This window comes from Erithacus rubecula, assembly GCF_903797595.1.
Source record: "Erithacus rubecula genome assembly, chromosome: 3".
Classification (NCBI taxonomy): domain Eukaryota; kingdom Metazoa; phylum Chordata; class Aves; order Passeriformes; family Muscicapidae; genus Erithacus; species Erithacus rubecula.
Window position 1 is genome coordinate 126,153,487 of NC_136689.1, and position 288,358 is coordinate 126,441,844.

The 288,358-nt window shown below is 39.9% G+C and overlaps 2 protein-coding genes across 2 annotated transcripts; both read left to right on the forward strand.

Moving 5' to 3' along the window:
• Positions 1-7,053: 7,053 nt before the first annotated feature.
• Positions 7,054-65,465, forward strand: SDC2 (syndecan 2). Its single transcript, XM_079300975.1, has 5 exons — positions 7,054-7,217; positions 53,439-53,550; positions 60,979-61,112; positions 61,880-62,015; positions 63,216-65,465. Exons 1-5 carry the CDS (start codon positions 7,158-7,160, stop codon positions 63,377-63,379), a joined length of 606 nt encoding a protein of 201 aa, XP_079157101.1. The 5' UTR covers positions 7,054-7,157; the 3' UTR covers positions 63,380-65,465.
• Positions 65,466-75,585: 10,120 nt separating this feature from the next.
• On the forward strand, positions 75,586-221,582 carry CPQ (carboxypeptidase Q). The gene is made up of 8 exons (XM_079300973.1): positions 75,586-75,638; positions 94,002-94,461; positions 107,965-108,172; positions 127,931-128,138; positions 168,001-168,112; positions 181,775-181,866; positions 192,536-192,737; positions 221,089-221,582. Exons 2-8 carry the CDS (start codon positions 94,035-94,037, stop codon positions 221,247-221,249), a joined length of 1,410 nt encoding a protein of 469 aa, XP_079157099.1. The 5' UTR covers positions 75,586-75,638; positions 94,002-94,034; the 3' UTR covers positions 221,250-221,582.
• The last annotated feature ends 66,776 nt before the right edge of the window (positions 221,583-288,358 follow it).

Below are 288,358 nucleotides of genomic sequence, written 5' to 3' on the forward strand. Positions count from 1 at the left end.
ATAGACAGATGCTTGCTTGCTGTTGGAATATATATTTATTTTAAATATATTCATATCTGAACATTGAAGTACAAGTAGGCAAGAGTAGTAGATACTGTTTTAAAAATACTTTCACTAATTACACACAAATCTGGACTAAGTTCAGCATGTTCAGTGAATTAATTGGGCAAGTACTTCAGGATCTGCTTATTCCCATAAGTTAGGAGGTATTAAGTGGTGTCAGCTAATTCAGGTGATTTTTTCATGTGTGCAAGCATTACTCATATAGGCACAGATTTCCAGGGCCAGACAACAGAAGTTAGTTAAGAACAACATGAAGAAAATTCTTGCTACAAAAACATTTAAGCTACAAAACAAAGTGCTTGAAGTTGAGAAAAATCAAAATTAAGGCTGCCCTTGCAACTAATGCTTAATGATACCATCTTTAATTATAGTCATCTGTGTCACTGTCTCCATAGCTTTAAATTTCTGCAACAAAGTACTGCATGGATCTTACTGACATCATCATCTCTCACTAAAAGGCCTATTATTTATACTGATCAGCCAATGCAGGGCATTGGGACTGACTGACATTTTCCCTTTGCTATTTGCTAACAGCAAAGATGGTGCCTTACATCTGGCAGTGTAATTTCAAGGTCTGGAGGAGAACACAGTTATTCAATGATTGAAGTTATCATCTTGTCTTGGACAGGACTGTATCCTTCCCCTTCTCCTCTCAGCCACCCCAGACACTGCACAGTCCTGCTTTCCTCTCTTGCTGCCCTCATGGGTATCACCTATCATGGCCTGATGTCCTGACATTTGCCCCTCGGTGCCAATGTCTCCTTCTTCTCCTTCTTCTCCTTCTTCTCTCTCTTCTCCTTCTTCTCCTTCTTCTTCCTCTTCTTCTTCTTCTTCTTCTTCTTCTTCTTCTTCTTCTTCTTCTTCTTCTTCTTCTTCTTCTTCTTCTTCTTCTTCTTCTTCTTTCTTCTTTCTTCTTTCTTTTTCTTTCTTATTCTTCTGTCTCCAACTCCTACAACCACTGACCCCTCTTTATTCCTCCATGAGTAAACCAAATTCCTCTCTCTTTTCCCTTGCTGCATAGGCACACACAGCAGACCCTGTCTCACAAGTGCCAAGGGGAACTCTAAAGCCCTTTTATTTGGAGACCAAATAAGCACAAAAAGATTTCTGTGGCTCTCAGATGGAACATGTCTGGCCTAGATAGGATTTTTAGATGTATGAATTTAGCAAGTCTCTACTGAGCATGTACAAACTGCAAAGACAGTAAAGCTCAGACATGGTAAAAAGCTGGGAATAATTGCTCAAATGTGTTGAAAAGAAAATTTCTGGTGTTTGGTTGACTTCTTTTGCCAAATTTTTGGGCTTTCCTTCCATGCATGGAGATAAAACATGTTCTCAGGGAAATGGAGGGAATTTATATTGCCATAGACAAAATAACATACTTTCTCCTAACCTTGCTCTTGGAAACAGATGCACCATTCTTGATAAAACTTGCAAAACAAAACCAAACTGAAACAAATGAAGTCAGCTGGAGGTTGATACCCAGTATAGGAAATTTCAGCTTGATGCATTAAACTTTGGCAAATGTATAAGCAACTGACAACAAGATATAATAATGAAAAAGTGTTGGGCAATCATTGCACCTCTAATTCATAACTCCCACACATTTTAAGATAATGGAAATTACTCATGTTCATCAGGAATTGAATAGATGCTTCTGTTATTACTTGTATTATTCAGTTAGCAACAGCAGCCAAATGTATGTCTGACTTTCATTAACTTGAGCAGTATACCTTGCAGTATTAAAATCTATTTCAATTCAACCCTTCTGTATTTTTCTCCTGATGTACTGCATACAAACCTTAACCATGATATCATCTTTTGGGATAATAAACTAAATCAACAACGCATTTCACTTGCAGAGATCATCACATATGAGATACTTTCAGATATGCAAATGTCTCAGGCAAATATTGAGCCATGGCTCTAAATGGAACATTCAGAGATAACAAAATACCTTTTCTATTTTAAAGGTACATTTTGTCCTAATTAAAAAAAAAAAAAAAAAAAAAAGGTGCAATAGCCTTGGCTAGAATTGTCAGAGTGGTAAATTTCACCCTGTTCAGGAGGACAGCACAAAATGACACTGACAGTTAATGTCCAAAGACAAAGCCTTTGTACCCAGGACAGAAGTGAGTTTTGGCCAAGTTTCATAATTTTTTGGTAGTTCCAGCTGTCAGCATTGTGTCATTCACTTTAATTATGATTCTTAGTAGGCATCTCCCATAGAAAAGAGATTCTTAAATCAGCAAGGGACTTGGGGCATGTTTTGTAAAAGATTCAAAGAGCTGCTGAATAGCAGGGGATGAGTCCTGCTTTGGGTGCTGACAAAGCTGGACTTTAATGCCAGGAGTAAAGGCCATCTTTGAATCTGGATGAAAGACTGGTTCAGATGTTCCCCTCTAGGAAGGGTTTGGGACTTTCTGGAAGTAACTCTCCTGGAAATCTGGCTGACCCCATTCTCAATGAGCCCAGATGATTCCAGATCCCCCTGCTGCCCTGCACATCCCCCCTGCATCCCCTCACCTGAGCAAGATCCCAGCCTGGGTGCACGTCTCTGTCTCTTTGCATGGATACTCCTTTGCTGCACAGGACAAACACAAACCAGCCCCTTTGCAGGCTACTTTTTGGACTGTTTCACCCAACCCACCATCTCACAGGAGGCTGCTGCTTGTGCTCTGCCTTGAATGCCATCCTTTTATTTTCTTATTATGTCTCTCTACTACTATACTTGTCCACGAAAAATGAGCAAAATCAAGTTTTGTCAGCTGCATGTTTCTGTGGTCAGTTGTTGCTGCCATGCCCAGAGTTTCTGCTGCATTCATATAAAGCCCATCATTACAAACCCCATATAGTCCAGCTGTGTGGTCCCAGTGGTGCCACAGCAGACACAACAAGCACTGGCTGCTCAGCAATGCCCTTAGCTCCTGCTGCCCTGCTGCTTCAGCTATCAGGGATGCCTGGTTTTGTGCAGGCATGTTTTGTACTTCATATCTAACCAGAACAAAACTACAGATACAATAAAAATTAAATAACCTGCATGCATCTACGATTCAGAAACTGCATAGCAAATGAGGCCTCAGGATCAAAGAGAAGCAAGCATGTCCTAGGGTATTTTGGGGATGCTCAGAAGAGCTATCCTTTAGAACAAGAGCCTGTTGAGGAAGGATGCATGTTCATGTAATTACACTGTTGAGAACTGATGAAGAAAAAACCATTTGCTGATGTGTTACCAAAAATTGCTGGCACCTCTCCTGTGGTTCAATGGCCCCATGAGTACCAGGCCCATTTTACCACATCCCTGAATTCAGATTATACTACAGAAATGAACACAACTGCACTTAAAAATATTACAGACATTTTTATAGAAGAGAAGAGCAGTTCTATTGTTCTTAAATTAGAAGCACAAAATTTGGGAGTTTGGGGATGTGGTAATAAATCTCTTTAAACTGTCCTACCAACACATTGTACCAATTTTTTTTTCAGGTCATTGTCAGTGTGGCTTCAAACAGATTTAATATCAGCTGTATTTTTCCTTTTCACAGGTTCTGTCTCTCTTCGAATAAGTAATTTGAGAAAATTTGCCACCTCTTATGACCTTTAAATGTGATGTCAAGGCTATCCCATCCTGGGCACAAATACAACCATCAGTCATTAACATAACCACCAGCTGTGGCCAACACTACCTTGTCACCCACTGTGGTGTGAGGCTCAGGGTTGTGCTTTGGGCCAAGCCTTCTCAACCATAACTTGTATTATTGAACAAATATGGAGAAATGGCATGATTAGGAGCTCTCCTCCCCATGCAGACATCTTTCCTTAGCCCTGCTGGTGGAGCAAGTCACCTGCAGGATTGCCCATGCAAAAATGAATGCTTGGGAAGCACTCAAAAATTGTGATGCACATTTAACCTCAATGGTGCCTTGGCAGCCATAGGCTGGAAACTTATTCCCAAGATTTCCCAACTTGCTTTTTGAATAGTTCCCATGTACTTCTAACCATGACTCTTTCCTAAAATTCCACTAACTCTCCCCTAAGGAGAGACTCAAAACTGAATTTTCAAATTTGGTGGGCATTTGGGTCTTCTGTAGTTGATAACCACACTTGAGGTCCTCTTGCAACTTCCAGCACACAACATATTTTGCAAAAAAAAAAAAAAAGAAAATTGCATTTGGTGAAGTTTGTCTCTTAATCTCACCTGAATCCCACTCCTGCCTGGTTTGACTCAGTGTTGGTGTGGTGACTGGGTGGCCTGTGTCCTCTGGAGGGCTGGGAGGACCCAGAGGCAACACGGTGAACACTGCCTGACAGTCTGTGTAAGAAATGCCCAGGCCTGCAGCTGCTTCTCCATGGGACCACACGTGGAAATGCTCTTAATGCTGTACAGTGCTTCCAGACAGGAGCCTCAGGAGAGTGGGGAGGAAATAAGTGGGACACAGGACAATATTTTGCTATTTCTGTGAACTACAAGGGTTATTTGTTTTCTTTTTTTAATCCTCATGGTAATTTCTGTCCTTTCAAATTATCTGTCTGGCTTCTGGTCTTTAGTTCTGCTCCTTCTAGCATTAATGTGTGTGTCTATCTTCATGTTTGGCATCAGATATCGTTCCCACAGAGACTTAAGTATTTTGGAGGATTTGCAGGTCTCAGCCCCAGATCCTTCAAGGGCACTGCACCACTGGTGGTCCATGAGGAGCCCATTTGTTGCCACCATCATTGCCTGGGGAAGGCCTTCTCTTCACTTGTTGCAGATGGTATTTTGACCTTTGATAGATTCTGCAAGTATGTTAAACCCTGATAATCATGCATTGCAACACGAAAGTAAAGCTAAGCTTAGCTGACATGTTAAAAGACATGCCTGTTAAAGAATGTTAAGAATGTAAAAGAATGCTTAAAAAAACCACCCTAATGTAGTAAATCACCTGCCTCTTGGTGTTTGATGACCCTTAGGATGCTTCCCATATCCAGGGTCTTTGTCTTTCCATTTGCTCTTTTATATTATTTGATTCTAATGTGGCATTCTGTTTTCCTGCTGTTAAGGAATTATTTTTCGGGTTTCCCCCTTGACTGGGGACAAGTTGCAATCTCATCTCTCCCCTCCCTGCAGACCGGGATGCCTGTAAGACCCCATGCCTATGTAGGGTCATATAGATTTTGCCCAAATGGAGTTTTAGTCCCTTTGCTTCACTGTATTTCACTCACCCACATCAAAAAGAGCTGAAATTGTTGCTTAGTTGAATTGAAATCCAGCTGCCTACAAAGGAAGAGGATACTGCAGCATACTTTGAAGGAGAAAGATTGCATTAAACAATCTGTTTAATATAATGAACACATTATACAAACTGTGTGTGTGACACCAACAGGGAGCAGACCACTGAAAATCTGGTAGGATTTCAGTGGGGAACACAGCCTAAAAATCAATGACATGGCATGTCCGGAAGGTGGATCTAGAAATAGCAAGTGTGGTAACAGTTGAGAGGTATCACGTTCCTGGGAGTGGGTCGCACGCAGTAAGAGCAATCCAAGCACAGTTTCCCCTCAGAGGAGAAGGGTCCATTCCCAGCCATTCCCAGTGCCACTGCCCAGCACAGGCTCAGCCACGCTGCACAGGGATCGCCAGGGATGTGTTTGCATGGGAAGGTGATGAGTGGGGTGAGAAATTGCTTCTGCCAGATTGTTCTATTTTCTTACATGGTGTGCCTGTTTTGATAGGAAGGCAACCAGATCGGGAACTGGAGGCGGATGGGATCTCAACACAACCCGTTGGCCAAAGCCCTTCACAGAGCACAGGGTAAGAAAAGTGAAGGGCATGGAAAAACATCTGCCTGGGAAAAACATCTCCCCAGGGTATCTCCCTGGGCTTCTTTTGCCCTCTCCGGGGCCCGGGACCTCTGACAGGGGTAGATTTTGCTCAAACAAAAGAGCATTATGGTCCTTGTGACCATTTAATTCAGGCTATAAAAAGCTGTTTGCTACCTTCTCACAGAAACCACCAGTCGTAGTTTGCAAATGAGACTGATATATTTTGCTTTCCTGGTTATTGCTCCTTTCCCATGTCCAATGACTGATGTCATGTATGTACACGTTCAGTGGTGGAAACATGCTGGCAATGTGCAAGCGGATCGGGCTGAGGCTCCTAAGCACCGCAAAAGCACAATTTTTCCCAGTTGAGAAATACCACGGACTAGTTGTAGCAAGACTTCTTGTTTTGCCTTCTGGAGCACACATTCTTGGTGCTGTCAATTCCTGCAATATTTATTTTAAAGACATAGCTTCTGGATCCATGTAATTAGCTACAAATCGCAGCCCTCTCTTACTTTGCCGCTCCTCACCCTTAAAAGTTTGTACTTGTTGGGGGCGAAAAGTCTAAAGAAATTAATTCTGAGGCAAAAAGCTAAGTGGGGATTCACGATTAGCTGGCATTTTTGGGATAGCTCCTCTTCCCGTGATTTTTGACCCCTCCATTTTGCTTTTTTTGCCGACCCTTGAAGCTGCCGGCGAGGCTGGCGGGGAGGGCGGCGCGGAGCAGCGGAGCGAACCCGGGCAGCACAGCGCTGCTGCGAACACGCGGCCGGATTTCTCTGGCGAAGGGGGAGCCTTTCCACGTCCCCGATTTTGTACGGGGCCAGCCTGCTCTCGGTCGGTCCGCGGCGCTGCTCATGTTTTCCACTGGGGGGGAGGACGAGAGAGGGGAGACCAAGGCGGAGAAGGAGGAGGAGGAGGGAGGGGGGGAAAGTTGCTTGAATTTGCGAGGGGCGAGAGCCGGCGGTGGCGGCGCGCTGCTTCTTTCCACTGGCTGGGGGAGCTGCCAATCTGTGTTGTAATCCTGCAGGAATTTCTGCGGGGTTTAACTGGGAGCCGCGGCGCCGCCGCCGCGCACTCGGGGCGGAGGGAGGGCGGCGGAGCCGGCAGCGCGCAGCCTGCAGCCCGCGAGCACCGGGCCCGCCGGGCAGCGCCGGAGCGCAGCGCCGAGCCCGCGGACGGAGCGCGGCGGGCCGGACCCGGGGCGCCACCGGCCCTGCCCCGCGCCCCCGGCCCCCGCTTTCTCCTTTGTGCCCGGCCCCCGGCGGCGCCGCGCCGGCTCCGCGGGAATAATGCGGGGCGTGTGGCTGGCGCTCACCGTCAGCTTCGTGGCCTGCGCCTCCGGGCAGCCGGTGAGTGCGGGGCAGAGGGGACGGGACGGGACGAGGGCGGCAGCCTCGGCTCCGGCAGCCGAGCGCGGGACATCGCCGTCCGCGGGGCACTGCGCTGACTCGGGGGGCATCTGTTGATAGCTGAGCGGTCTGCAAACGGCTGGCACCATTCCGTAACCGAAAGAGAGAGGCCCCCCACTCAGCCCTAACAAACAGAAATACCCAAAACCCTAAACAGCCCCACGAAGCCGAGAGGACCACCCTGCCGGAGCGAAGCACCCTGCCGCTCTCCGGCGAAGCTCGGCCGAAGTTTGCCGCAACGACCCAGCCGCCAGCCGGCCCCGGAGCCCCCCCGGTACCTCTCTCCCTGCCTCTCCGGAGGAGGGGCGGCTGCCGGGCGCCCGAGGGGCCGCGGCGCGGGGTCGGGACCGGGTCCGGCAGCGGGGCTGGGTTGGGGAGCGAGGCCGGGTCCGGCAGCGGGGCTGTGTCCGGGAGCGGGACTTGCCCCCATCCCGGTCCGTCCCGTGTGCGAGCGGCCGCCCGAGGAGATCGCCGCGTCCGCGGCTTGGCGGGCGCTGAGGCGGCAGCGCCCCTTGCACCGCCGGCCCCGGTCCGGACCCGCCGTCCCTTTCCCTCGGAATTGCCGAGGTGCTGGGGATAATGCTGCTGTTTACACTTTTTCCGCGCCACCAGTGTGTTCGCTAACCGGGCCCTGTGCTTAATGCAATTAGCTCTGTTGCCGGGATTTGTACCTCTGGGAAAGCCTCTCCCACCCTTTCGTGGCAGCAGCCGGCGGGGAGCGGCCGGAGGGTTTTGGTCTTTGCCGTCTGTGGATCTGAGACTGTCTTGCGGGAGGGGGTATGCAAATAACACTGATGCAGTGTTTGGGCAAATGTTAGGAAATGATAAATTGAGGTTTCAATATGAAATTAAAAAAAAAAACCCATGACAATTTAATCCAATTAAAATGAGCCGCTTCACTGAACTAAATAATGTCACTAGCTTGGGTTAATTTTTGAAGTTCTCTAGCTGTTGTGTGAATTAGCCAAGTCATAGCCTTCGTGAAATGTGGCTCATCAGTACGGATTTCTAAGGATACAATTGCAAAACACTGTTCTTAAAGACTGATAAAAAAGGGTTGGGAGCACAGACCCTTGTTTCCGCTAAGTATAACTGTGCTGTAGAAACACCCTTGGCTAATGAGGTACAATATACTTTAATTTTATAGAAACGCTGTTAGTACGAAGTTCTCCGGCGGAGTACTATTAAACTGTCACAGTAATTAGTGAAGTATTAAGTTTGATGCGTTTTTGCCGTAGGATGAACGCACCGTGGCAGTGTGAGGTGGGTTTTGGGCTCCTCTGGGGCGGTGGGGGGAGCCTGCCTGGCTCTGCTGCAGCGCCCTTACTGCTGCCAGAAAGTTCAGGGACTGGAAAAGTAAAAGGAGGTTGGTCTTTTTCCTTTTCTTTCACCTCCCTTCTTTTTCCTTTAGCTGCGCCTGGCAGCAGCTTTATGGTCCCTTAAGATTGGATTTTGTAGACCAGTCTCTGGGAAAAGACAGATGCCAAATCTGTCTTCCCTGCAGAAGTCTGTCCTTGTCATAAGAGGAATTCTATATGGATGCTTAAAAAAACCCTCCCAGCTCTCCAGACTACTGTCAAATGGATTTAGCTCTAAATTTCTTTGTGTTTTTAGATTGTACTATTTATTATCATTATTCAGGCAAAACCATAAGGTAAAAATCTTATTTTTGATGAAGTAAATTATCCATGAGTCTTTTGAGCAGAGGAGGGGGAAGTGCAGCAGATCTGGTTTTTTAAAGCAGTGACTTCCCTGTGTTGGGTCCACATAACCAACAGACACTTTAATTGGGTGTGCCAAGGAGATTTTAGCAGTGTGTTAGGAATGTCCTGGAAGTGAGACCTGCCACTGAGCCCACGGGGGTGGTTTGTGGGTGCTGGGTGCGTGCTCTGTGTGCCATGCTGTGGGCTGTCACACAGCAGCTGTGCTCTGCTGTGCCATGCCAGCTTCCCCAGGGAGCAGCTGCTTCAGGACAGGGCTGTGATGGAGAGGCTGAGAGGAGCCCAACCTGCTCCTGCCAGCCTGCACATGGTGGCAAGCGTCACCCACACCAAGGCTGTGGATTGCAGCTGGGGCTTGTGAGGGTTTGCTGCCATCAGCACAGTGTGCAGTCAGACACCAGGTTACAGTGGGGTCTGGTAACCTCTCTGGGTCTGGAAGGATCTGGGGGATTCGCCCAGACTTGGCTGAATGGCAAAAAATGTGCTTTCTAGCTATCTTGAAAGTTTCTTGTTTTGATTAAAGGAGAGGGAAGGACACTGACATGAAACTGATGGAAAGAAAAGGAAAACTCAATGAGTGAGAGTCCTGATGTGCCTTTTAAAAGGTTGAGCCCTTGAGCCCAGTCCTGAGGATGCTGGGAGCCAGCTTTTGCTGATTTTAATAGCACCAGAGAGCAGTGCCAAGTATCCAGCTGTAGTTGTCAGCTCCCATTCGGAAGAGGCTGCTAAACCTTTCCGTTTCGTTCTAGTGTGCAGCAGTGGGACGAATGGTTTTCCAGAGCTTGTGTGACAGTCTGATCCTCTCTGCATGCCCAAGTGCACACTGAGAAACTTTGCTGGCTTGCAGGTTGTGCTGCATACTGCAGTGTTACTGTGCTGCTCTCCTCACAGAAGGTTAAGTCCATCTCTCCCAGGGAAGCTTCTGGAGTGTGGAGGCTGCTTCACATCATCAGTACATGTGTGTGGGGCTGGATTTGGGACAGTGAAACAGAGCATTGGGGCATCACCTGAGTGGTCTTTTGGTTTCTTGTGTAAGCATCTGACTGCTGAGTTGTTGGCATAAATATAATCATTGAAAGATGTCCAAGGGTAATATTTGGTATATTTTTCAGAAGTATTTAATATTTGAGAAGCACGATGCTGTAATTTTCCTACATTGGTTTCTAATGGTTACTTTGGTTTTGGAATTTGGAAAATTTATAGTGTGTTGGAGAGGAGGGATGTTTTTTTAAAAAAGGCGGTTAGACTTCAGAGATAGTAATTACAGGAAAAGAAGGGCTGAAGAGATAGCTGGTATTTAGATTTATAGGCTGTGTGTTTCTCTCCTGTGTGTGTTAAATTTGCTTTGTCAAATAAGTTCCAAAGAGAGGAGGAAGTCTTTTCAGTCTTGATTTATTTTTACCCACCTCCAATTCACATGTACTTTTTCACTGTGGAATTAATAAATGTTCATCCATTACTTTTTGTGGTTTGGCAACACATGGAATGTGCCATAGCTGCTTCCCTTGCTCTGACTGAGGTTCTGGGTTCTGCCATCCAACAACTGCCTGCACCACCATGCACTGGAAATTCTGGGGAGCTCTGGTCTGTGCCACCAGTCTTGGGTATTACAGCCACCCCTTGGATGTTCTTAGGAGCCACTTTGTGGAAATGAGTTTCCCTCTAAGGTTAGATTATTGTTTAAAATTAAAGAACAGATGGATCTTGATCCAAGATCAAGCACTGAAGTTCCTCTTTTTCATGTCTTAGCCCTGAGGTCTGCATTGGAACTGACTTAGTATTGAGGCCTAAAGTGCACAGGTATTTTCTCTGCATTTTTTTCTAGATCCTTATCAAGGAAGTAAATGAGAGCATCATCTTCAGGAACAAGTCAGGACAAATATCTTAGGGTTTGAAGTTGGGTGCTAGGATTGTGGTTCTTGGGCTGATAACACCTCTGTGGTAGGTTTGAGACAGTTACTGCAGCAAATGGAATAAAGATGATAGACTTTGGAGAGTGTGCAGTAGGTCTGAAATTTTCTTGGAGGTTTGGTGAATGTGAGTTTCTATAGTCCTAAATTAAGCACAATCTCAGGATGACAAGATAAAAGCCTAACTTCTTGACTAGTAGAGGTGCAAGTTATGAGAAGTTACTTGTCAAACACACAGCCATGATCTAATTCCTCTATAGGGGAGAGCTGGGTGGTGGAGAGCTGCCTGCCATCCCTGGTGGGGAACGTGGCATTTTGGCAGGGCTTCCTGAGCTTGGGCAAGAGCCTGCAGAGGAGCCAGTCGTTTGCAGAGCTCTCCATTTGCACTGCTCTTTATGGAGAGTTGTCTTATGAAATGTCAAGCAGAGGCACATGGGTGGCATTTATTAATTACACTTTCTCACCAAATTGACTTTTGCCATTGAGCAATTTAAACATCTTGCTTATGGCAAAGAATTGCAGGCTTTAGTAAGACTCAACAGCTGAACAAAGAGCTCTTGTCTAGTTATGGAGAAGTGCTCTTCTGTCTTCTGAATAGATACGACAGACCGTGATTTTTAACATAAATGTTGTGTTTGAGATGGGCAAGCTTATTTGAGGCCTCATATAAGACCCTGCTTGACTCTGAGTCATAAAGATGCCCTCTGTGCTCCTGCATTTGAGAGAGGATGCACAAGTTATGAGCAAGTGATTTGGTCCACATTCAAGTCGCTTTGTAATTGGTGTTGTAGGAAGCATGAGAGAATTACTGGAGGCTGTTCTGTGAACAGCTTGTTTGGTTATCTTCAGTTTATGCTTACAAGATGGTAATAAATTGCTATCTATAACATTTTTTCAGGACTAGTAATTTTATTCATAGGTTACATGACACTATTCAGTGATTTGGGAACATGATTTCTCCTGCTCACATTGAAGTATAATTTGCAGTCTCTTGAGTACAGACTGCATTAGTGTTTGACCCTCTGATAATGACAGTTCTCTGTATGTATGTTGTTTCCTTGATTAGCTCAGCCCTGGGGGATGCTTTCAAAAGCATACTAGATACTTAGGCAGAAATACAGAATACATGTGATCCTCAGAAGTATTGGAATACTGATTGCAGTAGGAGGAAACGTAGCATTTAACAGCCATTTGCAACAAGTGCATTTGCGCTGAGCAAATTATTTTTGTTGATGTCTCAAGCAGGAGTTTCATTTAAAGTGAAATAATGACTAATAGGGTGGTGATGAATCTGCAGAAATTGGCTTTGTCCATAGATAGGCTATTAGAGTGTCGTATATATAAGCTGTGCTTAACTAAAGCCTGAGCTGGATGCTCCATCTGAAATCACTATTTTTAGTTTATGTATAAACAACTTCTTCAGAAATCTCCCTTCTAAGCTAAATTGTTTTGTTCCCAAGGTGAATTGATTTGGGGAAGTTCAAATAAAAACCTGTTTGGCTGTGTTTGAGTTGTGAGCATGACGATAAACACATTGTACTTTCATTAATAGTAAGGAGACAAAGGGACTTGCAGAAGGTCAAATGGCCTGTGGTATACACAGGCACAGAATCAAAATGTTCAGAAGTCAGCATTGTGATTAACAACCAGAATATATTGTCTGTATTTCAATATTATGTTGGCAGACATATTTTGTTCCTGTTTGATTGACCATAATAAAGCATAATTTTCTCAAGTGGTGCTTCCACACTAATGGAAGTCACTTGTCACCTTTCAGATCAGTGTGAAGTGACCCATCCCTGTTATTTGAAGTGTATTTCAGAAGTGTGACTGTCTGTGTGGACTGAGAGGGCTGACTCTCACAGGAAAGAGTGCTGCTGAAGTAATATAGCCTGGGAGATGAAGTACTTCCCAGGAAGGAGCTGGGAGCATGACCAGTGTAGCCTCAAGACTAAGGATGTTTCAACAGAGAACAAAAATTGCATTTTACTCACTGCCACATGAATGTATAACCTAACCAGGTCTTCCCTCTGCCACCTTTCACAGGATCGCTTCTCATGTGTCTGCTTCTGTCCTTCCATTAATTATACAAGTAGCAGCAAGCTTTCCTCCTCTGAGCTGAGCTGCATTAATTCCAGCTGTGTTGATTCTTCAATATCTGCAGGAGTAGCTGGCTGGACACAGTACCTGGAGGGCACAACCCAACCCCATGCACTTGATGTCTTTTGGCTTTAAGAGCAGAATCCTATTTGCTTTTTGGACTGGGGTCTGCAGAGGAAGGCTAGAAATGGGTTTGAATACATGGTGTATATTGCAGGCTGCAGAGATGAGTGATGTCCAGGAGACAGATTCCTCCTTTCCCATGTTGTTTATTTTTGCTCACTCTGGATGCAGAGATTCCAGAATCAGTGTGTCACTTAAACTGATTACCACAAAGCCTTTCCATTCAAATCCTTTTCAAGTGCAGTTCCATGTTCAAATACATAGTCACTGAGGTGTGACATTACTGGTGTTCTTATAATTCAAAATTAAAACCTGCAAGGGAAGTAAAGAGGAAAGGTGAAGGTAGTTCAGAGTAATGGAAAAACACTGTATTTGGGACAGGCAGAAATTGAGCTTCCATTGAATATAAATTTGTGACATTGCATAAATAAAAATAGATATGTTTTAGTCCTATAAATAATAATAACTTATAATTCCTACAGCAAGGATGTGCATAAAATAATGCTGCTGAGAAGCAAGATTCTGACAATTTTTGTGGAAAGGAGATTGGAAAACCTTCAGGTCCTGTCCTGTCTGTGGGACTTAATCTTCTCCCAATTTGGGCACTTGGTACTTGCCTGTGGTGGCAGTGCAAGCACGAAGGAAAGTGTTTGTCCAGCAAGGAGGAGTGTCTGTGAGCACCATGGGTGAAATTTGGTTGTGCTAGTTCCAGGCTTGTGTAAATGTCATTGAGAGAAGGTGTAAAGTTCTCAGGAACTGCTGAGGCAATGTCCAAAGTTAGAAGATTAATGCTTTAGAATAATTGGTAGCTTAAGCATCTGTAGCATCTGCAGCTCACAAGTCTCCTTCTCCATGGTATAACAAGAAAAATGGCTAGTCCTGGAGATAGGAAAAGTTATTAAAGTGCCATGTATATATTCTAAATTCTTGTCTTTGGTGGAGCTGTTTATGATTTTCCAGACATGTGCTCTGTGATTATTTCTCATCCATGAAGGATGATTTTTTCTTTGAATGTGATATCTAAAATGTCATTAAATGAAACCTCTTGGGGTACTTTTGAAATTATCTATTCATAAAGACTGTCTTCCACACAGCGTTCAGCACTGACCTCTCTCCAGCTGTTGCAGTTCTAGCTTGAAAGGTCTTTGAAACTTTGTGTGTTTTTTTTATAGAACTTTATATCAAACTCTATTTTACATATATTTTGATTCTTTTATATTGTGTGTGTGTCTTTCAAGTGTCAGGAAAAAAATGCCCCACAGAATATGCTTCCCAGTAAAATAAACATAACAAAATTTCTCTCAAAATGTGAATAATTTTCTTGACCTGAATTAGTGTGGAAGGAGCAGCCTCTCTGACTTTACTTACCAAGGAAAAAAGCCTTAAACAAAAGTTGTCTTTTCAATTGTTTTTTTTTTTTCTTCATTTGTGATTTAATACAGGAGTTTCATAAATTTTCTCCCATATGTGTGAATTGATCCTCCATAGCTCCCATAGGTGCTTTTGGTTTGATTCTCCAGCACAGCCTTTTCTCTACCCTAAAATTTCTGGTAAGGGGACAGGCATAGTCATCACTGAGTTGGAAAAATTTGGGTCTAAGGAGAAAAACTGGAATAGTGGTTTGCACAGGTCTGTACCTGACCTGACCAGGCTGGGAGGTCCCACTAGAACTGGTGTGACCTCAGTGGACCCCTGGCTCAGCAGAAATTATCTGTCTGTGTTGCAATTGAATGTGCCTTTTTATGGCTTTTAGCCAAAAATATTTCAGTGCACATGTCTGTCTGCTGCATGGAAGCATGACAGATGTCTCCAGAAATTTCTAGAGAGTTTGGCAGTGACAAAACCCTCTGGCAAGCCATGAGATGGTTTTTGCTCCTGTGGTAGGAGCTGTGGTCCTTCCTGCAGCACAGAGCATCCATTGGTATGCAGAGGGGAGGAATGGCATGGAGGTGTTGGAAGAAGGAACAAGTCTGATTACTGACTATAAAGAGATACATTATTTAACAGCCTGAAATAATGAAGACTCATGGTTTGTGTTTGGATAATGTTTTGACATCTCAGTGTTGCTTGATGGTCTGACTGTGCAGGGTTTGATGGTGAGGAAAGGAGCTTCCCTGGCCTCCTGTTAAAACAGAATTAGGTCCTTAAAGTGTGCAGGTGCTGGAGGAGACGGGTCCTTGAAGCTGAGTTGAGTTGTTGTCTCCAGTCATGCTGCCTACTGCAGATGTTTTTCTCTGGTGCTGTTTTGGCCAGCCATGCCCTGCTGAAGAGCAGGGCTGTGTCTGGAAGGGGTATCTGTGCCTTTGTGAGGCACAGCTCAGTAATAAATTACCTTTCTGCTGCTGTGGAGAGGCAGTGTGCCCATGCCACTGGGCTCTCTGATGGAGGGAACTTCTGAGCTCCTGGTGACAGAGCATTTGATCCAAAATGGTTTAAGACTCATAACAGTACTGCTATAATGAAAATGCCACTTCTTGTCTGTTTCACAACTGTGGGGCATTAGAAAAGGGAAATTACCCTTCTTTTGTTTTTGTGTTTACAGTAATTCACAGCCTGAAAAGCTTATTCTACCCTTGGCTGGTTTGGGTTTTGTGCTTGACTAATGTTGCATGACCATATCTCTCCCATTTAGCCAAAAGCTGGTGACTTGGCATCTTGATGTAGGTCTCTTCTGGTGGACCCTTGAATTGGTCTTCTGCCTGGTGGCATAAACTTAATAGTGATGTAGATTCTCTTACACTTTTTTTTTGAGAACCATGGATGTTCTGTAGGTTAAGGAAGTCTTCTGGGTTTGTGAATATTTTGTGATGCTACTGACTTCATGTGCCAGAAAGTATTTAATTTTTGAGTTTTTTCTTCTGACCTTCTTTATCTGCACTGAAATAATTTGGAAGCTTTAGGTTATAGCAAAAAACTCCTTTACTTTAGGGAAAGAAATGTAGTGGTTCTATGATGTACAGGTAATAGTGTCTGTGATGCTTTACCATTTCTTGTTACACCTAAGATCTGAGGTTTGCCTCCTCTGGTTTATGTGGGTAAATGTATTTGACTTGAGGAGCCTGATGAGGACTGAGGAGTAAACTTCTGGCAGACACTGTCATTCTTAAAAAAGGTGGGTAGGATCCCTTGCCATGAAGGTTTTGCTGTACATGTACAGCTGGCATGCTTCCCACGTAGTAAAGTCACTCACATGGCATTTTGTATTTGTGATCAGAGATGAGGGGTCCTAAGGGAGGATTAGCAAGAGTATTTTTGGGGATTTCTCTGTGGCTTCCTAGAGATGCACAGAAAAAGCTAATCTCTCTCTCTCTCATTATTCAATTCAGCTAATCTAATTGGAAAACCTCCTTAGAGCAGTGTCTGGCAGCTAGCTGTAGCAGCTGTACAATTAGTAGTGTCACCTAACAGAAAAAAAAGCAAAACAAGGAGCAGTAGGAAACTGGAGTAGGATGTTTCAGTGTATCTTAACAACCCTCCCAAGGAACAAGCTAGAGTGAATTCAGCTGTGAATTTTAAGAGCTTAAAAAACCTTAGGAAAAGTCTGAATTTTTAAAGACTTAAAATTCTGAATGGCTTGATGAGACAGTTTTGAGGCTTAGGTGTTGTAGGTTATTTATAGATTGATGATTTTTTTTTTTTTTTTAATGAAAATTTGCACAAGCAGGACTGGGTAAGGGAATGATAGGCTCTACTGCCCATTCTTCAGGATTAACTGCCTTATATATCTGGGGACATTTCCTTGTCATTTGCCCTCCCAGCTTGGCTACTGGACTGTGTTTTATTTGGGGATAGCCCTGAAGGCCATCAGGAGCAAGAGCTGGCATGGAGGAGAGCACCAGCCCCATCAGGAGGTGATGGAGCCATGGGCAGTGATGTTCCCTGGTTGCACAGTCCAGGGCAGTACCTAGGCACAGGAGGGCAGAGGCAGGTTTGCATTTGAGTCACCAGCTTGGCACTTTACAGCCTCACATTACTGTTAATTACTGTGATGCTAATGCCATTCAGCCATCTCTGTATATTCAGGGAGCACTGAGATAAGAGCATGTGTGGGGCAAGTCATGATTTAGTGATCTCTGTGGCGTTAGTGGTTATCATATTTGAAATGTGTGACCTGTGGTTACAAAGGATAGCTTTTGGGAGTGCTGTTAACCAAGTGGCATATGTCAGGAACTGGAAAATCTAGGCTATTTATAATTACTCACAGGTGGAGAGGGAAGCAGTGATGCATAATACCAGTAATAATTATCAGCAGTGTAGAAGTTCATCTCTTAAGCCGTTGGGTCTAATGCACTAAAAAGTATTTGATCTGAAGTCTGGCACAGTCTTCAAATGGAGCCGTTCAAAGGCGTCCTGACCTAATTCTGCTGCGGAAGTGTGCGAGTCTTTCTCATTCCCCTAATTTCTTGCAGAAGGTTTCAATGATGAAGTCTTCATCCTCTACACATGCATATATTTTACTGCAGAGCTTTTGAATAAAAGCAGCCCTTGCAGGCCAGGTGGTAAATACAGTACTGAGTGTAACAGAAAAGATGTTCAGTTTATCAGAGGCACGTCCTCCTGTGTTTTGCAGTTGTCAGTCAGCTTTCCTTAAGACTTCTTTTTATTTGCTGGATCTTTTTGTGATTAATTGAAGTTCAGTGCTGGCTCTTTACCTGTGAGTAAAGGCTTCATGTTATGCTTGTATTCTAGTGAAAACCTCTAAAATGTAAAGCAGCTTTTATTTAAAAGTTTGCTTCCTTTTCCATGGAAATAAATCATTAAATTATAGGGCATTGTCCATGTAGCTATGTAGATGTATCTGTGTATGTAGATGTAGCTATGTAGACTTTCCTCTGGATAAGTCAAAGCAGATGTAAGACATGTCTTAATGGGCTTTTGTCTTCAAAAGAAAGTGGGGGGAAAACAGGTTTATTTTTCAACAGTGGCAAAATAGAGTGTACTGCAGGGATGGCAGTGCTCTGTGTTTTTGTCTGTGTTGGTGTAGACCGTTTTTATCAGAAGATAAATACGAACAAAGCAACACAAACTGAAGGCTTTTAAATTCTGTCTGACCTGTCACTTGTACAATTTCTCATGCTATTATCACCACAGTGGTAGTATATGACTACCAGTTTCCTACCAGCAATGTTGCTTTTTGTTCAGTGTGGGATGTTTTAACTTGTGCTGGTGATATTTCTGAGCAATGCTGCACAGTACATGGTAACTACAATGCACTTTATTGTAATTTATACCTTAAGTTATTTATTTGCTCTTTTTCTTTGCAATCTCTTGTGATTCCAACCTCATTAGACTTTTTTTTCTTTCCCTCCTGCTGCTTTTGTGCTATCAGGCACAAAAGGTAACTGTTAGCGTTGGCAGTGCTCTTCAGTCTCATGTTGCAAGTACAAGATCCAAGAGGAGAAGAAAAGGTAGATGAAAAACTGGGCTGGCTCTGGACTTTTGCCCACTCTCAGGAATCCTTCTGCTCCCTCAGCTCACAGCAATGAAAAAGAGGGAGTGGGGAGGAGTTGGTTGTGAGTGACCAGAGTATTGGCAGAGCTGTTGGCAGGAAGGGGATGCTGGACTGCTGACATGTCTTAGCCAAACCTTAATTAAAGGAGAAGCCTGGAGGTGAGTGGTTTGGGCTGGAAAAGAGTTGCTGTATCAGGGATGCTAATTCCATCTTTGACTCATCAGCTGTGTCCATTCGACAGCACTGGAGCTCACAAACCAAGCGTTTAACCAGACATGGATGATTTGAGCACTGCATCCCTCATCCCCTTTGCTTTTTGGAAAGTGTGTGGAGCCAAGTGTTGCAGCTTGGCTTTTCTCTATTCTCTTTGGATTTTCTTGGAAGACTTCCGTGTTCTCCCTTCTGACTGCGGAAGGATGGGAATGATGGGTGCAAATTGCTCCTCCTCTGTTCTATAACCTCACTTCAAAACTTATTTGTGCAAATCACCATTTGTCTGTTTAAGTGATCAGTGACTATGTTTGCTCAGATGGAGGGGGAGCCATCTGAAGTTGGGACTTGCTGAAGTGTCAGATTACCGAGGGCACTATAATCAAATTGACAGCTGCTTTCCTTATGCTGTACTGAAACAAAATATCCCAAACCATTCAGCAGAGCCTCACCAAATACATTAACCTCAGTGCTTTTACTCTTTCCATGAGTTGGTGGATTACTTAGCACTCCTGGCTAATGAAATCCAGGAGTGCTAATCTCTCTCCATGGATACCAGAGGGGAAAATGTTGAGTGTTTCTCCCCAAGAATGCAAAGGTGTGCAGGGGCTGATGGCCATGCTTAAAGCCTGCAGTGCCTCTGCTTGTGCTCCCACTGGAGATGCTGAGCCTGGCACAGGAGGGTGGCATAATCTGTGGCTCATTAGCTGCTCTGTGGATGCACACCTCTCCATCCCCTGAGTGGTGAGCAACCTGTTAACCCAGCCCTGTCTCCCTCCCACCCCTTCAAGGTATTTGCACTTGCCCTTAAGTAACCATTTCTTTCTTTGGCTTCTTAAGCTGACACACTTTGACGTACTCAGGGGTGAAAAATGGGAGGTGCTTCTTGAAATAGCCTCGATGTGCTGTGCAGGAGAAGCCTTGTTTGAAGAGCAGGCTATGAGAGTTCTCTCTGACCTCTATTTTTACCTTCTTTGAATAATATCAGTTTATTTTATTTTAAACAAAAGCTCATGTGGCTGTCTTAGCCACAGAAAGAAAAAAAAATAATCCAACCAAAAATACCTTGCTAAAGTTTGGGTGCAGTTTATTTCCAGTAATGAAGAGCAAGCCTGTGTAGGGAAGAAGATTATGTGAAAGAATAGAATAAATAAGATTATTGGAATATGCTGGTCCTGGGCTTTATTGTGGGACTTCAGTAAAGTTTTGGGAATAATCATCCGGTACAAAACCTTTTCTTAATATTTTCATCCCTTCAGAAATAATTACTAGTGTTTGGCCTGCCAGAGCCTTACTCTGGGAGCAATCAGAGGGCTGTAAGCTGTGGTTTCCTTGGAGGCAAGAGACCCTTTCTCTGGCATCTGAGGAAGGGTCTGTCATGACAGACAGCATGGGAAGAAGGAAGGTTGAACTAGGAAGCCTGAATCGGTAGAGACAGCAGGAATAAGAGACTTAAAAATTGCGGGGGGTAAAGCCAAGAATAATCTTCTAATTGCTGAGCTGCACTGCACAGAAAGCATAGCTTTAGCTGTTACATCCCCTTTCTGGTTAGGAAAGGCAAGAAGAAGGAGTAAAGGACTCTGAGAAAATCATCCGAGTCAAACTTGACTCACACAGGTTTGAAAAAGTGCACTGGGAGTTTCACTGAGTGTATTGTAATAGCTGAGTGTAACTGGGTAGCCTCCAGCTGTGGGTTTGCAGGAGCTCCTTCCTTGCTCCCTCCATGCAGCTCTCCCAGTCCTCTGCACTGCCAGTGTGACTGAAAACCCACCTTTCCCTGACCAAAGAGCCTCTCCAGCTTATGGAAAAGCACACCTGTGTTTCTTCATTTGTGGTCAATTACATGAAATGCTTCCAGAGTTGAGTGTGCTCTGAGCAGTGCTGGTATTCCAGTCAGAGCAAAGAAATGGGATGAGAATTAAGTTATTGGTAGAGCATGAACTTAGTGTTTTCTGGGTTGCAGCTACTTGGCTGTTTCAAAGCACCCAGTTTATCCTTTTATCTTTTCCCAGTCACACCTAACTTGAATGAAGGCTGTGCTCTGCAGAGACTCTTGGAAGGCATTCATTTGGAAGAGGAGAAACTGCTCAGTAGTGAGAAAGCATGAAGAACTAACAAACAAGTTTGGTTCCTCATAATTTTTGCTCATAGAAGATTTGGAGCACAGGGTGCCCCAATAACAAATCATCAGCAGAACACTTGAGTGGTGCATCCAGGCTTTCCTGGGGAACTATTTAACCTTTGCAGGAGGATGACTGGGGTGTGCCAAGTCCCTGCTTGTTCAGCAGAGACCCCACATGTCCCTGTTGTCCGAATTAGTGATTATTTTTGCTTTAAAACACAAGCAGAATCTGAAACTGTAAGGCGGACTTGTTGCATGAGGTGACATCTTCAATGGAGGAGGTACAAACCAAGGAAATTAGAGAGTTGTTTTAATAAGTTTTTTAGGCCTGTTTTGGTTTCTTTTTCCATACTTATTTTTAATCCTCTCCTGCTGGGAATGTAAGATGCAGCAGAAGAAGGCAGTGTGTTCATTAGGTGTGGTGCAGGACTTATGATGACCAAAATGAATAGGCTTCACTGGATGATCATTGAGTACATGCTCTGGAAATAACTTCTCCATTTTCTCTTGGGGTTTGGGAAATGAAGGGAGACTTTCTTTCAGCCCTTCTACTCATTTAAAATAATACACTGTCATGCCAAGCAGAGCAGGATTTATTTTTTTCTAATGCTGGGAGAAGAAGCCTGTGATTAAGAAACTTGGCAGTCTGTGACTCTTAGTTTTCTTGTATTTTTGACGCTTGTGTTTGTATGCTAGGGTGCTCACAAAAGCATAAGAAAGTTCATTTTTGGGAAAGTTGTGAAATGTATGACATTTTCCAAAAGGACAGTGTGTCTCTTGGCAGCATCATGGTCAAACAAGTAAATATGTATTTTGGTAAGGAGCCTAATTTTGAGAGTATCTGTGGATCTGCTCTGTCATACCCTGTTCTTTGTGATTGCAATTCCAGACAGTCTTGGAAAAATACCACAGATACCAAATCCAAGTATTTTTTCCTCCATATTTCATTAATTTAAAATTACTTTTTAATTCTGTGATAATGGCTAGATTGATGCCAAATACAATAACTAAATACACTGTATTTCTAGTAAAATTAGTTTAAGTTGGAGGTGAAGTAGCCTAGAACTCCAGTAATGGTGCCTCAGCACTTTCTGTGGGAAAAAGATATCAACTTCATTCACTTTTACCTCTCAGCTGACTCCTGCTAATAGAGCTGGTTTGGGTGTCTGTATTTCCAATGTGGAGAAGTCTTCTCTCAACTAATAAAAAGTGTCAAACTCTGCTGAAAATTTTGTAGAGGAGATGGTGTAATGCTGTGTTGCTGCTGCTGATCTCTTGTGTGTACAGAGGGCACTGAGAAAGTTGGATGGAGAGACACAAGATAAGAGCCACGTGTGACTTTACATGCTGAAAATCATTCTGTGACTGCTCTCAACTCTTAATTAATGCCATTCCAGAAGATTGTGCATGTTTTGGAAGTGGCTGCAACAGTAGATAGGAGAGAGGCAGCTTTCCCTGAAAAGGAGGGAAAACCTTGAAGAAAAGCCATGTGCTGTAACTTTTGATTCCTTCTGCTTTTGTTTGTTTGTTTGTTTTTGTTTCATGGAGGATGTGACTGCAGTCATTTCCTCACTCTACTCTGTCCAAGAGCCAGGTGCAGCACTGATGGAAAGTGAGTGGGTACATGGCATTGTCATTGCCAATAGCCAGGAGGTGCAAGAGCTGACTTTTCACCAGTCCCTGAGCTTCTCACCTCCTCCAAACCCTTCCTTCATCAGGGAAGATTGATAGTGGTGCAGGTAATGTGAGAGATGAGGGCGAAGGTAATGGTGGATTTATTTGTGGGACTTCAGAAAGATGACCCAGGGAAGTGGAGATGTTCTTGTGTAGCTCTTGTGAGAAGAGAGGATACCTTCACTAGGAGAAGAAATGGGACAGACTGCCAAGGTGGAGCTGACTGTTTGGGTGGGGAAAAAACACAAATACCCATTATTATAGTGTTTAACATCTGAACTGATATGGCTGTCATGGCAATACTTAAGTCTAAACTAAGGGATTTCTAGCTCCTTCTGCAGCAGCAGCAAATCAATTATGTACAGTACCTGTATCTTATCAGTTTTATCTTTGAAAATCTGTTATTTAGGGTTTCCAGCCTATGAACTGACAACTTGAAGTTTAAGCATTACAGTACATATGGTTATAAATTCTTACTTCGATGGTGAAAATTAGCTAATATTTTAAATGAGCTATTAAAACTTATTTAGCTCTTACCTAATAAATATTTATTAGCTGCTAAATATCAGTCATTCATGCCTGATGAATGAGGTTCTCTGGGAGGCAGCTTCAGCTGGGAAGGCATCTCTCCTCCTGCCCTCCCTGCCCGGATCTACATGAGGCAATGCCTTTCCCACCTGCTGCTTTTTGCTTCTGTTGGAATGTCCCCTTTCAGCCCCTGTCAGTGGGTCTGGATGGAGATGTGGGTATCTGGCACTTCCCAGCACTCAGAAAGGGGTTAGTTCTCCAAGACAAATCCTTTCAGAGATACGAATTTGTTTGTTTCTCAGGGAGGATTGAAATTAATCATCTACTTGGGCCATGCTGTGGTTTTTCCTGATGAATTTAGGTGAATATTATGCATGTCACACAGCTGACTTTCTGAACATATTTTTCTTTTTAAAATCTGGTTTTAAATGTCAGTATATTCACCTCTGAAGCTTAAGCATCCAGAATTGACAGATGTCTTTTTGGGACCAGAGAGTCTTTGTGGAGAGGGAAGTTGGAAAGCAGTAATGAAGTGAAGCATTAGTCTCTTTGGGATTGATGTTCAGCTTTAGTGTCAGAGGATGTCTGGGTGTACTACAAGATACCATTTTCCAGAACATCCAGAACGTGTGAATGCATATAGAGCTCAGACTGGAGCAGGCAGGATTTTCTGCAGGGCAGGAAAACAGTAATTCATACATATGCATTATGGCTATTTGATGGCAAAAGCAAAACTCCATTTATAAGGCAGAACAAAGGGAACCAAAAGGAATTTCCCAGAATTGTATTATTTATTAAAAAAAAACAGGTACAAACAAAGCAAAAGAAAAATCAGCCCCAAAATTTGAACTGATTTTACCATGATCAGCAAAGGTGTAGCAGTCTAGCCTCAAACAACACCTTGGGATGGGTCTTTGAAAGAAATTATTGGTGAGTGGTATTTTGCTCATGCATTAAGTGGCAGTTTGCTGCAGATTTGCCTTGAGGAATCAAAATAAGTTAGGGACTTTACTTTTTCAAATGTACAGTTTCTGTTGCCCAGCAGTTCAGGGATTTCCATGCATCAGCATGATCTGCCTGGATTATGGAGACGGATTTAGTTATATACTTTCACCGTATTAAAAAGTCAGTGCTTCTTATTTTATTAATTTCAGTCAGTGTGCTCTGTGTAAGGTTTTTTTCCTTTTTCTAAAGAGACTGCAGCATATGCAACTGAGGATTAAAAGTAACTTTCAATGGCTTAATTACAAGGCAGTTCTCTGCTGCATTACACTTGGTTTGTAAACTGTGACTGTCACTATGCAGCTGAACTTACCCTTTGAATAAAGCCTTATGTACCACCAGAGTTAATATTTAAACCAAACCACCCGCTTAAAATTGGCTACCCATTACCCCAGTTACATTAAATTAGAAACCTCTCATAACAATGTGAGAAAGTTCTTGTTTTATAGCATAAACTGCTTTCCCACCCTCAGGCAGCAAACTTGGAAGTATTTTAAGTCTTCTGCTTGGAAAAAAAAAATAGAGTCCAGTCCTCCAGCTGCACATGGCCATCTCAGCACCACGAAAATAGAAACTGGTGTTATCCCAAATGCATAATTCATCTGGTAGCTGCAGGCATTCATGCAATGCAGCAAAGAGCAATGGCTCCTTCTTGAGCATGCTCTTGGTGAGCAGCAGCACTGGGGCCTGTGTACCTGTTCCCAGACTCCTCAGTTTTGTGCATGGTGAGAAAAGTACTCTAAGGATGATATGGGCAGTCTGGCAGCCTCACCAGGGCATCCAGGAACTCCTCTGCTTTTGGGGAAATACAGGCTGACCTTGCAGCCAGTTACGTTATGGGGAAACCTAACCTGATATTGTCTTGGTTGAATGCAAAGAGAAAAGTTGTAGAAATGAATATGCCTCAACTTTTTGGTATCCTCTGGAGGAAAAAACTTCATAAAACATGATTATGTTCTGAATCTGTACAGAGAAAAGCAGTTTTGTTAAGTTACATACTGCTATATAATGACTCCTTTTCTTCCTTCCCTCTTTCCCACAAACCAGTATTTGTTTCTCCCCCTCCATCACACGAAGTTATTGCCACCAGTTAGTCAAGTTACTGCCACCAGAACCAAAGAATTGGGATCAAGATGGTGCTCAGTGTTGAATATTTGAGCAGTGCAGCATAAAGTAGCTCATGTTAATAGCAACTTTCACCTTGTCTGCTTCTGAGTAAAATTTACTAGAGCCTTTACTAATTTCCATTGGGATACTTAGTATTGCTTTTACTGTTGGTTGTACCTGGGCAAATGCCATCGACTTCAGTGAAGTTTGTGTTGTAGGAATTGGAGCTCTTATTCCAGAGAGGAAAATGAAAGGGGATTAAAAAAAACTGGAGTTTTGGAGATACTGAAGAATGGAATAATCTCACATAGGAAGGAGCATATGGAAAGGTGTTGTTGTTTTTTTTAGAGTGAAAGCATGACAAGGCTAGCTGACCTGTTACTTGTTTTGGTAATAAATACATGCACATCTAATTCTCTACTACTTTGATTTATGGAGGAATAAACATTCAGCAACAAAAATAAATATGGCATGACAGAAAAAGATAGAAGCTAAGGTGGAATTTCAGCAAAGAAAGGAAATGCTTTGAAGTATGTCCTGTAAAAGTGCATGGTGACAAGCACGCAGAACTTCATTACAATGCCTTTCAAAAGAGATTTATTTTAAATAGACATCACCAAAGTGATTCTAGAAAAAAAAAAATGCTCACAGCTCTCTTCACTTTTCTTCCAAGCCATTTTCTGGAGCTATATCTCTGTGTGCACACAGGATGAAGATTTAGCAGAACTTCATTTTTATGGGAAAGGAATGTGCTTTTATCATGCTCAGTATCCATTGATAACTTTGACAGATGCAAAGAAACATTGACTATTTCATGATTATGGCTTAACTAAATTAAACCCCAAATTAAGTGGATACTTGAACTGGCAAAAGGGCACTCAGAGAATTGTGCCCATCCTTATTTCCCGAGTACATCCCTAGTGCTCACAGGAGGGTGACAGCTCTCTTGCCTGAGCCCTGCCACCAGCTTCCCCTGGGGCTCATGCCCCAAGCCCCCTTGTCACCTGTGCAGAGGTGGAGGAGGGCTGGGGTGGCTTTGGAGGCTCCTGGTTCTGCTGCCAGCTGTGCTCTTGCAGGGAGCAGCTGAGCTGGGAGCCCCACACTGCCCCTTGGTCCCTGAGCCTTTCCTCCTCCCGTGCCAGGGTGTCTGCGTGGCCCTGCCATTGGCATGTGGGGGCCACAAGGGCTGCCAGTGGGCCAGGGACCATGGCTTGGCCACATGGCATCAGAAACTGCAGCCAAGATAAATTAGGGTGCCTGAGGATTTCAGTCATTGAGGGAGAGAGGTTGAAATGGCAGATGCCTTGTGCAGGAGTCCACGTCCATTAGCACACGAGCTCTGCTCTGCTGGATGATGGTCTGTATTTTGCTGGGATTTAGGAAAATCCCAGTCTCTCCTTATGACTAGATACTGCTGAAAAAAGGTCTTTTGGTTTCATAACACTAAATACTGCTTGATCCATCAGCTCACTTGTATCTCTTCAGCTTCTGATGGTTGTTGGCCTTTATTTAAAGACCTGTGTGACTGTGATGGGTTTGTGTTGTGACAGGTGGGCTCCTGCTGGGCCTCATGCTGGATGTGTGCACAGGTACTGCCTGGAGGTGGTGATGTTCAGGATAGATGGATCCCAGATGTTTTCTTTTGTTTCTCTTCCATGTATCTCATATTTAGGACCGTTGATGATGCTAAATAAAAAGATCGTAGGGGTTTGAAGTGCAAACATTTAGTTGTATGGTGTCCTAAAGTATTTTGGAGTTGTAAAGAAGTAAATAAAATTAAAAATAAAGAGAGTATGTATTTTCACAGCAGTTCTTTTCAGCATGAATTAAAAAAATTAAAGAAGCAAATCAGATGCAATCCATGACTTAAGCACGAGCTCTAAGTTAAGCACACAGAGCAAGCCCACATGGGGTCCCTTGTTGTGCATAAAGTAAGAAATGAGTGCAGGCATCTGATGAAGGTCCAAGTTCAGAGTCACAGGTGCAAAATCCAAAAGTGATAGCAGGATAGAGGCCAAAACTGACCAAATGTGTTCATTGTTGGCTTTATTAAATTGCTCCATGAAGTGTTTTCACAGTTTTGGATTGATCCAAGACAGGCCAGGGCATGCTGTTGTCTACTGCTTAGTTTGTTTATGAACTTACAAAATAACCTAAGCAATTTTAGTGCTCTGGAGGGAAGAGAGAATGGTACAAAATTCAGTATAAGCATGGAATGTTGTGAACACTTAGTCTAACACTGCACTGGTTGCTTTATTCAGTGTTGTGTCAGTGAAAAGAATTAAAGGGAAGTCACAAAATGTTGTGTTGAGAGGAGCAGGCTAAACAGGAGGAGCTGACAAATGCAGAGAACAGGCAGCTGGCTGCTTGCAAGTTTGTCCTAGGAACTGTTGCTTCCTATGAAAAGTAAATGTTACCTACTGGAGGCAGTTTATGTCCTGTGTTTGGCAATAAAAGTTAGGAATGCAGTGAGAGGGGGGATACAGATCACTGCAGGCAAACATGGAATTATCTCAGTGGAAAAGATGAGTAACTCCAGAAGAAAGTGCTGTACAAGTGCTGGCTCACTTACTTGGATCAGCCCTTGAGAGGGGAAATCAAAATGACAGAAATTTGTCAGTCTTAACAAATCTTCATTGGAAGAAAGGATGTTTCTCTGTGCTTCACATGAAGGAAACCAGTGGTTGTCATGGCCTGTGTAACTCTGTTAACTTGCCATTCCTTTGTGTGACTGAATTAAAATGTGTGTCATAGTCCTGTTTCAGTTGAGTAATGCTTTCTATTCCAAGCTCTCCTTGCTAAATATTTGTGAAGCAGCCATGCTTTTCTTCCTTTCTAACTGGCAATTAATTGCTTGCTCCTCTCTCCTCACCCCTGCCCCAAACTCAAATTGCTAAATGTTGTAGGGATAAACCCATGGTACCTTTGAAACCCGTAGTCAGTTCTGCTCTGTTTCAGAGGATTTGGCTTTATCAAATCCTTCCCTCTCTGCTGTTAGGCCTGACAGATGAATGTGATTAAAAAAAGACCTGACTGCTAACTGTTTGAATTCCCAGGTGGCTGAATTTTCATGTAATAGGACTTTCACCATCATTTATCCTCTTGGGGTGTATTAGCAATGAAAGACTGCCTTTCTGCAGTCACTGCTTGATTCATCATATTTTGTTTTTGCAGCTTCTCAACCTTTTTATCATTCATCTTTGCTACTAGGTTGCTTTTGCTACTGTAAAATTTGAGGTACACTATTGAAGAGAAGCTGTACTGAGAAATTACCCCTTTATTTCACCTGCTCTAGTATATCCTTTCCTTCCTTCTTTCCTTCCTTTTCTATTAGATATATTTCTATCATATTTCTATTCCCTTCCTTGCTTTCTGTCCCTCTGTTTTTCTCACTGCTGCCATGGGTGGGTCTGTCCTTGGCAATGGAGGACTGGTGGCATCTAGGAAATAGAAGTAACTGGTGTAGGCTGCATGGCAAAATGTTTTTTCTTTTTGGCAAGTCTGCTTTATTTGACAGATTCCAGCAGCCATGCTTCTGGTGTGACTCTTGGGAAAGCAGGTTTCCAAACTGTATTGGTGTGGTCACTTAGCTGGTGCCAGCTGTTGGTATGAACTCTATTTGTCCTTCGAAGTCTGTGACACCTGCTGGAATAATGCTGAGAAAAGGAAAATAGGCAGAGGAAGTTTCCCACCTCACCTTTTCCAAGTGAAGTTTCAGCTTTGGACCCCTCTCCTCTCAATTATGCCATGGGAATACACCTCACAAAAGGTGTGTGAGTTTGAGAGCACAGTGTAATCTGCATTGTGGGATTTCTGTTATTATGTCACCTCATTCTGCTTCACTGGCCTTTCGAACAACTTGACAAGGAAAGTATAATTTATAGTTTATGACAGGTTTAAGTGGAAACAACAGTATTTTACCATTTTTTATTCTCTTCCAGTAATTCAAACTACTCTGTTTTAGAAAGTGTATGCATTATAAATCAGTTTTCTGTTTCTGTATCCCTTACATATATTTTGTGGGGACTTTATAAAATATACCTTTTTAAGCATTGTTACTTTTTATAATTTTTTCAGTGTTGTGTGATACTGATTGAGTATTCCTCCTGTTTCTTGAAGCATCTTGCCTTTGTTAGTATATAATGTTTCTGCAATTCATTAAGCTTTATATGAGTTTCTTCCTAGTGAATGAAAAGAATTGCAGGTATTTCAGGAATCTATGAATAGCTATTTCATTATAAAAGGCTAATAAGAGGGGGAACATTTTTTTCCTGGTAATCTGAGTTTCAGGAGAGGTGAGTACTGAGAGCTCAGTGTTACAGCCTCCTTGCTAGAACTTGATACTTCAGCTGTGTAAAAGAAAGCTGTAGTCTTCAATGAGATTGCAAAGAGATAAAAGTACAGATCCACGCTGTGTCAGAGTATTTCTCACCACAGCACTGAGTGAGCACTGAGGTCTCTTTATCTAAACCATAAGTGACAGCACTGCTGCCTTCAGCATGGCCAAGAGCTAAGGTAGAAGGAGGGGGGCTGGGTAACAACTCCCATTTGAGTGCCTGTAAAAAGTAAACAACTAAATTACTTGCAAATTCTATAGTATGCTGGAGGTCCTTCTCTGTTAAGAAGCATTAAATAATTCTGATTTGGAAAGACATCTCAAGATGACCATTTTACTTTTTAGAAAAGAAATTCTGCTAGATTGCTTTGCTCTGTGTAGTGAATTGTGGTAGCTGCTGTGAGAGCCCTTCAGCCTTAATGCCTTCCTTTTAGGAAGTGGTATTGGTAATGGGAAGTTGTTCAGATTAGGTTATACAGGTGCCTGGTTTCTATCAAACAGCTTGGCAGGAATTGCTGCATTCTCTTCTAATAAATTTGTTCCTCTAATGGCATCTCTTTCTAAACACAATCTCAGATGAGATGCTGTAGTACAACTGTTGTTTCATGACTGTACTTAAGAGCACTGCCTTTAAATTTTGGAGGCTTATTTTGCTTGAGTTTTATAGCTTTTCATTTTCAAGCAGGGGTTCTCTTGAGCTAGGTACTCAGTTTTACTTAAGGCACATAATAAGTAGGTATTAGATGTGGATGATTGTTTTACCGGCTATGGATTTTCACTGTATAATTAAGGTTAATGTTTTCCTAAACTTATTTGGTTTTGTATCCTTTTCCATTAGTGTCCAGTATAAAAGATTGGTTTGTATGTTACCTTTGCTCTATTTTTTTTTTTTTTCTGATGTGATTTAATTATTTCTGAGGGGAAAAAAAATCCTTCAGGTTTGGCTTCAGTGTTTTAGTAACATATAACCTTAAAGGAATACGCTAAAGCCTGAACTTTTTCTTTTTTTTTCTCTTGTCAGTGGTTGTCAGGAGCAAGTTCCCACAATTTAAGGCCACCGCTCCAAGGGCAGTAATTCTATCTGTGCTTTGGATTCAGCACACCCAGGGTGGGGTGTCATGGTTTAACCCCATCCAGCAACCAACCCCCAGTGAGATCAGGGAGAGAAGCTGAAGGGTAAAAGCTGGAAAACTCGTGGCTTGGAATGAAGACAGTTCAGTAGGGAAAGCAAAAGCCGTTCACACAAGCAAAGCTAAACAAGGAATTAATTCACAATTTCCGTGGGCAGCCATCCCCAGGAGAGCAGGGCCCCATCAGGTGTAAGGGTGACTAGGAGGACAAACACCATCATTGCAAACAGTTCCCTTTCCCTCCTTCTCCCCATTTTATTTACTGAGCATGAGGTCACGTTATGGAACATCTCTTTGGGTCCCCTGTCCTGGCTGTGTCTCCTCCCAGCCTCCCATATAGCCCCATCCCTCTGCCACTGTGGCAGTAGGAAAAGCAGAAAAAGCCTTGGCTCTGTGTTTAAACCCTGCTCAGCAACAGAGACAATTATATTGTTAAAACCATATAACTATATTGTCAACCCTGTGTTCAGCACAAACTCGAAACACTGTCTCATACTAACCACTGTGAAGAAAACGAGTTCCATCCCAGCCTAAACCAACACAGGGGGATTCTTTACAGGTGCTGAAGAGGGGACATGTCTCAGTCAGAAGTTCCAACAAAATGAAGGTGGTTTTTTTTCTGTTGCCAGAAGCAGCCTTAAGATTTTCCTGTTTAAGAAAGTTACCCCAAATAACTACATCTAAATTTATGTGTAGTACTTATGCTGGATCTATTTTGAAAATAATGCTCATTCCTTGCTTAAGTAAGAGACATTTGATTTAATGCTGCTGGTTCAAGGCAATATCAGGAAGACACAAATCTCTTGCCTGTGTATTTGAAAACAGCAGAAACATTTAAATGATGTCTTGCTTTACACAGGAAAAAATTTAGGCCGAGATAGTAGAGTTCATTGAGCAAATTTAAACTTGGAATGTGTTTTCTGCCCTAAAAGGACATAAGATAGAGTAAGCAGCTTGCTAATGACTTCTGGATACCTGGTAGTGTTATTGCAGCAACGACACTTCATGGGAAAAGCAAAGAAGTTTAGAAGTATAGCAAGTTCTCTAAATTTCTAAATAAAGATTAGAAATTTTACTAAATTTCTTAATAAAGACTGAAAAAAAATCATCTTCCTTCCCCTGTGCCCCAGCCTATGCTGTGATCCTCAGGCTGTTGTGAGGAGTTTGTCTTGTTTTCTGTTCATTATAAGAGGTACTTGTATTGAAAAGAAATTAAAAGCCCCTGTGGGAATGGCTGTTCTGTAGGAAGCTGTCCAGGCTTCCTAATTGCATATGCAGTAAAGCTTATAAGATACTTTTGCAAAAGTTAATTGCTCATATGTTTAATTTAATCACAGAGTCCAAGCCTATAAAGGAATTAAAATCTGGGACTTGTGCTTTTCCTAGTGATGGCTGGATTTTGTGAACAGGATTTTGAATGTGTATCTTCTGTGTGTACCTGTATATACAGGTTTTGGGGTTTTTTAAAATCCAAAATTATACTTCTATCCCCTTTGGAATTATTGCAATAAAGCGAAAAATCCTATTTTTAATAGAAGTGAATGAGGTATGGTATGCAGTCATTCTTTTTTTAAAAAATATTTTTTCTCCTCAACTGCCTATACAAATTAAATTCTACATAGCATGCTGCAGTGGGTTAGTAGACAGTCTGATTTATGGTTGAAGAAAAATACCATTGCTAGTGTCTTTGAGAGCCTGGAAGGAAGGAAATAGGTAGCCTTTCTGGTTGATCTTTAGTGGAGTGCTCTGAAATGCTTGGACTTCAGTCAAGAGAACAAAAGCCCTCTTGTTGGTGTGTGCGGTTTTGGGGCGTGCCTACGCCCTAAAAATGTCATTGTGGGATTTATTTTGGAAGCCTTATTTGGAGCTTTCATCACCACCTTGATGAGGAAGGGAGAGCTACTATCAGCTCTCGTGTCTGGCCAGTTTCTGGTTTAATCCAGCCAAGACAGAAACATCAGTGATAACACATCAGTCTGGGCAAATTCTGCCTGGACCCGTCTTTCTGGTCTTGAAAGAATGAGATGTTCACCAACATTTTTTGCTGATGTCCATGTAAGTATGGCTGATGATTTGTACAATCATGATCTGTACAGTGAGAAACTCTGTAAGCAGAAGATCTCTGTGTGTTTTGATACAACTGCTAATACTTCACTTTGCTGTTTTCAACTGCTCGTTTTGTATAAGATCCAGTTCAGGCCTGCAGCCTTTAAGACCTTCCTAACATATTTTTCACTATGGCAAAGGAGAGGAGGAATGTTCCTTCTGCAAGAAGCTGTGGCTGATGCAGCAGCCTGCACTCCCACAGCCTCTGACATGGATGTGTCAGGGGATGAGGGAATTTAGGAATCTATAGAAAAGCTCCACTGGAGAGCTCACCCTTCACTGGAACTATTGCAGATTCTCAGGGTTTTCTTTCAGATTCTCTCAGAAGCAAGAATAGCCAGTTTAAGCAAATCAAAGTTGTGGGGAGGACGGGAAAGATTTGGGTCCTTGGTTTTCTAGTTGATAAAGAAATTGTCTAATAGATTTGTGTTACAAAGACATTAGTGGTCTTTTCACTTTTTGAAGCAACAGGTTATTTAAATTTGCTTTGAAGGTTTGGAGACTTTCTGTGCCCGGAATTTTTAGTTTAAAAAAATCACCATGATTGGAAAAAAAATTCTGAGCATAGGTCTTGTATCTTGTGTAATCATCTTACACATGTGGGATACAGAGGTTTAGGTTGATGTCTGCTGCTGTGAGAGGAGCAGGTGGGAATTTGGCTCTCCAAAGCTTGCAGGGATCCTGTCACTCAAGGGTGACAAGCCAAACTTTGTTTATGTTGCAAAGCTGAGCATTCCAGAAGTGTTTCAGACATCTGCACAACTTCATTCAGGGTCTTTTGTCTTGTGTGCCACCAGTCCCCAGTTCAGAGACAGCCTTCTGCCTGGTAATCCAGCCCTCCCAGCACGAGACACAGAAAAAGACAAATAATCTTAACTTTTCTGTGACATTTGCGATCCCTCTGGCACTGGGAGGTTCACAAGGTCTAGTCCTGGAAGGTTTGATGGGACCTGCAGGAGGCACATGTCCATCTGGAGCAGGAGCTGGGAACAAGGCAGTGTGCCTGAGGCATCTCAAGCACTGCCAGGTGCCTGTGTTTGAGAAGCTCAACAGGACTCCCCTGGCCACAGCTACAAGATTTCCAGTGATTAAAATAGTATTTTGGGCACTGAGCTCAATACAAATACCTTCTTAAAAGTAGGTGTCTCTGAAGCTGAGTGCCCCACTTTAAGCCTTGCCTGTGGGCAGTTTGGGCTCTCCAGGAAAGGGTTTTAAATTCTCCATGCTTGTTTGTGCTTTTTCTCTTTTCCTTTTTCCCTGTTGCTGATGAACAGTGATGGTACTTCAGCTTGGGGCCAGGAAGCAGCCAGTATCCTGTAATTGCCTCTCTCAGACGTTTGCTGGGAAGTTGCTTTTGTATAATTGTCTTGTTTTGTTCTCGCCTTGTTTGTTCCCACAGCCTCCTATTACATTAGGACAGTTTGTCCCTTTTGGAAGGTTTTCTAAGCCACTGTAAGGTAATTCAATCTGTGCTGACCAGGACACCATTGTTTGTAAGTGTATTATATGCTGGTGTCCTTAGGGGTTTTCGTTCTGTGTGGGCATTTATCAATAGCCTAAAGTGAAGAAGGTGGCACAGTAATAGGAACTGGAGTGCTGTCATATACTGAGGGAGTAAGTTCTTATTGTCTGCAGGTAGGTTAGGTGTGTATAATTACAAGAAACTTCAAGCACTTCTGAACACAACACAACTCTCTTTTAGAGGTTGGCCTTAGGTCAGTTTTTCTGCTATTCTGTAACTGATAGGTATACCAGGCTCTTTTACATAGAAGAGAACTGTGAATTTTGAACTGGTTTGACTGGTTTCTGTCCCATGGCATGATAAAGGATGTTTAATTTTAAGCTTTGGTAGATTACACTTCATTCTCATTGTGCATGAGAAGATACAGTAAAATACAGTCTGCAGGTTTTACAAACCTTTACATCCTTCTTAGCACAAGTCTGAATAGTTGTATGTCTTGATGATTTCAATGACAGTATCACAATGCAGCTACTCCTTTAGTTTACTTTCCTTAAAGTGGCACATGAAAAATCTTGTTTCTAAAGCCTTATTATGTACAGTATGCATTCTCCTCTATACACTGGATGGCATTTGGAATGGATCTATGTTACTATTGATTTTATGACTGTACAGGGTAAAATTAAGAACTGGAGGAGAGTTCTAGTTCTCCAAGTGTGGAACAATATAATTTTCATAGCAGTCAACAAGTGACTATACAAAGCAGAGGAAAAGGTAAAAAGTTTACCTGGAAGAATTTTTTTTTTGCACATAATGCTGTGCTAATTATCCAGCAGAATTGGTTTTCTATACAGCTAAGTATGCACATTTAGTTTCATGACAGTGACATCCAGGTGCTTATATAGCTGGAATAGCTGCTGTTGTACAGGGCCAGAGAAATGCAGCTGCTTCTTGCTGAAAGAGCTCTGTAGTCAGGAATTACGCTGTGGTTGCAATTTTCTCCCTTCCTTAGAAACTGTCCAGAGAAATGAGTACTTGCTGTTCCAGCCCAGGGACGAGTCACCTACTTGGTTGGGTTATACAGAGTCATTGCAAATGAACAGAGGTCTCTTATTGAAACCATCAGTTGCACAAGTATGTGTCTGGAGCCCCAAGCCCTGGGGTTTGGGTTTTTCTTCAGCACATCTCATGGCAGCTCTGAGATACTGAGGTTTTTCCTGAGTCTCTTAAATGTGCTGCTGTCACAGTAATTCTTCCCTTGGAAGATGCAGATGATCTGCTGGTTTTGTAATGTGCCTCTCCACCATTATTCCAAAACTCACTCAGACCTACTGGAACCTGATGTCATATATGCTATTTCAGCCAGAGCTTGACTCCCTTGCTTACCATGTGTTGGAAAGACTGTTCAACTGTGAACTGAGGAGTCTGAATTTAAACACAAAATCAGGACAGCAAGCACCCTGCTGGAGTATGCCTCTCTCCATTGATGTGTAGAAGGACTTTTTGGTCCTAATTTAGCTGCTTGGAGTAGAAGTAAAATTAGGTGCTGGAAATACACAGTGGCTTTGTCTCCCCACCTCCTTAGTCTCATCTGAGAGTGCCAAAGCTCTGAATTGGATAAACCAGTATGAGGCCAGTGGATTCAGAATTTCAAGAGAACTTTGTAGTGATTAAACCTAGTTGTAGATAGGTATTGAGAGTGAAAGGCTTATGTATATGACTCTTCAAGGACTTGTTTTGATCCTTTGTCTTCCTGTGCCAAGCAGAGGGACACAGCTAGCAGGAGTAGATGCAGATAACATTGTAAAAATACGTTAGGTTTTATCCAAGGCTTATGTTGTGTTTCAGACTATAGAACTTCCCATGAGGCTGGCTGAAACCCCCACTCCATGGAGGAGACACCTTTGGGGTTTGGTGGCTGCAGGCGACATCAGAGCTGAGTGAGGAGCAGTGCCCATCTTCTGAGCTCCTGGTCCAGCCCACTGTGCTGGGCACTTGTAAAACGTTCAGGATTTATTGATGAATAAATACAGGCGGCAGGTGGTGCTTTTAAACTAGTTGTCAGCTGAGACATGTGAATTCAAGCACTGATACCTCTGTTAGGGGGAACTGTTTCACTTTTGCCACACTGAACTGAATGATGTAACCTGGTGTGTTTGTGGGACAACATGTATGACCACTTCAGTAAAAGCAGGGATCTCTGTCACATGAAGCCTGGCATTGGGGCAGGGTCAGGTGTCACCCTTTTGGTATCAAAGGGGTGAACAGGTGGTGAATGTTAGTGATGCTTTATGTACCATGTCAGAGAGAACTCTGCAACAACCTGTGCATGACAGAGTTAAGGAAGGTGGAAAGGATGAGCATTAATCCACTCTGGAAGCCATCTCTTACATAAGAGGGATGGCCTGGGTCTGCTCATGTCCAGCAGTGTAATCCAGGTGTGACCCTGTCACAAGGTACCCTGAGCCTCTGGCAGCTGCCTGTCTTTAGCTCTGGCCTCATTCCAGCATGAATCCTGTACCTGGGTCAGAGTGCCCATGTCTCATTCTTGGTCTTTCCCTGCTTGAATGGAAACACCTTCAGTTTTCTTGAGCAGGGAGGTCAGCTGCTGATCTGCATAGCTTTTCTACATTGTGTCTGTGTAGCCCCTGAGAGCAAGGGACACTACATGTCAAGCAAAATTTGTCAACACAGATTGCATTGTTAAAAGAAGTAAGCCTTTGAATCCCCAGCACCACAGTCTTTATCCCACAGTCATTATAAAATCAAGCAACAAGTCTGAGAAAGATGTGGAGGTTGCTGCTGTTGTTTGGGATGGCAGCCAGACTCCATTGGTGGCATGGGACCACAGCTGCATCCTGTGCTTTCTCTGAGCACCTCTCTTCTGCAGTTTTGAAGTATGAGGATGAGGGCTCTAATGGGTTACTCAGCTTTGTTTTGGCAAGTCCTCAGGGTATTTATTGCAATGGTGCATTCAGAGGGGAAGTAAAATGCCAAATAGCAGCCATAACTGGATGTTTCACTGTACTTTCTGTGCTTTGCTTTGAAAATACAAGCCTGAGACTTGACGTGTGCCAGGATCACTGTGAATGCAGACTGAATCTGTGTTTAATTCCTCTTTAGTGTTGGGGTATAAATAAGAAGTATGTGCCTTGGAAATTTTTCCATCTACTTGCAGAGAAGCAGTAATGGAAGCTCAGCATTGAGACTGATTGATTACTCACAGATTATAGAGCAGAAATTGCAGACAGTTTTACTGTTCAAACACGGCTTGGTATTAAACCACTTTTACAGCAGATTGAAAATGCAGATGTCCATTTAATCTGTTTGGCTCCTTCTGTGCTGCATAATGTCGTGAATGACAACCTTCTCCAACAAAATGGAAACCTTCAGCTGTGCAATTCAGTGGAGGAGGCTTGAAAGTCAGGGAGAAGCTCACTCCTTTTAGCTACTCTTCCAGTGACATGACCTCCAATTTATGGATGATAGGGCTGATTATAAATTGATAGTAGGATATCCCAAGATATATAGGATACTATATATCTTGTTTAAACATCAATAGTGGATATTAATTTAATTTTCTAAGATACTATAAGATGGAGCAGTGGTGTGAGGTATCCTAAATTATCCCTTTATTTCATGTATCGATTTAAAAAGAGAACAGACAAAAAGAGCAGTACTATAGCACCCATCCCTCAATATGCAGTCTGTGTGTACTGAGGTTTTGTGGTCAGATCTTTAAGTGCCACTTTTATCCTTTTTTTCAGCAAGTTCTGAAGGATTGCTTTTGGCTGTTCCCAACCTGAGTGCTTTCCATTTGGTGTTACCTCTGAAATGTGGCAGTAATGAACATAGAGAGGGGAGTAACACAGCCCTCTCCCATCCTCACAAAATGGGGTTTCAAAAAACAAAGTCCCTGTGGCTGATCAGTGCCTGGTTGGGCTTGCATTGGAGCTGCCACAAACTGGGTGGGGACAAATTAGTGTGCAGTGAGCATGTGCCTGGAGATAGCTTGCTGGAAATTTCTCCACAGCTTTCTGATGGCAAAATGAGGGTTTTTTTCTCTCTGAATGCAAATGTTGTGCCACTTCAAACTGGCCCTGCTGGGAAAGTAATGAAGAAAACGCTGCTGAAATTTTCTGCAAAAGCAGGCTGCAGCTTGCCTGAAGGGATGCCTTTGGTTCCTGATGCCTTTTGCTGTGTGCCTGAATCCAGTGGCTGCTGTGCCTGAATCCAGTGGCTGCTGAGATGGTGCATGTGAGCAGCAGTAGTGTTACCAGGGCCAGGAGCTGCTGGTGCCATGGGCAGGGGTCAGGTGGGATGAACCTTTTCCTCTCCTTCGTGCCCCAGGGCCTGCTGTAGAAAGGCAGTGACCTGCAAAGCAGATTTTGATAATATTAGACCTGCAGAGCATGGCTTGGACTTTCTTTTTAAAATTGTAATAAACCACCTCATGAAGGACATGGTGTTTGGAGAGAAAATAAAGAGCAAGTTCTGCATTTCTGGGAGGCATCGAGTCTTCTAACATCTCATTCCAGAAAGTGAGACCTGAGGCATGGTCCCACTGCTTTGTGCTGTGTTTTATGTCACTTTTTTTGGTGATGATGTTTATAACCATTCATTTCCCCCCTTCAAACTAACTTAAAAAGAATGAACTGGAGGCTGGTTAAGCCTTTCAGTTGCACCCATCTGAGCTGTAAGCCCGTAGTAATCGGCTCTCCCAGCCCATTAGAGGCTTCCCAGGGGATTGTTGCGTGGGCCTGTGCATGTGCACGTGGAATTAGTGGAGGAAGGACAGTCCCTGTGTCCAGAGGGGCCCATGCTCTGCCAGGCTGTGAGGTGAGCAGTTTCAGCACTGCAAACTCAGGAGGTGTCAGCATATCTTGATTATTTATTTATTTATTTTCTGCAAGCAAAGTGCATCTATGTATTTCACTGGACAAGTATCATTAGTTTTGGTGGGATGTGTCCAGTACTGACTCATGTTTCTTAAATGAAATGGGTTGATGACTCTCCTTTATCAAATGACAGTAGCTATTCTGTTCTTCCTCATAGTGGTCTTTGTTTATCATGTCATTATGAAGTTGAATGAAGTGACATGACTTTAATTTTCAGCAGAAATGAATTCTTCACCTTCTCAGTTCTCAAATGCTGCATGGTCATCATCTGCCCTTCTTCACTTGGTGTCCCTGAGAAAGGCATAGGAAGGTGTTGTTCTGATCTTTTCTGTCTTGTCAAGCAAATAATCAAATGCTGCCTTTTGCAATTGCCTCCTTACATTCTTCTTCTTCAGCTTTCCATAAAAAGCTGCTTCCATTTGTGTTGTTGAAGAATTGTATTTGTCGATAACTTCCTGATCTAATTTGCTTGTGTATGTTTATAAGGGAACCTGATTTACACCCTTCATGCCCTGCCCTTTGAGGAAAGGTTTATTCTTGATCACTCCTGTATGTTTTCTATTGAAGTAACATTTCATGAGCATTTTATGCTTCTAGCTGAATAGGTGCTTATGTTAAAGTGTTGCCTCCTCTTGTATTGCTGTCATTTGAAATGCAGTTCTTGACCTCTGTTTTCTGAGATGTACATATGCAAGTTTGCACTAGTAATGTTGCAAAACTATTCTGCATTGTCTTGGAGTGGTCTGAATGTTTTGCTGTATAGTCTCCCTAAGCAGAGTTTTTACACCTTCCTTCTTTGTCCTTGGATTTTTTTTAAGCTCATAGAACCCAAGAGGTGAGCAGGTTTGTACAAGGTCAGGTCTGATAAGCAGCTGACATCTGTAACACTTAGGCTGATGAAGCCCCTTTTTGCTTATTCCATTTCTGAGTGCTGAGTGACCCTCTTCTGAAGCAAACAGAAACAGGAACTAAGAAGCTTTCTAATGCCATCAGTGTAGCAACCTTTTTTTATTGTTTGCAGAGAAAAATGTGTGATTTGAATCAAAGTTTTGTTACTGATCTTGGGATACCCTTGCAAAGTGCAATTGCTTTGTACGTATCTGCCATGAAAACTGAAGGGAATTTATCTGTTTGATTGACAGCTAGATGGAGCAGATTATGTGCTGTATTTTTGAAGCAGAACCATTGGAAATAAGGTGCAGATAATTGGAATACATCTGTGCTTTATCTAGAATAACACAGGATTGACAGGTTACTTCCTCATTGTGTCTGCTATTTTTGCCAACCTTTAACCATGTTAAGTAGCAGAAAGATGTCAGTGCTGATTTAGTTACTTCCAGAGGACATTGGTGAAAAGCTGTTTTTATGGTACTTGCAAGCATTACAGAATTGATAACTTAAAAAAATCCATTCTTTCCATTCTCTCCAGGAGGTACAGGTTTAACAAGGAAATAGGAAAGTTGATCTAATACCTAGAAATAAAGTACCACTAGCAAAGACTTTGTGGATTAAAGTTTAAATCTCTTTTACCCTCCTCCCTGGGTAGCTTCCACTGTGTATCTTGGCACTCAGCTGAGAGTCTAGTTATCAAGTGTGATACACAAGTTGGTATCAAATCTGAATCTTCTCTGTGCCTGTGTGGGCTGTCAGTTGACTAGATTTTATGATGTGCCCTTGGATTAAAACAAGTTGGGTCCTCGTGGTTCTAATGACTCCAAGGGATAGTATGTGTCACTGAGCACACAACCTTTCAAGATATGAAGCTTCTGAGCAAAAGTACAAGCAAGAGCTTCTCCCTCAAACAGGATCACCTCGTAAATATTTTTGTCGGTAGAAAAGTAGAAGCAGCATGGATGTGACTGCTCAGCTGTGGCTGTTCATAAGTTACATCCAAGGAAGACTGCTGTGTTAGCACTGGCCTTCTCTGTGGATTCCTCTAGGCATGAGCCTGCAGAAGAGGATGAGATTGCTTTTTGATGTATGCCAATACATATCAGGTTGAGATTTGCTTTTCCTACCATGGCAAAGAAGTCTGTTCCTCAGGCTGGAGACCTTTGTCTGATAAAGGATTTAAGAATAAAGCAGAGTGTTCAGGGTGTGAGTTTGAAGTATGAGAAATTTACCTCTCTTTATTGTTGTTTTCCTCACCTCCCAAGCCAAGTGATGTATTTTCTTACTCAGTAGGTAAATACACTTGCCAGCTTCTGTTTCTCTGCTCTATATATACACACGAACAAGGCAAAAGAAAGGGTGCAAGTTAGAGGGCATGGCCCCAAAGCCACGTGGATTCAGTCTGTTTTGTCTGCTGTGCCTTCACATTGCCCTCTTTCAGGAGGTGGCTCAGGTGTATGGAAGAATTCCTGGCAGCAGGGCAGTGATCTGTAGGGTATAAGAAGCATAACAGGAAAGTGGAGGGGAAAAAAGAATTAGAAAGAGAATTTGACAGACCCCATTCTGTTTTCTGCTTAGTTGCTCCCTGTTTTGTGCTGTATTGTAAAGCAGTGCTTTAGCAATTGTACAGACAAAGCCTAACAAAGAGACTTGCTTGCTGGCAGAAAGTTGCTTAAAATAACTTACTGGGGATAAAGAGGCTGCCCAGGTCAATAATGCTGTGAAATCCTCAATGTGTAGCAGCTCCCGGAGGTTTTGTAAGCATATAGATTTTTGAAAGCTTTAGACTGTTGATAAGGCAGTAAAGATTGTAGAGTGGTGCTAACCTTGTATTGATGGTGCTGGGACAGCTATGTGAAGATTTGAGATTTGGCTATAGAAATACAGAAATCTTTGTTCCCTCCAGCAGAACTCTGATTTGAAGTATGAATGCAAGAAAGAAAGAATTATTCTTTGTTAGAAGATACTTAATACCGTTAAAGAGTCTTTGTTGTATTTTACTCTTCAGTCAGATCTATGACTGTTAAAAATGCTGTCAAACAACTTACTTGGCTTGCTTCCCATTGAATCATGGGAAGTAGATTTATCAAATACAGTGTAATTTATCCTTGCCTTCATTACAAATGTATTAATTCTTTTGGTGCTGATTTTATGTAGCATTATTTTTAAAACATGAGCTGAAGGTAATCGATAGGAAGCTTATTTCAGTTCTATTAAAAGCAGTTGCTCATGAGAATTAGGAGAGATTGTTATCCATAAAACTCCAATTAAATCAACAGCTTTCTTAACCATGCTTTAAACAAAAAAATTATGTGCTGAATGAAGGTAGTCCCTTATGTAATTCCAGTCGAAACTTTAGTTTTGCAGAATTCCTGTATCTTCAGATTTTTTGATCCATGTTCTGCCATATCCATGTGCACAGCTCATAGGGAGCACAAAGGAAAGAAGCAGGAGAGGGGAACCTGTGTAGGAAATCTGGTGTCAGCCCTTCCACTCCCTGTGGAGTAGCCCTTTTATTTTAGTGTACCTTTTCCTGTGCAGTTCAGCCTGATGCTCTCTATGTCCACGTGGGGGGTTTTTAAGAGCAGACACGTTCCCTGGTTCTTCTTAGGAATAAGAATGCTAGTTAATTGTGGAAGTGCAGGTATGGAGGCTCCCAGCAGACTGCATCACCAAGGCTCTGCCTTGGTTTGGTTTGTCTTGCTGTGCAGCTGACATGGGGAGAAATTCCTAAGGATGCAGTTGACATTCTCTTTTAGTGGTTCTGCTCAGTATATCCATCCCTTATGTAATTCTGAATGCAGCTCTGGGCTGTGTGTGTCTTCAGAAGAAATTGTCCCCATAGATCCCTTGTCCAGTCTGCTGCACTGCAAGCCCCAGAGAGCCACCAGGAAAGTCAGAGACATGGGGAGGGTAGGAGAGAAAATCCTTCTTGCCCCAGCTGGGTAGGAATTTGTGGCAGTGCTGGCAAGATGCTGTGTCCCCCAGCACCCTGTCTGCTGTGTTTGCTGGGGTGGGCTTGTGCTGGTGCTGCACCGGTTCCTCCTCCCTGATGGAAGGAGGGAGTCGTGCCTGGAGGGCACCATACCAGACAGGAGAGTGATTCTGAAGCCACAGAGCCTGTGCCAGCCACCCCATCTCTGATTTCCCTCATCTGCTTTCATCCTGGAAGTTACTAGAATGATGTTTTATCCCATGCGAAGTAAACTCATTTCTTATTTCTTTGTAGGCATCAAAGAGGGTATGAAAATCAAGCCTTTGTACCAAAAATTCAAATAAGTAAGATGGAATCACAGTGCTGAATCTAGCAATGTAATCTTGGAAACCATGAGATGAGCTGACACCTGGAAATAGCAATAAAATCATTGTTGTCTTTCTGTTTGGGGATCTGGAATACCTGGTGTCTCAGTGCTGTCTGTGTTTGCTGTTGGTGTCTGAGAAGCTCCTATCAGTGATAGCATTTATCCATCTGGCAGCAGAGACTGTGGCTTAATTTAACCAAGTTTTGAGTTTACCAGTGCTTTTGACCTAGGATAAACTAAACCTCTCCCTCTGTACTTCCAGCCACCACCCAACAAATTGGAAGTAGTTACCCAAATAAATAAAGTGATTGTTTTGCTGGACTGGAGAAAGAAGTCAGCATATCCAGCATGTTCTGGGTAATGCAGAATTCACATTGATCTGCAGTTCAGTTTGCGTTTTATGTCATTTTACAGTATCTTATATCTTATCTACTAGCAACCATACTAATATAAAGGTGATAATTTGGGTGGTTTTGTATATTTGTTTAAAGAGTGATTAATTGTTCCTGTGTTGCCTGCCCAGTCTACATATTCTGTTGCAGTGGAACTGAGAGACCTGGTACAGAGCTCTTCTGTTTAACCATTCTTGCAGCTTATTTGAGCTCTGACTTCCTTAACTAAGAATCTAGTGAGGCTGGGGTATAAATGTCATACCACCAGCATTACTCTCCATTCCAGAAAATCCATAATTTCTCTTAATTTAGTGGAGTTTATTTTCTGAAATGTATTTGTGGGAGGGAGGGAAGTCCTGATCTAATTGCTACAGCTGCATGCCGTTTTAGAAAAATCAAGCAGATTGTAGATCTAATAGTCATTTTTCCGCCTGTGAGGAGCTTTGGTGGGATGTCACCAGGAGTGCTGGTGGCTGCAGGTGACAAACAGGAGAGTCCAGTGAGGTAGTCACAGATCTTGTTTTTTAAAGAGTAAGGCCCTGTTGAATTGCAAATTATGCATTATAGAACTGGAAATAGTCACTCCTGTGAAGTCTGATTCCTCATCTCTAGCAAACTTCAGTTGCCATACATAACATTTTCTAGCAGTATTTAATTGCTCATTAATGTAGCCATAATAATATAGTTGTTTTATATGTAAATTTCCTGTTTATGCAGAAGGAATGTAGTGAATTGAGACAGTTTATTGCTAATTCCTGCTGCCAGTGGCAAAGAGGTCTTAATTTAAATGATTACGTGTTGTTTGACTCTCAGTTCCACACATGGGGTTATTTTGCTGAAATCCATGGACTGGAAAGGAATCAATATGGGGCTTCTGAAACCTGGTGGAGGTTTGCAGTGCTCCCACTACAATTGATTACAGCTGCTTTTGTAGAGCTTTAAAAAGAGCAATCTGTATTATAAACATTATTCTTTGGTATGAACTAGAACAACTGCAAATGGGTTTCCATGGGGTCTGCCCTGCAATTTGACCACTTCAAGGGATTGCAGTAATCACCAGTGGGCCAGGGCAGTGAGGCAGAGGAAAGGCTATTAGGTGGGGAGTTATTGGCATGCATGCCAAAGAGGTTACCCTGGCAGCTTTAATCATTCATCCACACTCTCAAGAGGAGGGAGGAAAATATAAGTGTTAGTTCTTCTGATTGATTAGCAAAAAGGATCAGTAAAGCATGAAAGGAGAGAGGAGGTGTGCGTGGAAGAGACAGTGTGCATTAGACTTAAAAGCATTGACTGGGGCAGGTACTTGCAGTTTTGACCTCTACACCAAAAGCTACCTGCCTCTCCTGTTACTTTCAGACTTGTGACTGGTGATTCAAAGACAGGCTGACCTCTTCATTCAGCATTTTCAAAGGAGTGCATTTAGCTTCTCAGTCATAGCTCTGCCTTAAATTTAACCTGTCTGCACATGGGCTGAGATGTCCTTAAAAAAACTGATTAGCATTTTGAGCTGTGACAACAATTTGCATGGTGATTTTGATCCTATTTTTAGGGAAACCAATGGATGCTTCTTGGAAAATATGCAGGAAATCACTGTGCTAATTGAGGTAAATCAATCTGTGATGCACATTGCTGGCTGCTGGCTTTCTGATGCTGTTTTGCCTGTATATTGCCCTTTAATATTTCAGTCTGGAGTAGCACTTTGGAAGCTTATCCAGCTGTAGCCCTTTAAAATAGTTCCCCTCTTGTATCATGCCTACGTCAAAGGCAGAGTTGAAGAATAAACTGTTCTTTGCACTGATGAAAGCTTGGAAGGGCTTTGAATCTTGTAATTTGGGGATACCTGGAGAAACTTTGATACTAAACTTCTGCTTCTGCATGGGAAACGAGAATTGATGTGTACTCTAATTGACTGTTAAGCAGTCTTCAGGTTTTCAAGGTGAGGGATAGAGCTATAGTGTTCATTTCTGGGTTTCACATACAAGAAAAGACCGTATGGTGTGAAGTTTGACAGCATCAAGCTGGGGGATTCACAAAAGCAGCACAGCAGTACTGTTTAACTCAGCTGACATCAGATTTTACTATAATTTCTAAGTAACCATTTTGAAGTTGAAGTAAGTTTTATGTGGTCATGGACCTGTAGCCTATGTAGAACTCCTCTTCAGTGTAATATAGGGGTGGCAAAGATCCACTGAGGAAAAGGCTGATTTTTGCAGAAAGTTATTATAACTGAATGATGATACAGGTAGCTTTCTCAGGATAGATGATGAATATATCTTTGGAGTGGTATAACTATGGTCTCATTCAGCTAGCAGTCCTTTAGTACTACCATGAGCTTGAGCCTAATTTAATAGTCTAGGCAGGCTGTAGGGTTGCTGATGTGTAGACTATGGAGGAAGTTGTTTGATCTGTCCTTCATCACAGATCCTGCTGTTGGTACTTGTGTAAGGACAGAAAGCTCCACCTTCTCTTGCTGCTATGCTTGCTCATCTCCCTCCTGCATCTTCATACAGCAACCTCTGTCCCACCATGGGCAAGACAATTTCTAGGTATAGACTAAAGTTTGGTCTCGTTGTGCATCTAGTAGATAAATGATACACAGCTGGAAATCAGACACTCTGAAAATAAACTGAAAGACAGCGACTTTTCCCATTGGAATTCATCACAAACAGGCCAGAACTTCAGAGCACATTTATCTTTTTCCTCAAGATATGACAAGGATCAGTTCCAAAGCTGTAAGCAGGCCAAAGACCCACTGCACAGATCTGTGAATCTTTATAATGGGAAGAAAAGCATATGAGGTTAAACAAGATTTCCTGTTACCATTTTAAGTTCTGTTACCACGCAGTGTACCATACGGCGTGCAATTGCACATTAGGGAATATTTCTAGAGGCACAGATGACTGTTAGAAAACAGGCACATGAGTTTCTGTGGCTTTGTGAAGAGTGTGAACTTAAACCTATCAACTGCAGCACTGTAATTCCTTCGCCGTGTGGCCTTGAATGAACGTGGCTGACATGGTGGTGGCTTGTTGGTGTCTCCTTGGATGTGGTGTGTTTTTGTCAGTGCAAGCCGTGACAGAGACTGCTGAAATGCCTGACACCAGCAAGAGTTGTTTTATTAGTGCCATCCCTGTCAAACACGCCTCTGTTTTGGTAATTAGTCTGGCATAACAGATTGTGTGCATCCTAAAAGCCAGCATATTTAGACTCTTGGCTCTGACATGAGGCAATCTCTGTAAATCAGCTCTTTTGGTAGGCTTCTCTATTGAGCACTAGCAGTAGTAGAAGCAGTTTGCAGTACTTGTGTTTATTTTGGGCTTTCTGCCTCTCCTGAACAGCCACGAGCGCTCAAACCCTTTCTTTATCTGTCGTGTGAGATTGGAGCCTGAAGCTACAGTTTTGTGCAGGATCAGGAAGTTACACACGAGCTGCAAGGAGCGTGAATAATCTTTGTGGCAGGTGCTCCAGCCACAGTGGTGGCTGTGCTCTGCACCACACAGGATGACAGTGCTGGCACCAGCACTGTCCCTGGAGGCAAACTGCACTGGCACCGACACCCCACCAAGCCAGCTTGCTTTTCCACTCCTACCTGGGCAAGGACAGCACATGTCACCTGAGATTTTAAACATGTGGGAATGAGCTCTCCAGAATGAGTCCAGTCAAGGCTTGTTATTTAATTGGCCAAAGGCAGCAGTGGAGGAGGGGGTGGTTTTTGCAATTCCAAGCAATTCCCATCACAAGGTTTTTCATTGGGCTTGCAGATGGGCACAAGGATTGGCAAGGATTTTAAGCCATTTCGAGGTAAAATTGGGAGATGGAAACTGTCAGAATGATTTGGGGAAAATGAGCAATACATATATTGTTTTCTATATAAAATCCTTGCTCTCAAACTTGGAAAATTCAATCTGGGGCCTGTCCTTATGGAAAGGATATTTTGGCTGTGATCAGTGACCCAGACTGTGGTGCAGGGCAGCTCTCCTGCAGCCAGTACCTGCTCCACTAATATCAGCATTGTGCAAGCAGGATGTGTCTTCCAAGGAATAAAGCTGGGAGTCCTTAGAGTGTTCTGCTTAAATTATATGACCAATTACTAGCATCTCATTTCCCAGAAAATCCCACAGCCATACATCCCATCTGCACTTCCACTGGGGTCTCCACCATGGTTGGCACAGTGCACCTGAGGTGGGGTTTGCTGGGAAGACTTTGCCCTGTGAGCCCTTAAAATTGGGCAATGTCACCTTGGAAGGAAATCATGGGGACTACTTCTGTCCTTTTCTGCTGTGGCCAACCATAGGGCATCAGGGAAAGGAAAGGCAGATATCTGTACTAAGAGAATGGTAAACATACCTTGTAACATAAAATCCTCCATCTAAATTATATGTTAGTAGCTGGATACATGTGGGCAGCGTAGGAAATTGCAGACTGAAGGAGCCAGAGGAGGCTCATCTCTGAGAAATAGTAACACAATGAGAAATGGAAAGTTGGTGCACTTCTGGTTAGCATGTTTCTCTGGGAAAACATGGTGTTTTGAGGTGGAAATCTGATTTTAAAATTTTATAAATTTTTGGGGTTTTTTTTGTTTAAAATCATGCCTCATTCCTGGACAAGGTTAACAAACTCCTAATGGGACAGTTTCACCTTTCCTAGTGTGATGAAGGAAAGCAAAGAACTGGCAAACAAAACCTGCCAGCTTCAAGGCCAGCAGTGCTGAGGTCTGCAGGACTAAATCCTGTTGCATGGCAGATCTTAGTTCCTTTTGCAGAGAGCCTAGAAATGCAGCTTCTTCACACAACTGCCTTTTCTCCAGCCTTCTGTGGGAACCTCTGCAGTGACTCTCAGGCTTTAGATGAATGCATTCCCATAGTTAGCTTTCCAAAAATGTAGTGTATGTGAAGAGTATAGCTCTTTAGTGAACTCAGACTCACCAGCTGAGCATGCTGAGCATGCTTTTGTACACACGTATATGAAACTGCACTATGTGTTAATAGAAGAGAAAATCTGTTTTCTTTCTCCTTCTTACGTGGAAGAACTATGCCTAGCCAACAGCTGTAATGCTTGCGAGTTTTCAGAGACTTCTGGCTTAGATATTTGCAATACAACATCACTCTTAAAATATTAGTCTCTGGTCCTCTGCATACTGAATGTGTTGCATCTAAAAGGGTTCCATCTGGTAAAAAAGAGAGGCAAAGTATTAATAACACAGCTGCAAACCTCAAATTCTCTGTCCCACGCATATACCCAAAGACAGAGAACAAAAATTTGAGTTAATCTGTAAACAAGGGAGTGTTTCCTTCCATGTATCAGCTACTCATTGCTCCAATGTCTGAGTTTGAACAGCCACGACAGCCATGGTAGATGTGACTCCTTCATTGTTGTTCACACCTGTTTTCTTGGCTTCATCCACATGGATTGAAAATCTTTAATGTCCTACTCCTAAGCCACCCCCATGGAAGGGGAGGACTGTCAGTAAGAGTAGCACTGGAAAAGGGAATGGCTATGACCAGGCACTTTGTATTTTTTTCAAACAAAATATGCTATCCATTCACAAAATTCCCATTGTTTGATGATTGTTTTCAGTTTTTTGTCATGGTAATATTGGTAGATGATTTATGTCTTTCATGAGATGATGAGACAGGAAAAAGTGGGCTTTTTGCTTTGTTTCCTCTCTCAGTGTCAAAATGAGGTGTTTGGGTTTGTTTGTTTTTGTTTTTAATATGTCCTGGGTGATCCCTGTTTATTAAATTAAAAATTACTGTAAATGTAAAATACAGTAAAACAAAGACACTGATATTTCAAATTCAGCATATTGTTGGTATGGAAATATCTTTTATCTGGTACTTAATGGGTGCTAATCTACACTAGTTCCATGAGATTTAGATTTATGCCAATGTAGTCAATAACCAGGCAGGAATCAGTGATCATTGGCATGTAGCATGTGAAGTATTTAGGTCACAGGATTTTGAGCATTATATTCCTGGAATAAAAACCTAAGTGGGATAACAATGATAGACGAGAATGCAATCTCTGTCAAGAGGTAACGAGCAGTTTTTGTGGCTTCAGGGCCAGATTAAAGGGCTGATAACAGAGACATCCTTGCCTGGTGTTCCTGCCTTTTTAATAGGTCTGAAAATAAGGCTGTTACATAAAAGTGACATGAGTGCTCTCATTTCAATTGTTAGCCACAGGAAATAGTCACTGAAATATTTGGTATTCATAATACCTAAAAATAGTTTTATGGAACTAGAATTTGCTAACTTTTTTTTTTTTTTTTTTCCTCCTAAATATATTGAAATGCTAGTACAGACTTTTCTGTGTTCAAGCCTACTGACAACAGATTTGTTTTTCCAACTTGCCTTTTGTGAACATCCTGGAAGTAGTCCATGGACCCCCATGGATTCCCAGCTGACAAGTGAGAAAACATTTCTAGAGCAAATACTAAATCAAGGTTATTTTAACATAGCTTAACATAAAGCTTCAGTGCTTGGTACTGACTTAAACATCATAAAGCATTATTTTATTTTCATTATTTTACTCTCATTTTTCTAAGCTTAGTCTTCACAGAATTATTTTTAGTGGCTGTGGGGTTTTTTGTTAACTGCTGGGCTTTTCTTTTTATTCTGAGCCTTAAGGCAGTTTTCATTCCAAGTGGCCTAAGGCATCTAAGTGTTTCTGAGCAACTGGGATAAAAGGTGCAAGCTGTGGGTGTAGAGGGGGTGCTACTAGCCAGCTTGCAAAAACAGGGCAGTGAATGCATTTATCTATGCAGATGCTTGGAGCTTTTTAAGATAGAATATGCTTCCTTTGCCTTTGATTTGAGAGGATGCTTGTGTCCTGCCTGAGTTCCACAAGATGGGAATCATTTGTACTGAAACAGTATGAACTGAGGCAAGGGGCTCTGGTTAGAGAGGCTGCAAAGCATCTTCCTCAGGTGGAGCTTGATGGCTGATCTGAAGGCATTTGCAATTCACTGTACTGTGTGTTTGTCCCTATAGTAAATATTGTACTGGTTCTATAAGACTGTGGGGAATAACTTGTTCATTCTGATGGAGTTGTACCATCCACACTACTAGATATTAAATAATGTTTCACATTATATTCTTTGAATCCCCAGAATAAAATACAACAGTTGCTTAAATTCCTGTGGAAAGCTGTCCAGGCTTCTCTTCCATTTCTATTCCTCTGTGTTCAGCTGGTTCAGATCCTGACAACATCTTGGCGTAGTGAGGAAATAAAAACTTTTGGCAGCCAAAGAGACATAATTCATGGAAAGAAGGGAGTGAATATGATGGTGGGGAGCCTGGCTAACCAGGCACTTGCAACTCAGGCTGGGTTGGGTAAGATGCTCATCTGTCTTGCAGAAACTGAATTGTTAGAAGAACTGTCATGAGTCATTTCTGTCTTTTCTGAGTTCTATGAGGCTGAAAAGAGCAAGAGAGAAGGGTGGTTGTTTTGAGCTGGGAAGGAGAAATGGGTGTTTGGGTTTTGAATCCTACTGATACAGTTTGCTTCTGATACAGACAGAAGTTGGAAATAGTCTAGGGAATAAATTTATTGGTAAGTTCATACTTTTACCAAACACTAAAAATTCTGGGTGTGGCTGTCTGATGCTTCTGTTCTCATGAAAACTAGTTTTTCTTCCCTTACTTTTGGGAGCTCCTGCTGTTTCTCACCTCTTTCCAAAAGAAACTTCCATTGTTGGGAAATTCCTGCATGTAGATATTCAATTTTTTTCCCCAACTTAGCATTAGGTAAGATCCACTGCCTCTGATATCTTTTTAATACTGTATGCCTTTTCTATACTCACAGCCAGCCCACCTGCATTTCCTTTTAAAAAAGTTTTGTTTTTCCTGCCTGATATTGAGGAATGGTCTGTTTTGTACCATGATTGTGTCTGCAAGCAAAATAGGGTGCAGTGGTTTGGTCCATTGTGGCAGCTGGATTGAGAGCAGGATATTTGTCTTGTGACAGGGAGTTGTTTTCCCATACGGAAACAGTCTCAGCTGTGTCTTAATTACAATTCCACCTACACTCCTTCTAAGGTACTTCATGACTTCCTTTGGGGACATCTTTTAAAGGAATTAAGTTGTTTGATAGTGACCAGACATCATCTTGAATTTCTGCTTTGGTGTGCAGCCAGTTCCAGGCAGACCATGGGAACTAACAGCAGCAGAATCAGAGCAGGTCTTTGTAAGATTATCTTAATAGCAGAGCAATTCTTTCCCCCCTACATATCCCCCATGTAAGAGTGGCCATAGGTAGAGGAGACTGACCAAGAACCATGTGGGTTTTCTTTCCTCTGCAGAAGAAAACTACAGGGATAATACTGTTGGAGCTCAGAGAAGTGTTAAGTACTCCCCATGCAAAGATCTTTTATTCCTAAGTACACTAATAATCAGGATGGCCTTTCTGCTTTTCATAAAGAATAATTTTTTATTGAGAATCAAGCTGAAGTGTTTTGCTGTGAAGAAACTTTAAACAACAGTCTGTTGCCAGAAAAAGAAATCACAAATGTCTTGAACAATAGTTTTAGATCTCTGGGGAAGACCACGGGGAAATAGTTACCTTGTAAAGTCAGATGTGAGTCTTTGCATACAGGAGTTATCCCATTTGCAGTTTGGTACTCCTTTAGGAAAGCTAAATGAATGTTGGGTGGAATAAAAGGGGCAGTCAATGCCATGCAGTAATAAATAAATTGGAAGCCTTTGGGACTCAGAGTGGCAGAATTGAGTGCTTATATGAGATACTGAATAGATGAATTTTGTATAGCATTTTGTTATTTAGGCGTTTTTTACTTAAAAGTCCATTTATAGCTATCATATTTTCTTCAAAATGCATGATGAATAGGCATTGACATAAGTACTGGCTAAAGTAATAGGAGTAATAGTGGCAGGTGCTTTCTCAGCCATCCAAAATACCTGTCTCTCCCAAGGAGGTTTGTTCTCTGTTCAGAAAGCACAAGCTGAGGTGAAGGGAGACAATTCTTAGTCTTTCAAAGCCTGAGTTGTCAGTTTAAAAGGTGACTGATACCTTGTTCTATTTTGAGCTCATTTTAACAGAATCTCTCTTTAGTGGGGAAATACTTGCAGACACAGAAATGTGGTGATAGTCACAAGAAAACAGATTTTTAGCCTGTTGAAGATGCAGTTAAATTTCAGAAGAGATGTATTCACATAGGAATTGAAGCATGCTGCTGTTTGATCTGGCTGGAAATGTCATAATCTTTAATCAATAGAACTGTCTCAGAAACATTTGTAGTCAGTTGGTAATTCTAACTACTACTAGAGAGTTTAATGAGGTTTGACTTGATTAAACTCTGAGATAGTTATTGATTCATGCTTTTGTTCTTTCTCATCTGAGATCAAATGAACACACTTCATGTGACAGCCTATAGATTTGTATATTTGAGATCCTGACAGAGGGCTTCAGTCCTGGGATTTGCTTCTTATTACAGAAGCTCTGCAGAGTATATTTGCAAATCCTATTTATTCATTCATGCATTTAATGAGATGAAGTGTGGTTTTCATTGTACAGCCTTGCATTTTTACAAATTTCTTTAAAAACTTACATGAATGCGTGGCATAAACTGAAAGCACAAACTTCAATGTGCCACCAGCTTAGAAAACAGAACTGAAGATGAAGAGACTGCTGTGCTGGAGAACTGTTACCTTTTTAACCATTCCCTTTTATCTGTTTTCCAGAGAGCAGATTTGACCTCTGATAAAGATTTATACCTTGACAACAGCTCTGTTGAAGAGGCATCAGGCGTCTATCCAATTGATGATGATGATTATTCTTCTGGGTCAGGTTCAGGTGAGACAACATGTCACAAATTGATTTTTATAAGTGTAAGAAGTAATGCAATTATTTGAGGGAAGTCTGTGCAGTTTTGCTTTATAAGCTAGAGATGATTCAGTGAATATTGTGAGTGCTTTGCTATTTACAGAGCACTGGGCACCCCTGTGGGCTGGCTTTTAAGTATTAACTTTCTGCTTTTTTCTCTTACTCCTTAGTTGCATCATTTCACTGCATTATGTTCTCTCTGCTGGCTCTCTCTGTTCCCTCTGATTTCTATGCAGTTCTCTCTGGAGTTTAAAAATAAGGATTATAGAAGGCTTAATTCCCCCATGACATAATACTAATTTAGCACTCTGGAAGAAAATATAGCAGCAGCATTCTTGTTTTCTCTTATATGCAGTCAGGTTCATGTAAACATGGTGTCCATTCCTCTTTTGTCATTGTTCTTTTACATTTGGAAGTCTAGATACTGCCAAAACTGTGAGTTTTCACTGAGGGAATTACATCCATATAGTGAATAAAGAAATTCTTAAATACAACATACTGAGTTCTCAGATTTAAACACTCATTAGAGACATGTAGTTAGCTCAAAAATTTTCAAAAATGTGTCAGTGAAACCTCCTTAATAAATTCTCTTAGTCTCTTTGAAGAATATTTTCTAGACCAGCTTGGAGACTCCAAATGTTAAAAGCTAAATGCAGGACTTTATGGTATTTCTGGAAAAGACATTTCCTTATTGTCGTATTGACTGAGCTGTTGTGGAAGTCCCATTTATTTTCCAAGTTACTTACATGTTTGCTGTTGTTCTTTTTTTTTTTTGTATGTCTTAATGCTTGTATATAATTTGTGTACTTTCAAAGGATGAGCCCTTCTTCTAGTGCCTTGTCTGTGTTACCTGTAAGGCACACCTGAGATTTTTCAGATGGATTTTTGTTTTTTCTTTTCTGCAGACATCTGATTGTGTTGCCAGGAAAATCCAGGCCCATCATCATTTATACCTGGGTGATGTCCTGTGTTTTGGGATTCCTCTATTGGGGCAGTTTGACATCCCAGAGTAATCAGAGGCTTAATTGGGTCTCCTTGATGTAGATTTGTTTGAGGAAAAATTTAATATTTCATATGAAAATAATACATGAATGAATTGGTGATTTTGTTCACTTCCCAGGTCTTTCTAAGGGCTATTCTGATCTCCAGAAAAATGTGCTATCAGTCAGCACCCCATTCTGTCATGTCTTCAGATGCTGATGACTTCATAAACTTCAGAAAAGGAAATAGGTTGACAATAAATAGTTGCATGAAGAATGGTCTAGTGTAGTTTTTTTACATCCCTCTGTGGTGTTTAGTTAATTCTGATGTGAAAGATTCAAAATTTAGACCTGCTTTTGAAGTGGAAAAGACTGCACAAGAGCTGGCTTCAGATCTTACTAACCCAGGATTCAACAAAGGAAGTGTAGGATCCTTCACCTGGAGAGGAATAACCCCAAGTACCAGCACAGGCTGGAGTTTGACCCAGCTCTGCAGAGAAGGACCAGGGAGTTTTGGTGGGGGACAAGCTGACCAAGAGCTGTCAGTGCCAGTGGTATCCTAGGGTATCATCAGGAAGAGAGTGGCCAAGCAGGTCAAGAGAGGTGATCCTGTCCCTCTGCTCAGCCCCAGTGAGGCCACATTTGGAGAGCTGTGTCAGTTCTGGGCTCCTCAGTACAGGAAAGACAAGGAGCTACTGGAGAGGGTCAGAGAGGGGCACAAACACAATGAGGGGTCTGGAGCATCTGTTATGAGGAGAAACTGGGTAAGCTGGGCCTGAGAAGGGGTCTCATCAACCCCTGTAAATACCTCAAAGGCAGGTGCCAAGAGGATGCTGCCAGTCTTTTCAGTGGTGCCCAGTGACAGGACAAGGAGCAATGGCCATAAACTAGAACACCTCAACAGGAGGAAGAACTTCTTGATCCTTAGGGAAGCAGAGCACTGGTACAGGCTGCCCAGGGAGGTTGTAGGTGTCCCTCTCTGGAGGCATTCAAATCCCATATTCATTTGTAATTTGCTCCAGGTGACCCTGCCTTGGCAGAGGGGTTGGACTGAATGATTTCCAGAGATCCTTTCCAAGCCTAACAGTTCTGTGATTCTGTTATAAAAGTGAAGCCAAAAAGACAGAAATTACCTCTAGATTTCACCAAGAGTAACCCTTGTCTTTCTCTTCTTTCTTTTCCTTTGCTCAGCCTTGAGCCATAGGTGGAAGTTGGAGTGCACTTATGCTGTCTCTGGCAATCTCCATTTCTTTTTTACAAGAAAGCAGGGAAAGTCTCATTGTAGACTGAGACAAGCTGATGCTCCTGCAAGGAGCTCATGTGACAGTACACCCAGATCTAATATTTCTGAACCCAGAAAAAGTCTTTAGTTCAGGGAAGCAAAGTAGCATCCTCTCCACCCTACTCCCCCTATGCTTAGTGCTCTCTGTTTTTTGTTGAAAGTGTCCTGCAGATGTACCATTGATCAATGTTTCTCATATTGTGTTCAGTCTCTCTCTTTACTTGATACTCAGTGATGTAATGTAATGTTTCTAGCAGGAGGAGCCTTCCCACTCAAGAGTGGTTTTCTTGCTATGTAGCAAGCATAGTCCAAGCAAACAGATCCAAGATGACAACACTGCTGACTCCTTTCTTTGCTGTGAAAATTGTTAGCTGCCATCAGGCCTGTGGAGATAAACAGGAATTGTCAGCACCACCATTAATGCCCTTGCAGGTCTTCAAGCAGTATTAACATGGACAAATGTCACTGTAGGAATGACACATTTCAAACTAGAAATTGGCTGAGGGCTTTTTGTAAGGAGTAGCAAAGGTGATGGTGTTCTGGTTTTTTCTTTTCTTTCCCTGCATAGCCTTTTTTTCTTTGTTTTGTTTTGGTTTTTTTTTGTGTACATTCAGATACTTGTTGTGCATTTGCCCCATTGTTGAATCTGAATCCATGGGTCATCAATTTCCAGAGAAGCCATGCCTGCCTTCTGGTTGTGCTATATCAACAGCAGAATATCCATAGTGATTTAGTTAGTCCATTGTTTCCTTCTTGTAGTCTTCATCTCTGAGGAGATGCTTCAGTCCATCATCACTGTTTTTAGCAATGGTTTTATATATCATATTAATACAAAGCAAAAATATTTTTCCAGCCTATAAACAATTTGAAATGCTGTTGTAATAATTGCTACTTTTTCATCTAGCATAAAGGATTTTAATAGAGTCTTGGTCTTGGAGATAAGTGAAAGTAGCTACTAAGCAGCATGACTACCCATTAAGTTAAGGAAAAGTACCATCTCTGTCAGATTTATCTACAAGTTCCTTGAAAAACTGTTTTGTTCTTACATCTTCTCTAAAATTACTCTTGATAATATATATCAGAAAACCATGCAGATTTTCCCTTTTTCTCTTCTCCAGCCTCACATTTCTCAGTCAATAGCAGTTTGAATTGAGAACATTGGCTCAGGATGAAAGATGTCTATTCTGACATTATGACTGGGGACTGTTCTGGGAGAAGAGTTGTGGTGTGGTTAGAGCTTCTTCAAGAAACACAGGAGCAGAGAGCAGATTTGCTCTGGCTCTTGACAGAGGGAAGCTGATGTTGCACTCCAGGGCCAGCAGAGAGTTTGGGAGTCTGTGGCAGCAGGGTGTGGGGCTTGGGGCAGGGGTTGGGGTGGCTGGGGGTCTGTGTGCCATGGTCAGGGGGCTGGGGAGGCTCCTGGGTGCTCCTGACCCTTATGGCTGCATGCCCAGCAGGCTCACCTTCCCTGCCATGGTGCAGGCAATACAGCAAGGATTCATCTTCCATTTCCTGCAGTCCCACTCCTAAGTGCCTTTCAGATTGGCTTGGAACAAGAACTTGTTCTGTCCACATGCTAAACCAGCCCCAAGCATGCTTCATGACATTGCCTGGTTCTCCAGGTCTTCTGACATAAAAATCTACTGTGATACTGTTTGAAAGTGTGTTTTTGATGTGGTGGACAGAATCTTACACTTCAGTATAGTTAGAACTATTCCTTTTAATCCTCCTTCAGGTTTTGTGGGTTTGTTTTTAATTCCTTGTGTGAGAGCTATCAGATGTGACATCGTTGCACTGTCTCAATTTATTTTAGCTGCAGTTCCCTGGCAGGGCATAGAATTATGTTTATGGTATCATCTCTGGGTGCCTAACACTCTGCTGATGAAGGGTTGCACTGGGGAGACTGTTCAGTGAATGGAGGTGAGATAAGTCAGCTAAAAATACGCAATTTTGATGTGTGTCACAGTGCTGATAGAGCTAGGAGGTGTGAAAAGGATGGTGGTTTTGTGTGTGCCCACCTTATCACAGATTTGCTTGTGGTGGTGGTACTCCCAGAGTGTGATGTGTAACAGCAGACAAATCAGATGCCAAAAGATAGGGTGAAGTGATTGGATTTTTTTATAGGAGGTGTTAATCACTGGCTGCTTTGCAAGTCAGACTGCTGAGTACTGTGGGCTTTTTTTCTACCAAAAAAATGCTGCTATCTGTACAGTAATTTCTATTTTCTATGCAGCAATTTAAGGTGGCACAATCTTGATTTTCTGACAAGTTTCCTCAAGCACTAAGAGTGTTAAAAATTATTCACATTCCTGTCATCCAAGAGTGGCTGAGACACATCACTGAGGGTTATATTAGTTATTTCCAATACTGCAGCACAATTTAGAGGTATTTTGACCACTATGAAGACAGCAGTTGGACATCCTGAAGAAGTTACAGTGGATAAAAGATCTCTCAGCTCCACCACAGAGATGGCTGTGGGTTTAATTACTGCAGGGTTTTTGTGGTGCCCTCAATAAGAGGGACTCGAGGTAGTGAATAGCCAGCACCACAACCCAAGCTGACCAAATCCAGAAACCAGCTGTAGAAACAGTGATATTTTCCAGAGGAAGAAGTAAGTTCTTACACTCCAATTGTTTCACAGTATTCCTCTTAACCTGCTTGGAAGGCACGCTCATGACACTGTAGGCTTCTTCTTTGCAATATTGCTTGGATTTGGTGATGCTCTTTTTTGTGCTTTTTAGGAAACATGATATTATGGGAAATGCTGTTGCTATTTTCTCAGAGGACTAGTGAGTGGGTTTTTTTAGTCCTTCAGTCCTATTTACAGGCAATTCCAAAAATTTGACTGTCAGTTTAGCCAGGGAAGTGTCTTCTCCTTGTTTAGATCTATTCCATGCCAAGCAGAGACCTGTTTAGATAAAGCTAATTAGCAAGCAGGAGCCATGGGGGATGTGTCTTAGCCAGTACCCAAATCAGGCCTAAATGATAAGTTTATGAATGATAGTCACCCATTTGTTGAGAGACCGTGGATCTGCATCTCCTTGGCCAAATTCAGACTGTACTGCTCTCCATTATGTCTGGCAGACACAACTATTGCCTGAAGCAAAGATGGCATTTAAGAATTTGGAGGAGCAGTTGTGATTAAGTGGGACTTTCATTTCATAAAAGAAAGAAAATATATTTCTGTACTCTGAAGATAGGTTTTATCAGATCTCTAATCTGATAATCAATTTTAATTTCCTTGTCTGTAAAAGCTTTGTGTAATATGGAGGAACTTCAGAAGGTAAAGTAGGCTGAGCTATCCAGTGAGCCATTATTTCTCAAAGAAAACTCTTGAGTCAAAGCCAGAAAATTTTTCTTGTTGGATGCCTTTCCACACCTCTGTTTTTGTTGATTTTTTGATCTTTGAGCTGCGTTTCAGGAAAATACCTGATTCTTGTTGTGAGGTCTTCATTCTAAAATTTGTAATTTTGGTATCTCTGAAAGTTTTTTCCCAGTATTATTCTGTGTCAGTATCTTTTTTTTAATGATTCTAAATTTTCTTTTCTACCATACAGAGATTGTTTTAGTTGCTGTCTTGTTAATGCCCCTCCTTTAAATGCAAAATGTTTGTAATTCTTGATCATGACTTCAAAACATCATTATTGTGCTCATATTTTCAGCCCATCTTCTTTCTTTAAAAAAAAAAAAAAACTAATTAAAAAATCACTTTGGAATGAGTGAGTCATGCTATTCTGTTGTAGGAGCATTTTATTTGTTAGGAACTATTGTTATTCACATTTGGTAGATTTATTACTCAAGGGTTACTTGGGTAACCGGTGCCTCTAACGAGCAGAACACATTGAGATTCCTAAGGAGTGGTCCAAGAATGGGTCAATTCTTTTTTCCTCTTTCAGGCCTTGCTAATAATTTAGTCTCTTTCCTGTGTCTTCTTCCTTTCACTATCACTAAAGGATATTTATTAGACATGTCCATTACCTTATTCTAAAGGAGCCTTCATACTCCAGCAAGGCTTTGAATGAGGAGGAAATTAAATTTAAGGTAATCTTTAGGGAGTTTTTTGTCCTCTTACTCAGTTCAAAAGAAAAGAGCTTTTGAATTATGTGGAGTTTAAAACCATGTGAATTCCTAATGACTGGACCATAAAGTAGTAGTAATCTTTCTGTAGATAGAAACTGCTTAGTTTTTTAGAATTTAAGAGATGTGTTCTAGAAGAGAATTTTTGTTGTTGAAGCAGTATGTGACAGGCAAAAACTGCTCAGTTCTTACGGTTTAAACAAAGATAAAGAAGGGTATTGATTTATTTATGGTATGTCATTAACTAGCAATCACTGAACTATAACTTTAGGCATAATGTTAACAGCACAACAGACAACCACAATACCTACCATTTATAAAATGGTAACAAGCAGCTACAAATTTCTAAGTCACTTTCTGTAACTGATGCAGTGTGTGCCAGGTGCACACAGGCACTGTCTCACAGGCCATGGGTGTGTGGGCTCCTTATCTGAGTGTACAGGACCCTCTGTCTACACACCCTTGCTGCAGGAGACTTGGGTACCCCATGTGAGCCTGGGGCCCCACCAGCCCTCCTGCCATGGCCAGGAGGAGGCTGCAGCCCAGGGTGTGGGTTCCAGGGGTGCCCATGGTGGCTCTGGGGATGCTGGGGGAGCTGCTGAGGGTACCCACAGGGTGGGGGGGTGGCACTGCCAAGCTCCAGCAGAGCCCCTGATGCTGTGGGACCTCATCAGAGCCCATGGCACTGGGGTCTGCCCATGTCACACAGGCCTGGTGGCTGATGCAGACTTCTGCCCCTATCGCAAGTGTTAAAGCTTTTTTCATATCTCTTTTCAGGAAGGGTTCTTCTGTTTGAAAAGTATTATGGTAGTTTCCTGATTGCTACTTACTCCAGCTGATGCACTCCCTTCCTTTTTCATGGGATCACTTGGTGTAAATATCCCCTTGGCAGTTTGGGTGCACTGTTTGCATTCACATCTTTATCTTAGCAGGCATTGTTATCTAGGCCCCTTGCCCAGGGTGGGCTGTGCAACCACCTCTACCTTGGTGTCATAATAAAAAATGTAACTGTTCTGAAAGAATTTCACAAGTCAATGAAGTGTTATATCTTGTCTCCAGGTGCTGAGGAAGATGAGGATAGTGCAGTGATGACAACATCCAGAACAGTTCCAAAGCTACCGACAGCTAGTGATGCATCCAGGGCTGAGACCACCACAGTGAAAATGCAGACCAAGGTTCCTGCACAAACAAAGGTGTGTGGCTGGGGAGCAACACCGTTTAAAATTACTCCACTGTACATTCTTGATGGTTGGTGCTAAGTCTTCTATTTATATGGATTAAAGACCCCCAAACTTTGCTTACCACTACAGCCTGTTAAGTGACTACAAAGTTGTTTGTTTTCATTCCTACTAGAAAGTCTCTATGGCAACATCTGGATTTCACATGAAAGGAGAGATGCAAAATAATGTGTCATGATGCACTAGACAGTTTCTCAAGATGCCCTTGAGTCTGAGCTGTACGATTTTTACATTACTCAAAGAATTATTAAAAAATTCATTATTAAAGTTTATATGCTTTGGCTGGAGTTTGAACACTCAGCAGGTTCTGTTTAGTATTTTAGTGTTTCCTTCTACCATCATAGATAATACTGTCTAAGTTACCCTCAAAGGTGTTCTGCATTTAGCATATCTGATGTGTAATTTCAGAGTTGTTATTTCATTCAGAGGCTGTTATTCTGATAAACACAGGCAATATTAAGAGCTGTTAGCTAAATGTACTTTCAGAGGTTTTAAACTTATGGGCAGTGTTTTTCATTCTGACATGATGACGACAAATAGATCCAATTACAATGTCTAGACCAGCTTTCTGTGCTCTAAAAGTTTCCTATGTGTTGTGTTGGTATTGTGCAGTGTGTACTTGGAGCCACAACTACGTGACTGCCCGGGGCAGGCAGTGACTGTGCCAGCTTGTGGTCTGCCCTCTCTGTAAGCAGTGCTCAATTTTCTTTTTTGTGCCACAGTCACCTGAAGAAATTGATAAAGAGGAAAGGCCTGAGATGGATGCCAAGAAAAAGAGTGATGAGCCAGGGGATGACACCGACGTGTTCACTCAGAAGCATTCAGAAAACCTCTTCCAGAGAACAGAAGTTCTGGCAGGTGAGGCAGTGTTTGCCAAGGTCTATCTCACCAGAAATAAAACAGAAAACAGAGACAATATGCATCAAATAATGCAAACTCAACATTTGAGTTTTCTTGGCAGATTCATACTATTAAACACATTAGTAGTAAGCACATTCGTAGTGGTAGCTAGTGGTTGATTTGATGAGAATAAATTGGGCATCTTGGGGAAATATTTAATAACGAAGTCCATTGCTAATTGATTTGATGACCACAAGTTGAACACTGCAGGCTGAGTGTCTGGAGCTTTCACAGCTCAGAAAAGGAGCTGGAATTTGATGCTTGTAATGAAATGTGTTTCTCACCTCTCAAGAGCACATTGCTGTCTGGTCCATGTGGTGCAAATGAACACTGCTTGGGAGGATCTCAGGGCAAGCATGAGTGGATGGAAAGGGATGGATAAAGGACAATCCATTAGGGTACAGAAATCCCTGGAGATAATGAGGATGCATAATGCTGGGAGGCACAAGCTGGCCACCAGTGTTTTCACTACCTGTGTGATTTTTGTTTTGGCATAAGGACTGTGTTTACAGGTATACTTTTCCCCCATGTATTTGGAAGGGGAGTGGGGAGCCATGAAAGTCACAGAGTTTTGGACCACATCTTCCCGTGAGCATCAATTTATGAAATAGCCTTAAATCCACATCAGTGGAAGCATGTGGGTTTCCTCTTGAAGTCTGGCTGGGAGTTTATACTTTTCACTCACAACTGCATGAAGTGTTCTCTCCTATTATTGATCAGTAGGAAGTTTATTTCAGCATAAAGTCAGAGTGAAGACTGACAAAGAAAAGTAAACGCCCATTTCTTAGCTAGGGTAACAGAATCTTTTAAAGTTGAAAATGTAACTGTTGAAATGAGCTTGAAAGACAGTTTTATGCTCTGGCAGTACTAGTGGTCTTCTTAGTTGAGGTTTTGAAAAAACTTTAATAACTTTTTTAAAACTGGGTTGTTGGATCTCTGACTTGTAAGTGGAATGCCATTTTAAATGATTGCCTTCACGAATGCCAGCAAGCTTTCTGACAGTGTATTTCAGGATACTAATAATGAAGACAGTTGCATAATGGGAACCCTTTCCTGCAATTTGAAAATAATAGCAAACTCATTGTGTGAGATGAAAAGAAGTATGGTGCTAAACTTGTTTTACTGGCATATTGTGAATCTCTGTTTCTTTGATTACAGCTGTTATTGCTGGCGGAGTTATTGGTTTTCTCTTTGCAATCTTCCTTATCCTGCTGCTGGTGTATCGCATGAGGAAGAAGGATGAAGGCAGTTACGACCTTGGTGAACGTAAACCATCCTGTGCTGCCTATCAAAAGGCACCAACTAAGGAGTTTTATGCATAAAATTCCTATTTAGTGTCTCTATTTATGAGATCACTGAACTTTTTTAAATAAAGCTTTTGCATAGAATAATGAAGTTTTTTTTTTTTTTCATTAAAGAGCCGGTGTGGCACCTTTATGATAAAACCCCATTGTATTTAAAACTTTTCACATATTCGTTTAAAAATGTAAAATTAAAACTTAACATTTGCAGTGTTCTGTGAATAACAGTGGCAAAGCATTATTTTATAAAACCATTGATGTTCACTGAATGATTTTTAAAACTTTATGCATAAATATAAAATAATGAAAATTATTGTTTTATCCTATGGTTCAATGAAAGTTGTTTAATTTTGGTCAGCATGTCTCAGATTGATCTTACAAGTTAGTTTTTATTTCATTAATTTATCTGTTTCCAAAAAATGCCTTTTTGTAGTTGTCATGGTGCAATTTGTCTTCAGATAATTCAGATAACAGTAACTTTTAGTGTAAATGTAATTTTTCAGCTATGTAAACTTCAACCTCCACTTTGTATAAATTTAAGTGTCAGAATATCAATTTTACACTTTGCATTGTTTCTCAGCTTACCTGTAGCTTCAGTGAGATTTGTAACAGCAAATTAATGTGTAAAATTGGATTATTACTACAAACTGTATAGTCGTATTCTTACTAAACAAATCTCCTGTAAGGAAGATTTGTAGTAAGCTACTGACAAACCTAAGCAAACCCAAAGACTCTAACAGTATTTTGAGAAGTTGCTGCAGATTTCTATGGCCACTGTATTTGTTAATTATTTGCAATTTGAAAGTACAAGTAGAGGTTTAAATTTTTGTTCTTTAAAAATGCATTTAAGTTGTAAACGTCTTTAAAGCCTTTGAAGTGCCTATGATTATATGTGACTCGTTGCAGACTGGTGTTAATGAGTATATAACAGTAAAAGAAAATGTTGGTATTTTATAAGCACAGACAATTCTAATGGTAACTTTTGTAGTCTTACATGGATAGACATAATTGTAATTTGGGAACATAAACACTACTGAATAAATCATGTGGCCTAATACTGAGAATTCTATTGTGATATACTTTTGTATGTTTTTCATTTTATGTCTATTTGCTTATGTTTTAATGTCACAGAAGTAGATCTAGTAGATCTTAAAAATCCAGACCAAAAAAAAAAAAGAGGCTGTTGATCAGGGTGTTCCTCACACCAGATTTATTGCTAAGGTGGCAGAGAGAAGTGGGAATGTTTTAAGTCTTACATCTGGTGTATTAGCAGTGAGACATTCAACTTCTGCATTATGTTTAATGGCAGTGTTGACACAGGCCTGTTCTTCCTACAAATGTTGTTTTCCCTACTGTACAGTTCAAAGGAGTACCCCAGTTCATTTACTGTGTGTATTTGTTTTTTATTTGTTGTTCACTTTTGTTTTTTCCCCTGTTCGTTCGGAGAATTTTGGTTTATTCTGCTCAGACTCCACAGAAGAGTTGAGACAAGTGGAATATCTTCATAAGAGAAGAAGGAAATACTCTGAGTAGAAGAGAGAAGTCCCTGTTGCTTAGACCTTAGATAGGTGCTGGATAGAGTGACACAGGGAGAAGATGATAGTCTGCCTCCTCGTATTGTGCTTTGTAACAGACAAATGGCTTCGTCTTCTGCTCTGTTGACCTCCTCATTTTTTATTTTTGAGATTCCCAAAATACAGGTGTTCAGGATGTCAAGCTGAAGTGCTTTTTGGAAATAGCAATGTATTGTAAATAAGATCTGGTAGCTCTTTGGATAAGAGTTGTGCAACTTGTACTTGTTGCTGTCCCAAGTTCAGTGGTCATTTAGGAACAAACAAATGCTATCCTGTGCTAAAATATTTAATATATTGCTTTTTACTTATACTTAACTGGCAAGTTTTTCAAAGCCATACAAGTTCAGCAAGTAAAAACAGGGTAAGAATTTAACAGGTATATCTTGTGCAATATTTAGTGAACTTCAATTAGTAAAATAACTGCTTGAAATAACTGTGCCAAGAAAAGAAAATTTCTGGCAAATGCTGTGCCACTGCTGTAAAATAAAGCATTTGTTAAAGTGCCAAAATAAAGTCTACTATGCCTAAACTAATACTTTATTTGTATAGTCTGACATCCAGTTTTTTGAAGCCTGCTTTGCTTAAGGTAGTAAATCTGAATTTCTTTCAAGGGTGCAATGAATATTGCTCTAAGTAAAGCTATAAATATTAAACACCAGATAAACTGTCTTCTTCATAAGCAAATTGATAATAAGTAGCTATTTTAATTTTATTTATGTATGTTAGACTCTGCCTCTATATCTACTGTACAGGCCACTTTATCCAACATAGACATCTGTTGTAATTATGCAGACTACCAAATATTATGCTTGTCTGGTTCCTCCTGCATCTGTTTACAAACAGAAGCAATGGTAAATTTGCTTTTATTTCACCGTTTGCCTTTTTTCCCCTGCACATTCATTATCCACTCTGTTATATGCAGAAGAGTTTTAATACTTCAGCTGTCTGCATGGACCTGAAATATTGCAGTCTGCTCACCCTCCCCAACAACAACCTGAAACTTTTGAACATGGTGTTTAATAGGATTTATCATCTCATGATCTCTTTGCCTTTCTGTCTTCCGTGCCAAACCATGCTATTAGGGAAGAATTCTAACAGAGCTACAATCTTGGTCATGAGCTCAGTTTTCATCAGTGTGTAAAGCAGTGATGCAGACACCCCAGTGCCAGCAATGCTGCTCAGAAGAAATTGGCAGCTGAATCTGTGCCTCTTACACTGAGGCCTCCTAGCATGAGTTGGTCTTTGGTTTCCTTTCCCTTTTGTTCTGTGCTTCCTGGATGTGTTCTAGCAATGCTCTGGCTGCTCATGGGAGTTGCTGGGCAGCTGGCAGGCTGTGTGCTGTGCCTCCTGCCCTCCGCAGCTCCAGAATCCTCAGCAATCTGATACAGTGTCTCCTTGTGATCCATAGCCTCTAGTGTTTATCAAAATGCCATTCTGCTTTGATTTGCGCTGGGTTATAAATCCTTACTTCCTCTTGGATTCTTAGTAAAAGAAGCCAAAAGCAACCAGTGTAAAGCTTATGCTGAAGGAAGGCTCTTGCCTTTGCTTTATTCATGGCAAAATAACTTCAGAAGTTGAGTACATAGTTCCTCTGCTTGCCAACTTTATGGGTGAATTGTAGCTCATGTTTGCAAGCTGCCTAGTGAGCTTTTTCTTCACTTTGAGCATTGCACTTCACTGAAATAAGATAAATTAAAATAAAAATTCTTCTCTTGCATCTCCTAACATAGCACATTTATAACTTTGACTAGTTGCTCCTTTTTTTACTTAGAGCTATGTATGGAAATGATGAAGTGCAGTCTTAAATGACAGATACTATTTTTAAGGAATAGAGGAAACTTTCATAAGGAAACAAGTATCCAGATAAACATTAAATAAAAAACTGTTGGAGTGAGGCAAATGATGATATTATGCTGAGTACTTATGTATTTTGCTCAAGTAAGCAAGTGAGAAAGGAGGAGGAATCCAAGGAAAAAAGCTTTATGTGGAAACTATTAGTCCTACAGATGGAAATAATATAGCAAATTGTTTTAGACTTTCAATGAGTTATATTTGTTAATTAGCACTTACATAATCAGACTAGCATAATTGCCCTCAAGTAAATATTCGTTGTCCACTTTTAATGAGCATTAATGTTAATTTTGTGGTACTTAACAAAAGGCTGTGTACCCCAGAGCTCTGAACTTTGGGGTGAAAACCCCTTGCTGGGAACCTTTAGAGTATTCCCTTTCCAATTCTTTCATCAGCGACTTTGTAGAGCGACTTTGCCCTACAGTTCATCTGAGAAAAGACAGTATACCATTCCTTGGCATTCTGGTCCTGGGATGGTTCATGGCTGGAGCAGGAGAGGGGGATGCTGACATGTGCATTTGATTTCCTCACAGCTCTCAGGCACTGGGTTCAGCTGTGTGGGTGGGAGTGGGGGAGCTGTAACCCAAACCTACCAGGGGAAAAAAGATGCTTTGCTGAGGTTTCTTCCTCTGTGAAGTAAAGTAAGTTGTGTATTTTTTGTTTTGAAATCAAATAAATGATAACATTTAAGCTCAGTAGAGCTAGAAATGGAGATGTGGGTGCCTGTCCTGGCCCCTGTGAACCAATTTCACATGTGCATTAGATGTGCCAAGTAGCTGCTTATGCGGGTGGAAATCTGAAAATCCCTCTGTGTACTTGGAGTATCTGAGTTTAGTTTATAGTGGGAATGAGGAGGAGGGGACAGGGCTCATTTAGAACATTAACTGGGGGTGAGTTGAAAGAAGGCAGGAAGAGAAACTGTCCTGACAGCCCGTTTTCCACTGAAAGTTACAGGGCATTTTGTTTTCTTGAGTTGGTAGCATTGCACTGAAATTGTATTTCACAGATTTTCTAGGCAGGAGAATGAGCAGGGGCTGGTATCATACCCTGAGAGACACTCCTGGATGCATACAGCTTCCCAGTGCATCAGAGATGTTGCCAATCACAGCTTCTGCTGGAGGCTCAACCCTGGAATTCTGGCTACAGCAAAGCAGGTGAAGGACCTGCAGGGTTGACCCTGTGCATATCCTGCTGCCTGCAGGAGGTGCTGGGAGGGTGACAGGAGGCAATGATTGGGGTGCTGTGCTGCACTTAGAAGGGTCTGGGTTGCCTTGTCTTTGGAGATGAGAAGAAAGGGATGAGATATGCAGCAGGGGCTTTGCAGTCAAGACATCCTTCAAACCCTTATTGAAGCAACCTTCCATTCCTTTCCCATGCTTGGAAGGTGTCATACTTTAACTACATCAGACTCTTCTAATGTGTATTTTCATGGCATAGCTTGCAGAACTCTTTAGTTTTTTAATTCACACGTTTAATTCACAGCTTTAAATCTGTAGATGTAAGAGATCTGTAAAATACTGTAGTTTGACTGGGGCAGAGTGCCTCTGTCTCTCATGACCAAAGGTCAGGTCCAAAGAATTTCTCCATCCTGGCAGTTCAGCCCTGGTCTGGAATGAGAGGAAGTAGGAATGTTTGTGAAAAACTTCCAGAAAAATATTGCAAAACCTGTAATAGTTTGTTGAAAATAAACAGAGCCCAAGTTCTCAGTAGGGGGTGACTTTAATTAATTTTGATTTCTTCTGGGGCATTATGCAGTTTTTTCCCATGGATTTTTATTTGATGAATGCAGAGGAAGCTTCTGATATTTTTTCTATGTTTAATCCAAGCGCTGACGTATAAGGAACAATAATTCCAACAGGCAACCTACTTGAAGTTTATCTAGTGGTGGGAAACTGAGGTCAGTGGAGGAGAAAGCTCTGTGTCCTAGTTACCCACCCACCTTGTATGGCCATATGTAGTCCTAGAGTGTAAACAAAGTTTGGTACCCATTTTCCTAAGTTCCTGTGGTGGAACAGGAGCTTTTTCTAAACACTGCAGGTCCCAAAAGGATACCAAAGAGAAATGAGAACAGACATTCTTTTTGATGTTTTTGTGTCATAACCCATAATACTAACACTCGTCTCCTTCCTACTCCCCTTTCTAAGTATAGCAGCAGGGAGAAGTCAACAACCATCACACTAAATGGTACTGAAAGAATGTAAAACAACCCAAAGTTCAGTTTTCACCATCCATCCCTGTAATTTTCAATACCACAGAGCTAACACAAGAGTCTCTTGTGAAAGGAGGAGAAGCAGAGCGTGTGCTTTGTCCTGGACCAGCCCACAGTGCCAGATGAGTTAATGCTGACTTGGGGAAAGTCTCAGATGGCAGAGGGAATGGCTCACTCCTGCTCAGACCAACAGCCTGAATGAAGGACCCTGCCTTGCTGTATTGCCTCCCTGCCAGGCTGGCGACTGTGCCACTTCCATGCTGGTGAGTCAAGACTTCAGGAGCAGTTCTAGTGAATCTTCATGATCTGAGCTCCATCTCACAGGAAAACCTTCCCTGAGAATCACTGTAAGATAAAATTATTGACTACAATCAAAGCAGCAGCTTGAAAATTGTCTTTAAATCATCAGCTTTCACCCTGTTTTGCATTTGCTCAGATATTTTCCTATAGAAAATTAACTTTTATTGGCTGTAAACAAGATGGCTTAACTCCCAATTTATTTAATTTTTACACTAAATTTTGCTCTGAAGTAGTACAGACTGTTTTCATACTTACACCAGTACAAAGCTTAACTTGCATTTTTTTATATTTTAGTTTTTCCATTCTGTTAAATGGGTAAATAAATATTTATTTACCAGCTAATTCAGTTTATAGTTTTTATTTGTTTTAACTTGCTTTTCAATATAAGTTGAGAATTCATTATCAATGCATGAAATTAGCACTTCTTATAAAGTAAGATACATTAGGCCCATCAGAACAAAGATTAGCAAAACTATTTTGACTATAAAGCACATGCAATTATTGTAACTTATTTGTTTAGCAGAGGCATTTCTGCTAGTTACTGAATTAAGTAATTCCAATTGCAGTGCCTGTTAATACTTCAAAATCAGCAAGTCACAATCTGTCTTTTTTCCCATAAGTAGAAGTACAAGGTTTCTACTTTTTCAGCTTCTAAGTGGTTTTATTAAAAAAAAACAAAAAACAAACAAACAAAAAAAAAAAACCTGAAAAAAATTATACCCACAGAAGAGCTGTCAAATTGTCTAAAGTTTGCTTTTATCATCCCAAAAATTGGCTACAGGTGCCCAGCCATGTGACTTCTCCCAGTTCGTGGTTTGATTTTTGTAACAGCTCTAGAAATAGCATAAATTTTTCTCTTCCAGTCTATGCTTTTTATAAAACACTTTCAGCCACAAAAGCCAAGCAGAATTTTACCTTAGTCTTACCTAATGGGACTTTCAATGCAGATTCTGAAATTCCATAGACTTATTCAGCTCTGGCTTATCTAAGAAATGCTGTATCTGTTCTTCAAGAATCAATATATTCTTTTAGATAATCTCTCAGTTTATAAACTTTTCACTTTTTATAAACTTTTTACTTTTTTCTAAAGTTTATCAAAACTTTTGAACCATGATCAGACAGACTTTGCCAAATTTGAGTAGGAATCACGCTGTCTTCTAAATATATACCATAGAGGACTCCAAAATTGTAGTTAGTTTTGGAAGTAACACATTAATTCTCAAGCAGAGTCACATTTTTTTAAATTTTATATTACTAATGTGTGACTTGAGCAGCCTGTCTTGTAGTTAAACCTAGAATGAGATATTGGTGAAACTGGGTCTCAAAATTGTGTCTGTGCTCAAATCCTGTCACTAATTAAAGCACCCCTCATTTTTGGGCCTGTTCAGGTGATAGCAAGCTATTTTAGCACTCAGTTTCTGTCCATCTGTCTACTATCTGCCACTCTAAGAGCACTCCCCTTCCCAGTGAAATGCCTGGCTGGAGCTTACTGACAGAAGTCACACTTCTACCCAGCCTCCCATCTGCCTCTGTTAGGTGGAGGTTTTATGTTCACATCCTGTATTAGCATTATAATGTGTTTGTAGAATCATGGGATGGTTTGGGTTAGAAGGGACTTTAAAGATTATCTAGTCCTGTCCCCCTGCCCTGGGCAGGGACCCTTTCCACTAGACCAGATTACTCAGAGCCCCATCCAACCTGGCCTTAAACACTTCCAGTGATGGGCATGGGGGGCTGCATGATACAGTTCAATTCAGGCCAAGTCCAGAAATAAAGGATGTATTTTATCTGCATCTTTAAAACTATCAATGGATTTAAATTTGGGACAAATATGGGTGAAATAAGTCAAATTTGGACTTTGAGTAAGTTGAACCTGGGTTTTATCCTCACTAAAATACTGAGAAGAATGAAGGTACCTAGCTCTAGGGGAGAGAGTTCTTGAGAGAAACTATAATTTAATTGTTCATTACAAGGAAAGCTCTTTAGAGCAGTATTTAATGTATTTTTAATTCAAATATGTAATAATTTATGTCAGACATCCAAATACCTTTGCTTTGTAAACACAGGACTGGAGGCAAACCCATGTATATTGCTGGACCAATTGTTACCTGAAAACTGAAAATCTGTAGGAATGAACAGGGAGGGTTCCTTGCATGTCTGGTTTTGCATCAGGTGCCGATGCTGTTTTCCCTCTGTGGCAGCACAAGTCACACAGTTGATAAGGAGATTCAAGTGGGAACATGTTCCACCAATTTTTACTAAAACCCTGTCTGTGATAGGGCAAACCCATCACCCCTGTAAGAAGCAAACATGTAGTAGTCTGCCAGAGAAATCACGTTGCCAGACTATGTCTTTAGTAACAAGTTTTGCTGCCAAAACTTTCATGGGGTCATGAGTTGTGGACGTTTTTAAGTCCCTGGAGCATGTGTGTTCATCATGGCTTGTTTGAGATGCTGTGTGCCCTCACTGCAAGAGGCTGTACCAGCAGAAGGGCTTGCAGTTTCCAGGAGCACTTACACAGTGGCATTTTGCTGCTGGCTATCTTGGCTGGTGTTACCCAGAGAGCAGACTGCACTTTGGCAGGAGAGGGCTCGTTTTGTTGGCTTGTGTCAACTTTTGCTGGCTTATATCAGCAATGCATAAAAAATAGAGGCAACTAAGGGTGACCTGTGACTGCAAACCTGCATTGCACTGGCCAGGCTGCAGCTACGATGCATCCCAAACAAGTGCCCCCTACCAGCCCACTGCTGGTAGATGTTCTGTTCTTGCCTGATGATCTGATCCTGATACCTGAAATAAACAAGTCTCTGATACAGCAGCAGAAAAACAAACAGACCAGTGTAGAAAAATATATGTTTTGAGGTGCATGCTGTTCTTCTTTCACAATGTCCCTGTTTTTTTCCCCTGTTCTATGCATTACTAGGATATACTTATTTGCTGCTAGACTGCATAAATGAAGACATGTAAGTCAAGACAAGCTTAAATACTTCCTTCTACAAAGAACTCAAAAAATTATTCTTTGAAAGTTAGGAGTGATTCTTTTCAGCTCCTTTAACTGGAAAAAAAAAAGAAAAAAAAGGGGAAATTAAAGGTGAAGCTTACATTAATTAGCAATCCATTTTTACCTGCCTACAGTGCAAAGCAACAGAGAAAAACCTTAAATGAAGAAAACATCTTGTAGAGGTACTAAAAATCCAGTGTGGATCTAGAGGAGAGTTTTGGGAGACTGAATAAAAAAAAATTAAAAATGCTATGCTAAAGTAAATAAATGTCATAAAACGAAAATTGAGAGTATACTCCTAAATAAGGGTAACTGGTATATTGGTAATTCTTCAGTGTGGTACAATGTGCTCCCACTTCAAACACCTTTTGTATTTGGATCTGTGCTGGCAGCTTTTCAAAGGAATCTCATACTTTCTTCCCTCCCCCTCCCTACTTTGCATAATAATTAGTATGTGAATATGCATGTGATTTCTTCTTATTATTTTAATACAGTCACATTTTAGAGACTTCAATAAAGTTTGGAGGACAACCAAAGCAGTTCTTGGTCCAAAAGCTATGACATCTAAATGGAGTGGAAACCAAAGCACAGTGAAATAGCATCATGTCACTCCCCTTTCTATGCAGGGAGAAACATTGTACCAAGCAATTCTCTATCAGAAGAGATTCAGGAGCCGCTCAGGCAGTGCTTTGTGCCTAACAGCAAACTCCACCAGTTGCTTCATATGCTGAATAATTGGTGAAAAAATCCAACAGTAAGTAGTGTCATATGTCCTGATTTTCGGTTGAATTCCCCTTTCCAGGAGTTAGGTACCAGCTTATTCCTTGAAGCACCAAGTTACAAACAGATAATTCTGATTATTTTTGACATTCATATATATCCAATCCCTTTCTTTAATAGTAAGTTCTTGACTCTGACACTGTTTTTCTACCAGTATAATCACAGCAGTCTTGCAAAGATGCATCCTTAGAGAGACCTCCAAGCACTTGATAGTCTTCATGAGTTAAAGAGTATGTAAGATGGATGATAAATATTATTTCTGATGGGTGGGGCTGGGATTTTGCCCAGCATAGTAGCCTACAAAGTTTGTGAAACTGATCACAAGACTCCCCAGCTCCAGACTCTCCCAGATTTACAATTACAGTCCTGAGTAGAGAAAACCAAGCAATCCAAAAGTCCTGAGGTTGTAAACAAATCTATGTATTTAGTGAATAATGCAAAATAGAGACAATCACATAAGAGACGGGTATGAGGGAAATACCTTTCCCAAGGTTAAACAGGTATTGATGTGTTTCAAACCTATAAACAGATTTGTGCATGTTGCTGGCTGAAGGGGTGGAGCTCTAGGTTTTGTTGTTAGGCCTCTTAACCTGCTTTTGTCACTCCTCTGGCAAGGACAGCAGGAGACTAAAGCAGTGAGTTCTGTACCTTCTGACCTGGGATTAATGTCAGCTACACCAAGATATCTCCATCCTTCTGACTATTTGATGAAGGAGAAAAAAAGATGGCCTGATTCTTCAACTTATTGGTATAGAAGGATTAACACAGGAAGCTAATTAAGGGAAAAAATAATGGGGAACCAGTTGGGTGAAGTTATTTAATTGTAAAGAGAGCAAATGAAAAAAAAAATCACTCTCATGAATCAACCAAAATCCTAAATTTACATACTTCAGTATGTTTTACATGAGCTTGTTCATGAAAATGTCTTGTGTTCTCTCTGAAAGTGAAAAGGAAGCCTGTATATTAGTAGTTAAGTTCAAGGTGTTGTGGGTACAACAGCCAAACTTCGAGGATATAGTATTTTCTTGCATGACTTTCAGTGACATATTTATCACATTAATCACTGTATTATCTCTTTCAGAGATACAGTACTAGATGGACACTTACAGCTTATAGGGTACTACATGTAAAGAACATACAGAATGTGCCACAAAGAAGGAACCAGAAAGGAAAATCTCTGACAGCCTTTTCCTTGTGTAACATTTCTGTTGAAGCAGTTGTTTTGTTACCCTCAATGGAACAAGACTCTTAAGGACTGTGGCAGTTTGAGAAATATGTTGTTTCAGCCCACCAGTATGCTCCCTGATCTGTATTGCAGAGGACACAGTCCCAGCTGCAAAAACATACTGTTCAGATGCTGTACTGAAAAATACAAGTAAAAAAATACAAATGAGTCACCTCAAATACAGAGGTGGAGGAGTCAGGTTGGCAGGAACAGCCATTATCTTATAATAATGTGCCACAAACCCCTCCTCAAGGTACACACCCATGAAGCTCATTAGTGTAACAGTCATTTCACTGAGGCAGAAAGTTCATGAATATTGGAATATGGTGTTGAATACTAGAGGGAAATTCTTCAATGTCTTCCTGCTACAGCAGCTTTTTGGAAATGCACCAAGGGCTTTGATCGTAAAAACCCTTACCTCTAAGCACCTGGGTAGTCCCATTGACTTAAATAGAATAAAATCAGAGCTTTAATTCAAGTGTTTGCAGATTAAGAACCATGTTTGTATTTTAAGATCTTATCTACAGAAGAAATTGCACTCATTTACCTAAGTGTTTTTACAAACGCACCTTTATTTAAATGAGTGCAGTGTTACTTCTGCATTCGGCCACCATCCGAGGAGCGTTGGCCCTGCCTCAGTGCTTAGGAGTGTGAAGGCAGGAAAGGCTCTTAGCTGGAGAACATCAGTGAAATACACAAGCAAGAACTGCCATGCTCTGAAATACTGGGATGCTGCCACCGTGCAGGCAGCAGGAAAGGCTCCTCGTGCTTCATCCATTTTCCGTGTGCCTTTGCACCACTATCACACATTCCCTATATTAGTGCAATCATAGAGTTATCACGGCTTCATAGAATGGTCTGGGTTGGAAGAGACCTAAAACCTGTCTCGTTCCAGTCTCCTGCCAGGGGCAAGAACACCTTCCACTAGATCACGGTGCCCAGGGCTCCATCTCAGCTGGCGTTGAATATTTCCACGGATGGAGCATCACAACTTCTTTGGGGGGCAGCTTGGCCCAGTGCCTCACCACCCTGACAGCCCTTCGCACGGAAGGTCTCGGTGCCCTGGAGAACCCGCTGGAGGCGGGTGATGGTTTCAGCCCGCGGCGCTGGGCGGCCGGGCCGGGCCGGGCCCGCCTGGGCTCGGGCAGGGCTGCGGGGCGGCAGGGCCGGGGCACCGGGGCACGGCGGGTCCCCATGGGCGGCAGGGCCGGGGGCACCGGGGCACGGCGGGTCCCCATGGGCGGCCCGGCCCCTCCCAGCCCTGCGGCGGCTCCTCCTTCGCCCATCGCAGCCGCCCGGGGTCAGGGCCGTGCCGCCGCCGCCCGATCTGCGCGGGGAAGGTGCGTGTTTGCTCTGCCCACCGCCTCATGCTCTTCCCTTTCCTCCTCCCCGCCACCCTCCTCCGCACAGGGCGTTCCCGCGGGCTCCTCCGCCGGGCTGTAGCCCTTTTTGGGGCGCTTTCGGCTCCGGAGGAGGGGCGCCGGGCCGCCATTCCCGGCCGGGCTCAGCCCGCTCCTCGTTTCGCTGTCGAGCCGTGCAGCGTGGGCTGCCCGTCGCCGCCCCTCGCCCTCCGCCGCGGGCCGCAGCGCGCTGCTGCCGGCCCTGCCCGGGCCGGGGCTGCAGCCCCAGCCTGGCGGCGGCACCGCCGCGCTGTGCCCGCTGCTCGCCCTGCTGGCGGGGAGACTGACACCAGCATGCGCTGCTGCAGGAGCGTGGATATTCCATCGCCTCACCCTGCGGAAAAGGATCGGGAGGTGCTTGTGGACAGCAGCTGAACATGAGCCCGCAGTGAGCCCAGGGGGCCGAGAGGGCCGGTGTCACCCTGCCTGTGTCAGCAATAGTGTGACAGCAGGAGCAGGGCAGGGACTGTCCCCTGCGCTGGGCACTGCTGAGGGACAACATCGAGCACTGCTCCAGCTCTGGGCCCTCAGCTCAGGAAGGACTTTGAGGAGCTGGAGAGAGTCCAGAGGAGGGAAATGGAGCTGGGGAAGGGTCTGGAGCACAAATCCTGTGAGGAGCTGCTTTAAGGGTAAAGGTGGTGTTTACCCTGGAGCAAAGCAGGCTCATGGAGACTTTATCATTCTCTACAACTACCTGAAAAGAGGTTGTTGCCACATGGGAGTCGGCCTCTTTTCCCAGGTAACAAGGGACAGGACAAGTGAACATAGCCCCCTGTGTCAGGGAAGTTTTAAGTTGGACATTTGGAGGAATTTCACAGGAAGAGTGATTAGTGACGCGTGAATGGACTGCCCAGGAAGTGGTGGACTCACTGTCCCTGGAAGTGTTTAAGGAAAGACTGGACATGGCACTTTGTGCCAGGGTCTCCTTGATGTGGTGGTGTTCACATTGGACTGAAAGATCTCAGAGGTCTTTTCCAGGCTAATTGATTTTGTGATTCTTTGAAACAAAATCCTTTCTTACCCTCTTGTTCCTCTTAATTTAAAAACAAATATGGGCTCGAAGTTGGCAGTCACACAGTGCTTGGGGATGCACGATCAGTGTTAGACAAGGCAGAATGCTCTGCCGTGATCCTGAAGTGAGCAAAGTTGACAGCAGTCACTGACCGAAAGCTTAAAAAGATATAAATATTGTGAAAATATTATATTAAAAATATTAGAAAAACATATAAAGAAACATGAAAAATATGTAAGTTCTGTGGGCTGAATCAGATTTGACTAAGAAAGCATTAGATGCAAGGGAACCTTTTGAATATAGTGGTTATATCTGCCTAGTTGTAAGTGTGCTCAGAACTATAAGAGAACAAATTCAAGATACAAGCACAAGAATTCTTGTTTCTTCCTCCCAACTGCAATATTTTGAGGACCTGACTTTCCTAAGTGCTGCATGAACACTAAAAGTGCCTGTTCAGACAGTGCCATACACAAAGACACCTAAAATCCTAATGTCTTGTTAAGTGAGTCTTTTATTTTCAAAAGTTTTCCTGTTGTTTTTCACTGTATTAAAAATTAGATTAGTTTTTACTGTTTCTGGAGTTACTCTGGAGATTCTCTAGAACTGTTGCAGGAGCATTGAAATCTGTTCATCAAAGGGGAGTATATGAGTGTTTCTTCTTACAAAGCAATACTTGGGATGTCTGTAGAGCAGACTTCCTGTGTGAAAATTGAATAACTGCTTGCATCTTCATTTATCTGTAATGTAGCTCTCTATTTTAGCTTGTGAAAATTCTTAAGATTTAAGTTAGGGTGGCAAAAGCTGACCTTGATTTTGTTCTGACTGATTTTCTGCAGGGAAAGCTTTTATTAGAAGTCTTTCTCATGCTTACCTGTCAGTTCTGAAATTCACCTTCCAATCCTGTCTGCTGCTCCTTCTGTTGGATTATTGTTTTTAATAAAATCTCAAACCCTTATTTCCACAAAGAAACCCCACAAAGCCTACCATGTGCATAAGAGTTCTTATGTCCCTTGTTTCCTTGTAAATTATGTCTAATTCCCTTAGATGTATCCACCCCATATTGAATAGCATGTATCTGTTGTCCCTTGCAATCAGTTTTACTTTACCCAAACTTCTGTCATTCAGATGAAGGCTGTGCAGATAAACTTGGATCAATGCCACCACAGCTTTAGAGGTTCATACAAAACCTTTGTCTTACCTGATCTTGTTTCTCGGTGTTTAAAATACATACAATTCTTTTGAACAGCAAAACACTAAGATACTGAATCAGATAAAAACAGATTGCAAATCTGGGCTGGGGAAGAACAACCTGTCATTGACCCCTGTTGAGAGACATCTGTTAGCAAAAGCTCATATAAATTTGTATTTGTTTTATAACATGCTTTTGCAAATGCCTGCGTGTCTTTAATGCCAGTGTGAGAAAGGAAGCAATTTATAATATCTTACTGTTGATATAATTGCAGAAAACTCATAATGCACATGGATTCTTTCATCTATTCCTGCTATATTGTATAAAACTTTCTTGTTTTAAGATTGAAAACTTTGCCTTGTCATATATTCCCTTCTTTTCGATTGTGGGAGGATGAAGATGAAGGGTGGCAGTACATCTAAGAGGTAGCAGCTGCAGGGGTGAAATATTTTGCCTAAAGAAGTACTTTGTGGGTAGAAATGTACGAAATGATTACAATCTTGAAGCTCTACAGTTCTTTCTGTTCTGTCTCGACAGGAAATATTATCTGTCAAAAACTGCATTGCAGTAATCTTTTACTTTTTTGTTACCAAATGTCTGCAGTAATCTCAAAGTAGTGAAATAAATGTAGGTTCTTTCTTCATTGACCCCAAGTCACTTACATTTTCACTGTGATGGCAGTAGTGAAGTTTTTGCTCAGATTTGTAATCTCTTAAATGCCAAGTACTCGATTAAGTCAGTATTTTTTGCCAGAATCTTTGAAAAATGCTTTGCTCTTTTTTTGTTTTAGTTTTACAGTACAAGAAAAAATTGTGTGTGAGCATGAGAAAAATGTTAACCTTGTTAGCCTGTAGTTTTAAAAAAAATGATATTTTGGGTACCTTGATCTTACAAGAGACTGGATTTCTGATTTTGAGATAGTGATTGGAGGTTTGCTTTTAATTTATTTATTTATCTACCTAGCTTTTTTTTTTTTTTTTTTAATTTAATGGAGATTATTCAGACACCTGGCTCATTTGGATTCTTTTTTTTTTTCTGTACTGGTATTAATAATAGTAATATTTTATCAGACTCTTTAGGTCTAATTAATATAGGTCTCTTCTGTGAATTTTCTCCACTGTTTTGCTGCTAAGAGACACTTCATAGAAGTATCTAATGAATAGACATGTAGATTAAAATACATCTCTAAAAATTTATGTATTTTGGCAAAGTGTTTTATTGTACTACACACTGCAATCAGAGGTATGGCAAAGGACCTGTGATCTTACAACCTGACTTTATGAGAATACTAATGCTTTTTAGAAAAGAAAATATATCAGTCAAATCTATCTCAGTTCTCTAAGATAAATTTTAAATCAATAATCATTATGCTATATTAAGAGGAGGTTAGTCTCAGGTCACCTACTGTAGACATTCCAACATCATAAGATTATTTTAAACTTGCCTGGGTGACTGTCTTGCATTCAGTACAACAGTGAGAGTTTCTGCAGGCTCGGGATTTGCCCAAGCCTGGTTTGTGACACCTCAGACTCAGCATCCTGTCCAACTGAGAATTGTTGTCATGCTTTTAAAGCCTGTTTTAGTACTGATAAGAGAAAACAGTTATGGGTTTAAATTTGTCATTGCCTATGTGTTTGGGCTTTCTTCTTTCTTTTTTTCAAGTTGCTCATTAAAGAGACTGATCTTTTACTTAAATGTAGTGGTAGTACATTTCCTGCTTAAACACACTGTATAAAAGGGAATGAATCCACTCTTCTCCCCAAAGTTTTCTAGCTTTCATCTGCTACTTATACATGGATACACTGTGCCTTTAATTTTTTTATTAGTTTGGGGTTTTTTTCAGAGAAGGCACTTGACCGTGAATTTACCTAAGACAAGTGAGTCCAAAGGAATTTTGTGTTTCAAGTAGCCCCACAAAAAGGGACTTATATAATATTATGCATGTGCCAATAGTAATTTGAGAAAGAAATGTTCTTTTTTGAGGTCATAAAATATGATCTGACCCACTAGGCTCCATTGGGAATGCATCCACTATTTTATCTGTAATATTTTCAGACCAGAACATAAATCTGATTTATCTTAAATGTTTTCCCTTCTATTCTGCACACATTTTGAGATCAGCATTTCTGGTTCTGTTGGTTTATACTGTTCTGAATCACAAGGTTGATCTTGTAGTTCTTGCTCTGGTCATGTTATCCTGTACAAACCCAAGTCCTCTTTTGTGGCAGACTATGAAACTTGGAGTTTTAGTTTAATGAAAATCTTTATTGCTTTGGAAGCAGAAAGAATTGTAAGGTGCTAATTTCTTTGAGATTGATCGAATGATCAGTCTTTAAGAATGAATCTGTATACTGCAATGGGCTATTAATATTTTCTCCTATGACAACTAGGTAAAGCAGACAAGTGCATTGCTCATCTCAGGTAATCTGTTCAGTGCTGCTGAGAAATACACAGAACAGACAATTTCTGCCTCATCTATGCATTGTGATTATATACCCAAGAGTGAAAACAAAGTCTGCTTGGTTTTAATTTCTTATTTGGTTTGGTTGTCTTGAAATAGCCATTGAGTTAGGAATCTCTAGAGGGTTTTCAGTAGAAAAAAGTCACAGAAATAGGCTTGGAAAATTGTATGCAGACTCTGAGTTACTGCCCTTATCCATTTTACCTGCAGGTGCTGCAGAGTTTTCCACTCCCGCCACCCAAGTGGCCTTTGGTCGGCCATTCTCACCCAGGTGGCAGTGGAAGAGCACAGAGACTTCTGCAGTCCAGTCTTTCTTTGAGTAGTGCATCTTCATTTTCTCTTTGGCAATAACCTCCCAGTACTAGTGCTCATTATTAATTTCTACAAACAAAGCAAAATTGCTTTTTATGGATTGGTTCTCAGCTGCTGATCAATGGACAAGGTTCTGGTGCAAGTGAATGTCAATTTGAAGGGCAGAACGACTGTAGCTGGGATCTAGATGTACTTAAGCCACAAGTGATCCAAATCTGTGTCCCACTCAGTCCAGGCTGGTAAAATACACATACGCTTGACTTCCATAGACATTGCTCCAGCAGCTAGGGTCTGTGATTTGTGCTTCATTTTGGACTTGAGTCTTATAGCTGAAGGGAAATCTTGCACAAAGAGTGGTAGAGAGTAGGAATGTCTCTGTAGCTGCCCTTCAGAGAGTAACTGAATGAGGGGAGATGTGCTTGTCTCCAGCAACCAATGCCACCCACGTCAGCAGATATATTTTGCTTTGCAGTGCTCTCTGGTGTACTCTACAGTTGTTAGAAGACCTGGCATAGCCAAATGCAATGTACAGGTGGATTGTACCAGGCTCTTTGGTAGTTGAACAGGTTTGGACTGTTCAAGCAAATCTGGCCATGAAAAAGGCTTAGAAGAAATATGGAGAGAGACTTTTTAAAAGGGCATCTTGTGATAGGACAAGGAGTAAGGATTTTAAACTGAGAGAGTAGAGTTAGACTAGAAATAAAGGAGAAATTTTTTATACTGAGGATGATGAAACTCTAGAACAGGTTGTCTAGAGAGGTGGTAGATGCCCCATCCCTGGAGACAGTCAAGGTCAGTTTGGGCTGGGCTCTGAGCAACCTGATCTAATTGAAGCTGATCCTGCTTGTTGCAGGGGGTTTGGACTGAGTGACCTTGACCATGTCTCCCAACCCAAACCATTCTATGATTCTGCAGTGTCTTTCCTAAAATCCAGAACAAGACCAGATGAAGACAGGAATGGGAGGATAGGAAAGTTCCTTTGAATAATCTTATATAAAATAACTGTGGGAGCTTATCAGTATGTGAACTCTAAATAAGAAAAACAGATGCATACTGGATAAATAAAAATTAGAGTAGGCACCTGTCTAATGCTACCTTCCAAAATTATCAAAATGAAACATGCTGACTTACATTGCTTGTCCCTACAGACAAGTGCCATAGGAAGGATGAAAGTCAACTGTTTTTCCTGGGAAACATTTTCAGTTGTGGTGCAATAACAGCTGGGCTGTTTGCTGCAAGCATCACTGCAACTGTGGGTAACTGTGTAAACTCAGCTGCTCCTCTGAAAGCAAAAGGTAACTGCTGTAAAAACCTTAATCTAGGAATTAAATAGGATAGTAAACTTGAGAAGCGTAGGCTTCTTGCTGGCTTTGCCTGCTTTCTAGGTGTTTATATCTAAATACTTTGTAGTCAACAGGTAGGACTTGTTGGTAAACATGGATTAAGTGGTGTAGGGTTATTGTGGCAACATCTGTTTCAGGGAATAACTGGGAATGTGTCATAGGGGAGCAGAACCAAAACATTAAGTGTAGTCACATGTGGTGAAATCATCATCCTGAAAGGATCAGCACTTCATGAAGAAGTCAAAGATGTTTTTGAATGTAGGAGCATTAGTAACTTCATGTGAACTCTACTTCCATCAATTGCCTCTGCTTGCAAGCTGATGTATGTGATAAAATCAAAACCAAGTGTAAGTGATCCTCCAATACTGGTTCCATTTTAACTTAGAATTGCTTTTAATGAATCAAGAGACTGACATTTGCAACATCTGGATTTACTGAAGGATGCAAAGGCTCCATTTTTAACTCACACTAGTAACACCAGAGTCTCAAATGTTATATAGCTGCTTTACTCATGCCGTGGATAAAGCCCTCTGAGTTTTATGTAGTTATGATTGGGCAGTTGTGTAGGTTTGAAAACCAACATTCATAGCTAAATCAAAGTAGAGTGCTCCAAGTGCTTTGTTTTCTTCAAGCTTTTGTCTCCTCAATGGTTGGTCCTGTGACTAGAAATGGTTTAAGGCCACATTGCCAAAGCTTGTGCTTGCACAGGCTATTTTGGAGGAAGAACCAAAGTAAGAGATGTCTTAATTCCCTGAGCTCTCTGCTCATTTTGATAGCACTGTATATAAATACAAATTTAAAGAGTGTCAAAATAGTTTACTTTTTGTTGCGTACCCCGCATGACTTGTCCAGCAAAGGCAGGAGGAGTTTGTGGCTGTCACCTGCAATAGAAGGAGAGGAGGAGCAATGGGGGCATGGAAGTGAAGCCGTGGGCTCTCTGGGCTGCTTGGCTGAAGTCCCTGTGTGCTTCCTGAGCTCAGGTGCAGTCACTCACCTGAACCTGGTGTGTTCCTGTCTGTGCTGAGGAGTCAGTTTTATCAAAGGCAGGTAAAAACTTCTTTGGAGTTTGGGAGCTTGCAACTGTGTGTTTGCTTTGCCTTACACAATCTGAACTGTGCAGAGGTATTTAGGATCTAGGAGGAAACTCCTTCCTGCTTTGTGGGTATAATCTCTGAATATTAGTGTTGAGGTGCAGTATCAGAATCATGTCAGTGCAAAGTCAGGGAGATGTCTTAACATTTGCAGAGAGAGGGTTGATCACATTCATCACTGTCCTCTCTATATATAATTAGTATGTTTAGTCTATGGTATATTTTTGTGGAGGGGGTTGTTAATGATTTTTGTTAGTGGTTTATTTTTTGTTTGTTTTTTTTTTCTTTTTTCACTTTGATTTCCGGTAGACTTTTTTTAACGTGACCATTTACTTCAGTGCAGCGAGCTTTTGATCATCTGCTCTTGGTAGTGTCAGAAGAAGAGGGCTGAGTAGTTATGCTAATGTCTTTCATGTGGCAACTGAAGCACTTGGAGGTGCCACTTCTGGGTCCCTCCTCTTCCAGTGGTTGTTTCATTTTGTCTGTAGTTGTAAGGCGTGTTTCTCTCAGTGTGTCTGTGTAGTGAGTAGCACAGGGGACCCTCATGATAACAGAGATGTGTTACACATTGCTCAACAAAAAAATTAAAAATAAATTAATATTGATATATGTCTGTTGTCCTAGCTGACTTTTTTATCCTGCAATAGCAAAATGGTTTGATAATTTTTGTCTTTTAAATGGGAGTAAAAAGTAATTAGAAGTTAAACACAGAATCAGAACTGCCTTATGCATGGTAAGTGTAGTGCTTCTTGATCAAATGTGTGCTGCACTGGGGAGTAGCTTTGATGAAAAAGTGGTGCTGGAGCTTTCTTCCACATCAGAAAGAGGTCTGTTTTTTCTAACTTATTTCTCGAAATTGGCCCAAACCCAGATTTCTCTCATGCTCTTTAAGTAAAGTGTATTTATCTTTCTAGCAGTCTGTTACATTGAAGCTTTTTAAGCTTTTTTTTTCTTGCCTTTTTTTTTCTTTCACATTTCAGTGCATTCTGCAGTTGGAATGGTGGCCCCTGTTGTAGAGTGCCACTGAACTGTAGCAACTTGTTTCTGATGTTGATATGTTGGAATACAGTGTGATATTTGAGTACCAGTATAATGCTCTAGTGAATATGATGAAATCATAAATGACATACTTCATAATATATCTCATCGAAATGAATATATTTTCCCACCATTAATAGAAGTAAAGAAATGTGTGCATCATGCAGATTTTTTTCTGTCAAATGTAATGAGAAATTCTTGATCTTGCACTTTTTTGTATAGTTGCATTTACAAATTCATGCTTTGTTGCTTTGGAAAGGGAAGATTCAGTAGTCGTATCCTACAATAAGGAGAGGAAAAACTAAAACAAAAGTTCTTAACAAATCTAGCAATATGTTCACCAGACTTCTCAGCTTCACAAAACCACTTGATTGCTTTTTACTGTAGCAGTATGAGGAAATTACCTTTTCTTGTGATTGTAGAGAAAGACTGTATGAAAAAACATGACAAATGAAAATACACTCAAAAAAGTTACAGTTATTTTAATCTGGAAATTTTGTTTATTAATATTCTTAAATATCTTATATTCAACATTGCTGAATGATTATTGACTTTATTTGGAATTATGGTGCTATTATAGTTTGTACACTGGGACTGTAGATGTATGAAGTAAAGTAGCTAAAATGGTTGGATATTTTTAAAAATGTTGGTATTGCCCTTTTTTGGTCTTTTTCTTTAAGGTGTTTAATGTGCATAACTTTTCTCTGAACCTGCTGGCTTAAAATGAAAAAATTGTTCCATATGCAAAGCAAAAAGTGCTTTGTAGATGTGTGGTGGTAGAGGCATATTATTCTTGTCATATGCTAAGAATTTAACTTATAAGTTTCTAATTCTGAGGTGGTATATAATATATATGTAGCTGCAAATACCTGGTGCAATTTTTGTTAAAATTCATTAGAAGAGTTGGTCTGTTGCACTTCTGTTATGCATTACATAATCAGTAACTAGGGTTGCTTAATTTGGTGGTTCATTTTGGCAAATGTCCTGACCCTTAGTAGTATAATGTGTAGTTGTCTTTAAAAATGAGGTTCAATTTGGAATCACAGAATCTCTAGGTTGGAAGAGACCTCCATCAAGTCCAACCCATGCCCTAACACCTCAACTAGACCATGGCACCGAGTGCCACATCCACTCTTTTTTTAGATACATCCAGGGATGGTGACTCCAATGCTTCTCCAGGCAGACCATTCCAGTACTTTATTATTATTTCAGTGAAAAACTTTTTCCTAATATCCAACAAGATATTTCCTTTGGCACAACTTGAGACTGTGTCCTCTCATTCTGTCAGTTGCTGCTTGGTGAAAGAGACCAACTCCACTTGACTGCAACCACTTTTCAGGGAGTTGTAGAGAAGGAGAAATCCAAAGTATTCAGATTTTCTGGCCAAAATCTAGAGCACCCTAGAGCACACACACGCTCTGTAGAACTGAACAGCCTTCTGCTGGATCGCTGCTTGGAGGTGCATCAAGAAGTTCCTGCGAGTGACAGATGCATGGCAATTGGATTCTTTTTGGTTTTCACAGGAGTGGCAGATCAGCCTTTGACAGTACCAGCCCTGTACTGACTGTCACTAGCAAAACTTGGTTTACTCCTGTTATGGTGTCTGTCCATCAATTTTAGCAGCTTTTGCTATCCTGAGTTGTGGATTGATCATTTGCTCATGGCTCATACCTTCTGTCATAGGCTTCCTCCTGGTAGGAGAATAGGTTTTATCATTTGGCTGGAATGGTGTCTGCTAGTCTTTCAATAAAAACTCAGAAGGAAAATACTTAACATTTGATTTGTGGGAATGATTTCACGTAATACAGGATGTAAGATGTCTTGTTGGACATGTTTTCAGAAAGAAACTTAGTTTAGAATTTTGGGTGAAAGAAGTTTAAGCATTGCTTAAGCATAAGTACAGAAGAGGTTGTGAAAGAAGATTTCTGTGGTTATGATGCTTCCTTAAAAAGGGAGCACTTTTCACCCGTAGGAAAGGCTGACACAAAACATATGCAATTCTGAAGAGTGTGTCTCAGTAATTTATGAATTTTGTGAAATGGTACAAGATACCTGTCTCACTTTTCACACTAGGGCAATAGTTGTGGACTAGAATGAAGCTGAGCATAAAAATACCAGGTGGTATACTTGTTGCCCTGCTCTTGCATGTGTGGATTTAATTTTCCAAAATCATTTCCCCTTCTTTCCCTTCATATGTCTTTCAACACCATCAGCTGGCTTTAGCTATATATTTTGGCATGTAATGTAATATGAACAATATTGTATTTGGGTGTCAGTATTTCCTAACTTCCCTCCATTCATTAAGTATTTCTGTTCTTGTCAGTTCTCATCTAAAAATCCCACTGAATTCCTATCTTTTGCCTCTGAAAAGATAAGGTACTCCCTTTTGAGAAATGTATTTTCCATGCTTATTAAGAAGAATAATACCTTCTGCTGTGTTGCTGAGGTATTGTTCAGTGCTTATGTTTTTTGGTTTTTTTGTTATTCTTAACTTAAATTTTTGTCTGGACCACATTGCTTCTTAGAGAAGTAGCTGGCTGATCATTTCTGTGGCTTTGCTGATGCAATATTCTGCACATGGATTATGGTGTGATTCTTCAGGATTATTGGCATCTGTTTTAGCAGCAGCTATGGAATAAAAATATATCAAGGTAGCCTGTTACTATTCTGAGGCTTGGAGTGAAGAAATTGGGAAGGGATAAATCCTTTTGCTGCTTCTTTTCTGTGTTAAGCTGGAGTACTTCCCTCATACTGACTATAAATAGGGTTTGAGCTTCTGCCAAATGGGGAGCTATGGCTGCAGTGTCTCTTGGAATGTTTGGACTTTCTCAGACTTGATCTTTAGAGTTCTTAAAACTTTTTACTTCCTATTTTGTCTACATAAGTCAGTATCAGTACTAGAGCCTATATGGTCACAGGTCACACTTTTCAAGGATTTCAGTATCTATCTTCAATTGTAGGAAATCAAAATAGTTCTTCTGGAGTTGGTAAAACAGCTCAGGTGTTTCCTTTGGTGTCTTAGACTTTTTGGTCCAAATAATAAGATCATCCAAAGCCTCATATCCATGTTGTGTTGTACTCTTCTTTATCTTAGTTTTACATGTCAAAAGGCTAATTTAAAGACTTTTTAATGTAAATGATAGTTTCAACTGTGTGTGTTCCCAAACCCAAGATTTTCCAACTGATTAAATGTTCTCCCAGATGAGGAATTATGACAATTCTGAAAAAGCAGTCTTTGAGGAATGTCTGCTTTTCTGCTTCACTCTTCAAGATCATAAAGCTTGTATTTCCCCCCCCCGCCCCATCTACTCCTCCTCCTTATAAGTGATGGAAGAACTCTACATCTTTATTTTTAGGCAAAAATCTCCACCTCATTTTGCAAGTTCACCTATCCTCCCAGCCATCCTACTCCACAGCTGTCACAACAAACTTTTTTCCAGTGCTATTAAATGTATCTGACATCACTCTGCAGCATGTTAGTTTGTTACCCTGCGGCTTTTCAGTCTATTCTCATGTCATCAAAACCACTGTGTGATTTCAAGATTTCCTACATTCCCTGAAGGAAAATCAAATGGTGGTTAGGAAACTGATAGATACTCTGCAGATATAGCTGATCTCTAGCAATGAAGTGGTGAATATCCTCAATTTATTGTTTTCATTCCTCATTTGCCAAAACCATGACTCCTGTGAACTCTCTATATCCTTTTGTCTGTATTTTCAGCTGGGATTTTTTGAAAACTTTGCCACACTGGAGAATAAGTAGTGCTCTAGCTTTGTTTATCCTATTTTTATGCCCTCTGCTCTTCTTTCTGTTATCTGATTGCTGCAGTAATCAATTTCTCATGTGAAAGATTATTTTGTGCTCTTTCTCTTACTCTTTTCCATCTGTAACATTTAAGTAATTTATATTGTAATGATTTTAATGGAAATGCCTGGTTAAAGATTGGATGTGCTCTTCTTTTGTATAAGGGCCCCGTTAAAAGATGAAAATCCCAATGAGCCTACATTTCAGCATCAAAGACAGCAGTTAGGTATAGACAAATTGGCCAGATTCTGCACTACCTGCATAGTGTTGTGCTGTACATTTCATTCTCTTTCATACTAATTTGAACTGGAAAAGTCTTGTTTTCTGCCTTTAGTTTCTCTTTTTCTTCTACATACCTAGAACCTTTCCTCTTGATTTTTAAAAAGTGTTTCAGCTTGTGTCTGGTCTCCTTTCATATTCTGAATCACACATCTAGTCTGAAAGACATCTTTTGAGCTCTAGTCCAAAGTGCCTTTTCAAGTAGGATCAGCTGCAGTAGGTTGTCCAGGCCCACGCCCAGACAGGTTTGAAAAAAAAATTAAACAAAAAAAATAAAAGTGCACTCTTGTGTTACATGGAATTTCGTATGTTTCAGTTTGTTTCCATTGACTCTTGTTCTATGGTGGGCACCACCACTGGGAAGAGCCAGGTTCTGTCTTCTTTGTTCCCTCCTGTCAGGTATTTCTATCCACTGGTGAATCCCTCCCACTCCTTCTGGAGAAGAAAAGAATCTTTTCTTCTCAAGACTGAACAGTTAAAACTCTCAGCCTCTCCTAATAGGGATACTCCAGTCCCTTAATCATCTTTGTGGCCTTTGCTGCACTCTCCAGCATGTCCACATCATTCTCATCCTGGGAAGCCCCCTACAGAGTTCTGGACTAGGTATGGACTTCTAGGGATCACCACTAGCTACCATCTGCCAAGCAGATGTCACAATTTTCAATCCACCTCACTGTCTGCTCATCCAGCCTATACTTCACCAGCTTCCCTGACACCTTTATGGAGACAGCCTTACTAATGTGAAGAGGAAGCAAATCCACTGCTCTATCCTCATCTACCAAGACAGTAATTTTGTCTTAGAAGGGCACCATGTTGTGTGTGGAAGTAATTTTCAGGACTTTTCTCCTGTCCACTTGCCAGAGCTTGATGTGAGGCTGACTGGTCTGTAGTTCCCTGCATTTTATTTCTTGCCCTTCTCAAATATAGGAGTGACATGACAAGAGTAGCCTCACAATGACATAATTGTGAGTTGTGGGTACAACCCATAAGGCTCCATGGATTTATATATATAAACAGTTTATTTAAGTGCTACTTTACTTGGTCTTCCTCACTCCAGACTTTCCCTTTTTAATGTTCTGCTAGGATTTTACAGGGAAAATCCTCTCTTTCTGTGAATTCAGAGAATTCCCATCCTTCTCTGTGGATCCAAACACTACTATGACTGGAGGCCCTCCTTCTACTTCATGAACAATAAAACACATTGAACAATTTTAACAGTGTTTTTTTGTTTTTTTTTTTTAAATTAATTTGGCTGGCACTGTGAGGTTAATTTGCTGTGTCTTAACTAGTTAGATGGGGAAAAATAAGTAATCTCCTTTGCTTGATGATTCACTGGGGCGATAAAGTTGCAGACACTGGGAAAACAGATGTATTATTCTTTCCCTGGACTAGCAGTGGAGTGATTCCTGTGTTGCAATCAGAGTATGATGTTATTTTACCCAGCAGGGAACTATTTTAGCTGCTTTTGAACAGATTATGCTGGAGTATTCAAAGAAAGCACAATAAATTACATTCCTTTTGTATTTTTTTTCTTTTTTTCCTGTTCTTGACCAGGGTTTGAATTCAGTTATATTCCTCTTACAATGCAGGCTGTGAAATGCCATGCAACACAGAAGTATGTTACATCCACAAAAGTTGTGATGTGTTTGTTCTCAGTGTTCAGTGGAAAATTCCTGGAAGAAGTATATATCTTAAATGCAAGTCCCCTGGAGGAGTCTTTTGAGTGAGGATGCTACTGGTTTTGAATGGGGCTAGGAAGAAAAAAGAAAGCATTTTTAATTTAAGGGAAATGTGATAACTGCAGTTGCATCTATCCATTGAAAAAAAATGCATGAAGTTAGTACCTGGGGGCTCTTTGAGGTTGCCAGTGCTGTTTAAATAATCCCTCTGTGTCTTCTGTGTAACAGCTAAGTGTAGCTGCTTTTTCTGGTAGATTTTGCAAACACTTAAACAAACCTCCAAACATTAAGTTTTGGAAACTAAATGTACAAAATTGTTGTCTTACTCCATTCAGCACTCATCCATTTTCTTGCTGGCTTCTTTGTGTGTGATGAGCTTGGCAAAAATCAGGAAATGAGCATGGTCATCCTGAGAAAATGACTGATGTCTAGAAGAGGATGTCTAAGAGCATGTAATTAGCTGGTTAAGGGAAAGTACATGGAGAAAGTGCAGAGCATAGCAATAAAAATACACCAGTACTCTGTGTAGTATAACCACAAATAAACAGTAACTCAGACTATAAAAGGCATTTTGCAGTTCTCATGCAGTGTCCTGAGATAACCTGAGTCTTCTGCTCCTGGTTGTGTAAGACCTTTGCCCTGCCTGTCTCAGAGAAATCTCTGTGATAGATTTGTCATTCACTGATGAAATCAATGATGATTTTTTGTTGTTTTGCAAAAATGATGCTTCACTGTGAAGAACCTGTTACTTACTTGATCTCAAGTTTAGATGACATTTGAATAGTTAAGGAGAATACCTCAATATTCCTCTATTGCTAAAGTTACTGTTTAAATTGCTCTTTATGACAAGACCCATAAAGGCCTATGGAATGCTGACAGTTTGTGTTGGTTATCATGAGCTAGGCTTGGTGACTCCAGAATGATTTCTTGAGTGGTTTTTGTGGGTATTGAGGTGTTTTTGTTAATTTGTTTGTTTCTGAATTCTGGTGGTTTATGGATCCTAGAAATGTTGCTAGTACTTTGTGTCTTATTTCTGCACTGCACAGCCAGTGTTTTTCACATGGCATCTTATGGGTACATGCCTGGTGGATTATCCCCCTTTTTGGGAGCTGATCAGAAGCTCTCATGAATGTTGTGGGTTGCCTCTTCTGTTTCTGTTGACAAATCTATGCTTCTAAGTGCCTGCAGAGTAATATTTACAACATGGGGATTATATCAAGAAGAAATAGTGCAGTTGCAGGGCTGTGATCTTCTTGGGATCATGGAGATGTAGAGGGACAGCTCATATGACTGAAATGCTGCAGTGGATTGCTAGATGCCCTTCAGGAAGGACAGACTGGAAAGGAGATGAAGTTGTCCTTCAAGTGAGAGGACAGCTGTAGTGCTTGGAGTTCTGCCTAGGGATGGGTGATGAACTAACAGAGAGCCCATGGATAAGGTTTAGTGAAGAGCAGACTGGTATGGGTGACTATAGCAGCTGTGTGTGTATTATAAAGCACCTGATCAGAAGAACGAGTAGATGAGGCCTTAAGAGCTGGAAGTAGTTTCTCATTCACAGGCTCTGTTGTTGATGGTGTACTTCAAGCACCCCAATATCTGCTGGAGGGTTATCATAGCAGGCTATAAGCAATCCAGGAGGTGCCTGACACAGGTTATACCATCAAGGAGAGGTGCTATGATGGACTTAATTCTGGCAAAGAAGGGCTGGCTGTGATATGAAGGTCAAAGGCAGCCTTGGCTACAGTGTCCATGAGGTAATGGAGTTCAGGATCATAGGAGCAGGTCAAAAAGCAAGATTACAGCACTGGACTTGAGGAGAGAAGACTGAGCTCTTCAAAGATCTGCCTGATATATATCCTGTGGAATAAAGCCCTGAAAGAAGGAAGAGAATGCAAAGAAATCATGTTAATATTCTGGCATGGTTTATGGTAGCTAAGTACCATGCAGACACACACTCACTCCCTGCTCCCAGCCCTCAGTGATACAAGGAGGAGCCACAGAAAAAGAGGTACTGTCGTGGTTTGACATTGGCCAAAAACCAGGCACCTACAAGAGTCACTCACTCACCCTTCTCTGCCACAACTGGGCAGAGGAGGAGGAAAAAAATCTAAACAAATGATTCATGAATGAGATAAGGACTGGGAGAAATATTTCAAGGGCAAAACAAGCTCAAATTGCAAAGTAGATTCTGTTACTAAGAGAATCAGAGGAGAATAATGAGAAGTGAAATAAGCCCTTAAAATACTTTTTTCGCCTCAACCCGTCCCACCTTCCCACCGAGCAGAGGGAGACAGGGTGTGAGGGTTTTGGTCAGTTCATCACTGAGATTTTCTTCCACTGCTCCAGGAGAGGAGTCCTTCCTCTGTGAGACTGTGGGGTCCCTCCCACAGGAGACAGTTCTCCATGAACTCCCCCAGTGTGGGTCCACTCTCACAAGCAGCAGTCCTGACAAAACTGCTGCAGGGTGAGTCCCTCCCACGGGCAGAGAGACCAAACCTGCTCTGGCATGGGGTCTCTCTTTCCATGGAGTGCAGTCCTCCAAGGACAGGCTGCCCCAGCCTGGAAGCAGGGACCTCTCTCCATTGGGTCTCCCACTGGATCACAGCCCCCTCCAGGGATCCACCTGTTCCAGCATGGGAACCTTCCCCAGGGGCTGTGGATGGATCTGTGCATCCCCCATGGATCCCCATGGGCTGTGGGTGGATCTCTGCATCCCTGTGGATCCCCATGGGCTGTGGGTGGATCTCTGCATCCCCCATGGATCCCCATGGGCTGTGGGTGGATCTCTGCATCCGTGTGGATCCCCATGGCTGCAGGGGCACAGCAGCCTCATCATGGTCTCACCACAGCCTGCAGAGGAATCTCAGCTCCAGTGCCTGGAGCAGCTCCTGTCCCTCCTTCTGCACTGACCTTGGTATTGCCGTGTTGTTTCCCTCACATCTTCTCTTCTCTGAAACAAAAAAAACTGTGACTTTGTTTTGATTTTCTTCTTTAATATGTCATCACAGAGGTGTTACCAACCTCTCTCCCTGGCTCAGTTTTGGCCAGCAGGGTGTCCATCCTCAGAGCCAGCAGGGATTGGCTCTGCTGGACATGGTGGAAGCTTCCAGCAGCTTCTCACACAAGACATCTTTGTGCCCCCCCCGCCACCAAAAACCAGGCCATGCCAAACCAATCCAGGTTCAAAAACTTGAGTATTCAGATAAGAAAAGTTTAATAGATGAAGTGTTATAGTAATAATAATCATGATGATAAAGTAAAACCCAAGAAAAACAAGCAATGCACAAATGAATTACTTACCACCTGCTGATCAATGCCCAGCCTTTCCCTGAGAAGTGATCAACACCTTCCAGTCAACTCCCCCAGTGTGTGTACTCAACTTGGTATGGAATATCCCTTTGGTCAATGGTCCTGGCTGTGCTCCCTCCCAGCTTCTTGTGCAGCTCCTCATTCACAGAGCATGAGACACTGGAAAGTCGTTGACTTAGGGTAAGCACTACTTAGCAACAACCAAAACATCAGTGTGTTATCAGTGTTATTCTCATGCTAAATCCAAAACACAGCACTGTATCACTTACTAAGCAGAAAATTATCTCTATTCTAGCCAAAACCAGGACACTGGAGGTATTGGATCGAAGTCTTAAATCTTTTTAGTACAATAGAAAGTACTTCCCTGACTATGAAGATGGAGATCAGGAAGAACTTTTATTCACGTTAAGAAATGTTTTTGTCTGAATGTTTTGTGCCATTTGATTTGGCACTTCTGAACAGTCTGGAAAGGAGATGCAAAACTCCTTCTGCATGGGAGCAGCCCTGGGTTTTGATTCATTGAAGAAAGTGTTTATTTAAAGAGATGCAGCATTCTAAGGATTTTTCTATAGACCACAACAGAGATTGTGTCCAGAGATTTTTCATTTGCTTTCAATAATTCTGTCTTCAAGTTGAGTTTACTTTCCTGCTAGTTCTGATCAAAGCATTTTCATGATAAACTAATTTATTTTCATTTAATTTCTGTCTGCCAGTCCAAATAACAAAAAGTATTGCTGATAGGTCTATGATTTTTTAACTTTTTTTCTTTTTTTCCTCTCCAACAGGCCATCTGTGGAAAAGAAGAAAGAGGGGGAAAAATGAAGTACTTATTCTTAATATTTCTCATGAATTTATTACACCAGTATGCTGGGAAATCTTTGAGAAGAGATGGAAGTTCCCTGAAGTCATTTGAAGACATTAAGAATGAGATAGCTGGCTATACTAATATTGCTAAGGCTATTATTGATCTTGCTGTTCATGGAAAGGCTCAGAACAGATCCTATGAAAGATTAGCAGTTTTTGCTGACACCATAGGACCTAGACTCAGTGGTTCAAAAAACTTAGAGGCAGGCATCAAATATATGTTCAGTGCCCTGCAGAAAGATGGGCTGGAAAATGTGCATCTGGAGCCTGTGAAAGTACCACACTGGGAAAGAGGAGAAGAGTTTGCAGTGATGCTGGAACCAAGGAATCACAGCATTGCTATTTTGGGACTTGGGAGCAGTATTGCAACTCCTCCAGAAGGTAACTCTTCCTTTTGGAATTACATGACTTGCTTTTTAACACAAACTGTATTGTACCCCCAACAACTTCTCTCAGTAGTCAAACTATGATTTTCTTCTTGCTGTAATAGTTCTTCTGAACAAGGTGCTATTTTCCTGGGACTTTTCTATACGGCACAGCTGTGACTGGTGCAGTTTATATTAATACAGTCTGGTTAAACAGACTTGTAAAATTGGAGTTGATTCTTGGATGAACTTTCCATTAAATTTATGCATTTTTTTCTAGCACTGCTGAACCTCATTTGCAAAGATTCTGGCCCTCCATTGTGATTGGTAGGAAAGAAGTTCTCCATGGGGTGTCAAGTTGCCACATGATTCCTTTTTCTTGTCATATGCCCTATCTTGCCAGGCTCAGCCCTTCACTCCAGTAAAAAAAAAAAGAGCAGGAAAAGGAGCTGAGCTTGGAGAGTTCAAGCCCCTCACTAAACATAGCAGGTGGTACTTGTGTGTCCTTCACCCCTTCCTGTTGCAGTAATTATGTAGAGATGGACATGCCTGGCATCAACACCAACCAGTTTTTTATTAAAAACTTTTCATGACTTCTTTCAAGCAACTCTGACTCCTTTCCTTATAGGCAGCTTCACATACCCCTGACTGGAGTCAGTGGAATCAGAGAAACTTAAGTTTCTCCTCACATATAACCAATTTATTCCAGTTTCATTACTCAATGTGAAAGTCTGCAGTAGCATAACAACTACATCCAATTAATTCCAATTAATTTTTCTTCATTCTTTTCTCATTGATTGTTAACTTTCTCTTTTTGTTTGCTTTGGTTTAGTTTGGCTTTTATCAGTATAGAACATCAACCTAAGGATTCTCCTAGCTCTGAAATACATTTGTGAATTAAGCTTGATACATTCCCCAAATACACACAATACATACTAATAAAGTTGCAGCTTTCTGATTCCTGAATTCATAAATACAATATATATGTTTCAACATCAAATAGACACATTGCACTGAACAATAGAACTACTTTGTCTTTGTATCTTATTGCTTTAATTACTTCACTTGTTCCTTTTTTAGCCTAGTTGCTTTTGTAAAGTTACTTTAACTGCTGTGTAGGAGTACCATATTTTAACTTGGCCCTTAATTCAGCTTTTTGGGGACACAGAATCAGTTCTAGCAGACTCTACTTCACGGACAGGCACAAACTGAAATAATTTTTCTGTTGCTCCCCTTTAGCTTCAATTCCTTGCTTTGATTCTTCTTCTACCTCCTGCTCTGTTTTCCATTCCTTTAAAGTTTCATAGAGCAATCTCCAAGTGGTAGCCAAATCTGCAGCTGTCTTGTCCCCTTTGGATACCACATCCCAGAGTCTTTCCACCTTTTTCCGTGCTCTAACACTAAAGGCAGTACTTTCATCAGTCTTAATACCCTTTTTTGTTTTGTTTTTTTAAAGTTTTTTTTTAATATAGATAAAACAGTCTGTTCCCAGTGGTTCACCCAGATAACCATTCCTCCAGGTGTCAAAATCAGTCTGGTACAGAGCTGGCAGCTTCCCTCACTGCTGTCAAGTTTCACTGGGCTCCATCTTCAGCTGTACCTCACCCTACAGCCCAAGTCCCAGTGATCATGTCGGGGTCACCATAATGTTGCAGTAATTATGTCAAGACAGATGTGACTGGCACCAACATTAGTCTTTTATTAAAAACTTTTCATGCCTTCTTTCAAGCAACTCCTTCCCACACAGACAGCTTCACACTGTACTGACTCCTTTTCTTACAGGCAACTCCATACAGCACTGAGTCCTTCTTTCCTCTCTGCAAGTTTCTGTCTTCCTTCTACATGACTGGCTAAACCACAAACTGTCCCTTACCCAGCCACCTAACCCTATCTGTCCTTCACACAACATCTTACCTTGTCTGTGCCTTGCATGACTGCATGTCCCTTACATCCTCACAGCACAGCCAGCAGACTGGTTCTAAAGCTCTAACCGCAACTGTAACTTGTGGCCAGCTAGCCCACTCTTTAACACCCAACCTCACTGGGCAAGTAAGACTATTTCTACTCCTTGGTAGTAAGTACAGCTGTAATCCATTGGGAAAGATTGCCTTCTGCATTGTCCTTTCTACTTTTCCCTTCCCTTCCCTTCCCTTCCCTTCCCTTCCCTTCCCTTCCCTTCCCTTCCCTTCCCTTCCCTTCCCTTCCCTTCCCTTCCCTTCCCTTCCCTTCCCTTCCCTTCCCTTCCCTTCCCTTCCCTTCCCTTCCCTTCCCTTCCCTTCCCTTCCCTTCCCTTCCCTTCCCTTCCCTTCCCTTCCCTTCCCATTCACATTGTTTACATGCTCACTTTATCACTTACCTGTCACTGAACTGTGTGTTGCCTTTTAGATGATATGTGTGATGTGTTACTCAGGAGCAAGAATAACCATTAGTATCACCTAACAAGATTCTGGTCTTTTAAACCCCAAAATATTAGATTCCTACAAACAAAGTGATTTATAAGATTCTCTGTACTTATTGATATGAGGCTTTCAGGACTGTTATTTAAAGGCCAGATGAGAATGTTTTTCTGTGACTGCTCTCCGTAAAAAGCAATATACTTATTCCTAGACCACTTCAAAAGCATTTGTATTCCTTTATGAGAACATAAATTTAGTTTAGGAAATAAAAGGTAACATGATACTCATAATTTTTTTATGAATTGTAAATTTTTGTGATAGCGAGCTTTCTGTTTTAAATGAAACAACACATAAAACTCTTTTGTTCAGAAAAAATATATAGCCCTTTAAAATGCAATAAATAAAACTGGGTAATTTAAGATATGCTTGGAATAAACCATACTTGGTTTGCAAAATTGCTGCTGTGAATTCTGAGATAGTTCTGTCATATTGAGGTAAACATATGCCTAAAATGCAAAGCAACTAGAACCATTACTATCTGTTTGGTCCATGATATGTGCAAGGTTTAGTGCTTTGATAGGAGAAAATTTAGAGCAAATTTTAAGCCTACGACTTATTTCATATCCTTTCCAGTCCTATTCCAAGCTTTCTAAAAAGTAAGCTAAAATCAAAAGGTCTTTTTTTGGTGTTTAGCAAGTGTTGCTGAACCTGAAAAGAGAACCTACAATTTAATTTTGGCAAACATCTTCACATCACAAAAAGTCTGTTTTTCTCTTAGTTGTGTAGTTATTTGCACTTACCTGGTTTTACTCCTAGGTTTGCTTCCCCCCCCCCCGCCCCCCCCGCCCTCCCCCAAGGGATATACTGAATTTGTAATATTTAAAATTTAAAAAATACTCACAGAGGCTAATTATGTCCTTCTTTTTCATCTGTAAAGATCCTATATGTTGAAAAATATGATTGTATTATCCAGTGCTGGTTTATACTGAGGAATGTTCAAAACCACATTATTCTTTCTCACAATTTCACTTCCCTCTGAGATCTACTGTGTTTCTGAACAGGTGTATGTGTTGGTGTAGAAGACTTTATGGCAATGAGATCTCTCAAAAAAGAGTGGGCCATTTCTCACACTTTATGGAATAATTTTGATTAAATTACTTGCCTTCTGAGTCTACTACCATTTGTGCCTGCTCTGATTTCTGCTGGTCTCTGTGCAAACTGTGACAGAATTTCATGCTTGAGAAGGTTGTGTGGGGTAGCTGGTCCCTAGTGAGCACTTGGTTTTGTTCTTCCCATGACTGGTCCATCCTCCTGGCTCATGGAAATGTCTGGTAAGAGCTGCTCATCACCAGCCTCTGTGGGCAAGAGAATCGGAAGGCATGCAGTTGAGAAGAGTGCCTGTCCTAAAACTCTCACTCATACCAAGCATGGAGTAAAAAATGTATAGTTAGACTATTAAAACCACTGCCTTATCGCTTCTGAGAATTGTCACAGTGCCTTATTGCTAAGAAAAAGGGATAGAAGGCTGCCCTAAATTGCATCAGAAATAGTTGAACAATTTCTCTCAGTGAGGGATTATCAGCAGTTCTGATACATCTTGTTTTAGCCATGAAACTATGGGAGTATGAGTCATTCTGTAATCAAAGTAATGCAACTCAATATGAGATTCCTGATGCCAATTATCCTGTTGTTACAATACTGTTGTTACATGGGATCAAACTAGGGAGATCTGCTGTGCTGAGCTTTGGCAGAGAGATGTTTTAAAGGCTGAAGACTGTCCTTTCAGATGTGGGCTCCATGATGATTCTTTGGTTCCTTCACAGCTGCCTGTAAAGTGGACTGTGCAGATGATTCCTGAAGTTGTTTGCTTTTAGCTTGATAGTGCATATTTTAAATTCAGTGTTTGTATCAGGGTATGTTTCAAACACATCCTCAGTTTACAAACCACTGTCTCAGAACAGCCCAGACAGATCCCTTCCTTGACACTACTGACAGACAGCACAGGTTGGACTTCTTGTCTTTTAAGGTCTAGGAATTGAGTTAAGATGGGAGGGGCTCCCAGCAATTTCTTGCTTTTTCATCTTCTCAGTTATGCCCTGTGTTCCTCCCTTCCCGTGATTTGGCCCCAGGGTTGTGACTCGAGAAACTAAGAAAATAGGAGGCATTGGCAGAAACTTGAAACTTGGTGTTGGGCTTGGTGGCCTTTGGTTTCCTCAGAACTCCTCCTAAAGCTCAGAACCCCAAGCAAGTGCTCTAAAGGGCTCTTCATTAACATGGCAATGCATAACAGCAATTAGAAACCTGGCTTTGGATGTTGGAAATTCAGGGTATATTTTCCCTTCTGTCCATGGAAATTCAAACCAGTGTTTGCTTAGAGTGACCCAATGGCTAGAACACATGCTGAGGTTGGTTACTTTCCATTTCAGCACACACCATGCAAGTGTGGAAAAAATCTGCAACCCTTCAGGGCATGAACAGGAAGCCCTAAATAGTAGCAGTATTTTTAGCTATGAAGTCCAAGCCAGTCCATTTACTCCAGGATACCAGGAGTGTCTCTTCCTGCAGGTCTTCTAACTCATGCCTATGGCATTGAAACCCTATTGGGATGTGCACAGAGCTTTCTTCATTTATTTGATTTTATGAGATTTGCCCACTTTGGCTCAGATACAAAACAGTTGGATGATGTGCAGGAGGCTTTTCAGTACCTTGTGATCTTGTGGATAAAATCCTACTTTCTTCTTCATGACTGGGAAATACGCCAAGATGTCAAGTGCCCAGATTTCATCTGATTTACACAGCAAAAAAAGAGAGTACAGAAAAGGTTACATTTTTCTATTGAAGAGGAAAAACCCTCAACAGTCTCCCTCTCCAAGTGTATTTCAAGATATGAAGGTGTTGGGTCAAAGAGAAAGTTTTCCCTTCCTTTGATCTCCTTACAAGGAGGGAGTAACTTCACTGCCTGCTTTAGTGATGGAGAGAAAGAAACGTGAAACAGAGTGACCTGGATTTCCAGAAATCAGCAGGGACTGGGAACGGTCATTACCTTGAAGAAATGGATTCCTAGGTAACAAGCAGGATTGAATGTTAGAAAGTGCTCAGTTTTGGGAGCTAGAAAACTGGAGATTTACCATATTTAGTCAATTGTCTCATTTTCAGTGTTTCAACATTGGTAAAACATATATATATATATATATATATATATATATATATATAGAGAGAGAGAGAGAGAGAGAGAGAGAGAGAGAGAGAGAGAGAGAGAGAGAGAGAGAGAGATACTGTGTTGATTTCTGGTGGTACTGATTATATCCCCCAAATTTGAGGAAAATAGATATAATTGCTGCTTTGAGAATCCCATAATTGAAGGGAAGTAGTCGTTTAGCAGATGTTTGACCATAAAGTATCAAAGAATTCATTTTTTGCATGTGTTTTAGAATGCACTTTTTTTATCCTGATGGGTGACTATGCCCTTTAATTTTAAATAAATACTGACAAGCAGAATCAACTTCAGTGCAGCCTGCCCTGAAATGTCTCCTCAAAAAAGGAACAGTCTCTGTTCTTTTATGTACTGTTGGTTGCAGCAAAACCAAAGTAATATGAATATGAAGATGATGCATTGGCAGTCTTTTCTTAGTTTTTGTGTTCAAGTCATGCTTTTTTTTTTTGTTTAACTGTCAACATTTGGTCCAGCTGAGATCTTATAGAAGGTGATAGGAGCTTTGCAGTTAGATAATATGAAAACAGTTACAGCCTGTTAAGTGTAAAATGGGGATGATGCATGTTGTCTTGAAGTTGTTGGTGTGGGCTGTTGCTGTAGGTTCACTGCTTTATTAAACTGCAGATGTTGCTGAAAGAAGTAGTCTGGCTCCAGTCCTGGCTGATGCATTTGGTCCGCAATGTTGACCCTCCTATTTTATATCTCAGTGGTGAATTAGATTAGGGAATTCAGCTAGATAAACAAAAGGCCAACAAAAAAGTTATTTTTAATGTGTATTTATCCTTGAGTTGCCAGCATCTTGGATAACCACTGATCTCCTGGAAGAAAAATGATGCTTCTGGAGGGTGTCTGGGTTGCAATATAGGATGTGGCCAGGAATGTGTATTCTATCACCATCTGTTAAAACCAGGTGGGGCAGTGATTTCCTTATCTCTGTGGCACATACCATCTGCTAGTGGGCCATCTTTAACACAAGATGGGGCAGTGATCTTTATCTTTTCCGCAACCCATCCTCTCTCCACGAAGATATTATCTGCTAATGGGTCATTAAGTCCCACTGTATGACTGATAAAATTACATCAACCCATTGGGAGATGCTCCAGCCAGGGGGAGGAGCCAAGCCTTTCCTACCTAGATAAAAAACTGAGATTTGGAACCGCAAATTATTCATCTTCTACTGGATTCCAGAGGAAAGCTGGACCTTTTCCGCATCATCCCTGGACTTTCAGAGGAAAAACTGCACCCTTCTACAGGAGCACTGCTCCAGCTGAACCACATCTGCCACTGCAGGAGGATGCAGCCACCATTTAATGGGGCTGCTACCAACACCCTGACTGACTGACAGGGTGTCACGTTGTATTCTGACTCTGTCAGGGTTGGGATTGTTCTTTGTAATACTGCATCTCTATTTTAATTTTCCTAGTAAAGAACTGTTATTCCTAATTCCCATGTCTTTGCCTGAGAGCCGTTATTGGCAGACACCTGTCCTTCAAACCAGGACAAGAGACTTGGGTACCCCCTTAATGATGGGTTCAGTCTGAGAACAGGGGTTAGAGAGAGCTGTAGGCATGAGAGCTCAGTGCACAGCAAAACCCTTTGTCTTCACTGGATTCCTCTTTTTTCATGTGTGAAGAGCTATTGATTGACATCTTGTGTGCCTCAGTATTGCGGTTCTGGATTGTTTATTACTTAGAGCAGCACTGCTTGTGGTATGGTAATTATGCTACTGCTTTTCTTGGAACATGAAAGGTGACATCCGTGAAGGACATCAGACACTCTGATGTTCAGTGGCCCAGCATCTGGGCTAAAAGTTAGTGCAGTGGCATTTCAAGGATTTAGAGAGTAGAAGTAGCTGGATGGCTTTGAGGTGGCCATGCTGTCTGGGAAGAACAAGGGTTCCAGTTGCTACTTTAACCAATGTTCAGGTGAACTGTGTGGATTGCCAATGGCAAAAAAATAGGTTTTCTGGTCTTGTTCTTTTGTCCTCTCGTCACTGAGTTGAGGGTGGTTACCTCAAGAATGTTAAGGCCAGGCTGTAGTTATTGAAGGCAGGTCTGAATATGATTTTCTGCATGTGTGGGGTATGCAGACATGGGTGGATGGCAACATTACCTTCATCCCAAGGGACAGCTGGTGGTGACTTGCACCTTTGACTTGCTAAGGAGGGAATGGTTGTCCTCAGCACTTCCTGCCTTGGGCACCTGTGGTCTCAGAAACTGCTTTTTGTGAATCTTGGTTTTGGGTATCTGATTCTCCCTGTACACTGCATAGCAATCCTGGGCTCTGTCCAGGGCTGCTCCTGGCAGAGCCTAACTTGTTGCCCCACTCTTTTGGCATCCAAGGCTCTGTGCTGGGGGTTAGGACCAACCCATTTTCTCCAGGATTTGTGCTGCACAGGAAGCTACTTGTCACTGAAACCAAACTGTTCTAAAGAGATCCATTATTTGGTGGAAATTTTAAGTCATATTTGTCAAAAGAGGAACTACTATATAGTGTTTATTTTTCTCTGTGTTCTTAAGGAATGATAAAATATGTTTAGTCTCTATGCAATGCATCAGAGCTGAATAGCCTCATATCCTTTTTTTATAACTGTCCTAGTAATTTTATTTTCATGAAGTAATTATTTTTGCTGTTCCACAGAGTAGGAAGATCACATTTTCTAGAAGTATTGTTCATATTTTACAAAATCCTTCTTCCTGATAAAACCCTCTTCTTCATTTCACAGTTCCCCTAAAATATTTAGTATTTTCTTCATATTATAAATCTTATATTATTACATATTTATATGTGTTGACAGAGCAAATGTGTTTTTAGGTGTTACGATATTTCAAATTTTCAGTACGTGCTAATAATTTTTGAGTGAGAAAAAAAAGTGATGATATTCGTCTTTCATTTGTTTCAGCCTGTCATGAAGTCTTAATTAGATGAGGTCATTAGAGACAAAGAATTTGGGCTTGTTTTGCTAAAAATCTAGTTGTAGTTTGTGGAGCATTGCAGGAAAGCTGAATTACTAGAGAGTGTTAGAAAGCAGTATGTTTTTAAGAGAGGTATTATAGTAGTTGAAGAGGAAAGTGTTTTCTGAGCTGATTTTAGAGGATGTTGAACTTTAAAAAGCATGTAATGCCAGGTCCCTAATCTTACTTAGCTTTGAAGAATATATTTGCATTTTCCCTCCACTCCCTAACACCTTTTTTCCTTTGACCTGTCCCAACAACTACCTTATTTCCAGACATACATATCTACCTTTGGAATTGCATGACCTATGCAAAAAAATTCAAGGTTCTCTGTAACTCTGTGGAAGGAGGTATCTTGTAAAATAGGCACAAGACAGTGCTGTATCTGTGGCTGTACCTTGTGGGCTGTATCTGAAAGAAGCAGAGGCATGGTATTTTTAATCTGGAGAAATGTTCAAGTCTGAAGGACAATGGGAATAGCCAGACTAAGGTAAGAAAAGCTTAGGGCTACTGCTTGCATGTGTTTAGGGTCAGCATAGAATACAGTAAACTTTGATGAAGCAGCTTCTGGGCTAAATTAGCTTTGTGGAGAGAGCTGAAATAGAAACAGAGAAATCTGTTGTAGGAGGTGAGGCATGAGGGCAGACTGACATGGCTGGTCTGTGAGGCAGGGCTGCCATCACCACATGGGTTTCAGGCACTGTGATTGGGGCGTGTTGTTGCCCCAGCTCTACCATGAGGAACTGTCTTGATTTCCTGTCCTGATATCCTGTTGCCTGGTTCTGATGGATGGGGAGGTAACATCCTTGCTGTCGTGACTACAGAGGCCAGGATGTTTGAGATACATCTCCTCCAGTTTCAAAATTTCCACTGTTATCAGAACAATTAGATGTGTTGTCGACTTTTTGTGTTGATACTTCTTTTCCAGCTTTGTCTTATCTAAGCTTTAAATTACTGTATTTTAATTGTTTTAAGCAAAAATTGCCTTGCCCATCAGCTTATTTATTTGACAGTGGCAGCTTCAGTGCATGTGAATCAGTAGCATCACTGTTCCGTAGTGGAATTTGTAGAAGAAATCATAATTCTTACTTTAGTGTGAAGTGAATAAAGTTTAGGAGGTCTGTAGGAGTCAGTTGTTTGCTTGCTGCTTTTGAAAAGAATTTTCAAATTAATAATGGCTACATTTGGCTTTGTATCTGGATCTCCAAGGTGATGCTATTACCTGGATAACAAAAGTGAGACTGGGGAAAAAAGAAGAGAGTAAGGCCATAGTTAAGCAATGAGGAAATTGGTATCCAATAAGATTAAACAGTGTGCAAATATGGAGTTTAATTCTTTCTGGGTTTACTAAATCCTTTTAATATAGTAATAGATTGTAACTCACTTGATTGAATTTGTGTGTGTTTGTGAATAGAGTGTTTTCTGAGGTAGTGATAAATAAAAACGTGTTCTGGAAGAAATTTCATTGATGTTCTAATAAAGATTAACCAGTTTTTACAATCTGATAATAGGGTGGATTTTCCCTTTTTTATTTCTCTTCACTGAAACCTGTTACTAACACCGACAGATGCATATCTCTAGATACTAAAAGGATTTAAATATTAGCTACAGTTAATCTTGGGGAGAAGTTATCTTCTGAGGAATCCTCTTCAAACTAATCTACTCCTTGCATCATTACTGGCAGGTAAACAGCAGTGAGGAGGCAACTCTCTAGACAGAATAGTTCATGCCAGGAATCAGACTTCTTCCATACAGCAGTATTACACACAGATGATTTATGGGTTTTTTATATATATATGTGTGTGTATATGTCTGTGTAAATACATATACATAATTAATCTTGTATTCATCCTGTAACTGATTTTAGATTGCTAATGCATGCCATACCACTTATGTCAACTGGCAGTGTGATCATCAAAGTTGTGACATATTCAAGTTTTGAGATAGAGACATATATTTTAGTGTACAGAGGACTTTGTAAAATATAATTTTGTTGGTAAGTGAAAATTGCCTGCTTGTTCCCACCATGTACACCTTTCCTATACCTTCATTCTCAGAAAGAATAGAGTACAATTTGCTGTTGAACACAAGAAATGAGAGGGAACCCGTAGAACTACCCAAATTCTTTTGCTCACTTGCCCAACCAAACAATATGTTTCATATGATGAGATCAAATAAATAGTCTTCAGCTTTATACACTCAGCCAAGTTTATCTTGTTTGTAATGTTGCTTTCTATGGTTAATGCCCTTTACTTAGCTAATTCCCCAAATACTCTGGGTTCATCTCTTGGACTGTGTGTGTTATAATCTTTATATCTTGCTTAAGTAAGCAGGCAATGTCTCCCTCCTTACATGGGGTTTCTGAAGAATTCTGTTTGGTAACACACAGCCAATAATATAATGATTGGTGTAAGAAAGAGACAATACCTTTCAACATGGGAAGCAGAGCCATGAGGTACTGAATTGGGAGGAGATGCTAGGGTAGGTTTCTATTAATTTGCTTAAAGGCTTAGTAAAGTGAGACATTTCCAATTTCTAAAGGGAATTACTCATTCTCCTTAAACAGGTAGACTGTTGGGGTTTTGTTTCATTTCTCCTTTTGCACAGAAGGTTTAAGGGTGGTTTATGTATGCATATCCACATATTTGTTTAAGATAAACATTGCTCTTGTCACTTCAGTTGAAGAATCTGAAATGGTACAAAATGGCACTAAAATGCAAATGAGAAATTGAATTAGTCAGAAGCTACAAGAGTTAAGTTTTACATTGTTACAGAAAGCACAGGAATTTATGCTTTATGTATACTGTGCTGCCATTAAGTTAAATTTGCAGAGAGAACGTTTGTTGTGTTTTGTTTTAGAAGGATGACTTTATTTAGCTTCTTTGGGGACATTCAGAGGTAGAGATACTGAGCTAGAGTTTGTGAGTCTGTGTTCTTTCCCTTAGCACAAATCCCCAGTAATTCTCACTGTACAAACTCCTGATGCCTGTCATCTAGGAAAGGCCATAAATTTCACCATCATATTTCTTAGGAATTATAGATACTTACTAGCTGCCAGTAGCTTTCTTAAAAATCTTTCCAGAGTTGGTGTTTGTTCATGTATGCAGTAATGCCCAGAAGAGTTACATTCCTTGCTTCCCGTGACAAACAGTCACTGAGACCTGTGTCCTTCCTGTGCCTGCTGCATGATCCAAGTGGAGCACTAGGGAGAGATAATATAAAATAGAAAATGCAGTATCAACCTACTGAGACCACGAACTTCTCTTGTGGAAAATGAAATTTTGCAGATACCTGGCTTTATTTCCAGTGGCATGGTTTCATACCCCAAATTATCCTGTTGCTGGGATTTTCCTTAGCTAGGTGGCTGAACCTGCCATTAATTACAAACAGCTGGAGTCTGCCAGTGTACTCACCTGCCTGCCAACAGCAGCTGCTATAATATGTGAAGGTGGTTCTTTGATTTGCCTCTCTAAAACATTTCCAGCTTAAGGTAAGAATCTGAATAGTTAAAAAATTTATGCCTCTTGCACTAGGTTATTTTTGTAGGTAAAAGTCACTTTTGTTGTAGCAATAAATGTCTGTTGAACTCTTAGTGATACATTCTAATGAAACCAAACTTATATGGAATGGTTTCTTTCAGGTTTTGAAGTGTAATTTCATCTTTAAAAAGCTATGAGTCTGGGCACACTGATGCTGGGAGACATTACCTTGCTGTTTTTCTAAGAGCTTTTCTAGTTTACTGTGGTCTTAAATACAAGTCTTTGAAATCCTCTAAGTAATTCTTATTCCACACACAAAAAACCAACAACCAACCAACAAAAAAGAAGAAAAATACTTTTTCAAGGATAATAATTTTATTTTTAAAAACATGATGATTTCACTTTATTCTGATAAATCATTGGTAGAGGATTTGTTCTTAGTTTCCGTTTCTATTGACATATTTTGTTACTATTAGGTGAAATGTACAATACTAAACCTTCAGACATCCATTACTATTTCTATATTGAGAACAAATTACCAGCTTATGTTGTTAAGCAGTCTCTACTTAACCTTGTAACCAATCAACAAAATTGAATTTGAAGCATTGTGGTCATTTTAATGAATTACTTCTCAAATGCTGTGAAATATAGTTCCTCAATTAATATCCTTAAAAGTTAAAAGGATTTGCTGTCTTATCTATAATATTCTTTGTTTTTTCAAGTAAGATAAAACTATCTTTAAAACTATTCCAACTATTAAAAACAAAGATCTGGATGGAATCTTACCAGGTGTAAATAGTCCTGCACAAGAATCTGCCTGTGTTTTCTGTGTCATGAACTGGGAACTGTGGATTCCTGGAAAAAGTCCCAGAAGGAGATACAATAGAACTGAGAACTAAGAATCTCCATACTTAAATATGAAGATGATATTGTTGTTGTTGCTATTATTATTATTATTATTATTATTATTATTAAGCACATTACAAAATTTAATTTCATTTATGAATTAAATAATTATGTAGGAATTACAGTCTAAAAATATGGGCTTCCAGCTGTCTTATATTAAACTAAGTTGTTTAGCAACATATCAAAACATTTCCATGAAAAGATTGCTATCTTTTTTTAATTAATCCCATAGGCAGCTTTTGCAAATGTTTTTGTACTATCAGTGACTACAATGAGACATTAAAGCATGTGCAGAGAACGAAATTCCCCGTTCTTGCCCTTCAAGTTATGTTTTCATACTAGTCTGATGGCATGGTTTACAGAGGTGTGTGTACCTGATCATGGTTCTATCCCATCTATTTAGTACCCATCCCTGATGAAACATTTCACACAGTCTTCCTTTTTCAGGAAAAAAAAACCTAATGCTGATTTCCTGAGTTCTACACAGTCCATGCTTTTCTGTCTGTTAGAAGTGGCCATAGGAGAGCTATAGTATAGCATTGCTAAAATCACTGTAATGCTTTCTTTCAGGAATTACAGCAGAAGTCATAGTTGTAGCCTCATTTGCTGAACTGCACAGACGGGCTCAGGAAGCCAAGGGGAAGATTGTCGTCTACAATGAACCTTTCATCAGTTACGGTGAAACTGTGCAATACAGGTTACAGGGAGCAGTGGAAGCTGCTAAAGTTGGAGCAGTGGCATCCCTCATTAGGTCTATTGCTTCTTTTTCTATTCACAGGTAAGAATTTTTCTCTTTTTTCCTCCAACTCACATTTCAATGTTAGTTGAAATGTCATTTCTGGGCAGGCGTTTTTGTTCTCTATGACTTAAATATCGCCAGTTATGAGTGGGTGTTTGGTTTTGAAACTATTGGCTTCACAACAGTTCTTTTCCCCTGTGCTTTGTCATTCTTTCAGAATGTTTTCTTTTTTTTATTATTATTATTCTTGATCCAAGTTTTGTATGATATTTGTTTTAAAGAACTTTCTGAATTCTCAAGGCTGCCATAAATATTCTGAGAAGAACCAGAACCAAATGTCTTTGGTAGCAACAGGCTGTCAGTGATGATTTGAACTGATCATTCTGTGTGTTTGACTAGAATGTATGTGTACAGTTTTCAACTTATTGTTTATTTTCCTAGCATGAGGCTGTCTTGTACTAGATGAATGACTAGTCTGCTTTGAACACAATTATTTAGAACACTTTAGCAGCAGGGTTTATAATTCTCACACTGCTTTTAAAGTAAGGTATGTGGAAATAACATTTTTTTTTAAATGTAAATATTTTTAGATTTCTTAGTACATTATTTGTTTATCCTTGTGGTGTTATGTTACTGAAATTATATATTTTAGTCTTCTGGTTGGTAACAGAATTCCTTTTTTATATGGGTGTTTTTTCCAACTCTGAAAGCTTACACTTAAAATGCTTATCTATTGTGAAAAAGACTAGTTGAGGCATAGAGAGGAAATGGAGAAGGGTTCAGTCATATAGTGGAAGGCTGACAGATGCACACTGTCCTTTAACACAATGTTTTAAAAATCTTACACTGTTATTGGTGATCTTAATGCCTGCAGTGATCTTTGTGTAGGAGCTGTTGGCTGTGATGGGAGTTCTGGTCAGGCAGGCCCAGGCAGCAGAGCTGGACTGAGGATTGGATCAGGACAGATCCATCTGCCTGCCCACCATCCTGTCCCTGAGCTGCAGCCTGAGCAGGACTGGCAGGGCTTAAGTGATGCCAGACACAAAGCTTGACTGCTTCAACTCTAGAGCTCTGTTAATAAAGTCACTTACAGAAGAAAACATGAAAGATATCCAGTCTATACAAGAGGTGTTATATTTTTTAACATTCTTTCTTTGGCAAGTGCATGTTTAGAGCAATGCAGGGTTGTTTATTCCTTCCCCTAGTTGCTTGCCCAGTAACTCTTTATGCACAGAGGAGTCATTGGCAGTAGCTAATCTGTCCCTGAATGTGTGCCACAATACAATCTGGACTTGTGTTCTGTGTAAGTAACACTATGGATTCTTTTTGATCTCTGCTCCTAGATTTTCTTTCTGCAGAAGTCTAGGCTGATAGGTCTTTATTGAGGCTGGAACTGGGAAGTGACTTGGGAGGCATTTTGAGGCATGCTTGAATCCACTTCTTCATGTTCTTCTTGTTCTTCTCACTTGAGAGAGAACATGAGTGGTCACACCTCAGCAATTTAAGTGTGCAGGCTTCTCTATTTGTAATGCTTCAGAGGATCAGAAAAGTCAGTAATGCCAACTAACTCTTGGAACACATGCAGAGAGCAGCTCTGCTGCCTCTGTAGTTGCTTGGTAGCATTTTTACATGCTTGTCCCAGTTTCAGCTGGGACAGAGTTCGTTTTCTTAGCAGCTGGTACAGTACTGTGGTTCGGATTCAGCATGAGAACAATGTTGATAACACTCTGATTGATGTTTTGGTTGTGGCTAGGCAGTGTTTACCCTAAATCAAGGATTTTTCAGTGTCTCATACTCTGTGAATGAGGAGCTGCACAAGAAGTTGGGAGGGAGCACAGCCAGGAGAGCAGACCCAAACTGTCCAGTGAGGTATTCTGTACCATAGGAGGTCATGTTCAATATAAAAACTGATGGGGGGAAGGAGGAAGGGAGCTGGCTGGAAGGGCCAACCACTATTTGAAACAGGCTGGGCATAGGGTGATGAGCACTTGCATTGTGCATCAGTTGTTTTTCTTGGGGTTTACTTATTTGCTGTTGTAGGGGCATTTTTGTAGTTAAAATTATATATTTTAAAATAATATTTCACTCTGTTTTTTTCCATACTGTTTAACTGTTTTGACAGTCCTCAACACATGGGTTTTGTATTTCTTTTTCTGAGACTTCTTCCCATTCACACTCAGGGAAATAATGAGTAAACAGCTGCATGGTACTTTGTTGCCAACTGGGTTTGAACCATGAAAATGCTCCACATTCCCCTGAAGAAGTCAAAATTACCTGTTAAAAATTATTTCTGAAATATGAAGCAGTTGAATTCAGATACTATCCAAACTATTACTAGTGTATTTCTTGGTGTCCAATAAATGGGATGTTTACAATGTATTTTCTAATACTTTCAGTTTTTTAATAAAGCTCATAACATGAACAGATAGTGGAATGTGTTTCAGAAACAGTTAAGAAAAAAAAAAAAAGGTTTCAAAATATCCTTATTTGATATCATCAAAGAATATTGTAATCTGTATGTTGGTTTTCTGAAATCAGAAGATGATCTGTCCTGTCCCTAGTTAGGGTGCTGTGCAGGACTGTTCAATTGAAAGTTACTGTATCTTCTGTTTGCTACAGTATTTATGGAAGTGCATTTAGTCTGTAACAAAGAGCTTAGAGGTGAGGAGCAGAGGCAGAGACTGAAGGAACTGGCATTACAGCTATTTCAACATTGAATAGAAATAGATGCCAAATGCATATTTATTTAGAAGTATTGAATCCTTAATTATCACTAGGAGCAGAGAAGTCATTCCCAAAAGCAATTTCAAACGTAGATGCTGCTATGAAGCATTTTTTTTTTGCTGTGCACTTTTTGTTCTCTCTTAAATTACCTTCACTTAGGGTTTCTTTGTTTAATATGGAATGGATCGGTTCATGCATTTTTTCCTATAATACAGAAGGTACTCAGGTCCAGTCCCTCTCTTTGGTTACTCGGTGATGACTAGATCTGTTTCTCTTATTTTTAACAAGTAGGTGTTGCTGTAGGCAGGCTGGATTTTCTTATCTCCATTCATTTTCCTATGTTTTCTTCTAATCATCAGCTGTGTGTGTGTCTTTGTCTGTCCTGTGTCCACACAGCAGTGTGCTGTGCTGGATGGACTGTGTGCTGGATGTGGTGCTTCTCATCTGTCAGTGTCTGGGGCACTCTTTCTCAAGTCACTTGCCTTTTTAATTGACTGGTGGGAAATACTGCCTTGCTGCAGGGAGTAGTGTGTTAGAAGGGTGAGAGATGAAAGGTAAAAAGTTAATAAAATATTTCTAAATGTTGTGAAAGTAAGTCTTGCATTCTTGCAATTTGTGTGCTGCTGCATTGTCAGCCAGAGCCTTTACTTCTTTGACCTGTGTGTTTGCATGTTCACTGATGAATAAATGATAATAGGATTCTGGAGTTTCCCGAAACATCCTGGAAGAATCATCTAATAACAAAGTATCCTCCTCCTCACACTGCACTATCTCAGTTTCAGATAAATGAAAGGTGGTACTTCACAATTTTTCCTAAACTATATCAAGTGTTTAGATGGGATTTTTTGTTTTATTTCTTTGTTTGAGGAGTTTTGTTTGTGTGTTTTTCAACTTTTCAGCCCCTTTTCAACAGGGGACCGCTTATTGCTATTTAGTTACTCTATTTGCTGGAACAAAGCACTTTGTTCCAGCCACTTTGTGGTGTGATTTCTAGGTGATCTTGCAATATGACTAATGTTGATAGGTTAAAACTAGGTTATCCTATGCTTATTAGGGTCATTGGAAATCACAACATGAATTAAATCACTGTTCTTTTGCTGGTAACTTGATGGCTGATCCTTGTTTCGAGAAATGGCAAGTGGCTGCCACACTGTCAAGGCAAAAAGTGTGAAGGGAATCTTTGACCTGGGGAGAGTATATTTTTCTATAAAGTGTGGTAGTATAACTATGGAGTAATGAAATACCCTGGGGACTCAAGTGTCCCAATTCTTAATAAGGGCAAGAAAGGATGAATGTCATTATAGTCAGGAAAACTCATTGATGTGTTTATACAAGGACTCATGACACTCATTAGTGAGTATTTGCTGTTGAGTTTCAAGGAGTGGATGCTTTAATTTTGAAAAACATTGCTAAGTGAATAGGAAATGAAATTAGCAACCACGTCTTCCTTGACCTGTGAAGAGATGACAGTAGTTACATGGTACTGCAATGTTACCCAGTGGTTGTGTCTCATGGCATTGCCTCTTGTGTTTAATGATTCTCTTGCTGCTTTATTTGTAGCATGTAAGAGTGGGGGATTTTTATGTAGGAGAAGGTAACTGTAATTAATAGGTGATTGGTGGAAGAGACACCCTCTGCTAGACCAAGCTGCCCAAAGCCACATCCAACATGGCCTTGAACACTGCCAGGGGTGGGGCATCCAGAGCTTTTCTGGGCAACCTGTTCCAGTGCCTCACACAGTCACGGTGAAGGATTTGTTCCTAACATCTAATCTAAATCTATTCTCTTTAGGTTATTTGCAGAAAAGCCATGCTGTGAAATGACAGTGTCTGTAAAGGAGACAGAGGAGTCCTGCAACTTTATTCTAATAAAGGGAGAGAGTCCAATAGGCCATTCCCTGTGGGATCTCTCTTGAGGTTTTGGAGGATGCAGCCTCCTTTTATCCTAAACTTGCTGCCCTCTTCCTTTCCATACTGATGAGGTACTAGGAAAGTACAGCCTTCCCAAACTGCCTACCACAAGTTCCCCCATAAACATATATTGTCATTTTCCCCTAAAGTTTGGAAGTTCAGGATGTCTGGGTTTTGTGGGTCCATAAGAAGTTCAGACCGTCTGGGCTCTGCAATAGTTCATGTGGACACATTTCTCCTATTACCCTAAAGTTAACTGTCTGGGTTCTGTAACAAACTTGGTGGCTTGATTTTCCTGGAGACATTAAGACCCATTTTCAAGACATTAACTCCCATTTCTCCTAAAGATCATCAAAACTATTCTGATTGCTTATTTCAGACCTACTAATGCCTGAAGACATTAACATCCTATTTCTGCTACCATTAGTGAAGACCCCCATCCATTGAGTCTTTTGTGATGACATTTTTCCTATCAGTTTGAAGCCATTCTCCCTTGTCCGATCACTACAGACCCTTGTAAAGTTTCTCTCTGTTTTTCTTGTAGGCTCCTTTTCTCAGTAACAATTTTCTGAAGCAATGGCAATTTGATGGTGAAATATTTAAACATGGGTATTAGGAGTATTTGTAATAAACCTTCTTAAATAACATGTGTTATTGTAGCAATTCAACAGTATCTATAATATTTAGCCTTTTGTAGAAATGTGGGTACTTATTTTTTTCCTGCTTTAATAACTTTACTGTGCTGAGATTAATGATACATGCCCTCACTGTAGCATAAAATAAGCTGATGGGTGTTCCCAGTTCATAGTGGATGTTTTTGCAGTGCAAATACTCAGTTTACAAGTTATGGTTGAAGGTGAGCAATAATCTGGATGGCCAGTCCCATGCTACAGCAGGCAGTGTTACTGAGGAAATAGTGATGACAGAACTATTTTCTGCTACCACAGGCTTGCTTTTTCACAGCAGTTGTTCTATTTATTAAATAATCAAAGTGAAATAAGATAGGAAAAGTGAAGTGTTTAGCTGTAGGACTCCTGAAATTATTTGACTGTAATAAGCTAGCCATAAATGTTTGGGATTTTTTGTTTCCTAGCTGTACATTTTTGAAACATTTCATAAATAAAAAGGTGTCCTTTAGCTATTGAAATGGTCCAGTGTGTATTCTGCAGTGAATGTACTCTTATGAATCTAAAGCTTTCAGTCAATCCTTCTGTTCTTCAAGAACCACAGATTAGATAATGTCATAACAGCATATCTTGTAATAATAACTTCTTTAAGGGCTCAAAAAAGAAGAAAAATGGAATGCTGTTCTGAGAACCCAAAAAGGAAGTTCCCAAGAATCCTCAGGATAAATGCCAAGAACCCTATTATTATGTTTTTGTAGATGCTGCTGAGCCATCTCTCCGATATGCAAGAAATTCAACAGGGAACATATTACAAGGCGAGAATAGACCAAGTAGTACTTTGACACAATCTAGAGACCCTTAACAAGGACATATATTTGGTCAAGTTATTTTCTTTTTGGTATAAATTCAGCATCTTATGCTTACCTGAAGTAAGTGTTTTCCTTCACTTTTTCTTTCCTTCTTCAGTCTACAGGTGGCCAAGACACACCACTAGCTTGTGAAGCTCCAGTAATTCTAATCCAAAGCTTTGTCTGGATGAAAACTGAAGTCATTAATGGCATGGTGCAACTCAAGATTTATGGCTGAGGTTGTCTAGATGATCCATGTCAGTATATATGGCACAAGGCTATCTCATGGAATGTATGTGAATTTGAAAACCATTTCTTTTCCATTGCATTTCCATTATTTTAATTTCCCCTTTTCATAATCTTACTTCGTTTATTTTCTCCTACCATGTATAGTCATGTATACCATTTTGTATATAAATTGTTTTCCTTTTTATTCCTTATGACTTGTTAGACAGGTTATCCCTTTTCAATCTTGCTGATGATGTGTGTGCATTAGTGGCATTTTTCAGCTCTCAGGGACTTTTTATCACATCACCTCTTCCAATGCTTGGTCTGCTGTCTTTGGTTCCAGACATTAGAATTTCTTGCTAAGGAGATAATCTTCCTTTCCCTAAAACTCCATGTCCAAGAAAAGTAGCTTATTCACATCAGTAGTAACAGATTCAGCTTCCTCTTCTTGCTCTGCCATGTTTTCTGAATTTTGGGATGATACAATAGTTTTACTAGGATTTCTTTTGCTTCTTGGTTGGCTTTTGTTTGGTGGGCTGGTTTAGTTGTTTGGTTTTGTTTTAATAGCAAAGAGATTCATTTGGCCCTTAAAATGAATGTTCTGTTTTTGAAACAGTACCTTTCTATTGTATCCTGAGCCCTGAAGGCTCCTGTCCCTCCTGTTCTGCCCTTCCTTCCACTGTGAATGCCAGTATACCCAATTTTTTGCTGCTGTCTGAGGAAACTTTCTAATGTGAGACCCATTCTGCTGTCCACAGAGGGGAAGCAGTGGCATGCTGAGTAGGCAGCAGCTTCCATCTGCTTTGCACCAGCTTGGGGAATGCACAAAGCATAAGGGCAGCAGGAAGCAGTCTGGTGATTGTAGAGATGCAACAGTAGTGATGTAGCATGGCTGAAGAAATCAGGAAGTGCCATTGATCATTTGTGATTACTTTTCACTTACTGGATTAGACTAGGAACAAGAATTAATCATAGGAAACATCTCAGTAAGAGACTGTCCTAAAGCAATATCCTGTGGCAATGGGATACAGCAGTGTTGTCTCCTGTTCTACCAAGGAAGCAGGAAAAACCCCTTATTTGGGGTCTAACAACAGAAAATAAGAGCAGTTTATGTTTTATAAGTCTCTGGGGAGCTTGTGGAAAGATTCTAGTTATGTTTTATAGTGCTGTGCATGTTGTCTTGCTGCCCTTAGAGATATGAATTGGTGGTGTGCTGTGGGGTTTGCTCTGCACTTAGAGGCTTTCTCTCCAGGATGTCTGTAAATTTTGTTGACTGACAATTTGTTAATTTTTACTTTGCTTCCTATGTCCCCTTCAGGCCAACATGTCTGACTGAATTCTGCAGTGCAGTTTTTCTGCTCACTTTTGGGCAAAGCCTAGCTGTCAAAAAGAGACTTAGAAGAAGTCATTAGAAGAAATGGACCCTATGTTTTAGGAGATGATCATATTTACAGTGCGTTCTTGTTATTTGCATAACAATTAAGGAGTCAAATTTTAGATAACTTCATAACAGTGAAAAATCTGTAGATGTTTTTTGAGTTCCAGTCTCTCTTTGGCTTTTACCAAATTTCTTTCCTCTTTTTGCTTTGAACTGCGTAACTGGGGTTTGGTTTGGTTTTTTTTTTGTTTCCAGTAGATGTGACATGATGTGACATCTGCAATCTCTGTGTAATTTCATAAATCTGGCATATTTGTATGAAATTAAATCATTAAAATGGTGATGAGACTAATAAGAGCTTTCTGTTTCTCCTCCTAATTTTACTCATCCTGTTCAGGTACATGTTCATGTAATTATGAAGAGTTTCATCCTTTTAGTGTGTAGTGATACAAGCAATGTCCTGTAACTTGGTAGAGGTAGATAGAAAGCTGGTAAAATCTTTTTTGATAGACTCTGTTATCTAGAAAGATGCTCTGAGGATAACAGCTCGATTGAAATCTGGCTTCCTCATCATTAACTTCCCAAGGCAAGTCTTTAGCAATGTAGATTTTTTCTTGTCTTCTGTACTTTCCCAACATTACTGAGTCATACATTATGTTGGGAGCTGGATGGCCACCCATATCACAGTTCACTCTGATCTTGTTTGAGTACCATGAGCACCACTATTTAGGTTTGGTAGTATTCTGCAGTTACTAAGTTACTTACTCCACCTTTGTTTTACTGGTTCATGTATACAAAAATGTTCAGTGTATAAAACTTCCAAGTTTTGGCTTTCATGCATGTCTATAAGGAATTACAGCTGTGCTTGCTGTGGGTTGAGCACCAGGAACTTCAGCAATTTCCCATGATTTCCTGTTTCTCCCTAATCAGTTCCATCTTTCTTCAGTGCTGCCAACCTCTTCTGAGTCTGTATGAGTTGTGGTGCCTATGAAAACCTGTTAGCAAGTTCAGAACCCTCTGACATTGCTAGAATGTCTTGACCTATCAACTTCAGGTTTGTTTTAATTTCCTCACAATATTCAGTTTTCTTGATTACAGTGTCTCACTAGTATGTGGTGACCATATTTGTGGAGGATTGAAGGAAAACTTGACAACACAAAGGCAGATAATGATTACAGAGAGGGATCCAAGTAATAGAGTGCCAATGAACTTGTTTCTCAATCTGCATATTTATTTTCAGCTGCTGATAAGATCTGAGAAGTATGTAGACTGTTATTTTGTTTCTCTGTACTTCTCTAGGTTTCTTCTGTAAAAGTGCAGTAACTGTGGACTTTATCTGGAGTGTTCATATCCAGAGCACATGAGCATTTGGCCCTGGACAACTGGAAAAGATTAAATAGTCCCAGAATGTTTGTGCCAGAATGATACAGAATTGGTGTTTGGGGTATCCTAGCCTAATAATCTCCATTTTTCATTAAAAAAAGAAAGAAACAAGAAAAAAAAAAGAGAGAGAAAGAAAGAGTAAAGCCTGTGTTTCTTCATGTATTCTGGGATTACTTTTAAGGTACACAGCATCTCAACTTTTAAATTTTAGTCTAGGCAATGTTGAAACAACTTGTACAGATGTCTATTATATAGATTCACCTCCCTATCCAATTTTTTTTCATTTATTTTTCCATTATTTTCATGGTTTTCCAGTTCTTATTTCCCACTGAGTATTGTTTCTACTCCTGTATTACTCAAGATACCTTTTCCAAATCTGTTTGGCATTTTTCTTAATTTGATGATGTTACTAAAGTTTATCTACATATTCCAAAACCATTTCATCTTGTGTATATTAAAGTTTTATTTAGGAAACATATTGCATCTGCTCTAAAGCCCCTGAACTACTTTTTTTACTCTTTCAAGGTTTACTGCTGATTTCCAAAAGTGAGCACAGGTTTTTGCATGGACTTTGGCTGGATTTATATGCATGTATACAACATAAAAATTTATTTTGATATATAGCTTTTTACTTATGTAAAACAAACAAGCAACCAAATATAGGTGCCAATTTTAAAATATATTTGATTGCTAGTCAACTGTTAACAGAGTTAATCTGTCTGGTCAACACCCCAGGCATGCAGAGGATTTGGAAATGCTAATTCCTCATTTTGTTTTGCCTTATTTCCTTAAACATGTGATGATGTTTATGGTTTATTCCAACATATTATGATTTCTCTTTACAAAAATGCTTGCACTGTTTTTCAGAGAGCAGGTGGCCTCTTCTTTCTGCTGTTACTTCCACTTCCCACAGTCTGACTTGTGGCTTGTCCATATGGTAGGGTATTTCTATGTTCTTTCATTAGGTGTTGTCTTCCCATAGGATGGCCTCACCCTGCTGTGTTATCTTGACAACAGTGTATGTCAGGCATTTAAGTATGATTAGCTAGACCTATTTGTATGATGAAACCCCTTGTTTATGGCACACAAATTTTGACTTGTATGTTTAGGAAGTCAGAGTCAGTTGTTCCACAGCTGTTGTTTAGAATTGTTTTCTAGATGTAGGCTGGTGTTGATGACCAACAGTAATAATGGGTTAGTAGCAATGTCTTGTGCCTCAGAAGTGTAACCATTTCAATTACTTTAACCATTTTCTCCAGATTTGTTTTCCCCATCAAATTCAATCAGTCACTTGCATTTCTCTTATTGTGTCCATCTTGTTGCATCAAATACTAATGCTTTTGTGTTGCCTGCAGGGTATGGCTAAATGGTGAAAATCCTTCTCCATCTGGTTTATTAAATGAGAGGTGCCAGCTCCTGTCTCTGCTCTGCCAGTGATGCCAGCTTTGATTACTTGCCTGTTGTCCACTCCTTCAGGCATCTTATACTTTCTCTTCTTCTTTTTCCATATTTAGGACAATGGTACAAACCTAAAGCTGTAACTTTGTTCTCTTCCAACTTTGCTTTTTAAATCTGACTTTTGTTCAGTATTTATAGGTTGTTTCCTTTAGCTGGTTAGGTGAGTAGAGTCTGTGACTTCTGCTAAACTGTTTCACCTTGCCTTTATTTCCTGGTCACCATCCACATTACTTTTGCCTTTACTGTCTAATGTGAATACTGCAAATACCCAGTGAAGCAGAGAGGGATTGCCTTTTATATGCTTCTGGTTTTATTATTATTATTATTATTATTATTAAGCAGGATTAAGCTTTGACTGTACTTCATGTCTTTTTAATCCCTTGTGAATAGAAAAGAAGAACCTTTCTTCTAAGAATAGAGAGCAGAAAGGAACCACGTAATTTCTGACATATTTCTATTTATATTTCTTCACATTAATTTGTCTGTGACTGTAAAGCACACAAAAATAACTCAACAGGAAATATTAAAACTATTAAAACTGAAAAATCCAGATTGATTCTAGACATTTGTGATCAAAACAAGAACAAAAGGATACTTTTGTCAGATGAGGGAGAGTAATCATGTGAATCAGATAAACCCAGGGCTTCTGAAGTTCCGTTCATTACTCTGCTTTGTGCCCCTGTGGGATCTTGAGCAGGTCACAGTATTACCTCTGTCTCCCTATTTATAAGCAATATTAATATTTCTTGAATGTTAATTTAGGATAGCCTTTGTACACTGTTTACTTTAAAGAAGACAGCATTACAAGCCAACTCTTCTAAACTGTGTTTAAGTAGTCCAGAGTAGATTCCACAACAGTGTGCGTGTTCCAAAACCAAGTAACAGTTGTATCACCACGTAACAGTGAGTGACTAATGCTGATAAATAATCCATTATATAATCATGGGGGTTTTTTAGGTTGATTGTTGAATTCTGCTAGATTAAAATTCAGATCGGTGGGAAGGCTCTGATGGGAGGTGGATGACACAGAATACAGTTCATTATGTAGGAATATAGTATTTTCAAATGTAAACATTTAAAAATAATTTGTTAATGGTAATTCAAAGGATTTGAGTTCAATTCAGTATTAACTCACCATGAAAGAATTAAACCCACTAAAAAAAGCACGAAGGAGATGGAATTTAAAAAAAGTAAAAAGGGTTTTTCTTACTAAGAGTTTTATATCATCAAGAACAACATGAACATTAGAAATCACATTCTGGGATTCAAATGTGATTTTGCCAAAAATCTGAGTTTTGGAAAGAGGAGAGATGTAAGGAGGTTTTAGTTGTACTGTAATCTGTGTATTGCTTGCACCTCTTCAGGAAGCACTTTGTGATCCTTCTTTGAGGATGAGTATCTCTATCTGCAGTGTCTAATAGAAGAAAAGAAAAATATTTAGGGCTCCCAGTTTTGAGAAGGCTGCAGTTGCTGTTGAGGGGACGCTGGACTGCCAGAAATTATGTGAAGGGCAACTTGAACACATTCTCTGTGTCTACATAAAGGGCATTAGAGATATATAGGTTTGTGCTCTAGCTCAAAGACTTTGAGAAGGTATTCAACACTGTCCACATGCAGACAGAATCCTGGGCAGTTGAGTTCATCTAAGAAATCATCCAAGGCTGTAAAGCCACAAAACTATAGGGATTTTTTTTTTCCCCTTGTTCTTTTACTTAGCTTATATTGCTGACAATCTAAAAGTGCTGCAGTGTCTGAGAGAATGCTAATATTTCAGTCTTGCCAGAAATGCAATGTGAATAGGCAGACCCATGAGAAAATGTTAGCAGTGCTGCTTGGAATAATAAGTGCAGCTGCAACTTATGTTTTTAGAAGTGTAACTGTTTTTCAGTGTCTAAAATTAGTTTTCAGTCATGCAAATCTTTGTATGGTATTTCTGAGTGGCAATGAGTAATGGATTTCTTTAACCTTTCCCTTACTGAGTGGTATTTTTTTATTCCTTCACTATTTTGATTTTACTTAATGGAGTGGGTTCACAGTTAGTGAGAGGATGCCAGAATCCAGGCAGTTGCAATAGGATGACAAGGAATTGGAGGACATCAGTGGAAAACATTAGACTTGTAGGTGATGTTTGTCTGTGGAAGTTTCCTGAGAAAGGAATGGAGAATTCCATTCAGTCCTCTAGGATCTCCCACATGAGGTGTCTGAAGCTTTTAGTTTTGTTTAGTTTTAGTCCAGATATATTTGTCGCAGAAATTTTAGCCACAAATGCTATTATTTCCTGCTCCACATTAGTTTTTCAGGCCATTACAAAGTTTAACAGGGAGAAGAGCTTATGAGCTGGACAGTCTAATTGTCATGGTTTCATAAGGCTGGTCTTAGGTCTATTTCCCCCAAATATTTGGCAAATCATGAACTTCCAAGGACAAGTTGTTTTAGCAGTGTTTTTGCAGCAAAGCTACTCAACTGTTTCATAGCTCTGGCAGCAAGAAGTGCTACTGTGTGATTTACAGTGTATCCTGGGTCACATCAACCATCAATTGTTCATTGCAGGTGAATAGTTCAGTGGTTCAATGAGGGATCAAGCACTCTCTCCTTAAAACAGGAGTTTTGTTAATACTGGTATTAATCAGTGTATGAGCTACATCACAAGATTCACCTGCAGGTCAGTGAAATTAACTTCACACAGATGAAATTATTAAAAGCCCACTTTGAGAGCTGAGTGTACAAAGGCTTTGCAAACTGCAGATGATCTTTGGGCTGCACTTACAGAACAATTGCTTTGATAAATAGTTATGAATTGCACACATTTGGGGTTGTTCTATAGAATTCAGTATCTGTTAATAGACAAGGTATATTTGAAACAAGCACAATTTCCAGTGAATAGTTTAAGTAACTCCATTCTGCTTACACAGAAATGTAGTATAGAGTATTTTAGAGGAAGAAATTTTAGCTTGACAGCTGCAAGTAATTCAGCCTGTGTACATTAGCTTGTAAAACACAGTTCTGCTTCTAAAAAATGTATTATGTACTTCTTTCTAAGTAGGTGCAGTTTTTTTCAAGACTTTCTGTTTATAATATTCATGAAGTTATATACATGGTCTCAGTGTTAACAATCATTCACAATCAGGAAGATAATTTTCTTGCATAGTGTACTTTGTGGGGTGGGGGAATAATAATACTTAGTACATGAACATTGTGAAGAAAATTCCCACTTTTTATTCTGTTACTGTCTTGCAGTATTGCACTAAGTGATGCTCAGTGTTTTCCTGTATTGAGCCCTAAGGCTGAATTGCCAGGGCTGACTCATGTTTCTGGTGTGTATATATCTGCCTGTGTGTGAGAGCACTTGACCCTCTCTGCTGCTCCCTATCTCTAATGAACCAAAGAATTGGGAGGACTGATATGGTACCCTGAAAGCTCTAATACCTCCTCACACCTATTTGTACTTGATAATTTTGATGTTAAAGTTAATTATAATAATAAATGGAGATGATATGAAGAGCAGGTCAGTATTTTAGACAGCAAGCTCCTATTTTGCTTTTGTATTGCTACTCTTGTGATGCTTCTTTGTCTGATTTGCTGCTTTCCAAATAAAGAAAATGAGGGGGGGTTTGTTGTTTTGGGATTGGTTTATTTTTTGTTTGTTTGGATTTATTTATATCCTTCCTGTGGATATAAAATATAACATCTGTTCTCAGTGTGGTTTTTTGAATTTGTTCTCTGTGCACATTGGTCTTGGTGTTAGAGGGGGTCACTGAAGATATAAATAAGACTTGTGCTCGAGGCTGGCAAGCTAGGAATTCAACAAAAAAAAATTAGAAATAAAGCCCATGAAGCCAGAATTCTTGCAGCTGCTGGCAATTTGGTTAGCCAGTGGTGTTCACTCCAGGAGCCCTCTCCTAATGTACCTATTGTAGTGCACAGCAGGCAGCTGCATTCTCACAGGGCAGGGATGTAAGTGCTGAAGGACAGAGCTTGGTGATTCGTACTGAGCAGGAGGCCAAACAGGTGTATGACTCAAATAGATCCCTCAAGATGTCAGCTGCTGGGGAGTCATCCTCATATCTGTAAGACCCAGCAAGTTTCTTTCTGTTGAAGAGCAGCTGATGCACATTTTCATTTTCTACAGATTCTTGGAAAGCTGTTCTACTTTCCCAGGAGCTGGATAGTCCCAGGGCAGAATTCATTGAACTTCATTTGATCATTTTGCTGTTCAGAGTTATTTTCTGCTTCTTGTTTGGCAAACCATATCTAATCCATGCTATTTTTTAAAAAATTCTGTAGTTATTGGAGAATTCTCTTGGTGCTTGTGTTACCAAATATTATAGTGAAATACAAACATGTATGTGCAAATTATATTCTGTAATGAAGGACATATGTAATTATGGCAAAGCTATTATGCTTTTTTGGAAAAGCCTAATTTTATTGAGTATCTAGCAATCACTAAATGCAGTTTTCCAAATGTTAATTCAAATGGAGACCATGTGGTAACAGAATGTGTTCTTCTTCAAAGGGAATTTTCCTTGGTAAGGCTGGTAGCTTCTGGAGCCTTTTTTACTCTCCATTTCACTTGTGCTGATGATGCACCAGTTAAAGATTAGTGCAAAGAAATCTGGAAGAGACACTGTGTGGCTGGATTCCAGATATTCTAATCTCCATAAAAGACTACTATTTTATTTATACTATTTAATTTATTAATTTATACTATTTAATTCCATATTTGTATAGTATTTTTACTCTGCCTTTTTAAAAAAATTTCTGTGTGTATTCCTATTTGGTTTTGAATTTGACAGTCTTGATATCTTTTCAGCTTACTGTGAACTAACAAATCAAATAACAAAAAGACAATATAAGAAGCAAATAAAGTAAGTGAATTTTGGGACAAAATATGATAGAAACACAAAATCAGACTGAATTTATTTCTTTTAAATTTTGCCAAGTGGTTGTAAATGGGGTATAGTCTTGATTTTATTTTTATAGACCTAATTCTTCTGAGAAGATTAACAATACTTTTGACATTTTGATTAATTGCAATTACAGTTGGCCTCTCTATCCAGATAATAGTGAGAATCTTGGAAGAACATACCCAGTTGGAGTGCACACAAGGGCAACCTTTGTTTTGTAAGGAGTTTATGGTGCTGGAAAAGAGGATTTACTTGCATGGAGTTCAGGCTTTGCCATGCTGCTCGTGATGCAGAAAAAGTTACAGGAGTGAGGCACTCATGAATAGCTACTCTCCATAGGTAACTACTAGGGCAGGATGTGTATTCTTCTGCTTTGCTGCAGTATGTTCCATCACCCCCTTTAGAGTGTAAAGCTTTGTATGTGATGAGGGGATTTTCTGTGATAGGTAGAATATACAAGTGAAAAAACAAAAGCAAAGTATGTGGAAGATGTGAGCCTGTTACTGAGTTAAGGCTGTGATCTTGCTGTGAGTTTAGCTTGTGATTAATGTAGTCATGGTTCTATTCAGACATGTATTTTATGATTTATGTCAATATTAACAAACTAGCTGATCTGATTGAATTTCTAGTTTACATATGGTTCATAGAGTGGATTTTGCATGGGTCCTGTAGAAAATAGGTGGTCACATATTAATTAGTCTTGAATGAGCAAACTTAGACAACACTGGCAATACTCAGACAACATTGATTTTGTATTTCCCAGCTCTAGATTGCTTTCTGAGGTTGATATGAAGAATGGTGCATTGGGGGTATGTGTATACAAATTATGGCTGAAATAAATCTTTCTAAGCTTTGTATAATCAAGTTTTGACTGGTTGGGTTTTTTTTTTTCCTTTTAGCTGTGTTAGAGTTCCTGTAATATCATGCTTACTTTTCCTTTTAGAAGATTGCTATCATTTCCCAAGGCTTCAACTTGAGATCTGTTTTCCATCAGAACATCCCGTTTAGCTTGAAGCACTGGTTCTTGCACAGTTTATTTCACCCTGGGCATTTTAGCTTATCTTAGAGATAAGGGTTGGAAGTGCAGGAGCAAAGTAATGGAGCATGGAGTAGCTGCAAGCTACCACAGAGTTAGAACTGACCTGACACCCAAAACACATATTTTCATCCACATTTTTTAGTTTACTTGATTGTTTTACTCAGAAAAGAAACTAACTATCTGCTTTTTGTGTTTTTTATCCTCCCTTTACACTTTTGTGTAAGATACAAGCCACATCTGTTTCTTACTAGTCATTTGACATGTTCTTTTAACAGGAAGAAAATGTGGAGGTTTTTTTGAGTTTTTTCTGTGCTTTTATTCATACCATGACACTTCTCTTAAATACTTTCCAAGATGTGAAATCTAGGGGTTCATCAAAAGCAAAACTCAACCACTTTATTTTTCTGAATTTTGTCAGCTGTTGAACAAGCATGTCAGGACCAAATGACTATGTGTTTGTAGTAACATTAATATGTTTTCAATTAATAGTTTAAGTATGGATGTGAGGTGATTCAGTAGATCTAAAATCAAAACAGGTGCTTTTCTAAGTAAATAAAAATAATGGGAAACCTACTTACCATCTCTTCTGACTCTTCAAACCATGGTACTGGACTGGGGGTATCATATATCAAATAGCCTAATTACCCTTAAGTTTTGCAGAATTAATCTAGGGTTTGTTGGATAACAGCATTTTCAGAGTGTGTGTGTTTGAAGCAGATGCTAACATCACTCCCAGGTGTTAGTGGGAAATGCCAGAGGTGCACCTTGCTTGCCTGTAGGTACTCATGTTGTAAAGTTGAATGCTGATTCAGAGTCAGGGTTCTTTGTGATCTCTATATCTGGTTTTATGTCGTGCTTTCCTTTAATTTCCTTTTCAAGGTGCAAGGGATGGTAAATTCAAGAGAGTTTAGTTTTTTAAGAAAACAAGGTCCTTCTTCTTTTGAAATAATAGTCCCAAAATCCTGTTTGTTCAGACTCAATGAAAAAAACCTTTCTTGTCATCTCCCCTGCATCCCCCCCACAAAAAAAAAATTCTTTCTCCTGGTTTTCCCAAACTACATTCTGTTTGCCCTGTTGTGAGCCAAACTCAGGAATGTTTCTCTCCATCTGTTACACAGAGTCTGCTAGTAATTTCTATTCTGTTAACTCTTGCTCAGGTCTTGCCATATGGTCAGTAGCCTTTCCAGTTCTTGGTTATCTCTGCATAAAAGGCACTTAATTTGCTTTACTTAGTATTTTGGCACATTCTTAAACAATTTATTATGCAGATTATATACTTAACCCATGGCATGTTTTGCATGCATCAGGTGCATCCCAGGATGTTTAGTGTCTGCCACAAATGTTTTCTGTGTGAGTTCATCCTGTAGCACTAGGAGTCTACAGTTCTGTGGTATTGCTTTGTGTCTTTGTACTGGCCATGCTTGGGGTCTGTTTCCCTTTTTCTAGAAATTATTTGGGCATCCAGTCCTGTCAGGTCCTGCTGTCATCTAAGCTCTGCCTGCCCATGTCAGTGTGGTTTAATTTGGGTAGTAAGGTTTACCTTTGTGATCTTAGCAGAGTAATAATTTGAACATACAAATTGCACTTCCATGTAGTTTCAGGGTTTGTTTTTTGGGCTATCTGGGTAAATTCTGTACCTGCAAATGTTCATTCACTTTAGGTGAGTAAGCATGTATGGATCATAGTGAGTTGTTACAAGCCTTATCCACAGTGGTGATGGAACATCAGGATGGAACATCTGCAAGAAATGTGCTTGCTGCCTAAACTGGAGAAAAATTATATAGTTTTAGGGGTTTCTTTTGTTGAGTGTCTGAGAAATAACAAGGACCTTGAAATCTGTGATAAAACTTGAATTACTGCAATTCAGCATAAACACCGTGTTAGTACTAAGATCCGAACTTGCCAGAAGATACAGGCAGAAAATTAATTTAAAATTACCAGAAACAAACAGTTTCTGCTCAGTTGTTGAATGTAGAGCTCAGAGTTTTTTAACATTAGTACATGAAATTGTCCCTTTTACTTTTTTTTCAGTCTGTTTATTTTACATTGTTTGGAAAATCTCATGGTTAACATGCTGGATTTATCCCCAAACACTCAAAGAAATATTAAACATATGCAGCAAGTTATCACAGTTTAGAAGTGGGGATGAGGGGTGCCTTTTTTTCCAACAAAGAAAAAGGTAAAAAGGAAAAAAGATCTGAACTTCTAAGTCTACATGAATTTATCCCAATCAGGGAGCATTACATGGCACAGGAGATTCCAAGTTTCAGGTTAAATGTTATTTCAGATGTGAGCCATGGGTTACCTGACCTGCAAAGCTTATGGAATGAGACACTGGCCTTTGATTGGGGTTCAGCTGTAAACAACTGGGAGCAATAATATCCTGAACTGTTGTCACCTAATGGACAGATCTGTCTGTACTCTGAAGAAGCTCCTGTAAGAAGCCCTGTAACTGTTTTTTAGTATTTCCAAGTGAAATAAATATTTATACATACCCACTCTGCAGGTTATGTTATTGATTACAATATTTACAATAACAATTATACAATTGTTATTGTTGAGAGAAGGATTTATTCTTCTTAATAAATAGAACTGAGTAATGTCTCCCATTTTAACTAATCTGTAACCCTACAAAGGAGGTTTCTCCTTAACATACCTCCTCCAGGAATTAAATAGTTTTTTTCCACTTTAGAAGAACCCAATTTGTTTGTTTGTTTGTTTGTTTGTTTGTTTAAATGTATAAAAAATGTGTCTCCTGCTGTGAGAAGGCTCAAAGGTGAGGATTTGCACGCACTGTGCATAGTTCTGGGCAACTAATTTTGGGTGACCCGCTGGAGCAGGGATGTTGGTCCAGATGATCTCCAGAGGTTCCTGCCAACCTGATCTGTTCTGAAATTCTGTTATTTGGAAAATAGCATTAAAATTTAATAGTGAATTTTAATTTCATTACTTGTCACAGGAAAAAAATTCACTTCTGGCAACCTGTTCATTTAGACTTTTCATTGCTTTTCTTTCTGGTAATGCAGTGAATAAAGTGTGATATCAAAGCATGGCAATGACCTAAATAAAGATGACAGTGAATAGATTTCTAGACATATATAACAGATATATTGACTAATGTAAAAACACTTGATGTATTTTGTCAAAAGGTTTATTAAAAATTCTAGCCATGTCCCTTTTGAGAGTATGGTGGGGAGGGTCATGAATGTATTTTAAAAAATAATTCAATGGAAATACTAAAAAAATTACAGAACTAAGTTGTTAAAACTGTGTTTTATTGTTTTTTATTTTTTTCACAGTCCACATACTGGTGAGCAGAGTTACCAGCCTGATGTACCCCAGATTCCCACTGCTTGCATCTCTGTGGAAGATGCTGAAATGATGTCACGGATGTCTCTCCGCGGCACTAAGATTGTTGTGCACCTGAGGATGGGAGCCAAGACTTATCCAGACTCTCTGTCCTTTAACACTGTGGCAGAGATAGTTGGAAGCAAGTACCCAGAGCAGGTGGGTGAAAATATATAAAAAAGCTCCTCATTTTTTCTTTAAAAATACAGAAGAAGCAAACAAAAAAACCCAGCCCTTTCGAAGAAATCCCTGAAACAAGTAACTTTAAATTCACATGCTCTTCTATATTTTAGACATCTTAGCTTTTCAGTCTTTTTCAGGTAACAGGTGTCATGGCTATGTTTAGCAGGTTATGTATGTATGTATGTTTGGAATAAACTCTCTGCACCACAGATTCTGTTGGAACATTATGTAAATCTACATTGTTGACTTCCATTTACAAGACTTTTCTTCTTGCTTTCTCTTTTCTTCCAACTTCTTAGTTAAAAGCCATACAAACCAAACTCATGGTGCTGAAGGATTTGTGCCTGGTACAAAGTCTTCTGTCAGCTTACAACATGGAATTACTTTTCTAGCAGTACATTTTATTGTGAAAATGTTGATGCAGCCTCAATTTTAGCAGCACTAGAAGTTGCTGCTGGAGTACCCACTGAGCCACAATGCTTTTTAAAACACTGTACTTTTATGGCTTCAGTGGAGAAGAAGGGCGACTATCTTTGACCTTTAAACCAGGCAAGAGATTTTTATCTATTCAAGAGATTTTCTTTTCTGAGGTGGCAGTTCAGTAGCTCTGGCTTGTGGTGTCTGCAGATCCTCAGTGCTGGCATGAATGTACAGTTTCAGCAGCTTGATCACTGGGCAGGGAAAGAGTAACTGCCCTGATGGTTGATTGGTTTACATAACATCACCTGTGAGTCTTGCTTCATGAAACACATATTTACCGTGTTAAATGTTCCAACTTTCTAATTAGGGTGCATTTAATTTAATTTTATGTCATCTGCATTTTTAATGATGTTTCTAACCAGTTAATAGAATATCTTTCCTGAATTATGTTTGGTGTATTTTGAAATTTGACATTTCAATTCAGGTTATGAAGTGTTCAAATGTAGACTTGAAAGATATGTTAAGGTGCTTGCCTGGACTTGATTCTTTGCTGTCCTGCTCTGTTTCTTTAAGTAATGAAGTGGATTGGGATCTTTTCACTACTTCCACTGACAAGCTCATTTTCTTTAAACACAGGGTAAACACAGGTTTATTTAAAGCCTCCTGCTGATGATAATGGGAGTGGTAGTAGACACATTTTAAAAATGCAGCCAAGAAACAGAAAAATAAAACAAGTGAATGTTTAGGGTTTTTTTACTCAGTTCCTTTTGGAGCTTTAATGTTTAATGCTTCATTGTGCTCATTCCACTGCATTAATCTGGTAACGATGGGACTCATCGCACAATGAGGCAATAAAATACATTGTAGATGCAAACTCTTACAATGCCCTCTATGTCAAAGTGTTTCAAAATGCAGTGCAAATCCAGGGGAACAGAAAGGTGCCATTTCCACAGGCCAAAATTTCAGTTTAAGTTTTGAATTGCAGCAGACTGATATCTGGATCTCTGAACTCTTGGGTGAGAAATCAACAGTGGGTGGTATTGCTCTTATAGAGGTCTGAAGCAAAACAGTTTAAAATTTTTATTTATATAATTTATATTAATATTTTCACAGGTTGAAACCTGTGAAATATAACTGGTCACAGGTATTGCAGCAAATTATAACTTAAACTTAACCCTGGAACTTAGTTGAAAATGAGGGTTGCTGTAGGACATTGAAGAAAGTGTGTGAAGTCTGATGAAAAGTGATTCAGCTCAAGATGTCACTACACATTTAGGTATACTTGTGTTCATCTATATATTGACCAGGATTTAATATACTGCTTGATTTATAAATAATTCATTAACTCCTTCCATGAAATTTTAACATATTTATGAAAAATAATCACCATGAACTGAAATAATATTTGTCTGACAAGTTTATGTTAAAAGCAATATTAGTTATTATCATTATTAGAATATGTTAAAGGAGAATATAATTTTTTTCTTACCTGCTTAGGGTTTTTTTTTTGGGGTGTTCTGTTTTGTTTTGCTTTGTTGTTTTTGTTTTTGTTTTTTTAATTTGACCACTTTTGCAGCATATACAGTTCTGTTACTCCTTTTTAAAAGTGTTTTATATGGATTCTTGCATACAGCAATTGGGATTTGGGGGGTAAAACTATAAACATGTTAAGGAAAACAGAAAAATAGTAGTTGACGTATTTTTGGTACATTTTACTAAAGGTTTGCTGTATTTTAGACTTAGCATTCTGAAAGTCATTGCCACTTCAAGTAATGTTGAAAGCATCAAAATAGATACTCAGAATTGTTTGAGGGGTTAACCTTGTTTTAAGCACCTGTGCTTAAGTTCAACACATTTGCATTTCCAAGTAACCTAAAGCAGTAGAAGAAATGTTATTACTGCTCTGTGAAGCATCAAGGTCTCAGGAGTGCATTCATCTTGAGAGGTGATGATGTGACATGAGCACAGATGTCCTGTGTCTTTTTGAGTCATCTCTGTATGCAATGTGCAAGTACTTCTGAGAAATTAACCCACTGATACTTCAGGTTTCCTTCCTGTTTGTCCTTTCTGTTTGCCAGTAGGCAGTAAGCAAACGTTCCAGCTAGAAGAAAATGGATGGTGAAACCTATTGCAAGCTGCAGCTCTGCAGTCTCAAGTTTTCAGGTGGTGTAGAAAGCATCTGAACAGAAAAAGGAAATGGATTTTGTCATGCTGTCAGTGAAGTTCAGTGTCTCACCAATGTCTCTGTTCTGTTTATGACTGTATTATTCATTCTAAGCTAGGAAGGGACTGTTCACCCCAGACCAGACTCCTCCTATGTCAGAGCAGGTGTGATTGTGGGTGCTCAGAGCAGAGACATGCTCCCTCCTCATGAGAGCTGAGGTCCTTGGCTAGTGCCTGCTGAGGCCTGATTAACCTGTGGGTGCCCAGAGGAGCTGAGCCTGTGCCTTTAAAATAATGAATTCAAGATCCACCTCTTCTTCATATAAACAAATAGGAGACAGTGGGACTAAACATGCTATGACTTGATGTCCTGGCAACCTTTCTGAGTTTGGGATCACATTCTCACAGTGCTTAGGACAGCAGTGAGAGTAGAAAACCTGTGGGTTGTGAGACTTAACATATTTAAACCTGTATGACTGCTGACAATTGAGCCAAAGAGTTTGGGAAATGACAAAGATATGGTAGCAGAACCTGCTGAGATCCAGGCTACTGCAGGTTAGAGACATTTGCAGGCCATTCCTGACTTTTATCTTGGAGGAGTATTTGAGCACTCTGTTCCACCTAGGCCAATGACGTTAGCATCTTTTTGTGCTCTATTGTGTGCTGGTGACATGTTTTATTTGAACTATGTAAGCTAACACTGGAGACTGACTAACCAAAAAATTCACAAGTTAACTAATGTGGTTTTCATTTGAAATTCAGGCAGAGCTGGCAGTAAAACATGTTTGTCTTCTCATTTGAATACAGATGTAACATGATTGGTCTTAAAGTGCAGCAGCAACTATTCCCATCTCTGGGGAAATGCTATAAATAGCAGCTGTTTATCGTTAATCTGGCTTCAATGTACCTACTGTGCCAAACATGGAACCACAAAATATGTGATTAACTGAAAAGGTATCAAAGTGGATAAAGTTATAACTCTTCTACAATCTTGACTTTCAGTGTCCTTTCATACTGTGTGTTTCTTGGTGTGCAGCACTGTTTTACTTATCCTACTAAGTGATGGAAAAACTGTTTCCTAAGTGCCCTACAAAGTACATAAACTTAATGGCTGCTCATTATTTTGTGATCCAGGATAAATACTTTAGAGCAGAAACAGAGGAGCTTATAAGTTGCCTTTTCAGAATCCTGGAGAGCTGTTCCAGGAATTCACTCTACAAAGCTTTTTGGCCTCCTTTTTTTTAATAGAATGCCATATCTACAGTATGTACCATTTGAAAAGTCTCCATTTTGAACACCAAGGACATGAAAGACCATTGAAGAATGTAATACAGCTTAGAGCCAAGTTTGAGCAGTGCTTTGAAAGTAGCAGTCCAAGGGATGACCTGAGGAACAGAGATGCTAAGGTAGCAGCATATTGTGAGGTTTTTTAGCAATCTGTGATTGAAGTAACAGAACCTGTTCTGCAAAGGGCATAGATGCTTATTTACTTTTTCATTCTTCTTCCTTTCCCAGTTTCAAAGATCAGCCCTGTCTCAGATTTTGTGATCCTGGGCAAAGATCCAGGGAACAAGAGAACATGAAAATTGTCCAGGCTTCTAAGCCTGTTAGGCATTCGTGCACATAACGGAAGAAATAATTTGTAGACCAAAAATCCACCCCAACCTCAAGAAAAAAAAATATCAACACAAAACAACCAGACTTTTCTGAAGATGTGTGATACTCAGTGCAGTGTTGTTTTATGGCCTGGCATCAGTTCTACATATGTTAACAAAATGTCTATCCATTAGCTCTTTGATGTGGCTTTCAGATATCCCCTATGCTCAAAGTAAATCATGCATACAATAGAGCTTTGAGGAGAAATGTTTTAAGAGCCTGATGCCATCATGTTATGGCTCCATTATCACATTTTCTCTATGTGGATTGTTTTGCTATTCATTCCAAAATGTGGAAGGGTTTCAAATATGAATTTGTGAGCCTCTCTCCTATGACTGAAAGCTGATACCTGTTGCTGCTACAATACAAGTGAATTTGGAAGAATTAGAAGATCATTATGGAGATTTGGTTTTGAAAGTTTTGAGAGTGCCAGCCCATGACTTCATGACAGTGAACTGATGGGCAAGAGAAGTAGAAAAAGAAATGGCAAAAAAGAAACAAGAGAAAGGATGAAGAAAGAATATTGGCATTGTTAGGAAATGTATTTTCTTTGAAATATTTTGTTGATTTTTGCTGAAATAAGTAGTACCTCTGGGTGTTTGTTTTATTAATAACTGGCTTTTGTACTATTACATGGAGGTTATCTTTTATCCTGTGCCTTGTGGGAGGGGAAATATTGCTGTCATTTTTTTCTAAAACAGAGGTCTTGTCATGATGAAAACAGTCAAATTAATATGAAACTGATACGGAGGAAATATTTTCTTTGTAGCATGATAATTTATTTTTTCTTTGTTTGTTTATTTATTTATTTATTTATTTAAACTACCAGAAGGCCTATCAGATTTTAAGACTGAAGTGTATGCTGGAGTTTGTGGTGTAAAGCTTGGCAAATATTCTAAAACTTGAATCGCCTCTTTAAAAAACAAGAGCTGCCTGAAAGCACTTCATCTTGCTAGGGAGAATTTGGCAGTAGTTTACCTTCTGATTCAATGGCCATTGCACCTTAATGTGTTCTTAGAAACTTCAGTGTCTGGGTATGCATAGATACAACTTAAATTTCATTTGTAAATATGGGGTTGATGTTGCTTAGTGGCAACAGTTGAAAAACGTCCTACTTACAGCTGGATGTGGAAGAAGTGAATATTTATCAGTGGAAGAAAGTTTCTTGAAGGAACCAGTTCAGGTTTGCCAGTGTAGTGTGACCTTTATGAAGTTAATGTATTTTCCAAATAACCAGACTGTGTCTATAAGTGGGCAGGAGAGTAGGGGCAGTGTGGTTTCAGGTCAGGGTGGTGGCAGACTCTGCTGAACTTGAAGACACCTGAAGCTGCTCTGTGTGCCAGCTTGGTGATACCAGAGGACTGAGGGATGTGCTCCACTAGGTATGGGCAAACCAGCAACTCTTGGAAAGGGTTCTCATCTTGCCAGCTGAGGCACAGTTGCTGCCACTGCATATAAACCATTGCATTAGGAAGGAAAAATGTATCAGTTTTAGTGACCACCAGTGCCTGCTGCACAGGGAGCAGCACCTTCTTAGAGTCTCAATCCACTGGCATAACAATTGGCAATGTCCTAGATCACTGCAGCACCAGGGTGACAGTGACAAGGGATGAAGATGTGTAGTTAGCTTTCCTCACTAGAATCAAGTGGAGTTTGGAAGAATTTAATGATGCTGTCACCCTGCTATATATGTTCTATTTTTATTGTTGTGATGTAAGTCTAGCCAGTGAGCTTCCTGCCTTCCACCTGGCTGTGGTCATGGATATCACCTGTACATGACAGCTGGCTGCCCATTCTGGCCCCTTTCTTTATTTGAATCTAGACTGGTTTCTGCCCAAAGCTACTTGCTGGACCTTTGTTCCAGGCAATACTCTTCAGTATATTTTGTTGTGTTTTAAATCCTTTACATCCTAAACTGTAACCAACTAAATTCTGAGACTAGAAATTAAACATTTGAAGTGCTTATTCTGTTGGTCAGCAAATTCATCAGAGCATGCAGTTTTGTAGTCCTTTTGATGGTGTAAGTATAAACAGATATGTTATAATATTTTTTTTTTCTATCCATTCTTTTGTCTCTACTCCCACACAGTTTAAAGAATTACTGTGGGATTTTATTTCAGTAGTAATTTACAAATACACATAGGATTTACAAATGGTTATGAAAGCTCTTTTCCTCCACATTGTAAAAGTTATTTTCTAAAATTACTGTGTCTTTCTTGCATTCTGATATGCAAGAATATCTAAGGGATAGTCCTGGGTCTGGCAGATGTAAAACTTGCCTAAGGCATGAACTAAGAAAACCACAATATTGAAGAGGAAGGAGGAAAGAAACAATATTTTTCTTTTCATTATGAATAATAAGGTGCCAGAAAGTCTAGTGCCAAATGTCAAGGATTAGTCTCAAAACAACTGTTTTCTACAGAGGTTGTCAAATACCTGTACTTTTCTGCTTGTACTTGTTAGCTGCAAACTTTATGCTTAGCCTTGTACAACAGGAGGAGGACTACCCAGACCTCATCTTCTCATGAATGCCATGCTAAAAAAGTACATATTTGCTATGCAAGTCTAATGGAAAACTGTTTGTCTAAGAGTATGTGAGTTGGATATAGAAGGCTGTTCAACACAGATTCAGAGATTTTCGCATGCAGGACCAAGGTGGAAGATGTGACTGTGAGATTTTTTACCTAGTGGACTGAGCTAACATTGTTGATGGAATGAAGGGAGAAGTGCTAAAAGAAGTGAAAAGTAAAATGGTCAGGTTGGGGCTGAGGTGAAAGGGGGAAAACGTGGTCTGCTAATCACACTGAGATACCAACAGCAGAGTTGTTACTCTAAGAATTGTGTGATTGCAGCAACTGAGATGGTTACTCAAGGATGTAGTGGAGTAAGCAGCAGAATCCATAGTTTTGGTGGGCAGAGAGAGCTGGTGAAACATGGAAACAGCTCCTGAATTATAGGTAAACTTACAGGGTTTTAGGCATCACATTGCAAATTTGTGAGATCTGGGAGTGGGGAGGCATGGTGTAAACAGTAAGCTGACACAGTTGGTGTGGTCCTTAATGGAATTGTTCTCAAGACCTTGGTTTGCTAACAAAGTACATACTTAAAATTTTAACATCATTTGTTCTTTTTAAAATACCACTGTTGTGTAGTTTATACTTTGGTCTAGAAGAAGGCCCTCAGGTTTCTGAGACCTTAAAGGTCTTGAACTTTGCTGCTCTAGCTTTATTGTAAATGTAGTTGCAATGATGCAAACGTATTTACTATAGTTTGGCAAAGCAAAATGCCTGTAAAACACATAATACCAGTAAAATCTGTCTGAAATGCTTGTTAATAAAATGTTAAAGATCTTGTGAGTCTGGCAGGCATAGATCTTAATTAAATCAAAGAAGGAGTTTTATTCATAGAGTTTCTCAATTATTGTCAGTACTTATACCAATATGTCATGATGTAATATGTAAGTTATCTAGAATTTCATGTGCACAAATGTAATTTCAATTCATTATAACAGGTAAATGGAATTTTGGACAAAAATCCTGGTTGATTTTTTTCAATAGTATTTGTCACAGATGTAAAATGTGTTTAGAACTGTGATCCCATTTTTTCTTTACTGAAGTCGTAAAGGACAAAAAAGGATGTTACAGAGTCTGTAATAAAAAATGCATTTTGTACTACAGGTTTTGTAGATTTGCTGCTTTACCCATGCTGAAAAGCATATTCCTCACAGTCTGCATTGGCTTTTCACATCTTTTATTCTGTCATTTATCCCATAGACTACAGATTTGAACAAAAATACACTAAAATGTGTATTCTTCTGGTAGCTACATAATTTCTTGATATGTGAACTCTTTCTCAGTGTTTGAATTTGCAACCATCATTGTGAAATTAGTCTCAAAAACAATTTACAATATTGTGGTATGAATTATTCAGAATAAAACTCCTGTGTTCCAATTCATTTAATCAGAAATTATCATGTAGAGGGTGAAGGAATAATATAAGGATATAAGATGAAATAGTCTAAAAATTATATTGTGTTAGAAATTGCACCACTTTCCCTAGAGTGCATATAAGGAAATAAAAGTAGAATTCTCTGTGTATTTTAAATAGTTTAATGTGGGGAATGATATTAATGCTCACTACTTCTGTAATTCTGGGCTTTTTTTTTTTATTTGTGTACCTGGCCTGATGACCATTGTGCTTAGTTTTTTACTTTCAGTGATGTCAGCTGGACAAAGATTTTTCTCATCCTCTTTGTGTGCCAGGTTTATTATGCTACTTGTATGAGAAGGTACTTAGTGAAATAATAGTCTTTCACTGTAAAGGAATTTGTTGCTGCAAGATGTGTATATACATACATATAAGATAGTTTTAGGACACTGCCTTCTGTGGCATGCTGCTCAGCAGAGTAGAGCTTATTCTACCATTCCAAGTGGGAAATCTCAGTCATCCAGCTTCTTGCCAAGAGAAAATTGCTTAGGTCTGAAATGTGATGTCCTCCATCCTCTTCTTGCACCTTTCTAATCAGGAAGAGGACCTGAGTCCACATTATTCTTTGTGGAGGAAAGGAAAAACCATATCTTTAACTGCTGTCAAATATGTTCTTGTCTGTCTTGTCTTACAAGCAGATAATACAGCTCATGGTCTGTTCTGCTTGTATGACTTTTTTTCCTGGCATAGTGAATCTGGAGACTTGGACTTATATTCTCTACTTCTGCCCAAAGTCCACTGACTTTAGTTTATATGTTAAAGTGCTCCAGGGATCTGTTAATTTAGCTGGAATTAATGTTCAAATGATACTTTATTTGACCATCTCTTAACACATTCAGCAAGCTGTTCTGTGGGTCCTTCTGGAAGACTGCAGCTGTGCATATAAATAGGCTATAGTTAATAACCCTATTTTTAGCAATCCCAAGTCTGATGTTCTTTTCTTGATCATTAGACTTTTCAGCCTTCAAATAAGTTCAACAAAATAATTGGATCGCACCCTTATCCACTAAGTACGGTACATTTACTTTTTCATTGATTAATTTGGCAGTTTAAGTTAAAATTGCCTAGACTAATTTAATGGTTAGTTTCAGGAAAGGGATAGAAATAAGTATAAAGAAATATAAATAAGATGTCTTTGATAGATTGGTTAAATTTCAACGAAATTAGTAAGGATAATATTCTAGATTATATGAAAATACATAAAGACTATATTCTTTTGTCTGTGGAGGTTGTTATGCACATGTCCTGCTAGGGATCAACATAACAGCCCTTGTTTCTCCTTCAAAATATGCAAGAAGTCTTTCAGAATGCTCTAAATCACCAAAGGTTAGGACTCAAATTACTTCAATTTTCTTTAATCTCTAACAGGGTTTCCAGTGAATTAAGAACAACTTGAGCTAAATTCACAGTCACACTTTGTTGTGACCTTCTGGATCTGATGGTGACTGGACCATGGTGAGGGAATGTGATTACAGGTGTTGCCAGGGCCAGAAACATGGAAGTACTAAGTACTCTGAATAAGAAAACAGCAATTCAGAATAGTCCTGGCAAATTCATAGGAGTCACTCATACTCATCAGGATGAAATGGGATCTGTTTTTCTGTAGGAAGCAGAAATTTAATGTGCAATGTGCCCCTGGCAAGGTGCCTCATACAAGATCCTTGCCCCTATTCACTGAAAGAAGTTCTAAAGTACTTACAGCTTGGCAGGCCTGGTACTAATTGTATGACAAGATTATATCCAGCTTTTCCTTGGAAGGTCTGCCCTGCCCTGTAAGAAAGCATATTTTAGACACATTCACAACTTGGGAAATTGAAGACTCACACTTGAAGAACGTGTTCGTACAGAGACGAGTGGAGGCATCTAGACAATCTTTCATGAGTGCATAAGTTCCTAAGAGAGTGTCTGGTTGGGCATGCTGTAATTGCTGCTGTCTGTTTCAAAAGCCTCTGCATGAAAGAGATGGCTTTGTTTTCCAATTACCTATGTAGCCCATTTAAAAATCTTTTAGTGACCTTTCAGCACAGGATTCTGAAATATCTCAAAGCACAAACCTTAATTACTTAAGATCCAGACAGTAATATATAGTTGGGAAAATACAGAATTTGCATGTCTGTCAAATTAAATAATTTGCTGTTAAGTTCAATGTTAGTAAAGGTTAAAGGAGTCCAAGTTTGTGTTGAAAAGCACAGAGGCCTCTCATCTTTGGTTTCTAATAAACTTTTCCCTAATTGAGAAAGGCTGTATTTTTAAAGGTATAACAAAAAGAAAATTCCAACCAAAACTTCCCTGCTTAACTGAGTATCACTTAAGGCATTTAATTAAGATGATCTCTGAAAGCCACTAAAATGTTGAAGAATGAGCAGCTAGCTTGCAGTAATTTTAGCTGTTAAAATCTAGTGGCATAGAAACTGAATAAATTGCTATAAATACAGTTTTAGTGGTTTGAACAGATCTTCTTTGTCTATAATTGCATTTGCATTTATATGTATATCTTTTAGGAATAGATAAGGATTTCTTCTCTCAGTGTGGTACAAAAAGATACTAGCATGGTTTCAATAACTTCATTTTGCTTCTTTGAGCACTTTATAATCTATTGTTGAATCTTTAAAGCAGAGAACTGATTTTTTTTTCTTTTCTCTTATCTAAAACCATATATTTGATTGTAATGTGAATCATAATTGCTAATACCAATTTAAAACTGGGCTGTTGAAACAAGCAGAACCAGTGATCAAAGGATTATCTACACTGTGTTCATTAAATGCAGCATGTTGCTTTATGGATGCAACACTGACTTGAGATATGACTAGTAACTCAGATAATGTCTTTTCTACCATGTAACTCAAAACATCTATCTTTTGTGGTGTAGAATAAAAGACATCTTTGTCTCTTTTTTTGTTGATGAACCAACTGCAGATAGAAACTCTGTCAGATGATAATTCACAGAAGTTATTTTTCTGAAACAATTAGCATAATGTTGTGCAATTGCTTTAAAACTGACCTACTGAATTAGTAATTAAGAAACCTCAATTTATCTAAGGTTCTCTAGACAGTCCAGTGAAGACTGCCATTTTTTCAGAGCTCTCTTCATTTTCTCTGCAGTGAATCAGGTTTAATTAAACCTTTGCCTCTAGAAGAAAATAAAATTATTTCTGGCACAGGTTTAACAAACATGCATGTTTAATAATTTTGTTCTGCAGTTGAAATGGGAATTGATTGAATTTCAATATGAATTTCAATATGTGTGTATTCATACATAAGATCAATATTTTATAAAATGATAAATATAAAGTATTTATCACAATCTTCTTTGAACCTTGGAAAAAGGATCTTTTCACTCTTTGTTTTAATGCTTTTTGAAAGGGGCAAAAAGAAAAAATGGTAGCATAAATAGCAAAATTGACTCAAACTGTGAGCAAAGGAATAAAACAATTCTACGCCACTTTTTTCACTTGCATAATAAATGACACAAAATATTTAATTGTGAATAATGAAACCACTTTGCAGGTAATTTAACTATCACGAATTTACAAATCCAAAGCAAATGTGAATTCAAGATATCATGGTGTGATTTCCTGCTCCAGTCTTCAGTCTGGAGTTACAACCTTTACCACAGAAACACTACCCACATAGCAGATACTGCACTGCATTGCTCTGGGGGGGATGCCAGATTTCTACCTCTCTTGCCCTCACATCCTATCACCATAAAGCAGCAGCCTTCCCCAAGATGTAATCCACACCATCTGGCTTACTGCAGGCCCTTTTTGAAGTGGTGTGGATTGTCTGTCGTCCCTCTCCATTTGTTTGAAATTAAATGCAGGACTTGTTTAGCTGTGTGCTTCAGCCAGATTCTCACACTGTGGCTTGCAGAGTACCAAATGATGGAAACCTTTTTGGTGGTTGACAAAATGAGTCAGCTGGTGGGCAGGCTGCAGTTTTGGAAAGAGGAAGGAAGTGTTGTGAGGTCACAAGACTGTGACCCTTGTGGCTCTTTGGCTCGGCTGTGAATGGGGTCATTTTGTGGGCCAGGAGCACATTTTTGAATGAAGAGCTGTACTGAAATACCAATTGTGTTTCTTGCTGTCATCCTTATTTATTTCTGTGATGCTCTAACTGTGTGCCTGCTCTGCTGTTCCACTGCTGAGTGCCTGCACATGTGGTGATAGTGTCTTCCCCAACTCCCCCAGCTGGTTTGGGCTGGGCAGTGCTGACTTTGCAAGGCTGGGTCCTGGGGAAAGGCAGCTGGAGGTTGAGAGCTTTCACTGGGTGTTGCTAAAGAGATTTTTTGTCTTCAGTTAACCACTTGGTGTGATCTGTGCAGTGCTGGCATTATGAGTGAGGCACATTTGTTTTGATTACAAATTTTAAGTAACTGCTCTCTGAGTTCAAGGTGATCTACAAAGGAGCGCTTCTTCTACCCACTTTCAATTTACACCTTGAAAGGAAATGGGGAAAAGAAGTATTAAGAAAAAAGTTTCTACTTTGGGGTATTTATGCATTAAAGTAACTCCAAAGAAAATGAATGTGCCAACTGCTATTCTGTCTGAACCTCTCATTCGCATAGAAGGGAGTTACTACTCAAAGGATGCTGTGAGCTTGTCTGATGGAATTTAGCCCTCTAGAATTGGCATGATCAGTGTCCAGGTCAGAAGATAAGATGCCTGTGTTTTGAAGTTAATGGTTAAAAAAGAGACAACATTCATGGCTTCCTGAGTTCTCTGTCAAAATGCTTCTAGTCCTTCCTCAAGCAGTCCCCATGAGTGGTGATGAAAAGCCTGTTGTTCTGTTCTCTCTTCCAACTTTTCAGCAACCTCAGAGAATTGTGGGGTGAACTGTTAAGAAAACATAGAATCAGGCACCAGTAACATGACAATGAGACAAGCCTACATTTTCTTTCTTCCTCACCATGTATTTCAACTGTAATAGGACCAAGATTGCATTGGTCTGATGCTTAGATAAGATCAGTTCACAAAAAAAGAACAGATAGGTGAAGGTGAACTTGACAGAGGAGAGTTCTAGTGGGACTAAAAGACATGCTGAGACACCCACAAACCTGGTACTTCTGTCTTCTACTGAAGATATGTACCCTATACTGGTAAATTATATTTAGTTGCATTTAAGGTGTTGATCTTCCTTTACTGCTTTTGAATTTTATGGATCTATGCTATCTATAAACACAGAATGAAGACTTTACAGTCAGTAGGTGTTCTTTTCTTGCATGATGGGCCACCTTCTGACAAAACTGTTGTAGATGTTACTTCTAAAAGTTGGTCCAAGCCAGTAGAAATAAATTGCTCAGGAGATAAAGCATTCACTGACCATTAGTTCCAGAGAAAGGCAGCCTTCTTTGACCTCACTTTCTCTGCCATAAAGATACAGCACCATGTCCATCTGTAAACACTGTTTCTCGAGAAAAAAAACGAACAAGTTTTTATAAGACATTCCAACACATCGTTTTGTCTGCTTGAAATAGATTTTCGGGCAAACAGTGTATGACTGCTGTGTCAACCCATCACAACTACACTGGGGTGTAGTCGGGCATTTGCACTTCCTCCTGTAGAGAAGTGCATGTCCATGGTTGGAAACAGCCCAGAGCAGCCCTCCCTGCAAGGGTTCACACACAGGACCTGTCAAGAAAGAGAAACCCAAGTCACCAGTCCAAGAATGCAAGTTCTGCTCTTGGATGAAGTAATTCCTTTGCCTGGGGATTCTCTTGGATTTCATAGTCCTTGCAGATGCCCAAATATTCATGATGCTAGTAAACACTGGCTTAAGCTTAGTTTGCTCAAACATACAGTAGGCCAGATCCATGACTCATGCTGATCTGTATATATTTTTTACTCTTTCTTTTGCTGGAAATTAAGCAGCTTTTCAAAGATTCAGCAAATACCAAATAGCAGCAGCCTGTGTGCTAAGCTCCTATCTCAGTGTACTGCTGACTGCAGTAGTTTTCTGCTGAACACACAGTCAAGATCTGATGTTACTACTTCAACTTTAATGCTCTACATGATTCCACTGTCCATTTTTAAATTTACTGTTCAAAATCTGTACAGTTAGGTTGTCTGCCAGTGGACAACTGCCAGAAGAAATGAATATAGTTGATGAAGTGGATTCTCCCAAGGAAAAAATAATCAGACTTCATATCCATTTATTAGAATTTTAACTTTCCCTTCTGCTGGCATCATCCTTGTCCCAACCAATCAGTCATATGTGTGAATGAAGTTATTTCTTTACTTAGTCTCAGGAAAAGGGAAAGGAAGACTCAGAGATTTCTATTTTTATATTCATGGGAAAGTGTTAGTGCAATCATGAGGAAGATCTTAGATACCAAGGAAAATGTCTTCTAAATTTATTCATATTTTTTTAAAATGGAGCATATGCTGAATCCTCTTTTTTTGTTGCTGAAAGTTCTGTTGTACAGCCTGACTTGCATACTTTGAGAAAAGTCTTTGGCTGGAAATAAATGTTCTGCACTGCAGTATGAATATTTTTGTCCACTAAAACTTGCTTATTCCAAGACTTGGAAAACTTTGGAAGAAATTTATGCTGTGTAAGATGCTTGGTTTCTGGGTGTGACGGTGCACAAATAATATATATCTGACATACTCGGGTCTGGAGTTACATTGTTCTTGGCAATCTAATCAGGAAGATATTTAGTGAGTGTTGTCAGAGCTGGGAATGGACCAGAGCACATACTTATAAAACAATAATGTAAGAGCAACTCACTTTTCCTTGAAATTATAATCCATCTGAATTTCTTAGTAGAGATTTTTTTAAAGCTATAATAATATCTGAAATTATATCTAGACACTCCATTTCGATTAAGACTTATACAGCTATTTATTCAAGAAGCTGTGTGAAGTATAAAGGGCAATAACTAAATTCAGCAGATTCTCTTGTTCTTTCTTAGGGCATATTTTTGCTCCTTTTGCTATCTCAGTGGTAACCCATGCAGTGTACTTTTCAGCATAATTCTGCATTAATTAAACATATTCTCAATATTTAACTGTATAGACCTATCTTTGAAACCTGTGACACCATTTTCAGCTTTTTGCTGTGTCTTGCAAGAATGAAAATCCTGTAACTGAAAGTAGATTTGGTACTTTTGATTTATTGTCTTGTTTGAAAGAGTATGTGAAAGAGTTTCCCAGTGATGCTGCACTCAGAAACCATAACTCTTCTGAAGATAAAAGAAATCATAATAATCCTTTCACTAGCTAATTTCTACATACTGTAAATGGATTGCTGTGTATCCAAGGAAAATTGCTCAAGGACAAAAGAGTTTGTGACTTTTATTTAGTGCATTTTGTGCAGCAGTTCCTAGACTAGATGGAATGTTAATAAATTACTGGTTTAGTAACTTGGAGTGAATCACTTTAGCTGTATCTGAACAAGTAAAAAAAATCATGTAACAACAAAAAGGGTTTTTACAGAGAAATTAAATATTTTGAGCAGTGCTTTTGGTACTTGACTAGCTAATGCACCCTTTTCTAATGGAATAAGTCATTTTACTGTGGCTTAGAAGGGGGACACCTGGGATATCATAGAGAATTCAAACATTGTGGGGCACTATATTTATTAAGATGCCACAAGTGATTGTGTTGGAGAAATAATCCCCTCCTTTCTTTTTCGGTGAGGTTTTATTATTGGAATGGTTGTGGTGTGCTCCTGCCTACCCTGTTGTGCTGTGGCAGCAAGTCTGTAGGACCAGCTCAGTGAAGTGGAACCTGCACCCTGTGAGGCTGAGCAGTGGGGAGAATGAAGCCAAGTGGAGATGCTCAAGACCCACTTGCACCACTGTAGTTATACCCAGCCTGCTCCAGTTTTATGTTCTATAAGTCCATGGTATTGACAGTTACTTCCATGAATTTGGCAGAACTGAGGTAGATGCTGAGGAAGCAACATGGCAGTCTTGCACCTGGAACATCACACTGGTTTTAAAGCATATTTTGATACTTATTTATTTTTCCTCTCTGAATTAAAGTGTAAAGTTTCTCTGACAAGGGTGTAGGTCAAGGGTTTCAAGATTCTTCCTAGGTGTGCTTAGGCTAGAATAGCACTTCTGCCATGTTTTCCAGGCAGAACATGAGGCATTCTGTATTTTATTTTCCTATCTTGGTTTGTGTTCTTTGTGCTCATCAGGTTTCCTCTAGGCTTTTAGCCATCTCAGCTAAGCTCTTTTGTATGTACAGAATACTGACCATTTATACAGTCTTGTTGTTTAAAGAGCTTTTTGAGCATGTTTTTGTCAGTAGAAAGCAGACCTTATCATGAGCTGTGCTTTTGGTGATTCTTGGAGCGAGCAAACAGGGTTCATAGTTCACACAGTTTATTCTGTGCTCAGCAGTTCCGGCGCAGAAACCAAACAGCCGTATCTGTTTAGGCTGCCTCCATTCTCTGAGCCTTTGTAGCCCTGCCAAAGTTCTCCACATCACTGGGCCTCCCCCTGAAAACCAGAGACCACTTCACTTTGTTAACAGGGCTGAAAGCCACTCACAGTGTGGGATCTGGGCAGCAAAATTCTTTCAAGAATGAGTTACACTCAACCAGTCAGAGTCGTCAGAGGAGTAAATCAAAGGGATTATTTGTTTTGACTGGTGCCTGATTTGTTTTTGCCAATAATCTGCTCAGTCAGAAAATTTTTAAAAGCCCCTTAATTATGTGTGATATTTTTATAAGCAAAAAACAGGCAGAAGAATCTGGTTTAGCTTTCACTGTGCCCTTCATGCAGAAACTTTATCATTGGAACCACACTGGCTTATTTCTGTTAAGTTTTATAATGAACAATAATCATGCTTTAAAAATTGGGTGAGAAGATTACAGTTTGTATAATAAAGGGCTTAAACAGGGGGCAAAAGATCATACTTATATCTAAAAATCTGATCATGGGAACTGCTCTGGTTCTGTAAATTGTTTATAAGGAATTCAAAACAAAGTGACAGAAATGTAGATGCCATGATACAAAGTGGGCAAAGCGCAATCATTTTAGGGGGAAAAAGCCCCTTATCTTGTTTATCAGTTTTCTCAGCATTTGAAAGGAACTGTGATGGAATATAACTTTACTTTGTAATTATTAGCAAATATCCTTACAACCAATCACTGAAGAAACTTCACCTTGTCTCCAGCCTTTTTTTAGAAGGTTGTGTTTGCAAAGCTACTTAAGGAGACTTAAGGAAAGAGAATGGGAATGAACTATTGTTCAACATCATTAAAGTTGTTAAAAATTGGGCTGATATGTAAATACTACTAGCTCAGAATTCTCACTGTTGAGCTACATGTCATTAATTCTTTGATTATGAACTTATGAAACCTTCAATTGAACTAGTTAAATAGGCTATATAATGGCAAGTGAAACTTATGAGGAACTGCCACTGTATAATCTTTGCTAAAGAGATTTCAGGAGATAAAGCAGGTAGATGTCTTTATAATTTTATCATTAATATCAGATCAGTTGTACATGTGATGATCTGGAAACATACCTACACAATAATAAGGAATAGCATTCAGCTAAATTGTAATGTTCATAGCTGGAAAATATTAATACCATGAGTCCTGCAGGATTCAAAGTAGGTTTAAACACTTACCATAGCTTTATTAGATGGGGTGAAATGTTCTTGAGAGAACATTTGAAATTTGATACTTATCCAACAGCAGACCTGAAGGAGAGGATGGGAAGAATCTGCAAGTTAAGGATGTGATGGATGCCAGCTCTGATTCTACACAGAAGATATAAATGTACCCTGTTCTCTCTCTCATTCAAAACTGTGTCTTTTGCAAATTCACTTAGCAATGAATATTTTTTAGCTTATGCAAATTATGGTAGGAACAGAAAATGGTTTGAACGGAGCTCATTGGTGACACTGCCACTTTATTTTCCTGTTCATTATGATAAATGTTTACAGTGTGTTAGTTACAGCAGCAAGTAACAAAAAAGCTTTATACTCATTGCTACTTCAAAATCAAATGTGAGGACCAAAATCTCTTTGCATTTGTTGAATCAGGCACTTGGAGTAATTTTTTGGAGGAAGTATTGTTTCTGAAAATGTTCCTATTAACTTGGGCAAATTTAATCTTATTAAAGGAGTCAGAAGTCAGCTGCATTTTAACCAATACAGTGTTTCATCACACTGAATGTTGGTGGTGACACCCCTGTGACCTTGACTGTTCAGTTCTTTCCTGTGCCACCGGAGCTGCAGCTGTGACATGGTACTGCCTGTGGCATTTTGTCATCCTTGACAGTTTTTAGGTTCAGGTCACTGAGCACCTTGCAATAAGGACTGGAGTCTGAAGCTGATTAGATGTTCTAGAGAAATGAGTGAAATGGGTTTATTGCTTTGACTTTAGTCCATGTTGCTGAAAAGGCACCATTTGTGCTGGTAGTAGAGTAGAATTTCACAGGCATAGAAAAGTCTAGGGTGCATTTTCTTAATCTTGAAATCCAGATACAGTTATGAAGTTAACCCCTGTGGGAATATTTTGTACTTGTCAAATTTATGGTCCAATAATGAGAAAAGGAGACTGAGCTTTGTGCTGATCTAGAACAAAGAATATCATTGCCCTCCTAATTTTGATATATGCAGATAGCTGTAGCTGTGTCCATAGTATTCCAGCTTTTCAGGGCACTTAAACAGAATAATAGGGTAGTTACTCTACCAAAGCTTTGACCACTGAAACTAGAGATTTGAGAAGTGGATGACACATAGGGAGCAATTAAAATACTGCTTTGTAAAAAGTTTAGAAGTTTTTAAAACAGATTTTAAAGTAAAAGTTCCAGAAGTTCAGAGCAAGTACAGAAAGCTATTTGACAAAATGGGGGAAGCTAAGGGATTAACTCACTAAGAGGATTTTGAGGCATGGGGAGTGACATGGTTGGGCAGTAGAAAGAAAAATCCTTTACTCTGTCATGTTTAACTGTGGAATTAGGATTGTCAGAAAAAAGGAGGTTACAAAGGGGAGGTAATGAAAAGGATGGAGGGAGGTGTGAATCACAGTATGTGCACAGGGAATTAAAACAAGAATGACTTCACAGGATAGCAAGAGACAGAAGACCCAAGTTTTTTTTAAATCCTGACAGAGAGAGACAAATGAAAAATGTCATATAATATATTTGACAATCTCTATCTGTTCAGCCCTTGTAAAATAGAAGTCTGTTCTCAAAGCCAGCATTCCTTGCAGGCTGCTCTGGGTCCTAGAGGTGTCTGCCAACTGGCTTTCTCAAGTGCTCACAAGCTTTCCAGATATTTTGTTCTTAATAGTTGTATATAGATTTAAATTCTCCAAATGTACTATTTTTTCAGTTATTTCTATGACTAATATTTTCAAGAACAGGTAGTTCTTTTCTATCACTTCTATTCCCAGGCTAATAAGGAGGTTTTCTGAAATTGAATTGCCTTGAGCTGCCACACAACCACATAATGAAATTGCAAGGATTTGTTGCTGTTTTATGCATCTTAGATGGGACTTCATCTGGAAGTCCAGCTTCCAATTTTCAGTCCTGTAAAGGAATACACTTTATCACTTTAAAGGAATTCAGTGGAAAGAACACAAAATGCAGGCACAGGACAGGGAATGACAGGAAAGAGTGATTGTAGAGTAATTGTTTCTGTAAGTGGAGAGGAGGAAAAATGACATACATTAATAATTGCTAGGGATAATCTAAGCAGGTAGTATTATGGAATATCATGAAAAGATTCCTTCCCATGATAGAATGGCTGATCACTCAGCTCCCTGAGTTTACTACTGAGTTTACTTGGTTTATGTTTAAATGTTTCAAATGCTGCAAAATACTGACAAAGAAAAGTTTGCTGTCATATTCCATCTCTTCTACCTCTAGTTTTTAGACCGTTTTTGTTAACTAACTTATTAAATTAAATTCTACTTTAAAAGGCAGAACAAATTCTAATGTATGAAAAAATTGCCTTTGCTCATCTGTCTTGTTACTGGAGAGACCTTGAGACATGCCCAGTCCAAAAAGAATTGGGGGCTGTCATTATTAAAAATCAGGGTTGCTGTTTGGAGCTGTTGCTTATTCTCAAAGCTGATTTTTCTTTTTTCTATACAGCCAGTGGTTTTGGTTTATCTCCAGTTAGTGAATACGACAGAAGCATGTCAGAGCTAGAAAGAAATGTTTTCATTTATTTAGTGTATGATTTTTTCAGTGGAAAGTTTGGGAGAAAAGCATAAAAGAGAAGCAAATTAGTTTCTAAAATATCTGCATATGCAGTGTACAAAAGAGTGATGATTTTCATTTGGTAATTGGCCATTTATATAGCAGATAGTGAATGAGCCAAAGGTAGCAGTGGCAGAAGTTATGCAGCTGTTGGGAAGAGGCTCATTGCAGTTGTCTTTAAAAGACACTTCTGGAACTGGCTGAACTTCTGCTGGCCTTGCATTTGCAGCCTTGTACATCTTTGATGCTGCTTGGGTATTCAAAATGGGTAGTTTAGTATGTTTTCCTCTTGCTTGTCCAATCCTTTGATCACTTCTGTTTTGATGGAAATTGAAACTAGCCTGGACTGTTCTCTGGAGATGATGACTTCCACCTTCTGAAATAATCCATGTTTTCCCAACATATATTTTGGGGACCTTCTTTTAGAGATCCTTTAGATGCTTAATGGTGTAGTTAAATCTAACAAGACAAGGTATTCTGCCTTTTAGGGTGATGTTAACAGTCACTTATCCAAAATAGTATAATTTCCTGAATTATGGGAAAGCTACAACAAAATTCTTTTAAAGATACTTTGTCCAACTTGGGGATAAAGGGGGATCTGGTTATATTCACATTTAAGCCTCCCATGGAAAAGAGAGATAAATTGACTTTCTGCTGTCTAAGAAGTGTTATATCCTGAGGTTACTGAAAATTTGAGGACATTGGTCCTAATTGCTGGCTATTTATGTGGGAAGTTAATGCATGGAACTCATTATATAAACCAAAGAAATAATATATACTGTAAATATTGCTTGTTTCAGAAGGATGCAGCCAGACTAATCAAAACTATATTTAAAGTGCATTAGCTGGAAGTGTTTAGACAAGATCCAGCAAATTGTTTCTTGGCTGCTGTAGAGAAGACTTATATACAGCTTCAAAGGCTTTCACAGAGTTTCCTTGTATCTCCCTTCTGTAAAAGCCATGAGTAAAAAAGCTGTCTCTTTCTCTGCTTTCCTGCTCTCTTGATATGAATGTTATTACTTGCACTGATGTCCTGAATGCATAGTGCACTAGTTGTGTGATACATTTCCTTTCATAAAATTTAAGGGGCTCCCACCTTCAGCCACGCTAGTCAAAAGAAAAATGCTTGAGATTACTGATCATCTTTTGCTCAAATGTTATTTTTGTAATCTGTTTGCACTGTCCTCTGCTGCCTTTGTGCTTTTATTTATTTTTAAAAAGCTGTCAAAATTTATTTGCTTTTTTTTTTTTTTTTTTTTTTTTTTTTTTTTTTTTTTTTTTTTCTGCAGGAGATGTTATTTAACATTCCATCTATCACACAGTTCAGGTGGGTAGCTAGTGCTCAGTTGCTGTGCATAGTGTGTGAGCTGTACACTTCCAGCAAACTGGGAGAGGAGGAACTTCCAATCAAACCACCAGGCTTTGGTGGTTTTACAATGGTTTCTTTGTGCCTGTGTTTATCATGCTCCAACTAATAAAGCTAACTAGTACTTTCATTTATAATGGAAGCACTGCCAAAGCCCCTGCCACAGAAAATAATGTTTTTTTCTAAGTATATGCAAACAATAATTTTAAAAATTGCTACCAAATTAATAGAATGTGACCCTTACAGAAAAAAACCCCAAACATCAGACCATGTTCTTTGTTTACTCACTTCCTACCCACAGAATGTTGTTTAAAATTATTTTCTGTAGAAACTCATGTTTCTCTGGCAAAACTTGCAGTCTATTGTGGTAAGAATCTGCATTTTGAGAGGGAAGGGCTTTTTGGGAAGCAGTCAAACTCCATACTGCACCAAAGTAATGTAACATGCAAACAGTGCTATTTAATCAGCAAGCAATTTTATGCTGTCATGGGATGAATAAGGTGCTGGACATGTCAAGAAATACCATGGAAGTTGTTGAGGTTTTGGGATGAATTCTGAGAAACTAAGTGAAATTAAATAGTCTTTGGCTGTAGGTTTACAAAAAAAAAATAACCTAAAACCAAACTGAAGCAGAAAAACAAACAACCCCCCCAACCAAACAAAAAACCCTAACAAAGCCACAGATAGCCACTCCCCCCCATCCCTCAGAATATACTCCAGTCCCTGCAGAGTACATGGAAAGGAGAACTGGCTCACTTTTTAATTTTTTAAATGTCTCTTCCATCATGTGCTGTCTGGATTAAAACTCTTTGTGTTCAAAAAGTCTTTTGCTCCTGTCTCTAAACAAAATACAGGTGTGTCTTCACTAGAATTTCCATCTCTGGGTGATATGGTCGCTGTTAAATACTCCTGATGTGACAGTAATACACTTAGTGATTTCCCTTCTAGTGAGACCTTTGGAAAAGCAGTATTCTTGCTCTGGCTGATCAGCATGCCTTTAAAATTTGTATTAGTAGTCTGGAGTCAAGAAATATGATTTAACATCTAGTAAATTGTGTTTTTATGAAAAATGTCCTGGATTTAGGGGGAAGGTGAACACTGGATAAACAAAATGCAGAATCATTGAAGCTGAATTCTTCATTTTACTTCATTTTGCTATTACTAGCCTCGATAATACCACCATCAATATTTCCCCTCAAGTACAGGAAAATGTTGTTCTCTGATTTTGGTATAATTCTGGGTTCCAAAATATTACTTCAGAAAAGAAATTTGCTGCAAATGTTGAGTGAAATGAACTTTCATCTTGTAACACTCTATTGTATCTGCATGCACTTTCTCATATTGAAAAACATGTGTATCTCATTTTATATATGTTGCTGTTGATTTAAGTCTCTGATCTGAGATCAGATTATGAAAACTAAGCATTTAATAATTTGTGGGGCATTTAAGGATAACTGAAATGTTGCATTTTCTGGTTAGAATGCACACACATCATGCCTGAAGATGTATGGCCTGTTATGAAGTTCTAAATTTGAACAGTGCTTTATGAAGTGTTTCCTGCTTTTCTTCTCTGTGCCCTTCATGGTGGTCAAGTTGTCAATAAATAGTCTCTTTGGTTGAATAAACTGATAGGAAATTTGAGCTGAATACTGGAGAGGCAGGAGAAAAGACTGAAATTGAATGATGGAATATTTTTCCAGGAATATGATAAAAGTTCTGCAGTTTTACTCTCTCAGGTTGCCAATTTAGGTTGCCCTCTCCCCTCTGTCCTTTCTATGATTATTTATTTTCCTGTCTTTCAGAAAGAGTTACTCTGATTCATTCTGAGATTGACAGTGGGAAAGGAACATCTTGAGGAGAGAAATGCTCTCTTTTGATTTGCTTGGTAGCCAAAGTGATCCACTGAAGAAGACTGACCCCTCACACCTGTCAGCTGTGCTGGGGTCCAGGTTCCACCCTGAAGTTTAAAAATTGGGAATGGGGAAGATGGGAAGGAAATTTTAGTCACAACCAGGTCCTTGTGCTTTTGGAAACCAGTGTGTACCTGCAGGTGCAGCTGATGATGAAGATGGTCTGGAGAGATAACAAATGCAGGTCTCCAGATGCTGTGATGGCAGCTGGTAAAGGTGGTGTGTGCTGTTGCCAAGATAACCTGGTGATGGAAACTCTTTGGCATTCTCTAGTGCAACTTTTGTTATTCCATGAAAAGTCTGTTTAACACCCACCCTTTGCCAGTGCAGTTGTTGTTCAATGTACCTTGAGCTTTTATTGGGCTTTGTCTTTCTTTCCAGAGGAAACTCAGGTCGCTCATAACCACTTAAATGTTTTTCTGTAACATATTTATGGCCTGGTTTTCCATCCTGGTTTTGTTTCTCAATGTTTCCCTGGGACAATTTGAAGATATTTTGTCCTTAGTACAAGAATCTGCTATAGCTCAGTACAGATCACTGTTGTGGCAATCTAGCACACTTTTTTTGTAGACGTGTACTCATTTGTACCCTCCCTGGTGACATGCATAGAATAAAGAGCACGTTGCAACAACACCAGCTAATATCTGTTCCCAGGGAGCAGTTTATATCAATTTCTTCACCTCAAACCTATGCTGTTTTGATGATACTGGCAACAAGTAATGTTCTCTTGACATACTTGAATCGGAGTCAACTCTTTCTACAGAATCATGGAAACTTTTTATCTGCAGCTTTCTCTTTACCTCATTTGACTTCTTTACTGTCTCTACTAACTTCTTTCCTTGTGTATTTGTAAAGAAATTAAATATTATTTAGCTTTTTTTTTAAAAGCGTGTTTATTGGAAAATGTAAAAAAGCTGAATCAGTTGTGGAGTAGGCAGTGTAAGTTCAAACTGAAAAGTTTGTAGGCAAAGTCCTAGAAATATTTCAGTTCTGTGTCTGTTTTCCTTATGCTACAATTATAATGGTGTAATTAGGATAGATTAGCATTGAATGTCCTGTGACTGGGAAGAGTAAAAGTTAATTACTAGAGTAAGATCTGCAACTACAGTCTGAGTTTTGTGAATGTAGGTAGTTTCAGAAAATGACCATGCAACTTATGTGTTTTGGGAATATAGGCATTGCAGAGGACCCATTTTTTGGAGTAACTTTTCCCAAGAGGATGGTTGACACATATTTCACTATGGCAGGAGTAGGAGCCCACTAGCAGAATCATATTGTCTTTTTTCATTCTTAGTAATGAAACAAGTAAATTTGGATTTTCTTTCATTTGTAGAATGCAAAATCCAGGTGAACACTTTTACTTACTCTTGAAGATCGATTAAATAAATGTTCAGATTTCATTGCTGTTCTGACGTAACCTTGGAATCAGCATTTTTTAAAAGCCACAATTAAAATGTCCTCACCTTTGAACAAATTGGTGACTCACATTCCCTTTGGCCTGTCCCTGTCTTTTGTGGTTAAAAACTGAACTGTCTGCCTGAATACTTCAGTTCTTGAGAAGAACATGATGGAATAAGAAATGCTGGCCACATTCAAGCATATTTTTTTCTTTCAACAGGTATGACACATCCAAGAATGGCTTGTAAAGTGGGTAGTAAACTGTGTAAGACATCAGTGGGAGGAGAAAAGTTCAGAGATAACCACAGATTCCTAACAGTTATTCTAAAATTGTTGTGTTATTAACACTAATATGTGGGAATAAAAATAGCTAAATGCACTGAAATAATAAAAAATATGAACTAGACTTTTCATGCAGTTATGTTTGATAACAAGAACTGGAGTGGATGTATTAGGAGCATCTTATTCTTCATGTCTCTATTCTCTCTGTACAATCTTGCCAGAAGTTTATTTAAAGGATAGAATAAGTTTCTTTGAACATTCAACTATTAAAATATTTAAGCAGGTACAGCCCTGATAAAATCTTAACTAAACATGCCTTTCAAGCTTATTAATTCAGGACATATTATCAGTTTTGTGTGATAACCATTGTGTTTAATTTTGAAAGTTAGAGACACAAAACCTAATAAAATTAGAATAGGAGCCTCTGAGAACAGTGCCTGAAGGAGAAATTAAATTCATTCCAACACAAGGAGATATGAAATGAAGTACAAATAGAACAGAAGTAATAATTTTAGTATGACAGAGGTTTCATTAAAAATCTATTTTATTGCATTCAGTGTCAGGATTGTGGACACTGAATGTAGAGTCTTTTTGATACCTATCTGTGAGGATAGACTAATGTCTTATAGCAGTTTGTGGTGCTTGCCATCTGGTTAGCCAGTGCTGTGTAGATGTCAGAATTTCTGTATGCACACATTGCTCTGTCATGTGTGAAATTGGGGAGTGCAGAGATAATTAAGTAAATAAGTTATTTCAGCTTGCAGCCCTAGAAAGAGAAACTGGGGGGAGATGACATTGGCAATGAGATACACAACCTTTCAGATGAAGGTCAGGGATTTAAGTCTAAGGTGAAATAACAGGAGTATTAGTCAGTACTGACAGATTTTAAGTGGCCTAGAGACATAAATTTGATGTTGTGTCCAAGTAAACAGAAACCTACATCACACAAACCTATCTGTATAATCTGGATCTGGCTGGTGTTTTGGGTGTTCTTTCCAATTCCTGTCTGTAGCTGGACATGGGGGAAAAGAAAATTCACAAGCTCAAAAGATTTCTCATGCTGTGGAAGAAGATATTTGTGCCTCTGAAAATGTCAGAGATGGTACCAACCTGCAGCCATTCCTCAGGCAGCTGATAGAGAGGAGGGAGGTGGAGTCCATGTACAAGACATAGCTCAGATTGATTCAGATGAGGACAGCTTTCCTTTGGGGGAATTTCAGTTTTTGGGGAAATACTGTAATCACTCTACATATTCCTTCTAATGGATACTCAAATTTTCACTGAACCAATACCAACTTCCATTTTATGGTCCTCCATCTGTGGTAATCACACTGTGATTCTGGAAAAGAGCAGAACAAAGAACTTATGTACCTCCTCCCTTCCTCTTAATGCAGTTGCCTTCTTTCTCACATTTCTGCAGGCTTTGTCCAGAGCTCTGAGTTATCCATCTGCTTTCCATTCTGTGTAGGGAAAGCATTGGTTTGTGTCTGGCATAGAATTATCAAATCAACAAATTATTTTGGTTGGAAAAACTTTTAAGATCCTTGAGTCCAGCTGTTAACCTGGTACTGCCAAGTCCACCACTGGGCCATGTCCCTCTGCACCACATCTACATTCCTTTTAAATACCTCCATGGACGCCGATTCCACCAGTTCCCTGGGCAGCCTATTTCAGTCCTTGACAACGCTTTTGATGAATAAAATTTTCTTATTGTCCAATCTTAATCTCCCCTGGCACAAGATGAGGCTTTTTTCCTTGTCCTATTACTACTAACTGAGGCAAGAGGCCAACCTCCACCTGGCTACAACCTCCTTTCAGCGTTGCAGAGAGCAATAATGTTCCCCTCGAGCCTCCTTTTCTCCAGGCTAAACTGCCCTAGTTCCCTCAAATGTTGCTCATAAGACTTGTGCTCCAGACCCTTCACCAGCTCTGTTACCTTTCACTGGACACATCTGTGCATGCATTAAAAGTTGATAACAGGTAGCAGATCTACAGAACCCAGGCAGCTCATGCACTTGAACTGTCTTTCAGTCTTGGAGTAGGACAAATATCTTGGAGTGCATAAAGCCACTCTTTTTTCCTGCTTTGCCACATCTGTACTTTGCACCAGGTTTACCAAAGTCCCCTGCACTCCAAATGCATTCTGGAGCCTTTGGGTTACTGCTTCCAATAAAGCAAATCTCTTTTAACTTAGAGCAGAAATTCCACCCTGGAAATCATCCTGACAACAGTTGTCTCATCTGGTCTTTTGTAGACATTGTTTGAGTTTGACAATCAGCCTCTTCTCTATCTTGGTGAAAACTTGTGTCAAACATATTTTAAGTTTCACAAGAGTGTATAAACAAAGAAATTAAGGACAGATAAACATGTAGGGTGTGCTTTTGCTTTGTATCAAAACTCTGGTTTTTTGAGATACACTAATGGGAATTAAGTAGGGAAATCTGCCAGTGTTACTTGCAAGTACTTAGCTGTGTCTTTGTGAATGTGACTTTGGTAGGTACTAGGAATTGTGAACTGAATTCTTGCTTATGAAGACATACAGTTCCAGTAATTTCTACCTAAGACAAGGGTTTTAAGTCTCTATTTCTTAGTATTTTCCATGGAAACTGTCATAAGTGTAAGAATAAATTTTAATCTCTACTCTTCCTACATAATAAACAGTTGCTTAGTCCCATGTTACTGAAAAAGAGATCAATACAATCTAATGAACTAATTTGAATGTAGAAGTGAGAAACAGTTAAGTCCACATTTAAGCCTCAGTGGAAGTGCTGTTTTGATGATCAGAAACAAAAACAACTGAAGGGACTACCATTGGAAGAAGACTTGTAATTTGAAAGTTATGTTGATACTTTGAAGACATGTTTTATACAATATATAGAGTAATTATTTTATGGTCAGTGTAAGATAAAATCTATTTTCTTGCATGTTGCAAGCCAAGCAATGTCCTGTTTCCGTGGATTCTTGTATTGGTTCATAAAAGTATTAGAAATAAATTGCAAATTATTTAAAAAATAGATTCCATACAAACTTTAATTTTTACCATGATTTTGACTACCTTAAGTAGAAAAGAGGTTTTTTGTCTTGTGCTAGTGCAATACTATATTGAAGATTACAGTTTTACTTTTTCCATCTGGATCTTGAAGGACATACTGGGCTGTGATAGAATTGATTTCCAAGTTGCGTTTTGCATTTTGCATCTCTAATAAAATTTTCTGAGCCAAAAGAAAATGTGAATTATGTATAGATCCAGAAGAAAATGTGAATTAGTCTTTCTGGAATCAGTGTTGTAATTACAAAAAGCAACCTCTGGAGATCTCATAGCCTGACCCTGTGCTCAAAGCCATGTCAACTAGAGGTGGTTGTGTCGGGTTTGGGTCTTGAATATCTTTGAGGACAGAGACTCCACAGACTCTCTGGACAGCGGTTTCAATGTTCTAGAACCCTTGTAGCAAAAAAGTTTTTTTCTTATTTTTAAGTGGAATTTCTTCTGATTCAGTTTCTACATGGTGCCTGCTGTTCTCTAAGTGCGCACTACTGACAAGAGTCTGTCTCTGTCTTCTTTACATCTGCCATTAAGTATTTCTACACTTTGATGAGATCCTAAAGCCTTCTCCAGTGCCAGCTCTCTGTCCCCTTTGTTGGAAATGATACAATTTAATTTTTTTTTAAACTATCTTTAGTCAGGGTTTTGTTCCTCTTTGCCCAGAGAGAAGGGTATTGAAGTTTCTTTTCAAAAGAATCTCTTCTCTGGATGAGGTCTGATGAGCCTAATACCTCAATGGACTGGGAGTTGCCAGAGGATGCACAAGAAATAAGTGACCATTAACAAAGATTACCCATGAACATCATCCCCTGGTGTGTTGGAGACACTTGGTCTGGGAAGAAGTTGATAAGAATGAGGACCAAATTATCATCAAAGGCAAAGGGATCAATAACCAATAGGAAACAAAATATTAGGAATTGCGTAATCTGGGACCAGTGAAGATTGAACCAAAGAATTGCTTTGGGTTTGTGTTTGTACATATGTGAAAAATCTAGTAAAGAACCATGTATGATGGGATGATTTTCACTGCACAACCCAGGCAATGTGTGGATGAAATTATTTCTATTGCACATCCTGGCCAGAACAACATCCTGGCCAGAGTAAAGTAATGCCTTAATTCTCTAACACTGAAAAATGTTGGTGAAGTATTTTTGGTTTTCACACAGTTTCTGTGACGCCTCCATCATGTCTGTGGTCCAGTATAGTCATGTCTGTCTTGTTCTGGGGAGCTCTGAGCTGGGCTCAGCACAGATGTGTCTCAAAAATGTGTAAGATGAGTCTCTCCAGTGCTGAGTGGTGGGAAGGATCACCCTCCTTGACCTGCATGCAGCACTCTGCCTGGTGCAGCTTGGGTTCTATTTGCCTTGTTTATGGCACAGCACACTGCTGGCTCATGGTCAATTAGCTCTCCACCAGGACCCTGAGCTCCTTTCTCTGCCAAGCTGCTTTCCAGCTGGTCCCCAGTATGATCCTTGAAAACCAGCTAGCTCTCAGCTCTCCTGGAGTCTTTTTTTTCTTTCCAGCTCTGTCTCCCATAGGATTCTTACAATCCTATGGTCCTTGAATAGGCAAAATACTATTTTCCCTAAGACCAGAGCTCACATCCTGCCATTTGCCTTACTCCTTCTCAGGATCCTGAGCCCCACCATCTTATGTTTACTGCAGACCTTCACTGAATTCCCAAACAGTTCTTCCTTGTTTTTAATTATGAGGTCTAACAGAGCATCTGCTTCATGGATTCAGTCCACAGTGGGTTCCTGCACTTCTGGGAATGCCTGAAGTTAGTGATGCATTGAGGCATTTATTGTATGTTTAAGAGGAAAGGAACATGTATGGGAAAGAGGAAATATTACATGCAGATTAAAAAAATCATTCATGAATAATAAGGGTCTTAGAAGGAACCCTGTAACAAATAAGAGGATAATCTCAGCAAACTTCTGAGAAAACTTGTGCAGGTGACAGGAATGTAGGATAAGCCAAAAAAAAAAAAAAGAAGGGTTATAGTAATCAAATTAAAGATTAATTGAGTGTTTTAGCATACTAGACAGTGAAATCCTTTGGGCATCAGTGGAGGAAATGGCAAGAGCCTGACCTATGTGAGGATTTGTGGACTAAGAGGGAAGCATTAGAAAAGCCTCTGTCACAGGCTGTTCACAGCTTGTGAACTGTGACAGGAGGAAGTTTTTGCTATCACAGCAGAAAGCCCTGGAGCTACTATCCACTATAAAGTAGCAAGGACAAGAAGCATTGCAAGTTTCTAATAGGTCATTGTGACTATAGAAGTGGAATGAATGGGAGAATGGATTATGTGATCAGTACTTCTTTTAGTATGTGTCATGGTGAAGGACCACGGTGTGGTAAGATGCAAAAATTTCATTTCCATTGTGTTCAGCTAGTGATGGTGAATAATAAAATCATCTGGAGGTGTGGCTCACAAGGCAGGCTTGTGAGCTGATAGCATTCAAAATCCAGTTTGACTTTTGAATGCTGCAGTGATGGCCCAGCAGGACATATTTTTAAAAAAGGCTTGTGTTATAATGGGTGTTAGAAAAATTATTTTCCTAAGGGTAAATACTGAAACAGTTTGTCCAGAGAAGTTATAGCATTTCTGTAGTGAGAAATGTCAGAACTTGACTGGACAAAACTCTGACTGATCAGATATAGGCTGATCCTGCTGTGAGCAGGATGTAGAAGTCGATGCACAGTCAGAAGTCCCTTCCAGCCTCAAGTATTCTCCAATGCCTGCTGTCTGGCACAGGGACATAAGTGTAAGTTTTTAAACCTCCTCTCTTATAGTGCTCTGCTGTTCCTACAGCCATGTAAGGGTTGTTTTGACTTGCTTTCATCATCAGTCTTATTGGGGAGTTTGTGAAGTCTATTTTCTGGAGGACAGTTAAGAGTTAGCTACTCAGGATGGCTTTCAGGACATTTTAGGTCATCACAGTGCTCTAAAGCAGTGCTAGTGAGGCAAGGTTCTGACTTATTAAGGGGTCCTCTAGTGTTCCTGAGAGGAAACAATATTTGTAAAATTTTTTTGAGAAAAATCTACTATTTTTACAGGTTTAGAAAGGGAAGGTTTCTGGTAATGCCTCGTATCACTCTGTACAAGTATGTTTTGTAAATGCTTTAGCAAAAGAAGTAGCATTGGATATTGGTGTTTATTTTAGCTGAGATTAGTTTTGATATCTGAAAAAAGGAATTTCAAAGATAGAACATTGGGGATGTTGCTATATTTTAATAATGTGGAATCCTATATATCCCTAAAGTGAAAAATATAAATATACATATACTCTAGATTATAAAAATTATTTACTGTATGTGTAAGGAAGTCTTCCTTTGGTAAGTATAGAAAAGAGAGAGCCTCTCTCTTCACATCAACTCAGATGCCATTTTAGCTTTCCTACAGGAGTATTGCAGAGATTCTCTGCTGATCTTTGAACTAGAAAAAAAGCAGCTACAATCTTTATACAAGGGTAAGTGATATTTCAGTGATACCTAGTTTTGTTTAGAGGTAGTTGCTGTTATGATTTTTCCTCTTAAAACCTCAGAAGTGGGTTGAAATATGTAATTTAAAATCCTTATTTTCAAAACAGAGTATTATGAAGAGCAGTATTTTTTCTGAAATGTTATAGCTCAGGAAATAAAAAATAAAATATGGTAGAGAACTTAAATATGGAAATGCTAAGTCTTAAAATCCAACATTTAATATGAAAATGGTAGTCATTTCAATACTTGGTTATCTTTTGAATGCTCTTATAGTGTCTATGTCTTGTTACACTTACTACAATTCCCTTATCACTAATAATTTATTTTTAGACTAATTTTCTCCTTCACTGTCATGCATACTATTAATGATATCAGCTCATTTACTACTACTAGTTATTAACTACTTGGTGTTTTTAGATTCACTTCAAACAGGGAGGTTTGATTGCAGTGCTTTCCAAGAACACTTTCACTTCAATCATTTCTACAAAGCAGAGATTCAGCTTTAAAGAATTTACTGTATGTTGTGACACAGGGGATCTTTGAAGGTTAATCAGATTTTTAGCAATAATAGGGTTGGATTCTTGTGTGACTAAATGAGTCACTTCTGTTTCATGTGCAGATCTATCATTTAATCAGAAGCCTGGAAGTTAAGACTTCCTACACTGCATATTAAGTAGAAAAGACAGTTGTTGTTTTAATCATTTTTTTTTCTTTCTAAACTTCACTTTATCTTTAGGACTGTAAATTAGTTGAGACAGCTAGACTGATTATTTAAAAGCCATCCCCAATGTGTGTAAAATCTAATAAAAGGAGCTGTACAGTGGAGTCATATTATTTGGACACCAAAGCTAAAAACTAATTTGAAGAAATATCCTTATATATACAAAATAAAATCCACTAAATATGGTAAGGTTCCTGATTTACATGTAAGGCATGATTTAACCTAATTGCAGTTTAACTGGGGGCTGTTAGTGTTTTCTTAAAGGCAAGTACAAAAACACACAAATCTTTTTTTAACATATTTGTAGCCCAAAACAAATATTTGGGGAATGCCCAGAGTAGACTCTCAGGAAGAGTTTTAATCAAGTAAGTATTTTTTTACAACTGAGTATCTCTGATACAGCTCCATGCTTGAATTTAGCTGTTGAAGTTGATAAAATTACACACAGTAAAGTAGGCTTGTGTTTAAACATTACTGGACAAAGCCTTTTTCTTCTAGTAGCAATGCCCCACATATATTTAAATAAAGGGGAGTTTACATTAAAATACATACATTATATATGTATTTTACCTTGCATGTTAGTGTAGCTCTAATCCCATGCCATATAGTGCTGTTACAGTACTCAGTACTCTGTGTTGCTGATGGGCACTCAGCTTTGTCATCTTGTTTTCCTCAAATGTTGAAATGCTGAGCTTGAATAATGATAGTGTATACAAAACACTGCCCCAGTAAGAACTGTTTAAATGGTTATCTTTATAATGCAGTGCTTGAGATGTTTTCATCAAGTATTTATCCTGCTCTTGGAAGAGCTGGGTTGGATTCCAGAATGGAAGATGATGTGTGATGTGTTTGCTGCAGTCAGTGTGGTGCTACAGCACACAGGAGAACAGCTTCAGATTGTTTAGGTTTCAGAAGGCCTTTGGTGGAAAAGCCAAGGGACTGATTTACAGAATCTTGCTGCATGATACAAGTTCAATAGCTATTATAAATATTTTAAAACTTGAGGAATGTTGGTTTGTATATGGGAATGAGGTTCTGCCTGGATATGAAATATCAAGTAGGAAGAGCTGATAACTCATAATTTGCATTTGTTTTGCTGTGTGACTTGAAGAGAGAAAGGTTTGAGGTGGAAGAGAAAGAATGAGTCTGGGCAAAAAAAAGCTAAATGCACACCAAAACATTATTCCATTAAGATGATAAAAGTTTCTCCAAAGAAGGGGGAAAGGAAATACAGTATGCAGATTAAGAAATGCATTAAGAAAGGATGCTGCAAATACTGGTGCTAGCTTTGCTATGTGGGTCAGGAGTAGAAATTAATTCTTGGCATTGCCATTTCCCCAAATATATTTGCAAGCTACTATTGTGTATGATGCTAATGCATCTTAAAATTGCCATGCCATATTTAATATTCTGTATTTGCAAATCTGTGTATATGAAGACTTTATTTAATCATAGTTTTGAAAGAAGCAAAGCATGAGCTTAAATTTACTCCTGCCAGCTGTTTATTTGCCACTAGTTAGGTACATGATGTGCTGCCTTTCTTTTCTCTTTATTCTCATGCTGTTAACACAGTGAAATGAAGGAAATCTTAAAGTCCTTTTAAACTGAAGCCATCTGACTGTTCATAGCTGTAATGCTATCCAAATGTGTAAATTTCTAAAAATGTACTCCCTTATGCTTAGGAGCACAGGCCTGAATTTGGTGCTGGATTCCTCTGTCTGAGAATCTGGGATTAAGAGTTTTTTGGTCATGGTTTATTTAGTGCCATAAATTTTGTCGGGGCTGGAAAGAATAGGAAATTGTGAAGAGAGTGTTTGTGAGAATAAAAAAGAGTAATGAGTATCTGGGGAAGGAGAGAAATTATAGGCAATTTTTAAATAGGATTAAATAGGGGATTCTAATTCTTATCTGTTTTCTGTTTTCCTCTGATTTTGGTCCCAACACAAATTAACTTTATATGCTGTTTATAAGTTTAAGGTAAGTATTACACAAATACCCTGCACTGGCAGGGGATTTATGCAAGGAAAATATCCAGTTAAATAATGTAAGACCTTGTTTTGGTACTTACAATTTCACATGGACTTACTTGGAAGAAAAAATGGAGAAAGTGAACCACAAAAATGTGAATAGAAATGTTTTCATGGGTTTCTAGGTAATTGTGAACTGGATGGAAATGCTGTAAACCTGTGTTGCCTGAGGAAACAACTAACTTCTAGCATTATTTAACTGAAAATGTACATGAAGAGTTGAAAATAATTTAGGTTATAGTCTAGAGTACTTCACTGTTTACGCTTGATGGTTTGCACACAGATGCTTGGAGTTTGAATGTGTAGTGACTAAAGATGCTTGATCTGGTTCTAATATCCTGTTTATTTCTTGCTCATACCCCATGCAGCACTAGTGGCTGGGGACAGAGTGGCTGGACAATACCCAGGCAGGAGGGAACCTGGGGGTACTGATTGACAACAGGCTGAACATGAGCCAGTATGTGCCCAGGTGGCCAAGAAGGCCAATGGCATCCTGGCCTGGATCAGGAATAGTGTGGCCAGCAGGAGCAGGGAGCTCATTCTTCCCCTGTACTCAGCACTAGTGAGGCTGCACCTTGAGTGCTGTGCCCACTTCTGGGCCCCTCAGCTCAGAAGGACATTGAGATGCTGGAGAGAGTCCAGAGGAGGCAACAAGGCTGGTGAAGGGTCTGGAGCACAAGCCCTGTGAGGAACAGCTGAGGCAGCTGGCACTGTTCAGCCTGGAGAAAGAGAGGCTCAGGGAAGACCTTATTCTCTGTAGCCAGGTAAGGCTTTGTCTCTTCTCCCAGGCAACCAGCAGCAGGAGAACACAGAGTAAGCTGCACCAGGGATATTTAGGTTGGACATTAGGAAAAAGTTCTTCACAGAATGGGTGGCTGGGCACTGGAATGGGCTTCTCCATGGAGGTGGTGGAGTCACTGGAGGTGCCTAAGAAAAGACTGTGGTATTTAGTGCCATGGTCTAGTTGACAAGGTGGAATTTGGTCATAGGTTGGACTTGATGATCTCAAAGATCTTTTCCAAAGTAATTGGTTCTGTGACTCCATGATTCTGTGGTTCTGTGATTCTTTGTGTATGTGATGCTTGTTTAAGTTTTCTGTCCTCTTGCAAGTTAAGGTGCTCCTTATCTCCACTGTCTGCTGGAGGAAGATGTAAAGAAAAATACTTTTCAGTGTTTTGAATAATGAAAGTTATTAGTATGCTTTTCTAAGATAAATGTGTTGATAGGCATATTCCATCAATAAAGATCCTATTCTGTGAATCCAAACCTCCATCCATGAAGCCTTGTTCATCCATGAAGGGCAAAGATGAATGATGGCTTCATTACTCTTCCATTACTTTTGCATTACCTTACATACATCTATCTCAGAGACATGAAATACCTCTGCATTGTGGTTTTCAAAACTTAATACAACTATTATCTAGATTAAATGAAATGATTGAAAATGTTGCTGGTAGTTCTTTCCTAATGTTTAGTATTTATGATCTTTAAGGCTGCATAGAAAGAAGCCCTTTCTTTAAGTTTAACTAAAAATGGGATAGACATTTCTTAAAATTCCTTTTCATCAAGCAGAAGGTTGTTCACCTGAATATTATGAAGTTGTTGCATAACAAAAGCAATTGGCCTGTGTCACTGCATATGGGATGGGAGATTATTTTTTAGTGGCATAAATCATCCTGCTTAGAAAAGAATGACATATGCACATGTATGCGAATGTGTGGTTCCTCTTCCTAATTTTCTTTTTTCTTTGGCTTAGAATATTAAATTTTTTTTTTAATATTTCTGTATACTTGGTTGAAATGCTGCACATGACCTAAAGGCATCCAATAGAGATCATCATGCTGATGCAGAAGAAAATAGAATAAGAAAGATAAATCCAAAGTTGTCATGTTGTATGCGAGCTGTCTTATCCTAAATTTATTTTTAGTTTATTTGGCAATTATGTATTGCTGTATTTGTACTGTCCTGCACAGTTGCTTATGGTTCCTCTGTATATTTAAACAAATACTTATACTTACAGATACTTACAAGCATTGTTTTGCAATGCTTGTATTCTTCTATACAGGATGTTTTGTGCAGTATAAGCTATCAGTGTCTGTGTAGGTTTGGAACTGAGAATCACATAACAGCTTTGAAAACAATATGGAAAATTCAATAATCATACATCCTTGGTAGCTTTAACTGCCTTTGTTATTAGCCCACCTATACAGAGTATTATAATGCTATTATTTCATAATACTACTTTAAATAACAGTGGTTTAGAGTGAATTTCAGAAATATTTCCATTCATTGCTGGGGACATTCCATCTGCTTAAAGACCAAGATAAACACAGCGAGTTTTGTTATTTTATAGCTGTGTCTTATTTTAAGGATGTCTATGGCTATCAGCATGATCAGTGAAACTTTCATTTCAGCAGCTGCTACAAAAACGTGATACTTTGTAAAAACAACTGTTTTGAAGAAACTTTCACATAGAGGTACAATGGTTGTATTTATGTAATTGCTCTTGGCAACAGCTTCAGTAAATTTAAGTTGAAGTTCATCCATAAAATTAACTGACTTTCTCAATCCACTTGAACCTTGATCTGCTTTGGTGTAATGTTCTGCAGTTGGTGAAGAAGCTTTACAATTGGAGTCTGTAACCCCAAATGAGATTACACCACCTTCTTCTGATTCAGAATTTCCTGCTGTTGCAATATGTGTTGTTCCACAGAAATGAGGAGTAATTCCCTCTCAGACACTGTTGAGATTGCTCCCAGCAATCACTAACAGTGTTAGTGATGTATTGTTTCACTACTAAAGACAAGGCATCCTATGGTAAACTTGGTTCTCTCTCAATGAGTTTACAAACTTGCTCTAAATAATTCACTTCATCTTGAAGTTCTGTTTCCCAAGAGACAAAATAGTTATTTTCTTAAAACCAGTTTTTGCTTTAAGAACAAAGAAGCCACATGGTTATTTTGAAGCTGTGGAATAGACATCCTTTATACCACAAACAATTGGGTTTTCATTGAGGGCGTTTTCTGTTCTTTTTAAAAAATTATTACTATTTTTGAATTCCTTATTGAATGGACTGTATTGAGTCTGCATCAGTTGGCTGCAAAGTGTGGTGCTGTTTGAGCTGTCTCCTGCATAGGCAGGTTGCAGTGGGGCTGCATGTTCAGGAATGAGCACAGAGCAGAATTCATTCATGCACTGCCCCCTGTGAGTGTGAACATGTGCATAGTCCTCCCTTAGAAGAAAGCAACAAGAGCAGACACAGTGAGCATTTCTCTCTCTGCTCTCATTTCAGAAACGTTGCTACCTCCAAAGCTGGCATTGCTTTTCTCAGATGATCTGGTTTCAAGCTATTAAGTACTTGTACTGCAGGGCAGTGTCCCTGGAAAACATGCTGTTTGCAATCTTTTGTGTTGGCCCTTCAAGGATCATGACATTAAATCACAAAATCACAGGAATACCCCTGAGAAATTCTCAGGCTTTTACATAGGGGCTGTCCATCCAAGTTTAAATAACTTTGAAGAAGGGGAGGTTTTGGAATGAAGATTGCAGCATGTCTATTTTCTACTAAGAGAATGAATCTGTGCTGGAAAGCAAACACACCTTAAGGCTGAATGACCAGAAAAGAGAGTTGAGACATGAGAAGGAAAGAATAAGCTGCTCTTCAGATTTCTGCTTCTAAGACATGACTGTTCTGTTTTTTGTAATACTCAAATTTATAAAGATCTCACAGTCTGTTTTCTAAGTTTAAAGGGGTTTGGTGCATTCTGTTTGGACCCATGGCAGTTCAATGGGTATGATTAGTACTTTCTCATGACCTTTGTTTAATACTATGGATATTTCAGTTATGTTACCTGAGTTTGTGTTTGGTTAGATGAAAAAACATTGCTGTATGGTGAGTACTTGATACTTTTTATCTTGTCATTAATTTTACTAGCCAGTGAAAACAGATTTATCTGACACGAAGAAGAAAATAGAGATCTTGTCTTTGGGCTCCAAGTTACTTCCTTGCAATGTTCACTGCATGCTTTACAGCATAGACTCTTGCCTTGCAGGAGTTAGAACAGGAAAAACTCATTATGTTCTCATTTTCAGTGCTACACTAATTGTCTGGCGATGAATGGTTGATGAGATAATATGCCAGGAGATCCTCATCCCTTAGGGAGAAGAAGGTGGCAAAAAAGAATGAATATTTTTTACATTTTTACATTTACATGGATCCCACAACTCTGAGACTTGTTTGACATCAGCTAACCAGAGAGTGGGAAGCATCCCTTTGTGAATGGCCAGTTCTGAGCTGAGCACAGGGGCATGCTCCAGGGTCTTCTTCAGTTTGTTCCTTGGTGCTGCCTTGCCATAGGTTGAACATATCCTGCTGTTGGTTTTGTGCTGTTGCACCATTTTACCACACTGTCTGCTTGGCTCAGAGTTTTTGTCCCTCCTTGACCTTTCCATTGTAATCATAAATCCATCACCCCTCCAGCTCAAGGCCCAGTTGGGGAACTGTCACACTTGTGGTATTTCTCTGATGCTGCTTGTCAACAATTGAAAGATTCAGATTTGAAAGTGGATGTTTTTCTGGAGCTCCATGCTACTACTCTCTACTGTAATCACAAAATCTTCTTTGCAGAAAACCCATCTGGGACTTGCTACCATGTTTTAAAATATCCTTATGACTAATGGAACTATAAAATATCTTGTCATTGTTGTAGTGAGTAGGGGATCCAGTAATAAATTAGAGGTCCTCTGTGACAAGTACCATGGATATATAATAAAACAAAAACCTCTGGGAATGCTTCAGTCTAAGTTCGTATTTTTTCCTTATGTACCCAAAAATAGGATTAATCAAATTTCATGCCTAAGGGCTTAAACAGATGGAATACGAAAGAAAATTTCACCAGTCAGCAGTGTAGTAGTCCTGCATCTCTGGAAAGTATGCACTTTCATAATGTGTGAGATAAAACCTTTCATTTAAAGATTTCTGACAGCTTATCTAGTTTCACTTAGGCAGTGGTTTGAAGTAGTAGAGTCTCAGATTAATATTCAGCAACTAGAGAACAATGTTTAATTTTATTTGAAATATTTCTTTCCTTCTGTTCTAAATTAGAAAATGCCAACTTTGTGACAAAATCATTAAAATGCTTAAATGCTAAACAGAATTTTCTGATTCAGTGTTTTCATGTAGATATGTTTTCTCATAACTGCTTTTCCAGGTTGTATTGATCAGTGGACACCTGGACAGCTGGGACGTTGGGCAGGGAGCTATGGATGATGGTGGTGGAGCATTTATATCATGGGAAGCATTATCACTCATTAAGGATCTGGGTAAATCTTTCATTTAAAAATATTTTTAATACATTACATTTCCAAGACATTTTCTATGATGTCTAAACTGGATTTTCTATTTTATCCATGTCTCTGAGCACAAATATTAATTTTGTCACTACATCCCTCAAAATCAGTTCAAAACAGACTTTTTAGATTGTTGAGTTGATATCCAAGGATGCTTTCCCCCCTTCATCAGATGGAATCTATTTTTCCTCTTTATTCCCTTTTTCCATAAATGTAACCTGTGGTCAAGAGGAATGCCCAGCATATTCATTAGAAACTAAAATCAGCTGCTGCTCCTGCTCTTAACTCTGGCAGCCTTTAAACAATAAAGTAGCTTTCCTTGCTTTCCCTGCTTCCCAGTGGAAGGATTTGTGCACTTCAAAAATCTGTCTTTCTTGAAGAGCTCTTTGTAGACAAGCTCTGTTATGAGATTAGCTGCTTGCATACTGCAGTCATGAAAATCAGACATCCCTGTGAGTTCCTGTTCCTTTATTTTGCATTGTTTGAACCTCAATCTCTCAATTTCTCAGCCTTGGAATGATTGGATTATCAATCTGTAACTAAAACAGAGTGCTTCTGTTTAAATTTTTGGTCTTTTAAAAACAAATTAAACAGGATTCTTCTACAAAAAAGCCAAGTGTACTCTTTCTTTTAGTGTTATTAGATGGTTTTTTGAAGCTTGGAAAATTGGCTGTGTTTCTCCACCTTCAAGAAAAAGAAAGTTATTCTGCTGTGTTTGGTACTCTATTCTATTCAGAATAAACTGTTGTGTGTTTTTTAAGGGCAAGTTCATGGTGGCATTGTATAATTTTTATTCACTGGGTTTCCCTTCACGCATGAGTGAAATGCATCCCTTTCTTCTTGTTTAAATATTTTATTTCCTCTGGTAGCAGCCTGTGTGTTTGCTGTGCAACCTGTGGTGAAATGCTGTTCTCTCAGCTGGGAAATGCTGGAGCCTTTGCTGATGCCCTCTGTTCTGGGCAGCTGTTGTGTTCTGCTCTCCTTGTACAGAGTTCTGCAGGAGCACAAGGCTGGGAGAGGACTTCTGACTCTTCATAGCTGTGGATAAGGAAGGGGCATATCCCTTTTACAAACTGGCCTCCATAGTAGATTGATTAATGCAGGTTTTATATCTTATGCATTTAAAATCTGACAAAAAAAAAAAAAAAAAAAAAAAAAAGTGAAGATTTTGTGAGAAACAAATTAATGACTTTTATTTAAAGTCAATTCCACAGATTGTGTTTTGAATGAGCATCGTGTTTTGAAATGTGGGGACTTTGGTATCCTTTTGAACCCTGATAAATTTAGTCTCACACTAGTCCATCAAATACATTTTAAATGAAGATAAGCCAACTCAATTGGCTCTATGCATGTGTAGAAATTTTTTATGGTGTCCAGGGAGTCTTAAAGTCATGGTGCATTGTGTAGCCATAAAAACTGTCTGCATTTACCAGAGTATAACTGATCTTACAGCTGTGGTGATATGATCCTCAAGATGAAATGAGCATTCTGAAACATGATTTCTAGAATATGATTTCTAGAATATTGTGCAGCAAGAAATAATGCCAGTACTTCTGCCATGGTCTGGTTAATGAAAGCAAAATACTGTTACACCATTAAAGCAGGTTTTTCAGTGATGGTCTAATAGCATTTTATCATGATATTACTGCAACCCTTGGAGGTGGCTTATGGACAAGACACAAATTATGCCTGTTAATTTGGATTCTGAAAATTTCATGTAATACTTGAAAAATATTATAGTTTAAATGCAATTCCATACTTTCAGCATAGCCTCCTCCCAAAACCATTTAATAATTATTGGCTTAGGACCAAATACATTAAATTAATTGAAAAGTCATTAAAATTATGGTGTAAGATGGTAAGATTTTATTTTAAGCAATGCAGTTTTCTTGCCTCACGTAAACTTTTTAACAGTTCTTGTTTTTATTTCTGAGTAAATCCGTTACTTAATGTATTGGCTTTTATACTTCCTTATATTTCCTGAATCTTCAGTGTTAGCTTTTTTTTTTTTTAAATTAAGGTGGCAATTTCTGTGCCATATTGGTATATTTTTTTTTCCTTTTGTTTTGTTTTGCTTTTGGGTTTTTTAGCTTTTCAGACACTGTAATAGTTACATGCTTCCTACAAGGACATGTACCAGTCCAACACAACTTGAAGCAGTTTTACATTGTTTTCAAGACTTCAATATTCAAACATGGTGGCTTTTTTTTCCCATTTCCATTTTGACTTCACATGAATGTTGTTTCTTTTTGAGGGAAAGACAACTACATGAAAGTCAGACTGAACTGAAACTGTTTTGCATTATATTAGCAGAAAGTGGAATAAAATTATTTTATTGATGTAAAATCCCATGAACACATTTCAGAAGAATAGTCCCTTAAAAGTATAGGGTCAATTGTGGTCTGCTTTAGTTTTTGAACACTGTTTAAAGTTATAACCATTCAGGTAGCTCTGGAAAGTAGAAGAGCTAACAAGTGGAAAGTTTCAGTCTGTCTGGACACTTTGCTTCTAATAACTGTAATACCTCTCTGCTCATCTTCCACAGATGGGAAGGGGGTACTTGCTGGTGCTGCCATTCCCTCTCATCCTTCTTCAGGGAGGAAGCACAGGCAGCAAATTCAGAGCAAAAGCCAACTTCTAGATGGTTACATTTCAACAAAGTGAATCTTACTGTTTGCTGTAATTTCAGTCTCAAAACATCCCCTTCAGCAATGTATAGTTAAACATCAGTACCAGCTTGTGCCCCTCTTGGTGCCTAGGCTGGCTATAGGCATCTCCTGACCACAGTAAAAAAAAGCATTTTCCTTTGTGCATCCATATAAAGTTCTCTTTATCAACTATACCCTCATGGCTGCTTGCTTTGCTGGTAGCTAATCTTAGAAAATCACTAAGTAATGGCCATACTGTCTACTGGTGTTCAAAGGGGTCTTTTCTCATTGCTAATAATGAAGTTTAGTGAAGCACAAAGGAAAAAACCCCATATATGCCACTGATAGTCAAGATCTGTGGCAAGCTGCTTCATGTCTGATGTGCTTAAAAAAGGAAGAACTGGAAATGTTTCCACAGAATTTGTTTATGTGGAGGAATATGAACATTTCAGCTGGTTATTACTCCTTATTCCTTTTGCTGGGAATAAAGACATTTTTAGAGTTGCTGAGGCAGTTTGTGAACTGGTCTGAGCTGGTAAACTCCCTTTCCTTCAGGGAAGCCAGGGCTATTGTCATTAGCTGAGGATTTCTGATGCTTAAGAAATTATACTTTTGTACTTGCAGACAGAGTGTCCGTGGCAGTAAACTTGTGCAATGTGCACTTTGTTCTCCTCCATGTCTGACAGCTGCTGCCCTGACTAGCCCTCTGCAGGTTTTAATCTTTTGATGGATTTTAACTAATTTTGATGCAGGCATAAACATATTTAGAATAGGAAGTTCCAACATACTCTTCAAATGGGTGACTGGGGAGAGATGGGCAAATGCATTTATGTCCCACCTGAGGAGAGACAGGAAGAAGGCTCTTTTATTCTTTTCTTAAAGATGGCAAACAGCTGGTTGCCAGAACATGTGTGTAGCATTGTGCTAATCACCAGTCTCTTCCCTTTTAATCTGTCCAAACTCTGTGTGATAGATTGCAAATATCTCCATGGCAATATTTGAGAGGGTTATTTGGGGTAATTAAAAGATGATTGGAAGACACTGGAGGTGTTTTAGAGAGGCAAGGCTAACAGGTTCCCATCTTTAAGCTGAGGGAATCCGTGGGGTGTTGCATGAGCTGTAATGTGTGTGATGAGGACCTTTGGAAGCTGTAGGAGAGACAGCACTCAAGCAAATTGCAGTTTTCTATTTTACAGAACAGCAGCTGTGTCACTAATTATAACCTGTTTTTTAGTTTGCATTTATAATTCCAAAATTTTGTTAGTTTTTTAGTTTATGTGCAAAAAAAGAGCATCTCTGGAACTGGCCAATGTGATTTGTTTGAGCATTTTCATGTTGGTCTGGTTAGTGCTCTGGTGCCATTTGAAACACAGCTCCTCATGTCCCTCTCTCACACAAGGTTTACAAAAGAAGCTGCTTTTCCAGGTGAGATGAAAGTCTAGCTAAGCAGCTACACACAGATCATCACCATAAAATCCCACAAAATTTGTTTTGCTGCCATATTTTGTCTGTGTCTGGACAGTTTGCAGGACTTGATCCTACTTTGGATGTTGATTATCAGTTTCTGTGAAGGAGATATTTGTGCTCCTTGCCCAACATTTCAACTCTTCTTGCTCAGGAGTCATCCCTGTGTACAGGATATTTGAGCAAGAAGCAGCTATGTATCCAGTGGTATCAGAGCTTTGGCCAGTGCTGCCTCTTTGCTCCTAATCTAGCTGTGCTCCCACATTGCTTGGCTGAGGAGCATTTCCCAGCTGAAGCCACCTGTTCTGCCCTGCTCCAGCCCTGCCAAAGCCACCTCACACCCTAGCACTGGACATGGGGGCCTTTCATCCCTAAAGGGAGCTTGAAGGGACTGAATAGTGACAATAATAAAGAAAGGTCTTTAGAAGGTGGTTATATGGCAGTGTCAGTTTTCCAAAAGTATTATTTTAAGTTTCCTAACAACAGTGGGGAGCCTACTGGATTTAGAAATCCAATTGATTTTGGTGAATGAATTTCAGTGCTTTCTTCTGAAAAACTTAGGAAATTATGACTGCTATGTCTCTTTTTAATTAAAACATCTGGAATTAATTTTTTTCCTGTTGAGAATAGAAACTGATGGGGTATGTTACTTGACACTCCTGTCTGGTTTATTTTCAGAGTCCCATCTCTGCTAGCACAGGAGGAATCAAACAGTAAACAGGTTCTTTGTTCACATCCCAGGTTCCTTTCAGCAACATTTACCCACAAGCTCTCTTTCCTTATTCAAGAAATGTGTTTTCTACCTTTTTCTGGCTGAGTTTGGGTCTCTCTTGCTTCACTGCTAGCCAGCTCTCAGTGCCCTGCCAAGCCCAGAGGTGCATACCTACCACGAGCTACTGCTTAATCTGGGGACATCTTCAGAAGTCAATGGCTGAGCTGAGAATTTTTCTAATTACAAATTTTTCCTCTTTCTCTTTGGATGCTTGAACTGCAGCCAGTGTAAGGTGCTCCAGTGAATGCTACCTGAACCCCTGCTTCTACTGAAGCAGTTGGTGCAGACTCCAGGAAAGGCTACAGCCCAAAGACCCTGTGGTGGTGGTTGTGGCACAGATGAACAGTTCCCTGCTTGTGCTGTTGTGTTGTGCACTGAGCCCATGTTCAGTCATGTCTGCATGCTGCCTTACACCGGGAAGTCTCCTGCTTGGACTGTGCCTCAAGGTGCTTCTGAGAGTCCTGTTCTTTTCTTTTCTGTAAGAAAACACTTGCTGTGGGGAGCTGCCAGAGCCAGTGAACACCAGCAGGCAAGTAGATGAACAGGGAACATTTTCCTCTCTCCCACCCAGGGTAGGATGGTGATGCCATTGCTGCTAGAGTGGCTTGATGAAGGAAGAATGATTGTTGACAAAATCTAGTCCCAGTCATCACACCTTTTACACAGCTTTCCTGCATTCCTAGACAATGATGAAACATGAAAAAGGGAGAAATGTATGGTGATAGATGATATGTGCTCTTTCCCCTCTTTGCCTATTTGCCAGCATTAAGCTGAACTGGGGTTTCATAAATCAGCTTTCCTATAGATGTAGACACGGATCTGGCACAACTAAATTACTATTTCATAGGAAAAAGAGACAGAAAACTACAGAAATGTTTTATAACAATGCATGTAAGAATTTTAAGGTACTAACTGAATTATTATTACTCATAAGGAGTTGATTAGACAGTTTTTCCCCCTTAAAACTTATTTTAAATTGAAACTGTAACTCTCATCTGAATTATACCCATGACTAATGCAACTGGAAAACCATTAGACAGATTTTTATACAGTTCACTGTAGTCTTTGTATGAAGTTACATTTCCCCAGTCCAAATTCACTGGCTAATATATGAGGACTAAAGATATGCTTTATTAAAAATATGATCACCAGAGCAATTCCTTTTCTGCTAGTTTAATTGAAGTCATATAAATGCAATTTTAACATGCTTGCAAAATACTTTGTTAAATATTTTTCTGAATTTCTTGTGGTGGTGTAGTTGTTTGCTGTCTAGGAGATATGTTGGGAAACATAATTAAATTACTACTTTTACAGTTTCTGCTTTCTTTCTTTAATCAAATATGCTTGATATTAACTTCTTGTTCTTACATTCTTTTCACTTTCCCAAAGCTGAGGATTTTATTCTGACCTTCATGTTTTCAATTCTATTAAATCTACTTGGTATAAAATACCTTCATATGCTGTTACATTACAAATGCATTTATTCCTTCATTTTACCATTTGGTTGAATGCATATTTAGCAAGTACTTAAATCTTCAATTTTCATACTGTGTTGACATAGCAGAAGGGCAACTACAAACATAAAGGGTTGCTAATCTGGTGGTAAAGATTTACAGATTTTAGATTTACAGCCCTCCATAGCAATTTTGCCCTCTGTCTTATGGACTGCTACTTCTCTGAAAGCTTTAATTTACCCATAAAATTCAAGAAAAAATCTGAGCTTTGATTTATCTTAAGATAAAAATCTTTAAAACCTGACAATGCTAGCTATTGTGTGTGATTGGGTTTTTTTCCAAATCTTTAACATGATTGACATGGTGAAGTGCTGAAATTCTTTCCAAATGAAGTAAGGAGCATCTTGTCCTTACTGTCATTTTTTTAAGGTATAAATTTTCAATATGGAGACAGAAGTGTGCCTGCTTCATTTTCTGACTCATCAGCTCTCAGAATAGACTAACAGATTTGTTTGCTAATCCAAAGAGTGGGGCAGCAGAGGCAGAATACAGACCCACCTCTCATTAAGATTAAACTGATATTTGTATTCCCACAGAGTGTGGGAGTGGGCCCCACATTGCCTTTTCTGCTCCACAGTTTGATGAGATCACAAATACCCTTAAGGAAGAATGTTTTCCTGAAGATCAGTAAAGTGTGATTTAAAGGTGGAAAGTGTCTTATTCCTTTTGTGGGACTCAGATATCACCTTGACAGGGCCAGAGGAAGCAAGGCATGGGGTGGAGGAGTTCTCTGCTGACTCTGTGCTTTGCTTTTTTACAGAGGGAAGTTGGGGTTTCCTTTTCTTCTCCTTATATATATATATATATATATATATATATATATATATATATATATTTTTTTTTTTTTTTTTTTGGGTATACATGACTTGTAAAGGCTTCATGACACTACAGGAACCAGTTCTTCGTTTAAAACCCCATGTGCAGATGAGCACATTTGGCAGCACTTCTCATCTGAAGTGCCCCTGAGCTGTGCCTCCTGGTGTCCCCAGAGAAACCCTCCCCTTGGCACTGCTGCTGCCTGACTTACAGACCATAAGCACCAGGCTCTGGGCTTGGCTTCCCTCTTCTCTCCCTCACCTCCCCAGTCAAAAAGGCTTAATCCATGTTATTTTTAGTTACTAGACTTGCAAATCATTCACAGATTTCCCCTCCAGTCTTGTATGCCCAGCTCCTTCCTTGACATTTCCTTTTGGATATTGCATTGCTTCTTAAAAATAAATCTATCTGAAACCTCTCACATTCTCCTTCTCCACTCTTCAGTAAACCTGCCCTTCTGTCATAAGATCATCAGCCTCCCTAAAAACAGGAAAAGAAAATTGCTCTTGTAATCCCAGTGTCTAGCTGCACTGCTGTCAAGGCTGCTGGTCTCTGCACATCCAGTCCCTGTGCCCTCTGTGAAGGGTCTGTCCAAACAGCTGCTCACAGGCTGTGCCAGTGGCAGAGTCATGTCCTCTCAGCCCCCAAAACATGTTTCTGAGCAAGCAGACAGCCCCAGGTGAGACTGAGATGCAGTATCTGGCTTAGCTCATCACTCCACTTGGTTCTTCCCCTCCCCAGCCTCAGACCTGACCATTTTCTCTCTTCTTCCTGCAATGCTTCATCTCTTCTGCTCCACACCTCACCTCTCTTTACTCTAGACTTTTGACACTCAGAGGTTTACTTGCTTCCCCCGTGCCATTTTCTGTAGTGCTTTGTCCTCAGTGCCACAAAAAGAAGCTATCAACAGACAAAAATCAAGGAGATTGCACTGCATTAGACTGATTTAAGAAGAAAGACAGTTTCCAAAGCCAAAAGCTGTTCCCCATGTCTTGTTTGAGCTTCACTAGAGAATTAGAAATATGTTATAAGCAAGCTTTAAGTAGTACTAAAAGGTTGGTTTTTTTCAGCTGTTCTTTGCCTTGTTTTTGGAAGCTTTTAACTTTGAAGCTCTGCAAAGAAGGTCTTGAGTGTACTGATTGGTGAGAGGGTGGACATGACCCAGCAATGTGCACCTGTAGCCCAGAAAGCCAAATGTGTCCTGGGCTGCATCCAAAACAACGTGACCAGCAGGGTGAGGGAGGGGATTCTGCCTCTCTGGTCTCCCCTTGTGAGACCCCACCTGTGCTGCATCCAGCTCTGAGCACCCCAGCATAAGAAGGGGGTGGATCTGCTGGGGTGAGTGCAGAGGAAGGCTGTGAAAATTATTACAAGGACAAATCACCTCTCCTATGAGGAAAGGCTGAGGGAATTGCAGTTGCTCAGCCTGGAGAAGAGAAAGCCAAAGTCCTTCTGGTGTAGAATGGAGATTTCTTCTAGGTCTTCAGAGGAAAAGTCTGGACAGCTTCAATTAACTGTGTTACTACTGTTCTCCTATTGATTACAGTTTATTTCTGTATGTATATTCTTTGAAATTTGGCAGGGAAACAGGTTCCTAGAGGTAAGAGATTTTTCTCTTCCTTGCCCATACCTCAGGATACATAAATCAGTTATTAGCAGATTGTATCACTCTTTTGGATGATTAGTTATTTTCTTTAGCAAAATGTGGAGTACTAGTTTCATTTTTATTTTATGCTGCAGAAGAAATTTTTGAAAGTCCAGAAATTTTATGAGAAGTGCACACATGATAGAAATATCCCAACTAATGGTACCCAGTAAGTCCCCTATGTCTAATCAGCTCCAAATTTGAAAAAGATAGTGTAATAAGAATTTAAAGAATGTCAGAAACATAAAGTATTTTGATACTTTTTAATATAAATACTTACAAATATTTTTGTATAAATAACTTTTAAAGAAATTCCAAGCCACATGGTAACAATGCAGAAAAGGCCATAGCTTATGTATGTTCAGTGCAGCAGTTCAGTTGAGGATGATATATCTGTATATATCTCTCTCTCTAGTACCTCCTAAAGTAAATACTTAAGTGACTTAGGGAGTATTAGAATTAAGACAACACAGAAAAGAGTTTAGGTTGAAAAACATCATTAAAAGTCCAAACCCCCCTGTATTGAGCAGGAACAGCTTCAATTTGATCAGGTTGCTCAGAGCCCTGTCATATGTGACCTTGAATTTCTCCAGGGATGGGGCTTCCACAATCTCTCTGGGCAACCTGTGACAATGTTTCACCTCCCTCACTGTGAACAGCATCTTCCTTACATCTAATCTGAATCTACTCTCCTTTAGTTTAAAACTATTGCTCCTTGTCCTTATTGCCAAAGGCCCTGCTAAAAAGTCTGTCCCCATTTCTTGTTGATTCCTTTCAGTTACTGGAAGGCTCCTCCAAGGTCTCCCTGGGGCCTTCTCTTGTCTCAGCCTTTCCTCATAGGGGAGGAGTTCCATCCATCTGATCATCTTTGGGACCCGCCCCTGGACCTGCTTCAGCATGTCCATGTCTTCCCTGTGCTGAGGACTTCAGAGCTGGATGCAGGACTCCAGGTGGGGTCTCACCAGGGGAAGCAGAGGAAATAGAGTAGAATCACCTCCCTCAATTGGCAGTGCAATTTATTCTACTTTTTGCTCACATCAAGGCTTTTCAGGCCATTTATGCAGGGTCTTAGGAAGCATTACTTTATTATTTTGCTTTGCTTGTGTGTAGAACTTTTGCTTTTCCTAATTAAGTTGTCTTTATCCCAACACACGATTTTTTTTATTTTTTTTTTTTAGCTTTTCTCTCCTGATTTTCTCCCTTATCTCATTGATGGGGAAGTGAGAAAGTGGCTGTGAGGGGCTTGGCTGCCAGCTGAAGTTAAACCTTGACACCTGTTAATCTGTTCACAACCATTTGCAGTTTGCTTGTATGCCTTATGTGAGCTGAGCAGATATTTTATTTGCTTGTGTGTGATCCCAGTGACTTGACTTGCAAGGAAAATATCTGTTTTTTACCAAGGTGGAATGCTTTTTATGTTTTATAAGCTGGTCAGTCTTAAGAAGACATTAAGGAAGCCTGTTAGCCAGGTACTCACTGTCTTCATAGAAAATACTGTATCTTTGTGATCCTCCCCATCAGTAAGGATTTATGTTTATAAAGTGGGAAAACAGTTACTGAAGCAAATTTTGTGTTTATAGTACTGATCTCTATTTTGATTTAAAAAAAGATGATTCAAGTTCTCCTTCCTGACTTGTAAGCTATATTGAGAGTGAAGTGGGTTTATTTTTTCACTTTACATGTCACAGGTCATTATGTTTTGTCTCTACACTTACCAAGGAATACATTTCAGTTTTGCAGTGTGGGAATGTCTCAATTCTGTCAAGCATGAGCAAGACAGGTAGGACATAAAATTCCAGTCTTGCTGCTGTTATCTATGAATGTGAGCAATCTATGTGACTTAAAAGAAACAAAAAATAGAGTCAATAAGGCCTGCACATTGGTATGACTGAAGTGTTTGTGGTAGCCAAGGAGAAGGAAGGGATAGCAGCCACTGCAGCACAGAGGGAGTGTAATAGAGCAGGTGTCCTGCTGTGCTTGCTGCAGATGTATCCTTAGTCATAGATCGACCATATTGATGTTTTTATTTCAGTCTTGAGTGAGTCCACATGCCCCATAGTATCTTTTATGCTTGAGATAAACTGTAAGAATATAGAAGCTGATCACCAAAATGCACCTTTATAGTAAACTATGATTTTATTTCAGTTAACAGCAAGGTGGAAGGGAGAAAAAAAAAAGATAATGTTTTTTGAAACACTGGAGATTTGGAAATTCATCTGTAGGTTTTTTCTTCTGATAGCCTCTTCATTTTTAATAGTATATAAAAAGTCATTCAGATAAAAGGAAAGAGACACAATTTGATTTGTGTAACAGTTTTCCTTCATTTTAAAATTGCCTATCCATCCCTCTATATGTTGCACTCATCATAAAACTTAGTTTTCTAGCCCAATTGCTATTTTATTGTGTCTTTTCAATACACATTTGGGCTGTGATCTGAAAGACTTCTGATAGTGCAAAGATGATACCTTGTTTAGCAATCAGTAGGTTTTAAGAAGCAAGCCAAAGTAGTTAAACTTACTTTTAGAAACTTTTGTAACTTGAATACAGTACTTCTTTTTTTTCCTAATAAAAACATGCATTAAGAATATTCTTAGTAATTTTACTCTGAATACTGGATTTTTTTGCTGTTCTTTGGTCAGATTAGCTCTGTTTTTAATAAAAGGTAGATAAATACTTATCACTTGCAGATTAAGACAATGAGGAAATTAAATTTTCTTCTATAGACTCTGTATCTAAAATAACTGACTCCATAGCTTATATATTTTTATTTTTTTAAAGTTGCCCATTAAATTTCAGTAGAACACACAAATGAATTTGCTGACAGGAATCCTTGAGATGGGAAGAACTGATACACCACGTCCCAGACTGGAAAGACCAAAGCTCAGCAGGGCTTTATTTCCCCAGCTTCAATGGACAGATGCAGTGATGAGCAGGGAGGGGGCCATAAGAACCTCAAATGTCTTTTCCACAGGTGAGCTGAGATCATCTCGAGCAGGAGCTGAGGTTACAGCCCATCTGAGCCAGCCATGAGGACCCCCTGACCACTGCCCCAAACCCCCCTTAGGGCAGCAGTGGCAGACTAAAGCAGCTGGATTTTTGCCAGGGAGGAGCCTGAAGATGCTGCTTCCCTGTCTTAAGCCATTTCCTACCAAAGCTGCTTTCACAGCCTTGGTGTGGTGGGCTGGAGATTGGACTTCACTTTGCAATTTGTGATATGACAAATAAACCTCCTTTTTCCACTTAAACTGCAGTGCTGCTGGAGCAATACTGCACCACTGGTCTCTATGTTTTAGACCAGCCCTTTTTCTTTTTTACAGCCACCTCTTCTAACCAAGCTGCTGACATTAGGGTTGTTTTGGGCTTAAATCTTTCTGACTTCAAAGCAATAGCTATTTTATTATCTCAATTTTACCTTATAAGCCATCTGACTAATTTGAAAAACAAAGTAATCCTTTACAGTTGTAGTTTAGGAGAGCAGGGAATCCATTGGGAGGTGTGCAGAAGGTTACTTGTCTTTAAAGTAATGAAGTCTGACAACCTTTCTGTTTACAGTCAACGGATCAACATTCAGAAAAATACACTTTTAAACTTGTTTGCGCTTCTTTATGTAATATTGGAAAATCCAAGGCTTTTTTATTCAGATGTGGGGTATTCCTTCTCTATTCTGCCTTCAGTTCTGAAGATTGCTAGCATGTAGTTTTGAGGATGAAATCTTCAGATCATATTCATTGTGTCAAAAGAAAAAAAATTAATGAAGGTCAAGCCTATTGGCAGTCTTCATCCATTTCTGCTAGGAAATGAAATAAGTTTTGACACTGATACTGATATTATTTCTCCTCAGCACAAAAGTGTGTCTGGTACTTTATGCTTTATCACTTGTGATAATCTCCTCATGTTTTTTCTTTTTTGTTTCCTCTAACATAATTAGCATTCTACTGCACTGAGAACAGTTTCTTCTTTATCTGTTTGCTCTTCATGCTCTCTCATTGAGTTTCTCTCAATGTATTAATTTATGAATAGAAACAACCAAATAAATAGAGGGAAGCAACTTCTATCTGATCAGCTTTGCCATGGTAAAAATGGCTTCAAAATTTATCTGAGAACTTATCTTTCTGATTGAGCTCCCATAGCAAAATAGAAAATGGCTTCATGTTCACTTTGTTTCAGAAAGTCGTGCATACATTTAGCTGCTGACTCTTTCCGATTCCAAAGTGCAGATTGCTGCTTTTCATTTCTCTGATAAAAAGCAAAATAATATTACATAGCCCCTCAGTTCATGAAATGGATAAACATTCCTCATAAAAATCCGGCAGCTCATTTTCAATTAATTGTAATAAATTAGCCATGTCAAAGCAATGGTAATTTTCATGAAAATTTGATTTGGATCTGCTGTGAGCAGATGTGTATTACTTATGGCAGACCACCACAATGACAGAAGCACATGTTTCAGGAATCTATCAAGGTAGTTACTTTCTGGTGAGGGTTTCAGACACTTTCAGTATGTCCCTGAAATGTCCTTCTCTTGTGCTATGCAACTGGCAGCAGCCCCTCAATTGCCTACTTTTTCCTCATTTGGGCTTCTCTCCCCACACCCCAGTCTTTCTCCCTAAGCAAGAAAAAAATATTCTAGACAGAAAAACCCATACTTGATATAAGTTGTGTTTGGTTTGTGGAATTACAGGAGTCTCAGCCATTGGAGGCTGGAGACCAATGCAAAAAATGCTCCAAATGTATCCATATTTAATATTAAAAACAAAATTAAAACCTGTGTTTTAGGACTTCGTCCAAAAAGGACTCTACGCTTGGTGCTGTGGACAGGAGAAGAGCAAGGAGGAGTAGGTGCTGAGCAATACTATCAGCTGCACAAGGTAAATGTGTCTTTACACCATTTTCTTCACAGCATTTTTCTCCCCAGTTTTATGAATGTTGAATATTATTTTTGTCAAGATGTTCAGTTTAATAGCTGACCAAAGCCAGGATTCCAGTTCTGCCTGAAAGTGTATTTTCTGGGTTTAATCATAAACATAAAACTAATTTTACATTTAACAGTAAGTGATGCAACCACGTGTGCGTGTTCTGCTTGACCTGAGATACTCTGTCACAAAAGTGTTCTGAAACAGATATTTCATGATACCTGCCATAGCTTTCAAACATAGCTAACCTTCTGAGAATGAATGATGAATGGTCCACATATGTTTGCAATATAAATAAATTTTGTTTGCCTTATATATTTCTGCTTCATTGCATTTTCTCATAATATTTTACAATGTAAAACAATGAAAAATATTTACTATCTTATCTTGATCGTGTGTACTCTATAATTTACTTTGCCAATTATTAGTTTTGTGGGATCTGGAACATCCTAAAAGGTTGATTTCTGGTGATGCAAAGAACACATAAACTATATGACTTAACACTATGAGGATAAAAATATAACATCTATCTCTTGCCAACAACTGCCAAAGCAAAATACATCATGAGATAAAGGGCAGTTGCCAAAACTATTTTGGAGAAAAGTCTTTGGAATATGTGTGTGTTTGGGGGTTTTTTTCCACATTAAAAATGTGCTGTACCTGTGTAAGTATTCTAAAGTAGTATAACTCTCAGCAATGTTTAATACATCCAAGGCAGAGATAAGGTGAATGCAAATGTGCCTGGGAAGTTCCCTGCTCTACAACAGCATGAAAGCACATTTACAAGAAATTCTTAAGAGCATTTTTTAGTGTTAAGTAATCTATCAGAACAAATAAATGGAAACCTTACTTTGAATCAAATTCATTGTGATGAACCAAATTAGATCAACTTGCATTTGAAATTGAGTTGTCAGAGATAGTTTTAGAGCAGTTAGAATTTTCTGACTAATTGATGAACAAGTATTTCCCACTAATTAGCTTCATATTGCTAAGAAGTATATTTAACTACCCATGTATAATGTTGCACCTCATTCTATCTCCAAATCATAGGGATAACTCAGCTCTGTCATTTATTTGGGACCCAAGAGGTACCCAAGAGCTTTCTTTCTCAGCTTCAGGGAGGTGGCAAGTTGCAGTTTAATATATGATAAGGACTCTGGATTTACCTCTGGTATTCTGATACTCAGCAGGATTAAACTAGAAAAAAAATATTCTGGAATAAGTAGCACATGAAAGAGAAGCTTCTTACGTACAGAACTGCATTTTGGAGGAGCTGGAAGGATGCTCTGTGCCCAATGCACATCACTCATCAGAAATTCATCTGAAGGTTTACCTCTGTACATGTCCATGTTGAACAGTGAGATCCATCCTATGGTGGTGATGTCAGCAACACATGAATTGTATCATGCATGTCTCATCTTTCTCCAAAATGGCTTCATTTCACTGTTCCCTCAAAGATTTCTATTCAGAAATAATACCAAAAAACAGACCTAAGGATCAAATAGGGAAATATAAAGCAGGCTGGGTGTTGTTTGGAAGATATTTGGTTGTTTTGCTTTTAAAAAAGTTGAGACAAAGATGTGTCTCAGTTCTTGCTCTGCTGGTGAGATTCCATCTGGATGTTGTGCTCTGCAAAGAAAGCCCTTTCTGACTTAACAGTTTGTAATTTACATGGAGAATTTAAGCAGAAATGACATCCGTCTGTTGTTTGTTGTTCTTGTTTCCCCCCTGCCATATGATCTGGCATAATTATAAATCGATTTGACTATAGGACGTTGCATTACTCATAATAATGAAATAAAGTTGATTAATACTGTACATTAAATTTAGCATGAAAAATAACTTAACCTTTTAATGATTTACTTGCTCAAATTTCTGGCAATTAGGATAGTGTGGCACACACATTGCTTGCTGATGGTAATGAGTACAAGTTAAATAAGAGTGGTATTTAAAGATGCCTTGTAAAATGAAAGACAGCCTGTATGACTCATCTACATAGCTGGACTTATGAGTTTAGTTCTCTGCAAACAAGTAGAAATATGAATGCAGTAATTCAGCACAGGCAGACATGGATTTCCTTGACATTGTAAATTACCTCCTCATGTCAGTGGAAATGTAGCAAGGGAGAAGAAATGAAGACAATATAGTACTGGACAAGTACAGATGCTCTTATTTTTGTCACTTATTTATTATTTCTCTCAATTTAAGTTCAGGTCCTTCTTTCCCATCCATCATTGTAGGTTGTCACTGCTAGAAAGTGGATAAGTTACTGCAGAAATAACTGAGATAGCAGCATAGTGGTTTCACTATGATGCCAATAATTAATACATATCCCTGTGTAATAGCATTATTTATTACACTCAAGTTTTTCTCTAGATCCCAGTATTATCATTTCTGATTATTAAAGCTAGTGATAGGGCATATTAGCTGTTCAGAGCTTTATGAGAATCTAAGAGCTGCCATATTTGTTGATGAAAATCTTTAGTGCTCTAGACAGTCTAGTGCTGTCTCCTGGATAGCATTCAGTAAATACATGCTTAAGAAAAGCATATTTGCCCAACTGCAGTCAGGTGCAGCTCAGACACATACATTACTCACACAACCATGATTTCAGTTAATCAAATATTTTTCTGGAGACCATCACATAGTCCTCATCTGTTGTTTTCTTCACATGATTTTTCTAAGCCATTTCCAAGAGTTGAAAGCCCTGTATATTCCAGCAATTTCAGTGCTTCCATTAGTGCAAGGGTACCTGCCATCCACCAGGACATCTCAGAGCACCTGCATGGTTTTGACCATGGGGTAGAAGCCTCTCAGGGGAATTACCAGCACCTTTGCTTCCAAAGGAGATATCTGTTGAAATGCTCACTGCTTTTAGCTGTCAGCCAATAATTAGATTTAATCCCAAACTAGAAAAGGAGTTGATTTTCCTTACCAATTAAGATCCTTATCTTGAAAAAGAGCAGTGAAATTAAAGGATTTAAGTGCAAATCAGACTGCAGAGCTTGGAGTTTGATGCTACATCTGAAGTCTTCTTCCAGCCCTTAATGTTGTGAAACCCCATTGCAAGTAGGGCTTTTATGTACAGACAACACAGTAAATAACTTCAGAATCATGAACCATTGCAACACTACTTTCTTAGACAAGTCAAATTGAAGAACTAGTGGAACATAATTCTAGAAGGCCTCATGATGCAACTCTTCAGTGCACATTCTGCTACAGCCTTTACCAATGATACCCAAGTGCCCTCAGCCAAGATTAATTTTTTTGTGTGTTTACTCTTATGCTGCCTTCATGAAAGGAGAAAGAAATATATGTAATGAAGTATCTGTCCTCCATTTCATTGCTTTGGACTAGGTTCTGTGAAAGGTCTGTGTACCATGAAACAAGGTTACAGTTATTTATCCAGCTGAATTAAGGGACTATAAATGAGTGATAATATTTATTTTGGAATAGAAGTGTTGCATACAATCTCTTGAGAAGGCAAATACATTTTGTAATGAGAAGACTACGAGATCCTAGGCCACATTCAAATTTACTTTAGTAACTTGGTTGTGATTACTAAGACATTTATATGTTATGAATTCAAATCAAACCCCATTGCAGAAGGCATTCTCAGTATTTCTGCATGCTGGTATTCTTAATGATATTTACAGTACTTACTTCAATTTCTGGTGCAAGTAGCAGAAATATAATTAATTAATTAAAATACAGCATTTTAACTTTTTAGTAAAGGTTTAACCATGTAAAAAAATATCAACCAACAGTGTTTACTATGGTTTCTTGTTTGTATTTATTACTAAGATCTGATATTTTGCTCAAACTGTCTGCATGAAAACAGGATTTTCTGAAATTCTGCCATTTCTTTCATGCTAGTTTAAGTATTTTTTGTTGATGCTCACATAAGATTTCTACTGTGATTTTCTAATGAGTTGCTTTCTCTAAGAAGCAAATATCAAAAAATATCTTGTCACTTCCAGGTGAAATAATTCTTCTCCAGAAAATATTGTCTCCTCAAAACTGTAGTTTTCAGAAGACTTTATCTCCTGAGGTATCAAATACTCTGGGGAAATGTAAGACATGAATTTGTGTCTGATTTGAATCAAACATATAAAGGACTTTATTGGAGATTCCTTTGTCCCAGCAAAATGTGTTGACCATTAGCCTTTTGGCTTTCCTCTGCAATTCTCTCTGTAATCAAAAATTACTTAAAATTACTGCTGCCTTTTTAGGTCACTGATGTCCTGTTGATTCTTTTCATTGCAAAGGGAAAGAAATGCAGAAAGAGTGAAATGACCATTTGCAAAACTACAGAAATAAAGTAATTGCACTGTGTTCTCCAGTACCACAACAGGCAGTAGCACCACTGATTGTATTAAGCACAGTAAACATAGCATTGTTACAGAATTATCTTTTACACCAGTTCTAGGTACATAGAAATGCCTAATTCTTAGTATTTATTCACAAGGAATAAGCTTCCTTGTGAAAGCTGCAGAGAAATATAGATGTTGCTAAAACACAAACCCAAGTTTATTCCTCACACTGCCAGAAGGATGGAAGACCCCAAATAAGTCATGACAGTGTCTCTTCTGGATATCTAGTCCTCCTTCTATGTAGATAAAATTTATACATGTCTAGTGTAAGAAAAACTTTTTTCTCTGTGCATCTTTCCTTCTCTCAAACAAATAGCAGAGCTGCAAGCTGAATCTGAGGATTGCTGCTTCCAGTGCACACTTCAGGCAGATTCACCCATCCATAGGTCCTTGGTCCATTGGGATGTTCAATTGTAAGAAAGTTGGCTTCTTTCTATCAAAACTCCCTGCAGCTGTGAAAGATGGAGAAAATTATGTATGTGCTGTGATAATTTCTAAGGTGTTGCAAATTTGTTTTCATTTACCTTTTGTTGAAAGTTGCAGAAACACTCATCAGCTTCCTGAAAGAGTAAACTTAATCTTTGAAGAATGTAAACCACAGTTTTTAATTTTGGCATTGCTGCCTGTTTTCTATGAAAACCTAAACCCTGTCAAAAGAGTGGTAGGATGGTCATTCAGAGCCATAGATATTGTTTTGATACCTTTGTATTTGAGCAGTAAAAGGTCTAAAGTTATGCAACACTTTTCAGGAAGAGCACTTCTCTTTGATCTACCGCTTTGTCAAAGAAAAAGCCTCCCAAGACAAGACTTCAGGCATATTTCCTTACCCTGCTGCCATGTTCAGAGCTGTCTGCTTTTTCTTGTTTGTCATCCCAGGGAGCTTACAACACTGAATGGTCATCTCTGTGAGTGCTGGCAAATCATCACAGAGGAAACAGTCCTGGTATTGTACAAGGCAAGACATGGCAGTAGTATGTTTTTACTGAGTGAAGTGCTATTAAGTACATGACCAAATTGCTCCAAGGCTGTTGAAATTACTGAGACTTTTGTCGTTGGCTTCTCAGAAGTCAGAACTTGTAGCTGTCCTACAGAACAAGCCCTTAAACCTGCAGACTTTTTTACATACTGCTTTTCCATAAAATGTGGCAGAAGAATATTTTATCTTGTAACAAAAGGATGAGCCTTTTTCATACCCTGTCATATAGCAAAAATTATATTAATCTTCAGCTTTACCTGATCTTTCTCCTTTATAATTATGGAATAATCTACAAAATTCAATAACTCACAGTGTTTCCGATTTTCCCCGTCTTCATTCCATAATTGTGTAAATGGTATGATCACACTTGTGGCTGGTGGTTATTATACCTTGATGCTGGCACATCTCTGCTTCCTAACAGCTGTTGTGGTGTTTTTTCTCTAGTTTCAATTTATGCTGCTTTGCTTCATTAAATTACCTTCATACTAAACAGCAACTCAAAATTACACTACATCATGTTTATATATTATTGAATACTTAGAGGATGTTATTTATTTTACTTTTTTTTTTTTTTCTTTTCTAGCTGTCACATGCACTTAGGTGTTTCCAGTGTTTTTTGTTGTCTTCCCTGTAGTCAGTTGCCAGCCTAACAAAGCTGGGTGCTGATTTAAATGGCTTTTTAATACTGCAAGAGGGATGACCATCACTTTCCTGTGAGTTCTACAACATTGTTGCCATGCTATACTTGTTTCCCGACTGCTCTGGGACAAATACTGGAATACAAATGTTGTTTCTTAAAGTTGAGTGTAAATCAATAACAGGAAGCTGAAAACACAATGTCAGATTAACTGATGTCCTTTATCACCAGAACAAATGAACCATTAGTCAAGGAAGTGCTTTGTCATTACAGACTTTAGTATTTTTCCTGTAAAGTGGTGATTCTTCTCAGTGGAACATAAAACAAAACCAGTAAATGAGCTACTGGACAAGTAATATTCTATTTTAAAGCCCTGAAGTATTGAAGGCTCTTAGGATAGCTGTTCCCTGCATTAAACTTTCAGGTATGTCCCTGCTTTAGCTGGGTAAGTGGGGGTTGCCACCAGTGACTCAATGGATTAGTCATAAGATACTGCAGTCTAGTTTAGCATCTGTTAAGAATTAACAATTGGGATTTTGACTGAATAAGTAGCTACTGTAAGGTATACCTGCTTGGGATTGCCAGTGTCTATCCTAGAAGGAAGGTGTTTCCTACCAACAGAAGTACCAGTCATATACATTACAAGGGTTTGTTTTCTCAATGGAAAGAGTTTACTGTAATTACAGTCTAAATGACAGATCCCAGAGAGTGGGACAGTAATCAGTGGCACAGGGTCTGGTTGGAGGCCTGTAATTGATGGTATCCCCCAGGGTTCAATACTGGGCCCAGTATCGTTTAACTTTCCACCAGTAACTTGGATGAAGGGGCAGAGGCTCCTCAGCAATTTCCCTGACAACACAAAGCTGGCAGGAGTGGCTGATAGCTCAGAGTGTGTGCAGCCCTTCAGAAGGACCCTGGCAGAGATGGGCAGAGAAGAACCATCTGAAATTCAACAGAGGGAAATGGAGGGTGCTGCACCTGGGGAGGAACAACCTGCACCAGTACAGGATGGGGGTGCCCTGCTGGAAAACAGCTTCATAGAGAAGGACCTGAGGGACCTGATAGACAGCAAGCTGTCCATGAGCCAGCAGTGTGCCCTCGGGGCCAAAGGTGTCCTGGGATGCACTAGGATGAGCACTGGCAGCAGGTCCAGGAAGGTGATCCTGCCCCTCTATGCACATCTGGTGAGGCCACATCTGGAGCACAGCATCTGGTTCTGGGCTCCACAGGACAAGAGAAATGTGGAGCTCCTGGGGCAAGTCCAACAGAGGGTGAAAAATATGATAAGGTGAGAAGATGACTGAGAGGATCTCATCAACCTCTATTAGTCTCTGAAGGGAGGGAGACGAGGATGGAACCAGGCTCTTCTCAGTAGTGCCAGGCAATAGGACAAGAGGCAAATGACAGAAACTGATGCACAGGAAATTCTGCCTGAACATGGGAAAGAACACTGGGAACAGATTGCCAAGAGAGGCTGTGAAGTTTCCCTCACTGGAGATATTTGAGAACCATCTGGACACAAACCTGTGCCATATGCTCTGGGATGACCCTGCTTGAGCAGGGAGGTTGGACTAGATGATCCATTCTGTGATTCTGTGATTTCATGTTATCAAGTTTTTACCTTGGAGATGACAAGTACTTATATATTTAGCTTTGATTAGCAGAAACAAAAAGTAGATTGTTTATAGAGAAAACAAAAGGAAAGTAATTAGAATTAGAAAATCAAAAATAGGAGAACTATTGGTAAGGATTGTGCCTAATTGTGTATTCAATGAAAATAGCAAGCTATGGAAAGCCAGTTTTCCCATGCAGTATTTACTGTAATGTTTAATTTAAAAGTTCAATTGAAGAGCTAAAGATGACATAATAAAGAGAGGTGACCTCGTCTGTGACCAAGTCATAAGAAGGCAAAGGATAAAAGTCTATTTTGGTGTTCAGGGAATTAGGCAGCAGGTTACACAAAGAAGTTTTAATTTTCTGGTACATACCAAGAGAAGTGGCACAATATCAAGATGCAGCAGATGAGTTTGCTTTCTGAAAATAATTACATACTGAGTTTAAAATGCTTATTGAATTGGTACATTCACTAGGAGAATGACTGAAGGAAACAGCTGAGCCTGCAGTTATTTTTTTAAATCTTTCTGGTTTGTTTGTTCCTTTGAATTAGTCAAGGCAAATGTATGGTTTCACCTCACTTTGTTAGTGGCAGTTATTCCTTCGTCATAGATGGCAAATGATGAAAAAGCATCTTCACTATTTTTAAGCAGTATATTTTAAGCATGTTTTCCAGCATGTGTTTCTCTCTGTGTAAATAGAAATGCAGATATACAAAAATGGGAAGAAAGAAACAAATCTAACTTTTTTTAAGACTGCATCTTTCAAATTTGATGGTGAGTAGTTTTATAAGTAATCCTATCTTCTAGTGGGCCAAATAGGGAAAAAGCTTTCTCAAGGCCACATGGTACTCCAAGTTGCTGTGACCTGTTTCTTTTTTGCTCCCCGGAGAACTCATTTTCTCTCCCTAGGGTGTCCTGTTTTAATGCCTCTCCAGCACAAAATAACTGAATAGCTTTCTTACAGAACAACAATATGGTGTAATGTATTGTGGGTGGTTTGTTTACTCAGTTTCATATTAAAAACACATGCTAACATTTATGTGACAAAACTCAACTGAAGAGCACAGCAATTCTGCAATATTAGTGGAGTTCTTGAACTTAGGGATTCTGTTGTTTTGAGTGATAAGTGAGATTTCTTTTAGGTGTCCATGTTGTTCCCATGCTCACTCTTTCTCGTCACTTCACTGCCCTGAATAGTCCCTTCCCCTGGCCTTATTGCTTCTCCTCATTTCAGCTGCTCTAAAAATGGACAGAAGTCCAACTGAGTACCATAGCATCATCTATTTATGTAGGGCTCACTGTACTTAAGTTAGCTTTCATTGGCAATTCACCAGCACACTGAAATCTGTGTTGTCTTTACTAAGTCCTCCTCCTTGGGCGTATGATAAAAAAGATTTACATTTTGAGACATTTTTTGTATTGTATCTGTGGCATGGGAGCATCACTGGTCCCTTTCAGCCTTCAGTGTGCTTTTCTTGGCCTGCTTCTCTCCCACTACATTCAGACAGTCTGTGAATCGTGATTCATGTTCAGGCTCATGACCTCAGGACAGCATTTGATGATAGGCCTAGACATCATATGTAGCCTAATTAGTTACATTTAATCTTTTGCAAACTGAATTTTTTTTTTCACTGTCTAAAAATGGTGATTGCCAATGAGGTGATATGATTGGTTATTTGCACATTGATTTCCAGTCGCTAAATGGATGGGTAAATTTGTTATCTCAAGGTATTAGAACATTTACAGTTTCTTTATCAGACAAAGATTTTACATTAATTTTTTAACTACTGGATGTATTTTCTAACTGAAAAGTAAATAGCTCTGCTCTGTTAGAATTGTTTCACTCAAAAAACCAAAGTTTTGGGAAAGTGTTAAAACAGTTCTTGCCAAATTCTATAAAGGACATCTGAAAACTTATGTCAATTATTCACAGCCACCTGTAGTTCATATTTGGGTTTACTTACAGAAAAATGTAAAATAATTATTTACTGAATAATAGGCTTATATAGGCTGGTAATGACATAGATCTGTTAGTTGTTGCTATCACAAATGCCTTGTAGTGATTTTCTTGTAATAAAAAACCCATGGCAGCCATAAAATTCAAACATGAGATCTGGGCATAGGAGTAAAACTTGCAGTAAGTTCTCTTAGTCACATTGAAGATGGCCTAAAGTATAGCTTTTTGCTGCCTTACATGACTATAAACTGTTTTTAAAAAGTTATGTGCCTCTCCAAAAAAATAAGATCTTCATTCATGTAAAATCCCTATGTATTTCATTCCAATTAGACCTTTGAAACTGAGCAATCTAAGCAAATATAGTAAGTAAATAGCTAATTTTTGTTCTTTTAGCTTATAAGATTCTTCCACGTGCACACTAAAAACAAATGTTATTATGCTACTAGTACACAAAATCATACCTTTCATGTTTCTTGTGAGGATTTAACTTGGAAACACAAATTTTCCTTAAAATTAATATTCCTTCAGGTCTGGGAGAAAACCTTGGCATTTCAATCCCCTAATCGATACTATATGGTGTATTGAAAATAATGTGCTTCTGAACAGGCAGCAGCTGGCTTTTAAATAGACTCACAGTCTGTGAATGCTTTGGATGCCTCTAATTTTAAAGCAACAGGAGTGCATACCCTCTCCACTGCAACAGAGTTTCAGGGTGTCAGGTCTGAGAGGGAGAGCTGCAAATGAAAACTGCAGTATGGTGGTGATGTCTTACCTTTCTAGATGGCACTTCAGAAGGGTGAAAGCAAATATTTGGGGACAGCAGGCCAGTCATGGTGTGGGTACTACAGAATATTGGTGTCTCAGAACCTGAACTCTCTCAGCCATTTCCATACTGAAAGATAAGTCCCTTCATTTATGCTTATGTACACATTTTCACAGGAAGCATTTCTCTGCTTCTGAAAGGAAATTTGTTGTGGTATGCTCACAACGACACCTGGAATCCAGTATATGATGCCAGCTAAAATAACAACCACAGCACAATACCTTCTTCTCTTACATTTTCAGGAAAACATCTCCAACTTTGATATCGTTATGGAGTCTGATGAGGGCACCTTCAGGCCATCTGGCCTGGGTTTTACTGGCAGTGCTGAAGCCCGGGGCATTGTGAAGGAGATCATGGCTCTGCTGCAGCCCATCAATGCTACGGATGTTTATGACACTGCAGATGGAACAGACATCACCCCCTGGATGAGGCACGGGGTGCCTGGTGAGTGTCCCTGAGCCTGGCAGGGGGCACAGCTCACACTGAGCTCTGCCACCTCACCTGGGTGGTCTGATGTTTCCTATGTGCTGAGAAATTGTTCCTCTCAGAGAGTAAAATTTACTAGAGGTAAAATGCATGAATGTTAAAAGGTGACCAATAGATATAGGACATAAAGTGCATTTGAGCTGCAGTTTAATAATGGTATAGATTATACGTAGAATAAAATGCCTCAAATCTTCTTTTCAGCTTTAAGGATTTATAATAATTAATCCCAGACTGGTGGTTTATAAATAGTAAACCAAGGCAGAGGGGAATTCAGAGGGGAATTCTCCAACACAGAAGAAATATTTTTTTAATTATTATTATTATTTTTACTTTGAAATTCAGGGATTTTTTCTTATTATTTTGTATGCTGGAGAAACAATGTTTTTGAAATGTGACATTTAAGAAGCGATGAGTTATTTGGGTGTGATAAAAGGGTAAAATTCTGAAAAGTTTGAAGTTGTTAAGGGGTTTGTTTCAAGGATTGTATCTGGCTCCAAGTGAGGAGCAGCTTGTTGGCAAAGAAACTTCTAAGCTTGAGAGAGATCCACCACTGGTAGTGCCCCCATGCAGAAGACCCCCATATTAGCACAGAGGCTTTCAGAGTCTCAACTGGAGGCCAGCCTGGGTAAAACCTTAGTGAATTTCCATTTGAATAATAGTAGGAAGTAAAGTTTCATAACAGTGATATTTAAAAAGTTATGATCAGTTTTAAATTTTAAGGTTCTTTTTCTCCTGTGTTTTATGGCTGCAGTAGGCTGGCACATTTATCATGCTAGTTTTACCACTTGCTACTATATGCTTAGAATCTTTTAATATTTTATTAGCTGCTGTTTTTTACTTTGTGGAAAAGAGTGAACCATGGAATATATTATTCTTATTTATGGTCAGAACCTCTTGCTTCTCACTCACTTAGGGTGTACAGACATACCATAAAGTTGACTGCTTCGATAAATGTATGGATGTCTAATTTTGAAAGCAAAATATCTGTACTGGGCAAGAAGTACAGATGGATGGATATTATTAAACCATTAGGGATTCATTTTCAGCTTCTGTGCTGCTCTCTGGGTGAAGTGGAATCGGTTCAGTACAAGGTCATGCAGCTGTGACAATGGTCTGCTGACTTGATTTGAGACACTGAAGACACTACTGAGAGGCTGTGACCATGCATCATCCTCCACAGCCTGGAAGTGCCTGTGAAAAGGTGTCTGGTCCAGAATTTCAGACCAGCATATCTGTTTTGTAGGTGGAATATAAGAACTCACCACTCAGCCTGTGTTTAGAAAATACAAGAGTATCAGAATTATTTCCTAGGTAAGGTACTGGGAGCATTCTAGGGGGTCTTTGGGGACTTGCATTGTGCTTCGCCTCTGAATGTGACAGATTATGGAAGAAGAGAGAAAAATTTAACATTCAAATGCCTTATTTTCAGTTGACAATATGAGTGGTGCTTGTGATGGCAGTGGGTATTGAGCTTGCACACCACTTCTCATCAGCTGTGGTGCACCTGGAGCATAAGCAGCTGCAGCTTGCCATGGTCCTCTTGATTAGTCTTTGGGCTACTCATCAGGAGCAGTGCAGGAAAAAGCCCTCTCCCATGGACATCTGTACTCTCAGAAAGCATAAACTATGAAAAATATAAACCTTGGGAATATAAGCTCGACCTTGGAGAAGCATGAATATGCCAGAAGCAAGACCTCAGTTTTTAAATAAATCTGATTTGTTTTCCAATTAAGAATTTGTCACATTAATTGATGGTGGAATTTTTTTTTCTGTCTGTAGCTTTGGTTCATTTAACTTCCTGTTAAGCAAATAACAAAGTGTTCTTGCAGCATAAAGGAACACTGATTCTTTTCTTCATCACGCCACAGTGAGAAGAAATTAGCTCCAGTAAAAAAAATTGGCTGCTTTAGATTGTATTTCATGCTGTTCCAGAGAGAAGTCTAAGACATCTTCTCATCTTTGGTCCTTGTCTGCAGTGTTCTCCCTGCTTGAATGAGCCTTTATGGTATATAATAACATTGAAACAAATTGAACACTCTGTAACAGCTTTTATAATTGTGTTCAATTTAAACAAGCAGTCAAGTGTTGACACTTCATCAATTTTATTTAAATATTTTCTTAAAAATATACGTGGTGGCTTTGTTTCTGCAACAGTGAGGGAAATTATGGTATACTTCTTGAACAGGAAGAATGGTTTCTGACATAATTTCTCTTGAATTTTCCCCTTTTCAGTGTGAAATACATTCCAGGATTCACCTTATTAGATGCTGTTAATATTCTCCTACTACTTCTTTTGGTCTGAAAGATCCACAGAGGGCAACACTACATGTGTTTTTCAGAGCTGTTCATAGCTGAAATGGGCAAAGAGACTGTAGCTTCTTAATCTCTGCTATTTTGGGCATGTTTATTTTTAATGGACATGCAATGAAATGCCACTAAACAGCAGTGATTATTCTGAGATTTTAGGATGAGAGGGGCCACGAGTTCAGAATCCTTAGCAAACCATAGACTGAAGCCTAAATAATACCTCTAAAGTACTAGCAAGGTGATCTGCACCAAGCACAGCACTCTGATTCTTTGTGACTGCAGAATACTAGAAATATTTGTCAGTGGCCTTTACACTGGATTGTTTTGAGAGCATCTCAGCCTAGCAGTGAGGAATGTCTGTAGTTGTGGTTTTGTACTGATAGCTGGTTTTTAGCTACTGAAAATATTTGCATAACATTTGTTTTGCTTTTTTGTTAAGCATAAATGAGAGGAAAGGGAGGGGAGTTTGGTGTTGTGTTTTATGATGTGGTTTTACAGTTTGAGGTGACCATTGATTCTAAGACAACTCATTTAATAATTATGCAATTATCTTCCTCATCTTTCTTTTAAAGTGCTTGATTCCATTTTTTTTTCATTAGGGATGTATCCAGATAGTGGCACATAAAGCTGTTTCTTTGCAACACCAAATTCCAAACTAACTTTGGCTAGAGTTTGCAAATATAGATGGGAAGATAAGTTAATTGGCTTTATTTATTTGGATTGTTAACATACTTTTTCACAACAAGTTTCTTCAGTGTCTGAAAGGGTTAAAAAACAATTAAGCAAGACCTACTAAACCAGTACTAGAGTATTCTTGTTGAAAAAGTGAAGTATCTGATGATCACAGGTGCTTGATGATGACCAAAATGCTTCAAATGTGATTTAGAATGGTTCATAAGGTAACAGCCCTGGGTCTGGATCAGCCTTCCCTGCAAGCCTTCAGAATCTGAGAAGAGGGGATGAAGTGTTTGTATTTGTATTATGGAATCCAGCAAACAGTTCAACTTTAGGTATCTGGGGAGATGAAAACAGGTGCTTTTGTATTTTTGCAAAAGAATGGCTGTTGTGACATAATATTTCCAGGACATCTGGTTCAAGGATGCTCATTTCTGCTTGTCAGGGTTGCTGCAGTGCTTATGATGGGAACACTTATCTGTTAGGAACTAAGCTGTATTTGAGATCAAGCTGACCCAGGACATCAAACAACTCCCCAAAAACATGTTTCAATTCCTCTTTTAAAAATCAACCAGTGGCCTAAAGGTGAAACTCCTTTTCAATGTCACTTTGAACCTTGATGGTTGTTTGTGTTTCTCTGTCTCTACAGTGACTTGATTTTTTGTTACACTGCATAAAAGGAAGAATTTAATCCTGAATTTAATTAATAAACCAGTGGTTTATCTAATTTTAATGTTTCTTCAGAAATCAAAAATTCATTGCTAACCCAATCTATTAGTCATTCAGATGTGGCAAACAAATGCTATGATATATAATTTCTCTCATTTTTACATTTTCATACTGCTTTTTTATTACTTTCATCTAAAATATGCTGTATTTTGGCCTGAGACACCAGATTTTGACTCGGATTATTTCCTTTTGCATTATGTAAGAGGTTAAATCTACCCTTTTTCTGGAGCATGCTGCCCTCTCTTACCCCTGTCCCCATCATCCCTGCAGCACCAGACTCAAGTGCAAGCCTGCTGGTACACTGGTACCAAGCCTACTCCTCTGCTTGGAGTCAGCCAGGGACATGTCTGAGAAAGTCAAGGAAAACTCCTTGACTCGAGGTTGCCAGCTGGACATGAAGAAATGAGCAAACTCTCTTTCCCAAATTAGAAGTGAATAACCTCTGTTCATTCTTGGCTGTGTCACTGTTTGGAAGTGATACTCCACTGTGATGCTTGAAATGCTGCCCATCAGATTACCTGTACTGCCCACAGTCTTGGGCAGGCTCTTTGGATCCAGTTTTTAAACTTCTTTTTATTTCCAAAACAATAAGAACAGAAGAAATATCAGATGTACAGTCTAGGGCTTCATAAGCCAATGCTGAAAAGCCTTGGGCTTGATGCAGCAAGGGTTAGGGGCATTGCACTTTACCAAATCCTTCCTGCAAGATGAGGGAAGGGGGAAAGAAATCTCTGAACAGTAGGCATTGAACTTCTTCATTTTTCTGTGTAGCATTTGTGTCACTCGTGATTTGATGCTTAGCACAGGGAATCACATGTAGGGCTCCAGGTGCTTGACAAAGGGACAAACTCAAGGCAAATGTGTCCTCCTGAAGCAAAAAGCTGGACAAAACTCCTAGGTTTTCATAGGTAATTTTAGATATTCCATAGGTGCTTCATTTTTACATTTGCTGAGTTCCCACTGCTCTGGACATCTGTTGAGCTGACTCCCAACAGATTTTTTAGGTGGAAATGAGGGGTAAAGGGCTTATGGTACACATGCATGTCTTGCCTCAGTCTTGATCTCAGTAAGTCTGAGATATACCAGAACTGTTGTCTGATAATCTGCAATATGGTATTCCTTTTTCCAGGGCATTCCTTTCCTTTTAAATATCTTATTTTATCAGTCATAAAGGAAATAGGATGAATGAGTGTGTTCCACTGCAAAAGCCAAATCTTTTGCAACTTGGGTGGTATTAAATTAAACCAATATGCTAAGAGAACAATTATAATTGCTTGGCACTTCAGGAACCTACTGTAAGTACTAAGGCTATTAGACCCATTTAAAATCCTTATTGCAGAAAGAACTGTGTGTATTAATCTGTAAAATAATTCATCAATTTTCTAATTTATCATTGTTCCAATAAAATGGGCTTTTGAAATTAGAAATTACTCTGGAGTAATTAAATAAATTTATTATGTTGCAACTTTATGAACGTGGTTCCTTCAAAGGCTCAGAGTTTAACATAGTATCTCAGTTATATTTGCCTACTTATGACCTTCTCTGCTTCAATAATGTTAATAAAGTCTCTGAGACTAATCATTTAATGAAAGGTTAATTTATGATATTTTCTTTTAGGTTGTGCTATTAGACTACCAGACAAATTTGACAATACTTTACATACAATTCCTTCCACCTTTGCTTTGCTTGGGCTGGTCTTGTTTTGGCACAATGGAGTATTGTCTATTTCTAATAATTAACAGGAAGCATCAGATTTGCAAAGGTTGGGGTTTTTTTGTTTCACGTGGACTAGACACAAACCATGCAAAAATGCATCTGGGATAATACTATTGGAGAGAGGGAGTTAGGCAATTAGGCACAGTGCCTGAATGCAAATTTTCCTGGTAGTTTTAAGAGGGCTTTTGTATTAGATTTCTCATTAGCAATTCAGGCTATTTGTGTCTAAACAAACTCAAAGTAAATGAAAGCAAACCCCTTCTTCCTGTAAGGTTAGAGAGCTGCAGAAGAATGTTGAAAACTTGGTGAATTCTCTGTCATTTTGAATATGTAAAACAAGACTTAGATGTCCTTCAAAAAAGTACAGGGTGATTCAAGCTTGATGCAGTAGGTACAAGATTAAATTCTTTGCCTCAGAAGGTGTGATGGTAAAGGCTTTTGCTGGCCTTAAAATGTCTGTGAATCTGCTGGTAAATATGTCAAGCATTTTCATAATTAAATGCTTCTTTCTCATTTAAGCCTCACCCATTTCAGACTAGATTTTGAATATCATAAACTCTTGTGTTTGATTTGTGCAACATTTAGATAATCCTACTTACAGTTACAAAAATAGAACTGTCATTAACTTGCCTATCCCAGAGGAAATTTGGACTGTGAAACCAAAAATATTTGCAAAATGCTATCATACATTGCTGAACTTCTAAACACATTGCCAAATTTCTTATTTTATTTCTAGGTATCCTCTTCAGTATCTGTGATGCATTTTATTTGGCAAACTTCTTCTTTCTCTTATTTTGTCACTCTTTTTTCTTTGAGTATCAGCAAGGTTATATTTCTTCTTTCCTTTTAGATGCTTAATCTTCAAAATCTTACATGAGATGGATTGGCATAAATGACCCTTTTAATAAATACGTTCTTCCTGGAAGCATATGCAATTCCTAAACATCTCAAAAAACATCAATAAATCTGCTTCTCCTACTCCAATGACCTTTTTAGTAGCAGAACATACTTTGTCTCAGAAAAGAAACACTGAAAATATCCAACTGAGGATCTCATTCAGATTTGGGGTGTGGTTGTTTTTATTCTGGCTGTGCCTCTGAGAGACATCTTAATTCTCCATTGTTTGCTGCTTAGGAAAGCTGAATTCTGTTTCTGTGGGTGGGAATATTCTTTTTCAGATGGAAGTATTTGCCATTTGTTGATCCTAAAACCCCAAGTGTTCTACATTAACACACAAAGCTCAGTGTTAACATGGTAAATAGGCATTTCGGAAGTACAAGTTAGTCAAGCCTTATTCCTAGAACTGTCCTTGGCTTCAGTGAAGCTTATGCAAACAATGAAGTAAACAGAAAGCAAAATAATAATAAAAAAGAGTTTAGTCAGATTTCTATAAGGAATTTAGAGATGTTTGCCAATGGAAAAAGTGAGGAAGTAAAATAAGATTCTCTTGAAAATTAATTTTTTTACCTTCAACTATATGAAAAATAAGAGACATTGATAGCATAGAAATGAGCAATTTCTCACCAAATGTATAATGACCTAGAATGGTTGTTAGGAACAACAGCAGAAATATCTGTGGATTCATAGATTTCATTCCTGGAAAACAAATTGTAATGGCATCAGTATTAAAAGCTGAATAAAAATAAAGCCTTCAGTAGCACTCCAGGAAGACCACGTGTATACTGCTCTTGATGGGAGGGACAGAGGTTAAATGTATTAAGGTCTGGCTTGCAGCTTTCCCAGTACTTTCCTATATGAAGTCATATGAGTGTTTCTAAGAGGATTCTTCAGTGCTTGCTTCATCCTCAACTATTTAGAGTTTCCGTTGGTTTGGAGTCAAGTTTGAAATTACAGCAGAACACAGCTGATGTATTTGCTGTATTGGAATGATACAGAATGATGAGAACAAGCTGGTCATCCAGCCAAGGTGATTATGTCTCCTCTGGCCAGTTTGTTCACACCTTTCTTGTTCCTGAGTCACAAACAGTGTAATATTTAGAAAACACAATTTCCTGTTGGCTGCCCTATTTCCCTACATGACCTCATTGCCACAAGGTTCTGCTGGTGTCTCTTGCACAGCAGCTCCTGTTCTGCAGAACTGCTGGAGCACCTCCCACCAGTTCTTTGGCCATGGGTTGTCCTTTTCCAACAAAGGATTTTGGTTTTGTCTTTGACAAATTTTCTGAAGTACATGCTGAACCACTTCTGGATTTTGGATTCTTTGAACAGCAACTCTGCTTTCCAGCATATACTGCTGCTCCTCCCTCCGATTTTATGAAGACACAGCCCCTCTGTCATCTGATCATTGCTAAGGATGCAAAGGCTGCTGACCTGGCAGGGACCCCTGGGAGTCACACTACCCATAACCAGCCACTTCAAACTGTTGATGGTGACCCTTTGGGCCCTGCCATCCAGGCCCTTTTCTACCCACTTTCATTCCACTCCTCCAGTCCCTAGTTTTCCTGGGGACTGAGTCTTTCTAGTTTATAGCTCATAGAATTGTTATAGGATTATAGAATGGTTTGTGTTGAAAGGGACCTTAAAGATATCTAGTTTCAGCCCTTACGCCATGGTCAGGGACACTTCTCATTAGACCAGGTTGCTCAGAGCCCCACCCAACCTGCCATTGAACACTTCCAGGATGGTGCATCCACAGCTTCTCTGGGCAGCCTGTGCCAGTGCCTCACCACCCTCACTGTAAAGAATTTCTTCCTATCATCCAATCTAAACTTACTGTTTGAGTTTGAATCTGTTCCCCCTTGTCCTGTTGCTACATGCTCTAATAAAAAGTCCCACTCCATTTTTCTTGTAGGCTACCTTCAGGTACTGGAAGGCCACAATTATATCACCCCAAAGGATTCTCTTTTCCAGGCTGAACAATCCAAATTCTTTCAGCCTTTCCATATCAGAGAGGTGCTCCATCCCCCCAATCAACTTAGTGGCCACTTCTGGAGATGCTTTTGTATCCTGCTGCTTTAGATTTTACAACAGGCATAACATTTGCCTTTTTTCAATCATTGGGGTCTTCCCCTAATTGCCACAACTTTTCCTAGATGATAGAAAGCAACTTCCCAATGGCATTGGCCAGCTTTCCCAAGCAATTCATCCAGCACCATTGATTTTTATTTGCCCTATTCAGCTAAATAATCCCTAACTTCATTTTCCTATACCATGTGCAGCATCTCTTCCCCTGTTTTTCCAATTCTGCTGCCATGCAGAGACCTGAGAGTTTTTAATTTTAAGCTACATCAATTACTCTCTTGGTATTCTTTCACTGCTTATTATAGCTAATACAGCAAATAATGCAGTGCTTCTGCAGCAGTTTTCCCTCACAGGTTCCAGAAGTTTTACAGGGAAAGGAGGCTGTAGAAACATCTCAGGTGACTGTGCAGAGCACACTGGAAATTTGAGCCAAATATGATTTTGATTCAGGATCCAAATAGTTTTTAGTGACAAAGTTTTAGATATTAATCAGAACATTTGTTGCTTCCTGAAGCAGCAAACACAACACTTTCATTTGCAGGTGACATTTTACGTGCAAATGTCTGAGGCCTTTGAAGAATGGTTTTCATAGTAGTCCAAACTGAACAAATACAAAGCTCGGAAATAATTTATAAAGACATCTTCCTCAAAGGAGCAGGTTCAAAATTATTCCAGTGGCAGCCTCTCCAGGACATTGTTAACATTTATAAACCACAGAACTGGAACCCTTCTAAGTGTTTGTCCAAAACCTATTCTACAGATTGGGTCTACAGTGCTACTGAATTTCTGAAAAGCAGAATTTATTGAATACCAATTTATTTTTCCCAGAAATCCCTTTCCAGTGATATGTGTTTTCATGCAACAATTTCAGTCAATTCAGACATGGTCAATTCAGACCACAGAAAAATATTTAAGTGTGAAAGGAACTGAATATACATTTGTATTTTGTATTTGCAAATCTTTAAGAAAGGATCATGGGCTGCATAGGAATGCAAGAGAGAAGGTACAAGTTTATTGTTCTGTCTCTGACATCATCTGCTATAATCACTGAACAATTTATAGTTCTTCATTTTCTCTAATGATAATAGTTAACCAAGGGTTGCTTATGAGTTACCTTCTGTCTATATGGTGCAGTAAAGAGGAAGGAGTCATCATTACCTTCCTAGTTAAGCTGGTCCATCTTCTGCTGGAATCATCAGACCATTTAGCACAAGAGCTTCACCTGAGCAAATGCTGTAGATGAGTGTAAAGAAAAGAGCAGCCTAAGTGGAAACATAAGCTTCCTATACATCTATTTTAGTGGTACATAAACAAATCTGTCTGCAAGGACAAAGCATGAGTCTCAATAAGAGAAGCAGTTTATTGGAATTCCCCATGCAAAGAGCCAGAAAACTTAAGATTTACTATACATCAGGACCAGTCTGTTCACAGCTCTCAGCCCATGACAGAGCTCTGTCTCCACATTGCCATGTGGAGCCTTGGAAATCCACCAAAGAAAATAAGCACTTTTCCTTTTGCAGTTCAGTTCTATTAATTATATTAAACATAAACAATGACCTCCTGAGACAGAAGAATTTTTGTAGTTGTTGCTGTTGTTTTTAAACAAAGCTGAAGTAAAGACAGCTAGGGATTTTCAGACTCTGCTCTCCAGACTCCTGAGGGATTGTGGATTACTCCTAAAAATGTACAACCTCATCTCCTACTAAGAGTATAAGTTTGTTGTCAGTGGGCTTGATTATCCAGTTGTTGTCAGTTGGGATAATCCATGTGTTAGAAAACGTTTATGGATTTAAAATTGGAAGCAGTTGAAAACCCTTAATGTGGCATTTTGGAGGAGAAAGAAGTTGAGCAGCTTGATTTCTCAATGGGTCTCTATCCTACAAGCAAAGACATGGGAGTTTAGAGCATTGGCATTTTACAGCTATCCCAAATTCCTTTGGGTATGAGCACAAGCGCCTCACCTCCTGAAAGATACTGAAAACAACTTATAGTTATTAATTAGAGATAGCAGACAGAAAATCTTAAATTCTCTGAGGACAAAGGTTATTATGAAGAATTCTAAAGCAGGGTGGTTTTACCTTAAACAAGGATTGTCTCGGCTGCCTGCCTGTTTCCCCCAAATCCAAACCCCAAAAACCAAATCCAAACAACAAGCAAAGCACAATGGGAGTTGATGGGAGCTGGCTGAGATAGAACAATCTCAGTTGTGCATCTCTAATCAGAGACATGTGAAGAAACAAAAACCAAAGCTATTACCAGTGAAGTCACAGAAGTGATTTTAAATAATTTTTTGCCTTACATTCCTTAAATGGGTAACTGCTAGAGGAATAACTTTTAGCACTTTCCACACACATGTGAATTGCCATTCATGTAAAATATTTAGGAGTGGGACATTTTTCTGATGTAAAGCTCTTGTTCATAAAATAGAACAAGGTTACTCCAGAAATTTGGTGTCCACTTGCTCTTTGTAGGGTTCACTTGGAATAGTGATCCTGAATTTCCCTCTGTCTCACAGGCTGAGCTTGGCTGGAGCCATGGGTCAAGCTGATCACCAGAAAAAGAAGATCTGTAGTCTGTTCAGCAGCTATTTGAGAAAGCCACACAAACAGATGAGATTTCAAAGAACCACAGAGCTGGCAAGGAGGTTTCTAGAGAACCTTTAAATATCCTTGATTCCAGCATGGTCTTGCCAATGTCTCTGTCATTTCTTTCACATTTTTTTTAAGCTGAATTTGAAGACTTACTGTAATGGAAACATTATAGACCAGATGTCCTGTCCCAGTGCTATTCTTAGTGCTTAGGAAGGTTTTTCTCCTTTCTAACCTATTCTTGCTGCAATTTAAGAGCTTTAACTCTCATTTCTTTTCACTGTGAACCCAAAGACATGATTACTTCTTTCTACTTTCAGCAGGTTTTTATGTGAAGTTGATTTTTCCTTCCTTGGTGTAGCAGTTTATGCTTGCACCTATTGATCATTATCTTGAATTGTCTTTTCAAGTTTCTTATTGTTGAAAATCACTTAACAAATTCTCATCATGCTCTCAGTGCCCCTGCCATATGTCTCTGATTAGAGCCATCTCATACTGTAGGAAGACTCTATCCATTGTTTTGGTCTATAATGAAAATAGAAAATAGTTTCAGACCCATAGGATGCCCTAGTCTAAAGATCCTTCCATTTTTTACTCTCTAAGTGTATTTTTCATGCAGTTTGGATCAACCTTGTAGTGTACATAATTTCCTTTTTCTCTTCTGGTGTCCGTAGTGATTAACATAACTTTGAACTTTTATACATATTTTATAGGATCAGAAAGTTAGTTCAAAGGGAGTGGTTATGTACACCAAGGTTCTGCACCATCCTATATTCTGGTAACATCTGGAGATCACAGTACTCTGGTACTTGACATTAAAGGCATTGATCCTTGGTGTGTGTTTTGGGGCTTCTTCACAGGTAAAATGCACTGCAGAAGTAGTTTCTCTCAGTAGATTAACTTTTTTGTTAAGGAAAAAAGATACTGAAATGTGTTCATTTATATAAACAAGGTCTATTTTGATTAAATTAGAATAGAAAATAACAGAATTGTGAATATTTCAATAATTTTTTTTAATTTAGATAAAGTATAGGGTGATGATAGAAATGAAATTGTTAAGATTTTATTTTGTGTATGTGTTGAGTCAAGAAAATACATGTGATGGGAGTATTTGTTTTTGCTAGTTTATTTCACTTTATGAGAAAAGTTTTTAGTGCCTTTTATTTTTATTTGAGTTGGGAAAAGAGAAAAGCAGAATTATGTCATTTGCTCCAGAATGGAAAGCATGTTGTTTCCTAATTCTGCCTTTCATGGTCTGCCTCTCCTATGGATTCCAGGAAGCTGCAGCTTTTGCATCATGTATCACTGCAGCAAGATAATATGGGTTACAAATTATTAACTTAATCAAAAGAAACCCATCTTTATCCTGTACAAGCTGCTCTCTGGACTTTAATGCAGGCTAGTTCCAAGTGTTATCAGAATGACCATTTCATTTAAGGTAGAATCCACCAACAAGCTATTATAATCTCTGGGGGGAAAAAAATTAAATCTATATAATAGATACATATAAGCAACACTCTTTCATTATAGAGAGTAACTATTTATCTCTTGTAATATAACCAGAGGATCAGAGCTTCAAGACAAACTTCTCTGGACAAGATATAATTGAATGGAGGAAGTCAGCATCACAAGATGTTTCAGACCAAGATCAAACATTAATTTAGAGCAATGGAACACTGCATGGGAGAAAGGCCCAGCAAAGGCTGTCCAGCACAGAGATATGAAGGCAAGCTCCTACTCAGTCCTTAATGTATTGATGGCTGGCCAGCTGTACTGAAGGATGAGACCCTTTCCTCCCATTTTTTCTCACAATTAGCTTCTACCAGAGAGAGGAAAATAGGCTGACTGAAGTTTTCCCCAGTTCATCTGGTTTTCTGTTGTGTAGTGCTAGTCTGCATGGAGTTTAAGCACTGCTAAATAATCTGGGTACCAGGCAGACAACAGATGTTGCAGTCAGTACCCTTTTAGATGCAGGAGTGTTCTGTGAGTTAGTAAAAGTGTTAGATGAATTAGTTAAAGAGTTACATGTAAATTACAATTAAGTCTTTCCTTTGAGTCTTTGTATAATGTAAATCCAGTGCTCTGTCCTGCAACTTGCTGCTTGGCTCAAGCTGAAAGGTAGTGTATGGCAGATGGGAAGAGAAAAGGGTAAGAGGAAAGTGAGTTGTGGAAGGTCTTGGACTTTCAGCCCTCTAGGATAACTACTCTTAAACAAAAGCACATTTTAGTTGATTTTCAGAACTTAAGCCAGAGATAAGCAGGAATTGTTAATTATACCAATTACGATTATTGACTCCTTGTGTATTATTTCTGTTCTGTGTTTTAAAAGTGCTAACAGACTCTGTGGGCAGATAAGACATTGCAGCAGCAGTGCTTCATTTCCAAATTACAGAGACTCTAAGATAAGCTATATGGGTTTGAAATATATTTTTAAAAATAATAAAAGACAGTTATTAACCAGTTGTCTTTTCATTCATATTGCAGAGCAGAATTAAGGGCTGCTGTATGTGCTACAGGTGTCACTGAAGGAAGTCTGTAAACAGATACTGCTATAGGCTGGGCAGTTGTGATTTTTATTGCACCCAGGCATCAACTGGGGCAACAGTCTAGGCTGCTCTGTGCACTCACACAGTCTGTGCTGGTTTCAAGTAAGTCATAGTGCAGTCTCATTTTGTTATCTCTGTTCAAAGGTTGCAGAAATAGATGATCTCTAATAGCCAAAACCCCTAATTTTGGCAAAACCTTGATTAGTTCTTGTGGTGTGTTTTTTTCTCCATGCAGAAGAACTCTGGATGTTCCTAAGGTATTTGCACAGAACTGCCACTGCCAGCCTTGCCATTGTCATTAGTGCTCCAGCCACCATTACTCTTGAGCTTGGAGCCACCAACAGAGTGAAAGAGATTGGGTTAGATAGGGCAGTTCTCACTCTCTTGCTGAGCTGTAGTGTGAGAATCACAGGCTGATCATGTCAGGGCTTCAACATCCTGCTGCAGCAGCTTGTTTCCTTGGCCTGAACAATTTTATCCCTTCTGACTTCAACTAAGAAACAGATTTCATTGCGCAGCTAAAACTAATCAACAAGTTTTAAACATCTTAATCTTGAAAACAGCCCGAATTATACACATCTTTAATTTTAAATCCCTAAGATATGCTAAATAGAAAGCATTGAGAAAAGTTAATTAGTCTGCCTGCTTCTTCCTATAGTTCCTAATTACTGTGGGTACTTTTCTTGTCCACTAACACTGCTGGCTAGATTTTAGGGCAGATGTTCTTGTGCAGTCATCATTAGAAACACAGGCATTGGATGCTGTTGAAGCCTCCAAGCAGTCTGCATTTATGTCTTTTATTTCAGGATGCTTGTGGGGAAGAAGGGATCATCACACCATTAAAAATGTCATTTGCTTTTTGTATCTTTTCCATGCAGCTTCTCTCTTTCAGTCAGACAAGTAGCTGCCAGGAAATTTGTTAAGGGTATAATGGTTCTGAGACACAGTCCCATGTTTATGAGAACATTATCTCAGATTAAAAACTTTTTCATTTACTATACTCAACTCAATGACACTTTCACTATCCCTTAACCCAAGTAATGACTTCAAGTCTCTAATTAGAGAGCAGGAGGGAAGGGACTGCCTGTGGTTCCTGGAGCCTGAGCTAAGAGAGTGCTAAGAAATGCTGTAATTGTTTAACAGGTATGAGAGCTCCAGCCTGCTGAGCCAGCTCGCCTGCATCTGTGGAAATGGGCAGGATCCCTGCTTTGCCCATGGCTTGGGTCAGTTCTCCCCACCAGATCTCTTTTGGTTTCACCTCCCTGAGCTCATCGAGTTGGGGCTTGACCCTTGACCCCAGCCATCATTACATTTACCTGTGAAAAACATTTGTCCCCCAGTTTTAGGTGTAGAGCTGTGGGATTCTGGTGGACGCCAGGGAAAAAGCAGGCTTGGATTTTCTCAAGCTGCTCAAGGAAAACATGAGAGAAAGAATTACAACAGTGATTAAGCACCTGCTGGATGTGAGAGACATGATGTTTTTGTGAAAGCACATTTACCAGGGGTGTCACCTTCCTTGCAACAATGAAATCACTTCTATCCTTAGTTCCACGATCTACTCTATGTAAGTGTGATTTGTTTATTTCATAAATGGGCTTTTTACTTCTTTCTGCATGAAGGAAGTAGTGTTGCTACATCCTTTTCACTGCTCTCCTAGCCCAACAGCAACATAGAGCATCATTTTTGCTGCAAAAAAAAAAATGTTAAGTGTTGAATACATGTTCCCATCGTAGATAGCGCTATTCTTTGCCTTTTTCTGCTTTTTTTGGATCATTCTCCTTTTTTTTTTTTTTTTTTTTTTTTTTTTTTTTTTTTTAATTTGCATTGTGTTTTAAATTCATTGGGATAGAGAAAAGTGTGGTTGCTCTTCTACTATTTCAAGGAGTGAATGTTTGGCCACTCCATTTGCTAAAATAGTGGTAAAGACACTCCAGGCATCTCATCTAATTCCACATAAGCCTTGGGCTTTTGATACACAGCAGAAGAATTTAATTATTGAAATAGTTCTTGTTGTCTTCTCTGCTACACCCTATTTTTCCAAACCCAGAGCCACCTTTGGAGTCCCAGCAGTGAACCCTGCTGGCAGTGGTGGGATGCAGTGGCAGTCTGTCAGCCTGGAAACAGCTTGACAATACTTACCTGGAATGAGTTACTTATTTAAAATCTCACTTGTGTGTTTTTTGACCCTGAAAGGAATATGTGACAGGGAAATATTCCCTTCTTCATTCAATGCATTCTAATTTCAGTCGCTGCATTTCCAAAAAGGTTGTGCTTTTTCTTTGCTTTTTCTGACAAATCTGATAATAGCTAAGGCTAAGGTTAGACTACCCAGGACTAATGAGACCTACCAGATTTCTCATCTTTTATGTCAGTTCTTGTAGGAGTGGGAAATGGGAACTATTCAACTAATAATCATGCACAATTATTTTGCACAAAGATGGGCCTTAAAGTAAGAAAAATCATCCCATCTTTTTTTTTTTTTTCTTTTTTTTTTTTTTCCTATCAGATGCCTGTTAGCTTTAAAGTGATGATGTCAAAGTAAAATAAATATTGGCTAGAGTGTCAAATTTTTTCCTTCAGGTTATTTTTAGATAAGATTTATAATCCCAGTTTGACTGAGTACTTGTTGCAGTCCTTTGAATATATAGCATGCCATTGTTTAACCAGTGTGCATTTGGCTCCTGAAAGGTTTTTAATTATGTGTGGGTTGGTAGACACATATGTATATGTATGTTAATATTTATTTTTATGTATCTGCTCTGCTCTGTAAAAAGTGTCTTCAATTTATGTATTTGAAAGGAGCCAATAGTCTAATGGTATTCTGGTGGTACAAACTTGCATTTGGAGAGCATGTCTTTCTCCTGTGGAGGGCAAGCATAGCAATGCAGAGATTAAGGGTGTTTTTTAGTGAATGTATTAAATTCTATCTTCTCTCAATTAAAATAATTCCAATCATTTGATAATAATCTTGCACTGGGCTGCTAACAGTCATCATGACTGGGTCTTTTTCTCCCTTTTCATTAGTCTATTGGTGGTATTGAATGTGGCACCATAAACAACTTCACAAGAGTGTTCTTGTGCTTTATTTCTTTGAGTAATCCAAATTGAAATTACTTCCATTTATACAGCTGTAAACATTGCTTTATATTCTAGCATGGACACAATATACCAGAAGGATGGTGGGTTGTATTTAAACTAATAGAGGTGTGTTTGCTTTTTAATGTGTAGAGTTTGGTCACTGTTATTAAATCATCTGCATTTGTTGCATCATATGTAAAATGTTGTGTCTTTTGGAGTGGCTTAGAAATTTCTGTAAAAGTATATAATTTTAAATGGACCGTTGTAGATTGTTATTAACAAATTGTGAAAATATATCTTGATCCTTGATTTCTGCAAAATTATCATTGAGATGGAGATTGATTCTGGGAGAGAATTTTCAAAGCTGTACTCAACAGCTTAGCACTCATGGCAGTTGGACTCAGTAGTGCCTTATTCTGTTTCTGTACACTTTCATCCAATCAGTCTTTTCTTTCCATGTTTTAAATGACCCTTCAACCATATAGGTTTAATTTAAACAAAATCAAAGTAAAGCTCAGCTTCATAAGAAAACAGTATAGTGAAACACAGAATGCAGTAAGCCTGTGTTAGAGGAAAATCCTGTTTGCACTTACTGATATGACTGATGATCTTTCAGAGAAAGCAAACAGGTTAAACTTCAACTTAAAATTAATTGTCAGCTTCTCTTAGTGTTCTTCTTGAGTTTATATGCTTTTTTTTTTTTTTTTCTTCTTAATATATTAGCATTTTGACAAGTGCATTTGCACTGTGGCAAAATAGCTATCAAAGCAACTCAAATTTACAGCTTGGAAGAGTCATGCTAGTTAGGGACATTGCTTTATTGGCTTTGTCTTCTTCTAGGATTAGTTCTGCTCTGTGGATTAGCCAGAGCCCACATACAAGCACTGCAGAGTCAGAGCAGGTGTGAGGAATTTCTCTACTTCCTTACTTTAAAGGACAGGCTTTCTTTAATTTCCCCCTTTCTTTTCCTAATAAAGCCCATGTAATTTCACGGACCATTAAAACAAAGAGATTTTGAGATTGTGAAGAACAGTGTTGCAGCAGGTGTTTTCACTGTACCTTAATGATTTTTATCTTTTTTTTTTTCTTTTTTTACATATGCTGTTCCTTTGTAGTTTTGCTGACAAAAACATGCAATCTGTTTCTTAAAATATTGAATAAATATTCATTCTTACTACTCTGTGTTCTTCACCCATTGGTTTTAGACTGGAGCAGAAAGGTTTTGTGGTTCTCTGAACCCAACCCCAGTGGTAGCTAGCAGCTGAGATGCCCTGCACTCTGGGTGGGCCAGAAAGGTGTGAAGGGAGCAGTGTTGGGGCAGTGCCATGCTCCATTTCACATGCCTTTTGCACCCAGAAAATGTCCCTGTAGGCTTTGTTGCTCTCTGCAACCCAACCCTAAAGACTGAAAACTCCTGCATTTGGATAGTCCTGAACTTTGCAATAAGCTTTGAACTTTGTTTCAAGAACTCGCCAGCATTTCTGTTATGAATTAGCTAAATATACACTGGTTTGGAGATCAAATGAAAAAGATATTTCATTACCAATATCTGGAGCATCTAAAGTGTTAAGAAATAACTTACTGGTTTAAAACTCAAGTATGCATTACTCAAGTAACCACTCATTTTGAAGGATCTTTTATTGTTGTAGGCATAGTATATTCTTCCAGCTTTGTCTTATGATCCTTCATCTAAAATCCACCATAAATTTAAAGAGTCTCTGTGGGGTGCAAAAATAGAAACAGTAAAACCATTGGTCATCCTGTGGCTGTGGTTGAAAAAATGCACTTTTGGTTTCTGCGACATAAAATACAACAGACTTTTAGTGTGCTTAGTATGTGTTTTACTTTAATTAGGTGGCTGGTTTGGTTCCCTGGGATTTTTTTTTTTTTTTTTTCATAACTAGTCAAGCACCAGAATGCTCATTAACTGTCTCTTTTCATCACCATCTAGGCAGAAGGGAGCTCTGCCCACTGAGTCCTGTGAATATTGGCATTTCTAGTAGTGGACTACTTGGTGGGAAGGCTCCTACAGGAACTTTGTGATTAAAAATCCAGCTGTAATTGTATTGAGGAGGGAAGGCTAGAGCAAATGGGAACCTGTGTGTCTCCTCTCTGTCCCCAGCATCCTCTGAGAAGCAGACATATAGATTTGCTTTAAACTGGTTTGTGAGTTTGGCTTAGGAAATAGCTCCATTTCTTGTAAAACACAAGGAAGCTTTTTGAATGGATTGAAAATGTAAATGAATGCAGACAATTACTGCAAACAGAAATGCTACTCAAAACCAAGACAAATGGGTCATTTTCATGGCTCTCTCTCCCCATGTGTTTCACACAGTCTGGGGGGTGTCTCATTCCACAACTTTTCTGGGGTGATTTTGGGAGGTGTTGGGGCAGGGTGGAGCAAGGCCCTGGATGTTGGCAGGAGGCTCTTTGGTAGCAGAGAACACTGAAGAAAGCACTTGAATAGTCTGGGTTTCAAAGCAACCTTATAATGTCAGCTACATGCTGCAGCTATACAGAGAGCATGGAAACACAGAAATGCATTTGGCCAGGAAAGATGGTTCAAATGAATCCCAGTATCCACTTGACCCTTGTGTGTGGCTTTTAAAGCTTAATGGAATTAAAATAAATTGCATTCTCAATATTTAACTGCTTTACTGAGCTGAGACATAAACAAACACATGAAAAAGAATTCTAAATTAGAGAAACTGCTGATTTTGCAATGACTTTCATTCCACTTACAATGTTTAGAAGAGAATGTAAAATGTAAGGGATTTATAAAGTTGTACAAGCACTTGTACAACTATCAACTTTTTAAGTAGTCTCTGCATAACCTATGTAGGCATATACATAATTATATTAAAATATACACAATATATACAGACATAAACAGGCATATACTACAGGCACATAATCCTAAATTGATATGCTCTAATTAGGGAATCCCCTAAATAGGTATCTGTGTTTTAGTTAGCCAGGATGGTCACAGAGCCAAAGCACAAAATACAAAAATAATTCAAGAGTTCAGCTTGCTTTGGAAGAAAGAAGTCATGCCTCACCAATCTAGCAAGGCATTTTCAGAAGAGTTTGCAACCATTTCTGTGGCTGGATATGATCAGTAAAGTACAGTTGAGTCTTCAAAAGCCCCTGGATCAAAGACTATAAAGGAAGAAAATACTGTGAGGTGAGAGGTATTTCCTTTCTTCATGGTAAATACCTGATTTTAAAAAGGCAGAAATAAATTGTCAATCTTCTTAATGGAGAAAGTCTTCATTAGGCTTCCTAGCCACCTTTTTTTTTTTTTGTCACTTTGGATGTTCACAAAACTCCATGTTAGCTGGAAAGGGAGCAAGAATAGCAAGTTGGCAAAGTTTGCTTCAAATATTTGTTATCAAAACTAAAGCTGACTGTGAAAATGTGACAGTAATCTTGTAGTGGAAAATATCTAAAGAATACAACAACCAGTGACATTTTTTGTGTCAATAAATGCAGAGTGATGCAGTATAGGAACTATGAATACAGAGCAACAGGATCCATGTTATCTTCAAGAAGAATGATGTGGGAATCACTGTGGGTAATTGTCTGAAATTGTCAAGTCAATACCCAGGGAAGGAAAAAACAACAGTGTTTCATGCAGCTGAGGAAGGAAGGGAGAGAAAAAAAAAAAAAAAAAAAAAAAAAAAAAAAAAGCAGAAAAAGCAGAAAACATCCATAGGAGATGTGCTGTGGTGTGCTGCAGTCACATCACGAGTCCATTCGCATGATGGTGTTTGCTGGCATTGGGGCTTCTCATCTCAGGAATTGTATGAAACACAATTAGAAAAGGGAGAAGAGTCACCAGAAGCCTTTATCCTCAGAGATATGGAATAGTTTCTGCAAGAGGAGGATTATTCAGCTTGAGAAAAAGCTGCTGAGTTAGATGTGATTAAACTGTATTAAGCCACCAGTATGTAGCTGAATGAAAAAATGGAGGGTGCTGCTGCTACAGCTCACAAAGTGAGAACTGCACTGGGCAGAAGTGTAAATAGGTTCAAAAATTAACAGTGAGTGGGCCTGTGAAGGATCCCTCCATCCCAGAGAGTGACCGGCAAGTGGGTCATGTTTAGGCAACACCAGCTAGGGAGACTTAACTTTTTCTTTTCTCTTTTTTATTAAAAATAACCTTGACAATTTGAGACAGAGGTTGGATAAATGGAGGAGAAACTTCCACGGATTTTTACTGTTAAAAATTTATCTTGGGTTTTGTGGATTTTTTCCCAGTCAAGGGCTGTTTAGGATATTATTTTAGAGTCTAGTCAACCTGAGCTCTATGAACTGCTTCCTTCCCTGGCACTTCATTTCACAGCATTTCATGCAAGTTTAGGTTGGATCTCCTGCTGTCACTGGCCCTCTGATGCAATAAGTGAAAGGTTAATGCATTGCAAAAGTAACTGTGATAATCCTGAGCTGTAAATTAGTCTGTTTAGTGTATCCACAGGATTAATTCTGAAATGCATTAAGCAAAACAAGAAGTAATACAAACTTTATATTGTCTCCCTTACACTGTAGTCTCATTTAATTAGTCACTGAAACAACCACCTGAAGGCTTTTCCTCTGTCATGTTGTTTGAATCATGAATTTTATTGACTTTTGAGAGAGTGACTCAGGAGGGGAAACAGCAGGGCTTCTGATGTTATTTATAAGCTCTGTACTGGAAACTATTTCAGTGGCAGTAGCCATGAAACTCAAGCAACTTAGCCTGTAATTTCATCATTTGAGAAGTGACGGGAAAACTAATGCTGTCAGTGCCCCACTAAACAGCATTAGCATTCTCCATTGCCTCTGCTTACTTGAAAATGAGTAATTAAATAATTGGCATTAAAGACAGCTGTCAGCTACAGGTTATCCCACAAAGGAAGAGGTTAATATGAGCACCAAAATACATGCAAGAGATGTCTGCAATAATTGGGTTTTCATTTCAGTAGTAGTTCTGCAGACTGAGGTTAGGCAGGGGCAGCACACAAAACACCTGTACAGCACCTAAAACATGCAGGCAAGCACTCTACACGGCTTGCAGATGTTGAGCCACCCATAAAGCAGTTCCAGCCAGCCCTTCCTAAACACAGCTACCATTGCAGCAGATTCATTCCCTGACCACTTGAGATCTGTGACTTTGCTGGGGTTTAGTAAGGCACAAAACAAAAATAAAAATAAAATAAGGAATTGTATTCCTGCTCCTAGCTTTCATCTATTTGTAGGTCTTTGGCACATAAACTTTGAAGGAAAAGCCATGTGTCTTCCTACTTCTGCTGTGAAGTTTTGACTTTTCAAAATGTGTGGGGTAGAAATGCTTCAGCTATGAGTAGGGAGAGGATATTGATTCTATTACTGAGTGTGAGGAATAGGATGATTTTGAACTTTTGTTTTTATGCTTTCCTGGTACACACCAGTTTTTAAGTACTTAGGAGATTGTGATATGTCCCTTTGCCTCTTTTTTTCATTATTTTTAAGTAAAAATTTGGTGTAAAAGAAAAAGACGTATATTTCATCACGATTTGCATTATTTTTAAGGCATTATGGATTTTTAGTACATTCCTGGATACTGTCATTGACAGGAAAAAGGTCTGAGATTAGAATAAACTTGAAAATTAAGTAAAAGCTTTTTTCTCTTTTCTTAAAGAAAAAGCAGGAAACAAAAGCATTATTTAATAGATAGAGGAAAAAAGAATCTGTCTTTTATAGCCAGGGAAATCACTGCAGATATAAAAACAAGGTTTCAGGTCAGACATCTGATGTCTTGACACCTTACTACCAGCAATACTTTTGATAGAATGTAGGTTTGCCTTGACACAAAGGTGAAGCTCAAACAGGTACTTGGAAGATGCAAGAAAAGCACGTTATAACTCCTTTCTATTTGTCAACTTTTGGAAACATTGAGCAAATTATGCCTGGTTAAATAAGGCATTTCCAACTTTGCTGTTAGGAGGTAGTACAGCTTACTCAACAGGACATTGGCCTCAGCTCAGATGTCTGGCATCTATTCCTTTCTCAGCTGCTGTGAGAAAATGAATGTGTTGTTTCATCTCTGCATGCCCTTTTCATCCTTCAGTCCCCCTTGCCTGTTTAGAGTGTGTGTTCTTCTGAGCTGAAGTCTTTTCTCTTTGGAGAGATGTATATATACTGCATAAAATAATGGAGTGGCAATTCTGTCAGGTCCTCTAGGGACTACTATAAAATGAAACCTGAAAAAGTTACATATTTTTTTATTATATTACTGGATTAACTTCACTGTATAAGGCAACATACATGCAGAGATCAGTATCCCAGAGATCTAGCTGTGATATTGAAGACCCAGGACACCCAAGAGAGGTTATAGAAACAGTGGGGATTTTCCCATTTTATCTAAAAGATTCATGGCATAGCTGTGAGGTTCACTTGAAAGCAAAGACAACTGGGAAGCTGTTGATAGGACTCTGTAGCACTCATGTACTGACTCCATAACTCACATTTGACTTCCTTTGGCAATTGAATGCTGTTTGTGGTATAAAAAAAAAGAAAGAAAATATAGGGAGGAGTGTAATGCAAAATGTTTTAAGATGCAAAATTATTCTGAATTTACTGCATGCTTTCCCCCTTGAAAATATTGCATTTTATGGAAACTGCCTTTGTAATCATTCTGATAATCATTATCTGCTTTTCCTTCATTGTTTGCACAAATTACAAAAATTTGAGTGCTTAAATATGTGGCAATAGTGTTTCATTCTAGTTACAACTAATGGCAGCAGTGCATGTGAAGGCAGTAGTGCCTGACAGTGACAAGAAGCAGTGGTCACCACTGACATGCCCATCACTTTTTTTGTGGTTCATGCATCCTTTTACCTCAATAGCAGCATCTCATCTTCTTAAGCTGGCAAGGAGACCTTTGTCAGTTTATTAATGTGTGAAGAATTGAATGAACACATTGTAAGGCAAGTCAATATCCTTATCATCAGCTGATGAGTATTTGCACTGGGCATTTCATGCTGAGATCAGGAGCTAGAAGGGATAGACTGTTTCTCAGAATGCCTCAATGTGTGTGTATTTCCATCAATCTCACATAGCTGAATACAAAAAAAAACATGGTCAGTATGAATTACCAAAGCTGCTGCTTTAGCCTACCTTATGCAGTGCATCGAACCAAGTATGACATAGCTGGTTATACAGAGAATCATCAAATGAGCTCAAGGCAGGAATGAACTTGAAGATTTTTTTTTTTTTTTACATTGTGTTAATTCTAAAAGATGTCCAAAAGACCCAAGGCACCAGGGGTTAGAGTGCCACAGAGTAGATGAGTTTGGCAGGCACCCCTTGAGCTGGGCTAGTCCAAATGCTGCAGCAGGTTGCTGAGGACCATGTTCTGTCAGGCTTTGAATATCTCAAAGGATGGAGGCTCTGCTACCTCTCTGGGCAACTTGTCCTAGTGTTTGACCCTGGGGGATCACCACTGGCACTAGATAGCTGCTGATGCATTAAATTAGGTAAGTAAACTAGTGCTAAAGAGGGTTTTCTGTAACTTTGTAATGGTACTCTGAATGATTTTTTTATTATTTTATTGAATGTGTAAATGATTAATTTTCTTCCATTTTTAGTTTCCAGTATTTTTGATGCATTCAAGTAATACATACAGCATTTTTGGCACCAGATTTTAACATTCCCTTTTTTCATGCCTCAGCACCTATTGCATCCAGCTTGGAGCACTTTCTCACTGATTTCCTTTTTGGTCAGCAGTGTTCCTCATGTGACTTGCTGTCCTGGTTTGAAGGACAGGTGTCTGCTAAGAAAGGCAGGAGCCTCTCCTTGAAATGGAGAGAGCAAACCCCCTCCTTCCAAATTATTATAATTTTGAAATTAAGGGGCTCTCAGGCAAAGATATGGGGAATAAGAATAACAGTTCTTTACTAGGAAAATTAAAATAGAAATACATCATTGCAAAGAACAATCCCAACCCTGACAGAGTCAGAATAACCCAACACCCTGTCAGTCAGTCAGGGTGTTGGCAGCAGTCCCATTAAATGGTGGCTACAGTCCTCCTGCAGTGGCAGATGTGGTTCAGCTGAAGCAGTGCTCCTGTAGAAGGTGCAGTTTTCCTCTAAAGGCCCAAGGATGATGTGGAAAGGTCCAGTTTTCCTCTGGAATCCACTGGAAGAAGGCTGCCTTGGTGTTCCAAATCTCAGATTTTTCTCTAGGTAGGAAAGGCTTGGCTCCTCCCCCTGGCTGGAGCATCTCCCAGTGGGATGATGTAATTTTATCAGTCATACAGTGGGACTCAGTGGGCCAGCAGCAGATGATATCTTCCTGGAGGGAGGATGGATTGTGGAAAGGATAAAGATGATTGCCTCACCTAAAGATGGCCCATTAGCAGAGAATATCTCCCATGGAGATAAGGGTCACTGCCCCACCTGTTTTCAACAGATGGTGATAGAGTACATACTTCTGGTCACATCTTGCATTGCAGCCTAAGACACTTGCATTGCTGTAAAAGTGGACAGACAAAGGGCAATTAAAGAGGGTTGTTCGGCTAGCATCCCTTTTTCCTTATGGCTGCTCTGCAAATGTAGGAAAAGGAGCAAAGTGCGTGAAATGTGACAATGTAGCACCTAGCCCATCTCTTGGTTTTCTGTTCAAGTCTTGGTTCCACCTGGAAATCAGAATTAGATATGTGGTACACACCTACGTAACCCAACTGAGGGGTTTTAAGTGCTTAATTAAAGCTTACAGACTTTTTCAAGGCTTTATACTGTTTCCTTTCTAGGTGGCTACCATGGACACGGTGAATTTATAGGATCTGTGATCTATGGTTCCTCATCTGTTTTACCTGATGCCTAGCTTGGTAAAAATAAGTCCCCATTTGTTATTGACTTGTTCCTGACACAAATGTAACATAACAACAGCAACAACAAAACAACGTGAACAAGAAATTATGCTCACAGCATTGCTTCTTCTGTTAGATTTTTAGAAAATAGTCTGTAGGTCCCCATGGACTTCATTGAGATAACCCAACATGACTGCAGTCTGCAAGGCCCTGCAGAATTTCCCTCTTCATGGTCATGCAAGGGCTGGTCTCAGCCCTGGATGGATTTGCTGTGCAAAGGGCACTCCTCAGAGTCTCACTGCAGCCTGGCAGCCTCTGGCAGCAGACATGTCTGCAGGCAGCTGACATCAGCATGGGGGAGTCTCAACTTCAAAGCAGGAAACTTCCTTGCAATGAAAATTGGTGGCAGTCATATCTGTGCCCCAGAGGGCTTCATGTCCGAGGTTTGCATGATGCCCTCAGCTGTAAACCCTTCTTGTGCCAAGAACATGGATTTTCACTTTTGTTTCTAATTACATAGGATAAAACTGCTTTATTGGGGTCTTTCCCTTAGTCTCTCAAGATGTTTGCAGGTCACTGGCTTTAATGCTAGCCCACAACAGAGACAGACACATGACAGAGACAGCACGGCCAGTTTGAGAACCTTTTGATTTTCTTGCACAGAATTGCTGGATGTCAAAGTCGATAGTTTTCTGATTTATAAAATCACTTCAGAGAAAAAAAAAATCTTTTCCAGTGTTTCAGAGAGCTAAACATGACAAAGCAAAGGGTGTTTTTGTTCCATTCACAGGAACAAAGTGCTATTCTGTAAATAGATAGTTACTCTGATTAGTGAAATTTTGATGACAAAATCTGGGCAGTTTTTGTCTTGAGTCTTACAGAAGTGTTCAAAAGCAGTAATGTGGTTGCCTCAACAGTTTAACTTGTCATGTGTCTGTAGTGCAGAAGTCCATTGGTTAAAGAATTTATCATTGTTCAATTGTTCAATCCTTTGATGATTGCATATGTTTTAAAGGATTCATAAAAAATTTTAGAAGGAACTATGACTTGACATAAATTTAATGCTAAAATTATTAAAACATAATTCAGTACCTGTAGCCTACCCAGTGACTTCTGTGGGATTGCAATGCTTCAAGTCAGGAGCAAACAGGTCATTTAAGAACAAGAAGAGCTTCTTAAAATAAAATAAACCACAATACTGTGTAATCTTATGCTGTAGCATTTGGTCTTTCTGCTTATCATCTCTCTTATGAAGAGATCATCACCTTGGGTGGAATTAAAATGCATTAACTTTCCATTCCTTCTCTAAAATAACAGTGAACTGAGCCATTCAAGTCAGTCCCCATTACAGCAAAAGAAACATGCCTGGTACCCACAGGGAGAGCTGGACTCTGTTCTGAATGATTGTTTGAGTGATCAAAAGATACATATTATAGGAATGTACAGTCATGCTGTGGGAAATTTTGCTTTCATTCTCTTCAAAGGCTTCAGGCATCTCAGGAAAACCAAGAAAAGTCATAGCAGTAAGTCTTACAAGCACACATGAGTTTATCAAAGCCCTCATCATCTGATACTGATTTCCACTGCATGTAAATAAATACATGAATAATTTATGTACTTCATCTTTATAGTCAAACAATCCTGGGGCTTTCCTTCTTATTTGTTATGGCAGGAGTACCCTCATTCAGTGTTTCTGCCTGAAGCCCACAGCTCTTACTTGTGAATTCACACCAGTCCTCTGGGTTTGTAGACCAGGAAAGGAGTGGGTCTTGTGCTGAGTCCTTCCCTGGGGCTGTGCACCTCCTAGCCCTGGTCAGGGAGCAGGACAAAGAAATCAGTGCAAAGGAATTGCAAACAGTGAATTAGTGTGTGTGGGAAAACACCGAATTTACTTATTTTCAAAATTTGATGTGGAATACTGTTAATGGTGGAATGGTTGTTAACCTTACAACAAAGCTGATGGAGGCTGATAAAACTGGAAGAGAGGCAGAGGTAATGAAGTGGGGAAAAAGGAAATTCAAGGGAATAAGGGGTTAGAGAGGGTCAGTGGGCACTGGAGCAGAGAGTAGCCAGAGCTAAAATAGCAATCCTTTTCCAGCACCTCTGCTGTGGCTCCTAGTCAGGTGGCAGCTTCTCCAGCTCATCTTGGCTTTGGTCTGCCTTGAGTGATGCCTTGCAAGCATAATTTGTGTTCCCTGAGTCCACCTGCCTTGGGGAAAATTAATCCTTTCTCTGCCCACGTGGTCCCAGAGGGAAGAGGTTGTTCCTGAATGGGAAGAATTGTGATTTCACTCAACTTGCTTCTGTCCCATCTGATGAGGACTCCTGGCTGCAAGAGGAATGTAGTCCTGGGCTACCTGGGTTACCCCAGATTGTCTGGAAACTTGTGCTGAAATAGCACATACTTGTGATGTACAGGGCTCAAAAGCAGAAGCAAATTCCAAAGTGTTCCCCAACACAAATAACAGCAAGGAAAGGTTTCACAAATCACTTGTAACTCATCAGTGATAAAAAGGGGAAGTGCTGCTGTGGAGTTACTGTAGGGATTTTCCTGCTTGAACTCTGTTAGTTTCAGAAGAAAATGGATGCATACTGTTGCTGAGGATACGAGTCTCCCAAGGGAAGTTTGGCTTTTCCCTAGTGTGAATTTTTGCTGCCTCATGCTCACATGAGTCAGTTAACCTAAAACCTACAAACATGGCATGGCTTTGTACAGTTATTTTATTTCAAATGTATCAAGAGTTTTATACAGTTGCACGCAGCTTTATTCATAAATAGACCAGGAACAGATTCAAGTTTATATTCCTCTTTAAATATTTGTATTCCTATAATGGAACTTTGCCCATTTTTCTCTGTAGGTGCCAGCTTGCATAACGACATCAATAAATACTTCTGGTTTCATCATTCTCAAGGGGACACGATGACAGTTCAGGATCCAAACCAGATGAATCTCTGTGCTGCTGTTTGGACTGTTGTCTCCTATGTAATTGCTGACATGGAGGATATGTTGCCAAGGTAATAAAACAGCAAGAAGATTTCTGTTCTTCAGTAAAAATTGTAAGTCCACTAATGCATGTGGACTACAACTGTAGTAAATCTGCTATGCTTGATTTTCTGCTTTATTGTTATATCTGTTTTCCTCAAAACACACACTTTTACACACTCCTGCTTCTTTTTATTGTTTTGATCTTTTCCATTTGTGATTTTCACTTAAATGTATTCTTGTAAATATTTCTTAAATTTCAGATGACAATATGATAGCTCTTTGACTATGATATAATAAGCATTTTTATGCACAGTGATCTTATGCAGCAGGAAAAACATACCAAATAAATTTTTTGTATCAGAATAATTAGTGTATTGATTTAGTGTATATGTTTACTGGTTTTGTTTCTGTCTTTCCTTCTACTCATTGGAATTATGTACTATTAACCAAACAGCCTTTTCTTCTCACTGTTTCAAGGTAATACTGTAGTTTCCAGAAGTTTTCAGGTTATAGGACAAATTAATCTTGCCATTTTAAATGGCAATAGATGGTAGAATGGTCAAATAATAGTCAAAATACTGAAATAGCATAATAGTTTCATTCAGGTCTGTTTTCAAATCTTATGAGAGGTTCATCTAAGACTCAGATAAACCAGGACACAGAAGATAGAAAGCCAACAGAGCACTCCCAGCTCTCCTGTATTTTTTTGGGCACCTCCTCATGGAAAGCCATGCGTGTCTGTTTCTTTCTAATGGAAGATTCGCCATAGTGACAGGCAGAGAAATTCATGTGGCAGTTTTTTGGGAAATGCCATGTTTCAGAAACAACACACGGCTGTGATTTGTGACCTTCAGGTCTTGCCAGCTGATATCTAAACAAAGTGTAAGAGCAGATTGTGATTGAGAATCCTGAAGCCATCCTAGCTGCCCCTCACTTGCAGGGATGGTCTGCCCTGCTGAAGCTGAGCTGGAGGATGCTGGTTTTTACTTTGATGGAGGGATTAATTAACCTGGGTATTTGATTCTTATATAGTTTTTTGGTTTGGAGGTTGGGGTTTTTTCTTGCTTACTCAGATTATGAATATTCAGATGGGTTTCAGGCATATCTGTAGAGAAGGTATAACTGGTCTTGGGGAATATTTTAAGGCATATGATTTCTGCTCATTTTCTTGTGACATGATCCTTGTTTGTGATTTTCAATTTTACAACAAGCGAACTTAGTGATGTGAATAACTGCTGCAATATAATCAGCACCTAACAACTGATGTTATGATCATGGAGTATTAAACCAAATAGCAGGCAGTCCCTGGTGCTGTTAATCAGTTCTGCTGTTGAGCAATAGCTGAATAATGAGCAATTCATTTTTATAGAATTCATAATCATGGTATATGTTTACTGTGATAATAGCTGTTTTCCATCAAGTTTATTAACTATTTCTATATTCCCTCCAAACCATTTCAAGAGCATAAAAGCTGCCTGGAGATGCTCTACTCTATCTTTCTAAAGAAACAATATTGAAATAAAGTTAGCAGATTCCTCTGCTTTCAGGGCATGATGCCTATGTTTCTTTTTGCTTGACAAGAGCATAGTTGGTGGTGCTCACCACTAACAGATCCTCAGCTGTCTCCAAATCCAGCCCTTTATCCTTTACACAATGTGACTGACTGTTTCCTGAATTGTTGTTCTATATTGTTTTCCCTCAGGGCATGAGGCTTTGTATATCAGAAATTCAGAAAGATGTTCTGTGAAGTTACCTATATGGTTGCAAATCTTAACCTGTACTCTCTTGAAAATGGTGTTTATTTGTGTTTTTCTCCACTGCCTCAAGTCACACAGAAAATCTCTGGAGTCAAGAATACTCCTCTGTAGAGGAGAATAACAATACAAGTGTGCACATGGCACCACAGCACATGTCAAGATGTGCTTGTCAGCTCCTAAGTAAGAAAATTAACCATTCCCAGGCCAAAAGCAGCACAACTGTGTAAGAGAAACTGTAAAAATAAGACCATGATGGCCCTGAAGAAAATGTAACCTTCGTGTCAGTGTCAGATACACAGCTCTAAAGAGAAGCATTGGTTTTGGAAAAAATGTTCAAAATTCAAAACTGCCATGCTATTTCTATGGAAATAATGAAAATAAAAAAATTTGATTTCTGAAACTGATAAACAGATTTATCTTTTTACTTGTAAAACCAGTTTTCATTAAAATAAGACATTGTCTCTGATTCACCCATTTTTTTTTCTGATGTGTTTTAGTTCTCAGACCTAAAAGTTCATCTGTCCATAGTACTCTCCTGAAAATCTGCCTGTCTGGATGTATCTCTCTCAAAAAACTTCCATAAACAAGGAGATGCTAATAAATGTCTTCTCTTTCCCAGTGGGATTTCGTACCATCTGTGCAATAGTTTATCTTTACCACTGCTCAGTATAGCAATTATGCTTTTCCAATTAGTGGCCATTAAACATGTATCACTTGGTCAGTTTTCAATTCAAGAGCACCTCTCAGGTGATCCAGGTGAGTCAACATAACTTTGCCTTCCACTCACATGCCATTAATCTTTGAGAATATTTCTCAACTTTTAATTGAGAATGTAGTAGCTGGGGCCATTATTTTATTGTTTATTGTGTTATTGTGAAGGTGACCTGCCATAAATCTGTGCTTACCATAAGTAGTTTGATAATGTTCTAGGTCAAAGGGATCATGGGTATGTTTCCCTCCAATAAACATTTGGGTTTTGCCTGCAAAGATCTGCCTGAAAAACCCAGTACTAGTATTTAAATCTATGCCAAAAATTTAAATTTCAGGTAGTAATTTTCCATGAGGTATTACAAATCTCTTGCATCTGCTGAGAAGGGAGGCTCCTGGGTAGTCTTCCTTTCAGCTACAACTCGAAGCTTTCAGACACAGTTACAGAGGGACAAGGCCAATACATAATTCATTTACCTGACTAGACTATAGTACAAATGCTGATGAAAAATCTGTTTTCAATACTGCATAATGTAATGTAAGTAATTTTGCCAGTAATAAAAGAAGAATTGCAGGGTAGGTTTGCTTTTGTCCTTCATTGTGCCAAGACAATACCATCATTTCACTGTCTCTTTGAATAATTCTGTTCTATGTGTTCTCACAAGACTTTTAGCTCCCTTAAAATAATTAAAAAGAGAGAGTTGAAGCAGTGCTGATTCTGCTGCTCCATTACAAACATCCTTGGCTGTGTATTTAGTTAGTATGCTTCCCCCATAGCAATTTGAGACACTTCCATTTACCATAAGTAAATATCAAACTGATCTTGATATCTATATCTGTCTCATGAAATATACATACCATCTAAATGTGCCCAAATGATTAATTTACTGCTGTGTAATGATTAGCATAAAAATCTCATCACTGCACAGGATAGAAATGTTGCCACTAGTTGCTGGTTGGAGTGAACAATGTTTTCTGTATAAAAGTTAATGATGCATTGCAGCTCTTGACTGGGAAAACTCAAGACTTTCTGGGAGAGAAGATTTTTCCTCTTCTGCTAAGTGTTAGGAGACACTGAGAATATATAATAAAAAGGAATAGATATAATGTAATAGATATGTGTAAAAGAAAGGAACTTACACCTTTTATAGTCCTCTGTCTACTGCAATTTCACAGGGGCACTGTGCACACACACACTGTAGACTTCCATTGTTGTTATTTTTGGAAACTCCAGCTTTTTTGCACAGAGGTAGGGCCAGCTATGGGCCTGTGGTTTGCAGTTACAAGTGTTTAATAAGTACATCGTGCTAGCACCTGACTAAGGTTTTTAGATGCCTCTCTTCTTAATTGTCGTGTTTGTGGGGAGGGGCCTTGATGGCAGCCTTGTGTCCAACTCTGTGTCCAGCTTGCAGTTTGATTTCACTTCAGGACAGATCAAACTGCTGTAGTTTATGTTAAATTTCTGTCTTCTGGAGAGTTTTTTATATTAGAAATGACTAACTGACTGAAGAAAATCTGTGTATTTTGTGCATTAGGGCTCAGGAACTGTGAGATGAAATTGAGATGACTCTGAAGAGCAGCACATAAGCTCATGGTAGAGAGCTCCATCAGAGCCAACACTTGCCATTATCACTGACCTCTGTTACTGGCAGACAGAGCTTTGTGATCAATGCAGTGAATTTTTATCACCAGTCATGGTTGTCTCCACAACCACGTGAAAATCAGGCTTATGAAAACTAAAGAGGGAAGCTCTGGAAGAGGGACCACAAAAGCCACAAAAAGAGCAGGATTGCACTCAGCTGTGGCTTCAAGTACCAATGTTTTACTCTGCTTTGCTGTGTGAGTTGGGGAACACAACCTAAACCTCCCTCAGTTCCACTATTAAATGTTGTTAGTGGTGTTTGGTGCTGGTGTTTGGTGTAGCCTGATTTAACAACACTGTGTTAAAAGACATGATGTAAGTAAAATTGAAGTCCAGAGGTGAGATTCAGTTGGAGGACAGGAAAAAGTAGTTAACTCCTTCCAGCTACATGAGAATTTACCTGTAGAATGTGTCTTTTAATAATTATTGTTTGATTTTGCAATACTTGCATTATCCACATTATTTGCATTTACTGTTTGACATGAAAAACAAAAATAAATATTCCTCCTTCAGACAGTGCTGTTTCAAAATAGACTTTGGACAACAGGCATATTAATTTTAAATGAATGGTGCTTTGCATCTGGGAATGATGTGGGACAATTATGTGTGCAAAGTGGTCACACACAATGCTGTCTATATAAATCATTTCACTACATTGAACTGTCACACACATACTAAGTATTTTGCAGAATCAGGGACAGTTTGAGAAAAGGGAATAGGTTAAATGGTTTCCCAACAGACATGCAGCCAGTCAGTCCTAAAGCTAAGTATAGATTTAGTTCCTGCCTCAGCCAAACTGTGCTGCCCATAAATAAATTGCTACTTTCTTTTTATACCACTGAGAAGCTGATGTGTAAAATTTTGTGCAAAAATGACACTTTCAATGGCTCATAGGCAATGTATGTGGACTGAACATTCAGGAAAGTCTTCAAAACTGATTTCACTGATTCTTTTTGACTCAAGTTATAATCTCTGGAATACTTCATCTTCAGCTTTGTGAGTGTGATTGTGCAGTATCTTGCTTATTCTACATTTTCTCTGTTTTGCTTTTTACAGAGATATTATGTCAGTGATACAGCTGCAGAGAATTCATATCATTGCTGGCACTTAAAAGCAAATTTCCCAGTTCTTTTATACTTCATCATTTTTTATTTTGCTTTAATTTCTGTCACTAGGACAGAAAGGTATCACAAATTTTAATATCAGACACAATGCAGATGCTAATTGTTTTTCAAAAGCAGATGACAAAATATTCATAGCTTTTAATAGAGTATCATGCTGATCTTTCCATGGCTATTATCAATCTTTAGTTCATCAGGAAGATGAGTTTAACAAGAGGAATTACTAGAACATGAGTTTTGAGACCATGGAAACAATGGAAGTTAAATGTTGATATTTTACCCCTCCAAATTGTTCATTTTAGAACAGAGAAAGCTGTAAATACCCACAAGAAAGTGCTTGTCTTCAGCAGTGATTCCCAGTGCAAAGTACTGCAGAGAAGATATTGTAAGCCTTTATAATGTAACCTGAACCTTTATCATGAAATGCTGAGATGCAAACACACATTAGTTGTGAATTCCTATATTCCTTTTTCTCAAGGTAAACAGGACGCAGTTGTATTGGGAATTCAGCTTGGCTTTGGTATTGCTGTCCCTCCAAGCAGGACTGCCCCATGCTATGTAACAAGTATGTTGGAAGGAAAAGTACAAGCAGTAGAAGAAATTACTTAAAATTTTGGTCTTCTTAGAGCTTTCTAAAATGATGGAAGTGTTGGGGGGGTTAATGCACAAATTAGTTTGTTAAACAGCTGAACTTAGGTTTCAGCATGTGCAGTTGTTGGAACTCTTTCCTCTCATAAACAGTAGTGTCTTTATGGGTATGAGAGGATAATAAATGAAATAATTCAGTAGGATCTGTGTAAGTACCACATGTATTAAACCACAGCTAAGTTATGCAAAATGTAACTTAGCTCAACATTTATCAACAGGAACTGACTTTTCAATATGAAGAGGGGATTCATTTCCAAGTTGTTAGAAGGAAATAGATGTCATAGAAAGAAGTACAGACTTTTACTTTCAATACAGCAAAATCTAATTTCAGGTGTTCCATATAGTGTGTTTGCTAGAACTCATAGAAGGAATTGGAGAGGATGTGCATAGCCTTCCCTGTTGAGCAAAATTCCAGCAGTGCTTGCTGGCCTCAGCAGAGGCTGCCCCACCAGAGACCCTCTGCTCAGGGGGCCGTCTGTCCCCTGTGTGTTTGGGAACACTGGGTGTGCTATATTCCCAGAGCCATGTAAGCTTGAATTTATGGAGTGAGCACCAGAAGCATTTATTGGGGATGCTGTGCAAGGAGTGTGTGGCACAGCTGTTCCTGACACCACATCTTGTGTGAGGAGCAAATAGTGACCCAGCTGTGGGAGCTCAGCCACGCGCCGAGCCCGTGGGGCTCTGTGGGTGTGTGACACTGCAGGCTGCACCTACAGCAAGGAGAACTGAGGACTGCTGACCAGAGCCCAAGTGTTTGGATGAGCTCTTTCTATACCAAGAGTGTGGGAATCTTTATGCTAATCCCCTGGATGCAGAGGTCCTTTGCCTCCATACTCCCACAGAATTAGGAGAGTTGTCATGCTTGGAGACCATCTTGGAAGTGTGTAATTCTTTTTGCTCTCCAAATGCTCAAAGTTCAGGAAAAGCTTGTGATCTCAAGCTCTTTTTTGTTTCCCAAACTGCAGTACTTGTATATATTTTAGACTTGGATTTGCAATAGATTTGTAATATACAACATTGTCATCACACTGTGAAATCACTGAAGTCAAATATTTTTCATGTTTCATATCTCTGTATTTCAGAGCTGTGTCTAAACAAGCAGGAACAGTAATGGCTGTCAGCAGAGTGCTTGACAGTATCTTCAAAGCAGAAGAGCTGAGTAAACATTTGCTGTGTGTGCTCTATTAGGTGTCAACAAAAATTTTATTCCTCCCTGCCTCATCTGTGAAGTGATGGAGGGGGAGAATATTACTGCTCTGTGATTCTGCAACAGTGAGACTGACTGCTGCAATACTACTAGGTTGGTTTGAGGCATAAGATTATATGAGACATCAGAATTTGGCAAACTTCAGGGAAATCACAAATGTAGCAACACTGTTTATTGCATAGTGTTTATTCACACTGTAGTGAGTGATCCTTTAAAACAGAAGTGTAAGTGGGTTATAGTATTTGCAGAAACATTCTGCTGACAAGCTAAAGCTTTGGAAGACTGCTGTTACCTTATTGTAATAGACTGACAAAAGTGAAACTAATACCTGGGGTTTTTTTTTAACCTACCACTTTTAGATTCCTCTATGGAAAAAAACCCCATCACTTTAGCTTAAAATAACTGGGGAGAGTTCCCAGGAGTCCTTTGATTTACACTGGCTTAAAGTATGAAGAAACAAGATTGAAGCTCCAGATAAGCATTGGTCAACTCGGTAGGAATTTCTTCAAAAACATTTGCAAATGTGGGCAGATGGTGTTGGGGTGTTCTGCAGTTTAACAGAGAAAGAAATTATATTAGACATTTTCTTTTTCTGAAAGTTATCGGGATTTTGACAAAAATCCTCCTGTTGCCATTAATCTCAAATATTCTAACAAGCTCTAACTTTACTACCACGTTGTAAAAATTTACTTTCTGGCCACTTTTTTTTCTCCTTTGAATAAGCTCAGTCTAGTGGTTTTAACTTAAGACAATAAACCAGGAACTCCCAAGTTCTAATTCTGCGGTGGTAACCATCTTGCTGGGTGGTCTTGGCACACCCTAAAGGTTTGCCTTCTGTGTGCACTTAATTTTTTAAGCACTAAAAAAACCCCAAAATACATCTATTTCCTAGCCTGGATGCAGCCAGAAGTGTGGGACAGTTTTGTTCTAATGAGATGTCTTTTAGATTCACTCACAGCTGCAAACAGCTGAGATTTGGGCATTTTCTAATTTGTGTTCCATAGGTGAATTAACCTTTCTGATGAATAACACTCCAGCTTGGCTGAAACATGAATACAGTTGTGGTCCATCTTCACTGTGGCTGATTCACAATTTGGAGTGGAAAAGACATCAAAATTTGATGGATTTTGATCACAAGACCAATGAAACATTAGAGTTGTGGGGTATTTTCTGTTCGTTAATAATGAACTCTGTGCACATGAAATTGTTCTTTCCCCTCAAAGTTCTGTGAAGAGACTTCCAGAAAATTAAGGGGAAAAACTACAAAAGGTTAGTACAAAAACTGTCCTGTATGGTAGTATCATGAGCCTGAAGGCAGGGAATATATTCCAAACTTGTGGAAGTGTTGAGTTTGTTGTTTTTTTTTTTTTTCTCCAAGGGCAAGAGTAAATAGAAGTGCAAAGTTATTTTAATAAAGTGTCTAATCTATTCTTAATTCAAATTCACTTTCTTATGGCTATGGGAAATATGCCCTACTGGAGTAAATTCAGACAAAATTCAACAGGAAAGGTCCCACTCCTCTTCATTATCTGGAACAGAAATCCACACAAATCTCACAGATTCTTCTTCTGTAGCTGATGCTTACTGAGCCTTTAGTACAAGTAATTAGGAGTCATCCCTCATGAAACAGTTGGAAGCTAGTGAAGTGTCAGAGAATTTCCCTCCATGCTCAGTTTTATTACAAATTCATGTGCTATCCTCTCAATTTTGCTTAGTGGATACAATTAATGACACTGAAGACCTCTCAGAGTATAAATTAGGGTTTAAATTTGATGCAATGCCAGTGGCTTAAAGAAGACAGTTTACTGATAACTCAGTCTTCAAACTGCACAAAATAACAATTATTCACTTTCTCATCTCTCAACTCTGTCTCTAGATTTGATACATGGTTTAAACAGCATCTCTTTGGTAAAGGATATTGCAACAGAACTTAGTTGTACAAAACAGTTCTTCTTTGTACTTTAAGTGAGAGCAGTTTGAAACCAAAACTGTCTTTTAAATACCCATTGCCCCCAAATATTTTTTAAAAAATCAATTTCAGCTTCTGTCCCTAGTAACAGACATATTCACAATCCACACACTGAAATAAATCAGAGCAGGACTCACTCTTTGCAGGCACTAATGTTATTAAAAATAGTGATTTAAAAAGTAGAAACAGCAATTGTATACAGTAAGTCTAAGATGCTGCTGTTCCAGGAATGAAAAATAAATTATTGTCCTGTATTTAGAATGGAAGAAAATGAAACATCTCTAGGGAAATGGGATGCATAGGATAAAATAGCAAGAAGTGCAAATGGGAGGATGAGAAATTCTTACTATGCCCAAGGAAGGTAATGTAAATCACTTAAATATTCTGGTAGCTGGAAAAAAAGAAATGAGAAGCTGAAGATAAAAATGCCTGTATTCAGTACATCTATATAAAAATACAAAATTCATAATGCAGGAAACCCTGCAGTTATCTGAGATGTTGTTACAGAACCAAGAGGTCAGCCATGCTGATGGCAGGTTTAGAAGTTTAAAGCAGCTTTGAGCAAACCTGAGCCAGCTGGATGGAAGAAATGTGTATCTTACAGGTTCATTATCTTTCATCACCCAAGAAAGTGAAAACTGGCTGATCTCAGTGCACTTACATGAGAATTTTTGTTCAAGAGAAATTTGGAACAAGATACAAGAGAATTGTTGGGTGAAGCTGTGGTTGGAAACTCTAGCATGTATCACTGCTGTAGCAGGGCTTTTCACCTTTTTCCTTTTGCTGAGGATTGTTTCACGCAGTCAATGCTGTCTTTCACCAAAGTTTACTTTAGTGAAGTTTGAAATTGATGGTCATCCCATGATTTCCCCTGAGCAAGTTTTCTTTGCAATGAATCTTCTCTACAAACTTCTTTGGAGTCTGTAGCATTCAATGTGTTTGCACAAATTTCATGCCCAAAAAACTTGCCCTTGAATATGTCTTCTAGGAGAAAATGATGCTCATGCAACCACAGATGTTGATTATTTGTATTACATACAAGGATTCCTAACTGAAGAAATAAAGAAAGAAAACCCAACTGTTTTGATGTTTCTGCAGCCTTTTTGGGTCGATGCCTCTGTGGAAGCTCAGCAGCAGCCTGGGAATAGCAGGTGAAAGGAAAACTGCTGCATGGAGAGTGTGGGCAAGGCTTGTCAGTCAGTTGCTGTGCTGTGCTATTTGCCTTTGGTATGTCACCACTAATCCAGCATCCCAACATCACATTCAGAGAAGCCTTCCAAAATCCAAAGGGCATTCATGTTTTACCTCCCTTTATGAAGGATGTTCTGAAATGCCCAAACTTGCCTTTCTTCCCCACAAATGGCTTTGAGTGTAACATTGCTGTCTGATGCTATGGGTCACTATCTAACATATTAATGTAAACAACAGGAATAGAATCTCACCAAAAATTGTTTTTACACTTCAATCTTTAGAAGAAATTGCACACTTTTGTGCATGATTGAAGCAAAGGGTCTGCACAGATAAAGTGAGACATTTCCTGGCAAAGGAAGGTGTGGTTCTGTGAGATAAAAGGAAGGTGTTTGTTTTCTCACTACTGAATTTGCCTGAAGATATGTCTTATAACAAATTTTCCCTTAATGTTGTGAGGATCCATAAATTCATGTCAATTTAAATAGCCAGCCAGTCTGCATTTTAAATAATGGTTTAGTTAATAAATAGAAAAGATCTCAGGGAGCTCTGATGTATCAAGTCCTCTGAAAGTCTCTTAATGGCAGTTAATGAAAAGAACTTCTAAATCAACACATGAGTTTCCTGGAAGCCAATGGAAAGTCATTAAATCAGAAGTACTCTAATGCAAACTCGCATCCCTGAAAGTGTTCAAGCACTCACATCGTGATCACTTTGTGTCTGAGGAAAAAGATGATCAAAACTTCTGTGAAGAAAATCAATGTGTTATAACACACTAATTTCTTCAAAACCAGAGTTTTCACAAGAAATTGAAAATCATTCCCTCAAAGTAACTATATTATTAGCACCCCTTCACAAAAAGCTGCATTTTCTCCCTAACTGGCTGCAGAGGGAAAGATTGTTTCATTTGGTCTTGAGAAAAGCCCACTACTATCTTTCCTTTGTGATATGTGAAATGAAAGGACTGTGCCTGGCACAAAGACAAGCACTCCTGTGAATGCACTGCAGATTGTTTTTCATTGTATTGTTCAAAATCTTTATTTCCAGCCTGTCTCCATTTCCTAGACCTGACTACCAAAGCTCAACAAGACCTCAAACCAAACGAGGATTTAACACAACAATAACAAAGAAAACACAACTGTATTTTAAGGCTTCAAAATACTTTTCTTTCCTCTTTCAAACAGCTATTTATTTACCTTTGAACTCAGGCAACCTCTAAGGTTGTAGCTGTTTGTATCAAGAGCTTCCTCTCCATCCCCATCTTACAGAAAAGCTGTCTGAATGTTTGATATAAACCACAACAGATTTATGCAGCTTTGTGGTGCTTTGTTCTGGTGCACTTGGCAAGGCTCTTGAAGTTTCCTTTTCCAGGGGGTTATAGGTGTTTTTCTCCAGCATCTTGATTCCTTTGGATTTGGATGGTGACAGCCTGCAAGCATCCCTTTATCCTCTGTCTTTGGATAGGAAATTAAATATGACAAATTTTTAAAAAGCAGAGAAGAATCTCCTTTGAGATTTCCCTATAGACAAGTGTGCTGTTTTCTTTTGGCTTCATGAAAAAGATATGATAGTACAACCATAAAGTCTCTCAGTGACTGTAGGTTGTTGCTACATGTGTACCTGTTTCATGTAAAGGCATTGGAGATTAGGAAACCTGGAAATGAAATAGATGTTAAGGCACAAGTTCAGTTACACTCAATATGGTTTCATGTTTTATAGAGGAGACCCTATAATGTATTTTATAGAATACATAGACCTGGAAATGTAATAAATTCAGATATAGATCTTAAATGCACACAGGTTGGATGGCTCCACTCATGACAAAATTCAAATTCACTCCCTATTAGATCTTCTAAACACAGGATCTTGCATCAACAGAGTGCAACACTCAAAGCCACACTGACTTGAAGAAAGGGGTATAAAATTATACTAACTTCTCTGAAATTGAAACCTAACTGAATTAGATTAGCTTACATCAATGGAAACAGTGTTTGCCCAAGATTTTTTCACTTATTTGCACTGCAAATTTTAAGTTAGTGTGAGATTTTCTGTTCCTGATAAGCCCCCTAAGGTTTCCTTCTGCTATTGTGCTCGTGGTCTGTAGCACTGGCTGTCCATTTGTGGGCAGGTGTGCTCATGCTTGGTAGCAAACCCTGTCTGACAAGGGTGAAACGACTGTACTATGGCAAAAAGCATTCCAAAACTGTCCCTGGCAGCACTGAGAAAGGACCACCAGTGGAACATGCCCATGCCCTGGGTAGTTTCTGAAACAAGAAGAATTGATTCCAGCATTAATTCTCTGAGGGGATAATTTCCAAGTGTTTTGTGAGGCATCCAGGACCTCAACAGCATCCAAGTGACCTGTTGGATGGTACAGCTATGGTGAAGCAGGAGCTTGGCATTTGCAGTCTCCTATTGATTGCTGGAAGTGGAAACTCTCCAAGAGCCCACAGAAAGTGAGCAGATGTTGTTTACACTGAGGGCAGACTGCTGTAAGGCACAGGGACTGCTGAACAGGATTTTTTTTGTGCTTCTGGCCGGAGAACTTGGTTTCAGGAGGAAAAATGCTGCTGCTGCTGCTGCTGTGGCTCTGCACGAGGGTGTAGTGACAGCAGTGGGTCTTTCCCCTAGTGCTGAGATAACCTGTGCCCACACTGTGACAGATCAGCTGTGAAGTGACAGTGTGAAGTGCACTCATGTGAGACACCACCCCATCTACTCTTTGATAGTCTGGAAAGTATTCCATGGCACTGTTTCCTCTCCAGCACGGGTAGAGGACTCTGCCCTGTACAATTTTGTACACAGCGAGATGGAAGTGAGTAGAAATACCTACTTCAGGTCAGTCTTTGTTTACTGTTTTGGTTTTTTAATAGGAAAGCAGTTACACATGATCTTCAAGGACAACTCTTGTGATATTAAAAGGAATAAAGCTTATTTGCTGCTGGGTGTGAAAGTATTTCACAGGTCACACCAGGGTGGGAGAAGGGGTGGTTACTGAGGACCATGAAAAGAGAAACCTATTTAAATCTGTTAATACAGTGTTTACAAAGTGTATATTAAATTACTCTGTATTTGTAAGATGACATAATATGTGGGGGTTTTATATCAAAAATATTAAATGGAAAACGCGGATTTTGCTTGCAAATGAATATTACAAAGAATATAATGTTTTTTTGATGCTATGAGAAAAGTCATTAGATGTATAAAGGATATGTCTGGAGGCACATTCCTGACTTACAGTTACTTAAGAGGAGTTATGAAGTAAAAAAAATCATATCACATAATCTGAGAAATTACTAATTACTTTTAAATTAAAGTCGAGCTCCAGTGTTTTGTTAGCAAATACAAATAAGGTTATGCTTCTTTTAACATATAGGATAAAAGAAGTTGAAAATATGTAGCAGATGTTATGATTGAATTAGCAGACACTTTTCCATGTGTAAAAGGCAGTGTACCAGACAGAGTAGTTCTTGGAAGAAGCAAACTGGTGGGGACAAGTGAAAGGGAGTCTAAACAAGGAGACAGAACTGAATTTATTCATCTGGTTCATTTAGTCCTCCCTGATTTCTGGTAAATAGAGCTGTGCTTTAAGACCCTTTCTGTCATTCCCCATGAGAGCAGGAACAAGCTACAGAGCATGGCAGAGCCCTCAGCAGCAGTCCTGTTCAGCTGACCAGCACCATGTTTGGATGCTTTTTCACATACAAATGAGAAGTGCCTTTCTGCCTTCAGTTTGGCTTTTTCTCATATTAAAGTTATCAAGGGACATAAAAGCATCAGCTCAAAGGACAGTCACTTCTAGTGAAAAAAACGAACTGCAAATGACAGGTGATCACAGTGTTTAGTAGAAAAATTCTTCAATTTTTTTCTTCTTCTTGTACTGGATAATAGATGCTGCAAAAATTGCAGAATTTTGTTTTCTTTCAGTTTCTTTTATAGCACTTCAGAAAAAGAACAGAGCAAACCCCTCCAGGCAGCTTTGCTGCCCTTCACCAAGAGAGGCCTGTATGTCCCAGCATCATCTCAGAATTATTGCACTGACAACTATCAATACAATTCTTAAGAAAAGAGGCTTTCCTTATTCTCCCAGAACCCATTTTCAAAATGCACCTCAGTTTTTGGAGAGCCTACACATTTGAAAACAATATTGAGGTTTTAATTAATTCAAGAAGTGGAACTGCAGAACTGAACTGAATGTACTGCAGAACTGAATATACTGCAGAACTTTGCTTGGCCTGTGTAGCAGTTGGAAATACAGGCAGATCCTATTGGAGATTTATCAAAATACAGGCACCCATATCTGGGCAGCAACTGCCAAATGAATGCCATTTTCTTCAAAGGAGGAACAAGAAGTATAAATTATAATTAAGTAAATAGACCCAGTGTGCATTAATAATGCCAAATGTTGAAATTAGCTGGAATCTGGGGTACAGAGTGAATAATTTTGGTTGACTGGCTATGGCTTATTCCACAGTCAGGAATACCAAGCAACTGACCTGGTAAAGGTTTTTATCCCCACTTACCCTCTCCAGCTTCTGACAGCATTGTCTGTTTGTTTGCTCATTTGTTTGTTTTTCACAGCTCTAACATATTAATTCCATTAGGGAGGTATTAAAAATATTGGCAGAATTAACCCAGTCATGTCATTTCATAACACTCCTACCAAAATACCCTGAAAGTTTAAGTAATTAGAAACAATAAACTTTCATTCTTTCATCTCCTTCCCACAGCTGCACTCAAAATTAGAGTAGAACTGCAGGTCCTAATTATTGTAATAAGCTGTAATTCAGGGAGAAACCTGTGAGTCACCAGTAACTCTCTTCCCTGGTACAGCAAGTCTGTGGATATATGTGCATGTGAATGCCATGCAGGAAACCCAGAATTAGCAGTACTAAAGTTGTGAAAGCAAGAAAACACAAATTATCATCCTGGGCCTGTGGTTTGTGTGCTTGTCTCTCAGGTGACCCCCAACCCAAACAGGAGCTGCATGCACAATTGGCCAAACCTGTAAGTGAGCAGATCTGATACTCCCAATTTACACCTGACCTCCAGAGCCAGCCTGGCTTTGTCACATGGACAAACATTTCATCAACTTCAGTGGGACCTTACCCTAACCTCACATCAGGCTTTGTACTTTAGAGCTGAAACTTTAGTTAAAAATCCACTTGTTGTTTCTTGTTGGGAATTTTAATTATTTTTGTAACTAACCCACAAGAAATACTGAAGACTAGAAATCCAAAATGCCATTGATATAAACACTTTTTTGGAAATGAGTGAAAATAAATTGCAGTGCAAGCTTCACACTGTGTTCTTCCTGACTTGCACAGTACACGCCTATCAAGAGAAATTGCTGTGGAATGACTTTCTGCAAAATAGCTCTATTTTCATGCATTGTAGAGGTTCATCATCTCCTCTTCCTGGGCTGTGTTACTTTCCACCCATATGAATCCTTTTCAATTTGTAATTTCAGCAGGATCCAGTTCTAGTTTCATTTGTCGAGATACTCCCTTTTTTGAAATTATCTGTTAGTGAAATATCCCTACAAGATGATGTAAAATTAATTAATCTGATATCGGCTCATATTCTAATGTGTAAATAGCTAAGTTCAAAGCTGCACTCTGTGTAACATAAATATCCATAAATGGATGTAAGAATGCAGTTTGATTACATACCAGTTCAAATAGCAAAGATGTTACAACTGGACCCTGTGGAAGTTTTCTGCATGAATCATTTTCTTTTTTCCCCAAAGAAGGATTTGTGAAGAGAATTCATTTTCTTCTAATGTTTGGAATGGAAGGGGAATGCCCAAACCCAAGTATTTATGTATTTCCATATTTGACACTATTTCCAATTTGACACTTAAATGGGGTTTATTCTTTCCTTTTCTCCCCCTAGACTTTCTTCTGACACTGAATATGACAACATTAATCTTTGGTCTGTGAGTTTCCACTTCCTTTTATTCTCCTCACCAACTTTTCAAACAATGAGGAAGTAAAGGGGAAAGTTGAAAGGTAAAACTCCTCAATATTATCTATGCTAATGCATTCAGGAGACAACTCATAAATTTCTTTTCAGACCATTTTTTTTAATATATATTGGTGTGTGGGATTTTCTTTTCAGATATTACATTTCTTTGAATTTTTCCATTATATGTTTTTCCTTTATTCAGCTCACCCTTTTGACAGTGTCTTGAAATATTGAAAAATAGCCTAGTATTAAATTATGTTATGGTAAAATTACAAATATAATGGAGTACATTACCAGTACATTTAGAATTGCAGCAAATCTCTGAATTTTAAACTATATTTCAATTAAATTTATAGTTGTGATTTGAGTTACTCCTCATGGGCTATACTTTTCCCTGTTTGTCATCATGTGCTGCTTGTTTGCAGCCTGTAATTATCAGGTGTTTTGAGCTGAGGGATGGGTCTGAACACAGAGCAACTGGAGCTCATTCTCTAATGCCTGAGCAGCAACAAACTTCAAGCTATTGCTGTTAACTTTTCCCAGTATCCAGTTCACTTTCTATTTTGAGTGGGTGAAAAATATCCCAAACCACTGTCAAAACCCTCTGCCCAGCCTCTCCTCCTCTCTCCCTTGGAGTCCCATGCTGGGCAGGCACTGTGGGAGAGACTGCACCCACCTGAACTGTCCTGGGACTAAAACCATCAGGTCATACCAAGACCATGCTGGCACAAGCTAATTCCTTGATTATTACAAGAATCTGTGCCCTTTCTGCACAGCATGGTGTGTTTCCATAGGTCTCCATTGCAGCTTGCACATTTCTGGTATATCTGGTACATTTCTGGTATAAGGGTTTGCATCCTTTTCAGTTTAACTCAAGAAAACAGGCCACTTGAAAGGCTGTCCAAATTCCTTAAGAAACACCAGTGGATCAAATCAAAAGCCAGAGTGTTGATTTATCCTAAAGGTGAAACAGGAAAGGGACACAAGCTGCCTTCCCATCCTCTGCAAAGACGCTGGGCACAAGCTCTGCCTCAGAAGGGCTTGTCTCACTACCACTGCCACCAGCAGAGGCAAAGCTTTCAGCTACAGCTGCTCTGGGAAGTGGATGCCTTGTATCCAAGTTCTGTAAAACTAAGGAATAAATGTATGAGCAGGGATTGTGCCTTGATGGCTGAGCTAGACCATTCAGCATGCAGTGTCCACGCTGCCCCTTCTGGGTACCACCAAGCCCCCAGCCTCCCCAAAAATCTCTTCTCCTCAGTGCTCTTCTTCCTGAGTCTGTCTTGTCACAGTGAAAGTGTAAGCAGTACCTCAGCAGCTCTCCCCTCCATCTGGACCTTAAGGGCAGTTTTAGTGCAGTCTCAGGTGACAGTCTCCCCTCTCACATCACTGCCTGAACTTGCATTCAGCTCCTGCAGGTTTGCCCAAATGTCTGCACTGTACAAAACAATGTCACACCTCAAGCCTTCAGTTCCCATTGACTGACCAAAGGCACTGCTGAGGTTTCAGCTCTCACCCCTCTCCAGCCAGCAGGCCAAGAGGAGATAGGAGATGTCTCTCTCTCCTTGGCATGTTGACTCCAGCAGTGCTGAATCACCTGAGGCTGGAAAAGGAGACCTGTAGAGCAAGGACGTGTCACTTGTCCAAAATCTACTGCCACCCACAGAGGCCATTCTGTCCACCAGAGAAGATCAAATATGGATTTTTGGGATGAGATCACCTGTTCTGAGCATGCACTGAAGACCAGGTTAACTCATGCTTGGTTTTGAGATGAGACAGCTCTTTCTGTTTGTTGTGTCACCACTGGAGTTTATCAGTGTTTGAGTTAATCAGAAGAATGGGAAGGGAAGGTTGATCTATCTCAACAGAAGTCAGAGAGGCCAGAAGGATGATCCATATGCAAACCCAGCTGCTGTTGGGACATGTCTGTATTCCATCTTCTGTTAAATCCCAATAAAGACTAGGGGTTGGTGGCAGCCTTGCAGAGCTGTCCATCTCCTACCTTTTGTGGTGCAGGCATAACTCCATGGAGGTGCTCACACATTGCTTTTGTGGAGCAAGCATCACCTGGGCTCCTGTGTCGTGGTGGAGGGGGCACTCTTCTTGCAGGCAGAAGGCAAAGGGGAGGTCAAAAAAGCAGAGTCTGTGATGACAGCCTCAGGAGCATGGGAAGACAATGTGTTTGGTTTGGCCCCTGGGGTACTGCAGAGACATTCAGAGCACAGCCACAGCAAAGCCAGGCCAGGGGCAGGGTGTGGCTTTGGGGTGGGGTGGTGAACGCTTGAAAGGATGGGTGGGACACATCATGGGCTGGAGAGAAGCTATACAAGTGACAAACAAGAGCCCTCTGTTTTCTTAGGACTGTTACAAGTTCTACAGAGAGGGGGCTCCTTTGAAAGGCATCTTGCACTGAAATGCTGGTGAAGTATCTTGGAAGCAAGCTAAGCCAAAAATACTGGGAACTAGGAAATCCTTATTGGCAGATTCAGTTTTATATGTCTGTCTTCTTTAGCCCCCCAGATATCTCATATTTTCTTGACATATTGATGGGGAAATATGGATGAGACACTGGAGATAGATGTGGATGCAGGTGGGGAGCTCAGCCAGGGGGCCAGCAGATCTGTGTTCACTTTGCTCCATCCTCTACTGTGCAGCTCCTCCTTCCTCTACTGGAGACAACCCAAAGCAGAGCTGTGAGGCTCAAGTCTTTACTACTGATGGAAAACCACACTGTATTTATTTCATGTCTGTGGGGTGTCAGGGACCTTCAGTGTTCTGTGAACAATACAAATGGTGACTGTATTGGGCTGCCTGAAAGGTGGGTTGGTCATTTACAACCAGAGTGACTACAAGTGATTTGCACCTTTGAAAAGAGTTGAGGATTAAGTAAATAATAACTTAACCTCCTAGTTCTTCTTTGGTATAATGTACAATTGTTGGCTGGCATAATCTCTGCAACAGCCACTGCCTCTGGCTCAGCCTGGATTCAATTCTGTGGTGTGGCACGATCCCTACTTACCACACAGGCACCATAATTAGCAACATAGCAATTAATCCTCTTTCATAGATGGGAAGAGACCTCTGGGTGAGGCCAGGAGGCTGCAAAATGCTTTTGGGCATCTTCAAGACAAAAAAAATGTTAAAGCAGTTGCTGTTTTCTGCTAGTAAGCAGTAAGAGGACAGAGAAAGAACATAAAACAGATCAGGCAGAAAAACTTCTACTGGACTTAGCTAGAACTGTACAAGAAAGTAAATAGTTATGATGTTATTAGACAACAAATGCATCAGAGAGTCCAAAGCCTAAAAATCCCTTTATTATCCAGTTTAAGGCATCAAAAAGCTGTGACTAAAATGTGAGATATTAGCCTAACGGGTCTGTTTATACAGACTTCTCTAAATAGTTCTCCAGTCAGATCTTTTGCTTCTGCAAAATCTTTCTTTTTCCCTTGTGTTTTGATTCCTTTCATCTTAAAGGACACACTGCCATTTTCCAATCTGTAAATAAAACTCACTGTGCTAAAGGTCACGAGCTCAATCTCCAGGAAGAATTACCCTGCAGTGAAAGGTAAATCCCATTTGGGAGTTGCCAGTGCTGCCCTTTGCATCCACTGATACCAAGGCCTGATGGACACTGCCCAGCTCCCTGCAGCTGTTGAACTTGCATCCATATGTGATCTTACCCCAGCCATTATCCTGAGCCACGAAACCAGGACTTTTGGAGATTTACTGTGGTGTCAGGAGAGAGCTTCATGGTGGGCAAAGCTACCTTAGGTATTGGCTGCAGTTTATGTTCCTCTGGTGTGGGTGGGTGTGGGTTTTGCTGGCTGTGCATGGTGCATTTGTGTGTATGCTCAAATGTCTTGGTCCTTCCACTCGAAAGCCAGCTCTGTTGGCAACTCCAGCCTGAATTCCACAAGAAAATATTTGGCAAATCACATGCTGACATGTTTATCTTGTTAGCTGTCAGGATGAGTAAGTGTGGAAGCTGAATGCTATCATTCAGCTTGAATGGAGCAATAGCTACCACTCATGAAATCTGACAGAATAAATACATTTTCACACATGATTTTTGTCAGACTCATATTAATCCTTTGTTCAGCTGCTGTCCTAAGTGACTTTAAATAGACCTGTGCTCACTGGCAACCCCAAACTCCAGCTCAGGGCTCACACCATGACTCAACATAACCCAGAGATGACAAAGTGATGCTGTTGCCTGCTCATAATGGCAGATTGAGTTAGCTTCTGCCCTGGCATATATATATATATTTACATGTCTTCTAACATCTAATTTCACTGATGCATCCCCCAGAATGCTCATATTTGGGCTTTTAACACCAATCCAATAAAAAAGCAATGCAGCCATTTCGAGGCAGTTAGGGCAGGAGCAGCCCCTGCTTTCAGGCAGGCATTCATGGGAACTCCTCGTGGGAGTTCACACAGTGTGAGAAAATAGCAAGCACACTGAATCTCATTCTGCAGCACAAACATTTCAGTGTACTCGAGTACCTCAGAGCTAAGAAATCTCTGAAACATCAACATTTAGTTTCCTGCTTGATCTAAGCTGGCCTTGCCTGAGGCAGAGGTCGATAACATACAGCTTTGTTGTTTGCCAGAATTAGGAATAGCAAAGCTTGTCTGATCAGCTCCCTCTCCAGCAATATCAAAGTGCCTCATTCACATTAAAAATCATCAAGCTTTGACCCATTTCCCTTCTGATACTGACAGAAGTGCCAGCAGGAAAGGAAAAGGGTAGATTGAAGGTTTCCCCATGCCTAGTTTGCTTTGCTCTTTGCTTGCCCTAGTGGTACAGCACACCCCATCCACACCTGGAGTTTGTAAAGGAATGTCTTGAGCCATTCAGTGCAGCATTTGCACATGAAGGAGTAAGGTACTTAAAAGCTCTAGCCTGAGTTACTGTGTTGAGCAGGTAAGGACAGGATTAGTTCAGCATGCAGTAGGATAAAGTCTGGAAAACAGCATAAGCTCTGGAAAGACAGAGTGCTCCCACACCTAAGGAAGGAAAATGGCATATCAATGTGAATTGGCAGAGTGATGAACTTGGGGCTTTTAGCAGTGCTATGCTCCATTTTAGCAGTGATGAAAATACACCAGAGAGAACTTTTTTATTCTCAGATCACATTCAGAGCCCTTTAAGGGTAAAAGACAAACATCTGAATCAAGGATAGGCAGAAGATGGTATTGGAACCCACAGCTTCTCTTTTCCACATCTGCAGCATCCTATGCACATTGCAACTACAGGCTGCCTCTGCCTGGGTCCCTGCCTCCTTTACTGTGTAGGGTGAATGATGCTGCCTGAACCCACAGCTGTTCAATATTTATCTGCAGAGCTCAGTGTGTGCCCTTGCTGGCTGTAGCACACTGCACTGAGACCCTGCTCAGACCCATCTCCTGGCTCCTGCAGTGCGTGGGGCAGCAGAGGACAAGCAGCTCCCTTCACTTGCTTTGCCTGGGCCCGTGCTGGGTGCTGAAGGAGGTGGAAGGGAAGGATGTCTGTCTTTGTTATTGAAAGATTTTGCCCTTTTGAAATACCATTCGATGAGAGGAGAGGCATTTGTTTTGGTAGGGGAGCTTCGCTGGTTTTGTTTGAGTGTTTGGTTTGTTGGAGTGTTTTTGTACTGAATGATATGTCAGAGAAAGGGGAAGATTTGTACTGTTCTAAGGAGAGCATTCATGTGGAACAGAGTGCTACAGGAATCTCTCAGAGGCTTCCCACCTTCACCCACTTCAGTAAATCCAAGACAGCACTGTCCCTCTCATCAGTCTGATTTAAATCAGAGTAGTCCTGTGTAACATTTCTGTGGTAGATGACATCACAATTACCTCTTGTCCCCTTTTTCTCTCTGTTCTCAGAGAAAGGCAGTCAAATTATTCAGCTCAGCTTATGAATTGCAGGACTGAGCAGCACCTGCAATTTCACATCATTCCACCTAGCTTTTATCTCTCTTGACACAAATGCCAGACCCTCGTGTGCCCCTGAACCGGCTGCCGGCAAGAAACCGTGGCTGAGTGAGTGATGCCAGTGATCCTGAAGCCTGTCAGCCAGCACGGGCTTCCAGGGAAAGAACAGGTTATATTGGGACAGGAGAGAAAATCTGATGTCAGTATTTATTTTTAAGTTGAAGGAGCAATGGTTAATACAGCTGCCTGAGCCAGGTCAGTCCTCACTCAAGATTCAAGGTTTTACCTGGAATAAACTATAAACAATAAAACCTGTTATTTCACAAAGCACTATTATGACTAATACATTTGTTCTCTTCCAGTGAAATGATCTATATTTGCTTTTTATATAAAATTTTTCATAGTGAAAGATTTCCCCTTCAGTTGTGTCTTACTTGCATTTGTCACATGCATTTTACTGGCAGAAAATTCTTCTTTTTAAACTGCACTTCTTCTCTTTCATTCTGTTCTCATTACTTATTCAGAAAGCTCAGAAAATCTTACTAGAAGTACAGCTAGTTCACTGGCATTTGAAGAATGAGCATATTCCCAAGCAACCTAACATCTATACTTCCATTTGCAATTTAAGCCAGAAGAAACATATATTTCTGTCTTTAAATGCATCTCTGCTTGTTGTTTTACTGCTCCATGGTTAAGCCACCCCTGAGCCTTGGCCCAGCAGCTCTTCCATCTGTGCACCTCAGCTCTTTGAACAGCACCAGGGGAAATTGGTCTGAGTCACACCAGACCCTAGAGCACACCAGGAAAGGGGAGCTGCTTCCCAGGTGTTTCAGCAAACACCTGGAGAATGTGGCCAGGCTGCCACTGCTTCTCTGGGATAACTGGGACATCTTCCAAATCCTATGGTGTAGCTATTCCAGCTTGAAGGAAGAGTACAGGGGAATTCCCAGCAGATTCAGAAGTGATTTTTCTACTTTACTGTATGCTCTGCAGATGTGTGGTTCAGAATTAATCCCAGGGGCAGGCATGCATTGCTATTTCTTGTTCAGAAATATTGTCAGCCGAAGGACTACATAACTGAAAAGCACCTTCAGTACAGGAAAGGGGCAAGAGGGTGTTCTGCTGGTGGGGAGGAGGCCCACCTCTCTTTTCCACCTTTAAATGGTGTTAAATTGACCTCTTCAGCTGTTCCTTCCTGTGTTTGCCCTTTTGAGGAGAAATCCCCCAGTCACAGGAGGTTTCTGCAGGCCAGAGATGTTACCTTGGACATCCAGGGAAGACTTGATATGCCAGGGCTGTCCATGTTCCCAACACCTGAGTGCTTTGCTCTCTACAAGGGAGTAGTCCAAATACTGGCCTCCTGCCCCAAATTCTCCAAGCATCTGCAAGTTTTGAGTCTCCTGTGCTCAAAATGCATTTTCTGTCCAAAACAAACCTATCTGGGCACCAGCACTGGATGCACCCATCAGGGAAGGGCTGTGTCTCCCTGTGCTTCCAGCACAAGGGGAGGGAGGCAGCTTCAGCAGCACTCAGCAGGAGGGTGGGTTGAAAAAGTCATCTTTGTTCCCTGAGCAATTTGTCCAACCAGAAGAAAAAGCTCCATTTGAAACTTGTCAGGCCTTTCAGGAAAACCTTCACCACGCCAAGCAGAGCTTTTGGAGACACAGAAAGAAGCCTTGTAAGCTGGAGCAGCCAAGCCCTGCCATTAATACTCCCAGACAGCCGTGGCTTCAGTCACCTCCCACTTCTTTGAAGTGTTTTGCTGGTGCTGAAGCTGCATCTGCCTAAGATAAACTGTGCAGTCCTGATCTAGCTGTGGGGTCCAGCAAACTTCAGAGAGAAGCCATTGTCATGCTCTGTCACATTAATCGAGCCAGCAAGTCCATGCTGCTGCCAAAAGTCCTTGTAAAATATATTCTAATTAGGCAATTTTACAAAGCTTACAAATTGGGAGGGGAGGCAGGGGGAAGGGGGAGAGCCTGGGATTTTTTAAAAGCTGCTGGATTATAGCATCCCCTAACAGAGCAGTTACATTTTAGCCTTACAGTCTTGCTTAGTTTGCTGAATCTGGCCTTTAGGCTAAACATCAGCTGCCATTAACTTATGCAAACTGCCATCAGAAATATGTGGGTCATTTTCATAGAAAGGCCTAAGCAAGAGACAATTATCCGTTTAATTTACATTTGATGCTCCTCAAATTGCCCAGTTTTCACTAGTAGCCTGTGGTGTGAAGTGCCAAGGTTTGTACAAATACGCTCTTGAATAAATCTAGGGAGAGACCAGACAAAATGAAATCCCAGGTGAGTTCAGCCAAGACTCAGAATTTCTGCTCACAGCTCTTTTTAACACAACACTCAAGAATATGTGTCCTGCTGCCACAACCATCAGCAGCACCATGCAGGCACATCCTCAGTCCTCAAGCACTGCAGGAATCCTAATGCCTTTGCTTTTCACATTGTCATTTTTTACAGGAGCTTCTCTTTAAATTTTCTTTCTTTTCTTTTTTCTTTTTTCTCTTCCTGTCTTTTTTCTTTCCTTCCTTCCTTCTTTTCTTTTTCTTACACTTCAACCTAAAAATGAAAGGCAGATCCTCACTCAGTTTGCTCCCACTTCCAAAGCATGGGAAGATCATCAGCAGCTGCTGTTGCCATCTTTACTTTCCTAAATTTTCTTGTAGAAGGCATAAATGGCATGTTAGATTTGAAATTTGGCAAAACTGTATTTCCTTTCACAAAAAAAATTAAAAAAAAAAAAAATAAAAAAGGAAACACCCAGCTCTCACCTATTCCTAATCTGTAATGTTTTTCTGTGCAAGTAAGGGTATTTAGTGAGGGGGAGGGTTTTGAAAAGACAGCTCACCCTTTGAAAGACAGCTACCACTACTGGTGTTCAAGGGGAAACTTAACAAGGAGTAAACCAATCAATCAATCAATCAATTTTAAAAAACTTTCTCTTCCAAATCAGAAGATAGTTGATGATTTACTTAGCCATTACGTACTTGAGCATGTGGAACACCTGCACCCTCACCTGCACCTGCCTCCTGATCTCCCTGCCATCCCAGCACTTCTTGGGTGTGCTCTTGGTGGTGGAATAGACTATTCTGCTGGAGGTGGCTCTGATGTAGGGCTGGGATTTTTCAAAACAACCCAGTGCCCACTCTTCATCACCATAGTATGGGTGGATTTGCTAAGCTCTTTTCTCTCTCCTTGTTGCCCTTCTGTACAACTGCAAAATCATTAACATGTTAATCATTTTCTAAATTGGAAAGGATATTTTAATTGAATTTGCTCTCCGAGTGGATATGGAGAAAGAGAACAGCATTACAGCAGGAACAAAAGTCTATTAGCTCTTGCTTTTCCCCCTGATACATTCACTACATAGAAAATTGGATTCCACTTGCTGGTGGATTGGTGGCCACAGAGAAGACAGCAATATGTGTTTTCAGCTGCCTTCACAGACCACTGGCTTCATTGCAGTGAAGATCTAAGACACACATTGAACAAACTGGAGGAGAGTCCTCAGTGAGTGAAATGAAATGGTCCTCACAGACAATGGTCCTAGAGCTCTCTGTTCAGGGACCACTGGCCTTGTGTCCTAGGTGCTTCTCAAAAATAAGCCATGGTGATCTCCTGGCCATGACAAGGAAGGCTGAGTGTGAATCAGGTCAGATTTGGAGCCGAGGTCACCAGGAGCTGCCCCTATCCCTGCACTATGAGCTTTGTGTGAGGCTGGACACAGGCTCCCAGCTTTACAGCATCCCTGTCCCAGGGTTCCTGTGCAGCTGGCCTGAGCACTGTGCTGATGGGAATGAGCTGCCATGAATTTTATTATTTCTACAGGCAACTACTAATCATCCTGTTTCTCTTAATTCTGTTATTTTCAGGGGTGCAAGAGGAACATTAGGCAAATAATAAACTTCTTATGAGTAAGGAGGATTAGAGCCAAATGCTCAAAGGACTGCAGGGATTTAGGGAAAATTATATTTTCCATTTTTCTTACTTCCACACTAAACCCCAGGGCAACAATCTCACACAGCACATTTTGAAGCTTTAAAGGAGTTTCAGCAGTTTTATTTCATCTCAAGTGTGGTACAAGGAAAACTTGTGAACAGGGATTCAGACAAAGGCATTGAAGTTCAGTTCAATCACATGCTTTGGAGAGAAACTCTGTGATACAAAAAGAAACGTTTTCAAAATCATCTAAAAAAATTATGTTGGAGTCCCACACCATGCTGGGAACCTGCCCTTTGCAGCTACTGTGTGGCTATTGAAAATGTTAACCATACAATTTTGTGTGGATATTTCTCCATGACTCAAGGCCAGGATATATTAAAGGGGAAGCGAGAAGATTGCCCTCACAAAGCTCCTCTGAAGATGGACGTAGCAGCAGAGCCAACAGAGAGAGGGTGGGAAGGAGAGAAGGAAATGCTTTTTTTCCAAGAGAGGGATACCTCATCTGAAACCTGAAAGCATACAAATATGGCCTATCTGCAAAAGTCAACCTGCACTTTATTCTCAAAGAAATACAGCTGATATCAGAAAGGGAGACATTCCTAAATCATTTTTTAATAACTTCCATATTCATCTGGTGGTGGATTGATGTAGAATTATGCCTCCATAGCTGAGCTTTTAGTTGTCATACATGTGTCAGCAGAAAGAGTAACATCTGTGAATTATACATGATGGGGTTGAATGGGGGCTGATCTGGGATAATAATGAGTTACTGACAAAGTGAGGGCTGTGGGAGAGTTTTGAAATGGGCATCCACACACCTTCACTTACTGCTGCCAGGTCTCAGTTGCCGTTCCTTCCCCTGTCCCTAGTTTTTCCTTGCATGATCCCACCCAAGAGAAGTTCAAGGGCAACTGCTTAATGGCACAAAAGAAAGTTGAAAAAGTGAAGAAAGAGTTTGAGTATGTCCTATCCTGCCAAAAGGATGAACTGTGTGCTGGAAAAGGAGGTGCAGGATCATCAGCAAAAGAAAAGGATGAAGGAGATACCTTCTTTGTCTTTTGGGGTCCAGGCTGCCTTAGTGCTTTTCATCCTGCCTTTCCATAATGGCACTGGAAGCCTGAAATGCTTTTATTACTGTTGGAAATGCCAAGCCTGAACATGGGAGACATGTGGGACAATGGAGGTACTACAGAGCAGAAGCTGTGAATGCTGACACCAATTGAGTTGCCAAAGCTTGTCATGAATAATGCAAGAATAGCTCCAGTCCTCTTCCTGCCCATGTGGAGAGGTTTGAATGAATTCAGTGCTAATGTGGTCCCTGAGAACATATGTTGCCAACTGTATTTTCATGGGGTAGAGTGGGAAAACTTAAAATCAGCCACCAAAGTTAAACTGCTTCCCATTTCTCTGTAGATGGTTACTGCTGAGCATAAATGTATGTAGAATAAAAAGGGCCCTTTTTCTGGGCAGAATAACTGCAGGTGACTTATCATCAGCGCAGGATGCTGGTGCTGTAGTGAGAAGTCCTCTGCATTCCTCCTGAGGAGCCATTCAGTAGGGATGATATTCACAGGCCCTGTCACTAATGAACTGTGAGCAGCACTGCTGCTGAGGCACTGCCACAGCTCTGGTGGGGCACACACACAGTGCTGCTGGGGCACAGAGAGTGCTGCTGGGGCACACACACAGTGCTGCTGGGGCACACACACAGTGCTGCTGGGGCACACAGAGTGCTGCTGGGGCACACACACAGTGCTGCTGGGGCACACAGAGTGCTGTTGGGGCACACACACACAGTGCTGCTGGGGCACACAGAGTGCTGTTGGGGCACACACACACAGTGCTGCTGGGGCACACACACACAGTGCTGCTGGGGCACACACACAGTGCTGCTGGGGCACACAGAGTGCTGCTGGGGCACACACACAGTGCTGCTGGGGCACACAGAGTGCTGCTGGGGCACACAGAGTGCTGCTGGGGCACACACAGTGCTGTTGGGGCACAGAGAGTGCTGCTGGGGCACACACACAGTGCTGCTGGGGCACAGAGAGTGCTGTTGGGGCACTGCCACAGCTCTGCTGGGGCACACAGAGTGCTGTTGGGGCACTGCCACAGCTCTGCTGGGGCACACAACAGGCACTCTGCCCTGCTCCACTGGACGGGAGAGAATGGACAATGGAACAAAATGGAAAAAAATCAAGGGAGACTAAGGAAGGTGGACAAGATGTCATCACAGGTGACTTTGGTAGGACAGTGTTTGGGCTATATGCTGTCACAGCAATTGGCCATCTGCTCCACTGACATGCCCACATTTTGGCTGTATAGAAGATCAACCATGTTTATGCAGAGAGACCCTACAGTGCTGCCCTCAGGGTGTGTTGCAATGGCATGTGGAGGGGGTATTGAGGCTGGAGGAAAAAGGTGGTGCTCTCCTTCATGGTCCCATGGATACATCAGAAACTTCTCAGTATTTTCCAGCCTGGTTATCCAGACAAGTTGAGGAGGATCTGACAAAATTCAGCTTGTTATTGTTCTCACTGACTAAACATTGTAGCAAATTCCAATCAATTCACACAGTTTAAGCCAAATCAGGGTTGGAGTGGTGTATTGATTCTTTAATGATGTGTAATGAACTAGCAATCTTGAACAATACATTCAGGATCAATATCAGCCAGAACAGATAACCACAGTCCAGCCACAAGCCTCATGCAGGTTCAAATTTCTGCATTAACTTCTGTAACCAATGCAAACATGAACACACACACAGAGAACCCCTCCCAGGCTGTGGGGGTCACACATACCACACCTGCCTACACAGAGAGGTGTGGGTGCCCCAGCCCTGTGCAGTCCTGCCCTGTCCCATACCCCTGGCACCCCAGATGTGGGTGAGCAACACTGGGAACTGGCCCCCTCTGAGCACAGAATGTAGGTTCCTGTGGTGCACCTATTCTGAAGAGGACATTTTAGGATACCCAAGACATCCCCTCTGCCAAAATACATTTTGTAGTGTAGACTTGTGATGATAAAATTAAGGTAAATTTTTGCATAACGACTGAGAAAGCCTAGAATCATGTCTTAGGTTGCAATACAGGATGTGACCGAAAGTATGTATTCTATCACCATGTGTTGAAACCAGGTGGGGTAGTGATCCTTATCTCCATGGGAGATATTCTCTGCTAATGGGCCATCTGATAAACCAGGTAAGGCAATCATCGTTATCTTTTCCACAACCCATCCTTCCTCCAGGAGATATCATCTGCTAATGCACCATTGTATCCCACTGTATGACTGATAAAATTACATCATCCCACTGAGAGATGCTCCAGCCAGGGGGAGGAGCCAAGCCTTTCCTACCTGGATAAAATCTGAGATTTGGAACACCAAATCAGCCTTCTTCTACTGGATTCCAAAGGAAAGCTGGACCTTTACACATCATCCCTGGGCCTTTAGAGGAAAACTGCACCTTCTACAGGAGCACTGCTTCAGCTGAACCACATCTGCCACTGCAGGAGGATGCAGCCACCATTTAATGGGACTGCCACCAACACCCTGACTGACTGACAGGGTGTCAGGTTATTCTGACTCTGTCAGGGTTGGGATTGTTCTTTGTGATACTGCATTTCTGTTTTAATTTTCCTAGTAAAGAACTGTTATTCCTAATTCCCATATCTTTTCCTGAGAGCCCCTTAATTTTGTAATTATAATAGTTTGGTAGGAAGGGCTTTACTTTCTCCATTTCAGAGGAAGCTCCTGCCAAGAAACCAAGACCACTTTGTCCTTCAAACCACCTTGCCTTCAGGCTCTTGAGTATAGTAATAGAAGGGTTTATCAAATGATCTACCAAAGAATAACAGCAAGGGTTGCTTTGGAGCAACCTCTTCCAGCCTCAGAGGGAAAGTTCTCTCCACGCTGTCCACTACTTGTGGGGCTTTTTTTCTTCTGTTTTGGTCCTACCCTTGAAGTAGTCTCCATGAGACTAGTGTTACACAATGTTGCTGCTAAAGTCAAAAATGTATCTCTGTCTGCCAGAACTTCAACCACTGTTACTGCAGTGGGAGAAGTTGGGAAGAGCTTGCTCCTCTGGGATGTGGTGTAGGGCAAGAGACAGCCGAGTGTCAGTGTGCAGTGGGTCTCTTTAGATGTGTGTTGGTACAGCAGGCTTCTGCAGAAAGTCATCTTTATAATGCTCTGTGCCAGTCCAAAGTGTGAAAGTCTCACTCTGAGGGGATAAGAAAGCAGAGCCCTCCCTGCCCCTCCTCACAGCTATGAGAACACTGCAGTGAGAGTGATTGTGGAAGATAGATAAAATATAGATATAATTCCTTTCATCTGTCATCTTTACAGACCCCTCCTTTCTGCTAATAAGTGTGTTTTCAGATCCTGAGTTATGGATTATCAGCTTTTAAGCTCTGAAACCAAGTTCTATTTTAACAGGTTTTAGAGCTCTGACATCTGATTCTTCAGTGGGCCCAGAGTCAGAAAGCCAAACAAGTCAGAGCACAGCCCTTTCTGCAGAGATGTTGGGTTGTGGTTAATGGAAACAGCAGAGCTTGCAGTACATGTGCACTGTCCTGGCCAAGTTCTACATCTTGTTAAAGTCAGTGGTGGAGGAGAAGAAAATCACCTGATCTCTAGAAAGCTTCAGCTCACTGTTCAGAGTTTATTTTAGAAACACTGCAAAAGTCAAGTCAGCACACTTTATTACCAAGATCTCCATCTTGAAGGAGGAATTTAAGAGTAGTGAATTTTGGAACAGAATTAAATTTTACAGCATGAGAAATCATATTGGAATAAAAACTTGAGTAAGTGCTCACTTTTCCATGAGTCTTGTCTGACTGGGAAACAATTTCTCTGTTATTTTTAAGAAGAGTCACTTAAGACTGATATCTAACCATCTTCTCTAAGCAAACAACATTTTACAAGAATAGGTAATCAATTAAATTTAATTTTAAAATTAATTTAAATTTGTAATTCATTTAGTCCTGGGTTTGCTTACAAGAAGGCATGGGAGGCAAAATTCATTTTGTTTGTCTTTTTCATTTGGATTCCTGTGGCCTAATTGCATTGGAGAGTCTGAAGTAATTCAAACAGTACCAGGAGCACAGTGGCTGAAGAGCATCATATTTCACAGACAAGGAAGAAATTCACTCTAGACTTGAGTCTTGAGGGTGGAAAACCAGGCAAAATTCACAGGAGCCACTCCACTATAAACATCTTGACTTGTGTCTGTGCAGTAATAGATGTTACAGGTTTTTAAAAAATAGATACTAAATTTGAAAATGCCTTTCCTTGTGTTTTGAAGAGAGCAGTTGTTCTCTGATTCAAATGAACTAAAGTAAACAAAATATGTCAATGACAAGGTAGATCAGAACTGTTATGAAATAATTTAAGATTTGTACTGACTCCTAGTCTGGGATTTAAGTGAAAAATGTATTTAAAAGGAGCTATTAAACTGAAGTCAAAGTATGTAGATGAAGTATTGGTTTACTTTTTAAGGGAAATATCCTATATCTTAATAGATTTGTTGACTTTAAATACTTTTGCAAAGTATTTTATGAAGGTTAAAAGTGGCTGTCCAAGGAAAACCTGTAGTGTTCTGGTATCCGACAGTGCCAGAAATACAAAATATTGTTAAATCATCGCTCTGGTTTCTGAAATATTGCTACTTTATTTTTTTCAACTAGGAATTGCAAAAGAACACATTTAACTCACTGCCTGGAAGTCAGTATCTCTAACTGTCCTGGAAGATAATCTGACATGACTTAAAATTCCACGCTTTGTTTCTGCACCAAAATTGATCAACTCTACTTGGTGAAGATTTCTGCCAAACCAATGTGAAAGTGATTGTCTAACCAGAAACACTTTGCAAAAAAATTTAGTTTAAAAGTTCAGATCACCCTTGGGGTTTCCCTTGCAGTAAATATAAAGACTTTCTGTTGATGCTAAATACATCATTGTAGCTGAACTTGCTGGGCAGGTGGCAAAATCTTTTGAGTTTCTGTCTGTATGAGATGTGTTATGTGAACCTTTAGAATGAAGCAGACCCTGACACTAAACATGATCTAAGCATCTCTGACATCTTTACTTCAGGCTTAAGTTTCTTGCAACCCTTTCTACATCTGGTTAGTACAGCTAACATGTGTCTGTGTTAGTTCTGTACATCTTCTGTAGACCTAAAGCCACCAGCCAAGAAAAACAACTTTGTGCTTTATCACTTGCTCTTCTCTTCACTATAGGCCCTTGAGTGATGCTTGGCTTTTGGGTATGGGTGAAAACAGAGGAGTTCACACAAATCTGTGAGGCACATGAAGAGATTCTCCTGTGACTTCTCAGTCTGCTGACATTCATCTTAGACAACTTGTTAAAATAATATCTTGACTGATAAACACAAGCCCTGGAAATTATGTGGCTTCTGTTCACTACAAAATTCAAACTGGAATTTCTAGCAAAAGGATTTCTAGGATGGACAGATTTCTAATTTAAAGTGAGCAGACTGGTGATTATAAATAGTCCAATGGTACATGTTGCTGAATGACCAAGCAAGCATACTGTGGTCTTTATAAGTCTAAAGTAAACTCAGTACTCTGCCTTTTGATTACACAAAGAGCATCCCTATCCTCGGCAATATACTAACTAATCATGCACTTAACTGAAAGAAGGAGCTGATAGAAGTTCTCCTCCCTCAATGATCCAAATATCCTATTTCTCAAATGTTCCAAATACCTACTTCCCCCAGGGCTTCACTAATACTGGAATTCATTTGCAAACAGAATCCTAGTAATAAGCCTTGCCACCAAATGCTATTTGCAGCAAAGCAAATATCCATAATAAAATGTAGAGAACTAACCAAATTCTAAAAGGGAATAAAATTTATGACAAGTTAAAAATAGCAACTTTATGGAGTTCAGATTTATCTAGTGATGTAAATCAATTCAATTTAGTAGGATTATGTGTCAGAAATACAGCCTAATACATCTAGGCTAACCAAATGTTGGTACTTACCAAAGACCTAATCTTTCGTTAATTTTCCTGATGTGTATTAACAAATTCTGTATTATTGCAAGATATTTTTCATGTATATTATATGTAGAATGGTGCATAAACAAAATCTTGATCTTTCTCTTGAGTTAACTCCCTATTTATTTTTGCTTTATTTGTGTGATAACACAGAATGCTGGCAGCAATATAGATAAACAGTGAATAAATAATGAAAACAAATGTGTGTATTCACAGCAAAGAAAAGCTCTTTTTTTATTAACTTACTTTATTTTTTTAAAAAAAATGTATGTGTTTACTGACATTTATGTGAGACAGAGAGAACTGTTTGAAAGGACACCTGTAAAGAGCTGAGTGATGTTCAGTGACAGCGGGTGCTCAAGGGGTCCCCTGCAAAGGAGTGGTGTCCATGCTGGAATAACCCCTCTGCCCAATTCCACCTCTTCGCTGCAAAATCTACGTGGTGTTTCCAGGAACCATGTCCATGTCCCAGATCAGTGATTAAAGGCTGGTTGCATGTGCTGGGAAATGGAAATCTTCTGTTATCCTTCTCAGCTCAACAAGTCTTTTTGGCGTCTGTTGAAAGGAGTTGGTGAGTTCTGCCCAGGATGAAAAGCAGCTTACAAAGCAGATGGATGCAGTGGCTGAGCAGGAGGAGGAGTAATGTGTTAATGTGCTCCTCACAAGGGATGTGAGCACCACGGCAACCTGTACAGAAGGCTGTAACAAGGTTTCAGAAAAGTGATGTTTCTTTTGATTAAGAGCTGAATCTGAGGGTTCTGACACTGCAAGGAGCTGAATAGACATGTTTTTGTCTGTCCTACTTATGAGAAACAACTTTATCTAATGTCACAAGTAAAGCTGACAGGGAGCCAGGATTCCTTTGGTTGTAAATTCAACTGCATCTCTAAGCTGGCTAACAGAGGTAGCTTTCTGACTCTGCCACATAATGGTAAGATGAAATAGGAACTGTAATATAGACAGGGCTTGGACAAATGTGTTCAGAGTGACTAAATAGGCCCTAATTTGCAGTCTCCTGGTTGTCCTTTGACAGCTATACACTCTGGAGTCTGTCAGCCACGCTGAAACCCTGGTGAGACCGATTAGTGTCTTCCAGTTGCTATCTGTAATGGTGGGGCCCATCTCTACCCATAAAACCCCAGAGCACTTGGGAAGGCAGTGTCAGGCCCCAGCAGCAAGGCTGCTCTCCCTGAGGTTGGCATGAAGCCTGCCCTGCACTCTGTCCTTTCCCCACCCACGGGCAGAGTGCAGCTGAAGCCCACAGAGGTTCTGTCCTCCTGCACCAGGAACATCCCAGGGAAGTGATGCCTGTGAGATGCCACCCTGGAGCTGCCACCCAGGAGAGGGCATTCCCTTGCTGTGTCTGACCACTCTGTGGCACTCTGCCAGTCCTAAACAGCAGCGTGGATGGATTGCTCTATGCTATGTGCCCTGCCAAGCAACATACTCCACTCCTGCCTGCCTCTCCAGAGCTGCCTGCAGGGACCAGCTGAAGGTCTGGCAGCCTGGCTCTGTTACCTAGCAGTGGTACAAGCAGATATTTGCCTCCTACATGGGATGTGACAGCCTTACACCACGCTCACAGCACCAGCTTTTACCTCCAGTGTCACTTGGGCTGTTGGGATTACTAACCTGCTCCTTGGGTGTTAAAAGCCTGGTGCCTTCTAGGAGGTTAGATACTGTCTGACATGCTGCCCTGTGCTACTTGGTTAGATTTTTATTCTGCAGTGATACAGGCAATAATCAGCAGTACAGCTACTTCATAGCTTCAATCTTTCACCACTTATCTTCTCCCAGAAAAACAATTTGCACATCTTTGCTCAGCTGATTTCCCCAAACTTACCTGAGAGCCTTATCTGTGTTAAGTCAATACAGCACAATATGAAAATTTAAACAGAAAGAGGCTCTCCTTGCTATTTAATTTGAGACAGGGGAAAGGAGGGTTATTAGATCATTTGCAGGACTCCAATTGGAGGGCATATCAATTATTAATATAAGTTCATAGTTCAGCAGCAATGTATAAATTCTGCCTAGCAACATGTAAAACTGTTGATAAAGCTGAAAAGCCAATGGAAGGCTAGTGATGGATTTCAAGTAGGTGATATATGCTTAGCAGAACACTCTTATGAAAAGATACAGTTTTTCTTTTGTTTTATCAATATTATTACATCTAACAAATCACAAACATGCCTGTACACATAGGCCTCTCTTCCTCTGCTTCTCCTGAATGAAGGGTTGATTATTTTCTTAGCCAGTCTGTTCTTTCTTGTTACTTCCTACAGTTAATGAACTCTAAGCAAGAACCTTGTGGTGCCTGAAGAGAAAGCTTTGTGTGAGCCCTGGAGACTGGAGCATTGCCAGCAGGGAAGGGAGGGCATAGTCCTGCTCTGCCCTGCACTGGGCAGCCTCACCTTGACTGTTGTGTGCAGTTTTGGGCACCACAATATGAGAAAGACATAAAGCCTGTAAAGAATTCCCAGTGGAATTCTTTATGAGGATGGTGAAGGACCTTGAGGGAAGCTGAGTGAGAAGCAGCTGAGGTCACTTGGTCTGTTTGGCCTGGAGAAGAGGAGACTGAGGGGAGATCTCACTGCAGCTACAACTTCCTCATGAGGGGAAGGACAGACACTGATCCCTTCTCTGGTGATCCGTGACAGCACCCAAGGGAATGGCCTGAAGTCAGGGGAGGTTTAGCTAGGAAAAAAATTCTTCACACAGAGAGTGGTTGGGCACTGGAACAGCTCCCCAGAGAAGTGGCCACAGCATCAAGCCTGACAGAGTTCAAGAAATGCTTGGACAATGCTATCAGGTACATGGTGTGACTCTTGGGAATGGTCCTGTGCAAGGTCAGGAGTTGGACTTGATGATCCTTTTGGGTCAGCACATTCTGTGATTCCGTGAAAATAACCAGTATCCTTCCCACTGTGCCAGGCATCACAGTCAATCTTCAACACAATGCACATCCATTGACACTTCATGTATGTGCTTCTACTTCCTTCATTTGCAGGTTAGAACTGAACATCAGTCCTGAGTTGTTTGAGTTTCTGTCAATAATGGGTTTAATCCCTTTTCTTAAAATTCAGTGGCTATTTAACTGTTACATCAACCTAAATCTATTCATTTGTTCATTTTTTAAGCAGTGGGACTGCTCAATTGATCCGTTTGTAGTAGTTGTAATTATTCAGAACTTCTTATAGGGAGAAATGAGCATGAACAAAATAGAGGCATATGCTCCAGTCCTTATTCCTCTTGCTTGGCTTTCTCCACATGGTCTAGGGGGACAGTACACTGTCTGTCTCTTCCAAGGGTGTGCTTTGGGAGGTAATGCCTGTAGAAGATACCTTTGGAGATACATCTCCTGGATTCACCAGACAACTCACCTGTTTTGTCACCAAGACTAGTGTAGCAGGGCACCTCAGCCCCCTCCCTCCCCACCAAAGCTTATCTGGTGTTTGTTAACTGGTCAGATAACTCAAACAGGATAAACTGTCTTGTAGTGAATTGTTTTGGTGTCATGGGGTTAACACTGGTCTGGCATCTCCCAACTGTCAGTGAACATCTTAATGTTGAAGTGAGATCTGGCAAGATAAACTGAATTTCTGACTGACATCCACTCACTTTATAACCATAAAAGCCACACCAAATTTTGACAAAGCAGAAATCTTCTAGGCGTTTTCTAGGAAATGTGTGGAATTTCTCCCATGAGTAAGGATGCTGCTTCATGGTTACTCTCCAGGGGTTAAGTGAAAGAATCTGTATACATTAGCATCATTTTGGTGGTAAGTTATATTCAACCCTTAATCAGAACTATTTCTTTTGCTAGTTTTAGTATAGGTACCTTGATATAGTGCACTGTTTTATGTTAAGGTTGTAATCTACTAAAAATTCTTTAGTTTTATACATATAGTAAGTAAATCTGATTAAGATATTTCATCTGTTATCTCTTGGCTATCTGATAAATAATTCATTTTATAAATAGATCTGGTTTGCCATTATTAGAACTTGCAAGGCAGAGAGATGCTTTAAATTTAAATTGTTGCCAGAATAGGCTAAGGCAGGTCTTGTCTGAAGCTTCCACTCTTCCCATAACAGTTATCAACAATGGTTTTGGAAGTTTCCCTGGCACCTGCTTAAGATTTAATCCAAAAGCACTATTTGACTTTCTAAACGACCAAACATTATTATCTCTGTTTACAAAAAGCCCTATTTCCTGTGCATACTTGCAGTTTAATGAGGAAAATGTAGTAAGACAAAGAGCAGCAATATGTTGATACTTCTCCTTAGGATAGAATATGGCTTAAAAATTCCTTCTATATCTTCGAAGGTAAAAATGTGCCTCGATAATTGGTATACTATTGAAACAGCTTCTGGATTTTTGTTCTCAAGTTCATCCCCACAAGTAACCTCCTCATTTTTCAGGCTAAGGTTCACACCACCACAGGAAACAACCTGGTGATAGCAGAGCACTGTTAATTGGAGCAGGAAACACTTGCTGCTCCAGCAGCAGCTGTGGCAAACTGCTTCTGCTAAGTGCAGGGCTGCCAATGGCATGCAAACACTCCTGCACCATGGCCTGTCACCCACCCCAAAATTGCTGGTGGTTTCTCAGGAGCTTGAGTCAGAATCTCAGATGGGTTTCACCTGCTCGAGTGGGTGATGGGGTTGGCTAAAGGGGACAGTGTGAAAGAGGGAGAGGGACAGTTCTAGGAGGGACTGGACTGTGCCCGCTGCCTTCACCCCTTCCTCAGCAGCAGGAGCAGAATGGCTTTGCAATAGCACATAGGACTGATGTTGTCTGTGTGTCTCCTCAAGACATGCACCACCCCACGCTGCCCCAGCAGCTGCATATTCCTCTGGCCTCTCTTGTCCCTCTCCCATCTTGGCCTCTTTCCACAGGTCAGCAGCTGCTTTAATAACTTCTGCACTACAATAAGGCAAAATCCCACCTAAATAAGGGACACAGCTGCTGACAAAGGGAGGAGAATACATCTATTCTCTGTTTGGAATAGATTTGCCAATATCCAAGGCTTATGGCTCAGCTTTCACTTTTGCTGTCATTACCATCCTCATCTGCACTGCACAGAGAGGTCTTACAAAGCCCTCCAGAGCTGCTTGCTGGGCCCAGGCAGAGCACACAGCACCCTAAACCAGCCTGACACCCCACATCCAGCAAGGTGAAGGCACAGCCTGGCTCCTGTTTGTTTGTCCGTGTTCCAGAGGATCAGCAGGACAATCCTTGTAGGAGAGAAATGCATTAGTGGTTTGCCCTCAAGCATTCTGATGAATATAAGCTCACTTAAATGGTGTCAATCTAGGAAACCTGCAGGCTGTTTTTGTAATTTCAATATCCAATTTTGTCTGATAACCTCTTTTCTCCCTGCAGCCCTTGGTCCCCATAGCTGTGCCTGTCCTGGGCTGGGCTGTCTGGATGCCCCTGTGCTGTGGCCAAGGAGCAGGGCACTGCTCACTGCCAGTGAGCTCTGCCCCCTCCAGCCCATGGCAGGGCTGCTGTGCCAGGATGCTGGGCACTGTGCCCTGAGGCAGGACTGGGCAAGGGCCAGGAGAGGGCCTGTTGGTTGGCATGGCCAAGATGGAGCTGCTGGACATGAGAGTTAAAGAGTATGGACAGCTCCATGCAAGCCCAGCTCAAGTTCTACTTTACAAATTAGTCCAGGCATCCTTTATTTGCAGCTACTATGGCTTCCACCTATAGCTGGCTGAAATTTCTTGCATAGAAAGTTGCCTTATTAAAGTTATCCACTGGAATATGCTAATTCAGGTGAAAACATTTAGATTTTTTTTGGAAATTTTTGAAAACATCAGCTTAATTTTAAACATTTACAGCATTAAGCACTTCCAGCTCAAGGGATTAAAAAAAAATGAACCTCTACAGTCAGAATGTTTTTCCCCTGGTTTGGACCCATTCTTAATTTTCTGAAGAAAAAGGAGATGTTTAATTTGCCATTTTTCACTTGACATTTCCACTGAAAGAATGTCAGTTTTCCAAATAGCTTTGGTTTTTCTTCTGAGAAATTGTCAGATGTAACTTACAACTTACATTAAACTCTCATCTTCAACAGACATGATGTAAGATCCTTTAACTGTGAAAGAGGAATAGGTTTTGCCTGAATTACAAATATATTAAAACCACTTTTCTCTTGCTTGGGAATCAAGCACTTTATATCTTATTCAGGAAAGAATATCCAACTCACATAACAGAGGCAGGGCTGGCATAGTAACATCATTAGTTAGACTTGAAATTACCAAATGGGATCAATTTTAAGCAATCAATGTCCAGAGCTAATAAATATTGAAAGTGTTTTTAACAAGTCATGAATTCAAAATTTTTAGTGCTTTTCATGCAGAACACATGCAACTATGCTTCTGCACTAAGACTTCTTTCCTTGAATGTCGAGGTTGTGCAAAACCAAAGACCCTCAGTATGAATTCTGTGTTCCTTAGGTCACCCTGTGTCTTTCATGAGCACACCTCAGTCCAGTGACTTCCCTTTATTTACAGCAGAGATTCTCAGAACCCTCTTATTATCTTTCCACTCCAGCTGAAGCTGTAATCCGTGGTTGTGAGGACCAAGACTTTTATTAGTATAAATTAGACTGGCCTATTGCTCTGCTTTTCCTTGTCAAGGCATTGACAAACTTTTCCTCAATTCCCTTTTCCTCTAATGAGCTCAGAGCAGAGGGGAAAAAAAAAGCCCTGAAGGGATTCAGGCCAGCCACACTCCCGGGAATGATGTTTCCATGCAGATACACTGGGATCTGGAAATAACAATCTAGCAGCACCAGAAGTGTTTTAACTGTCTAACTTGCTGGGAAGAGCTTCAGTATCCTCTAATTCCCTCTGCTTAAGCTGAATTACTCCAGGGTAAATATGGCCCCCAGTGTCAAAACAAGCTGGCTGGGTTCTAATATCTACAGACTCTGGAAAAAATAATAAAGGAAAAGTACTTAGAGGAAGATGACGTATACTGTGGCAGCTACTTTTGCTTAGGAAAACTATCCTAATTTCATCATAATTAATGAGTTTATTTAATAGTACTGTATCCTAAAAAGCTAGAATGAAAATTGCCCAATCTCTTTTTTTTTTTTTTTTTTCTTTTTTTTAATAACAATACCACTGATCTATGGAAAATTTACATGGCCTGTAAGGCTACAGTTTCTGGAAAGAGGAGAGAGGATGTAGACATAAGGCCAGCAGGCATAATTTAAAAAGAAAAAATTCAACAGCACAAAAAATCATTACTTTAGGAAAGGGAAGTGGTGCTTCTGCGTATGGGCCAGTTGCAGAATGGGCAATGAAAGGAAAATGAAGGCTGTTGTAGCAGAGGCATTGCTCCTCTGCTTGCCTAAGAGGAAACAGCAGGTTTCTTCAAAAAGGTTTGTGTTTAGATACCAAACAAAGGGAGGACTCTGAAAGGGGCCCTGTGAGCAGTCTCTGGTCTTGTGGATCATCCTGCCTTGCTGGAAACACACATCTCAGTTGGCAGCTCCCTGAGGACATTTCTCCCTAAGAGACCAGGCAGTCCTGACATCCTGGAGGGTCTGTGAAAAGGCAGTGGCTTTCCCTTGAAGCCTGGGGTTGTCAGGATCTCTGTCAAAGCTTTGAAAACCATCCCCTTTCACTGGCATTGGAAAGGATTGCCCTACAAGGACAGCAATTATACAGGCTCCCGGGAGAACAAAAGGAATTCAGGAACACATTCCTGGAAGAGCAGGAATTATGGACACCTTCAACTCACCACAATAACAGCTCAAACCCAACCCCTCTGCACACAGGTTTTCCACTGCTGGGGATCTCATGATGGCTTGTGCCTGCAGCATTACATCACTGAGCTGAATCCATGGGCCAAAATGCTCATGGTTTAATGTAATAAGACATTATTCTTTCAGCTGCAGTACAGTGATGACCTGATGGCAGGACTACTAATCTGCAGAGGGTTTATGTGCAGGTCGAAATTGCTGTGTATTTGGGTGTTTGGTGATGGCCTATCGTTTCACTTTTGAAAAGGGAACAGAAATTTCCCAGATTAGAGTGATTTCTAAACAGCATGAAATGTTACAAACCCAGAGGTGCTATGGGATACCTCCAGAGAATACAATGCCTCAGAAATACTGTACTTCTCTTTTGTATCAAATCCCTTGTTTTGAAAGCAAATTTCAGAATTTTTGGTGTAATAGATATATCAGCAAGACAGTGGACAGTAGATACCACTCACAGCATAAAATATTAGCCCAATCTGCCATCAATAACAACTCTCATCTTGCTTGTGCACAGTAGTGATTGTGCTTAATCATTTAGGTTACAAAACCTTCAGCTCAGCTCTTGTCTCTTGAGGATCTTTCTTCTTTTAACTAAAATCCGCTTGGTGATTTTCTGGGTGTTGATACAGGATTGCCCTTCCAATGGCAAAAACAAAATGAGTTTTGCAGAGCATTGCTCATTTCTCAAGACTCCAAGAGCAATAATTGTGTTTTGCTATTAATAATGTGATGTGCTACACAACTGTATGCAGTAAATAGTCAGAGTGAAAGGACACCCAAATAGCTGATGTCCTGTAACAGTCAAAGGCCATGTATTGCAATCCCACAAATGATACTTGCATTTCCCATGGGAATTGAGCAGGCAGTTTGATAAGCTGCTCTGCCAAGCACCCTAAAGCTTTCAGGGGAAGACCATGTTTAATTTTTGGAGTAATGTTATGATCTCAGGAAATTATAGTCATAGTGAAGTGAGGTGACAGGGAGCTTTAATCTCACTGCTGAGTAAACAGTTCTGAGAGGTGCTGTTGGGAGCACCAGCAGTGGCTGCCACTGGCTGGTGTGGCCCCACTCACAGCTTGGATTAGTGACCCCACATTTGCATGATGGGGGCAGCAGGCACCTTCAGGAGGTGGCACATGGGCAGGAGGTGCTGGAGCACTGCATGGGCCACTGCCTGAATACAGCACCTTCTCATAGGAAAGGACAAAAACCAGATACTCATGTTGAGTCCTCCAGTTAAATTGGTTGCAAACTCTCTACATTGTATTTATAATGGAAAAGAGCAAAACTTGGAAAAAATCAGACTGAACCTGAGACTGGAACTACACACCCCCCCATGCCTTCTGCCACTCATGTCTAGGAAAATGCCTTTTTTCCTTGAAAAATTTTAAAAGGGATTGTTACCTTTACTACCTCTACCATTTCCTCTCTTTGCACCTTGCCGACAGACAATCCCAGCACACTGGCTCCCAGTTTAATAGAGAGGGTTGCAAAATGAGTAAGCTCCCAGGGAATGGGAACTGCTCTGCACAGCCTTCAGCTCTGCTTAGCAGAAGTATCTGAATTTTCTCCTCTCTGTCCTTTGAGTTAGGTACTTTTTAAAAGGTTTTTGACTCAGATGAATGTTGTTTTTTTAACTAAAAAAAATCCCAAACCCCTAAACATGGGGAAATTCACAAAATTTTATGTTTCTTATGTTGCATTTGGACATGCACAACCAGTAGAGGTTGAATTATTTGTGTTCTTTCTTTGCCTTATGCCTTCTCTTCTATATGTACCTTTCCAGTGACAGCAATTTTGTCATATGTGCTAGCACCAAAATTGCTACAGTAGAATTTTGTGAAAGGTAGATTTGAAGACAAAGTATCTCACTGAATAAAATTCTAAAAACATTTCCTATGAAGGTTTGACTTACCTTCCAGCAGCTCTTCACAGAACTACTTCAGTTCCTGGGATTTTTTTTCACTACATATCCTATTTCCTAAATGAAGAGTAAACTGGACATGGGAAAGAGAATGCCCTGAGGAGGATTGGTTTCTATGCTGCAAGAAGAACACATAAAACTGTTCCTTCACTCACATGCTCTTGAAAGAGTGTGATGGACCATGGAGAGAAGAATATATCTGGGAGGTATTTTGTCTTGCATGTGACAGGGTTCACATATTAATTTCTTCTAAGATGCAGGAATGAACACTGTTAACAGTGCTGTCAAGCCTTTTTCCTGCATCCATCCCTTCTGTTTCCATGTGAGACTCCTTAAATATTCTTTTCATCTTTTCTACTTGCTCTCCTCCCTCAGTTTTAAAGGGGGCTCATATATAACCTACTAGTTCTGAAATGTAAACAATAGGCAGAACACAGAACAGCTACAGAGGTAGAGAAATCTTTCTGTGTCTGGGTAATGAAACATTTGCATGATTAAACTCAAACTAGGTAACACAGTGCTTTGTGCTTCTCCCTTGCTGCCCTCAACAGCCTTTGAACTCTTCAGACTTTCACATGCAGCTTTGACTTCATTTCTTAAAAAGAAATATTGACACTTGCTTCAACAACAGTATCTCCTGGGCCACATAATTGCTGAAGGCTCAGCAACCCCAAAACAAGTTCTTGGCTTGAAGACTCTGCTAAATGGAAGCCAAAGACCTCAGTCCTAACCAAGGTGCTGTAGTTTGGCTCTCTGTATTCTATTTCACTGCAGTCTTGCAGTCTTCATTTCAAAACAGGCTTACTTTACCCCTCACAGCCCAAATTTAAAAACACAATCAGAGTTTTGTTGTTAGAGAATGACAGCATTGCATATATTTCTCTCAGGTATAGAAAATCTTTCTGCTGGCCCCTTACAGAACAGGGAAATTCAGAGGGAAATTTAGAATACCTCTCTCAGTTTATTCTAGGGTCTGTGGTCTGTTCAAGAGTCTTTAGGAGGATGCATGAGCTTGCATAAGACCTGCAGCACCATGGCTGAGCTTGAAGCTCTTCACAGGAGCAGAGGAGAGGGTGTTTAACATCTCACAGCCACCCCAGGCAGCTTCTGTTGAGCTTCAGTGTCTTTTGGGCTCTGTTTACAAAAGAGCAAAATCCTGAGTTTCCAATTTAAGTGCCACTAGTCATTTGTAACCTTAGAAAGCACAGTGTAGCCAAACATGAAATTTGCTCCTTTTTCATTTCCACTCCACCACCCCCCCTCTTCCTCTCTCCTTTGAACTGTTCTCACCAGTTGCCAGTGCAGTACAGCTTGTTAACTGGCTGCCATTCTGATTTTTCACAAGTTTGCCACGTTGCAGTGACAAGACCATGTCGGGACCCAGATGCCTCAGAGTAAATAAATAGCACATCTGGAATTTGGAAATGGGCCGGGTCTATATTATGAAAAAAGCTGATGTGGAAACACATCCAAAGAATACACAGCTGGAAATTGTTAACTCTAGAAAGAAAGGGGGGGGGAAGAAAAAGGATACAAAAATTCAGGCATTACTACTGCTTGAGATCTTGTGCATTACAACTGCTGAGAAACAGCAACTCAGTTTACACAGCAGTTAAATTAATAGCATTCCTGAAAAATTGATAGTTTATAATAATTGACCTCAAGCAACATAAAGGCAGAGCAGGGTGGGAAGCTTGACTCCTCGCTGTCTGGCTTTCTTGGATGTGTTTGGTAACTTCCCAGCTCTTTCACAGGCGAGCTGGTGGGAGGATGTTGGTGGTAGAGTGGTGGGCTGCCCTTCTGGAGCCACGCTGCTGAGAGCTGCAGCAGTTTCCCAGGCCCTGAGCAGCCTGTGTCACCCAGCAGTGCACGCTGCAAGGAGATGGAATGAAGGCAGCCGAGCTCACAGCATCGCTCCTGCAGGCAGAGCAGCACCACTGGTGGTGATTCAGGAGGGTGAATCAGCAGCAGCCACAGAGGGGGCTGCCCCCACCCACCCTCTGAGCCAAAATCATGTGCTGCTTCCACCAAAGGAAGAGTTCCAGCAAGGTAAAACTAGGACGGGGGGGCAAGAAGGAACTCAAAATAGAGTGAAATTGTGCTTTTGGACTTTTTTTGCTTTGAACAAGGATCTCAAAAAAAAAAAAAAAAAGGCAAACCTAAGCAGCAAAGCCTTCTGACAGTGAAACTACTGTGAGCAAATATTTTAAGCACTGCTCCAAGGGAGGCATGCATCATACAGGAAAGCTACTTTTTATATGGGCACCAGTCCTCATGAGAGTTATTGATGGAACACTGCCACAGCCCCCATGCTCAGAGACCTCCACTCCTTCCAGTAACTCTTTCATAGCTCAGAATGATCCTGCTTGTCCCAGATGAGATAAACATTGCAGCTCAGAGCCAGGAAAGCCAAAACATCAGGTAAACTCAATCCTAAGGCAATGCAGCAGCCTGTGCTTTTGAAGTAGGTTTTTGTCACCCATCAGAGAGAAGAAAACATTTTTCACTTGCTTTTTTTCCTTTCATGTTCACCAGACATCCTTTCCCTGGTACACACTAATTTGGATTTATCATTGCATAAACAGAAAATGAAGCAAACCCAGATTTCTAGACCAAAATATACCAACTTGGGCAATTTTGAATCTATTGTTTCCTATGTATAAAGTAAGGTTAATCTGCAGTACTGTTAGGTAGTGGTTGACTGTATGTTTTCTTGTATGTTTAAAAAGCCCTTTATTGTGCCAGAACAGATGCCATTTCATTTCCTGCATGCCTCATAATAATGCCTGATTATTTCCTAGCATTTATTTTATTTACCTTAACGACAGTGTGTTTTCATTTTATGGTAAAGAAATAGAATATTTTGACAAATCCTTTTAAAGGATTTTGGGCAGAAGGACCTAAGGACTGTCTCTAAAAGCTTCCTGAGCTGCAGACATAGGGGTGTGCAGTGAAGGGTGTGTTTGGTGCCTCTGTCCCTTGCACAGAGCATGGGAGGACAGACAGCATCGCCCTTGCAGACAGCCCTGCCCATGTTCCTGCTGTACCCTCATTTATCCCTTATTTAACCCCATGCCCTTATTACCTTAACCCGGGTTGGGCTGAAGGCAAGTGCTCGGTTGATTACTTGGAGAATAAACCTAAAGCCTGAGGCTAAGAGTGTGGTATTTTGAGAGTCAGAGTTAGATCAAGCAAACCATGCTGAGCATGCCCATGTCAGCAAGCCAGGGCTGTTTGCTTGACCTGCCACAGGATGTTCTGACCTTTGTCCGTGTATTATTAATGATGCCAGCAGCTGTTACAGTTTTTTACAATGGTCCTTTCTTAAAGCCCTGTGAAGAGTGGGCATTATATGCTCTACAGACACAGTAGGTCATACACCAGGATATTGGGTTCAGTTGTTTAATTCAGAATTAACTGAAAGAAATTGTATGGCCTGGGAAACACAGGAAATACATACCATAAAGCAAATCTGCTGGAATTTCTGAAGCTGTGTTAATCCAAGCAAAACAAAATAACCCACAGAAGGCTGGAAGCAAGTCCTGGCTTCCCAAACACTCACTTCCCTCTTCCTCAGAGCTGTTTTCAAAGTAATCATACTTATTTTTCTCAAGAAAGACCTGGGGTGCTCACCCTCAGGAGAGGATGTAGGAGGAAGGTGCAGAGTGGAGAAGATGTCTCCTTGCAATGCTATATCCATTTGCTCCTACTGCAGCATCACATTTACTTGGCAGCATGAGTTTTCTGGATCCTCTTAAAAGGATCTAGACCCTCCAAACCTGAGCTCCATGTCACCAATGCTTCAAGCTTTATATTACCCAATAGTCATTGGAAGAGAGCAGCTGTGACTGGCACCAGAAGGACACTCCTGCCCCACCTGCATTTTGGCAGCCACACAGTAGCTGAGTCCAGGATTAACAGAAGAGCTGGGAACTGTGTGGAGGACCTGACAGACACTGTGGGTCAACAACTGGTTGCACATCTGGTGCTGACTCCATGTATTTGTTTTCTAAAAGCCTTTTGAGAATCAGGCACTTTGAGGGTCAGTCAGCCTTGCCAACCCAATGAGAATGAAGGGCAATGCCAAAGGAGATGACAGCATCGTGCCAGGTGAGGAGCAAATGGACCAATCTGCTGAGCAGAGGGTGCAGAGTGATGCAGACAATGGAGACCTCATAAACACCAAAACATGGTGAGCCAGAGTAATAGAGCATGTGTAAAACCATGCTGGGATTAGGACTTTATGGAAGCTCTAGAACAAGGGCAAGGAGTTACTAAGAACTAAATGGGAAATGTGCATTACTATTATGCTAGCCATCCTACCCTTGAATGTTTTATGGAGATCAACAAAGGTCATCAAGATGCTGAAGGTGATGTAGCCATAAAAGCCATGTGAACATCATATGGGCTTGTGAATCTTGTCAGTATCACCACTTTCTTTCCAGAGGCAAAGGAATTGCCTCTGATCCTCTCCGGGGGTTTGTATTATAGCTATGCCAGGGACCTACAAGATGGCATCACTGCCTCCTGCCCATAGTAAATAATTTGTCAAAAATGGCTGGGGGCTGCTGAGTTCAAAGGACCAAGAACACCTCTTTCTTGGTGGGTAGAGGTGCCCAGAAGGTAGTACACAGGGTGACAGGTTACATCTTGGACCAGTGTGAGTGACCCTCAGTTACTTGCCAGTTGTCTGGCTGCTGGGGCCAAGCTCTGCTCTCTGAGAAGTGGAGCCTGTCCAGGCTTCATCCTGCTTCAGTTCCAAAGACCTCAGGTACTTCTTCTCCTGCATCTGCTGCACATTATCTCCTCCAGACTGGGAAGGAAGATCAGCCTGCCAGATGTCCTCTCCCCAGCCCAGAGAAGGAGGGCAGCCAGGTGCTGGCACTGTGGGAGCCAGGGGACAGGCAGCAGCGGTGGCAAGGGCACGGTGGAAGGGGCACATTGTCACACTGACTGCAGGTGTGCTTCAGAGCTGAATGGAGGATGTGTGAGCTGATGAGTGCATGAAATGCCTGTGGTTGCAAAGGTTGCAGAGGAGATGTTGCAGATGATGTGCCCTGTAAAACACTGGGGCACCTGCTCTGTGCCAGACAGCTCTAACCTTGACTAATACATACACATGCAGATTGGTAAAAGTCTCTGTGGGATTCTGTGCTGTCATCACAAAAGCCAAGAATGGATTTGAATTTTCCAAACAATTACTTTTAAGGAGTAGAACTCTTCTTCAGTCAATTTTTTTTTGTGTGTGTGTGTGTGTAAATAACATTTACACAATAACAGACTTGATTTATTTTCTCTATGTCTCTATGATTCCTCTATGTTCTCTATGATTTATTGTCTCTATGTGAATCCTCACATAGAGACAAAAAAAATAGTTTTACTTGGTACAACTAAGTGTAAAATACTGAATAAAAGTCTAGATACAAAAATCAAATGTGACTTGGTAGAGCCAGAGTTCAGTTTAGAGCCATCTAGAAACTTCTGGGCTAGTTTTACATTAGTGATGCTTTTTCCAGATGATGACTGTTTACAGAGGTGCTCCAGATTGTACTGGTCTCTGTTTGTTTCACAAAATGAGCTGTAACTCTCTAGTGGAGGCTTGAGGTTTGGAGCAGTTTGCAGCTAGTTAAACTACTGAAGTAAAACAAAAAGCTGAAGTTACAAACCCCATGAGCAATGGGTCAGTGCCTGTCAGTCTGAACTTGAAAATATGCCTTCAGCACATCTGGCTTTGCAAGCTTGCTTGTTTGTTTGTCTGTTGGGCTTTTCTTCTCGTTGCTTCTTCAGGATAATGTGACTTTAGAGTTGGTGCATAATGGAAAATGTTATGTCAAGCATTTCCTTCTGCTTTTGGTTTTATATGTTAAAGATGATTTACTGATATACTGATTTTTTTATTAAAAAGAGAGAGGTCCCTATTTCTAAATTCCTCTAGAGCTGTACTTGGTTTATGTTCAGAGTCCAGTGTGATATTGCTGTTTAAATAGTCTTTTAAAGTATTACTTTATGGTGTTTGGTTTTTTCAGTAGGATAGGTTAGGACTTCTGTTAAACACAGACAAAATAATTCTAGATAACAAACCTCAGGCTTTCTTGGGACTTTTTCCCCTCTTATCCTCTCAAGACATCAGCACAAAACACTTTATATCCCTGAACTTGGCCTCAGAGGGTGCACATTTTCTCTTCAGAGGAGAGACTAGAAAGCTTAGGAGTCAGCAGAGTGATGGGACCATCAACTGCATTTGTTTCCAGCGTTGCCAAATCTGCTGGAATTTCTGAAGCAGCTCCTGCCCAGGTTGGAAATAGTTGACTGGTTCTTCACAGCTTGAGAGCATCCCACAATGCAAAATCAGAGTGCCTGTCAGAAGCACTGAGCGTTCACAGTTGAGTGGAAAATGGCTAATCTTGTCCCAGTTTAAAAAAAGGGCAAGAAAGATGGAAATTGAAGTCTGTCAGTCTCACTTCAGTAACTGTCAAAATTATGGAGTTTTGGGAGATAATGAAAAACACTTGAAGGACAACGCAGTCATTGGGCACAGCCAGCATGGCTTCGTGAGGGGAAAGTCCTGCTTGTCAAACTTAATTTCCTTTTATGAGAAGGCAGCTTCAGTTGATCAAGTGAAGTCATAATATGTAATCTCTGTAGATTTCAATAAAACTTTTGATACTGTCTCTCTCAGGATCCCTCTGGACAAAGTGTCCAACATGCATCTGGAAAAACACATCATGAGGTGGGTGAACAACTGCTCAGGGTCAGGCACAAAGAATGTGAGAATGGGGTGACACCAGGCTGGGGACCTGTCACTAGTGGGGTTCTGCAGGGCCCCATCCTCAGCCCAGTTCTCTTCAACATCTTCATTACCAGCTTGGATGCAGGACTTTTAAGGGATGCTAAGTTTGCAGATGACACTGAATTGGGAACTGTTGAGTCCTTTAAAGGCAGAGAAGCCCTGCAAAGTGATTTTGATAAATTTCAGAGGTGGTTAATGACCATGTAATGCATGAAGTTTGACAAAGATGTCCTGGGTTCTGCACCTGGGATGAGGCAACCCTGGATGTACAGACAACCTGGGGAATGAGAAACTGGAGAGCAGTACACAGAAAGGGACCTGGGGGTCCTGATCAGTGGAAAGCTGAATGTGAATCAGCAGTGCCCAGGCAGCCAGAGAGAGCAGCCTTGTACTGGGGGGTGTCAGGCACAGCATGGCCAGCTGGGCAAGGGAGGGGATTGCCCAGCTCTGCCCTGCACTGGGGCAGCCTCACCTTGAATGTTGTGTGCAGTTTTGGTTCCACAATGTAAGAAAGACTTAAAGCTATTAGTGACTGTCCAATGAAGGGCAACAAAGATGGTGAATGGCCTTGAGGGGACACCATATGAGGAGGGGCTGAGGGCACTCGGTCTGTTCAGCCTAGAGGAGACTCACTGCAATTACAACTTCCTCATGAGGGGAAGAGGAGGGGAAGAGGAGGGGAAGAGGAGGGGAAGAGGAGGGGAAGAGGAGGGGAAGAGGAGGGGAAGAGGAGGGGCAGGCATGGATCTACTCTCTGGGGTGCCCAGTGATAGGACTTGAAGGAATGGACGTTGTGTCAGAGGAAATTTAGGTTAGATATTAGGAAAATGGGATTTTCACCTAGAGGGTGGCTGGGCACTGGAGCAGCTCCCCAGGAAAGTGGTCACAGCACCAGCCTGACAGAGCTCAAGAAGCATTTGGACAATGCTCTCAAACACATAGTGTGACTCTTGGGGTGATTCTGTGCAAGACCAGGAATTTGACTCAGTGATCCTTGTGGGTCCCTCACAACTCAGCATATCCTGAGATTTTCTGATTTTAAACTCACAGCTTTGGGGCAATTTTCACATGACCATTTGACATCAAACCATCTCTGACATGCTCGAACAACTGGGACTATGTTTCTCCCCAGACATAGTCCCAGTTGTTGACCAGACACTCTCCTGGCCAAATAAAATGATCATGCTTGCCAGATTTGGAATATATTACATGTCTGTATTTTTTCCCATCTACAGTCCCCTATTCATTAGCATATGTTGTGTTAATTGCTTTCTCATCCCATGCCTGTGAGGTGAAGAGGTCATCACAGGCTGCATGGTGGTCTACAGCTCTTGTGTGGGTTTCTACCAGGACTCTCTTTGGATATCAGGAATGTACATTTCCCAGAGATGATCTTATTATCTTACTGTGAAGGCTTGCAAGTTTGTGTAGATCAGAGCAGAGGAGGAGTTTTGTCAGCTGGGTAATTCATTTCTGGGTTTAGGTCTTTTTTCTCTAACATTTACATGTATTAGATGTTTGAAAATGTCTTGGATCAACACAAGCCTCTTGCAAGCATTGTATATTAATTCATTCAGCATTGTATCTGCACCTTCACCATCTATGAATTCTATTATATTTACTTTTCATCTTGTCTTTTGTAGTCTGAGATGTAAAATTTCCCTCCTGTTGACAACCTGACCCTAGTACTGAATGGCTTTATGAGGACAGGGGTTCAACTTCACAGTGAACTTCCAATTTCACTGGCACAGAGTTATTAGAGATCATATTTAATGGCAATTTTTCTTCAAGTTATATTTCCAAAAACCTTGTGTAGAAACATTCAGCTAAAGGTATGGGATTTGGGGGGTTGGGGGGGGGGTGTTAAGTTTTGTGTTATAAATAAGAAAAAGAAAAGAGGACAAATATTACACTAAAGTTGAACTGAAATGGTGTTTTGGGGGACTGGTGGAATTAACTGAAATATTTCCTTATGTTATGAAGTTTCCTAATTTTTCTAAACTATTTAACTTAGGTTAGTTTCTTTTAATATTTCAAAGCACAAGCTGAAAAGTTGCATTAGGAAAACAGCTGTGGGAAACATTATAGCGGTTCCAGATGCAAATGCTTCACATCAAAATTGTTCTTCATTGACAGCTTTATTCCCTCCTCAAGTCTTAGCTCAAAAACTTTCACCAAACTAACTCAAACCAAAATCAGACTTACTGATATTCCCTAGTGAATTTTATATATAATCTCTGATATATATGTAGCACTCTGAAATAGATATAGCATCTCTCTAACAAGCGTCTTGGTACAGAAAAACTTTCATTTAATATTTACTTTTTTTTAATCTGCCACTGTCTTGGGTTGCAATACAGGATGTGGCCAACAATGTGTATTCCATCACCATTTATTGAAGCTGGGTGGGGCAGTGATTCCAGTGATTGCTTATCTCCATGGCACATACCATCTGCTAATGGGCCATCTTTAAAACCAGGTGGGGCAATCATCTTTATCTTTACCACAACCCATCCTCCCTCCAGGAAGATATCATCTGCTGCTGAGCCATTGAGTCCCACTGTATGACTGATAAAATTACATCGTCCCATTGGGAGATGCTCCAGCCAGGGGAGGAGCCAAGCCTTTCCTACCTAGAGAAAAACTGAGATTTGGAACATCAAGGTACCTTCTTTCCACTGGATCCCTGAGGAAAACTGGACCTTTCCACATCATCCCTGGACCTTCAGAGGAAAACTGCACCTTCTACAGGAGCACTGCTCCAGCTGAACCACATCTGCCACTGCAGGAGGATGCAGCCACCACTTAATGGGACTGCTACCAACACCCTGACTGACTGTCAGGGTGTCAGGTTGTATTCTCACTCTGTCAGGGTTGGGATTGTTCTTTGTAATACTGCATTTCTATTTTAATTTTCCTAGTAAAGAACTGTTATTCCTAATTCCCATATCTTTTCCTGAGAGCTCCTTAATTTTGAAATAATAATAATTTAGAGGGAGGGGGTTACATTCTCCCTTTCAAAGAGAAGCTTCTGCCTTTATTGGCAGACACCTATCCTTCAAACCAGGACTGCTAATATTAATTCCTGACAGATGTTAGAAACCTTTCTTTCTGTGCTGAAATCTTGCACTGAGCTCATGATGTCTCCCCACAAAGTATTCAGTGTACTTTTTTGTGATTAGCACTCGTTTTTGTGTGTATTTCAAAACAAATGGAAATACTAGACAAAACCACTGCCACTAAGGAACAGAAAAATCTGCTCCTGCATCTTCCCTGTCCTGCACAGGAATGAAGTTCTGTTTTAAGGGTAACTGGTTTCTGGTGCACCAGGCATCTCTCCATCACCACCTCCCTGCTGCCACTGGGGACATGTCAGGCATGTTTTGAACACTAATTCTATTCCTTCTGATGTTCTTTTTCAAAGGAAACACTTGTTTCTGGGCATTTTATTTTATTTACTAAATTTTAACTCTCTTCTTTTAAATGTTCATTGGTCCATACTTGTTTTCTTCTTTCAAAAAAGAACACCCTCTTTTTGATCTTCTGCGTTGGTTTTTTTTTCAGTCACATATTCATATCTGAACTGGAATGGACATCCCTATGTGGTTAAATATTCGTGGTTCACTCTTTTTGCAATCTACTGACAACAAAGCAGTTAAGTAAATGTTTCTAGAGGCTATAGGATTCCTTTCATCAGGAGAAGAGTTCTTTCTTCTTTATAAAAATGAAGAAGGAACCAGAAAATCCAAGAAGAAAGAGGGAAAAATATTTCTTGCTAAGCCTAAATATATATATTTATATGTGTGTGTGTTTATTATATACACATATATATGCGACATTTTTCAAGGATTTCTGTGGTCCTGGAAGAGCATCTTACAAAAAGTTTTCAAAGTCTGTGTCCTTTCAGGACATACTGAATTCTCCTCTTATGAAGGACAAACTAACAATGTGTTGAGATGCAAACTCAGTCACCAAGCTCTCATTTCCATATCTGGCAGTGGCAATACCTTATTTTCCCTTCTCTGATACACTGATAAACAGTCAAGATAAAGAGAATTATATTCTGAAGAGTCATTCCCAGACAAAAACCCACAGTGTTTTGAATCCCTCCAAACCACTCTTTACTTAAATCCTTTCTCCCCTTTTAATTTAGCTATATCCTCAAGCCCTGAAAAATTAATTAAAATGGCTTGAAATTTCACTGGTCTGCCTGTACCACTAAATGGTTGCTGGATGTTTAAAGAAATGCTGTTCTGCTTTGCCATGTAGTGATACTAATGGGAAACTATGAATAAAATATTTATTGAAAATCATGCCCATTTTCTCTCTTTTGTTAATGTTAATATTAATACCTTCATCTCTGGACCTCATAGAAAAATACAATATAATATGGCACCACTAGCAGCAGGAATACAACTGAATATCACTTGAGGACTGTTCCATCTTCGCCCTCTAAAATATGGCCAAACTTCCAGAGCCACAGGGTCAGTCCAACAGAACAAAGTTACAAATTGCTGCCCTGTGGCCTGCAGCAGGGCAATCTTCACAGTCCCACAACTCCTCTTTTTGTCCCTCCCCTTGTTTGTCCCCTGGGTACCAGCCAGGTCTGACACCATTGCAGGGCCAGGTGTCACCCCAGGATCCTGCTGGGCATGTGGGGCACCACAATCAGGGAGGAGAAAGAAATCCTGCAATACTCACCTGGCAAGAAATTAATGGGGACAGATCTCAGTCCCTAAAGAGCAGGTTCAGTTCAGGGTTACAAGCAGAAATTTGAGAGAAGAACATCACACTCAAAACCATTTTTAAGGGCTTATTATTTTTCCCCACTGGTTTGCTTGTTCTCCAGCTCAGGAACTTGGTAGAACACAAGCCACTCAATGAATGCCAGGTAGGGGCCACATCTCAATCCACAGCTTTGTAGTCCACTGGAAAAATCCTTTTAAAGGCATTCAGGGGAACTTGTGTTCCCCTGAATTGAAGCCATCAGTTCCAAACCATACCTTGGATCATTCTGGCTGCAATAAAAATCCTTCAGGTAAAGTATTAATGCCAGGCAAGTTGCCACACTCCACAAAAATGCTAGAACAACAACTTCAGGCCTCAGGAGCTGCCCTGTAAGTTTCATGGGACATTAGCCCAAAACTTTTATTCAGATTGCAATACCTATCTTGATGAAAAAGAACTCAGTGAGAGACAAAAAGTATCAAAAAAAAGAGAAATTCAGTGAGTTTCTCCTCCAAGCTGATCACACATCTTCATAGGTAAGTCTCTGGAAGCTGTGGTTACAATAGCTGGTGTTTCTGAAAGCAGTGAAACACACTCCTGCAGACACATCCATGTACAACCTGCTATTTTCTGCTGCACGCTGCATCTTTTTGCAGGGTTGTGAGACAAAAAATATTATGTAATGAGTAAAAAACTTTTTCCAAATCATTCCCTGTAATTCATTAATTTGTTTGGACACTTTCAGTGGTGAAAGAAGCTACACCTTGCTGTGCCAGCTCAGAAAGTCCAGAGTCATCAAGGTAACAGAAGATGGGAATTAGAATATATGACATTTGATTTATCACCCCTGAAACACTGTTGGTACTCCTAAATGGAGTGCTCATAAGATTGAAATACAGGATTTTGACATGATTACTTTCTCACACAGCTTTCTGCCTTTCTGGAGATGGAAGCATAATAAGACTTAATCTACATTTGTTTAAAAGGAAACTATTTATTCTTGTCAGAAAGTCAGAGAAAAGAAAATCTGAAGAAATATTAAAGTTGTAAAAGGGTTTGATCAACTGGAATGAGATAAGCTCTTCAGTCTAATGGGAAGTCTGGAAAAACAAGAGTCAGTCTAAAAACTAGGAAATTAAGAGTGAAAGGGGAATTTAGGCACAGCTATTTCAATCAAAAAAATAATAAGCATGTGGTATAAATTATTGCTAGGTGAAGCTATCGAAGTAAATAAGAGGAATGAATTTATAAGACAGCTAGACATCTTTATGGAGAAAGCAAAAACTTCACATTTTTCCTACTTATGTTCTTTGGGTCAGATCCAGGACTTGGTGTCTAAAAAAAGTACTTAAGAGGACTTGAAATGCTTAAATCCAGAAATACATCTAAAAAGTCTCAACTGACTACAGCAAATGCTAGAAACACCTGGGTTACATAGTGTCAAACATGTTAAGACTTTAAACAGGGTCTCCATGTACCCTAGGACTGTGTCAGTCCATCCCAGAGCATGGTGCAGACTCCCACCCCTGCCCAGATTTGAGCCACTGTCCCCCAGGGGCCTGAGGCAAAACCTGGTTTTTCAGCATGCCAAATGCAAGGCAGGGCACCAGGTCCTACACAAAATACAATATCAGCTAGTATTTTACTTGAAAATTATGAGAGGTGTAGTAACCTCTGCTATCTTTGATATAGTGCTTTGATAATAACATTATGGGATGAATCTAGAGGACCCTGATGCTTTTTTTTTTTTCTGGATGGGACTGAAATCAGAATGTCCTGAATGTAAGAGAAAAGAGTGAATCCCTTTTCTCCAAGGGGGATTAATCATGCAAAAGGGCAATTCAGACTCACTCAATCAGAGAAAATGTAAGTTGCATGAGTATATCCTTCTAAGTGGGCAGATGGGGAAAATTCCTATACAGTGGTTGCTCTTTCTCAGGATTGTTGCTATTTTTTGTATCATACCATCTGGTTACATTATTTTTATTAGTCTGGGATACTTCTACCCTGGCTGATAAAAATACTCTTATCACACAAGTTTTCAAAAAAGCTTATTTCATTACCTCTTGAGCAGCTTCAAGCTACCTGTGGGGGACACCACAGGGAGACTGAGATGGCTGTGGCTCACTCTCTGGAAGATATGAGTGAACTGGGCAATGTAAGCCTCGGATCATAAATACATGTTAGGCTCTGACTAACATTTATAAGAGCCAAAAAGAGACTGTGGAATTGATTTCAGAAACTTTCAGGACATTTCAAGCTGTCTGCAAGATGTCCCCTTCTGTCTCCCCTACACCCCACCCACTTAAATTGCAATCATATGTTATCAGAGTGACTCCAAACAGGCGATGACAAAAAAAACCATCTTGTCTTTTATTTAGGCTGAGTCACCCACCACTCAGCTGTTGGGATAGATTTTCATCTGGGTGCTGGGATTGCATACACTGTGTGTCTGAAGCAGAGCTGGAGGCAAACAGAGGAAGACAGAGGAGGGTAGGAACTCTGTGTGCAGCCCTGCAAGGCTGCCCAGGCAGGACAGGGGATTCCAGGGACACCCTCCTGGCAGGAGAGAGCACCCCAGGGAGGCAGCACCCCACTCCTGACTTCTGTGGCTCAAATTACACTGTGTCTTCTCTGCAAGGCCACAAGTGGGAAGTGAAGTGTGCAAATTGAGCTGTTTTTCACTGAGGCCCAGGTATTGAGGGAGTCTCTAAGGTTTAAATTGATTTACACACCACTTGCCTTAGTGCCAGAAAAAAAAAAAACAAAAAAAACACCACCACTTTGGCAAGATTTGTACTGATAAGAAAATATCCAGTTAAATTAGTAGTGATAAGTGCTCTGCACTGATTTTCTGAATTAATTCTGCATGACTCAAAAAAAAAGTGCTCAGTGATATAATTATATTGTGCTTGGATCTCTCTAATAGGATTTTCTCCTCTACAGCTAGTTCAGAGGTCGAGTGAGCACTGCTAATGCTGTGAAAAACAGGGCAGAGGTAGTGTTGGACTAGGGCTGGCACCTGGCTAGGAAGGGGACTGGGTCATCATCTGGAGGTGGGTCTGGTGAAGGCTTGACTGAAGAAAAAGACAGAGGCTGTTGAGAAACAGAGACTCATCTGGCAAAGCAGGTGGGCAAGCATTCCTGCCAAGCTGCAAAACACAGTGGGCTGCTATTTTTAAAGCACAGAAGGTAGTTATAATTTGGAAGAAAGATGAGAAATTACTTCTGAAATACCCAACTTCCTTTTTGTTCCTTTTAAAGAATTTGTGATGCTTCTATATTTGAATTTCTGTTATAGAATGGTGAGTGATTGCTCATATGAAGATCATGGCTTATGTAAAGAATGCAGAGGCAAAAATCTTCTCGTATCTAATCCTGGCTCTGAGACTGGTACAAGCTTTGACCTTGAGCACATCACTTAACCTCAAAGGAGCAACTTGAGGATTCATTAGCTGGTCCTTGAGGAGTGCTTTGAAGATGAAAAAGACTTTATAAGTGGCAAATATTAAGTGTTCTGGGACTGGAAATTTTCAATGTTTGTGTGTATAATCATTTACAGAGGATTTGCTACATAAAAGAAACCATAAATTTTGCTGAAAATTGCTGGAGTGAAGATAAGAACTGCCTTTTCCAACTTAGAGGATTTTTCATCAGGGTCTTCTTCTTTGTTTCCATAAAGCCTTTATAACATGAGTCAGGGATGACTGTTTTGCTTGTTTCAAAGGGAACAGTTGCATTTGTCACTTGTTGGTCAACGAGTGCAAGGGTGAGGGAGAAGATTCACAGGGAATACTCTCCTGAGCTACACAGTGTAAGTCCACAATGTGGGCACATCCCCAACCAGGAGCTTAGATAGGCTGAGTGAGCATTCCACAGAGACCCTGTGCAAGAGGGATGCCAATCAGCACTCACCAAAGCTACAGTGCCCTGTTGACAGCAGATATTAAAGGAAGCAAGAGCTTGGAAACGTTGACTGTAAGGAGGTGGTTGACTCCATAGGCATCAAAGGAAGATTATGCATTAGAATCATATTAGAATTTGTCCTTTGAATCAGCTTTCCAAGAAGAAGACAGCTGCACAGAGCTGGTCTCTGCTGTATATTATAAAACAGATTTCTATAAATGTATGAACAGGTTTAGGTGGCATGATATCTTCAACAAAATGGGACTGAACTCTAATTCAGGAAGTGTCTCACCTTCATAGGTCCTGCCTTTCCCCACCTCATTCAAGTTTGTGATAGTGCTATTGACAGCAGCAGCATTAAGTTTGTGTGCTGATGAAAGAGAAGAATTGTCACAAAAGGGCTAATTATTTAGGGGTGTCCTAATCCAGCAGTGAGTTGGGCAAGAGTGTGGTATTGATTACCTTGATGACCCTGCATCCCACTGACAAGAAAGATTGCAATGTTCTCAGAGGCAGAACTTCCTCATGCAGCTTTTTAAGATCTATCAAAGACAAATCTGCTTCTGGACCATGTACTCTTAATGAATTTATATTATTGTTTATACAGCATGCATGGCATCTACAGGCTATGAGATCCCAGTGGACTTGAGCTTGCTGCTTCCATATAAATCAATTTCAGGCATGTTTTCCCCTAATCTGTGTGAAATTGGCCAGCTCAAATCCTATATTCTCCACTTAATCAAATTGCTTATTGAAATCAATGGAGATTCTGACTGAGCAAGGACCACCTTGTTTGTCTGATGGCTTCTGCAACAGTCATGTGGATGTGTTTACATAAAATAAAGATGGCAGAGTGTAAAGAAATTAAAATTACACAAGGACACTCAAGCATACAAGGAATAAAAATAAATGAAATTGTATATGCTAAAAGTGAGGACACTGAATGTTGCTTCTCAATGAGACTTTTTTTTCTTGTCTGGCAGTAGCTGATTTGCTGTGAGTTCAAGAAACAGCGGGAAGAAAAGTGAGAATATTTTGCATACCAGAATAAAAATGCTTTCTTGAACATGCAAAGGTTTTGTTTCTCACACAGGTGTGAGTCTCTTATGCCTCTCGAGAATTCAGTCAGAAATGGGCCATCAGGAGCTTCCAGTAACCAGTAATCTGGGGATCATGCTGGAAATGCAAAACTGCAGTTAGGACAAGTAGGCATGTTCACGTTTGAATCTAAAGGAGACCTGAATTTCTGGACAAAATGGAAAAGATCTAGAAATTTCTCATGAAGTTCTTATGTTCTGTCTCAGTTCACAGTACTTTCTCACTGACCACCACAGGAAAAACATCCTGATAAAGTAATCTTTTTCTGCCCCTTCCATATTATGTGGAAGACTTGTTTGTTTGCCATTAGGCACAATTGCCAGGAGAAGTGTTTGGGCCCCACACATCCCTATTCTCATTCCCACTCCCCAAATACCCAACAGGTTGCAAAGTGCTCTGCTGAGGAATGCTCTTGAGCAGGTTCCTGCTCTTCACTTGGGCAGCTCCAGCCTCTCCAGGGAATACAACTTACAGAAAGAAAAGCTCAGCGACTCATAGAAGAGTGAGGTTATCTCAATTTACTTAATCACAAATGGGAATTTTTAGGAGAATCATATTGTGCACAGCAGGATCTGTGAGTAATCCAGCATCTGGCACAGCAAACAGTAATACCTGATCAGCTTGGAAAGAGAATTGAAGCATGAGAACATTTAATTATCTACACTATCTTTAGAATATCCAAAGTATTTTTGTACTTCCTATTACCTCTGTAGCAGAGACATTTTTCCATGTAAAATATTTTAATTACATAAAATGCTCCATTAGAACTTTAATTTCCATTCTAGAAAATAAATACACCACACAAATCACTGAACTGCTCATAATTTCTCTAACAATCCTCTCAAACTTTTCAATAGATGCTCCCAGTTCTCTTCCCATTAACAATCTCTATGGGGATCTTGAACACCAGACTTACTACTGCTGCTTTCTGCAGCTTTATTTAAAGGAGAAAAACCTCAGTCCTCTGCCAGGCCTTCCTTCCCTCAGTTTCTCCCTCGAATATCTTTCCTGCAGACATCCTGGAGGACAGCCAGACTGCTGGTTGGAAAGGTCTGTGTTATAGGAATTGATTTTGGCAGTCAAAAACTGGATATGTTGTAGTGAAATTTGTATTAGAGGACATCTAGTATAAAAGGAAAACATCCGCTTTGGACAAAGGTGGGATCATACAGAGCAACCAGGATTACTAAGAGTGGGACAAGCAAATCTTGGCTTTATAGAGGCAAGGAAGTGAATGGGGAGAGGAGAGGGGTCAGAAAGGCAAAGGGCTGGGAGAGAACCTGATGGGTTTGGGGGCAGAGGGAGGGAGGATGGGGCAGCAGGGGCTCAGGCACTGCCAGAACAGAGAGGAGTGCAGCAGGAAGAAGATCCAAGAGGCTCCCAAGGGCTTGGGGGTGACACATACATTTGGAGGCTGTGACTGCAGCTCCTTGCTGTGGAGAGAGAAGTCTCCATTTTTCCAAGAGTGGGTTTAAGTATGGGACAGGCTAAATAATTTGGTGTGAGAATCCAGGATCCAGTGGCATATTTTTACACAGAAAAGTGTGATTTGATCACACAGATACTGCCTTTTCTCAGCAGATCTGGAATCTTGATTTTTAAGATTATACTCACTCTCCAAAACACTCTTTAAGCTGAAAGTTTACAATAGAATAAAAGCCCATAGAAAACTCATCTTTACCCTTCTTCCACAAGCTGTTGTACTGTAGCTACAGTCACTCTAGAAATCTGTGGCCACACAAAATGCCAGCTGAATGCCTGCTGCCTGTGGCTCTCCTTAGATATCCAGCATGGTAGAAACCTACCTGTGTTATACCAATGTACTCTTGCAGAAGAAACCCCTCCAGCACTTTAGCTTGTCCCACAGCATGATGCAACAGCACACACAGGAGCCTGAACAAGCCTTGGCCCTATCACAGAGGTTTTTAAAGGAATGCTGTCATTTTAGCAGCACCTTTCCTTGGCTCCAGCATCCCACCTCTCTGCAGAGCCATCATCCTGCACAGAGGTTCATCTGTTATCTGCTTACACTGCCTGCAGCTGGCTTGCAGGGCAGGTATCTGCACAGTGCTGCTCTGGGTGGGGCTGATGTCCTCTCCCTGCAGGCAAAAGGCTGAGCTCAGGCTGCAGAGGCTGCAGCACTCAGTTGTTTTAAGTGTCTGTGTCCAGCTGCCAGCTGGGATACTCACAACTGCTAGGGACACATCTGGGGAAGGTGTCAGAGATGACAAGCAGAACAGAAAACCTGTGATGGCCTCAGCAAGGCTGGGGCAAAGCCTGATGGAGTGGGCAGACAACAGAATGGTTGAAAACTGAAACTTCTCTTTTTGAATGAATGTATGGCTTCTGTGGAAAAGTTCAAGGAAATATATGAAAAGCAATGAATCCTAGCTGAAGCTCTAGGCACTATTGTAACACCATGTGTTATACTATTGCAAGCCTCTTGCTGTGCAAATCTGAGAGCAGTAGGCATCAATCTGTTTGGGGATGAAATTATAAATAAGCAGATAACCAGTACATGAATAAAACAAATTGAAACCACCCAGCATATCAAAGAAATCTGTGACAAGTGACACACTTTCACATGGGTGATTGGAAAAAGAAAATTTAAAGAAGCCAAAGAAATTTAAAATAACAAGATGTCAGGCAAGCTGGAGTGGAATGCAGTAGAATTAAACACTTTCTTGATGTAATATCACTGCCTTCCCAGGACTTACATCTAAGACTGACTTGGCCCTCTTATTTAATTACATGCTGATAGACCATCATGAGAGCCCATGGGAAATCTTGCAAGATCTTGTGACAGATATTAAATTAGCATTTGCCTTCACCATAAATATAATCTGATCAAATACATTTCATGTGTGCAAAGAAGCCAAGTTTGAAAAAGAATCATTCAGCCATGGAAAGAAATTACATCTATAAAATCAGCCATTATGGAAGAAAAGAGGCAAATGATCAGATATTTTTTCCTTTGAAAATGCAGAACAGAAGGGGTAATATGCATGATATGCTTGTAGACTTCTCCCCTACATGACAGCAGAGTCTTATTGAAATGTGGGTGAAGTTTCTCAATTATTTTAATGTGAGCTGCTGTCCAAAGAACTGAGTGATGTTGTCTAGTCTTCTGCAGCAAGACAGTTGTTTATACTTCCCCCCTTCTGCTTGTCCCAGGGTCTGCACAGCTGGAGCTGATCCAGCCTAAAGCACATCTTCTCTCTCAGGTGTCTTCTGAGTGGGAGCCATTCCCACAGCATTCCCCCATATTCCTGCATGGAGGCAGCAGGAAAGACATCACATATGCCTTTTTTTGGTGAAGCTGAGCTTCAGTACTTATGTCAGGGTTGCATGGGGCAGTATCAAAGGATTAAATGAATATTTACCTGCAGAGCTGTAAGATACAGAGAATGAATTCAGAGAAAACAAAAACAAAACAACCCCCCCCCCTAACAAACAAGCATGAAATCAGGACAAATAGGAGCTTCTAGGAGTTCCTCCTCTGCAATCTACCCATTAGGAGCATTTAAAGGCCCCTAGACCTGTTCCTTGCAAGCTCTCTGCTCCTTCCTTGTAAACCTCGTTAAGACAAGGCAGCAGGGGCTACTCTAGGCTGTGTGATTTTAGAGCTGCTGGCAATCAGGTCTGAGTTGATTCCTGAATTCTAAACAGATGCCCACCTTGCAAAACACTCTCCTTACCAGAGGTGGAAAGGACAGAGAGAGAGGAATGTGTGCTCCATGGAAGCATTACTGGTGAAGCCCATGACCAGCAGGGGAAGGACAGAACTGATTAGAACTCTTTAGATATTTATCTTTTTTTTTTTTTTAGTTTATTTTCTTGTTTGTTTGTTTGTTTTCTGTAAGTTTAATATTGGACAAATGCTAAACACTTGAGCCTTCTTCCAAGTGATACATTCAACACTTCCAAGCTTTTCTCATCAATTGAGAAAATTATCCCCATCCTAACAATGGGGATAAAACATTGACTTAGCTTCACCAAGAACAAACAAATAAAATAAAAAAGGTGCTGTTGAGTTTCTGTTGCAACCTGTTACAAAGTTACTAGTAGGAGGGCAGTAAATATTTTCCACGGAGTAAGTAGTGAACCTAAATATCCCTATTTTTTTCAGATGTATCGTACAATTGAATAAACACTTTCAATCTTATTGGAAATGCATTTAAACAGAAATAAAAGTAAACAGGGGGAAAAGGGGAATATTTAAGGACAGTGATGATGGAAAATAAGTGGTAATTACTTTTAAAACATAAAAAAGGAGCAGACATAGCAGAACTATTGAGCATGCAGTTTCATACTCTAGCATCAAGTTCTCTTAAATGAGCTGAATTTTTTATTCATTAATTTCTCATATTATTGTGTTGCTTAGTCATTATGAAATATGTTCAGTTAGATTTCCTCAAGACATGAAATGAGGACTCCAAAAAGGTGATGAGTTAAAGCTTGGAAGAAGACTATGTGTTTCTTTTCTCTCTACACTTCCAGGAACCATACAGGTTTTTCTTCAGGATTTATTTCTGTGTAAAATAGAAGTCAACCACAATCCATATTCTCTTATAAACTGGAGAAGAGAGATCAGAAATCTGGGATGGTTTCAGTGTCTGGTAAAAGGAGTGCTATAGAGCAGCCCAAGTAGTTCCAATGAAAGGTAAATAAGGTGTTTTCATTAACTGCACGTATGCTGCCATAGTGATATAAATCACTAAATGCTTTGAAATTCTGAAGGCAAGAGTCTCTGCTGCAAGTTCAGAATATCTGATAGGGTAGAGAAAACACATTTCCCTCAAATCATCTTAGTATCATATTAATATATTTGGCACATTTTAGAGAAACCTCTGGGTTTCTCTAAATGCCAGTCAGTTTTGCATGGTCCCAGAGGTCAGGCCAGGTGATGGCTTTCTGAGGCTTTGGAACATCCAGGTCATGCTTCTTCTCTCCTGTGTGGGAATTTGGAAAGGCACAGTTCAAAGTTCCCAAGCTTTAATACTCCACCTGGAAATCACTCTGTCACAGCTTTGTTTTCAACATGCAGGTCTCATGTCACCTTTTCTAAGATGAAGAACAGCACAAGGACAGACAAAGGGCAGGGAGATTCCCAGCATTTGTCCTTCAAGATTACAGTGCTGTTTTTTCTGTTATGTGATGTTTGAGGTCTGGCCTAGCTAACTCTACAAATAGTTGCTGTATCTGATTGAAAAAGGGAGGTTGAATTTGCTTTCAGGATTGTGTCAATCTTTTCTTGAGCTGTTCATGCACAGTTCACCCCCTGGGGAATGACAAAAGAGCCGTGTTCAGCTAATGTCCTCCACCAGGAGGAACTCCTTGAATGGAAGATGAACCAGGGAATGGTTTTCCTTGAAGGAGGTGAAGACTTAATGAGTAATTTCAGTCTTTAGAGTTCATCAAGTACCTAGGAAATTATCAACCATTGCTCCCTCTAGATTTCAGGATAAGGTTATGGGACAGCAAACACGACTGCTGGGAAAGAAAATGATGTCTTTGTAAAAAGAACTGAGTTGGCCTGATCATTTTGGGTATCACATATTCACTCTTCCTTACCATGAGTTTGCATGGTCTCCCCCGAGATTTTTGGGATGTTAGACACCACAAATGCAGATTCAGAGAGGAAGAGACAGTGAAAAGTAAATTAATATGATTTCTTATGTGGCTCACTGTTGCATTAAGAGCAGGGAAATTTGGCAGAAAATAATCCTCCTCATGTTCCAGCTGCTCCTCAGAGATCAGACAGACTGGGTACAGCTGGATTAACTTCTTATTAGAACCAACTGGGCACTGTGAGTCTACTGACATTCAGTAAAGTCCCAGATGCATAAATTGTGTGTGTTACACTGTAAGTCTGGTCTCATTCACGCTCACAGAATCATAAGTAGTGCAGTTTGCCTGTAACATTGTAATTCTGAGTCCAATAAGAGCTTTCATGATCCAGATTCATGAATAGTGTGGCTTATTGAATCAACAGGTTATGGATTCTTGTTAGATTAGAGGGATAAATTCACAAGGCTAACAAAATATAAGCAGGTGCAAGTGTTCCTGAGTATCCACCAATGCACATGGAGAAGCAAATCTTACCAAAGAGGCACCTCTGCTTTGGGGAGGAGAGAGGAGCCAGCCCATTGCCCCATCTGCAAGGTGGCCATACTCTCCTCCTCTGCCAGGAAGGATTTCAATCACTGAATTTATACTTTTGGGAGAAGTGGAGGTGAGATTGTCAAATATTCTATTACTGCTGCCATAAATGGGGGGTGAGGGGGCAGGAAGCCTCTTTATGTGTAATTGAGGGACATCAAGAGTTACAAAGAGAGGGATTATAGAGGTTGTAGGGTTTGTTTAAGGGTGGAACAGAACCATGACACCTTGGTATCACTTCCACTGCTGCCTGGGCAGTTGCAGTGATAATGCACCCTAATGGATCATCCCCATCACAGTCCATCAAGCCCACAGTAACCCCTTCACCACATATCTCATGGCCTATCTCGTGGCTGTAGGTCTCATTCTTACATTCTTACCATACTTTCTTGGCTGTAGGTGTGAGGAAAAATATGTCAAGTAAGATAGTGTTCAAGGAACTTTTGCTGTTCCTGGGAAAAAAGTCAAGCAAACTTTTTAATAGTCTTTTTGCATAGTCTTTTATTCTTCTTTCCTGCACTTTGCCTTTGAAATTAATTTTCCTGGTACAGTTCTGATTGCCATGATTTGTATATTCACTTGTGGTTTTGCCTGTTGCAAAAAGTTTTAATATCCAAAGTTTTCTACACCTTTTTGCTACATATATTCTTATTATATAAGTAGAAAATTGCTCTATCATTTCAAGGCCTTAGTGTGTTATTAATAGTTTTGTTTTATGTAATTTAAAAACCAGAACATTCTTTGTGCATATACTCACTATACAGGCTTGTAGTCCCCAAGTCTTTACACAGGAGAAATGCCAGAATGTTTAAAAGAGTAATTTTCTTAAAGAAAACATATAGAGTGATCTTTCAGTATTTCTGCTTTGAGAAGGGTTTGCTTTGAAATCCTGAATACATATTAACATGTGACTGGTGTCTACCACACTGGTTTTGAACTTCTGCAAGAAGTATAAAAAGACAGAATATTAGAATTTTAGATCTAATTTTAAACCCATTTTTACAGAAGCAAAATTAAAAAGCTGACAAAGAAATTTCAAGGTCAATAACTCATTGTAAGTTGTGTGTGTGAGCATTAGGACTGCTGACAGTGTGAAACATTTATATACTTGCCTCATGCACAAGTCAGATCAGGGCTGCATCCTCTCTGCTGGTTTCATGTTAAGAAGTAAGAGTAAAAATCTATCTAAGCTAATAGAAAAAAGAAGCAAGATGATTAATGATCAATGACATCCATCAAATGAGAGAATACTTTCTTGAATAATTAAATTGAGTCTCCATAATGTCATTAATTATAAGACACATTGAGCAAATTCAGCCTTGAAAAATTGCTTTGAGAAATGGCATTATTACTTCTTGTAATAATATATGCTACAGAAACCATATATTCTAGAAACATTGCTATCAAGCACAGTGATACACACACTGTAAGAATGTCCCTCCCATCCAGAGGAACTCCCAAAGGTCAGTGTATCTGTGACTGAAAATGTAGCCCAATTGCAGTAATAGGAATTTTAACATTTACTTCAATGGAAACATTTCCCTCATATATTTTCAGTGGTAATTGAGCCTAACATGATGAATAGACCATCTGTATGGTCATGAGTTTTAGCCACAGAAAACATTTAGAACTAACAGAAAAGGAAGTTGTAGGACCTTTT

Coding starts and splice junctions, on each gene's coding strand:
- SDC2 (XM_079300975.1), top strand. CDS start 7,158: ATGCGGGGCGTGTGGCTGGCGCTCACCGTCAGCTTCGTGGCCTGCGCC. Junction 61,113..61,879: donor AGGTTCCTGCACAAACAAAG/GTGTGTGGCTGG, acceptor TTTGTGCCACAG/TCACCTGAAGAAATTGATAA. Junction 62,016..63,215: donor GAGAACAGAAGTTCTGGCAG/GTGAGGCAGTGT, acceptor CTTTGATTACAG/CTGTTATTGCTGGCGGAGTT.
- CPQ (XM_079300973.1), top strand. CDS start 94,035: ATGAAGTACTTATTCTTAATATTTCTCATGAATTTATTACACCAGTAT. Junction 94,462..107,964: donor TATTGCAACTCCTCCAGAAG/GTAACTCTTCCT, acceptor GCTTTCTTTCAG/GAATTACAGCAGAAGTCATA. Junction 181,867..192,535: donor AATACTATCAGCTGCACAAG/GTAAATGTGTCT, acceptor TTACATTTTCAG/GAAAACATCTCCAACTTTGA.